The 243,793-nt window shown below is 45.7% G+C and overlaps 1 protein-coding gene and 1 pseudogene across 6 annotated transcripts; one reads left to right on the top strand and one right to left on the bottom strand.

The window, feature by feature from the left end:
• The first annotated feature begins 1,934 nt into the window (after nt 1-1,934).
• LOC101609513 lies at nt 1,935-8,134 on the top strand (annotated as a pseudogene).
• Nucleotides 8,135-9,561: 1,427 nt separating this feature from the next.
• On the bottom strand, nt 9,562-237,579 carry Tbl1x (transducin beta like 1 X-linked). Of its 6 annotated transcripts, none has more exons than XM_045140280.1 (18): nt 237,323-237,579; nt 131,342-131,416; nt 68,913-69,000; nt 63,103-63,149; nt 48,628-48,735; nt 31,449-31,594; nt 28,218-28,464; nt 25,952-26,084; nt 25,538-25,679; nt 25,256-25,319; nt 25,059-25,156; nt 23,699-23,759; nt 19,484-19,605; nt 16,383-16,457; nt 15,863-15,990; nt 14,962-15,127; nt 13,812-13,913; nt 9,562-12,807 (listed from the first exon to the last, which is right to left on the bottom strand). In XM_045140280.1, the coding sequence occupies exons 4-18, from the start codon at nt 63,113-63,115 to the stop codon at nt 12,781-12,783; spliced, it is 1,632 nt and encodes a 543-aa protein (XP_044996215.1). In that variant the 5' UTR covers nt 63,116-63,149; nt 68,913-69,000; nt 131,342-131,416; nt 237,323-237,579; the 3' UTR covers nt 9,562-12,780. The 6 variants fall into 6 exon arrangements, with proteins under 6 accessions (XP_044996215.1, XP_044996214.1, XP_044996213.1 ...); XM_045140279.1 differs by having other exon boundaries at nt 131,346-131,416; XM_045140278.1 differs by lacking the exon at nt 237,323-237,579 and adding an exon at nt 235,641-235,732.
• Nucleotides 237,580-243,793: the final 6,214 nt, after the last annotated feature.

The following is a 243,793-nucleotide window of genomic DNA, read 5'->3' as shown; positions in this document are numbered from 1 at the left end:
TGGGAAACAAAGAGCCTTGACAATGGCCTGTAATGTTTTGGGGACCTCGGGGACCTCCCTGGCCAACAACTCACTGGGAAGTACCCCGTTCCTGGCACTGAAATTTTGCTAGTAACAATCTATGGTTTCTGGGTGCACTATTGTCCAAAAAGGTAGATTTCCATATAGCTTATTCATACCCTTGTAAATGAATTCTTTTTTTATTTTTTATTTTTTAAAGATTTTTATTTATTTATTTGATTATTTAAGAGTGACAGAGAGAAAAAGAGGCACATAGAGAGTGAGAGAGAGAATGGGTGCGCCCCCTTGTGCATCTGGCTAACGTGGGACCTGGGGAACTGAGCCTCGAACCGGGGTCCATAGGCTTCACAGGCAAGCGCTTAACCGCTGTGCCATCTCTCCAGCTCGTAAATGAATTCTTATGTTTGAACTCTTCATTGTGTCCTGAATGTCTTGGAATTTCCATTCATACCTTCCTATTAGTTTGTCTTCTTGTTTAGATATTGCCACTGTGTCTTGTGGTTTAGATATTCTGTCCTCTCCTTGATCTATTGTATTGGTGAGACTTTCTACAGAATTTTTTTTTTATTTCATTCACTGTGTTTTTCATTTTTAGTATTTCTGACTTGTTCTTCAGGATTTCTAGTTCCCTACTCATGTTGTATCAACCTCTTTATTTCATTATGTTGGTTTCCTGTACTTTCCTTCAGGAGTTTGTTTTCTTCTTTGATCCCTTTGATTTCTTTGAGCAGAGTTGTAATCATTGTTTTGAAATCTTTGTCAGGCATTTCATCTAAATCAGTCTCATTAGAGGTAATTTCTGATGGGTTTATAATTTTGGGTGGAATTATATTGTCTTGATTTTTTTGTGTTTCTTGTATTATAATGTAGAGATTTTTGCATCTTGAATTAAATTTATTCTTGGATTTTCTAATAATCTGCAGTATTCTTAGATGTGCAAATCTGACATTATATATGTCAAGGGTAGGCGCTTATGGTGCCAGGTGTGGCTCTTATATTACTCTGAGTTACAGTAGAAGTTACACTAGGTGTTGGCTTTGCCTGCTATGCAAGTATGCTGGGTTGAGCAAAACACAGGCAAATTCTCAAATTCAACTGAGAAATACCAATCAAAGCCAGCACGGAGTATTTATGTAATAAAACAAACAGATAGGGCTGGAGAGATGGCTTAGTGGTTAAGGTGCTTACCTGTGAAGCCTAAGGACCCATGTTTGACTCTTCAGATCACATGTAAGCCTGGCCTATATGCCAGACTTTGGGGCAGGTGTTGACCCAGTGTAAGTAGGCTGTTACCTTTTGAGAGGGCTTCCAGTCTCACCTATGCTCTGTGCCTGGCTGGGTCCCTCTTCACTGTGCTGTGGGCTCTTCTATGCTGGCTGGATGCTGTGTGGCTGAGTTCGCTTCCCCAGGTCTCCAGTGTTCCTGGCATTGGCATTTGGGGGAGGGGAGGCTGTGTAGAGTGCCTGAAGCGGTAGCTGTCCAGCTGGTCCTTGTGGTTCTCTTCCACAGGAGCTGCTCAGATGGTCCCAGAAGACCACCAGATGGCAGGGGAAAATGATGGCATGAGCAGAGGGCACACATCACCTCCTGGCCAATATCAGGTGCACCATAGCAAAAGGAGAGTGTGCCAAACATTGGCATGGGGAAACTGGCTATAATACCTATAAGCCCGCCCCCAACCATACACTGCCTCCAGAAGGTGTTAATTAGCAAATCTCCATGAGTTGGGAACCTGACATTTAGAATACCTCAGTTTATGGGGGTCGCTTGATCAAGAGAGTGCCGCAGGCCCTAGGAGCCCATCCTTATGATGTTCAATATGTTCTCTTTGCAGGGCTCTTCTACTCATTGTCATTATGAAGATGCCCATCACATGTTTAAACTGTCAGATAGCTGCTTTCATTTTGGCTGGCATGGCATGGATGGTGTCCAGCCTATCCATGGTGCTGGAGCACTGGCAAGTGTGGCATATGAGTGACTCACCATTCTCCTCCCCCAGTGAAGTCTTTGTGGGTCTGTGGAGAGTCTGCACTTACAACTACAACAGCAGCTCTAGCCATGTGAAACTGTGTCATCGATACCCCTACCATGACTCCTTCCTCCCTTTTGATATGTGGCTGGCTCAACACCTGCTTGTGACCACCAGCATCCTTGGTGTGGTGGTGAAAGTCTCTGTTATATTTACATCTAGGCAAATGTACATGTGGTCTCTGAAGAATGTTATCTACAAACCATTTGTTCTGTCGGGGGTTCTGTGCATCACTGCTGGTGCTTTTCTTTCTTGCTATCATATTTAATTACCGTTCTGTCAGAAGCATGAAGAAGATTGTCTTCCCACAATCTTTTTCCTTGCCCTTAGTGACAAACAGTCAAAAAGTTGGAAGTGCATTTTTGATGGCAAGCACGGGTGGTTTCTTATTCCTCACAAGTGGATCAATTTTTCTTCTTTACACCATTTTGTGAACAACAGAGTGAGTCCCCAGGCTTGAAAGTAAATTGACAGTTTGTGTATCTTTGAAAATTCCATTTGAAAAGTTGAAAATTGAGATGTCTACCAAAAGTTTTCAAGAGTTCAAGACCATGGCCAACTGACAGGTTTATTTTCTGTCTTGTTTGATTCACTTATTTATTATGGAATTTCATTATAACATCTTGATACCTTGACAGTTGTTCTTATGGAATCTGTTTTGTCATTACTGTTGGTTAAGATAAATACTCAATAAGCCTAGCACACATGATGGAAAAGATCCTTGGCAGACTTAACATCTCACATTGCCCTGTGAATCTTCTGCTAGAAACAGAAGCATACCTTATTATCAAGGACATCATACTGGCATCTCTCTACCCTGTAAAGTTTTTCCAAATGTCAAAAAGACCAGAGATTGGCACAAGAAATCTCCACAATCCATGCCCAGACTCAGTAGCTCTGAACATTTTCCCATACCTTTCTCTTTCCTTTGTTCTTCCCTTTGAATCCTTTTTTCTTTTTCCTAAGTATTTTAGAATAAACATAAGATATTGTCGCATTGTTTCATACCTAAATTCTCCAATAATATGCTCTAAAAGTGGATATTTCTTTGTATGGTTGTATTACACCCTTAATAGCTTAACAATGACTTCTTGTAATGCTCAGAGATTTTAATGGCCTTCAAATAATTCTATACTTTTATTTGCTACACACAATTAGCTTATGTCATAGCACCTCCCTTCCATGTTTGTACAGTCTGGTGACATCTTCTCTGTCATTTTTCCATGCATTTGTAAAGATTTTGATTTGCTGAAAAAGTAGGTCAGGGGCTGGCAAGATGGCTTAGCCATTAAGGCACTTACCTGTGAAGCTAAGGACCCACGTTTGACTCTCCAGGTCCCACATAAGCCATGTGTACAAGGTGACACAAGTGTGCAAGGTTGTACATTCTCACAAGGTGGCATACACATCTGGAGTATGATTGCAGTGGCTGGAGAATGTGGTGTGCCAATTCCCTCTCTCCTCTCTCTCCCTCTCAGTATCTCATAAAAAAAGTTTACAAAATATAGGAGAGTTAACTAACCCAGTTGCACTCTGTGAAGAAGAGTATCTCCTGGGTGGCATTACGTACCTTAGACTGACGATGGTGTACCAGAAGGCACATGGTACCTCTCACCATGATCAGGTTTGTGACCCGCAGGACTCTCTGGGCTCTGCACTGGCATCACGGGAGTTAGGATGCTGGAGCCTATATAGTCATTCTAACTCCCGAAGCCAGTGGCTCTCAACTGCATTTGTCTTACAACTTGAAAAGAACTGGCGAGTGCAGACACATAGAAGGGTAAGCTAAGAAATAAAGCAGAAACTGAAAGTAAAGCAGAAAAGCTCCTGAACCAGAAACGGTCCCATATAGGTGACCCACATGGCGACTTGCATCCAGGATACTCATGATACAGTCAGGTTCTCATTACTGGCAGATATCACTAGATAAACTGCAGCTCATGAGGGGAAAAAAAAAAAAAAGGTTTATTTTGGCTTATAGGATCAAGGGGAAGCTCCATGGTGGCAGGGGACAATGATGGCATGATCAGAGGGTGGACATCACCTTCTCACCAGCATCAGGTGGGCAACAGGAACAGGAAAGTGTGCCAAACACTGGCAAGGGGAAACTGGCTATAATACCCATAAGCCTGCCCCCAACAATACACTCCCTCCAATAGGCATTAATCCCCAAATCTCTATCAGCTGGGAACCTAGCATTCAGAACCCCTAAGTTTATGGGGGACACGTGAATCCAACCACCACAACTTATAATCTTGAAGATATACATTAGGCATTGAGTTGGGATGTATTTCATTAATTAAGTCTAAATGTATATGGAGGGACTTGACTGGTTGTTTGTGTCATGGAGGTTGGTGGGTCATGGAGGAGAGCAAAGAGTCATTTCTGTCTGCTTCAGTGGCCTCTAGACGCTCTGGGTCTCTCCTACTTCTCTGCTGTGGTTGATCATTTCTTATACACCTTCAGTCTTTCTCTCTAACTCTCTCAATATATTTTTTTCTTTGGCTTTTGTGTTTGGTAGTTTGATTATAATATGGCAAGGAGAGGTATGTCCCTAGGGACAGATTTTGGATTTATTAGTCCAGCCCTACTTGGTGTTACCTAGCCAGCTCACTCTTTCTTTTTTATTTTAATTTTTTTAATTTTCACAATTTTTATTAACATTTCCATAATTATAAAAAAAATCCCATGGTAATTCCTCCCCCCCCGCCACTTTCCCCTTTGAAATTCCATTCTTCATCATCTTACCTCCCCATCTCAATCATTGTACTTACATATATACAATACCAACCTATTAAGTACCCTCCTCCCTTCCTTTCTCTTCCCTTTATATCTCCTTTTCAACTTACTGGCCTCTGCTACTAAGTATTTTCATTCTCACACAGAAGACCAGTCATCTGTAGCTAGGATCCACATATGAGAGAGAACATGTGGTGCTTGGCTTTCTGGGCCTGGGTTACCTCACTTAGTATAATCCTTTCCATATCCATCCATTTTTCTGCAAATTTCATAACTTCATTTTTCTTTACCACTGAATAGAACTCCATTGTATAAATGTGCCACATCTTCATTATCCACTCATCAGTTGAGGGACATCTAGGCTGGTTCCATTTCCCAGCTATTATAAATACTCTTTTTTTTTTTTTTGAAGATAGGGACTCATTCCTCACTCTAGCCCAGGCTGACCTGGAATTCATTATATGGTCTCAAACTGGCCTTGAACTCATAGTGATGCTCCTACCTCTGCCTCCTCAGTGCTGGGACTAAAGGCTTGTGCCACCACGCCCAGCTTAGCTCACTCTTTCATGTATTACTTACAAGGAGAGAAAGGAGATAGACACAGAGAGTAGATGCATACGGGCCTCCAGCCTCTGCAAATGCACTCCAGATGTACACGCCACTGTGCGCCTCACGTTACGTAGGTACTGGGGAAGCAAACTCACGTCATTAGGCTTTGTAGACAAACACCTTAGCCACTGAGCCATCTCTCCAGTCCTAGCTAACTCACTCTTGGTGCTACATTTAAACTGCCATGACAAGTGACACCCAGCCTCTGCTTATGACAGGATTGCCCAACCATGATGAAACTTCCCCCTAAAACTAGAAACCTAAAATAAATGCTTTCCACCCATAAGTTGCTTCTGGTCAGGTGTTTGGTCCCAGGAAATGGTCACTGCATTACCCATTTCCTGGTTAATGTGAGGAGATGATCTGGAAGAGGTGCAGGGAGGCTTGGGGCTGTACTTTTTCTAGTAGTAGTGATAGCATTGATATTGGTCGCAGTGACATGCCAGGCTGAGACAGATCATGGGTGTCTGTCTGGATCTAGTGAGAGGTCCGTCTTTAGGAAGGGCCTACCATAAAGGTTTCAAAGGAACCAAGGTGGGTTGTAGACTTGGGAGTAATGTGTGATTGCACTGTGCCACTGGGAGAAAGAAGAGTGGATTTAGTTAGAGACCTGAGAAGTAAGATGAACGCTTTCGACCATCTGAGAAGATTGAGAGTGCCAGGGGGGCCACGTGGAGATGGTGTGTGTGTGTGTGTGTGTGTGTGTGTGTGTGTGTGTGTGTGTGTGTACCACAGTGAGCACGGGGCGGTCAGAGGAGAACCCCAAGTTGCCTTCCACCTTATTTGAGGCATGGCCTCTTAGTGTTCACAGCTGCCTTTGCCTGGCTAGCTAGCCTGCGAGCTTGCAGATTGACGCGTCACTGCCTCCCTTCTCACTGTGGGCACACTGGGGTTACAGATGCCCACTACAGCACCCAGCCTCACGTGGGTCCTGGGGACGCGAACTCATGGACTCACCCGTGTGCGGCCAGCACTCTGCGCGCTGGGTCAGCTCCGCAGCCCCCCGACCCCGAGAGCTCCCGGTCCGTGACAGTGGGCGCGCAAGCAGGGCCAGGGCGGGTCGGGAGGAAGCAGGGAGGGCAAGTGACAGAGCTGGGTCCGGAGTGCCTTTCTGTCTCAGTGCAGAATGCCCCGCGCATCGCGCCCCTGACAACCGGAGACACCTGAGCCCCGGGCATGGAGACGTGGACGGAAACCTCTGAGGCACATCCCGGAGAGTCAGGTTAGCCTTGAGCCAAAGGGCCCTTCACGTCGGTGCCACTGGGGAAAGAGGGTCCCCTCCCCCCGTTCTTCTGAGAGGACAGGGATCGTGCCTCTTAGCCGGTAGTGCTGGCAGTCAGGCTGCCTCTGGTTTCTGGGTGTCAGTGGGGAGCAGAGGATGTGGGGTTACTGGGGGAGCACATGCTGGTCACCCCGGATGGCGAGGCTGCCGCTGGTGGACGTGCCGGGCAGCCCCTGGCCCGAGCGCTCAGGAACTCTCTGCTTGAGCCCTCCTCGGCGGCATCCCTGCGCCCACAGCCTGCCGAAGGCCACGGGGTGGCAAGGCTCCCCAGGACGGGCTTGCCAACAGCTGGGGCAAGATTTGGAAACGGATCCCAAGGTCGGAGGGATCCCTGTGCCTGTCAAGAGAGGCTCAGGTCGAATTTGGACACCTCGGTCCCCAAATGGGTGGCTTAATGAAAATTGGGACGGCTGTTCCACTGAAAGCACCCAGAGAGCAGGAGCTGGTTTTCTGGGCCTTGTCCCATACCCCTGGGTGGCCGAGAAACCGGGATCTTAAAGCCTCGTGAGTTCGCAAGGGGGACACTGAGGAAGGAGAGGGGTGCTGGGCACTAAGACATCAGGGAGTTGAAGCGACCTGTTGCCTGGCTCAGCTGTTCCCCAGACAGACGTCAGAGGGGCCCTTTTGGTGGGCCTGGCCATGTGTTATGGTCTCCGGAATTGGAGGCCAGATGTCTTGTAGCACGCCAACATCTTGGGGGCGCGTTACGAGGCGTATGGGGGGCTGTCAGGAGCCCCTTGTCTCCGCAGATTGCCCCAGGGCGCGGGTCACATGACAAACGCAGGGGAAGGCTGTGTAAATCCGAAGTGTGATTCCTGCCCCTCCTGCCCCTGGGCCCCAGCGCTCTCGTGAGGGCCAGTGATCCCCTTTGGGGGCTGGTGAGGAACAACCCAGAAGAGCCTGGGTCCGATGACGTCTGAGACCCACCACTGCAATAACCCCAAACCCGACTCCCGCCCCCACAGTGCTGCTTCCCTGTGGGCACCAGCAGTGGGCTCTGGCAGCCAGGGAGCAGAATGGGAGGCTTGGCAAGGCTTTTCCACCCGTGCTGGTGTCCACGAGACGAAGGTCCCCTACTCGTAGCATCTACTGAGACGGGGTGGAGCTGAGGGCACCTGCCGAGGCTTTTCAGTGGGCTCTAGCTGGTGCTGGAACGCCTCTCTAGGGCTTTCAGAATACCCAGGTGACCCAGGGCAGGAGAATACGGGGTGGGGGGTGGTAGGCTTTCATTTTAGGCTATCGTGGCTTTTGGCCACCCACTACATTCTGTGTGTCATGGCCCATTGAAGATCCGGGGTGAGCGGTCTGGGGTGCGGAGGAGCCCCACGGTTCCAGCGGCCTTCCCCTACCGGGTTAAGGCGAGCCAGGCTCGTGCTGACCGAGTGAATTCCCGCACTCGCACGGAAAGTACTTCTTCCATAATGATCCCCCTCTTTATAGATGCCAACGTCTAGGGCAGCACCCTTTTCGAGGTGTGTCCTTGCGCCCTGGTCCCCTGGGAACTAGGTGACCCAGGGGTAAAGGCCAAAATGTTGGCGGTCGTCTCAACCCCTTTGTACTCATTCGCTTTGCCCTCTAACGTGACTGTTTGACACCCAGGCCAGCTGTGCCAGGCTTGAAGAATGAATAGGGGTTGGGGGTGTCTGGGGAAATGGTGCAGTCAGAGGTTAACGAACGGCGCGTGGAACAAGCGTGAGGCCCCGCGATTGCCCGAGTTTGCGTCCTCGGGAACACATCACACAGCCTGGCACGACACGTCTGTAAGGCCAGTCCTGCCAGCGCTAGCGACGGGACAGTCCTGGGCTCCCAAACGCTGCAGCTCCGGTCCCGGGACAGACCCTACCTCAAGACCCTCCCCGAGCGAGCAGCAGTGCGCGGTCCCCAGTGCTCTCCTTCGCCGCCCGCCGTGCGCGCACCCGTGCATGCGCGCGCCCACGGAACACCAACCCTGCCAGGTCACCTGGGCAGTAGACGATGGACGGAGAGGGGCTGACAGCTAGCGGCTGTACCACGTGACCCTTGGCCCATGCGCTGCACGTGGCCAGGAGAGGGAGGAATGTGACCCGACACTAAGCCATACGCTTACGTAAAACATTACAAGGCAGAGCTTGCTATTAATATTATGGAATCCACTGTTCAGTTCTTGAGCAGGAACTCTGTAGAAGGCAATGTCGTGGTGGCACGGGCCTGGAATCCAAGCACTTAAGAGGTTGAGGCACAAGGATGGGGTATGCACGGAGACCGTTTTTGTGGAAAGATGCAGCCGTTTGGTGATGACATTCCCCAAAGAGGGGAAGTGAGAGCATCCATGCAGGGATGCAGTTTTATAATCACTGCAGCAGGGTGTTCCAGTGAACTGAAGACTCCCAGTGTCCAAATCCTGGCCAATTATATAGTCCCAATAAAACCTCCTCCCCAGTATCAAGAATCCCATACCAACTACACTAGTCACCAGCATATAGCTGCCTCCTCTCTCTCTCATCTCATGGCGGCTGGTCCCCCTTTTCATATTCAATGGAGCTAACCTGAAAAGGAGCACTCATGTAATTTCCTTCTTGAGGAAATGCAGGGCTCTGGTCTGAACATGAAGAGTCCTCCTCAAGCTTGAACACTCTCTCTCCAGCCTGTGTGGGAGGTTGTGGGACCTTTTGGAGATGGCAGACATGGAGAAGGGAATTATGAAATTACAGCAAGGCTTGGATCAGGCCTGCATTTTCAGCTTCCTGATCGGCCACGATACAGGCTAACATCACGGGTGGGGCCCCGACAGCCAGGATGGACCATACCTCTCAACATGACAGCTCTTTTGTCAGTTGGCACAGGAGTTCCCTAGCAAAGACAAACACACAAACACAAAAAAAACCCCATAGCAACCAAGTTCTGTAATATCAAAATAGAGCAATTTATTCAAGACACTGAATATGATCTGTTGATTGAGTCTCTCCTGAAACAAATGAGCTACGACACATAAGGTGATTCTTTTCCCCAAGAGTGTGAGAAGTGAATGGGAGCGTGGGGTAAAGGATAGAACAGAGGTCAATGTTGCTTAATAGAATCTGGAAAATGTTGACAGAGAACCACGTCTGGCTGTACGTCTGACACAGACAATAAAAACAGCAGAAGCCAGAATTCAAAACTTCAGTGAGTTGCGGAAGAGACATTTCTGCATTTGACAAGAAACAAAGAGAAAAGGTGGAACGAAAGGCTAAGAAACAGAACAAGGACAAAAACCGATCCTCACATTTGACAAAGTGCACTTCACTTGACTCCATGGTCTATATTTTGGAAAGACAGAACAAAAAGTCAAGTCCTATGGTGGTGTGTGGGGTCAGAGCTGGACCCTATGCATCCAACTGACCCTCCAGTCCCCCGCAAGCAGCATCCTGGGTGAGCTTGGCAAGGAACATTGTCATTTCTAACCCACAGAAACATTTCCAGTGACTACACTGCTTTCCAGGTTGAACTGGGTGACAAGTCTTAAGCTTTCCAAATAAAGTTGTGGACCATGTTGGACAATAGCATTAACACACGGGCACCCCCTGACCTCAAAGATGACCGCCAGCTGTCCGGCAGCAGGGGAGTGATGGTGTGCAAATGCTGGCAGCTTCAGAAGACAGCTGTGGATTGGCTTGTTTTGTGGGGTGTGAGATGCATTCCTCTGCTTGGTCCCCTAGTGGCCCACACTATCTGAGGAGGCCAGAGACAAGGGTGGTCTTTCTCTGGCTTCCTCTTGTGTACAGATTGAGCCTGTCATGTCCTCCCAGCCCGTGAGCCCAGCCTAACAATTCTAGTATGTTCAGATTCGTCAAGTTGAGCTGCCAACCCATTAGCCAATCCCTGGCTACCCACAGATCATCTATGAAACATTTTAGAGCAGTATGAGGGGCTTGCCAAATTGCAAGTCATATCCCAACAACAGGCTGACTTTTGACAGCTGAGATGGTATAGCTGAGCATACTTATATTGGGAAACAGCAAAGGGGTTCATCTAAACCCCCAAAAGACTGTGTCCCAAAGCAAATGCATTCTCAGAGCACGAAATTACATATCATATCATGTATTCAGGGACACCTCTTAAAATCAAAGTGGCAAAAGGATTCCACAGAACTTTTAGCTTTCTTTGCTAATTGTTTAGGTGCCAGAGCCCAAACATAGCCCTCAATTCAGTAACACAGCACTGGTCTTTTTAGGCTTACACAATTCACGTGTCTGGGAGGAGGCTGTTTCATGTCCTTGGTCTAAACAGTTGGCGTTGTGTAGGAAGCCTTGCATGCTGATTTTGTTTGGGCTCTGCAGATGGATGCCTTCCTCTGATTAAGAGCTGCCTCCGCCACAGAGGGAAACCTGCCCACCGTCGGCTTACCTACGGGCCTACTGGCCTCCACCAACCCCCTGCCTTGCCAGTGCCCACAGGAAGTCAGTGAGAAGAGGCCCTGTCTTCTGGTCTTTTCCCCCTTTGCTAACTTAAAAAGTCACGATAAGAAGTGGACAGAGGTCACCTGATCCAATGACAGTCAACTTTGCTAGGAACACAAAACCTTTTTTAATTCTTGAAAAATAGTAAAAAGATTCATTATTCAAAAAAAAGTTTGTCCTAGTCTCTTGAGAGAGAAAGAAATTCTACAGGGGCAGAAATGATTAGTGATGGTCTACGTAGGTCATCATCATCCATCTTTCAGGACTGAACATCTCCTCTGATGCTTAGTTTTTTGCCATCACTAGCCTGGGTGACAGCGGGGCCTCCAGGTCAGCCTTGCAAGGACTCACTCACTAAGCGTGTTCTTCATTGTGAAGTGACCATGAGAAAGATGTAGCTGGTAGGTGCCACGGAGCCACGCTGTAGGTCAGCGAGGCTTCTCTGCTTTCTCCTGTGGGATACGGAATTAAACTGCACACGTGGAACAAGGCAACATTCAGCCTCACACCCAACCAGTGGCTTCTTCCCAGCTGGCTGGGGGACAAACAATCCCGACGTCCTTCTATGGGATGCTTCCCAACCCAGGGCTTTCCTGTTTTTCATGAAGCTGAAGGGAATGGAGTAGACACCTCAGATTCTGCCTGCCTCTTCTTAATCTTTTAAATATGAATCACACAAAACTCTGCATGTCAGATGGCCAGTTTAGGATTTTAAAATTGTTTTAAACATAAAAATATTTTTTCCAAAAATACTCCAGGCTCTTTCTCTTATATGTCATTTTTTTTTTCTCCTGTAAAAAGTCCCCCTCCCTGCCTTCTTACATAAAAGCACTTACTATGCTCTGAAAGTGCCCTTGGGACCTAAGATGTGATGCAACTATGAGACAGGGACAGAGTGAGCAAAGGGTAGGGGATGGAGTGGAGAGGGAGGGACAACGCTGTCCATGAACAATCTTTCCATGGTGTTCACGTGGCCACATCAATGTAGGGCTTCATGAGAAGTAAGACCACACTAGACCAAGGACAAGAGAGAAAGGGGTGGGGAATGATGGGAGAGGAAAGAAGCAACAAACCAAAACCAGTTTCCATCTGAGGCGGAAGGCCCCCAGACCGCAGAATCCTAGTGGATAGAAAAATCACCAAACAAAGGCTCTAGAAAATAGAAAGTGTCAGGATTACAAAGTCACACATATCATTGGTACAAACTGGTCTTTTGAAGAGCAACTGTAGTGTCCAAACCGACAGGAGGGGAAACACCATAAAGGGGACGTTTCTTCCCCATTTTGGTTTATCACAGCATTTTTTTTTTTAATTTCTCTTCTTTTTCTTTCTTTTTTTTTTGGCACAGCCTTTTGTTCTTCCTTCCCATTCTGCCATCAGAGCCTGTTCTGCATGGAAACCAAACTATGCACCATCTAGCTGATGGCTTCATCCTTCCCCAGCTGAACGTGCTAAGTAGAAACCACATCTCCTGCGGTAATAGGACTGTGTGTATGACTTAGGATTTGTTTGCAGTTGAAACTTCTGGATGGAGATTATGAAAAAAATACAGACTCCTGTGGCCCAGGACGAGGTTATTTCCAAAAACACCCAAACACAAGTCAAGTTCACACAGTATGGAGCTGTGCTGCAATCCCACATACTCGCTGCTGGTCCAATAGACTTCTTTCTAGAATATTTTCTGTTTACTTCCGCAGATCTAAAACACAGACCTGGAGGGAAAGATAGAGTGTCTATTACTGAGAGATGCCTTTAAAGCGGACGTTAGTAAATTATAGGCTTTGGGCTAAATCTGGCAAGCCACTAGTTTTGTTTTTTTTCTTCCTCATAAAGCTTTCATGGAACAGAGTCATGAAAGGCCAGAGAATCCAGGGAAACAGGTGAGCGTCTGAGCATCAGAACGAACAAAAAACTCAGCAAACAGCACGGAAGGACAAAGGCAGGTCAGGGACAATGCCAGGATCTCAGAGTGGCTCTGGCCATCAGCAGGAGTCATAAACCATAATGCCTAGGGGGTGGGTGACAACTTGGTACAGGCCCATGTTCACTGAGAACATTTGGGGTGATGCCAAAACTTGGCTCAGCTACAGAGCCCCTTGCTCTGTGGGTCATTACAAGCTCAAATTCAAGGCAAGTCCAACATCTAGATGTTCTACTAGAATACAGTGCACAGGGACTTGAGAGACCTGAAGCATGAAAGGCCATATCTTGTCACCAAGGGCATGCACCCGGAGACAGTTTCTTAGCACTTGCAGCCAGATACCTCTCTGCTCCGGGGAGTGTTCTGTGCAGCCCCCAAAGTAGTGGCGACCACTACTGCTGAAGGGCGCGCGCTGACTGAGCGCCTGCCGTGTGCGCTGACTGAGCGCCTGCCGTGTGCGCTGACTGAGCGCCTGCCGTGTGCGCTGACTGAGCGCCTGCCGTGTGCGCTGACTGAGCGCCTGCCGTGTGCGCTGACTGAGCGCCTGCCGTGTGCGCTGACTGAGCGCCTGCCGTGTGCGCTGACTGAGCGCCTGCCGTGTGCGCTGACTGAGCGCCTGCCGTGTGCGCTGACTGAGCGCCTGCCGTGTGCGCTGACTGAGCGCCTGCCGTGTGCGCTGACTGAGCGCCTGCCGTGTGCGCAGGCTCCAGGACAGCGATGCTGTGCCCGAACTGGAAGCCTACTCAGGGTCAGCTGCCTGGCACCCTCTCCTTGCCAACCAAAGGTGCTACTTACAGAGCCATCAGAGGCGCTGGCGCCGACTTTGTCTCCCCGAGCATTCCAGCACACCTCGAAGATGCCGCCTGTGCCTCGGTAGCTGTGCACGAGGCTTCCGCTCTGTAAAGCAAAGCAACTGTCATGGCCGCTTGACGGACCCTCCGGAGCTGGCAGGTGTGCAAACAGTGCTCCCATGAGGCCCCGTACCCGAGCTGGCCATGCAAACTTCCAAGCCCCCAGAAGTCACTCGGTAAATACTAGTCTCACCGGTCTCCTGTCACTCACAGAACTGGCACCACATTTCAGGGCAGGTCATGGCTGCTCCCAGCCAATGAGCCACACACTGGAGGAGCCTAAGGTGGTCTGTTCTTGTAAGATGATACGGACTTGCCTTTGGGTCATGACCTCTGCCTGACCCTTTTCTCTTCCCAGCCTTCCTCCTCCCCGACTCTCTCCCTCTGCTGGGAATGGCGCTGGGGGCATCAAGGCGTGCTAGGCCAGGGCTACCCTGGATCTCCTATCAGGTTTACTGATTTAAATAGACCATCTGACACTTCCCATTGAACCATCAGTGGTGGTTTGATTCAGGTGTCCTCCATAAACTTAGGTGTTCTGAATGCTAGGGTCCCAGCTGATGGAGATTTGGGAATTAACGCCTCCTGGATGGAGTATATTGTTGGGGGTGGACTTATGCGTTTTATAGCCATTTTCCCCATGCCAGTGTTTGGCACACTCTCCTGTTGCTGTTGTCCACCTTATGTTGGCCAGGGGTAATGTCCACCCTCTGCTCATGTCATTGTTTTTCCCTGCCATCGTGGAGCTTCCCCTCCACTCTGTAAGCCAAAATAAAGCTTTTTCCCACAAGCTGCTTTTGGTCAGATGATTTCTGCCAGCAATGTGAACCTGACTGCAACACCATCCTTCCCTCTCTCACATGGTGGCCACATCATCCTCTTGGTCTAAGTCCTCTCTGCCCCCTCTAGCTCCTTCCAAGTTCCTGGACCTGCAGCATGTGGAAGCGCCACACACTTAGGGCCCACAAAACAGAGCACACGAGGCCTAAGCTCTGCCTGGGGAGTCCTTGCTCACGATCTGAGACCACTCATTCTCCAGTTCCCTCTTACCCATCTTGGGCACTGAAAACATGACACAGGAGTCAAGAGCTTACCTGAGTATTCCAGATATGGACACACTTGTCAAAGGAGCCACTGGCCAGATACTTCCCATCAGGGCTGAATGCTACACTGTAGACGGGCTCCTGATGCTTGGTCAGTGTGTGGATACAAAGACCTCGCTCCACATCCCACAGTCGAACCGTAGAATCAAATGAAGCACTAGGAAGATGGCAAAGAAACAACTTCTATAACACATTACATACAATTGCCACTTACAATACATTTGAAGCGTACTTGACTTCTGTGCTTCAAGAAACAATCACCGAGTGAGCCTTTTCTCTCCAGACACATGGGAAATAAAGTTGCAGTCAGAATAAAGGGCCTTGCACAAGCTACACAGGAGCTCTCCACTGAGCCATTCATTGTGCGTACCTGTTTCCATATGTCTTTTTTTTTTTTCCCGGAAGTAGGGTTTCGCTCTAGAACAGGCTCACTTGGAATTCACTATGCAGTCTTGGGGTGGCCTCCAACTCACGGCGATCCTCCTACCTCTGCTGCCCAAGTGCTGGGATTAAAGACGTGTACCACCATGCCCAGCTTTCCCCATGGTTTTTATACCCACTAATGGTAAACACATGCAGACCATTTAGCAAGTTCTCTACAGTGCTACTGTTGTTTACAACACAACACTCATGTTAACTCATTAAATGTATCTGGCAAAAATTGGGGAAAAAATCAAATGGAGTGAAGACATGCATCTCTTTCTAGTTGGTTCCTCCATATTGGATTTCTACTTTGTTCAGTGTGGAAAGCCTTCATCACATGGGCAACACCCTGCATCACCACTTTCAGCTCTATTTGGGCCTGAGGAACTCTTCCAAGCTCCTTGCTTGGCAACACAGAGCGAGGTGACCTTCAGGAAGAGAACAAGGCTTTGTGTCTGGTTTCCCTTACCTTGCTAACATGATGTTGGAGTTTGGGTTGCTGGTGGCTGGTCCTGTGGGACTCCACTTGATGGTGTATATCTCTTTGCTGTGAGCTTGAAGATCGTGCACACACATTTCCTGCTTCATACTCCAGATCTGGAAGAGGCATTGGCACATATGAGCTCACACTGTCCCCACTGTGAATACTTATTCACCCTCCATTCTGGGTGCACTCCTTAGATGGCCAGACTGGAGAGGCTCACAAGATAGCAGGATGCCCGCCACGTGCACAGGCTGGGCACGAAGTGTCAGGGAAGAGGGGTATGCTACGTTCACAAGGATGCTCGTGGACAGGCTACAGGAAGGCTGGGCCCTGTGTCTGACCAATCAGAGCTAATCATGTAGTTCACAACAGGGGAAGTAATGTGAGGAGACATATATCCAAGCGAGGATACAGTGGACGGGGCGTGGGGGGCTCGTAAGTACCAGGGCTTGTCCTGGATTAAGTGGCCTATTAAGAGGCCTATCTTCTCAGGTACCAGCTTTACCTTTAAGGTCATGTCATCTGAACAGGAGGCTAGCAACATTCCAGAAGGATCCCATTTGATGGCATTAACCTCATTCTGCAAGAGAGCAAAGGTTTCAGAAAGAGATCAGTGTAGGAAAGACAGCCACCCACCAGGCGGCAGTAGTATTCTGCCAGCTCTGTGCGAGAACCTGGGATTTTGCCTGAATATCAAAGAACACACACAGCACAGGAAGCCACTTATATTTGTTTTTCTCACTTAGCCTTTTCATTTATGTAAATGTATAGCTACATTCTTGTCCATGTTTTTTGGGCAAAAAAGTCCTTACCAGGGGGCTGGAGAGATGGCTAAATTAAGTTAAGCGCTTGCCTGTGAAGCCTAAGGACCCTGGTTCGAGGCTCAATTCCCCAGGACCCATGTTAGCCAGGTGCACAAGGGGGCGCACACGTCTGGAGTTAATTTGCAGTGGCTGGAGGCCCTGGTGAGCCCATTCTCTCTCTCTCTCTCTGTCTGTCTGTCACTCTCAAACAAATAAATAAAAATAAACAAGAAAAAAAATAATGAAAAGTCCTTACCAGGAAGGATGCCAAATGAATTCACATACAACAAACACAGCTAATAGAACCAGTTCCTACTGATTTTGTTCTTGTAATTTGTTTGAGAGAGGTTCTTATTATGTAGCCCAGGCTGGCCAAGAACTCTTTATGTACCTAAGGCTGGGTTGAATTCATGAGCCTTTTGCCTCAGCCCATGCCAAGGTAAAGAAGTAACCCTTTTTTTTTTCCAAGGTGGGGTCTTGCTTTAGCCCAAGCTGACCTGAAATTCACTACGTAGTCTTAGGCTGGCCTCGAACTCACGTGATCCTCCTACCTCTGCCTCCCTAGTGCTGGGATTAAAGGCGTGCACAAGTACACCTGGACCTAAAATGAGTAACTTTTAAAACTGGGCTTTGACCATCACTTTCCTGTGTGCGTTCTTTTGGGTGGGGGGCGGGCATGTGTGAATATATCATGTATACACCCATATGTGAAAATGTATGTGCGCCATGCACATACATGCGTGTGGAGGCCACAGAACATTGGGTGTCCTCCTCTATCACTGTTCTTCTTGATTTTCTTGAGACAGCATCTCTCACTGATCATACAACTGACAAACTAACACAAGGCCCCAGCAACTCTCTGGTCCCCATTCCCCACAGGACCGGGGATAAAGACATGTGTGGTCATGCCCAGCTGTTTACATGGGTGCAGGGAACTAAGCCAGTTCTTCTTATGCCTTCATGCGCACACTGTAAGCACTTTGACCCACTAAACCACTGCCCCAGAATCCCATTCACTTTTTTCTTTTCTTTTCATTTCTTTTCTTTCTTTCTTTTTTCTTTTTTTCTTTTTTTTTTTTTTTTTGTTTTTTTGAGGTAGGGTCTCACTCGCTGACCTGGAATTCACTATGTAGTCTCAGGATAGCCTTGAACTCACGGCAATCCTCCTACCTCTGCCTCCCAGGTGCTGGGATTAAAGGCATGTAACACCACGCCTGGCTCCCATGCACTTTTAAAAAACCTATTTTATTTACTTATTTATTTGAGAGAGAGAGAGAGAATGGGCACACCAGAGGCTCCAGCCACTGCAAATGAACTCCTGATGCATGCACCCCCTTGTGCATCTGGCTTACGCGGGACCTGGAGAATCAATGTGGGATCCTTTGGCTTTGCAAGCCAATGTCTTAAGCACTAATCCATCTCTCCAGCCCCCCCAAACACTTTTAATATAACTATGCCTCCCTCTGTGTCAGTGTACTGCTACGAAGATGACTGTGCCCCCTAAAACCTAACGACACACGAAGACCACATAGAAGCGCACAGGAAACGGCATGCAGGGACCATGGCTAGACAAAGAGAGAACTATCCTTCAACCAGACCAAAGAACCAAGTCCAGAATGTGCCACAAGTTGCCAGTATATGGAACGCATAGCAAGGAGGCTGCTGCAAGCTTCCATGGTTTCTGAGGACCAGGAGGCCCAAGACTCAAGACAGGAAAAAGGAGGAGGAGATATGAGTTTATACAGGGCCGCTTGCTGAGCTCAGGCCTGCCCAGGGTGAGGGTGGCACGCACAGTGAGCACAGGGAAGTGCCAGGGAGTGAGTGGTTCCCAGGGGAGGGGCTGCAGATTCCCACAGATGTAACAGTCCTACTGTGCTGTGTTTCCCGTCTCGGTCTAACAAGTAACTTCACACAGGAGACTATTCTCTAATGTCTTCACACTTCCAAACACCATGGTCTTGAGGACAAATCACATGGCTGCGCGGCTTGCTACAGTCACGGAATTTTCAGAGCTGGGACGCGCGAGTGACAGCTGTGTTGCACGTGGGCGGCAGGCCCGGGAAGGGAAGGCGGCCCTGGCGAGGGCTGAGAGCGGGCATGTCGGGAGTGTGTGCCTGTGTGCGGATGTGAGTGTGCGCAGGGCGAATGCAGCTACGGAGGGAGCCCTTGGGCACAGCTCTCAGGGCCAAGCTGGCTGGCTGTTCCCAGCTGAACTCTCCAGTTCCCAGGGAAACACGAATTCCTTCCCGGGAATAGATTCCTCCCGCTGTCTGCATCCTAAGTTACATTTCCAGGGAAGCATCCAGACGCCCGTCACAGTTGTCAGTAAGAAGCACGTTCAGTCACATTTAGGAGGACCTTTGCTCTGAGCAATCAAAAACAATAGGAACCATTTAGGGGACTCAAATGGCATGGCATGATGGGGGTCAAGTCTGAGCAGGACTAACAGAAATCAAAGACGTTGCACGCAGTCCTATTAAAAGCTACACAGTGAGTTTCATGTCATCTTGGGCTGGAGTAAGTATGACCTTACCTCTAAGAAAACCAAAAAAAAAAAAAAAAAAAAAGAAAGAAAGAAAGAAAAAGAGGGGACAGACTCCAGTTAGAAGAGGAACAGGTGTGGACATGCAGAATGGAGAGGTGAGCTATAGGGAGGCACAGTGGAGTGCTCCCAGGACCACTGAGCCACAAAGCGCCGCAGATGAACTGGTGCCATCGCGACGCTTTCGAAGGCGGGCACTGAACAGATGGCACCCGCATCGCACTCTCACCATCCCAAGTCAGCCTCCGAAGTCCCCCTTACCGTATGTCCCTGGAAGGTTTTGACGGGGCGGTCACAGCCGAGCCTGCACACGTGAATGCACATGTCGGTGCTGCACGAGGCGAAGGCAGTGTTGTTCTGCCAGTCCACGTCCAGGGCGGGGGCTGCGGGCCACAAAGAGAGGGGCACATTCGCGGTCATTTCAATAAATGAATCTTTTCTATGAGAGAGGAAATGAGACTGTGCGTGCGTGTGTGTGTGTGCACGTGCACATATACACGTGCACACACACCACGCCCTCCTGCCACTGTAAATGAGCCCTGGACACCGCGTCGCTTCGTGCACCTGGCTTTACGTGGGTACTGGGAACTGAATCCAGGCTGTCAGGCTTGGTAAGCACGCGCCTTATAGCCACCGGGCCACAGTGCCAGCCCCGCATTTGCAGCATTTAACTCTGTACGGGGCCTGGGTGATTTCCACAAAAGCATCACCAGGAAGGCCCGCAGCCCCCGTGTGAGCAGTTTTTTGCCTTCAATCAGCTCCTCCTAATTTGAAGGGATGGAATGTGTCTTGTTACTCCAGTGTCCCATGCCAGGTGGCATCTCTTGATCCCATGGTACAGAAGAATGGGACTGCTGTGCTCAATGGCCCTTGCTGTGTCCAGCGACACCACTGGGACAGAGTATGTCCATTTGTTTTGAGACAGGACAGACAGAAAAAGAGGAAGCTGACATAATACTTATTCCACATCGAAAGTACTTGAATTAGGAAACTGAAATGCCTAAGTAATGCACGCAAAGGTTAGGTAACGAGAGTCAACGAGACAGAACTTTTGAAGATATCCTTCCTCACTCCTGGGTCTTTTCCTAGGCCACGCTGTGTAAGAGCAGCTGGGGTCTCTTGCAGGCTATATAGGCATATATATATTTTTTGGTGTTTTGAGGTAGGGTCTCACTGTAGCTCAGGCTGACCTGGAATTCACTATGCAGTCTCAGGGTGGCCTTGAATTCAAGGCGATCCTCCTACCTCTGCCTCCTGAGTGCTGGGATTAAAGGCATGGGCCACCATGCCCGGCTGACTTTTTATATTTTAATTTTCGAGACAGTCTCATGTAGCTCAGGCTGGCCTATAAGGATGACCTTGAACTGCGGATCCACATGCGTTCACCTCTTGAGTGCTAGGATCACAGGCCTACCATTATTTGGTGCTGGGAATTGAGCCCTGGGTATGGCACATGCAGGCAAACTCTAGCAACTGAGCTAGGTCGCCAACCACCAGCTGCAGGTTTTGAGAATGGGGACTACCATTCTGCCTCATGGTACTTCCTCCTCCCCTCTTTCCACCGATTTCTGAGCTCCCCCGTCCTCTCCCAACACTTCCACTTCAGAGCGCTGCTTGCTGCCATTGCAGGAAGCTCAGAAGTCACTCAGACAGAGGGAGCCACGCAAGGCCAATCTTGAAATTCCATTCCACTCAACACTCTCCTTCTCCACCTCTGACTTCTGGCCAGGAACAGGAAGGGGAGGGGGATGCCGCATCTTTCCCAGGCAAAGGCCTCATGACCTACTACTGAAGTCAGGCTTTCAACTTGTCTTCGGAGATTCTCTGGGTCTATTGTGAACCGAGAGACACAGACGGAATGGCTACATGGAAGCTCACCGAAGTCAGAGCGCTCAGGGTCTAAGTCCTTGCTCTGTGCCTGACTCGGTCTCAGGAAGGGTGCAGGCCTCGAGAGTCTCAGGGGCCAATGTGGATGCTAGCATGCATGCCAAGCAAGAGGGCATCCTAATCAATTAGCATGCTGGGTACACTGAGAGGTCCAGATATGGGGAAGTGAATACAGTTCTTTTAACTATCTTCTGTGCTTCTGCGGAAGCTGGTCTCTCTCTCCTTCTCCTGCCCTCCAGAGAGCGGCCCGAGTCTGCATGCGGGTGTTTCTCCTCCACCACCCAGACCCAGTGCTCAAGTAGTCACTCGGCACTCGCTGAAGCCTAGGTCATGCCATGTGGGCATCCATTTGAACCTCCATTCCACCAGGATGTCCCCCAGAATCCTTCACACAGCGAGGAAGAGAGGGGACTGATCAGGAGAGGAGGAGACACAGTGTCTGAGGGGAAGAACAAGGGGAGACCGAGCTCCTCGTGGGATCTTCGCGCTGCTGCTCGGGAGCCCAACTCGTTCCACCTTCCCTTAGCATCCGAGGACACCTGCAGAGCAAAATCCTCCAGAGAAGGCATGGAACTGGAAAAGCCCACAAGAATGGGCTCAAGTATGTGGAAAATGGAGATTTCGTAATCACCAGTGTCTATATTATACTAGAAAAGCCACCCTGAGACTACATAGTGAATTCCAGATCAGCCTGGGCTAGAGAAAGACCCTATCTCAAAAAAAGAAAATGTCTTTGGGGGCAATGGCCACATGCTTTGAGGACTCAGCCTTTGTGTCTGACCATCTGCGGCAGTGCTGGCTCCAGAGCCGCACTGTGTTATTATATTTCCAGTGAACACGATTTGTTATTGTTGTTGCTTGGACGCTTGTGTTGGGCACAGGGCCTCATGTGCTTGCTCATGTTGGCCGTAACGGAATGCAGGGTGCCCTGTTCCGTCACTCTTCTGCCTGGTTTTATTTGGAGTCACAGTCTCTTTACTGATTCCAAAGCTTTTGTGGGGCTCTGATGATTCTGGGGCCTCTGCTCCCCTGTGGGACTGGAGTTACAGGCACATGTGGCCACATGTGCCTTTTTTTTTTTTTAACACAGGACCTGGAGAGTTGAACTCGGGTGGTTTCAGGCCCCCTCATGCTTGCATAAGAAGTGCACTTCAGGGCTGGAGAGATGGCTTAGCAGTTAAGCGCTTGTCTGTGAAGCCTAAGGACCCCGGTTCGAGGCTTGGTTCTCCAGGATCCACATTAGCCAGATGCACAAGGGGGCACACGCGTCTGGAGTTCGTTTGCAGTGGCTGGAGGCTCTGGCACGCCCATTCTCTCTCTCTCTCTCTCTCTCTCTCTCTCTCTCTCTGTCACTCTCAACTAAATAAATAAAAATGAACAAAATTAAAACATAAAAAAGTGTACTTCATTGCTGAACCATCTTTCCAGCCCTCAGTGGTAGAAAAGAAAAAACAAGGACTTCAGATTAGCTCAACTTCATTTAGGAACCGATGTGTATTTTTGGCAACAGTCTGAGCAGGAACGTCAACCACATTGAAGGGTTAGGTTGTTCTGTTGCCTCTGTGTGAGATCTGGAAAGCACGCTCGTTAGACACGCTGTGTTCTGAGTACATGATTCAATGTGAACCTTCAGAGAGAAGCAGCTGAGTAATTGCCATTTGGGAGAGGACGGTTTGCTCATATTGTTCCCAGCCAGGGCATTAATGTCCCCTCTCCAGATAGGTGACCTGTAACTTGGAAGTGAAGAAAACCAAGCTCCACGATGCTGGCAGGAACCACAAGGGTAGGTAGGCGGGGTGTGCTGGGAAGGGACCAATGGGTTCCACCACAGAATGGGCTCTCGGGTGCTCCTGGACGAGCCGGTGAAGGTAAGGCCACCCAGGCCAGGGCACGCTCATTTGTTTTTCTGAACACTAAAGTGAATTTGCTACTTACAGAAATTACAGTCTGTAGAGTGGCTACAGACACTACACTAGCAAATAATAAAGTATAAGCCTGGCAATTTAAGGAAAAAGAGGGCTGTATTTCTGCCAAAGCCTCAAGCTGCAACATGCTTATCAGCCATAAACTCAGAACCTTGTCCCACGTAAGTGTCTTATTGGGCGTGTCAGGACCTCGTGTCACTGCAAATGAGCTCCAGATGTACGCGCCACTTGCTGTGTCTGGCTTTATAAGGCACTGGGGAATCGAACCTGGGCAGTCCAGGTTTGCAAGCAAGTACCTTTAACCACTGAGTCATCTTTTTAGCCCCCTTATGTGTATTTCTTAAAGGCAAGCCAGCACTAAATTGGGAGAAGAACGGCTTTCTCTGGATGTGATATCCATTGACGTTCTTTTTCCTTTCTCCTTCCCTCCCCTCCATTACATCTTCCTCACGGCAGTGATCCAATTAGCTCCCATACCCAGCTCCACCACCAGAGAGAAAATGTAAGAGCATTAGGTTTTACCACATGCTAGGCCACCTAGTTCCTTCTATTTTCAGTAGTGGGTTCATGACAGCCCCCAAATTTCCACCACATCACAGAAGCTTAAATTCCTGGGGCCATCTCTACATCCACACCCTCCCCACAACAACATCAACAAACCTACCTGAATGAAAAGGAAACTGTTGTTTGGCTTCTCCTGTATGGGCATCCCAAATTATTGTTGTCTGTGTTCCACAAATAGAGGAAAAGGTTAGTAACTATTTTCACAAAGAATTCTCTAGAAGAATGTATCAGAAAAGACAAGCAACCTATTTTCCTTCCAGACCAACATAGTTCTATAGAGATAATGTGAGCCAAATGGTCTTAGTAGCCACTTCAAAAACTAGGGAAATGAATTTAACAATATACTTCATTCTCCTGATACAGCAAAAATATTGTTTCTACATGTAATGGGGCTAAAAATATTGAAATAGTTGCATTTTTAGTTTTTCTCTGTCCTAAGTCTACAATGAGCTATGTGTATTTCACTCTTTCTTTGTTTGTTTGTTTTATTTGAGGCAGGGTTTCATTCTGGTCTATGCTGACCTGGAATTCACTATGTCATCTCAGGGTGGCCTTGAACTCACAGCGATCCTCCTACCCCTGCCTCCCAAGTGCTGGGATTAAAGGCGTGCACCACCATGCCTGGCAATTTCACTCTTTTTTAAAGAACTCTTTTATTTATTTGAGAAAGAGGGAGGGAAGGAAGGGAGAGAGAGGGGAAGAAGGAGAGGGAGCTAGGGAGGGAGAGAGGGAGAGGGAGAGAGAGACAGAGAATGGGGGCATCAGGGCTTCTAACCACTGCAAACGAGGTCCAGATGCATGTGTCACCTTGTGCATCTGGCTAATGTGGGTACTGGGGAATCGAACCTAGGTCCTTAGGTTTCATAGGCAAGTGCCTTAACCGCTAAGCCATCTCTTCAGCTCATGTATTTCACTCTTACTTTTCTGGATGCTACACTGAATAAGACAGCTACATATGTTGGCTGTTGTATGGGATGTAGCAAGCTGAACTGATAGGCAACCAAAATTGGTAGGGATGCTGGCCCAGCCCACAGACCTAGAAGATGGTTAGGTAGACAGCCAGTGACCAACATGTGGATGTCTTCTGTGCATTTTCCTGAAGGAAGAGCTCCTGGCGCCGAAATGAGCATTTCTAACAATTGCCCTATCATTCCATGAACTAGGGGTGCTGGTTGATCATCCCTAATCCAAAAGCCTGAAGTACAGAGTGGAATGAATCAAGATCTAAGTCAGGTCCATGAGCTTTGGCGGAGTTTTGCCTTGTATCAAAGCTTCAGTGGCATCTGACATCTACAAGGGGAAGTGACAATTAGCAGAGGAAAGGTAAAGCACAGGGCTAAGGGAGGAGGGGAGGGGAGGGGAGGCTGTGGGTGAAAGTTGGTGCAGCTACATCCCACATCAGTGTGCTGATTTCAGGGTCATCTCTGCATGAAAGGAATGTATTTTAAGCAGGTACTCACTTTGTCTACACCAGCACTCAAAATGTAATTCCCCTTTTTGTTCCACTTCAAGGCAAAGATGGGCCCTTTATGTTGACCTAAGGTGCTGGCCAGGTTACCTGTGATGGAACAACACACTTTAAAGTCACCAACTGTTCATGCCATGGTCACACACAAAAGTCCTTATTCAACCCAAACATGAGGGATGCAAGCCTTACCATCTTCTGTCCATATTCTTGCAAATCCATCATAAGAACCTGTAGCCAATAGTGTCCCATCGCTCTGGGGGCCAGAAGAGAAAACATGTTAGTATCCTAGGGCTCCCTGGACCGCCTTCCAACGGGGTTAAAAGACCTTAGCAATGGAGGCCAATGTAACGGTGTCTGTCCTGAGGTGGGAGCTAACACAAACGAATCTGTCTTCCCTTTATGTCTGAATGAGCTACACGAGGTGACACATTTTACAGCTGTCAGAGCAGGTGTGTGGCAGAAGACACTTACGTTCCAGTCCAGCGAGGTGACATCCTTATTACTGGGGACGTCATGGCCTCCTTCGCGTATACAGTGCCTCAGCACGAGCTGGGTGGAGCCCCCACTGCTGTTCTCATTAAGGTTCCATATCCTTGCAGTGGAGTCTCCGGATCTGCAGGGCAAACACATAGCAGTTTGATTTCCAGGTCGAATGGGAAGTGCGCATGGGCCCCGAGCTGCTCTGGCTGGTCGGCCATCTTCAGCGTGTGTTCTATCTTTGCTCTACTTCTCATTCACTTGGAACACGGGCTTCCCCACATTACTAGATACCCAGAGAAGCAGAGCCCAGAGCAGCGCATTTCTCAGGCTGCACACTGGGAAGCTGCAACAGATGGGCACTTTCCTTCAGGCGGTTCTGCAGCATCGCCATCCTGACGTCCTTACCCAGAAGCTAGCAGGTCGCTCACAGGATTCCAGGCACAAATGAACACCTCTGACTCATGACCCCGGAGGACAGTGGCTTTGTTGGGTGGAATTTCAACATCCCCATCAATTTCCATTGGCTTTGAATGATTATCTGTCAAAAGAAACATGAAAATATATGTGGTTCACCAGCACAAAAGACAGCCCTTCTTTTTGCTTTAGGGAACATCTTGTATTTATGCACCAAAGTCAAGCCACAACCAATGACTATAACCAAAGTGGGACTTTCGTGTAGTTTCCTAAGCATTTTATCTTTCTGTTTCTTTTGACGGTGTTATGTGTGGCTCTGGTTTGTCCCCTCAGGGTTCCTGATGTGCCCAGATGTGGAGATGCTATGAGGTGCTACAGCCCCTAAGACTTTGCTAGTGGGGAATTATTATTGGCCCCTCGGCCAGCTCTAACTTCTTATCTATGATTATAGTCCCCAGTGACATTACACCATCCACCATGCTGTGATGCGGCCAGGAGGTGTTGGACTCTCAGCCTACGAAAATGAGCAAATAGTTTCTTTATAATGTACTCAACCTCAAGTGCTTTGTTTGATTAACACAAAATAGTTTTCAAATTTGACTGAGGGATAAAAGCCATTTATTATTTTTCTTTGTTTTGTTTTGTTGGTTTTTTGAGGCAGGGGTCTCACTCTAGCCCAGGCTGACCTGGATGTAGTCTCAGGGTAGCCTCAAACTCACGGCAATCCTCCTACCTCTGCCTCCCGAGTGCTGGGATTAAAGGCGTGCGCCACCACGCCTGGCTTCCATTTATTCTTTATAACTGGGACCAGCCAACCATGAGCCAAGAATCAAATTTAACCCACTGCCACAGGAACATCCATGCTTCAAACCACATTCCCTGGTTTGAAATATACCTGTTCTCTTTATAAATTAAATGCCTCAGGTATTTCTGCATAGTTTAGTTACAAAACCACCCTCGAAGAACCACCCTGGCATGTGACAATTTCTCTCCCACATAGTGGGAAAAGAAAGATTATTTTTGTTGTTGTTGTTTTTTGAGGTAGGGTCTCACTGTAGTCCAGGCTGACCTGGAACGTGCTATGTATTCTCAGGGTGGCCTTGAACTCATGGTGATTCTCCTACCTCTGCCTTTCAAGTGCTGGGATTCAAGGCGTGCGCCACCATGCCCATCTATTTTTTTTTTTTTTTTTTGGTCAGAATGAAATCTGCTTTCAGGTATGGCCACAGCCTGTTGAGCCACTGTAGCAACATCAGGGAGGAGCCACCAGGCAGCAAGACATGAGCATTTTATGAATGTTGGGGAGGGCAGAGCAGGTGCATCAGGCATAGAGAACAAGTGTGAAAAAGTCATAACCCTCTGAACTAGGCGGCAGCAGGGTTGAGCCCTCAGGAGCTGTTCCTCTGAACATGAACAACAAGCAGCCTTCTAAATATGTATACGTATGTCCATACACTATTCCAGCTCTCAGCTTTGGTAAGAAAACCTTCTTTTTGCAGTGGGTGGTGGTAACTGTAGAAATTCCTAAGTGGTCAAAGTGCTGCGAATGAGTGACATTTGAGTGCTCGGCCAGAAACGGGCATCTTTATTACCCCTTTCAAGAACCAGAGGGCACTGCAGGAGAGAGGGTGAAAAGAACGTAAGAACTGGAGGGTGGGGAGGACTGATGTGACACATTGTCTTTGGGACCTGCCACGGCCATTGAACTCGTGAATTCATAGCAGCTGTGGTCACCTGCCCAAGAGTGGGCCCAGCAACATGTCCATTTAGCAAAACAACAATATCCCCATCTTCCCCAGAATGGCCTATAACTTTCCAGCCACAGGCTTCGACCAAGTTTACAGTACTAGGCACGAATTCTCTCCTGTGAAGTAGGCCTCAATGCCAATCAGAAAGTAGGTGATTACCCCCATGACAACCATGCCACCATTGCGCCAGTGGGCACATCTCAGTTGTGGCTTGCTTTCTGTATGTTCTACAACCAAAGCGTGTGATGTTTTCTTCAGCAACAGGGTTGTACTATCTGGTCTTGGTGCGCTTCTAACCTGGCCAGAACGGCTCCATCTTCTCCTCTTGAGGAGCTAGTGGCATTCATGGCTGTTGGAGGAGGATGAAGCCACTGGGAAGTGGCACATGCTCTGAGAAATAACCCCCTATCCATGCTCACACAGGTCGCTCTTTAGGCAGTCCTTCAACTATACATGGACTCAGAAGAAATCCACAAGCCACCAAAGACCCGGACAGCCTTCCTACTTACTGACTGAATGGGCGCCATTCTCTTCCCCATTCACCGTGGCCTCTCCGTTCTTTGGTGGGTTTTGCTGGGAAGCAGCCGCTGTGGTGGCGGCGGCGGCGGCGGCGGCGGCGGTGGAGGCGGCGGCGCTGGCTTGCTGCTGAGCGAGTTTCTCCCGGAACGCTTGCTGTCGCGTCTGGACCACATCGGGCATCACAGCATCAATCAGGGACAGGGACTCGATGGGGCGGCCATCAAATACGGTGCCATCCTGGGAGAGCAAGCCGGGGGATAAATGTCAATCCAGTAGAGTGGGGACTGAAGGAAAAGCTGCCATCAGTGAGGCATGAGGGATTCTGTGGAGGGACAGGGTCACAAGGGCAACGTATGAAAAAATACCACTTTTGGCAGGCATAGATTATCTCAGAGTGACCTGCGTTTGGTAAATATGAAGCTGAATGTGGACATTTAAAGGTATCTGAGTAGGTCTACTTTATCCTGTGATGAAGCCTAGTATCCCCGATGCAGTCGTGCTTTAGTGGGTGGCTTTTCCTCTTTGGGGCACAATTCTCAGTGCTGGGACCCATTGTTGGTTGTCAACTCTAGGAAAGCGGGGTTATATTGATATTATTGACATCTAGTGGGTGGAGGCCAAGCATGCAGCTCAACATTAGGGTGCACCGAACATACTGCCACAGAGAACCATCCAGCTATAAGGATGGAGTGCTGAGACTGAGAACAGCCCTGCCTGGACGTGACTGCCAGAGTGTGTGTGTGTGGGGGGGGGGTTTCTGCGCATAACTGAACATTAGCCAGGGAGGGTCATTTTGCACAAGCATGAAGCCCAACACAGAGGTGACTGCACCGTTCAGAACTGATTCCCAGAACTCATGCCCAGCTGATGTCATAAAATACGCCCTGGGTGCTGTCTGAAATGACTTGCTAAATTCAGAGTGGAGATTAAACATACACACAATACAACTGGCAAGAGGATAACTTGAGTTTGGTATTTTTGAATGCCCTCTGATTTTCTGCTTTCTACCTACCATGAAAAAATTTTCCACACATCCTTAAAAATACAGGAGTTTGTTCTTCCCTTAGGAAGCACTCCAAATATTTGAATCATGTGAAAGTCAATATGCCTCCAGGCTGTGTCTGCTAGATTAACAAACACATTTTCCTGTGCTCTGAACTTGAATTACCCCGGAAATAAGGGGAAATGAGGAAGAATCAAAGCCACAAGATGTAGGCTGAGCAGTACTGAAACATGTCACCCAGGTGATATTTTAATTATAATACACTGGGAATAAGGAAAACAATCCACAAAAATACAGTGTCACCTGTCAGTCACCATGGTCTACAGTCCAGCCATGGAATGGGGAAAGCTGACCAATCTTGATCCTTCCAAGTCATCTTTCTCTTACAGTCAGTCATGTAAAACTCTCAAAGCACACTGCTTTTCTTTTTAATAATTTTTAAATTTTTAATTTAACTTTTTAATTTTTAAAAATTTTTATTTATTTATGTGCAAGCAGAGAATGAGAGAGACAGACACGGAGAGAATGGGCACGCCAAGGCCTGTAGCCACTGCAAATTAACTCCAGACACATGTGCCTCTTGTGCATCTGGCTTATGTGGATACTGGGTAATCGAACCTGGGTGCTTTGGCTTCATAGGCAAACATCTTACCACTAATCCATTTCCCCAGCCCTGCTTTTCTTTTTTTAAAAATACATTAATTTTTTGTTTATTATTTATTTATTTGAGAGGAACAGACACAGAGATAAAGAGGCACAGAGATAAAAAGAGAGAGAGAGAATGGGAGCGCCAAGGTCTCCAGCCACTGCAAACGAACTCCAGACGCGTGCGCCCCCTCGTGCATCTGGCTTACATGGGTCGTGGGGAATCAAGCCTCAAACCAGGGTCCTTAGGCTTCAAGGCAAGCGCTTAACCGCCAAGCCATCTCTCTAGCCCACATTTTCTTTTTTTCATGTCTAGAAACTTGTGACAAATGAGATGTTGCTTTATTTCTCCCTATACACAGAAAAACTTGGGTTGCTGGGGAAAACATCCTGAAGGCCTCTCAGCTATTGAGGCAGAAATCAGATGTTGTTTACTGAAAGATTTTTTTTTTTTAAAGTTGAAGAGAAAGCAGCATGAAATAGCATAAGCGAGAATGGTCTGGATGATGGATGAGTAGGACCAGCTTCAAGCAAGATGAAGAGGAGACACACCACGGGATCGTGACAGGGATGGAAAGGGTTTGGGAAGTGTGAATTGACAACAGACTCAGGTGAAGGCGGTGAGAGATGGCATGTGTCTCGGAGAGCTGAAGGGGTCTTTCTGAAGACTCTCCAGTGCCCTGCAGAGCAGCTCAGGAGAGCTGCTTAGCCAATTCACCGCTTTGGTATCCAAATCACACTACCACGCACAGATCCTGACCTCAGTGGCTGTAAGCAAGCAGGAGGATTTTGATTTAGTTAGTGTTCCATGTCTGTTCCCATCCACTGAACAAATAGGATAACATCAGGAATTATGACTTCAAAAAAGGTTCATCCTGCCTCCACCCCAACTCTCCCTCTGGCTATGCCTTCTGTCAATCAATCTGCTCTAAGAAATCACAAAACGAGCATATGTGCGCATGTGCAGAAGAGCTGAAAGCGGATCTGTCATGTTTCGGAGGTAGCGAGGGAATGTTTCTATCACCCACAGGTGGAGGTGGGGGGAAAGGAGCACTCAACACTTGCTGCTGCTCTTGCTATCTTTATTAGAAGTGGCTTCCCCTGAACCAGGTATGGGAGACTCTCCCGACAGGGCCTGTCGATGTTGCCCTCAGGGGGCAGAGGTGGGGGCATGTCATCAGATCCTCAGAGGGCGGGATGTCAGGTGAGCCTTGTGCCACCTGTATGCAATGATGCCAAGGTCTCGTGGCCTCAGTGGGGAGTTAGGGTATACAGAGGGTGAACAACCAAGGAACAGGAGCGCCCCCTATCTAGCCATGGTGGAACAAGACCTTTCAAGGTGGCTGCTTTGAGGTCTGCATGCTCCAGTAAGTGACCTCTTGCCCTTGCTGTTAGAAACCACTTGCTGCTGTGATCCTGTCATAGGTGTCATGCTCCATTTTTTTTTTTTTTTACCTCAGGTACCTTAGGGAAATGCACAGGAGACTGTTACGGGTACTCTGGCTTCATACATTGTCCAGGACTCTCTTCTGGGGAGAGCTGGGACCCTCCACATGCTGTGGGGCGGACGTACCTCATTGATGCTGATTTCGGCCTCTACATACTGCAGTCCCTTCTGAAGGATAGAGATGAGGGCAGCTGGTGGTACTAGCGTCCCATTGATGTTGGATTGACTGATGTGGCTCTCTATCCCAAACGTGAAGGCCGAATGGGAAAATCCTGTAGAAAGAGGGAAGCCAAGGTGAGTGAGAGTCAGCTGGGGGAAGGAAGCGCGGGGCAGAGCTCAAGTTGCAAATCTGCTTCAGTGAAGGCTCCGGATGGAAGCCTGCCTTCGGATTTGGGTTGGGCAGTTGGGGACCGAGGACCACAGGACCAAGGAAGGCTTGTACTGGAGTCAGTGTGATTAGAAATGGCCGTAACACCTGACCTTTTTGAGCATTACACATGTGCTGCCGGTGACAATGGGGTCACATCTGGATAATCCACCCTAAACTGAAAATATCATTAGTTGAAAATGCTTTTAAGGCAGGCTGTATGGTATGAATCTAAACAGGTCCCCTGAAGGCTCATATGTTGAGGGCCTAGTTTTCCAGTTGGTGCTGTTGCAAGATGACTGACTCATCAGGATGTTAACTGCTTCAGCAGATGACTGTTCAGGAATTCACAGCTGAAGGGACTATTGGGAGGTGGGACCTCGTCACAGGCAGAGGGGGTGCCACAGCAGGGTAGGTAGGTGGCCCCGCCTCTAATATTCCGTTGCACCACAGGCTCATACCAATAGACCAGGTGTGTCATGGACTGCAACCTCTAAGTTCATCAGCCAAAACAAATCCTTCATCCTTTGTTGGCCCCAGGTATTTTGTTACCTTGAAAATATCAACTCGACTCCTAATCTACCAGCCTACAGCCGGGGAAAATCCTTTAACACAGAGCACACTTTATAATGAGACGTTCAAGTATCACATGTACACACAAAGATGCTACTCCAGTTTAGATCAGGTATACGCCCTAAAGGTACATGTGTTAAAAGGTTGGTCACTAGCTTGTGGCTCTTTGGGGAGGAAGTCAGACCTTTAAGAGACGGGACCTAGTGGGAGGAAGTCAGGTCATTAGGGATGTGCCCTTCCTGCTTTTCTCATTCTCTCTCTCTTCTTTCTTGCTCCCATGAGGTGAGACACTTCCTCTACCATGAAGTACAGCCTGGTTACAAACCCAAAGGCCAAAGGGGCAAAGTGACCATGAACTGAAACCAGGAGCCCAAATATCTTTCTTCCTTGACCTGACTGTCTTAGATATTTTGTCATAGGGATGAAAAACCAAGATATGGGCTTAGAAAAGATATTTGGAATATGAAGCCATGAGGCCCGACATCCAAAAAGTACTGACAACAGACTGCAGATAGGTTGTTTCTCCTCTTAGTCATGTGGCTAACTAGGAGCTGAGGCTTGTTATTGCTGGAGAGACAGACAGACAGACAGAGAGAGAGAGAGAGAGAGAACGAACTATAAGCATAGAGCTAGCCTGGGAAAAGATCCAAATCCAAAGTCCAAGGTAACTTTTCAATCCTGACTTTATATTATATATGATCGTGAAGTCAAAACATTCTAAGGTGATACCATCTATAAGGAACACATGCCACAAGTTTGACCTACAAGCACTAGTGGGATGTTTTGTGACAGAAATGGGGTGTAAGCGTCCAGGCCTGCAGATGTGAGCTGCTACTCTTCACACAAGCTTGAGGCGGAAGCCTGCGCCCCCAGATGCAATGCATACCAGGTGCTTTTCTTTGGCCCAACATAATCAGCCACGAGTGCCTGGCTTGGACACTCACAAGCACGCAGGCGCCAGAGATTCAAAGTGACATGTCTCCTCTGGCTGCATCCTTGGTCTTGAGCTGGTGGGGCTACTTTGGGACTCGGGGAGAACTTCAGAGTAGAGCCTGGCTGCAAGAAGGAGGTCACCAGGGTCATGACTTTGCCTCACTCTCAGCTTCCTGCCCACCGTGAGATGAGCAGCCAAATACTCCTTGGCATGAAGTTCGGCCTCCCCACAGGCTCAGAACCAACACAGTGAAAGCTTGTGGGCGGAACCCTCTCAAACTGTGGGCCAAAATCAAGCTTCTTTCCTTTAAGTTGTTTATGTCAGGTATTTAGCCATAGCTACATACAAGTGACCAACATGGGGCAGATCAATCACACAACCAAATGGCCCAAGAAAATGAGGGTGCTCTGGACTGACTGGGGGAAGAGGGCACCAAGCAGCTTTCTCAGAAAATTGACAATTTCCCCTTGCTTTCCCTCCCCCACCCCACTCAGTGCCAGGGATAATGGCACCCAGGTCTTCATGCAGACTGTACAAGAGCTCTTCCATTGAGCCAAACCACTAGTTTTTTGATGACTTTCCCCCACTAGTAATACTAAGGGTTTAAGGTGTGTTAGAGGCTTTTCTAAGTTAATGCATACGGCCCTAGCAACAGCCAGTGAATCAGTGTCACTAAAGCCCATGTTGAAGAACAATATAAAGTATGTAGGTAATAATTTCCGAGCCCTATGAGCACACGGCTAGTAACTAGCCATCTGACCCCTAAATCAATGCTCTCAACCTTAAAATTATATATAGTAGGTCTGAAATATTACTTTAGCTTTTTAAAAGAGGAGTTTCATATAGCTCAGGCTGGCTTCACCATGTAGTCAAGAATGACCTTAACTCTTGTTCCTCTTGCCTTAATTTCCCAAGTGCTGAGATTAAAGGTATTTGTCTCAGTGCCTGGGCATCTTACAAAATTTGGATTACTGAGTCACGTTCTTCCATTTTTATTTATCTTTTATGTACATGCGTGGGTACATACATGTGTGAATCCAAGTGTGCATACATAGGGAGGGCAGAGGACACCCTCAGGTGTTGTTCTCTGAGAATGGTATCCATCTTCTTTGAGCCAGGACCTCTCATTGGCCTGGAGCTTGCGAAATAGGCTAGATTGGCTGGCCAAAACGTTTCTGCCTCCCCAGTGCTGAGATTACAATCATGTTCCACCATGCCTGGTATTTCCATGGGCTTCTGGGGGTTGAACTCAGATCCTCAGGCTTGCAGGGTAAGCACTTTACCAACTGAGCTTAGCTTTTTACTTCTCTATATATGCTAGATACTAATCCTCTGTCAGACAAGAAAAGATGTTCTTCCATTCTATCAGCTGCCTCTTCACTGGATCAACTGGTCCCTTTGCTGTAAAAAAGCTTTTTAATTCCATGAAATCCCATTATCAACTGCTGGCCTCATTTCCTGAATAATTAGTCCTATTCAGAAAATTTTCAGTATTTTCCCTTTTTATTCCTCTAGCCATTTCAGAGACTAAAATATTATGTTAAGAACATTGATCCATTTGGAGTAGATTGTTGTGCAGGGTAAAAAGTAAGGATCTAGTTCCACTTTTCTACACGTGGATATCTAGTTTTCCTAGCACCATTTGTTAAAGAGATTGTCATTTCTGCAATGTGTATTTGGGGCATTTTTGTCAAAAAAAAAAAAATCAGGTGGCTATACTGTGTGGGTTTATCTCTGTCCCACTGATCTTCATGTCTGTTCTTGAGCCAGAACCATGGTATTTTTTTTTTTTTTAGTATGGCTCTGGAACATACCTTGAAATCAGCTATGGTGATTCCTCCTGCCCTCTTTTTTTTTTTTTTTTCCTTTTTGCTCAAGATTTCTCTGGCTATCTGAGTTTTTTTATGCTTTCTATTTTTTTGTATGCATGTATGTGTGTGGTGCGTATGAATCTGGGTGCACGTATATGTAGATGTCAAGTGTCTTTCTCAGTTGCTCTCTACCTTATTTGTTGAGACAAAGCCTCTTACAGGTCCCAGACTTCACTGATTTAGCATTCCCCGAGGCTCTTCCTCTCTCTCTGTGTCTTGATCACTGGAATTACAGGCTCACACACCATCATGCCCAGCATTTGTGTGGGAGCTAAAGATCCCAGGTCCTCAGGCTTGCAATGAACGCACTTTACCAGCTAAGCCATATCCCAAACCCTCAAATGAATTATAAGCTTAATTAACTTTCCTATTTCTGTGAAGAATGGTGCTAGAATTTAGATGGAGATGGCACTTAATCGATAGATTGCTTTTGGTAAGTCAACCCTTTTTACAATATTAATTTTTCTTATCCACAAGCATGGGAGGCCTTTCCATTTTCTAGTGTCTCTTTTTTTAAAAAAAAACAAACTTATTTTTTGGGGGGCAGACAGAGAAAGACAATAAGTGGGCGCACCAGGGCCTCCAGTCACTGCAAACAAACTCCAGATGCATGTGCCACCTTGTGCATGTGGCTTATGTGGGTCCCGGGGAATCGAAACTAGGTCCTTAGGCATCACAGACAAGTGCCTTAACCGCTAAGCCATCTCTCCAGCCCTCTAGTGTCTTTTTGAATTTCTTGCTTGAGTGTTTTACTTTTCGTTACATAAGTTGTTCACTTTCATGGTTAGGTTTATTCCAAGGCATTTGTTTTCTTTGAGGCAAATGTGAATGTAATTGTCTCCCTGATTTATTCCCCGAAATGTTTCTTCTTGGAGTACAGACTACTGATTTTTGTGTGTTGATTTTGTATCCTGCACCTACACTGAAAGTATTTGTTCTAAGAGTTTTCTGGTGGAGTCTTTGTGGTCTCATGTATAGAATCATATCATCTCCTAATAAGGAGACTGACTTTTTCCAATACTCTCTGTGGTGGTTTGAATTTATGTCTTCCACTGACTCAGGTGTTAAAAACTGAACTTGTAACACGGGTCTCCAGCCACCTGGAGGTGCCACTGGGGACAGATCCTGGGGTCAAGCCCAAGGGTGTGCTGTAGGGGGAGGTGTGGTGGATCTGAATTCTAGCCCAAAGGTGTACAGAGCAGCCTGAGCTCTGGAGGACTTTTGCGCCTGCTGGTTTTGGTTTTTGCTTGTTCTTTGGTTGTTTCTCTGCTTGGATGTATGGCAACACCTTTTTCTACCATTAATGGAACTTCTCCCTTTATCTGTGAGCTTGAAATAAATCCCTTCCTCCCCTAAACACTGTCTGATTGGATGTTCATCCCAGTAACGTGGAACTGTCTACAACACTCTCCATATTCACTTTTACTTTTCCCATGTCACTCCTCTGGGTGCTGCTCACTGATCTGCAGATCAACAGGGTAGCTTGGGTGGCTGCAGACCCAGCAGCGACAGGACATGTGGCAGGTAGGAACCCCTGAAGGGGTGGGACAAGCTGGAGCCTTAGCTGGCACCCTGTGCTCACTGGGGCAATGGGCAATGCTTCATTTCTTCCTCAACAGTAGTGGATTAGTTTCTCCAGAGGAATGCATTTTCTGTCTGAGATGCCATTCTTATTATACATAAACTTGTTTTATCCTTGGTAGAGAAAGTTCAATATTCTGAGGAGTTTTTTTTTCTTTTGTCATTTTCCAGCCTCGATCAATCATAAACCATGATCACATCAACTTAACATTTCAGTGTAGACATGTAAAATAAGAAAACCTTAAGGGCCCAGTTTTATCTCCCAGCCTCAATCTCTGACTACGGCTTGCTGCAATTATGGAGTGCAGGAAGAAGGGTTTTATGGGCTGCAGACTGGTTTGGGGTGACCTGTCCCACCATCACATGGCATTTAGTAAAATAAGGAACTGCCTTGGACAGCAGCCAAAAGAAATACCAGAAGGATCTTGTTAAACTAGGGTCACACTTACATCTGGCCAGGACCTCCAGTCTGTGGCTGAGCACAACACGGCCACTAACTGCTGCAGACCACATTCTCTTGCCAAGATTCTTTTAATATCCTCGAAACATGAGGGCCAACCCGGGGGGGGGGGGGGAGGGAAACATTCCTCAGGCTATAAGCTAATGGCACAACTTCCTCCCACGGCAGGTTGGGGTGTGGAGACTACCCGCAAGACCAACCGGGCGGGTTAGTGGGTGTAAAGGGGGGCTGCTTCCTGGAAGCCCGCAGCTTCGCTCAGCAAATGTCTACCATCTCCAGCATCCCAGTCTCCACTGCAGCGTAGGCTTCATCGTCACCGCTTCATGCAGTGGCTCACAGGGTCTCCCTGCACGGACTCCGACACCCCCTCTTGATGCATGGCCTCAACAGCTCGGTAGCGCCACGGCACAAAGCTAGGACGCCTTCAATACTACCTGCTTCATGCCTACAAAACCTGGGCCATGTGGACAACGCAGCCGTACCCTTCTGCCAGCTTGAGATGCAGCTTGCCCACTTCAACCAGTTGCTGTTAAACTACGGCTGTTTTTGAATAGGAAACCCCCTTAACAGCTTTAATCTCAGTTCAGATTCTCTGCTTTCAAACACATTCCAAGTCAGGGCCATCAATAGGTAGGGTCTTGTCCTCTGGAACCTTTCCTATTGTTCCAGTGGGGAGAGAGGTTTCCCTTTAATTGTGTTTTAATTCTCTTGACAATTACAGATGCTTTTCCTCCTGCATACTCCTTGTCTGCTCTTTTAAATTTGCTCACACTTTTCCTGACCAAACATCACACGTTTCATAGCCTCTTGCTCTTTCATTGTATATCTGAGTAAGAGTGAGCACTAACCATGCTACATACAGCCTGAATGCTCTCTTGAAATTTCTTAAACCAAAGAAATTAGTCCTATAAATTAGTTCCAAATGTCTATAAATCAGGTTTATTACAGCAACCCTTGGTACCAATTTTATCTATTAATTTCCTAGTAGTTTTGGCAAAATACCTGACAAAAAGCAACTTAAAGAGCCGGGAGTGGTGGCACACGCCTTTAATCCCAGCACTCGGGAGGCAGAGGTAGGAGGATCGCGGTGAGTTCGAGGCTACCCTGAGACTACATAGTGAATTCCAGGTCAGCCTGAGCCAGAGTGAGACCCTACCTCGAAAAACCAAAAAAAAAAAAAAAAAAAAAAAAAAAAAAAAAGCAGCAACGTAAGGGCAGTAGGGCTTACTTTGGCTTGAAACCTGAGGTAAGACTTCATCATGGTGGGGAAGGTAGGTATGGCGGCAGGAGCATGAAGCCGAGCTGGCCACACTTCAGCCATAATCAGGAAGCTGAGAGCGATAACACGGAGGTCCCACCTCACCAAGATTTTGTCTCTTAGGTGACTCCAGATCACATCAAGCCACCTTTTTCTTGGGCCAATTCCATTTGATGTCTACAGCTGTTCTTGGCAGATGTCCCACATGATCCTGCCATTTGCAACATTTTGGGGTGCCCAACTACAGCTTGGGCTTCACCTTTACATCTTTATGCAATGGTCTCCCAGGGCCTCCTTGCATGAAATCTGACTCTGCTATATTTGTCTGGCCCTAGAAGCTTTCTGAAATCGTGGTGCAAGCCTCATGATCTCCCTTGACCCTGTATCTTTTATGCCTGCGAACCAGCACCACATAGATGATTCTGACAGGTTCTGCTGACAGTTCAAGATATACCCTGGAGCCCTTGGACCACAGTTGCAGCAAAGTCCATGTGCCTTCAACAATGACTCTGGTCATTTGCCAAGGCAGCCGTTTTGGAACAGGGAATCCTTGTGGGTAGCATTCTCAGTTTTAGGCACTGTCCTTTCAAATGAATGCATTTTCACAAGCTTGACATTCCATGGGTGGCAGCTGTGCCCTTAGCATACCTTCCTTATTGTCCCAGTAGAGATGCCAGGATTTCTCTGTAATGGCGCTATATCTTTAAGGATTATAGCTGTGTTCTCTTCACTGGCCCTGTCCTTTCCTTTCCAAAAACCACATTTTTCATATCTTTCTGTTCTTTCTCACTGTATATTTGAGTAAGAACAGTGAACAGTAGCTACACCATGGGATGGATGTCATCCTTCTTGAAATTTCCTGTGCCAAGGAAATTAGACTATTACTTTTTAAATTTAGCCTCACTCAGGTTCTCAGGACACAGCTATAATCTTTGGCAGACTATAACATGGATGGAATCTAGTCCAAATTCCGAATAGACTACTATATCCTGAAAACTGTGGAGTTTAAATGTTTTAGTCACAATTAATGACAAGTATGTAAGGTAATGCATGCTAATTAGCTTCTAAAAGTCACTTCAAAAGCTGGGCGTGGTGGTGCGCACCTTTAATCCCAGTACTCGGGAGACAAAGGTAGGAGAATCACCATGAGTTTGAGGCCACCCTGAGACTACATAGTGAATTCCAGGTCAGGAGACAAAGGTAGGAGAATCACCATGAGTTTGAGGCCACCCTGAGACTACATAGTGAATTCCAGGTCAGCCTGAACTAGAGACCCTACCTTAAAAAACCAAAAAAAAAAAAAAAAAAAAAAAAAACCAAGCAAACAAACAAACAAACAAAAAAACCCAGAAGGTCACTCCATAATACACACATATTTGAAAATGTCATGCTATACATCATTCACATATACAGATTTTAGTTGTCAATTTAAATGAGTGTGTCAGGTATATAGTTGCACACATGTAATTCCAACTTGGGGGAAGTAGAAACAGGATGAATGATTGCAAGTTCAAGGACAGTATGGGCTACATAGTAAGTTCCTGCCTCTAAAATAAATAAATACTAAGTGAATGAATGAATGGGGAAGATTCTAGAGCTATAGAACCTGCTCTGAATGCTAGCTCTGTGAGCTCCTAGCAACAAGATTCACCTATATCCTGAGGTTTGGTAAGAAGAAACAGCTTCATATTTCAAGTACTTAGAATCAGGCCTGGCATGCAGTAACTCCCTAATCAGTGTGAACTGCTGTTACGGTAACTGAATAGGGACAATACAACCTGAAGTAAAACCAACAAAAGTGAGGGTTGCCTCACTGATAGAGGTGTGAGGTTGAGGGAATTAAGGGCAGTAGGAATGATAAGTATAGAAATGTTTCAACATTGATCTACATTATGTATGTGAAACTGTGGCATAACTACATGTTTAGATCCCTATCTCTTTCATAGCTACATGCTGAAATCCTCACCTTGAAGGTGATTATATTCAGAAGTGGGACATTTGGGAGATGAGGAGGTCATGAGGGATCATGAATAGGATCAGTATCCTTTTTATAAAGGAGAATCCAGAGAGCTTCCTGCCCTTTCCATTTTGTGAGGACACAGGGTGAGCCAAGAAGCAGCCCTGGGTGGTTTGAATAGCCGAAGGCATTTTTTGATTAAGGTCAAGATTCCTGCCGAAGTCTCTGCAGCTGGCTGGAGGAGATGTCACTGGGAGAAGATATGAATTCAAGGCCCAAAGGTATGTGCAGAGCAGTGTGAGCTCTGGGTTTGTGCCTGCTGCTTTTTGGTATTTGCTGGCTGTTTTTTTTTTTTTTTTTTTTTTTTCCCTTCTCTGCTTGAATGCATGGAAGTAAACAGCTTCTTTTGCCATTGGTGGAATGTCCCCTGGATCTATAAAGCTTAAAATAAATCTGTTCCTCCCATAAACTGTGTTTGGTTAGGCATTTGTCCCAACAACTCTGAGCTGACTGCAACAGAATTTGGTACCAGAAGAGTCAAGTTTTGCTGTGACGAATCTGACCATGTGGAATTTGGTCAGGAACTTGTGTACAGGAGAAATGTCTGTGGACTTGGTACTTACAACTGCAGAAATGGTAAGCCAAACTTCAAGAGCTAGTCTAGTGACAATGTGAAAATGCTAAATGCAGAGATAATTGTGTTAAATTATGATTTCTCAAAGGGAAAGGAAAGACTGCATCAACTTTGTTGGAACTGGGCTACTGGTATGAAGGCTGACTGCATTCTATGACTCATGCCCAGTGGTTGTTCAAGGTAGAATTTAAAGGTAATGAACTGGTGTGCTTGGTAGAAGATATAGAACTGAAAGATACACACTTTAAAGTTGGAAAAATTCAAGCAAGTTTAAAGTTACTGGTCAAGACTAGATTTAGGTTGCTAAAACTGCTATTGTTAAACAGAATACCACCATTAAGGGTGGGCCCACTGCTTTACATTGAAACAATGCAGAGGATGCCTGAGGTAAAGTCCACTTAGGATGGGCTGAATGAATAGGAATGTAAAAACTCTTTTGAACGAAGATGAGTAAAAGGAAGAATTCTGAAGGTTCAAGGTCAAGAATTATTTCCTCCCTTGAAAATTTCTGTGTTATTGCACACCTGGTATTGGTTTGGGATGTATGAAAAATGCATGGAAGTGGGTCATGAAGTGCACATGGTTCCAGGACCCACTGCTAAGAAAAGGCATGTGAAGCAGGGCAACATCCTTCTGTAGAGAGACTAGTGAGGGCACTGTAAGATGGACTGTGGTTTGAAATGGAGACCTGAAAATGTTTTGAATATACCAGAACTGGTGTGCTGTTGGCTTACAAAGGAATTTTCCCTCTGACTACTCACAGCCCAGCTGGAGGGATGGAAATTGAAAATCCAGACTATCATAAGTGGTTATGGATTTCAGACTTGAACTGCAGATGTTGATATTTACCTAATGGTTACTGATTTTGCATTGGTCCAGTCTGTCCTTGTTATGACTTTTTGCAATGGAAATGTTTACTGTGTCATTATGTGTTGGAAGTATATAACTTGTTTTTGTTTTACAGGACTCACAGTTAAGAGACAGCGTTGAATATCAGATGAGACTTGGGACTTAAAGTTGATAAAGGACCTGTGAAGTTGGACTGAATACCATGTACAATGTGAGATGGCCATGAGTCTATGGGGGCCAGAAGTAGAATGTAGTGGTTTGAATGTGAACGTCTGTCCTCCATAGCCTCAGGTATTTTTTGATTAAGGTCAAGCTTCCTGCTGAAGTCTCCTGCAACTGGATGAAGGAGGTGTCACTAGGGGTGAATCTGAATCCCAACCCACAGGTGTGTGCAGAACAGTTTGAGCTCTGGGTTTGTGCTTGCTGTTTGGTGTTTGCTGGTTGTTTTCTTTTTTTCTCTGTTTGGATGTATGGAAGTAAATAACTTCCTCCATCATTGATGGAACTTCCCCCGGATCTGTAAGCTTGAAATAAATCCCTTCCTCCCACAAACTGTGTTTGGCTGAATGTTTATTCCAGCAACTTGGAGCTGCCTGCAACAAGCTCTCACCCGATACTTCCATCAGGAACTCCCAGCTTCTAGAACTGTGAGAAAGTAATTTTTGTTGTTCACAAGCCACACTGTCTGTGGTGGTCTCACAACAGCCTCAGAAGAGTATGGAATGATGGAGTAGAAGCAGTTATCTTGTAGAAGTGAGCAATGGTAGTAGGGACACTAAGTCCGTACTAGTAATGTCCAGAAGTATAGCATTGTGTTAAAGAATGTCTGAACAAAATGCCATCTAGGACACCAGTATTGAGGTCAGGGACGTTGGGATGAATACCTCGAAACTTAGGTGTCATTGCAGAGATTAGATGCAGGCATCCAGAACATGAGTGATAGTGAGACTATGATGGATGCCCACCAGACTTGGGGGGGGGGTCAAAAGAAAGGCTGGACATGCATGGGAGTGCATGTCTGTAATTTTAGCACTTGGGAGGTTGAAGCATAAGGGTTGTGAGTTCAAGGTCAACCAGAGTGACTGATGATGGATACCCAGGCTTGGGGAATGGATGTGAAATAAGCAGTGAATACTCTACCCATGCATGTGGGACAGAAAGAAAGGGACATCACTTGGGGACAGTGGTGTTGAATAAGTGATGGGGAAAAAGATACCAGTAACGTGATCTGCAGCGATTTCAATGAAAAGGGGAAAAGTATGTCTACTGCTCCAGGGGACTCATTTGTTGTCTGGTTTGGCAAGGAGAATAGGGAATTGAATTGACAAGGAGACACATCAATGCTGGATACTTTTAGAGTCATGTTAGAATTTGAGAGCATGCAAGTCTTAAGTGTACTGGTGATTGAATTTTGAAGACAGGCATCTTGGTAAGTAGCTATTTTATCTTAGCTAAAACAGGGTATTAGACTTTTCCACATTATCATCAATTTTAAAAGTAGGAACAATTTAAGTGTCACATGCATCTTTATTTTTTTCCATGTGCATGTGTGAGTGTGTGTAGGTGCATGAGGTCAGGGGAGAACAGCTGTCTTTCTTCTGCCACTCATTGGTATAGTTCCTTGAGGTGAGTCTCTTGCTCTGCCCATGGAGCTGTGGCTTTGGCACACACCAGATATTCTATAGTGTCTGCTCCCCACATGACTAGTGTTAGAAACATGCATGGCTATACCCAGCTCTTTCTATGGTTCTTGAGGAATTAAACTGAGGAGGTCTCAGGCCCTCACAAGCCCTCCTGCTTAAAGCAAGCACTTTTACTCTTACCTGCTGAGCTATCTCTCCTCCATCCCTTTAAATTGTTTTTTTGGGTGGGGCTGTTAAGATCAATGGGAAGTTTTGGGGTACATATTAAAATAATTGTAAAAATGCACGTGACTGTTTTTTTATCCGAGTTGCAAATTTTTATTTGCAAATTTTGCCAGTCTTACTTTAAAATTCCTTTGATGAATTTAGTGAAGTAAGACTTCCCTGTTCTGACAAATGTACAAGAATTGAATGATAAAAGGGCTTACAGACACAAGCAGATTAGAATGGTAAACTTAGAAAAGACTTGAACAACTGTAATTGCGTTAGAGCCAGGTAAATGGGTGGTTGGAATACGTGAAGAAGCAACTTCTAGACTTGAATTTTGTTGTTGTTGTTATTGTTTTATTTTTATTTATTTACTTGAGAGTGACAGAGAGAGAGAGAAAGAGGCAGATAGATAAGAGAATGGGTGCACCAGGGCCTCCAGCCACTGTCAATGAACTCCAGACCCGCCCCCTTGTGCATTTGGCTAACATGAGTACTGGGGAATCAAGTCTCGAACCGGGGTCCTTAGGCTTCACAGGCAAGCACGTAACCACTAAGCCATCTCTCCAGTCCTAGACTTGCATTTTTCTAACAGAAGGCATTACAGTCACACCCGAAAAACAGTTGAGTGCAAAAAAAAGTATTTTACTAACAAGAGTTGGTTTGCAACTAGCCAACACAGGCAGGTTTGTAACTGAGCAATCAGCATTTACTATAGGGTCCCTCATAAACGCAACACATGGGAAGGGCAAGCCGAGGGCCTGTAAAACTACACCCACTATTCTGCAGAAATAATGGGAGATATTTGGTGGAGGCCTATGAGTTACTGATGTCACAGCCAGGTAGAGAGCTGTCTTACTCCTTTCGACATGGAAAACATGAGTTGCTGCTTACTCACCCCTCCCTGCAATTTTCAAAGTTATTTTTTAATGATCTGTAACATACGCAGATGCACAAATGATAGGTACAACCAGAACCCAAATTTGGATGTGGACCCACAGTGAGTCATTTTGGGCACACCTCCCTTCTAGTTTTCCTTCTGCATCTCTCTGTAGGTGCCATATGCTGTGGGCCTACCTGCCTTGCATGTTGCGGCTCGGCGGCCGCAGCGTATGTCTGAACGCTCTGCAAGCCGCCACACCGTGGCTGGAGAACAAAGCTGCCTTCCGGTCATGCCCCGGGAGAGGCCACCTGCGGAGCTGTGCGCGGGTCCCCCTCGCTGATTTTCTTTTTTTTTTTTTTTAATTTTTATTAACATTTTCCATGATTATAAAAAAAAAATCCCATGGTAATTCCCTCCCTCCCCACCCCCACACTTTCCCCTTTGAAATTCCATTCTCCATCATATTACCTCCCCGTTACAATCATTGTACTTACATATATACAGTATCAACCTATTAAGTCCCCTCCTCCCTTCCTTTCTCTTGCTGATTTTCATATGTACCTTTTGGCTCTAAGAGTCTTGTGAGTCTTTCCAGTGAATCTCTGAACTGTTTGCACTTAGGGCGGCGGGTGGGGGGAGTTGGTGTTCAAAACAAGAAACGAGACCCTACTACTTTCTAGGAAGTTCAAAGTCCTTTTATCCTCTAGTAACATGGGCTTTTTATTATCTGAGTGAACTAATGCTTTCCTTTATTATTTATTTCTACAGCAGAGGCACCCCCAAGACAGCCTTAGTCTCACCAGTTCCCGAAGATTCTTTTTTAGACAGGGACACACATTAGCAATGGAAAAGAGCTACTGTAGTCCAAAAATATTTTTAGAGACTCAGCTGAACAATAAGCCCTGAACTTTTGTTTAAATGAAGAGAGCTGAGCCATTAAAATGACTCTCTGAATCCATGGAAACGTGCCTTGCATAAGAAAGTATTTGGGGACCTGGGAAAGAAGTGAAGCCTATGGGATGATCTGTCAGCTGCCAGGATCAGTGGGAAAAGCCACGTCAACATTTCTGTAGATGTAATTATTCCCAAACAGCATGAGGTTTACTGGTTATCTAACTGACTCACCGGGCCCAGAAAAACAAACTCAGATTGAAAGTCTGTTACTCATGATTATTTTATTTATTTACTAGAGGATGCTTTTGGCAGACTTTCTCTTTCCTCAAGGGGAAAAATACTTTGGGAAATTTTAATAAAAGCAGGCATTACGTTTTGCTCTCTCCAAAAGTCTGAATTCTGCACCTGGAGGTACTAAAATGCAGCCACAGGAGCAGATATGAAGGGCGGAGAAAGAGGAATCCCATTAATACAAAACCGGTGGTACAAAAAAAAAAAATCTTACAACCAAAGGTATTACTTTAGATCAGTTTAGAGGGATGAAAGCCCATTGTGTTATGCACAAATGTATTAAACTACTGAGGTAGGTTAGGATAGGCTATGGTGTATGGTGTATTACATGTATTAAATGTTATTTTGATTTAAGATATTTTCAACTTAGGATATGTTTAATGGGCTAACTGCATCCTATGTTGAGGAGCATGCAGCAGTTTGGCTTTGAATGTCCTCTGATGGGCCCTGTAAGAAGGGGCCTAGTGGAAGGAAGCTAGGTTATTGCCTTTCAGGGGATAATTTAACCCCCACGCCCTGTCTTTTTCTGCTTCCCGTCTGCCATGAGGTGAGCAGCTTTATTCTACTATGTACTCCCAACATGATGTATTCCCTCATCATGGGCCCAGAAGTAATGAGACCAAGCAACCTGTGAAACCATGAGCTAGCATAATCTTTTCTTCCTTTAGGTTGATTCATCTCAGGCACTTGGTCATAGAGACGGAGAGCTGACTGATACACAGAATGTGCATATTCATCTCTGGAAGGTAGGGTCACAGTATACCTCAAAATGTGACTGCTTGGAGACAGATTCACTGCAGGTATAGTTAATTAAGGTAAAGTTATTTTGGATTTTCTGAGATGACCTTGTCTTTATAAAAGAACACAAATACTAGGGTGATGCAGTTATATAAGCTAAAATGCCACAGGCTGCCAATAAGCCAAAAATGCCAGCAGAGGAATGAGCAGAGTTTCCTTCACAGCCCTCAGAAGGAAGCACCTGCCAACACCCTGACCTGGGACTTCAATTCTCCAGAGCTGCGAGAGAGCATATTTAAACCATCCCAGGCATGGTGCTTTGTTACTGCCTTAGGAAATGCACTCATGTTTTATCTCGTGAGGAAAATATCCAGGCGTAGTGAAATCATGGATTCAACAAGAAGCAAATCTACATAAGTAGATCCCAATGGGAAGGGCACATCACTAGGAAGGTGACTAGAGGGAGTGTTCCTACTATATTAAGTTGCATGGGTAGGTGGGCATGTCAGGACGTATATTTATTAATGTTACTAAGCAAACCCATCAAGGAAGTTACTGATGGGAAGAGGCTCATACTAGGAAGGTGAATATAGGGGTGCACCTACTGTATTAAATTCCATGGGTATGAGAATGTGTGTTTATTAATGTCAATTTGTAGGTCTTAAATATCAAGTTGTAAAGGTAAAAAAAAAAAAATGCTTTACCTGAGAACTCAAATGGCTTATTGGAGGAGTTCTGCTAGGCCATGACAATGCAACCCTATAAACCACCTCGAGCTCCCCAAGGATTCTACCCGCCACATACAGGTCTATCTTGTCAGTGGGGAACATGTATGTCTGACCTTTAGATTATTTACCATGAAGTAATGTTTTGGTGATAATCAAAATTGTTGCAATAAATTAGAACCATTCCTAGGGTTGTTCCCCCCTCTTTTTTGAGGTAAGGTCTTACTGTAGCCTAGGCTGACATGGAATTCACTACACAGTCTCAGGCTGGCCTTGAACTCATGGCGATCCTTCTACCTCTGTTTCCCCAGGGCTGGGATTAAAGGCATGCACCACCACGCCAGACCCATTCCCAAGTTTTATAAAATTGCCTAGCACCGTATGGTATTAGTAGGGGGCTAAGTGGGGAAGTTCAACAAGTCTCTGTTGTTGCTCAACAACAGTTTCAAACATCTATCCTTACCCAGAAATGACCTCCCAGGGTAGAAGAAAAAGCACTAAATTGCTTCTGCCCCCTCCACGTTTATCACAGCCGTTCTCTTTTATTAAATATACTTTCTCTTTTTTTAAATAATTATTTTATTTATTTGACAGAGAGAGAGAGAGAGAGAGAGAGAGAGAGAGAGAGAGAGAGAGAGAGAGAGAGAGGAAGCAAGCAAGTGCAGTAAGGCCTTCAGCCACTGTAAATGAACTCCAGACACATACACCACCTTGTGCATCTGGCTTATGTGGGTCCTGGGAAATCGAACCTGGGCCCTTTGGCATTGCAGGCAAACACCGTAACTGCTAAGCCATCTCTCCAGTCCCAATAGCTGTTCTTGATATTAAATTTAATCTGATTTCATCTGAACAGATACGTTATGGGAAGAACAAACACTTCTTCATTCCAACCTGGGAATAAGGTGACCCTTTTCCTCCTTTACTATATATTTTTTTTATTGTTTAAATTTTCGAGGTAGGGCTTCATTCTAGTCCAGGCTGACCTAGAATTCACTCGTAGTCTCAGGGTGGACTCGAATTCACAATGATACTCTTTTCTCTGCCTTCCAAGTACTGGGATTAAAGGTGTGCACCACCACACCTGGCTACAATGTTCTTTTTTAAAAAAAAGATTTTATTTTATTTTTTATTTATTAGACAGGCAGAAAGAGATAGGGAGGGAGGGAGGGAGAGAAGAGGAAGGAGAATGGGTGCACCAGGGCCTCTAGCCACTGAAAACAAATTCCAGATACATGTGCAACTATGTGCATCTGGCTTACATGGGAATTGGAGAATTGAACCTGGGTCCTTAGGCTTTGCAGGCATGTGCCTTAACTGCTAAGCCATCTCTCCAGCTCCCTTACAATATTCTTACAAAGAGAATCCTTAGCTCTTCTGGATCTATAGCTTTGGGGACAGCATTCAACCACTGAATTTCCTATAGAAAAGCAAGTTGGTTACCTGATTCCTGGAGATACCGATACACCAGAAAGTTCACCTCGTCACTGGTTATGCTCATTTTAGCCTCACCCTGTGGCGATGAGGTCTTTACAAAGTGGGTGTCACCCTCTGTTAGGAGAACATCAGAAAGAATATAATGAATACACTGCCCATATTTTCCTTCTGCAGTCTTGTGTGTGTATGGGTGTGCTGAGGATGGAACGCAAGGCCTTATGAATGCTAGGCAAGCACTCTATTGCTGAACTTCACCCCGAGTTCTGTGATCTTTTTGAGATGACTGAAGGAAATAATGCCCACTGTCTCAAACAGATGGCAGTAATTAATGTCTCATTCATGTTACACTTTGTAATTATTATATAAAATTTCATTGTAGCTCAGTGGTACATCACCAGTATAGCATACATGTGGCCCTGGTCAATCCTTAGTACCACACAGACACACAAAATATATATGAAAATAAATAAATTATATAGAAATAATAGTAACAATATTATATTGAATATTATATGTAACATAACATATTATAATACAGATTGACTAATGACTATCATATTGCATAATGATTCTGATATATATGCATGTATATGGCAACAGACAATTAGTAAAATCACAGGTGCAAAATTCACAACATACTTGGTTATTAGCATGCATGGAAAACTGAAGGATACTCTAGCTGTGGTTGGATGAGATACTAAGCACTTTCCCAGTTTGAAAATGCTTGAGCAGATTGACAGTGACATTAATTCTTCTTGCAAGAGGGACTATATGGTCCTGGAGAAATGATTAATTGCGGTATCTTTCAATCATGGAGATTCTGTGCAGTATACCTAAAGCCACTCTAGCTATCGGCTGTCAGCAGTCTGAGAAGGAGTAGGAACACATCTGAGGCTAGGTGGCTATATATGTCACCTTGACATCATTTTTCCTTTGGTTTTTCGAGGTAGGGTCACACTGTAGCTCAGGCTGACCTGGAATTCACTGTGTAGTCTCAGAGTAGCCTCATAGTCATGACGATCCTTCTACCTCTGCCTCCCAAGTGCTGGGATTAAAGATGTGTGCCATCATGCCTGGCTTTGACATAATTTTTCTATCGGGGCTCCAGATGGAAAAGTGGAGGGATCATGGGAGGCAGAGTCCAAGTGAAACGGAACCGGGAGTATATTCTGCCAAGATTTCTGGTAACTGGAGGGCAGGTGGACACTTGAGGAGGAGGTAGACAGTGCATACCTCAGGGGTCCTCTGTTCTGAGACATCCAAGAAGGTCCTGTCTCATTTCTTCCAAACCATTTGCATTAGACTTTGCAAATACCCAGCAAAGACAACAATCAAGTGACAGTTATCTGTACATGTTAAAACAGAATCCACCATCAAGAGCTGCTGACTCCCAATAGCAGGGATCAAGGTAGGGTATTCAGAAACTTTCCTTGCAATCCATTTTCAGTCATCTTTATGGGCAGAAAAAAACATGGCGGGGAGTGGTTGAAGACGACACCAACATTGATCTCTGGCCTTCACATGTATGTGTACACACACACACACACACACACACACACACACACACACACACACACACTATATATCCTGGTTTTGAGATACATTCCATTAAATGGGAAGACTGTAATTAAAGGTTAACTCCAATGAGTCTTGCCTTGGTATAATCCCTTCCCTCAAGTGTGGGTAGTACTTTGGACCCATTTCTACTCTACAGATTACGCCAAAGGAGATAAGACTTCACCCTCTCTGCTAAGTTACATTTCAGGGCAAGGTTGACCAGCTGTCCCTTCCACAAATATGTTGCATTATGTAAGATTCTGTCTTAGCGTACTTCAGGGATAGTCTCTCCCACAAGCCTTAAAAGATGTCAATTACCATCATGTGATCTGCCCCTGGGATCATTAGTCCTATAACCACAAGGAGCTGAATTCTGCCAAAAGTTGGAACATGGAAGAAAATCATTGGGCCTCCAAATGAGAACACAGTTTGGTTGAATGAAACCTTGCCTAGAGCTGAGGACCTAGCTAAGAGGAGGGCCTACATCCCTGGCTCTTGGAAACCAAGAAAGCAACTGTGTATTGTTACAAGCTGCTAAAGTTATGATAGTTTTATGAAGGTATACTTATAACCAATACAGCTAAGTCAGATCACTGTATGTCTCATTTTGTACTCTTAGGATTTGATTTTATAGTTACCAGAATTTTGGAACTCAAAAATGCTTACCTTTGACCAAAATAAAATAAAATAAATAAAAAAGCCGGGCGTGGTGGCACATGCCTTTAATCCCAGCACTCAGGAAGCAGAGGCAGGAGGACCGCCATGAGTCCGAGGCCAACCTGAGACTACATAGTGAACTCCAGGTCAGCCTAGGCTAGAGTGAGACCCTACCTCAAAAAACCAAAAATTAAAAAAAAAAGCTTACTTTCTAACAAGTGTGGTCAAGGATGTAGAGAAAAGGGTTTCTCTTGCACACTGTGGGTGGGGATGTCAACTAGTACAGTCTCGTGGAAAACAGTACACATGATCCCATCAAATTAAGAATTGGCTGGGCGTGGTGGCGCACGCCTTTAATCCCAGCACTCGGGAGGCAGAGGTAGGAGGATTGCCATGAGTTCAAGGCCACCCTGAGACTTCAGAGTTAATTCCAGGTCAGCCTGGACCAGAGTGAGACCCTACCTCGGAAAAAAAAAAAAAAGAATTGAACTATGATGTAACCTAGCAATTTCATTTCTCTATAAGTGCCATAAGTTCATGAAATCAGCATCTCAAAGAAATACTTGCCTCCCATGTTAATTGCATCATGATGCACAACAGCCAAGAAGTAGGATCAACCTAAGTGTCCTTCAACTGAAGAACGGATAAAGAAAATGTTGGACACTCATGCAAGAGTACCAGAGCTCTTTACCATTCCTTCCCATGAAGCCATGCTCTCACAAGGCCAGGAATTCTAGAACTACCTCCTGGAATGGTAATTAAGATCTCAAACAAAGTTGTCTTTCCTCCCTTCCTATATGCTCAGACTAGGTCTGAGATCATAAAATCTCTACTAACTCTTGTGGTACTTGAGTACCATCCCTCCCTTTCCTTTCCTTTCCTCCTTTCCTTCCTTTCCTCATTCCTCCCTTCCTTCTTCTTTTCCTTCATTCCCTCCTTCCTTTTTTTTTTTTTTTTTTTTGGTTTGGTGTTTTGAAGTAGGGTCTCACTCTAGCCCAGGCTGACCTGGAATTCACTATGTAGTCTCAGGGTGGCCTTGAACTCATGGCATTCCTCCTACCCCTGTCCTCCCGAGTGCTGGGATTAAAGGTATTGAATAGCCTTTGTATATTTGAGCTGAGAGGAAAAAAAACAATTTCCTCCTAGCCACCACCTGTTAACAGTATATAGAGATGAAATGCGAAGTCTCACTTCCTGCAAAAAATTCAACAAAGGGTGCAGCCAAGCCAGCTCCTGCAGGCTACAGCCAATCCTCCTCCTCTGCACTCCACGCAGCACCACACCACACCACCTGCCTTGACCTCCTTTCTCCAAAAAAGCTTAAAAACCACTCATTCCTTCTACTAGGTGGTTTGGAGTTCCATCCCCTGCTCTTAACCCTGCCACTCTCTTGCCTGGCATTAAATAAAACCTTGTCTGTCTTGGTCCTGTATTACAAATCCTGAACTTGCCAATATACACAATGCAATGAAATTTAACTTCGAAAACAACAGAATCTTGTCACCTGCAACAACATGGATGGAATTGGAGGTCATTTTGTTAGGTTATGGTCTAAATTTTTTAGCTACTTGTTGAGCCTCTACTAAATTTCCCAGGTGCCAGGTAGAAATCTTAGGTCAAATTTTCTTGACTGTGTGTGCACAAGGGACATGTGACCACATTAAACCAAGAAAGACAGGCACAGATTTGCTAATATGTGGGAGTTAAGAAGCTGATCTTGTAGAAGGGACAAGAAGAAGGGTGGTTACCAAAACCTGGGGAGAATTGGATGGAGACAGGGAGAGGTAATCAATGGGATCTAAGTTATAATTAGGAACAAGAAGCTCCGGTGTGCTATTATGTGATAAGGGGACTATAATGAACAACAATGTACTTTATAGGTGAAAAGCTAAAAGAAAAGATTTTGAAAGGCTTCACCATAAAGAAATGATCAATGTTTGAGGAGACACCTAAGCATGATGATGTTTTGAACATTATACAACACATACCTGCATTAGAACATCATCTGACACTCCATTAGTATGTTCACATTTTATATATTTATGTATCTTTTTTGTTGTTTTTTTTTTTTGAGGTAGGGTCTCACTCTAGCCCAAGCCAACCTGGAATTCACTATGGAGTCTCAGGGTAGTCTTGAACTCATGGCGATCCTCCTACCTCTGCCTCCCAAGTGCTAGGATTAAAGGCATGCGCCACCACACCCGGCTATATTTATGTATCTTTAAAAGAAAAAGAAAAGGGTCTAGAGAGATGGCTCAGTGGTTCAGGTGCTTGCCTGAACCCAGGTTTGACTCCCCAGTACCCACATAAAGGCAGATGCACAAAGAGGAGCATGTATCTGGAGTTCATTTATAGCAGCTGGACACCCTGGCACACCCATTCTCTGTCTGTCTGTCTCTCTCTGCCTGCAAATAAAGAAAACGTTTTTTTAAAAGACAGAGAAGAAAATTTTAAAAATAGCCTGTCATTCTTGGTTTAATGTAGTCATATGGCTATACCTTGTGCACACACTGTGAAGAAAATTTGACCTAAGATTTCTACTTGACTCCTGGAGAGTTTAGTAGAGGCTTAATATGTAGCTAAACATTTAGAACATAATCTAACCAAGAAAATATCATCTAGGGCTGGCGAGATGGCTTGGCAGCTAAAGGTACTTGCTTCTAGAACCTACTGCCCCGGGTTCAATTTTCCAGTACCCATATAGAGCCAGATGTACAAAGTGGCACATCTGTCTAGAGTTTGTCTGCAGTAGCAGGAGGCACTGGTGATTTTTTCCCCCTCTCTCTCCCATGTAAATGAAAATATATTTAAAAAGTAAAAATGTCATGTAGCAGATGTGTTCAAACCATAATTGTGGGCTGTATACAGATGCAGCCCAGCACAGCTGTGAATGTGACTCAAGACAAAATCATAAACATACTTAAAATATTATTAGTTTTTTGTTTTTTTACATTTTTGGTTGTGTGGTTCTTAAAGATGAACTTTGTGTATGTCAATGTTGTGTCAAAATGTCAGCAAGCTGGACATGTCTGAAAGGAGTAAACTGGGCAACACAAAATACATGTAACAGAATACTGAGGCGGTGAGAAGACTCTTGATGGGTCTGTCGTCATAATGACAACTCAGCTTTGCAACGACAAATCTACAGGCCCAGGGTCTCGCAAGATCCAACACAGCTTGACACCTCTGATTTTCATTTCACCAATTGGTGATGAGAAGACAATGGAAGGGCAGATGCCTCATAGGGTTATTATTATTAAAAGGGCCCAGAAGAAAACTTTAAAAGTGGTTTGAATGTACAAACCCCATTACACGTATGCCAGTTTTTACCATTATTCTTCAAAAATCTATACATTTGTGAAAGATGGTAAATGAGGAATTCTAAAACACATAAAAATATAGGAAATTGGGGGCTGGAGGGATGGCTTAGCGGTTATAGCGTCTGCCTGCAAAGCCAAAGGACCTAGGTTCAATTCGCCAGGACCCACGTGAGCCAGATGCACAAGGGGGTGCATGCGTCTGGAGTTTGTTTGAAGTGGCTGGAGGCCCTGGCACGCCCATTCTCTCTCTCCATCAAATAAATGAACAAAATTAAAATATTTTAAAAATGTAACATACATACATACATACATATATATGGGGGAGAGAGGGGAAATGGGGCTAAGGAAAAGGCTCAGTGGGTAAAGCACTGACTGCACAAGCATGAAGACCTGAGTTCTGATCCCAAGAACCCACTTAAAAGCCAGATGCAGCAGAACATATTTGTAGTCCCAGCGTTTCCACAGCAAGACCAGGAGGCAGAGACTGGAGACTCCCGGGAAGCTTGAGGGTCAGCTAGCCTGGCATCCACAACAGCAAACAATAGACCAGGCCTCTAACAAAGTAGAAGGCAAAGACTGACACTGGAGGTTATTCTCTGACTTCAACCTAAGTGCTGTGGCATGTGTGTGCCTGCTTGCGCGCGCGCTCTCCCTCCCTCTCTCCCTCTCTCCCTCTCTCTCTCCCCCTCTCTCTCTCTCTCTCACGCACACACACACAAAGATAAGAAAGAGGTAGACAATGATTTGTGCTTGACTTTTTTTTTTTTGAGGTGGGATCTCACTCTGGTTCAGGCTGACCTGGAATTCATTATGTAGTCTCAGAGTGGCCTTGAACTCATGGTGATCCTGCTACCTCAACCTTCTGAGTGCTGGGATTAAAGGCAGGAGCCACCATGCCTGGCAATGTGCTTGACTTTTTTGTATGACTTTATCTCAAATCCCCCTCCTAGCCTTAACAGCTTATGATTTATTACATAGATCAAAAACATAATTTTCATAACCTCTAATCGTAACCTCTAGCTGGAGAACTTTTTGCTAAAAAAGTTGCACCCCCACACACTCGAGATGAAAAGTACTGATTTACAGATTAACAGAGGAGGGAGGGAAAGAGTGAGGGAAGAAGGGAAGAAGGAAAGGAGAGATTGAGGGAGGGAGGAAGGGAGAACAAACATATCAAGGAAAAGATATATCTTTCAAGCTGGGCATGGTGGCGTATGCCTCTAATCCCAGCACTCGGGAGGCAGAGGTAGGAGGATTGCCATGAGTTCAAGGCCACCCTGAGACTCCATAGTGAATTCCAGGTCAGCTTGAGCTAAAGTGAGACCCTACCTCAAAAAAAAAAAAAAGAAAGAAAGAAAGAAAGAAAGAAAGATAGATAGAGAGATAGATAAATCCTTCAAAGACACACCTCCAATGACCTGCTGCTTCCATACAGACCCTACTTCCTATTAGTCCATCTAGGTAAGGACTTACCAATGGATTAACCCGTTGATGAAATCAGCACCCTCCCAATCCAATCGCCTCTCAATAATGACACCAGCAGTTGGGACCAAGCCTTCAACACGTGAGCCTTTTGGAGGAACACTTTATGTCCAACCTTAGCATCTAGTTGCAATAGGCTGAGGTCAGTCGGACTGTGGTTCAGACTGACACCAAACTTACTTCCTCTGAAGGCTCACTGACCAAAGAGAAAGCAGAGAGTAGCCTCGGAGCCAGAGGAGAGTCACAGCCGTGGGACGTGGCTAACAGTCAGAGTGCCGGGTCCCTAGCTGGAGCACTTCTAACCTATGCTTGGAGGCTAAGTTAGGGGCTCAATTTCTTCACGGGGAAGGTACTGGAGACATAATGCTTTTTACAAACTTTTTATTGCCGGGCGTGGTGGCACACACCTTTAAGCCCCACCACTTGGGAGGCCGAGGTAGGAGAATCACGGAGAGTTTGAGGCCACCCTGAGACTACCTAGTGAATTCTATGCCAGCCTGGGCTTGAGTGAGACCCTACCTTGAAAAAGCAAAACAAACAAAAAACGTTTTATTGCTAATTCCCTCCCCACTTCCACTACCCCCCCCCAATCCACCCTCCATCACATCCCCTCCTCCTCCCAATTAGTCTTTTATTTTGATATCATCTTTTTCCTGCTATTACTGAGGGTCTTGTGTAGGTAGTGTCAGGCACTACAAGGTCATGGATATCCAGGCCAATTTGTGTCTGCAAGAATGCACCGTAAGCAGTCCACCCTTCCTTTAGCTCTTACGATCTTTCCACCACCTCTTCCACAATGGACCCTGAGCCTTGGAAGGTGGGATAGAGATGTCTCAGTGCTGAACACCCCACTGTCACTTCTTCTCAGCACTATGGTGACTTTGGAGTCGCTCCAGTGATCATCCCCGTTGGATAAGAGAATGTTCTCTAACCAAAAATGAGAGTTGTGCTACTATATGAGTGTGAACATGGGTCTTATTCCTACTCACATAGAAGATCCATCATTTGTAGCTAGGATCCACATATAAGAGAGGACATGTGACATTTGGCTTCCTGGGCCTGGGTTACCTCACTAAGTATAAGTGCTTACAGGGAAGTTTGGTGACCATAGTATTTGCATTTAGCCAGAAAACAGCAGGCATTCCATCCTTAGGGCTCATGGCCTCCCTAGCCACAGGACTGAGATAGGTTTTCAGTACTAGGCATATATTCCTTCCTGTGGAGTGGGTCTCCAGTCCAATTAGAGAACAGTTGGTTTCCTCCATAACATACATGCCACTATAGCACCAGTTGGTACTTGGCCTGGCTGGCCAGTCTGAAAGCTTGCAAGGTGCTGATCACCACCACTGACTTCTTTCTTCCATAGGGCTGCATGCAGCATAGTCCTTCACAGCTTTCTGTCAGCTGGTCCACGGGGAGCTTGTTTCCAGCACAGCGGAAGCTTGATTTCTCAGTGACCTGCAGCCCAAGCATGGGGAGTCTTGAGCAATAGTGTTTTACCATTTAGTTCTGGTAGACAGTCAGGATCCTTGGCAACGGTTATAATGTTTTGGGAGTATCAGGGGCCTCCCTGGCCAACAATTCAATGGAAGATATCCCCTCCTTGGCACTGAAATTTTGCTAGTAACAATCTATGGCTTCTGTACACCATCACCCAAAGAAGTAGGTTCCCATATGGCTTATTCATACCATCTTAATGTTTTTTATTTTTGATTTTTCAAGGTACAGTCTCACTCTGGCCCAGGCTGACCCGGAATTCACTATGTAGTCTCAGGCTGGCCTCGAACTCACAGCCATCCTCCTACCTCTGTCTCCTGACTGTTGGGATTAAAAGCGTGCACCACCATGCCCTACCCATCTTCAATTTTTATTAACCCTCCTCCCACCCTTCCTTTACCCTTTCCATGACCCCACTTAGGCCATTGTACCCCACATAATCTGTTCATCTATTTACATATATACAACACCCCCTTAATTCCTCCCTTTTCCTTCCTCTCATGTATCACCTTTCTAGCCTACTGGACACTACTTCTGACTTTTACTCCAACTCACACAAAAATGTAAACATTTGTAGCCAGGATCCACATGTGTGAGAGAACATGCAGTGTTTTGCTTTCCATATTCATTCATTTCCTCACAAATTTCATATATTTATTTTTCTTTACTGCTGAATAGAACTCCATTTTGTAAATATACCACATCTTTATTATCCATTTCCCTGTTGGGAGACATCTAGGCTGGTCCCACTTCCTAGCTATTGTGAATAGAATGACAATAAACTTGGTTGAGCAAGTAACTCTATCGTAGTGAGAAGAGTCCTTAGGATATATGCCAAGGAATGGTATAGTAGGTCATGCGGTAAATCTACTTTTAGCTGTCTCAAGAACCTCCACACTGATTTCCACAATGGCTGTACCAGACTACACTCCCAACAGTGTAGAATGGTTCCTCCTTTTCTGCATCCTCATCAACATTTATGGTCATTTGTTTTCTTGATGATAGCCATTCTGACAGGAGGGAGATGGAATTCAAAGTAGTTTTATTTTGCATTTCCCTGATGGTTAAGGATGAGGAACATGTTTTTAGAGGTCATCTGTATTTTTTCTTTTGAGAACTCTCTATTTGGTTCCATAGCCTTCTTTTTTGGATTGGGTTGATTTCTTATCATTTAGTTTTGAGTTCTTTGTATATCCTGGGTGTTAAAATTCTGATAGCTGGCAAAGATTTCCTCCCATTCCTGCAACTTCTCTCTTGAGTGTTTTAAAGTTTTCATTGTAGAGATACCACTTCCTTGGTTAGGTTTGTTCCAAGGTACTTTTTTTGGAGGCAACGGTGAATGGGAGTGTTTCCCTGATTTTATCCTAATCATGTTTATTGTTATGTATAGGATGGCTACTGATTTTTGTGTGTTAATTTTGTATCCTGCTATGTTGCTAAAAGTGGAAATGCTTCAGGCTTTTCTCCATTTTGTATAATGTTGGCTATTGGTTTGTCATAAGTACATTTATTATGTTGAGATATGTTCCTTCTATTCCCAGTTTCTTTAGGACTTTTACACCAAGAAAGATTTTTACCATGTTGCCTTTTGCCAAGTGCCTCTTCACCATCTATTGAGATTATCATAGAAGGAATTTGGTACAATTCCTTCCTTTTCTATTTTATGGAAAAGTTTGAGAAGCAGTGGTGTTAGCTCTTCCATGAAGGTCTGGTAAAATTCACCTATGACTCCAACTGGGCCTGGATTTTTAGTTGGGAGATTTTTTTTTTAATAACTGCTTTGATCTTTGTACTTGTTATAGGTCTGTTTAACTGGTTTATCTCATCTTGATTCAATTTTGATAGGTCATATAAATCTAGGAAATCATCCATTTCTTTTAGATTTTCAAATTTAGTGGAGTATATGTTCTCATTATGATTTTTTGAATTTCACTTGTATCTGTTGTAACAGTGCTGTTTTATCCCTAATTTTTTTGGGGGGAGGGTTTCGAGGCAGGGTCTCACTCTGGCCAAGGCTGACCTGAATTTACTACGTAGTCTCAGGGTAGCCTTGAACTCACGGCAATTCTCCTACCTCTGCCTTCTGAGTACTGGGATTAAAGTTGTGTGCCACCAGTCCCGACTCATCTCTAATTTTATTAAGTAATATCTCTTCTCTCTTTCTTTTGGTCAGATTTGCTAAGGGTTTATCAATCTTGTTCGTCCTTTCAAAGAACCAAGTCTTTATTCATTGACTCTTTGTATGTTTTTTTTGTTTGTTTGTTTGTATTTCATTAATTTCTGTCCCAATCTTTATTATTTCTTCCTGTATACTGATTTTTGGTTTGCCTTGTTCTTCTTTTCCCAAGGCTTTAAGGTAAAGCATTAAGTTGTTTATTTGTGACCCTTCTAATTTCTTAATGTACGCACTTAAAGCTATAAATTTCCCTTAGGACTGCCTTCATTGTGTCCAAAACGTTTTGGTATGTTATTATTATCATTTGATTCTACAAAATTTTTTTGTGTTTGTTTGAGGTAGGGTCTTGCTCTAGCCCAAGCTGATCTGAAATTCACTATGTAGTCTCCTCCTACCTCTCCCTCTTGAGTGCTGGAATTAAAGGTGTGCAACACCACACCCAGATTTTTTATCTTTTTTATTCTAAAAATGTTTTTATTTCCTTTTTGATTTATTCAATTTCATCATTCAGTACCGTACTGTTTAGTTTCTGTGATTTTTCAGATGCTCTATAGATTTTCTTGCCATTGATTTGTAGTTTAATCCCACTGTAATCAGATAGAGCACAAGGAGTTATTTCAATTTTCCTATATCTGTTGAGATTTGCTTTGTGTCTGTTTTAGAGAACGTTCCATGCACTGCTGAGAAGAATGTGCACTCTGCAGCATCACTCTCAGAGTAACAGCAGAAGTGACCCAAGGTGTTGGAATTGCTTCTTTGCGGATATTCTAAGTAGGCTGGGTGGAGCAAAATACAGGCAAATTCTAAAATCCAACTGAGAAACATGCACACAAACAAAACCAGGAGTATTTATGCAAGAGTGAGGATTAAAACAGAAAGGTAAAGCCAGGCGTGGTGGTGTACGCCTTTAATCCCAGCACTCAGGAGTCAGAGGTAGGAGGATCGCCGTGAGTTTAAGGCCACCCTGAGACTCCAAAGTGAATTCCAGGTCAGCCTGGGCTAGAGTGAGACCCTACCTCGAACCCCCCCCCCAAAAAAAACCAGAAAGGTAATCTACTGAAGCCAAAGTCCCCAAGGGTGTGTGTTGACTCACACCCTTAATCCTATTCACTGGGAGGCTGAGATTTCTGGTCTGTAAAGGGTTACAGGCCAGCCTGGGCTGAGTGAGACCACTGCCCCCAAGAAAGAACAAACAGACAAAAAGGCACTCACTGTAAATTGAAATATCAATAGTGGCATGAAGTCAACCCCAAACACAACGTTAAGAATGGCAAAACCAACCAAAAGTACATCAATCAAATCTAACATACATCAGTATTTTTGTCTAAGTGGGTTAGGTTTGGATTCTTTTCCTCCCTGGGATTTTTATTTAGTAACCTGCCCTGATATGGAAGGTGCAATTAGCACTTCCAATGCAGGCCTATGTAGCTGGCTTTCGGGTAGGTACTGACCCAGTTTAAGTAGGCCCTGTTACCTTTAGGGGTGGCTTCTGATCTCACGTATGCTGAGTGCCTGCCTGGTTCCCTCTTTGTTGGGCTCTGGCCTTGCCTAGGCTGACAGGGTCAGGAGATTCACTGTTAGATTGGCTGTGCTGGATGCTGTGTGGCTGAGGGGAGGTTGGATCCCTTGATTCCTTGGTGTCCCAAGATCTCCAGTGGTTCCAGGTAATGGCAGCTTTGGGAGGGGAAGCTGTGGAGATTGCCTGAAGTTGTTTTTTTCTGGAGCTGCTCAGCAGGTCCCTATTGTCTTTTTATTTTATTTTATTATTTATTTGAGAGCGATAGAGAGAGGAGAAAGGCAGATAGAGAGAGAATGGGCGTGCCAGGGCTTCTAGCCACTGCAAATGAGCTCCAGATGGGTGCGCCCCCTTGTGCACCTGGCTAATGTGGGTCCTGGGGAATCGAACCGAGGTTCTTTGGCTTTGCAGGCAAGCAGTTAACCGCTAAGCCATCTCTCCAGCCCCTTGTTGTCTCTTCCTTTGGGTTTTTGGCTTTGCAAGACTGGGGTGAGTGGAGAATCGCTTCACTGTCGCTGTGCTGTGCCAGCGCAGGCCGGGCTCCGGGCACAGAGCTCTTCCCAGCCGAGCACGGGAGCCACAGCTGGAGGCAGCTCACTGGTGGTGTGCTTGCTGGAAGCTCTGGGCCTCTCCTACTTCTCTGCCGGGTTTTCTAATGCCTATACACCTGCGCTGCTCAGAGCTCAGGGTATCGTGCAGCTTCTCTGCCCTCCCTGGCTCTCCCCCAGGCTGCTTGGTGTGGCTCCTATGCCGCTGCTATCTTGCCACGCTTTCATCTAAGTGCCCAGGAGCAGAGGAAATATCCGCTCGGTGTCAGCTACTGATCTTATCAGCTACCTCTGAAGATAGTCCTGGAGCAACTAAGAGGGGCTTCATGCTCGGATCGTGGTCCCCAATATCCACCTGGGCTCTACTTCCTCCAGTGACTGTCAAGGTGAAGCTTATAATCGGAGGTGGTTAAATGTAAAATGTTTCCCACAGGCTAATGTGTTTGAACACTTGGTCCCCAGCTGTTCCATATGGCTGTGAATGTTTAGGAGGTGCAGCCTTGCCAGAGGATGTAGGTCACTGGGGGTGGGCCACCCGAGGTGTTCCAGCTCAGCCTTTCTTTATTTTTATTTTTATTTATTTATTTGAGTGACAGACAGAGGGAGAGGGAGAGGGAGAGGGAGAGGGAGAGGGAGAGGGAGAGGGAGAGGGAGAGGGAGAGGGAGAGGGAGAGGGAGAGGGAGAGGGAGAGGGAGAGGGAGAGGGAGAGGGAGAGGGAGAGAGAGAGAGAGAGGGAGAGAGAGGGAGAGAGAATGCGCGCGCCAGGGCCTCCAGCCACCGCAAACGAACTCCAGACGTGTGCGCCCCCTTGTGCATCTGGCTAACGTGGGACCTGGGAAACCGAGCCTCAAACCGGGGTCCTTAGGCTTCACAGGCAAGCGCTTAACCGCTAAGCCATCTCTGCAGCCCCCAGCTCGGCCTTTCTAGCTGTTCTCTCTCTTTTCTCCTTGCTGTAGGATGTGATGCCAGCTCCCGCCACTTTCCTTGCCGTGATGGATCTTCAGCTCGGTAGCGTAAGCCAAACAAGCCCTTTCCTTCAAAGCAGGTGATTTATCCCAGCGAAGAGAAACTGATACACCGCCAAGGAAAGGGGAGCCTGCAGACTGCTGGACAACCTGTCTCTAGCAGGATGGAACCCCAGCTCCCACTTAACACCTGACCAGTTTCCAGGGTGGGACACGCCTCCAGCTTTCAAGTCTTGAGCCCCAAGGGACATTTTTTTTCAACTTTCCTAGTTCCAAAATAAAGACTGTCCGTAGCATTCTCAGATTCTCCTGGCCGCAACCAGAAGGGGGGGAAAGACATGACTGCTTAATCAGAGCAAGTGCATTTATCCCTTCGCCTGACCTAGTTTGGATTATAGGCATCTTCAATTAGTTGATTTGGGTTCTTGGGAGTAGTGAGCGCACAAAAAAGGACATAATCAATCCACCCTCTTCCACATGCAGGTAAAGCTGCAACTGTCACTCCATGATTGAAACAAGAGAAAGACGAAAAGCTGCGTGTGGGCTGATGATGTCTCTGAAGTTTTCCTATCAGAGACAAATTCGTCAGCACAATCATTTGGGGTTAGAGTCATGAAGAAACTAAAGAGTGGGCTTCTACTGTGTTCTCTTTCATGACTTCATCTCCAGGTTGCAGAACTTCCATTTCTTCAAAAAACCTGGTCAATATTTCGCACCACAGCACTGTTCAGCGCTCCCTCCCTCCCGCCCCTCCTTACTTACTTGTAGTGGTCATTATGCCATCATTCTCTGCGAAACAAGAGGATTGCCTAAAAAGACAAGATCTTAATTGCTTCTTAATTATCTTAAAAGACGGAACCCCCAAGACACACCCCTGCTATGAAGGACAGAGAGCAAATTTGTTTCTTGCCACAAGGAGGGAACCTTGTTCTGCAATAAGGACCCTGGCTCTAAGAGAGGACGCACATTTTAGAGAGTGACTCTGACGTCAGTTAATGGCAAACATTTTCTTTTCACAATTTCTCCCATGATGCCAACAACTTTTATAAGGGGGAGAAGTAGCCCTATGCGTCTGCAGTGGAGGTTAGAAAGTCCTTCATTTCTGCTGTTAGCCTGCTGCTGTTTCTGCTGGAAGAATCCATAGTGGGAAGAAACTGTTTAGATGAGACTCAGGTCTTTGGGTCCTGTTTCCATGAAAATTGAAAAGAGCTAGCCAGGGCAGCTAGAAAATGGGCCCAAATGACCTCATCATCAAAAGGGCTTTTCTTTCTGCTGGCCTGGTCTCAGCAGCTCTTACCTCCCCAGAGGATTTCCCCATAACATCTTTCTCTAAGCTGAGTTCATTGTTACTGTGCTATCAGTAGCTAGTCTAAGATATGCATTGAACTTTACATATTAAACCCAATGCACCCTCTCCAGCAACTGTTTTGGGACTGGCTTATTTGGGGAGAAAGTGGGCTTGTTTTATCATGCTGCATGTCTTAAACCATAATTAAGCCAGAATGCACCCTTAGTCTCCAGTGACGATATGTTTAAATACATTGTGGTGAACACATATGCAAAGTATCATGTTGCCAGAGGGTATGTGTATGTGTTCATGTGTACACATGAGTTTTAGTGTGTATAGGTACATGCATGTGTATGTGTGTGTGGAGGCCACAGGACCACCTCAGGTGTCATTCTTAAGAACACCATTCACTTCCTTTTCTTAAAAAAAATTATTTATTTATTTGATAGAGAGAGAAAGAGAGCTGATAGAAAGAGAGAGAATATACATGAGCCACAATCCCCATGGGGTTGACCTGCATCCCCAATGAGAAAGGCCTCTTCAGAAAAGGGGCAGGGAGGAGGGAAAGGATGGTACAACATGTGATGTTTATGTACAAAATATGTCCTTAGCTAATAAGAATAAAAAATATACATTTAAGGGCTGAGAGATGGCTTAGCGGTTAAGCGCTTGCCTGTGAAGCCTAAGGGCCCTGGTTCGAGGCTCAATTCACCAGGACCCAGGTTAGCAAGATGCACAAGGGGGTGTACGTGCCTGGAGTTCGTTGGCAGTGGCTGGAGGCCCTGGCGGACCCATTCTCTCTCTCTCTTTCTCTGTCTGTTGCTCTCAAATAAATAAAAAAAAACTTTCAAAAATATACATTTAAAAAAAGAGAGAGAGAATAGGCACGCCAGGGCCTCCAGCCATTGCAAATGAACTCCAGACGGACGTGTCACCCTGTGCATCTAGCTTACATGGGTCCTGGGGAATCGAACCTGGGTCCTTTAGCTTTGCAGGCGAGTGCCTTAACCCCTAAGGCATCTCTCCAGCCCTACTTCCCTTAAAGAATTTTTAATTTTATTTTTATTATTATTATGTTTTTTCAAGGTAGGGTCTCACTCTAGCGCAGGCTGACCTGGAATTCACTAGGAAGCCTCAAGGGTGCCACTTCCTTTTTCATCTTCCTCTACTGCAAATTCACTCCAGACACATGCACCACTTTGTGCATCTAGCTTTATGTGGGAACTGAGGAACAGAGGCCAGGTCGCCTCCAGCCCCCACTTTCTTTTTAAAACACAGTTATCTCGTTGTCCTGGCATTCACCAATTATACTAAACTACTAGCTAGCAAGCCCCAGGGACCCTCTTGTCTCCTTGTGCCCAGTGCTGGGATTATAGGTGCATGCAATCATACCCAGCATTTTTTTTTACATGGGTTCTAGGGATTGACCTCATGCCATCGTGCTTGTGAGATAAGCACTTTATTTGACTGAGTTATCTTTCCAGCCCTAAAATGATTTTAGAAATCAATATGCCATATATATTGCATGCCTGTGTATAAGTATAAAAATGCATTACATGATACTTATTTGTCAGAACTCTGACATAAATATGGCCATAATGTCTACTAACATTGTACAAAGTTAGAGAAATGAAAGCTTGGGACCAGCTTAAAGCCTGGTGGAGCAGGGAATTAAAGTTGTTGCTTGATAGTAAATGCCTTTAGGAGGCTGAGCCTTGATGGAGGACGTGGGTCACCGGGGATGGGCTTTGAGGGTTACAGCCAAGTGCCCATCCTAGCCCAAGTTCTCTCTCTGCATCCAGATCCAGCGACAGGTAACAGCAAGATGCTCTTGCTGCTGTCAGACAGAAGCTGGAGCCACTACTGTGCCTTTTCTGTCATGATGGACTGTTCTTTCTAAACTGTGAGCTCCTGAAAATGTCTTCTATGTTGCTTCTGTTAAGACATCTGCTACCTGGTCCATAATAGACATTTGTTGCCTCATATGGATTGGATGCCATTTAAGTGTGTCCCCAAATAGTCCAATGTATCCCCCAATGGTCCTCAGTATAGTGGTAGGTCCTTAAGAGACAGGGCCTTAGGCTGGAGAGATGACTCAGTGGTTAAGGCGCTGGCCTGTGAGGCCTAAGGTTCGATTCCCCAGTACCCACATAAAGCCACATGCAATGGCACATGCACCTGGAGTTCATTTACAAAGGCTAGAGGTCCTGGTGCACCCATTCTCTCTCTCTCTCTTGCAAATAAATAAATAAAATATTAAAAACAAGAGACAGGGCCTAGTAAGAGATGACAGACTATCCCTACCCCATCTCTCTGGCTTCCTATCTTACTATGTGCTACCTGCTGCAGCCAATCCCACTGTTGTGATACTATCACCGTGAGGTCATACAGCTAAGGGGGTCGTTGCTTGAGCAGGCTCTGTGATCTTTGGGTCTTCAGATCCCCCATCTGAAAGATGAATAAACGTCTGGTAGCAAAAGCAGGCAAATACACTGGCCCCTGCTTGCTCCCTCTCTTGCTCTACCCTTCTCCATTGCAGATGTCTTCATTTCTGCATCAGGGTAGCAATTAATATAAGGGTGCATGTGTTGGGGAACACACACAACAAAACCAAAAAGAGGGTCAATATGCATTTATAGTTTGACCCACAGTGTGGGAAAATGTGCACCTGTGAAAAGGCTGGGGTGAAATGCATGAGTGCAGCAACAGTGGTTTTCTGCTGCTGTCTTCTATATTCTCATCTTCATTGACCAATGATCATGTGTATCTGTACATGTATGTACAGATGTGTGTGTATGTATGTATCTGCTTATGAGTGTGTTTCTTTTTTATTTTATTATTATTTTCAATTTTTTTGTTTATTTTTCTTTATTTGAGACAGGGAGAGAGACAGAGAGGGGGACATATATATATATATATATATATATATATATATATATATATATATATATATATATATATATATATATATATGGAGAGAGAGAGAGAGAGAGAGAGAAGGAGAATATGGGCACACAAGGGCCTTCAGCCACTGCAAACGAACTCCAGATGCATGTGCCACCTTGTGCAGCTGGCTTACGTGGGTCCTGGGGAATCGAGCCTTGAATGGGGTTCTTAGGCTTCACAGGCAAGCACTTAACTGTGAAACCATCTCTCCAACCAGTGTTTCTTAATTATGCATTACTTATATCACGACACTTGCAGAATTCTGAAAGGTGAGCCCTGTGACTTACTCTGCAGACATAAAGTCAGGGATGCTAAAATCCCACGTGTCAAGAGGCAACAAGACAATTTAAAAACTAATTTTTATTTATTTATTTGAGAGTGGCAGACAGAGAGAAAAAGAGAGGGAGAGAGAATGGGCGCACCAGGGCCTCTAGCCACTGCAAAGGAACTCCAGATACATGTGCCTCTTTGTGCATCTGGCTAATGTGGGTCCTGGGGAAATCAAGCCTCGAACCGGGGTCCTTAGGCTTCACAGAACAGGGGGCACTATCGGTTTTACCTTTGCATTGGCTTTCAACTCAACTTGTGTACAGCAGCAGACAACTGTTTGCTGGCCTGCAGACCTTGGCCTATCACAACATTCATGTCTCGTAACCTACATGATTTTTTAAACTTTTTTTTGTTTGTTTTTAAAACAGTTTTTTTTTTGTTGTTGTTTATTTACTTATTTGACAGAGAAGGAGGGAGAGGGAAGAGAAAGAAAGAAAGAACGGGTGTGCCAGAGCCTCCAGCCACTGCAAACGAACTCCAGATGAGTGCACACCCTTGTGCATCTGCCTAACGTTTGTCCTGGGGAACCAAACCTGGATTCTTTGGCTTTGTAGGCAAACGCCTTACCTGCTAAGCCATCCCTCCAACTCTTTTTAAAAACTTTTAATTGATAACGCCCATAAGTATAGACAATAAACCCATGATAATTCCCTCCCTCTACTTCCATTCCCCCTCTCAAATTTATTCTCCACTGAATCTCCTTTCCCTTCCATGAAGTCTCCCTTTTATTTTGATATCATCTTTTCTTCCTATTATGAAATCATTTTTTTTTTTTTGTTTTGTTTTTCAAGGCAGGGTTTCACTCTAGCTCGGCCTGACCTGGACTTCACTATGGAGTCTCAGGGTGGCCTCAAACTCACAGCGATCCTCTTACCTCTGTCTCCCAAGTGCTGGGATTAAAGGCATGTGCTGCCACGCCTGATCTATTATGAAATCTTAAACCTACATGATTTGATTGACAACATGCACCCTCCTGTTCCCACCACTTGAGACCCCTCCACTGAATCCTTATTCTTTTTAGCTAGTCTCTCTTCTATTTTGATGCCATTATTTTTGCCTTCTTATTATGCAGGCCTTGTGTCGACAGCATCAGCCACTGTAAGGAAGAGTGCCACCACAGTTTGTGTCTGGAAGACAGCACTGCAAGGCAGACCTCCCCTTCCTTTGGCTCTTACATTCTTTCTGCCACCTCTTCTGCCATGGTCTCTGAGCCTAGCAGTGTGAGATAGAGAGATCTCAGTGCTGAGCACTCTGCTGCCCCTTCTCAGCACTTTGGTGAGTTCTGAGACCGCATGATTTTCTACCAAGTTTCAAGGTTAACCAGCCAGTCAATTTTCAGATAGACACAAATCCTATTACCAAACTAATAAAGCATAAAATTAACATGCCAAGGCCAAACAAAAACTACACTTGGGTGCCTAATTATAAAGAATGCTTTAGGGCTGGAGAGATGGCTTAGCGGTTAAGCGCTTGCCTGTGAAGCCTAAGGACCCCGGTTCGAGGCTCGGCTCCCCAGATCCCACGTTAGCCAGATGCACAAGGGGGCGTACGTGTCTGGAGTTTGTTTGCAGAGGCTGGAAGCCCTGGCGCGCCCATTCTCTCTCTCTCCCTCTATCTGTCTTTCTCTCTGTGTCTGTCGCTCTCAAATAAATAAATAAAAATTAAAAAAAAAAGAATGCTTTAGCTTAAGTATAATTCATAATATTGGCAAGAAAGAATAATTTTTGAAGGCATTGTCTTTTATGGGAAGACTCAGAATTTATTTTAAATCATCCAGGATCCAGGATCCAGGATCCAAAGTCCTTCATGGCATTAAAAAGGCCCCACTGACCATACAAGCTCATGGTGATTTAATGGTGTTCTACATCCTCCTACAGGGAGAAAAGCATGCGACGGCCTTTGAAAACATGATTTTAAAACAGGTGTTCAGCTTGCAAAATGCAGGTCCACCTGTCAAGTGGATTTCAGGAAAAAGCTCAACAATCCAATGGAGCACACAGCTGCTTACCGTTACAGCGAGTTCATGTGCAGACCTCCAGAGCAGTGGGCTGCCCACATCCGATCACAGACCCCAGAAGGCGTGTGTGGAGATGAGCCTGTGGAGAAACACACCACCTTTTAAAAAAGTTGTAAAAAATTTATTTAGAGGGTGCATTCACTTCTCACCCCTTCAAGTGCTTTAGGTTTTTCATTCATGCTAAATCAAATTCAACACATTACTAGCTCATTATTCTCTTTCTGCCTATCATCTATCCGTTCAGGCAGGGTTTCAGGAGTCCAGCTAGCTTCAAACTCTTTTTTTTTTAATTTTTAATATTTTATTTATTTGATAGAGAGAAAGTGGGAGAAAGAGAGGGAAGGAGAAAATGGGTGCACCACGGCTCCAGCCACTGCAACGAACCGCAGATGAATATGCCCTCTTGTGCATCTGGCTTATGTGGGTCCTGGGGAATCGAACCTTGGTCCTTTGGCTTTGCATAGCCTCAAACTCTTGACGTAACCAAGAAGACACTGAATTTCTCTGACCCTTCTTCCTCCACGTCCCAAAGTTCTGGGGTTATAACAATGTGCTACCACCCTGATTTATGCAGTACTTGCTGGACTTGTCGCTTCTGTCCTCATCTTTACGATGACAACTGAGTTTTGCATACAAAAGGGGAAAAGGAGTGTGTGCGTGCGCGTGCGGGGGAATTACAATCGCTCATTAGGCAGTTTTATGCATGTAGAAATTCTGAAAACATCTCAAACCCAGTAAAATTACAACTAGATCAGATACTGCCACTGCTCGTACTTAGTAGTAAGTTAATGTCCAATGGTACTGTCTTTGTCTTCAGTACAGTGCTTCATGCAGTTGATAAGCTGGGGACCCCTCCAGTGGAAACAACATCCTTTAGGAACATGCCACACATCAATGGGACCAATGTGCACAGTAAACCCAGCAAGCCAGTCTGGGTGTCGACATGCCTGCTTCTGTGCTGGCAGGGCACACGTGCCTATCTTTGGCACTCCTAAAAAAAAGCAAAGGCATTTACCCATACATTTTGATTGTTTTATTGTTTCCCTCTGATGCTGAGGGTCAAGCCCAGGATCTCATGGGAGAGGCAAGCACTCTACTACTGAGCCATGCCCCAGGCTCCACCTCAACCTTGCAGTTCTTTTTTCCCTTTATTCTGTGAGTTATCAGCTCAGAGTGCCATCTGCACTGATTTTTTAAATTTTATTTTTTTTTGGGGGGGAGGGGTTCAAGGTAGGGTCTCACTCTCAATCAGGCTGATCTGGAATTCACTATGTCATCTCAGGGTGGCCTCGAACTCACGGCGATCCTCCTACCTTTGCCTAGCTAGTGCTGGGATTAAAGGCACGAGCCACCACACCCAGCTGATTTTTTTAAAAATTCTTTAAAAAGTTTATTTATTTATTGAGAGTGAGAGAAAGAGACAGAGACAGAGGGAGAGAGAGAGACAAGGAGGGAGAGAGAGAATGGACATGTGAGGGCTTCTACCCATTGCAAACAATCTCCAGTTGCATGCACCACCTTGTGCATCTGGCTTACATGTAGTGTGGGGAATTGAAGCTGGGTCCTTAGGCTTCATAGGCAAGTGCCTTAACTGTTAAGCGATCTCTCCAGCCCCATCTGCACTGATTTTTGAAAAATCTAGGCTTCTTGCTCACGAGAACATTATCTTTTACATTAAAAAAATCATTATTTTTTCATTAATTATGAACACAAATCAACCAAGCACCATAAACCTAAGATGTGCCTTCATCCTAATCAAATTTCTTTAGTTGTGAATGAATCCAGCTCCTTAGAGTTTAAACTATCCAAAACCAGCTAAAACTCTAAGAACCAAGGAAATTAAATGTCTGCCATTTTCTTTAAGTTCTTGTTTGACCATCTTGAGTGATAATAAAAAGGTGCCAAGTTTAATGTGACTCAAATTCACAAGAGAAGCTGGGAGAGGTGTTTCTTATTACTGAATTTATAAGGCACCTCATAAAGTGTTTTCAGGAAATCCAAGCAAATTATTCCCGCTGAGTCATGTTTATAGTTATGTTGTTTAAAGGAAGAAAATTAAATAGATCTGCCAGGCAGGTTCACAGGCCCCTAAGTTTCATTACAGTACATTAAAGATAAAAATCAATTTGTAAAGATACAAGGGATAAAAGTAACGACCAGGATAAGAAAAATAATAGGATGCCTATGAAATCCACCTATAATACTTGGAATGGAAATTAAAAGGCATCAGAATGAACCAGACGCAAAGGGATATTGATTTTGCTTATCAAAGAAAAACAAATCTGATTACGAAAAAAAGGCACTGAAAATGAAACAGGGAAAGACTCCTTAAAGGAAGCTATTTTCAGGACTGAATTGTAAGTCACCAGGGGGGGAAATAAACCTTATGATGAAACTGCTAAGTGCTATAAAGTATCAAAATATGAGCAGATGTCACCACAATAAGCTCCAAATTGTCTGTAAATTAAAACATTAAAATCCATAATAATTCAATAAGCAATTAATATACCAACAGCTCTTATTACAAGCTGTTCAGAAAAAAAAAAAAACTTTATAAAGTCAAATTCCTATTTTCTTTGGTCCAGAACAGATGGTTACAAATTAGAATTTTAAAACTGAAGACTATCTTTTATATATGTTGTGAAACTCTACATGTAATTAACGTATCATCTGTGTGTGATCAACACACACAAAAAGGGTATTATGACTTTGGTTAATAACATTCTTCTGGTTATGCAACATGTCAAAAACAATTAGTTCACTGCTACAAACAATAAATTAAAATGAGAAATGAGCCCTTTCAATAACTGCTTTTGATTGATTTTCCCATGATTAGAGCCTAAAACAGAATCATCACCAATAAATGATGTTGTCAGGAAAGTTGACATGATTGCAAAACATTTGCGTGAAATGCACGTGAGTTTAATAAGTGTGACGTATTCTTTATCCTTCCAAGAGAATATCAAGACGTAATAAATACAGATAGGATTTGAATGGTCCAGTTGGCCTCACCTCTTGTGTGGCATGGTGTGGCATGCATTGTGTACCAACAGTCCTTTCATGAAGAAGCATAAAACTGCTTTTCCATAGAAAGTAGGTCAGCATAGAGTTTGTGGTGCCGGCACATTTCTTAAAAGAATTCAACACTATAATCAAATCAAATAAAAAATAATTTGCAAATGCCTACTCCACCAGTCCTTCTGCATCTATCTGTGTGTATGGTCTAGTCAAGTAAACACTCCTCTCTGGAGACCGAGTGCTCCTTCATTAAGTTGCTACAGAGGGCATCTGAGCAGACGTGGGAAGTGACACAAAAACTCGTGCCCTTGGCCTTTAAAACACCGCTCGTGAGTTGCTAGGAGCTGGTTCTGACCCTACTGGAATGGCAGAATAGTGAGACTGCAGGAAATGGGATCTCTTCCCACATCTAACCTTAGGATTGGTTATATACCCTTCTCAGAATACCAGCAGCCTGTCTTTGGACGTTACAGGGGCCACTGTTTCTTTTTAACTTGTTTGCAATGGGGGGAGGGGGCGTGGGCATGCCAGGACCTCCTGCCACTGCAAATGAACTCCAGATGTATGTGCCATTTTGTGATCTAACTTTATGTGAGTACTGCGGATTTGAGCCTGGGCTGCCAGGCTTTGCAAGCAATCAAGCGCCTTGAACCACTGAGCCAGGGCCACTGCATTTTAATGGTTAGCATATTCCCTAAGTAGAATACAGACTCCCGGGGGGGATAAGCTCCTTCTCAACTTTCTCCCCTCACCCCACTGCATCCCGTATTTCCCTGTTATATCATGCACGGCACACACTACATTTTTCTGACAGAAGACTCCCTCCTTCCTTAAGCCGATTTCTACAGTCTAGGATGGATACACAGTACCTGTAAGACAAATGCCATCTCAATAAATGATTGTTAGAATGATGAACCTCATATGTAACTAGTAACATTACAGTCATTATCACCCACTTAGTAATTGCAGAATCACTTCACATTCATTTCCTCATGATGTATAGTATAATTGGAAAAAAAAATACAAAGAAATGTAACATTTTCACAAGGATATCAGAATTCAGGAAGATTAGCAGTCCCTCCTCACTCCTCCTCTCCCAGGTACTGCAACTGTTAGCTGGGGTATCTATATGGATTTGCTGGTTTGGCATATTCTCCATACATATGCCAACCTCACAACATGGTGGATAACCTTTTGAGTCTGGCTTCTTTCGCTGAACATGCTCCCAAAATCCACGGTGCTGCAGCATGAATCTGCACTTCATTACGTTTTTATGGCCAAATACTATTTCATTGTGCCAATGGCCAAATTTCATTTATTCACTGAACTAAGTATGGGTGTCAGGCTAGTGTGAATAATGCTGCTATGACTATTCATGTATGTATGAGGATCTGCTTTCCACTGCTTTGGGGGCCTTACTGGGGAGTGCATCGTTCCCCAGATAAATATCCTCTTCCCAAAGACGAAAGTCAGAGGTTGTGCTGGGACCCGGGGAAGAGGACAAATACTGTGGCTCCAGTAAGCAAAGCAGCCGGTTTGCACAGGAAGCCAGGTCCCTGCTGGCCAAAGCCAGTGCTGGCAAATGACAGCTCACTAGTGCTTGGCTTGGCAAGCTCCATCTATGCCTTAAGCTCACACCACACTCAGTTCTTTCTGCAGATCCCCTTATAGCGGAGGGGACCTCGGGCAATGTCTGGGGATACCAAATGTGCACCTGGCATCTACTGGGTTACAGGCCAGGGGTGTAGCTAGACACACCGCAGTGCACAGGACAATCTGAGTGCGCAGGGATCAGGTGCCAATGCTGTGTGGTGCTCCTATTGCAATAAAGAATCAAGTCACTAAAGTGATCTTTTCCTGACAGCCTGATTTCACAAGGAACTACTAGGAGGTGGAATAACACTTCCACGTACAACTGAGAGCCACAGAGGATGTGGCTGGGTGGGTTTAGATCTCAAAAGGATAAATGTGCAACCTTATGAATTGTAAATGAAATGTTTAGCAATGCAACCACTGATTATAAAATAAAATCAACATATGAGCAAACCCCTCAGTTGTCCATGAGAAGCCAGCACAGAGCAAAGGGGCCTTCCTGCCACCTGCCAGCCACGGACTCAGGCCACCATGGAAATGGACACACCAGCCCCTATCAAAGCTCCAGGTGGACTCCTGCTTACAGCTTCAAGGCACACCCCAAAGTAATGATGTCCATCTAAGTCAGCAGCATTCATGACCTTCAGATTCTAACACATGGCACCAACGTATTAAAGCCAGATGATAGGCAGGGGCCTGCGGGGTAGGGGAGGAAAACAAAGTGGAAAGCATGACTTGCAAGGGGAATCAAGTGGAGATTTTAAATAAAGGGGGGTGCTTGCCAAAGTTCACTGTGTGTAGGGGGGGTTGGCGTAGTATGGACCCAACCTAGGGCCTTAGACATGGCAGGCAAGCAATCTACCACAGACCGACTTCCCCAGTCCTTTTCTCGCTGTTTTTGGTTTTTCAAGGAAGGGTCTCACTCTGGCCCAGGCTGACCTGGAATTCACTATGGAGTCTCAGGGAGGCCTCGAACTCACAGCAGTCCTCTTACCTCTGCCTCCTGAGTGCTGGGATTAAAGGTGTGCACCACCACACCTGGCTCCTTCTCTCACTTAAAAATATTTTATTTATTTGAAAGAGACAGACAGAGAAAGAAGCACACACACAGAGAGATGGGGGAAGGGAGGGGGGAAGAATGGGCACACGAGGGCCTCTTGCCTCTGCAAACAAACCCCAGGAGCACGCACCACTTGGTCCATCTGGCTTTACATGGGCACTAGGGAATCGAGCCCGGGCCATCAGGCTTTGCAAGCAAATGCTTTTAACTACGAAACCAAGTCTCCAGTCCCCTTTTCTCATTTTTTAAAACAAATGTATTTATTTATTTATTTGAGAGAGAGGGGGAAGGAGAATGGGCATGCCAGGGCCTCCAGCCACTGCAAACGAATTCCAGACGCATGTGCCCCCTTGTGCATCTGGCTTACATGGGTCCTGGGAAATCAAACCGGGATCCTTTGGCTTTATGGGCAAGTGCCTTAACCACTAAGCCATCTCTCCAGCCTTTTTAAAAAAAATTATTTATTTTTATTTATTTATTTGAGAGCAACAGAGACAAAGAGGCAGAGAGAAAGAGAGAGAGAGAGAGAGAGGGAGGGAGGGAGGGAGGGAGGGAGGGAGGGAGGGAGGGAATGGGTGCGCCAGGGCCTCCAGCCACTGTAAATGAACTCCAGACGCGTGCGCCGCCTTGTACATCTGGCTAACGTGAGTCCTGGGGAATCAAGCCTCAGACCAGGGGTCACAGGCAAGCACTTAACCGCTAAGCCATTTCTCCAGGCCCCCCTTTTTAATTTGAGACAAAGACTAACTAAGTTTTCTCAGGCTGGCCTTGAATTAGCTCTGTAGCTGAGGCATGCCCTAAGCTTTTCATTTTTTTTTTTTTTAACCTAAGCTTCCCAAGTGGCTTTGATTGTAGGCCTATGCCACTGGTCTGACTAAAGTATGTTTCTTAAAATGGTATTTTCCATGTTGTTTGGTTTGTGTCACCTGAAAAAAGTGGTTCTTTAATCCAAAACAACTGGCATGCATGCATGTATATATACTATATAAAATGGCTCCAGTGCTTAGAACTTACTCAAACCTCATAATGAGTAAAACACTTAGAACACAGAGTGCTAATAAGATAGGCATGCATTATATCCTACAGAAGGGACCTATCTATCTATCTACCTACCTACCTACCTACCTACCTACCTACCTACATATCTAGATATGTATATGTATATTTTGGGAGTGACAGAGAGAAAAAGAGGCAGAGAGAGAAAAAGAGAGAGAGGAAATGGGCATGCCACGGCCTCCAGCCATTGCAAACGAATTCCAGAGATGCGCGTGCCACCTTGTGCACCTGGCTAACATGGGTCCTGGGGAATTGAGCCTCGAATCGGAGTTCTTAGGCTTCATAGACAAGCGCTTAACTGCTAAGCCATCTCTCCAGCCTGACCTCTATATTTTTATAGGACTATTGTTATGTCACTATTACAGATGAGGAATCAGAACCCCAAAGGATAGGGACCACCTGCCCAAGTCCCAGGGCTGGGAGGTGATAGGGCTGGAGTTTGCACATTTGTAAGTTAGCTCCAGTCGGCCCCTGAATAACTACGGTATGTGTCTTTCTATCTACGGGGGGGGGTGGGGACTTGCTGAAAGCTTTGATAAGCCATTGTGTATCGCAAGGTACAAAGGCACAGATACAAAACCCCAAGCTGGACATATAGCTCAATAGTCAAGCACTTGTCTAGAGTGTGCAAGGCCTTAGGTTCAATCCCCAGCACCTCCACCAACAAAGCAAACAGTATCTTACCTACTACAATCTTACAATCTCACGATGCATTTGCGCGGGTGAATCCTTGGACACTTAGAACCAAGGTGCCTTAGCAGCCGCTGATAGAGCTGCGTGATTCCTCTGCATTCATGTTCTCGGACCCCTGAGCAGTTGGCAGCAGTTTACTGTGCTGAACTTTGATGTGTCCCTAAGCACCCACACACATGCTCGCCCATATAGCCTACATACCCCAAATTTCCTGATGAAAAACTTTCCAATGTGCTGAAAACTTAAAGACAGTTTTCTGATTGACACAGTAGCACGTGAGTTACTTAAACAGTCCAGTAAGTTGACATTTGGTTGTTGTGATGTTTATTTAGCCAGGCATGGCGCTGGACGCCCATAATCTGGGCACTCAGGAGGTTGAGTCAGGAAGATTCTGAGTTCAAGGCCTACACTGGGCTATATCCTAAAATCCTGCCTCAAAAATAAAACTTCACATGTCCTCCGAAAGGAATAAACAATGTGCAATTTTTAAAAGACTTGGGGAGCCTGAAATCTATGACAGTATTTGGCTGAAACAAATGTAAATGTGCCAAGATGGCAATGCCTTACCAAAATAAATGTTAATTTAATAAAATAATAGTGCCAAGAAGTAGGGCAGGTCTACATAAGCCCTTATCCACTGGGAATTAAAATCAGGCCACTGTTCTTGATGCTCTTTTTACTCATGCAACTGTGAAAACGGGCATGGTGAGGCCAAACTGGCAATGCGTTTATCATTTCCTCTTACTATGTCACAGCCAAAAACATCACTATTGGGCTGGAGAGATGGGTTAGCAGTGAAGATCCTTGCCTGCGAAGCCCAAGGACCCAGGTTCAACTCCCCAGAGGCCACCTAAGCCAGCAGTCGCACAAGACAACGCAAGGTTGCACATGCGTACAAGGTGGCACACGCGTCCGGAGTTCAACTGCAGTGGCTTAGAGGTCCTGGTGCACCAATTCTCCTATCTCTTATAAATAAACAAACAAATAAAATCACTTTGAGAGTACATTTCATTTATTGCATAGCTTCTTAAACGGTGGGTATAACTCCATACATTGTCATGTACTTGAATGCAAAATGACCACAAATTAGTAATTTAAAATCAAATGTGTGGTGAACTCAAAGGGTTTCTGGCAGTGCTTGCCTTTGTTGCCATGAGTAAATAAATACACTGTAGCCTTGGTTGGGAACCCACAACAAATGCACCGTACACTATACAAGTTCTCACGCCACAAACACCACACCCTCCAAAGCTGGCTGAAACGCCTCACCTCAGATTCAAGATTCTATGTGATGAGCTCCAGTGATTTTACTCTCTCTATATAAAGTTGTCCATTCTCTTAAAAAGTTTTATTTATTTATTTATTTGGCAGAGAAAGAGGAAGAGAGAGAGAATGAGCATGCCAGGGCCTCCAGCCATTGAAGATGAACTCCAGACACGTGCGCCCCCTTGTGCATCTGGCTAATGTGGGTCCTGGGGAATTGAACCTGGGTCCTTTGGCTTTGCAGGCAAACGCCTTAACCACTAAACCATCCCTCCAGCCCAAGTTGTCCATTCTTACAGAGGCAAAATGGTTTAATTATAAAAAAAAAAAAAGACATTTAACATTTTCTCATCGTTCCTCAGCACATACTTGAGTACGCAATGAGTACTGAGCTAGAATGTTTGTGTTAAAAAAGTCATTTGATTTGCTGATTTAGCTTTCTTTTAAAAGAAAAGTCATTCAGCCGGGCGTGGTGGTGCATGCCTTTAATCCCAGCACTGGGGAGGCAGAGGTAGGAGGATCACATGAGTTCGAGGCCACCCTGAGACTCCATAGTGAATTCCAGGTCAGCCTGGGCTACAGTGAGACCCTAACCTGGAAAACAAAAAGTCATTCAATAAATGTTGGCTTGGGATTTTGACAGAATTTACAACAATTTTTGCAATGACCTTAAATCTCCTTGTGCCATTTTGTACTATGCATTCATGCAAAACAGCATTCTGAGTATCGATGAATATAAAATCACAATGGCAACCAATTGTGAAAACCACTGAAGATGCTCTATGTCTTGCAGTATTCAGCCAAGATGTAATATTTCATGTAAAAATAAACAAGTGCAAACACTTCATTAGTATGCAAATCTGCTTTTATGTTTAATAATGGTAAAATTACACATAAGTTGAGAATAATTTTCTTTTTTTAAAAGAATTATTCGTGTGTGTGTGTGTGTGTGTGTGTGTGTGTGTGAGAGAGAGGGGGGGGGGCAGGGAATATGAAGAGAGAGAAGGGGTTCTCCAGGGCCTCTAGCCACTGCAAACGAACTCCAGATGCATGCACTACCATGTGCATCTGGTTTACATAGGTCCTAAGGAATTGAACCTGGGTCCTTAGGCTTTGTAGGCAAGTGCCTTAACCACTAACCCATCTCTCCAGCTCAAATAATGTTCTTTTATTTTAAGAGAGAGATAGAGAGGGGGGGGGAATGAATATGAAAGGGTGTGCCAGGGTCTCCAGCCCACTGCAAACGAACTCCAGATGCCTACACCACTGTGCATCTCCCTTTACACAAGTACTGAGGAACTGATCCTGGGTTATTAGGCTTTGCAGGCCAGTGCCTTAACCACTGAGGCATCTTTCCAACCCTAGAATAATTTTCCTTATTTTTAAACTAGTTTGTAATTTTACTTATTTATTTGAGAGGGGGCAGATAAATAGAGAAAAAAATGGACACAGCAGGGCCTCCAGCCACTGCAAAACAACTTCAGACGCATGTGCCCCTTGTGCATCTGGCTTAAGTGGGTCCTGGGCAATTGAACCTGGATCCTTAGGCTTTGCAGACAAATGCCTTAACGGCTAAGCCATCTCTCCAGCCCTAGATAATTTTCTTTATGCTTTACTACCAGTGTTTGATGCATGTAACTATTTATATATCTATATACTTGGTGTAGTGATTTTGAATGCACATGGCCCCCACAGCCTCAGGTATTTTGGATTAAAGTAAAGCTTCCTACTTAACTCTCCAGCAGGCAGAGCTTTGCTGGAGGAGGTATGTCACTGGGGCGGGTCTTGAGTCCATCTGCAGGGTGTGTTCTGAGCCAGCTTGAAGTCTGGCTGTTGCTGTTGGTTTTCTCTCTGCCATGAATCTATGAGGAAGTGTGCCAGCTTCTTGGGCCATGATGAAGCTTTTCCTAAAAATTGTAAGCCTGAAATAAATCCTTTCCTCCCCATAAACTGCTTCATCCCGGCAACATGAAGGTGACTACAACACTTGGGGATCTGGTAAAAAAAAAAAAAAAAAAAATTCTTGGGCTGGAGAGATGGCTTAGTGGTTAAGCGCTTGCCTGTGAAGCCTAAGGACCCCGGTTCGAGGCTCCATTCCCCAGGACCCACGTTAGCCAGATGCACAAGGGGGCGCACACATCTGGAGTTCACTTGCAGTGCATGGAAGCCCTGGCATGCCCATTCCCCCCCCTCTCTCTCCCTCTTTCTCTCTGTTGCTCTCAAATAAATTAATAAAAATTAAAAAAAATTCTCAGGTGAAAAGGTGTCCTGGGTGGAAAATACTTAAGCCCTGACTGAGATTAAATAAGGACTGAAGGCTTTTCTTTCTTATCTGTATTCCTGAAGGGGCACTATGCAAGGGAAACCTTCTCTTCGAAAGTTCTATTTATGGCACAGAAAAATGTATGCTACTGTCTCTTAATCAGAACTCCAATTTTGTATGCAAATTCCAAAAGTTTAACTTTAGCGTTTTCTTTTTAAAGGAAACATATATTTCATAAACACAATAGGCTGGAGAGATGGCTCAGCAATGAAGGTGCTTGTTTGCAATGCCTAAGGACTCGGATTCAATTCCCCAGGACCCACGTAAAGCAAATGCACAAAGTGGTGCATGCATCTGGAGTTCATGGGCAGTAGCTAGAGGCTTTGGAGCACCCATAGTTTTTCTCTCCCTATGGAAATAAATAAATAATAAAACATTATAAAAGGAAGTTATAGACTTAATCCAAGGAACACTGAAAAAGGTTTTTCTTTTAAAAAATATGTCTTCAAAGGTAAATGATAAAAATTTCTGTCCCAAGTCTACCAAAAGTAATTGGGGGTCTGGATGCCTTTGAGAGTTAACATTTCAGTGATGTTATCTATAGATGGCAATCTTGGCTTGAGACATCAATTTTCCTTTAGAATGTCAATGTATCATTACTGTACAGAATATGACAGATTTTACTACATTGACAATGAGGAAAATGATTATAACTGGAGTTTGCACAGAAAGCTGGTAGTTACACATGATATTCCTTGCACCACTGAATCGTGTTGACATATTCTACAATAATACCAGATAAATGTGCAGGAGCTTTCTCAGTAACCCAGTTCTAACAGAGCAAGAAGTCAATACTGGGCAATAAACAGAAAATACAAACGTAGATTTTTCCAATTATTATCATTCTAACTGGGGTTAGCATTCATTCATAAAACATGAGTTAAACATAGGGGTCAATAAAAACAGGTTCTTTTCATGTAAAGAAGCAATTATTGATCATAACTGCTTCATGCTGTATTGAGGCATTTGTAACATGTATAAAAATAACTCAAGGTGCATGCTGTGAAGCCCATATATAAGATGTGGCAAACTATCACCCAAATATAAGTTGTGATACCATAAAAATGCCTACTGTAAACACTAGAACCTTCCCCTCAAAAAACTATGAAGTACAGCTAATAAAAAATTTCAATTTATTTGAGGGCATATAGGAATAGAAAAAAAAACACAGATAAAGTGATAGAAATGCAAAATAAAGAACCAGCAGTCAATGGTATAACTACATCAAACAATCAAAAGGGTGAAATTATAAGACTGGGTAACAAAAAGGTCAATTTCAAGTATGCTGTCTATAATAAATCTAGTGGGTGTATGGGTTCTACCAAGACTCATGTGTATAAAATATTGATGTCATATTTATTTAAAGATACTGACTACATATCATTGATATATAGCCCTTTTTTTTGAGGTAGGGTTTCACCCTAGTTCAGGATGACCTGGAATTTAAATTTACTATGTAGTCTCAGGTTGGCCTCGAACTCACCATGATCTTCCTACTTCTGCCTCCCGAGTGTTGGTATTAAATGCATGCGCCACCATGTCTTTATTTATTAATTATACTAATATTCACTCATATAATCATATTGACATATATTCACATATATATTTGTTGGAGAGGTAGTGATGGGGATGGAACCTGGAAAAGTGCTTGACGACTGAGCTGCATTCCTAGCTCTGAATATACATATTCTATTGAATTTACCTGCCTTCTCTTTTGTGACTTCTATTTCTTATCTTCTTAAGAGTCTGGGGAAGGTACTTTAAAGGTAAAAATGTAAGAGGCTGGGCATGTTGGCACATACTTGTAATCCTAGCTCCTGGAAGGGTAAGGCAAGATGTTCAGGAGCATGGGGCCAGCCTGAGCTACACACCAAGTTCTAGGTCAGCCTGTGCTACATAGGAAAACCCTGTTCCCAAAAAAAAAAAAAAAAAAAAAGCATAACTTGGGTCTTGGAGTTGGCTCAATTGGTAATCTGAATTTCATTCCCAAAACCCACATAAAAATGCCAGGTGTTATCCCAGTGCTGGGAAGGCAGAGGTAGGAGCTAGTCTATCCTAATTGGTGAGCTCTGGGCTGATGAGACCCCCTGTCTCAGATAAAAAGGTGGATGGTATTCCTGAGGAATGACATGGAGCTTGTCCTCTGACCTCCATACGCTCACACAAACTTCCCCCTGCACACGTACACACACGTAATAAAACCACAGATAACTGAGGCCCATCACTAGACAAACAGCACGGATACACAGTTACCTTCTCCACCTGTGACAGGTCTGTGCTTTGACACTGTGGGCCATCAGTGACCAGGACAGGAGAAGCAGGGGATGGGCATTGGTACTGGGTTCTGGACCCTGGACAGCCATGCAAGCATCACTTTACATGAAGATGGTCATCTCAGGACATGAGTGCAAACAGACTTGCAAATCCTTCTAGCTATTCTGGATAGAGACGCTTTTCAATTATTATTATTATTTTTGGTTTTTCGAGGTAGTGTGTTGCTGTAGCTCAGGCTGACCTGGAATTCACTATGGAGTCTCAGGGTGGCCTCAAACTCATGGTGATCCTCCTACCTCTGCCTCCCGAGTGCTGGGATTAAAGGTGCGTGTCACCAAGGCCGGCTACTTTTCAGTTGTTAAAATTGGCATTGAGCAGGGTGTGGAGGTGCACACCTTTAGTCCCAGCACTCGGGAGGCAGAGGTGGAGGACTGCTATGAGTTTGAGGCCACGCTGAGACTCCATAGTGAATTCCAGGTTAGTCTGGGCTAGAGCAAGACCCTACCTTGAGAAAAAAAAAGCATTTATTGCTTTTGCAAAAACTGATTTCTCAAGACCTTTCCTTATTGCCTGATGTTGTTCACTAGAATGGATTCGGTGTGGACGGCACAAAAGCCCTGACTCCCAGGACCCCAAGGAGCCGTGCACTAGGGCTCTCTCAGAAATGTCGCTGACGTGGTCCAGTTTGGTGCCATGTCCCTTTTTATGAGCCTGAAGAGCACCAACACCTGTTTATTCTCAAGAGGTGACAGACACAAGGGAGATGATTTATGGTATGAACTCACTGGGGAAGCAAACACTTCATTTTCCTTGAAGTAATAAGTGCCACTTAAACAAGAACCATGGTCACCACGATGAAGCAGAGAACCATCAATCTTGTGAGATAGCAGGCCTTCTGAATTCTGTGGACCAGTGATGTAGGTCACATTAACATGATGAACCCCATCAGAGCAACAAGGCCAACTATTATATTTGTCAAAAAGATGTGTTTCCAGGCTGCAGGGATGGCTTAGCGGTTAAGTTGTTTGCCTGCAAAGCCAAAGGACCTCGGTTTGATTCCCCAGGACCCATGTAAGCCAGATGCACAAGGGGGCGCATGTGGTTGGAGGCCCTGGCATGCCCGTTCTCTCTCTCAAATAAAGAAATAAATAATTTTTTAAAGCAAAAATGTGTTTCTCTCTCATCTACAAGGACCAATGAAGCTCAAAATGGGGGGGGTAGATTCTAATGGTTCCTGTTGGTTCCTCTGAGCCTACGAGTCTCAGTGTGGGGTGCTAAACTGTGCCCTAGTGGGTCAAGAACACACGTGTTAGCCGGGCATGGCGGCGCACGCCTTTAAGTCCAGCACTCGGGAGGCAAAGGTAGGAGGATCGCTGTGAGTTTGAGGCCCGCCTGAGACTCCATAGTGAATTCCGGGTCAGCCTGGGCCAGAGTGAGACCCTACCTCGACAAACCAAAAAAAAGAAAAAAACAAGAATACACATGTGTCAAGCCATGAAGAAGGTGGCTGACACTAACCACCAAGGAGCCCCAGTGCCCGTCACTCCCTCTCACCAACATCAAGCTTGGATTTTCATGGTCGGAAGGTATCTGGCTCAGAACTATGACATATCAAGCCTGGCTCAAAAACTAGAAGATGTTAACAGCTGCTGTGGTGGTGCACGCCTTTAATCACAGCACTTGGGAAGTAGACGTAAGAGGATCACCGTGAGTTCGAGGCCACCCTGAGAATACATGGTAAATTCCAGGTCAGCCTGAGCTAGAGTGAGACCTTACCTCGTAAAACCAAAACAAAACAGAAAAAAACTGGAAGACATTAAAAAGTACCTGAAAGAAGAAACCCCCTAGCTCCTGATGCCCACACCAGTGCTGCATTCTGGGTACACCAATTCCACGGCTCCGAGGGGCCCCTTCACCAATGCATCTCAAAGCTTCCAGTTTCTTCTCCAGTGTGAGATTTTCTTAGCTTGATCCTGCTGTTGCCTCAGAGTTAAAATGTGGCCAGAAGTTAAGTTGTCCTTTACATTTCTAATAGCCTTGCCTCATCCTGTATCTTCCTTCAAGCTTCTTGGGAGGTCCTAAGACTTGATTTGTGGTGCTAGATTAGCAAATACAACCTTTAATTGGGAGCTGCTCCTCTGTTCTTTGGGAATTTCTACTACATTTCACCAAGAGGACAATTGATGACTTTTGAAGAGCTGATCAGATATGAATAATGCTGATTTCACAGTTTAGCAATTATAATGTGTACTTGTTAGACATTTGTTACCCAATTTTGTTGTTTCAAAGCTTGAAAAACCAAAACAAAACAGCAATTAAAATTAGTATGTGAAAGCCAAAAAATTTAAAAACAGAACACATATGTCAAGAAAGATGTGCTACCAAGGCACACACACGGCACCAGTGGTATATTTCACATTACATCAACTGAGCCTTTCCAGGAGATCTGACCCTCAGCATGACCCCCAGGGAAGTGAGAATATAGAAATGATCTCGGGCCACCGACCCGACATCCCATCAGCATCCCATTATACATGATCTCTATCAAAATGATACTTTTTTTTTTTTTCCCCGAGGTAGAGTCTCACTCTGGCCCAGGCTGACCTGGAATTCACTATGTAGTCTCTCAGGGTGACCTCGAACTCATGGCGATCCTCCTACCTCTGCCTCCCAAGTGCTGGGATGAAAGGTGTGCGCCACCATGGCCGGCTTCAAAATGATACTTTCAACAGCTCTTAAAAGGAAACAAAGAACAACAAAGAGTCTAACACGTTCTTCTGTTGGTTTGCATTTTCCTCTGAGGCCACACTACTGCTTATGCTTTCCTTACACATCACACTCCTGCTCTTCTTACACACAGTGCCAGCTGTCTTTCTTCTCTCTGGATTCCAACGTGATCGCATTTCCCAGAAATGACAGTTCATGTCCCAAAGGGCAGTATTTCCCTAGCCACGTAAGCTAACAAACTCTGGCGAGTAGTTTATTCCCAAGGGGAAGCTGTCCTTACTTGAACCCTGGAATTTCTTTTCTTCTCTGTTTGTTTTTTTTTTTTCTTTTGAGGTAGGGTCTCGCTCTAGCCCAGGCTGACCTAGAATTCACTATGGAGTCTCAGGGTGGCCTCGAACTCACAGCAACCCTCCTACCTCTGCTTCCCAAGCCCTGGGATTAAAGGCGTGCACCATCATGCCCAGCAAACCCTAGAATTTCTTGCAGGGAAGGCTTGGTGTCCTGCAGTAAACAATTTACTCTTGTGCTGTTGAATGAGCATGAAGTCACAGCTGAAATGAAGACAGAGCTGCAAATGGGGAATCTAACTGCACAGCTGATGTAAACACCCCTCGATGGGCATGATGGCACATACTTGTCAGTGGAATCCAACTGAGATCCTTGCGTTCATTTAATTTTGTCAGACATGAAAAGTAAACTTAAGATCAAGATGAACCTACAAATATTTTCATCAGATACTCCCTAAATGGATAAATTTGAGAGGGTTTATTAAAAGCGACTTAAGAGCCAGGACAATGGTGCTTTCCTTGAGCCCAAAGATTCAAGTCAAGCCTAAGCAACAGAGGGAAACCTTATCTCAAAAAATGGGAAAATGACGCAGTGGCTAAAGGCACTTGCCTGTAAAGCCTGCGGTTCAATTCCCCGTTATCCTTATAAAGTCAGATGTGCCAAGTGGCACATGTGCCTGGAGTTGATTTGCAGCAGCAAGAGGCCTGGAACACCCCCCTTCTTTTCTCTCTCAAATAAATAAATCTATTAAAATAAATAATTGAATAAATGAAAATAAACTTTAAAAGGGAACAAACTGATCCCACAAGGAGATGAATTTGTCCTCCCATGTGAAACATAATCATATTTGTATGTGGCTTTCTTAAATAGAAAACATCTTTGGTTTTTAAGCAACCAAAAAAATATTTTTAAACAGCAAAGTGTATTTGAGCAAGAACAAAAATCAGACGCAGAGTAGATTTTCTTTCTGTGAAGAGAACATTAAAGTCGTGTAGTGCCTCCCACATGAAAGGAGCACGTGGCTTGCCGGATCATTTTACTACACCCAAAAGCCACCTGAACAGCTCCTTCATGCCGTATCTCTATGTATGAAACGATTTTGTGCTCATCTTTCTTTCCCTTTATCCCTGGTCACAAACAACAGATTCTTTCATGCAAATATTGTTTTTTCTTTCGAATTTGTGTGTGCATGTACATGTTTATGGATGCGTATGTGCCCTGGTGTGTTTGGAGGTCAGAGGACAAGCCTGGAATGGTGATCCTTCTCCTTCCACCTTGTTTGAAACAGGGTCTCTCACTTGTTGCTGTCTGCCATGAAGAAAGTCAGACTAGGGCTGGAGAGATGGCTTAGCGGTTAAGCGCTTGCCTGTGAAGCCTAAGGACCCCGGTTCGAGGCTCGGTTCCCCAGGTCCCACGTTAGCCAGATGCACAAGGGGGCGCACGCGTCTGGAGTTCGTTTGCAGAGGCTGGAGGCCCTGGCGCGCCCATTCTCTCTCTCTCTGTCACTCTCAAATAAATAAAAAATAAATAAAAATTAAAAAAAAAGAAAGTCAGACTAGCTGGCCCATAAACTCTAGGAATCTCCTGTCGCCATCTACCATGGCTGTAGGTGTTCTGGGATTACAGACGTGTGTGCCACTTTGGGTCCAGCTTTACACGGGTGCCAGGGATCTGAACTCCAGTGTGCAGGCTTGCAGAGTGTCGGAGTTCCTTCCTTGTTGTTGAGATAATGAGCTGACCCAAAGCAGCTGATGGGAGGAAAGGGTTTATCTTGGCTTACCGTTTTGAGGGGAAGCTTCATGATGGCAGGAGAAAGATGGTTGGGCAGAGGCTGGACATCACCCCCTGGGCAACCTCAGGTGGACAACAGCAGCAGGGGAGTGAGCTGAACTGTATCAAAGGGGAGCTGACTGTAACACCCCTAAGCCCATCCAACACTACACCTGCTCCAGCAAAGCTCCACGTTCTATATTGCCACCAGCTGGGAACCAAGCATTCAAAACACACAAGTTGATGGAGACGTCTTAAACCACCACACAGAGCAAGTGCCTTTAGCCACCGACCCATCTACCGAGCCCCAAAGTTTAATTTTCAAAAAGTTTTCAGAAAAGAGAAGACCACACACTCGATTTCCTGTAAAAAATACAGGAAAACAGATGTTAAATGTGCCTCCTTCTTTAAGCCGAGCCTGATTACTGTGCTGAAATTGTTCTCAGTTCTAAATCATGATTTAATTAAAGTAAGCTACATGGCTGTTATCCGGATACCTGTACGATAGCTGGGTGTGTAGATTAAGAAGCACTGGGGTTGATGTACAGTGTTGCGCTGAAACAGTATTTTGAAGATGGTATTCAAAGGCCCGAGGTTATGGAGGGGAATGAATGTATGCTCTTTCTGACTTCTGTAAGCTAGAAGGATCAAGTTCAAGTGCAGCTGGGCTACATAGCCTATCTCTAAAGAAAACAGTAAAATAGACTTCTAAGGCAGAATCTGTTTAAAACAAAGTCCACTGACCATTACCATTATTTCATCCTACTTCCTGCAATGAAAAGCAATGCATACCAGATGCTCAAATGACCAGCTCATTCAGCCAAAAGCCAATCAGTCAGCTTAGTAACATGGTGCCCAAGGCCGCTCATATCACCTCCCCAACAAACCATCACTACTGATTTTTTTTTTCATTTGTTTAAGATAGGATCATGCTTTGCAGCCCAGCCTTGGCCAATACCTCATTATGTTGTCCAGGATGGCCTCAAACTCATACTTTGCCTGCCTCAGATTCCCACTAGAGGAGTGTGCTCAACTCATTAAAAGGGGGTCACCCAGTTGAAGCACATTCAAGCACTCATCAGACATGCACACACAGAATAAAAAGCCAGCATAAATGTAAGGAAATAATTCATCACATACTGGAACATCACAAGGACTGTGTCTTCTGGTGTTCATTTCCTATTTAATTTATACAGGATGGAACCCTCCACTTAATAATCTGGTCCTGATCAAATGGAAATACTCGGTGACAGGTCAACAGGTGCATTTAGAATGGATACACTGAACAGGAATAATTATAAAATGATTTACAAAGGTCTGTGGAAAGCAAAATAACTCTGAAAGACAGAAATAATGAGCAGGTTCTATATGCATACACTTTAACTCACCAAAAGCACAGTCCGAAGTTGTGTTTTGGGCTCGCAAAGTATTATTACAACAAAATCAGGGCTATCTATTTATATGCTCAATTCCCCTTTAAAGGGCTCTCTGCCCCTTCAACTCATGTGGTCATCAACTTCTTGAAATGTCAATGAGCTCACATGCGAGGAAAGGCACAGGTTTCCTAACTGCTACCGCAACGACAGGAAAAGCCACTTCTCTTTGCAGTCTTCTGTGTGCGCATGTCTCCGTGGGAGGGAGGCATGCATGTGGAGGCCAGGAAAGAGCTTTCAGGGGTTGGTGCTCACCTTCCACCTCGGTTGAGGCAGGCTCTGTTTTGTTTTGTTTGTTTGGTTTTTCGAGGTAGGGTTTCACTCTAGCTCAGGCTGACCTGGAATTCACTATGTAGCCTCAGGGTGGTCTTGAACTCTCGGCGATCCTCCTACTTCTGCCTCCCAAGTGCTGGGATTAAAGGTGTGCGCCACCATGCCCAGCTTCAGGCTCTGTTTTTTTCTTTTTTTCCTTCTCACTCTTCCTCTTCCTCTTCCTCTCATTCTTCTTGTCATCACTGTTCACTGTTGTGCTGGTCAGGCTAGCTAGTCCATGAACTTCCAGAGAGTTGTTTTGTCTCCATATTCCATTTGCCATCAGCATGCTAGGATTATAGATGCCCACTGGGGCTTCCAGCTCTTTTTTCGTGTGTGATATAAAGATTGAGCTCATGGGCTGGAGAGATGGCTTAGTGGTTAAGCGCTTGCCTGTGAAGCCTAAGGACTCCGGTTCGAAGCTCGATTCCCCAGGACCCACGTGAGCCAGATGCACAAGGGGGTGTACAGGTCTGGGGTTTGTTTGCAGTGGCTGGAGGCCCTAGCATGTTTTTTTTCTCTCTCTGCCTCTTTCTCTCTCTGTCTCTCTCAAATAAATAAATAAAACAAAACAATTAAAAAAAAAAAGATTGAACTCAGGTACTCAGATTGAGTGGCAAGCACTTTATTCACTTAAACCTTCTCTCAACCATAAGGCTTTAAGAATTTTTTCTCTTGACAACCAAGCACAAAGATGCAAAGAGAAATGAAAATTCTACATACACATTTCTGGAATTACACAGAGCAAGATTATAAATACTACCAATATACCACAATAATAATAATAAAAAAAGTTCGACCAGTGCTGGGACTATTACAATGTAGCAAGACCCTGGCTTCCACACCACTTCTACTGTACTGTTCTATTTACTTATTTATTTGCAAGCAGAGAGAGTAAGAAGGGAGACAGACAGAGAATGCGCATTCCAGGACCTCCAGCTGCTGCAAACGTACACCAGATGATTATGCCACTTGGTGCTTCTGGCTTTACATGGTTTATTGGGAAATTGAACCCAGGTTGTTAGGCTTTGCAGGCAAGTGTTTTAACCACTGAACCATCTTCCCTACCCCAAACATTTTTTTCTTTCTTTTTTTATTTGTTAGAGACAGAGAAAGAATGGGTGCACCAGGGCCTCTAGCCGCTGCCAACAAATTACAGATGCATGGGCCAACATGTGCATCTGGTTTACATGGGACCTGGAGATTTGAACCTGGGTCCTTAGGTTTCATAGGCAAGTGCCTTAGCCACTAAGCTAGCTCCCCAGCTCGCTTTTACTGTGCTCTTAACTCTTCTTTAGTGAGCACTGCTAGTTCTTGAAACCTATAAAACACAAGTTAATGCAAATATCTAAGTGAAGCCATGGAGTTTCATTCTGGACATCACAACTCCCCAAGTGCTGGGGGTGATGTGTACTTTTATCCAGTAAAATGCAAGACATCTGCCTGATTACCTTTCCTGCATTTCACACAGCAAGTGTCACGTACATATAAGCTGGGCTGCTCAATCTGTTATGCCGAGACACGAGGTAAGGGAAAGTAATGAAAGAAAATGACTGCCCCGCAAGAACTTAAGACGCGCAAGGAGCCACAGAGCCATTAGATGGAAAGCCGCTATGCAGAACACTCACAATAAAAACAATATGCTTCCATGTGAAAAGACAGCCCCAATCTCGGCCTGGTTATCCGAGGCTAAAGGCGGAAAGGCAAGGGAAAGGCCCACGTTCATCCTCCTTGCCCTCATTTAAGCCTCGGAACACATGTTCCGTAAGAGGCCGAGAAATGCGCATCTCAGCTGTGAGGACCGGCAACCACCTTCCCTCCAGGAAGCCTATCATGATCTATGTTTCCTTCAATTCTGCATGAATAGCATACCCGGATTTTAGCCACGGGTACACGACTGTACCCACTTTCTCCCTCTAAAGGATGACCTAGTTTGGCCAAACCCCCATATTAAACTGTCCAACTGTGCCCTTAAAGGTGATGAAATTTGTCTCTCCTGCTCTTCAGGGACTAGAAGGGAGATGGCGAGCAGAAGCAGCGTTCTTTGTCTTTCTTCTGTGCGCATGGTGCATGCACATGGAGATGCCATGGGGTGCCCCATGGGCCTGCCTGCGCTGACCAGAGTGGAATGCTGGGTGTCCTGCTCCATCACTGTTCCACCTGTCCTTTTAAGGGACAGCGAGAGCATGGCTTTTCAGGGACCTTTGGCCAACATAAAAACAAACGCCAGACACATGTGCCACTTTGTACATGTGGCTTTGTGTGGGTACTGGGGAATCGAACTTGGACCAGCAGACTCTGCAAGCAAGCACCTTTAACTCCTGTGCCATTCCTGCATTTCTGTTGTTATCTGAGCCAGTCTCTTACTGATCCCGAAGTCTGCCTTATTCATTTATTGGCAGGCCCAACAGACTGGCCTTTTTTATGAGAGAGTGAGAGAGCCCACGTGCGAGAGAGAAATGGCATGCCAGGGCCTTCAGCCACTGTTACCGAACTCCAGACACATGCACCACTTTGTGCATCCATCACCTTGTGTGGCTGGCTTATGTGGGCTCTGGGGAGTTGAACATAGGTCCTTAGGCTTTGCAAGCAAGCGCCTTAACTGCTAAGCCATCTCTCCAGCACCCCCACTTTTTTTGCTAGCTCCTGTGATTCTTGGGTCTCTGCTTCCCTTTGGGATTGGGGTTACAGACACATGTGGCCACATCTGGATGTTTATGTGAGTCCTGGGGATTGAATCAGACTCCTCAGTCCCTGACACTCGCCCAGGAAGGGCTCTTTAAATGCTGAGCCTTCTCTCCCATCTTAGTTATATGACAGTAGATCAAGTCACCTTTATGAGGCAGTGATTCAAAGAAAAAAGACTCCTCCTCTCCACCTCAAATGCCACAGAAAATTGCATTCTAGGCCAACCTAGATTGGACTATTCTTCTGAGGAAGGTTATAAGCTGTTAACTAACGTCACCTAACACAGAGAGCTTCATCAATGAAGAAGAAAATGTCAGTGCCATTAAGTCCACAATGAGGAATGGTTTTCCGCTCAGCAACCTTTCCAGAGTGCTTCCAACCAGCAGAGCAATTCCACTATCTACTACAAACAAAACAACCCCTGCGGTGCCATTTTTGTAAATATACTTTGCTAGATTTGGAACCAAGGTTTATGTTTTCTGTTTTCTTCACAAGACCGAAGCTTGCATTAAATTCCTTGAGCAAAGGAGGCAACATCATTTTGGTCAACATGAAAGAAAGCGGCCCTGGGCTTAAGCTGTTACTAGTTTCATGGTCTTGTTATTTAACACCTTTGAGGGTCACTTTTCATTTTTTTTTTTTTTTTTAAGGCAGGGTTTCACAGGAGCCCACCTGATCTGGAACTCACTCTAGTCTCAGGCTGACCTCAAGCTCACAGTGAGCCTCTTTACCTCAGCCTCCCAAATGCTTGGACTGAAGGAGTGCACCATCGCGCCTGGCCCCCTTCAGGGTCTTTGCATGAAGTGGACCACAGCAATAGCCCTTTGTTTCCCATGACGATGCTGTGGAGACAGGCAACTAGCAACAACAGAAACCCGCTCCTTCCTGTCCGGGGGAGGCAGACCTCCTCTCCTCGTCCCCAACTCTCCATGCACAAGGCTCCACTGGCAGAGGTCTTGAAAATGGCTTAATGTTGGGGATACAGGCTCAAGTCACCAGCCTGACTCACTTCTGAGTGTGCACCACACTTTTCAAGGGCCCCAGTGAAGCCTGTGTTCTAGCTGGAATCTTACTGCCGACCTGTAGGCTCGGATTCTACTTCTTTCATTTGTTAAAGGGGAAATGTGCTTGCCATCTGCACTGCCCAGCACAAATATAAAGCAAGGCTTGCCTGTAATGGTAAATGGTCTTTAAAGTACAAATTTTTTTCCACTAGTCTGAAACTTTCCAAATAGGCTAGATTGGTTCGCCAGTGAGCCCCAGCAATATCCCTGTCTCTGCCTATTTCTCTAGCACTTGGATTACAGGTGTGGGTCGTCACGACTTACCCCCCCCCCACGTGGATTCTGGGGATTGAACTTTGGTACTCATGCCTGAAAAGTTATCAGTTTGTTCCTGGGAAACACTAGCCTCATTTGGGGAGTCATAGTGGCCACTATGGGGACAGCACAGGTCACTATGGACACCAGGAGTTAGTATCAACTACAATTCTTCCATTCTAGTCTGTAGAATGGAACACAAGACATGAAAGTCCTCATTACTTGGTCTACATACCAATTTTTAGATTACATACCTACAAGACTTTTTTTTCCTGGACCAATTCCAAATCCATTAATAACCACAAATGTGTCCCAGTTTAACACCACCTCTTCTTAAAAATAGACTAACTTTCCACTTGAAAAAAAAATATTTTCTTTATTATGAGTTGATTTGCCTAGTTTCAAGTAGTCACTAGATCCTGAGAGTTTCTAATCATACCCAAATCATCACTGTATTTTCCATCAGCCCTAAGTTCCCCTCAAAAACCTTAGACCATCTCATGAATAATTTTTAAAACAAGGATTGTCTGAGGATATGACACTATTTTGGATGTTCTAGGTAATTTTTAAAGTGGTGTTAGTATATATTAAAGTAAGAACTGCAGTGTTCATTTAATATGCAGGCAAACAGATGCTAGGATATGAATTTGTTCATTTCTTTTTACTTCCTTCCCATTCATGCTGGGGCAGCAAGCCTAGAGACTTCGTGCTGACCAGGACTCTGAAATGTGTTGATCTCAGTGGAAGATGAAGAGGCTATTAGCATTTCCTTAAGGCTATGTAATTACTCTTTTCATTGTATCTGACACACACACACACACACACACACACACACACACACACACACACACAATTTTGTTTCATGCCCATAACATCATTCTCAGTCCTTGACCAGTTTGAAACAGATTAGTAATTGTACATTCCTCTGGCAGAAGACAAGTCTTCTCTAGGAAAAAAGTCAGGAGAGTTTTCCTTGTTGGAAGTTCAATATAATAAATTATTGTAGTTCCCAAAAACGCTGGATCAAGGCCCAGTTGGGAGCTGTGGGTAAGAATGACAAGGCTGCTGGCGAGTGGTTGGTGTGGTGAGCCCACTTTGCATCGTGGACCCTTGGTACATTTCAATGGACAGGGACCCCGCCTGGCTAAGCTTCCCTTGCCTGTGCAGTATGGTCCTTCATCATCATACAATACAAACTATACCCTCCCTAACTAGTACCCGAGGAATTCCCTTTCGGTTACAGCAACCAGTCCCTTACATCTTTGGGTGTTCCACTGAGATTGAATCGCACCCTGCCCCTTATAAGCACAGGGGAATGGATGCCTACCGATGCTTGGGCATCTAGCACTGAGCAACCGCATTTAATTCATTGTGATAAACCCCATACTCTGTGGCTCCTGTGCCAGCAAGGAGGACACAACCTTCAAGGGAAGACCTACTTTGAACTAACTAAAGACCACATGAGGCTTGTCTGCAGGAAGGGTCTGTAGTTTGCTTTGTGGGATGAAACTTACAAAGCCTGAAGAGGGAGACTTGCTTTTAGGTTTGTTTGGCTGGACAGAACACAAGCTGTTTGCCTTTGGTGGTGGCTACATGCCCTACCTCAGGAACTTCAAAGTCACTGTCACCCACCTGGGGCTACTTTCTGGAAGTAAAGAGTGAGTGAGAGCTGCCCACGGCAGCACCATAAAAACTTGTTTTCTTTTCTACAGAGAGAAAACAGATTCTTATACCATACCTCCATCTCTTTCCTCCATTTATTGAACCTTGCAGGAAACAATTCATTTGAAGCCTAGCTTGCCAATTCAGTATACTTTTGAGCAAAAACATACAAACATCTTCAAGAAGTTAAATCTGCTATGCTGCAGGATACGCTCATCCTATTTCGAAATTATCAGCACAATCCAGCAGTAATTTCTGAGTCACCATTCATTCACCTCCCCTTTCTTCTGTTTCATTTTAAAATTTGAGCAGCTTTCTTTGGAGGAAAAAAAAAAGTAGAAGTAATTGGACTTAAAGCAGACAGTGTTCAGGGAAGAGCTGGAACAGACATTAGGTAAGCTTTTTAAGGGCTTGATGTCACCAAGCAATAAAGAAGAGAGATGGTGGTGACTGATGCAAAAAGCTTGAATCGTGACCCCAGAGAAATGGAAAACAAGCACCTCTCCCCATGTCCTGAGCACAAAATAAAACAGCGCTTCAAAGACAGCACACAGCTTACCACATCACAGATACTCAGGTGTATATCAACATATGTCTGTCTGTCTGTCTGTCTCTCTCTCTCTCACACACACACGTTCTCAGGAAACACTTAACTTTGGCTAATAACAAGCTGGTGAGCTTGCCAATTCCTAAGTATCATTTGAACAGACAATCTTTTATTGACCGACCTAGGCATCTTAACATCTTCCACAACTGTCATTCTACAAAAACACCACCTTGTGATCACTATACCAAGAAGGAAGAGATGAACAATTCTTGGGAATCCAAACACATCAGCTATCCCAAACAAGCCATCCGAACGGTGGCACACAATGGCGACCTTTAAGAAAAGGGTTGCCATAGTTAATACTGACGTGTATGCGTCTAATCTTAGCACATTAGTTTGCTAATGCATTCTCCATTTAGCTCTTGTTTAATACGCAGTTCTCATGTAGACTCAGCATTTGGCTCAAGTCTGGAGACTTAACGTACCAGCAAATGTCAGAAATGGTGCATGCATGTAGGTGAAATTCTGGTATTGCAATCCTTAAAAACAAACGCAGTTGAAGGGAAACCCAGAATGTGAACCCTTCAAGAGAAACTGAGAGGCCCCCTTTAAAGTGGCTCCTGTCTAATTCACAGGAAAAGAAACGCTAGATGGACCAAACAGACTTTATTTCACTAAAAAAAAAAAAAAAATCAAAGAAATGCAAAAAGTTGGAAAACCCCAACAAAGAATGCCATGCATGGTGTGGCCCAGTTAATTGTGAACACGTGAGCTGCCTGGGCCCCCTTCACGTCCCGCCCCTCCCATCTCTCCTCCGTGTGAGACCACTCACTGACCCTTTGAGGAAAGCAATCTGGTCAGCGGTCTCACGAGCTCTGTACTTCTATTTCTAGCAACGTACCCTAAAGCAGAAAATGAAATCAATCTACATCTCCCACCACACGTGCTAAAGACACTACAGAACACATATCTGACGGGAGAGATGTACACACACACACACACACACACACACACACACACACACACACACACTTTCAGTTTGTGGAGGTAGCTGATGAAAGGTCGCCAGATCCACAGTTGGTCACATACAACAGAAACAACGACAGCGATGCTGGTGGGGAACATCGATGGGGGTGGTTATCAGTGTTTCTCTGCATGCTTAAATTTACTTTCCAAATTGCTTACGCAACATTCTTTTTAATACTCAGGAGTCCTGAAGACCCTTACAACAAAAAGGATAATCAATTACTGATGCTTTCTCTGGGGAGTCTTCTTAAAGGGACAGCAATTTGTCTTCTTGCTTTTCCCCAAGGCATGCTGAAGATGGTATCCTTCCACACGACGAGGGGCTGGGACACTTTCTCCCCCAGCTCTGTAGCTCTCTCACGGTCACCTTTTTATATTTTTATGATGCTGAAGTCTATAAACACAACATTAAATATTTATGGTTGGCATTTGTTGCTTCTAAAAATACTCAAAGGAGACAGAAACATGCTTAATGAGGGCTCCGCTTAAGCCTCTTGCTGCATTAATTGAAGCTTGTTTTTCTACACAGGGGCTGATGGCTGTCCTTCCTTCACGCTACCCCAGGCCTAGAGCTGGCTCCCTGGGACTGAACAGAGAGCCCCCGCTGCTGCTGACTCCAAACAGATTCATGCTCTTTAAGAAAAGCAATGCAATATTACAAAAACTGACAAGCTAGAAACACATGTGTGTGTGCATGCACATGTATGCACATGCAAGTATGGATACATACAAATAAATTTATTTTTCCCAATGAAGTTTATTTGCTTCCTGGATGGTCATATTGGATAGAGAGTTGGTGAATACCAAGAGACCTAGGAAGAGAGAATGAAATTCCACATGGATTGTACATGAAAATGCTTTCCCAAACTCCTTTAAGTTGTTAGTCCATTACAAAGAGGTCAACATTGTAGAGTGAACCAAGAAAACCTAAGTTGGTGTATTTTCATGCAAAACATGACCAAGCAACCTCTACAGAGTAAAGCTTAACACACAACACTCTCCCACCACCGGTGAGGAATTTGAAAGAACAGAATACAAAAAGGAAAAAAAAAAAAAGAACCATAAACATCACTGTGTATAAATTTAGCACTCACAAGCTTAGGCAACTGACGAAGGGAATATCAACAGTATGTCATGTGGACTGTACACAGCCGTGACCGGAGAGTTCTCCCCAATACACAGCCCTAGTCTAACCACATAAACAGCATCCGGCCAACCCCAAACTGAAGGACATTCTACAAAACGTGTCCAGACCTCTTGAAAACTGTCAAGGTCACCTAGTAAAAGACATCAGAGAATAAGAAGACATGAGGACTCCCTGGGACTGAAAAAGGACCTTCATGGAAAAATGGGTAGGCTCTGAAAATGGCTGAAATATGGTTAATAATTAAAAAATTAGAAAGAACACTGATGTGGATGTCAGCCTGGGCTAGAGGGAGACCCTACCTCAAAAAAACAAACAAACAAAAAGGATCAACATTTCCTAAATGCCTTGGGTTATAGGTGTACACACAGAAAAACAACAGCGATTTTGAAATTACTGGGGAGGAGGATGTGAATTAATAGCAGCGAGGGGAGCTGAGCATGCTCACCCATTACGAGCTGACTAATGGTTTCAGTGATTGGCTAGGAAATTATTGTCCTGTTCACAAATCCAATTAACAGTGCAAGACAAGTACTTAATACTTTTTTGTTGTTGTTTTTCGAGGTAGGGTCTCAGTCTAGCCCAGGCTGACCTAGAATTCACTATGTAGTCTCAGGCTGCCTTCAAACTCACAGTGATCCTCCTACCTCTTCCTTCTGAGGGCTGGGATTGAAGGCGTGCATCACCATGCTGAGCCATAATACTTTCATTTCAAAAGACTGCCATATAGTCAAGGCAGAGATCCCCCATTCTACTTTCTACTGTTTCTGGTTTTTTGAGATATGATCTCACGTAACTCAAGCTGACCTTAAAAATCACTGTGTAGCCAAGGACTTGAACTCCTAATCCTCCTGCCTCTGCCTCCAGAGCGAGCTGGAATTACAGGTATCTGCCATCTTCCCTAGCGTGCTTATTTTGAGACAGGGTTTGGCTATGTACCCAGGTTGGCCCCAAACACATGATCTCCTGTCTCAGTCTCACGAGTGCTGGGATTACAAGCTGTGTGCCATGATGCGTGTAGAATGGCTTATACCAGAGTGTGAGTTCCTGGAGACATGGCCAAGGGTACCATGAGCAGTCTCCAACATTTCCTTTACTTTTTTACACCAATAAATTAGTATCATAGTTAGAGAATAACTGAAGCTGTAGTCATTGTCAGAAAATGCTGGCAAAGGTCAACCATCTCCCTTTACCCACAGTAGACACCTTTTAAGACCTATGTGATGCCCCAAACTGGATACTACTAAATCCTCTGTATATGATGTTTTCCCCTATACATACGCATATAAATGTGATAAACTTTCATCTTTGCACTTAGAGGAAGCAACTGATAAAAGTTCCCTTAGCATTGTAATACCATGACTCACAGCATGGGACAGCACAAAAATTTATCACACTGTTCAGGACAACATATGGTTTTAAACTTGTTTATTTCTGGAATCTCCTATCAGATTTATTTATTTATGTATGTATTTATTTATTTATTGGATCTTGTTCTAGCCCACGCTGACCTGGAATTCACTATGCAGTCTCAGGCTGGCCTTAAACTCACAGCAATCCTCCCACTTCTGCCTCCCCAGTGCTAGAATTAAAGGTACGTGCTACCACGCCTAGCCTATTGGATATTTTTAGGTTGCCATTATCTTAGGGAACTGAAACTAAGGGGAAAAAAAAAGAGACCTTTGATTTGATTTTTAACCATGTCTGTGGTGTAACCTGTGGAGCTGTAAGGGGCCACATAAAAAGGTGGTTCTGCAGAGCTGGAGGGATGGCTTAGCCATTAAGGCGTTTGCCTGTAAAGCCAAAGGGCCCAGTTTGATTCCCCAGGACCCACGTTAGCCAGATGGGGGTGCACATGTCTGGAGTTCATCTGTAGTAGCTGGAGGCTGTTGCGCACCCATTCTTTATCTATCTTCTTCTCTCTCTCTCCCTCTTTCTCTGTCAAATAGATAAAGTATTTTTAAAAAAAGATGGTCCCCTAATGAGATGTAAATCCATGGCTGCCTGTGGAGTGAGTGTGGAAAGCCCCAGGCGAGCTTTCCAAGATTCTAGTCCAGGCCGACATGCCGACTGGGACCCTGAGCTGGCATCAGCTGGCAGAGGTGAGCTGTACCTTGACTCCTGGGTGGCAGGACCGATGTGAGGGCATCAGTCACTTACTGAGTTTGGGGGTCCTCTGTCATACAGCACATGGGAAGCCACTTAAACAGGGGCTCAAAGTATCACACATTCCCAGAAAACATGGCACAGAAACTAACCCACTCCAACCTCCAAGTCTAGCAGTATTATTAAATTCCACTGGTTTGCCTTCAAGTGAGTGTGCAAACAAAAACAAACAGAAGACCTAGCCAACTGAGTGGCTGCAGCTTGCCACCATGAAGAAGTTTGCTTTTGGTACCATTTGAGCATGATAAGCTATTCATGCACCTCCAGATTCAGTGCCTTAGAAACCAGAAGCCAGACTGATGTAAATAAACATTATTTCTAAATCCCCCGGGAATAATTTGTTCTTTTCTGGGAAGAGTTTCTATATTCAAATGATATAAAAGACATTTAAAAAATTAGATCTGAAGAAAGGGGCCTGCTTCAAGGCCTTGATTTACTACAAGGTCAATCCTAAATTCTACTAGTCAATTTTAATAATTCTTGTGTTGTTTGTAGTCCAGGCTAGCCTCAACCTCAAAGTTCTCCTGCTTCAGCCTCCCGAGTGCTGGGACCACAGGCATGCACCAATATGCCAAGGTATTTTTAGGAAACTCCTGACATAAAGATGCAAGAAACTTCCGCAGTTTGCATGGGAGCAGAAGGATGGCTTCTTGAAAGAAAACAGGTCTTGGTGGCTTTAAGCAACTTAAGTTATCACACAAAACAGCTGAGACTTTTCCTGCCAAGCACCATTCATTCCAGGCTGCTTGGTTAGCTTGCTTGTGAATCCAACATGGTCTTCAGAAATCAATGGGCTCCTGTGTGCAAGCTCAGTACCTGGGGCCCTCATTAGGAAGCGGACCTTCTTGGAGGATTCTAATCGTGATGCAAGATGTGGCCCTCATCCTTAACTGCTACTGGAAGGTGATTCTCCAGGGCCCCAAGTCTGTTGCACAAGGGCTAAATTCAGTGACACAGCGCCCAGTAATCTCCTGTTTACATTTGAAGCCAACTCCTGTGAGAGGAAACTTCAAGGTCAAGACCTCCGCCACTACTGGGAGACTTGCAATTTCCCAGTGGAGGCTCGGCGTGCACAATATGCTTCCCTGAAAAGAGACAGGAGTCCAAAACACATTGCACTCTGCACCCAGGACTCGTTCATAGATTACTCCGCACTGAGAAAATGGTACAAGACTCTAGAAAACCTCAAGGTTAAGTGCATCCCCTGTGCTCATGCTAGAAGAGCTAAAGCAGTGAGTTCCGAGCTAGCCGCCGCCGAGGCCCCCGTGGACAGCTACGGGCTCGGCGGAGCACAGGTCTCATGGTAAAACCAGAGGATTCCAGGGGGTGGAGGCAAAGAGGTACAGGGCCCACACCCATACCAGACCTTCCCCCACACTCACTACAAACTTCCTGTTAAATAAACCTTCTGGAAAAGTCTGCTAAGGTAGGATGTGAGTAGCTCCAGTGTCCAGACCAAAGCCCACCTTGTGCACAGAACTGTGAAAGATTTCTAGGATCAAGTGCCCAACCTGTCAAGTCCTCACCTGAGGAAGAAACAACATGCAACAGTACAGACCAATTCCCAACTCACCAACTGACAAGCTGCCCTGCACTCAGGAACACTTTGCAGAAGACTGGTGGAAGGGTGGAGTCACACAAAACGTCCACGCCATTCCAGCTTCTGAGTATGGCTTTGCACCCGCCGCTGCGTGAATACCACTCCAGAGTGTGAAGAACAGCATTGCCAGTGACCTTTGAGGGAACATTTCACTTGGAGCATAACTCTCTCTGTTTACATGTTCACTACATTAAAGGCAAAGAATGGGGCCTGCAATGGATTTCTTTGGCTGCTCTGCAAAAATGTCCAACAGCCACAGTGACATGGTCATGTATGTGCCCAGTAAGATGCAATACAGCAGCAAAAGGCACAAGAAGGAGAGGGAAGGATGAGCTGGGAATTACTGCTGTTACAGGTTAAACTGGGTCTCCCAAAAGGACATGTTAAAGTGCTAATCTGCAGTCCCTCAGAACGTGACCTTGTTTCAAAATAGAACCATTGTAGATATAATTAGCTCAAGCTGGGCATACTGTACTGTACTGTAATATTAGTACTTGGGAGGTTGAGGCAGGAGAATCAACAGTTCAATAATGAGATTAAGTTGGAATAGGTTAGGTCCATCATCTAATAACACTCATACTAACTTTATTTTTAAATTGTATGCTTGTTCCCCTTTAAGAAGACAGCCACAAAGGACAGGCAACCCTAGGAAGAAGGCTATGGGACAACAGAGCCAAGGGTGGCGTGATGCCTCTACGAGCCAAGGAATGCCAAAAACAACCAGCGTAACAGAAAGCTAAGTAGAGGCAAGAGAGATCCACCCTAGAGGAATTTGTGAGAGCTTGAATGGATGTCCTCCCTGGATCTCCAAGCTTCAAAGAAATCCCTTCATCCCATAAACTGTGTCTGGTTTGGAGGTTCATCCCAACAATTTGAAGCTCACTATGACGGGCATCAAAGGGAATATGGCCGCACAGACATCTTCATTGTTAACCGTCTGTCCTCTAAAACTTGGTGACAATGCACATTCTTTTTCTTCTCCTCTCTTCTTTTTAGGCAAGTCCAACTGGCCTTTTCAAGGAGAGCGGGAGAGAACTGGCGCGCCAGGGCCTATAGCCACTACAATCGAACTTCAGACATGTGCACTTACGTCACTTTGTGCATCTGGCTTACATGGGACCTGGAGAATGCAACGTGGGTCCTTGGGCTTCGCAGGCAAGCACCTTCTCTGCTAAGCCACCTCTCCAGCCCAACAATGCTTAGTATATTCTAACCCATTGTAGTCTGTGCCCTTTTATGACCGTCACTCTAGCAATCTAAAACAACTACGGACACAGTGAGCTTCAAGGCCACTCTTGCCAGGAATCTGTAGGTAGAAAACAGTTTATTGCATAGACTTCCATCTTAACTGTCCTTGCTGTTACATAAGCTTAGCAGTGGGTCCCCAGAGTCTCCCTCCATGTGTTGGTGAGAAGTGAAGAGGGAAGACGTCCAAAGCCGTAATCAGGGCCTGAGGAGATAGCTCAGTCCATAAAGTTATTGTTTCACAAGCATGAGGACCTGAGTTCAAAATGCCTAGTACCTACGCGCAGATGTTGAGTGTGGTGATGCGCACGTGTAATCCGAGTGCTTGGGTATTTAGATCCATGGGCTCCCTGGCCAACTAGCCTAGCCTACTCGGCAGGCTCCAGGGCAATGAGAGACCCTGGCTCAAAGGACGTGGATGGCATTCCCGAGGGAATGACCCATAAACTCTACAAACTCATGAGCATGTGGGGAAGTGGAGAGATGGGTCAGCAGGAAAGAGTGTTTGCCGTACCAACGTGAGGACCTGAGCTTGATTCCCCAGCATCCCCATAAAAAGCCAAGTGTGGTTGGTTGTGTGCTGGAACCCCAATGCTAAGTGCGGAAGAGGGTCACTGGGGTTCCTTGGTCTGCCAGTCTAGCTGAAAACCACAAGCTCCAGGTTCAGTGAGACCCTGACTCAGGACAGAAAGGTTAGTCTGGCAGAAGAAGACACCCAACACCCTCCTCTAGCCCTTTCAGTAAGCACTCAGGTTGTGCATAGATACGCACACTCACACGCACATGCACCAACACACACGTGTACACCCCCCCCTCTATGGGGAACACATATGACAAGAATCACTCCCTGAAGACTCATGCTCACACTGGCCCTACTATATGACACACAATTAGCTGGTGAGAGACAACGGTGGTCTCTGGGTGCATTTGTTTACCCCAGAGGCTTGGATGAACCCCATGCTGCCCAAAAGTAATGCAATAAGACACTGACTTATTTACGTCATCATTTGTGATGCAACAGAAACTCCGCTAGCCCTCAGAGCACTGGCAGTCAAGGCTGCATATTCTGGCCTGTTGGTTTGTTTTACTCCAGGAAGCTCCTTTGCTTTTCCTCTGGATAAAACTCCACCTTACGTTATGGAGCTGATGTGGCCCTTCAGGCCTCTGGGCCTTGCAGCCTGAGAGACACTAGGTCTGGACAGTGATTCATTTGACTGGGTTTGTACTGAGGGCAGTGTCTGTGTCCCGGCTGGTCCCAGCCAATCAGGCTATGAAAGCCCAAGTTTCATTTATCATTCTACATCCTAGGTACAGCACAGTGTCTGATAGACAACACTACGAACTCTAGGCTGGCTGCACTGACATAAACTCAGATATAATATAATGGTAACACCATCTGAAATAGCATGGGGCCAGGCATGGTGGCACATGCCTTTAATCCCAGTGCTCAGGAGGCTGAAGTAGATGGATTGCTGGGCTACAGAGTGAGTTTCTGGTCAACCTGGGCTAGAATGAGATCCAGAAGGAAGGAAGGGTAGAAGGGAAGGAGGGAGGAAGGGAGGGAGGGAGGGAAATAGCCATGATGCTAGGCACCCAACAGGCAGCGATAACCTTATCTGCTTCATTAAGTGTTTCAGAATACAAGTGTTTCAAAAGGATTCATTGATAGGACCTAAGACGAGAGATGAACACTTTTCTCCTATAAAGAAAAAAAGTGTTCTTCCTAATGGTATTTTTCCCAAGATGTGAACTCCTGTGCCATGCTCTTAATATCTGTGGCCCTTGTTCCCACCTGTGATGGTGTCAGGAGACAGGGCTCTAATGGAGTCGTGGGCTCATAGATGGGACGAATGTCGTTATAATTAGAGAGCTCCCTGCCCCTCCCAGCCCGTGAGCACACAGCAAGAAGATGCCCTGCGGATCAGGAAGCAGCCCTCAGCACTCAACCTGCCTCATCTGGACCCGACCCAGGACTTCCAGCCTCCAAAACTGCGAGAAAGAAACAACTAATTTTTTAAAGATAATGGATAGCATGTATGTCCTTATCAAAGACTTCCTGCCCCTTCCACCATGTGAGGTCCCATCTGTGAATCAGGAAGTAGACCTCACTAGTCACACGATCCGCTACATCTTGACCTTGGGCTTCCAACCTCCAGAGCTTGAGAAAGAAATATGTACTGCTTAAGCTATGGGATTTTGTGACAGCAGCCCAAATAGACTAAGACATCTGGCTATGATGCTGGGTAGGCCAGGTGGATTAAATGTGTTTTTGCCTTTAATATAATTTTCAAATCATGATGGCTTTATTGGGTTGTACCACCATTATAAGCCAAGAAGCACCGCCCTGAGCAACATTCAAGACAGATCTGAAGGTTGTCTGACCATTCCTGTCTTGGGCTTGCACATCAGTCAACTGTCAGAACATCCACTCGCAGGAGCCAGCCCATGACAACAGCTGTGTCGCCAACAGCACTCCTGAAGGCCACACTTGACTTGAAGATGGCTGGATCGACACACTGCCAATATATTGGAGGGATTCCGTGCACCTTTTTCTTCCTTTCAGAAGGTATTCTATCCATGCCAGGGTCTCTTGGCCCTTAGAATATATCCTGGACAGTGGGAAGTTGAATATGTGTCTGGGACTGCAAGATGAGTGGGCATTGGAGGCTATTCAAAATTACTACCTTTGGGAGGAAAATTGCTTGCAGAATTGCGCAGAGGAGGAAGACAGGCATCTCACAGGGTTATAAAGAACTGTTCCCTTTCAAACAGATCACTAATCTCATACTGTATAGCAAAGCAGAGAAGTTGGGGATGGAGACCAGTGGTTAAGGGCTTGCCTAATACACATGGGGCTCTGGGTTTCATTCTCAACAATGCAAAAACTAAAATAATTAATAAAAGCAGACAGAGCCAGGTGTGGTGGCGCATGCCTTTAATCCCAGTACTCGGGGAGGCAGAGGTAGGAGGATTGCCATGAGTTCGAGGCTATGCTGAGACTACATAGTGAATTCCAGGTCAGCCTGGGCTAGAGTGAGACCCTACCTCAAAAAAAAAAAAAAAAATAAAATAAAATAAAATAAAATAAAGCAGGCCAGCCGGATGTGGTGGTGCACACCTTTAATCCCAGCACTCGGAGGCAGAGGTAGGAGGAGCGCCTTGAGCTCAAGGCCACCCGGAGACGATACAGTGAATCCAGGTCAGCCTGGGCTAGAGTGAAACCCTACCTCGTAAAAACAAAACAAAGCAAAAAAGAGAAAAGGCAGAGAAGAGCCCCCCTGGCTTAAGTAGAAAGTTCTCTCAGTCCCTATTACTTCTCCTAAATTGTTTCTGCACAGCTCATTTTCCCTCTACTTTATTTTTTTTATATAAATATGCTTAAAGTACACGTGTGCATGTGCATGTTGGAGACAGGGTCTCACTATGTAGCCCGGGCTGGCCTAGAAATCTCCATCCTCCTGCCTCCACATCCTGAGTGCCGGGATTACAGGCCAAGCCCATGTTCTTCTTTTCTATGGGTGTCGACTCGTTTCTCAGTCGTTTTAGCCACTTAGGATTCAGCTTTCTTCCCGGCTGAATAGTCTCATTTAAGTTTGTTTTTTAACTTATGGATATTTGAGCACAAATGTCAATAATGTATAGCGTCAGCCTAGTTCCTTCTGACCTGATACTCTAGACCCCGGTGACATTACAGGAACCACTGGCTGGGGGACACACAAGGAGACCTTCCATCCTGCGCTACTTCCCTGTCCTTGGGCTGCACATATGCCTGTCACAGGAACATACGCACCTCTCTCCTGCTGTCCCTCCTCCTCCCTCTCCCCCCCTTGTAAATAAAAACATGAAAGTATTTTTTAAAAATAAATGACTCAGGGCTGGAGAGACGGCTTAGCGGTTTAGCACTTGCCTGTGAAGCCTAAGGACCCTGGTTCCAGGCTCAATTCCCCAGAACCCACGTTAGCCAGATGCATCTGGAGTTCGTTTGCAGTGGCTGGAAGCCCTGGGGTGCCCATGATCTCTCTCTCTCTCTCCCTCCCTCCCTCCCTCCCTCTCTGCCTCTTTCTCTGTCTGTAGTTCTCAAATAAATAAATAAAATAAACAAAAGAAATAAAAAATAAATGACTCAGAAAGGCTACTGAATTGGTCCATTTCCAATAACCAAAACACACACAGCTCTCCTCTCTCTCGCTCACCCTTTCAGGCCTCAAGCAGTAGAGCAAGGCAGCCACCGAGCAGAGCCTACTCAGCCCGAGTGAAAAGAAACCCTGCCCTTTGAAGTTGCTGAAGTTAGTTCTGTTGTTCTGTTGCCGCAGCAAAGTGTGGCAGGCTTTCAGGGGAGGGAAGACAGACTGCAGGATGTGAGTTCGACCCTACACAAAAGCTGGGCTTTTAAAGACATCATTTAACTTACCTGGGCTCAGACAGAAGAACTGAATTAAATAGCCAATTTCATAGCCTAAGAGTGGAGGGTGGTAGCTCCCAACTCAGGAACACTGTGCTCCCTGGGGGGTGGGGAGGGGCATTACACAACAGCTGGAGATCCCGGTGCTATGTGGAAAGAGGAGCAGTGCTTCCGGCATGTCCTGGGGGACTGAGGGGGACATTCTTTGCACGTGAAACTGTCCAGTGTGCTGTTGGACATTGAGCAGCAACAATATTTCTAGTCTTTTCCCACTAAGGGGTCAGTGTACCTCTCCACTGATCATGATTGCCAAACTGTCTCCAGAGGAGGCCTGCCCAACATGCAGGTTTAAGCCAATCGCCAATCTGGATGATCCCTTGTTATCTCTGGCCACCCAGAGTTAGGAGGGTTGACCTATGTATCCATTAATTATAACCTTTCTTATCTTGCATGTAGACTCAAGTAACTATAAGGAAGGAGCTATCTTCAAATCATCTTTAGTTTAACATTTACTAGCTGGGAGCTGAAGAGACTGCTCAGTGGTTAAAGGCACCTGCTTGTAAAGCCTGCTGGCCAGGGCTCAAGTCCCCAATACCCATGTAAACCCAGACGCACAAAATGGCACATGTATCTAGGGTTTGTTTGCACTGGCAAAAGGCACTGATGTACCCAGGTATGCTCTCTCTGAAATAATACATATTGTATTTTAAAATTTTTAACTTTTTAAATTTTTTAAAATTTATTTTGAGAGAGCAAAAGAGAAAGAGGGAAGGGGGAAAGAAAAAGAGGCGGGAGAGCAAGGGGTGGTGGCGCACGCCTTTAATCCCAGCACTCGGGAGGCAGAGGTAGGAGGATTGCCATAAGTTCAAGGCCACCCTGAGATGACAGAGTTAATTCCAGGTCAGCCTGGACCAGAGTGAGACCCTACCTTGAAAAACCAAAAAAAAAGAAAAAGAGGCGGGAGAGGAGAGGAGAGGAGAGGAGAGAGAGAGAGAGGAAGGGAAAGGATGGGTGCACTAGGGCCTCCAACCACTGCAAATGAACCTCAGATGCATGTGCCACCTTGTGCATCTGGTTTATGTGGGTCCTGGGGAATCGAACTTTGGTCCTTTGGCTTTGTAAGCAAATACCTTAACTGTTAAGCCATCTCTCCAGCCCTAATATATATTTTCAATAAAATATTTAGTAGCCGTGGGGGGGGGCTCACTCTTGTAATCCCAGCACTAGGGTAGCTAAGGTAGGAGGATCACCATGAGTTCATTCAAAGCCAACCTACCCTAGAGTGAGTTCTATGTTAGCCTGGGATATAGACCCTATACCCTCAATAAAGAAAAAAAAAAAAAGATTTACATGTGGGCTTGGGAAAATGTCTCGGTGGGTAAGTCATTTATTTGTTTGCAAAGACTGCCAGCCCAGATTCAACTCTTAAACTGCCCACATAAGCTGCCCACATAAGCTAGATACAAAAAGCATAAAAATATCTGGTGTTATAGTTTACTCAGAGGCAAGAGGCCTTGGTGCACATGCATGTGCACACACACACAGTAATTTTTTTTTTTTTCAAGGTAGAGTTTCACTCTAGCTCAGGCTGACCTGGAATTCACTATGTAGTCTCAGGGTGGCCTCAATTCACGGCAATCCTCCTACCTCTGCCTCCTGAGTGCTGGGGTTAAAGGCGTGTGCCACCACGCCCGACACAATATTTTTTTTTTAAATTTTATTTATTTATTTATTTGAGAGCGACAGACACAGAGAGAAAGACAGATAGAGGGAGAGAGAGAGAATGGGCGCACCAGGGCCTCCAGCCTCTGCAAACAAACTCCACACGCGTGCGCCCCCTTGTGCATCTGGCTAACGTGGGACCTGGGGAACCGAGCCTCGAACCGGGGTCCTTAGGCTTCACAGGCAAGCGCTTAACCGCTAAGCCATCTCTCCAGCCCTAATTTTTTTAAGTATATTAGATGCATTATTAAGCAACATTACATTTATTGGTCACTAACAAAGAAACACACAACACTCTCCCATATCAAGTAAGGGAAATTTGGTCTCATGAGTAAGCTAAACAATCTCCTTATAGTTGTTTTTCTTTTGTTTTAAACCTGCAAAATAGTTTATTTTGTCAGATCAAATATTACTGGAAAAGTCTAAAAATTATAAAGCCAGTGACCTTCAGGTGTGACCTCTTCCAACACTTAATATGTCTGTCTACAGTTTTAAATTCCACTCACTCAGACTTGTTCAATATGGTCACCAAAATCTCAGCTGGGGGCACTTTTTAAAAGCCCACAAAAGTGACAAACCACTTTGGGGGTGCTATTCCACTTACAGCCATGCTGGTTTACACAGAGGGTTATCAGTTAGCAGTTGCTGGGGTATTAAGGTGCATCTGGGGTTCCCTTTTATTCCTATCTCCATTTTCCAAAGCCCAGGTTACTGTAATGCAGGTTTGCGCCCAGGCTCTTCTGAGGAGCCATGAAGGCCGTGGCTGGGGAAAAGAATTATCTGTCATGTGAAGCCCTCTACACGGAAAAGCCAAAACAGGGTTATCATTTTGGCAATAGAGATATTCCAATCTCAAAGCCATAATAATTCATTTTCTCTTATCAGCAGGGTAGTAACAAAACCAACAGGTAGCAGCACACCACGACATCACTGGGAAGAAAAGCTTCCTTCTCCCGGTCTCTGGATCACGTCCCAGCTCCCCATGGCCTGGGGCGAGCCAAGCCACCTCCATGTGCGGCACCATTCTTCCTCTTCCAGACAGGGCTAGGAGTGACCAAGTCCCCGCTGACCCTTTTAGGAGGGTCGTGGTCCCCCTTCTCCTTGTCACCACACAGCTGGAGTAAGCCATAGTTGGCCCGAAGAGGAACTCTAAGATATCTTTTTTTTTTTTTAACAAGAGACAACAACAGCTGTGTAAGCAGAGGCGCGCAGAGCAGGGTTGGCAAAGAGATTAAGTTCACCTGTTTCCTCTGACTGGGACACTTGTCATAGAATCCAGGATGCCTGTGACTTCGGTCTGTGATGGCTTTTCTCATTGAACTGTATACCCTGGAAACCTTTCAGGCCCTGGAGCTCCCATACTGCTTGATGGCCCAGTGGAGAGAATGAAACGGGAGTTCTGAAAGCTCAAAGCGACTACCTAAGGGGTTCTGCTAACCCTAGATCCTCTACCTTTTTGAGGTCCCTTCTAGGTGACAGCATCAACCCAGGTCAACATATGCTAGAGGAACGAGTTTCACCTATGTTATCATGCACACACTCTTCCTTATCATTACTCTCTAAACACCTGCTAATATTATGAATGTGGCACGTACTGTAAGCATGCAGCGTTAGATTGTTATGTAGACAAGATTTCAAGTACAGGAGGTCGCAGGGGGCTATATGAACACACTACCTCATTTTATATGCAGGACGTGAGCACCTGGGGATTTCGGAGTCCTGAAACTAATTCCCAGCAGGTACCACATGGGGACTATAAATATGAATCATCCCAGATAGAAAAAGAGAATCGGCTGGGCATGATGGCACACGCCTTTAATCCCAGCACTCGGGAGGCAGACACAGCAAGACAGCCAGGAGTTCAAGGCCATCCTGAGACGACATAGTGAATTCCAGGTCAGCCTGGGCCAAAGCGAGACCCTACCTCAAAAACAAAAACCAAAAAGAAACCAAATAGGGTCTCGGGAGGTAGCTTCAGTGGCGGAGCACCTGGCTGGCAGGTAAACGGCACTGGGTTCCACCCCAGCCGCAAGGAAAGAAAAAGTGGCAAGTGGGGGGGGGGGGTGCAGAGGGAGAGGGACAAAACCTAACCAGGGCCCCGCCACATACTGATTTTAGTGCAAAATCTGTTTTATGCAGAGATGAAGGGAGAGAGAAACAATACAACTTATCACTTCCTTAACTTCCAGAAACTGTATCTGGCTCTAGGTGTTTTGTTGTATTTGAGACAGAGAGAGACAGAAAAAAAGCGGAGAGTGTAGGCATGCCAGGGCCTCCTGCCACTGCAAACCAAGTCCAGACAAATGAATTGGCACTTTTAACCACGGAGCCAGCTCTCCAGTCCAAGTACACAAATTACATTCATTTGGTTTTTGGAGGTAGAGTCTTGTTCTAGCCCAGGCTGACCTGGAATTCACTATGTAGTTTTAGGCTGGCCTTGAACACACAATGACCCTCCTACCTCTGCCTCCTGAGCGCTGGGATTAAAGGCGTGGTGGCAATATCTATATATCTATCCCCCCCCAGAGAGAATTGGTGCACCGGGGCCTCGGCCACTGCACTTGAATTCCAGACGCTTGTGCCACCTAGTGGCCATGTGCAGCCTTGCGCTTGCTTCACCTCTGTGTGTCTGGATCTGGAGATCTGTGTGGGATCTGGAGAGTCGAACACATATCCATAGGCTTTGCAGGCAAGCACCTTAACCACTAAGCCCTCTCTCTAGCCCTCAAAAGGTACTTTTGTTGTTTGTTTTTTAGAGGTAGGGTCTCACTCTAGCCCAGGCTGACCAGGAATTCACTGTGTAGTCTCAGAACTCATGGCCACAATTCTCCTACCTCTGCCTCCCAAGTGCTGGGATTAAATGCGTGTGCCACTACACCTGGAAAAAGTGTTTTTTTGGGGGGGGGGCTGGAGAGATGGTTTAGCGGTTAAGCACTTGCCTGTGAAGCCTAAGGACCCGGGTTTGAGGCTCGGTTCCCCAGGTCCCACGTTAGCCAGATGCACAAGGGGGCGCACGCGTCTGGAGTTCGTTTGAAGTGGCTGGAGGCCCTGGCGCACCCATTCTCTCTCTCTCCCTCCCTCTATTTGTCTTTCTATGTCTGTCGCTCTCAAATAAATAAATAAAAAATGAACAAAAAAATATTTTAAAAAAAGTTTTTTTTTTTTTAAAGAATAAAGAGGGCTGGAGAGATGGCTTAGCAGGTAAGCGCTTGCCTCTGAAGCCTAAGGACCCCGGTTCAAGGCTCGATTCCCCAGGACCCACGTCAGCCAGATGCACAAGGGGGCGCATGCATCTGGAGTTCGTTTGCAGTGGCTGGAAACGCTGGCGCACCCATTCTCTCCCCCCCTTTCCCCCTCTTTCTCTCTCTGTCACTCTCAAATAAACAAACAAACAAAAAATTAAAAAAGAGAGAGATCCTATCTCAAAGAAGATAGCGCACAAACAACTTGAAGTTGTCCTCTGACCTCTACTGGTACACTATGCACGCCTGAATATGCCCATGTACACACACGCACACACACACCAAAGTTAAACAACAACAACAAATTACAAAAAAGATACCTAGAAGTGACAACGTTATTGCAATGGCTACAGTGTAGTACAAACTTTTCTGGGGGAGAAAAGCAAATGTCTATTCACCCCAGACAGGGCACTAACAGCAGCCTAGGAAATTGGTGTTACTTCCAGAAGCATGGGCAGCTTAAAGGTGGCTACGTTACCAGTAAAAGCCTCTCTCACCCCAGTGGGCATACTGCAGGCTGCTGGGCTGGGTGCAGTTATGGCCCCCTTGGGCATCAACAGTACCAGCCGCAAGGGTTGGTGGGAAATTCCCAAGTTCTAGCCAAGGCACGTGGAGGCCCTTGAAGCATAGTCGCCCCTTGGGGTGGAAGGTGGCCTGGGAATGAGGGCATGAGGAAAGACGTAAATGGGTTCCAGTTACGATACGGTCAAGTGTGAGAAACTGCGGTTGACACCTGATAGCTGAGACAGAACGAATCTGGAAGTAAAGGGACGGAGGTGGTGGCCCGGGAGGAACAGGGAGGGAGATGGGTGTAAGGATGTGAGGCCTAGGCAACAGCCAGACATCGGGGGAGACTGGGAAGATAGGAGGAGATGGAACTGGCAGGGAAGAGTCCAGAGTGGGTCACCACCCCTGAGTGGGTGGTGTGGGGAAGGGTCGGGGATGTGGAAAGGTAGGGGAGTATTTCTTCCTTGCCTGGAATGGAGGTGAACATGGGTTACAAGATGCAACCGCAGGTAAAGAAAGACACAAAGAGACCTCTCTCCCAATCCCACCCTCATTAGCCTTCACCCCGCTAGCTCTCAGAGGCAGGTGGTGGAACTGGGCTACCAGGAGGTGCCACCTATTTCATGAACCTCACCAGGTGACATTGGTGCGCAATGTCCCTTGCATCCACCCTTCCATTTCATCTGGCGTTTCCCAAGCCTACTCATAGTGTCTGAATGCAGGAAGCTAGCCTAAAGTGTGCATGTGCACCCCCTTCCCACAAACACTCAGGCTTCAGAGGTGTGGTCGGGTTAGAGTACTGAACAGGTATAAGCTCCTCCTTGTTCTTATTCTCTAAACAAGATGGGCATTTCCACAGCATTTACATCGCACTGTAAGCAATCGGTCTAGAAGAGGATTTGTGGAGGGTCTATGCACATGGTGTACCATTTTCTATAAGGGACTTGCGAATCCCTGAGTGTCTGTGAACAAAAGTCCCAGAGATACTGAGGAATAGGTATATGCTCCGAAGAGCACGTGCTTTACGTATGTTTAAAGGCATGCACGATCATCACACCAAGCTTTAGAAAGCTCTTCCTTTTCCTTCCACATCTCCAACGCAGTCTTTCCCAAGCAAGGGTGAAGCGCACAGGTACACTCCACAAGTGATAAAACGGACATCAACAGAAGAGAAAATGGCAGTGGGGAAGGAGAGGCCCATGGCCGTAATGCCAGAACTCACGAGGCTGGGGCAAGAGAATCCTGAGTTCCAGGCCAGCACGGGCTACATAGTGAGACCCTATTTCAAAATGCAGAAAAAATAAATAAAAGACTGTGAAAAAAAAACGATTTCCCCCCCTCGCTTTTTGACCCGATCATTGTTATGATTTCAGCAATTCGTGACATAAAGGGCCTACACAGCCAGTCTTCAAGCCAGAAGCAAGCTGTTGGGAACAGACAGCAACAACGAAACACAGAAAAAGAACTACAGGCAGCCTTCAGATCTTAAACCTGAACTTGTAACTCATGAAAAATCTTAAAATCATGAAGGCCAATGGTGGGTTTCCATCATACTGAATAACTGCTCCTATTTACTGGACCTGAGTGCCCCTTTCATAGGTCTGAATGGGAATGGAGGGTGAGAATTTCCAGCAGGTTCTGCTGGCCAAGGACCATTCATTGTGGGAACTGAATGATGCCAGCAGAATAAAAAGCCACAGCAAGGGTGGCAGGCATGGCTGCTGCCGCCCGCAGGAAGGCAGGGGAAGACAGCTTCCTTACTAGGTTTTCAGCATCCTTCACTGGCTACAAATATTCCGCATTTGCCCCCAAACCTGCAAGGCAGGTATCAGTTCCTCAGAAAACACAGCTTTAACTCTTTGGTATACTGAAGCTCCTTGTTTTCTCTTTCTCTGCAGTTTTCCTTAGCAATACTCAAGTGCTTTATCATTAGAGGCGGTTGCATAGGCAGAGACAGTTTGAAAGTAAAGTCACCCAAAAGGGTTTGAGCAAAGGTTTCAGGTAGCTCTCGGCCAATCAGGAAAAGGATTTAACCGCCATACCCTGGCCCCTGTTAGCTCACTACACGCCACCATTCAAACCCGGGAGAGAATGATTCTAGTGACTGCAGATGAAATCACTTAAGATGTCATCTTGGAGATGATAATATATTTTTGTTTTGTTTTGATTTGGTTTGGTTTTTCCAGGTAGGGTCTCACTCTAGCCCAGGCTGACCTGGAATCCACTCTGTAGTCTCAGCGTGGCCTCGAACTCATGGCGATTTTCCTACCTCTGCCTCCCAAATGCTGGGATTAAAGGTGTGCGCCACCACGCCTGGCTAAGATGATAATATTTTTAAACCACAAGTTCAAAGAAATGTATGGACCAACAGGAGAGGACTTTGTTACCTGTCAACTATGGCTACCCCTTTCAGACTACAGCCATTTCTTACCTATTGGGAATACACTGTATGACTTCCAGTGGATACATAAAATCCCCAAAGGGCCGAACCTCATACATACTGCTGAACCTTGCTAATAAGCATTTTTCTGTATGTACAGGCCTGTTATAAAATCTCACCACTTCCCTTAACCGATGCACTTTGCCACTTCTCTTTGGCATATCCAAATCACAGGGATCTCTAGTCTTGGCTCTGGGGCCATTATGAAGTACAAGTCACTTGCACACAAGCACCGGGAGATCACAGTCAATAATGATGAGCAGGAAGCTAATGAGTGACTCAGGGGACAGTAGCATGCACAGCGAGGACACTGCACATAGACAGACACAATACACATCGCAGAAGGGAAAAGAGGATGGAGAGAGATTTATTTCACCCGGCCCTTTAAAGTATACGATTCATTTTTGTTCTGGAAGCTTGCATTTAGTGTTTTCAGACTGTGATTAACTGTGAGTAACAAAAGTAAAGAAAGTGAAACCAAGTTTGAGGAGGGGCTACTGTTTCAGGCAACTTGCTTTCTCATGCAAACACGAATGTGAGAATCACTCCTTTTGCCCTCCTACTGTTTGCTAGATATTCCACGTTTGCATGTGACCTCATCTGACAAGTTCATGACAGATGGCTGTTTCCACCCTTCTTGGTGGATCTCTCACAAGTTCTTCTTTGCAAGTACAACATACTTGTAAGTCCCAACAGCGCCGACATCCAATACTCCGCTCACCTGCCCTCCGTGCAGCCAGCGCGCAGCTCCTCCGGCCACACCCGAGCTCGCTGACCTTCGCAACAGCGCAGGAGAAATGGCATCTCCAGTTTTCCATTTGCATCTCCTACATAATGGCACATGAGATGGAGACCGTTGCCATCCTTTTTGGAGCTCTGCTATTTCCCTTTAGGAGGAGAACTCATGTCTTTAGCCCACTGTTCTAGCTGTCACTGCTCAGATCACATACTGCCTTGTAGGTTTGCATAGAAGAAATATCCATTGCACCATATGGTTCTAGTCCAACTTGGCTTTTTACTTACAATGAGCTCTGAGCCTCCAGAAAAGTAAGATGTACTATGCATTAAATGCTTTCCATTTACATCCTCTATTAATACCATATTTATCTTATCACTGGTCCTAAAATTAATTTAGGAGCTGGGCATGGAGGGCATGCTTTTAATCCCAGCACTTGGGAGGCAGAGGTAGGAGGGATCGCTGTGAGTTAGAGGCCACCGTGAGACTACAGAGTGAGTTCCAGGTCAGCCTGGAGTAGAGTGAGACCTTACCTCAAAACAACAATAACAAAAGAGTCTAGAAGACAGTTCATTGTTTGGCCCACTTTATACTTTAGAGATTTGAAGTTCACACATAGTTTTAGTCTAAGACACTGGTTTCTATAAGCATTCTATTTCACTGGTAAGACTTGCATTCATTTTCTTCATATTTACAACCATTTTCTTTATACACTGTCACCCTTCTTTTCTCAATAAACCATTATAAGCCTAAAAAAATCTCCATTACCCCCCCCCAAAAAATAAAGAAAAGAAATCTCCATTACCCAAAGATTATCTGTACCAGCCTCATTGGTGCATTCCTATGAGCAAGAAGGAAATAAGCTGGAGGGAGATGATCCGAGAAATAACTAAAATACGAAGCACACAGCTGGACAGGCAGGAGAATAAGAATTTTCAAGGTCATGCTCTGCTACATAACAAGTTCAAGACCAACCTGGGCTACATGAGACTCTGTCTCAACAATGTGGGGAGGGTAAAGAAGGAGAGGGGAGGAGCGGAAGAGGGAGGAAAGAAGGGAGGAGAGAACCATGGATTTGTATTATCTCATATGGCAAAAGATTGATTATTATATCCTTTGGAAACAGGGATACTGTAGTTGTGATTAAATTAAGGACTTGAGGATAAGATCACTCTGGATTGTTGCCTCAAGAGGGAGTAGAGAAGACCAAGGCATAGAAGGCACTGGAAGATGGCCTTGGAGCCTGTAGTGAGGCAGCCGCCACCGCCAAATGCCACCCGGAGCTTCCAGGAGCTGGAATTCGCCCTCACAGCCTGCGGCAGGAGTTAGGGCGTTCTGACCCTTCAGCAAGGACAGAAGAACTTTCTGCTCGTTTAAACCATTCGGTTTGGACACTTTGTTGTGGTCACAGGAAACTATGAATGGGAACAATTGATATGGAAGGGAAGAAGAGAAGGCAAATGAGGAAGTAGGGAAGAAATCCTTCTATAGTGGAGACAGCACTTGAAATAGCTGTAGGTGAAATGGCATGGTGTCTGTCATCTTTTGTGTGTGAACGAGGAGATGCATGTGTCCGGAGGTCAGAGGACAACCTCTCCTGGTAAGTGTTCGCCTTTTATCTTTTTCTGAAGCAAGGTCTCTTTGATGTTCAGCACCATGTACACAGTACAGGTCTGAAAATCTGATAATTTCCCTAGGAACAAGTGAATTGCTATGTGGGACCAGCTATATGAAAGCGTTAGAGACGTAAGTGTGACATCCATCCCCCTCTTGCAACAATGTAATTAAGTATGTTCACTGCTCTCTTCTAAAGATTAACAAAAGAACTAAGTGCATCCTGACTTATGGCAGTGTCCATCCAACTGTTTTCTCAAACAGATCTTCAGTTTGTACCCTCCTCCTACTCACCATATGCTTGATCAGATCATTATCATTTATACCACAAACTCAAAGGACATATGTGCCATCATATCAACAGCCCTTGGACAGGACCGTAAGTACCTTGCCGGGATATTTAACACGTCACCATTTCCAAAGAACGCCACTGCTGAATTGAGGAAGCAAGGGAGCATGGGGCCAATGGCTTGCAAAGAAGCATTCTGCTCATAAAATCCCAAGGCCCTTGACCATACACTGGGAGATCACATTAGTGAGTATTACAAAGTGAAAACATTAAACATTCACTTCCGGTTCCGAAGCGATGCGACCAGAACCGTCTGGGGCCCTTTGCAACATGGAAACAGTGCAAGGAAAAGAAAGCCGCCTGTGTCTGTCCCAGCCTTTATGCCCGCCCCGCTGCCCTGGGCACAAAGATGTCGAGCTTTCTTGGTAAGCTCTTTTCAGGATCTCGACTGCCTCGGTGCTGCTCCAGCTGCGCTCAGTAGCACCGGAAGGAAATGAAATCAGAGGGGAATCCTTGAGTCAGTGTCCTTCGCAGGGAGACCCTGGTGGACTCTCCCAGAGAAAAAGAGGCGGGGCTGCGCAGGCTAACGTAGGACAGCTGGTTTCCAAGCTCTAAAGAATCTTCCTTTGATGGGACGCTCCCTTTTCCATGGTCCCTTTAGAATTGGATGCCGGCATGTCTGGGCAGGGCAGGATCCTAGCCTCCTCCAAGATGACCTTCCCCCAAACACTAAGCAGGTAACAAACACAGCAGGACAGGATTGCTTTTGTCACTTATGACATTTGGCAGTCACAGTCTGGCTTGGGGCCTGTCCTAATCAGGAGAAGATGTTAGTAGCACCCCTTGAGACTCCACCAGATACAATCAGAGTCCCTAAGATATGACAAGTTCTTGTAGATAGCCAAGTTCCCCCCAAGGGGACACAATACCCTTTCATGGGAATCAAATTGCTAAGAAGTACCTTCTTAGACAACCCAAAATCTGAATACTCTGACCCACTTTAAAAACAGTTTTTGGGCTGGAGAGATGGCTTAGCGGTTAAGTGCTTGCCTGTGAAGCCTAAGGACCCCAGTTTGAGGCTCGATTCCCCAGGACCCACGTTAGCTAGATACACAAGGGGGCACACGCGTCTGGAGTTCGTCTGCAGTGACTGGAGGCCCTGGCATGCCCATTCTCTCTCTCCCTCTCTCTGTCTGTCACTCTCAAATAAATAAAAATGAACAACAAAAACTTATTAAAAACAGTTTTTGGGGGCTGGAGGGATGGCTTAGTGGTTAAGTTGTTTGCCTGCAAAGCCAAGGGACCCCGGTTCGATTCCCCAAGACCTGCAATAGCCAGATGCACAAGGGGAGCACATGCATCTGGAGTTTGTTTGCAGTGGCTAGAGGCCCTGGTGCGCCCATTCTCTCTCTTCTTACACCCCCCTTCTGCCAAATAAATAAATAAATAAAATTTTTTTTAAAAAAAAAACAGTTTTGGGGCTGGAGAGAAGGCTTAGTAGTCAAGGCACGTGCCTGTGAAGCCTAAAGGCCCATGTTTGACTCTCTTGGTCCCATGTAAGCCAGACGCACAAGGTGACAAAAACACACATGGTCACCCATGTGCACAAGGTGGCACATGCATCTGGAGTTCAAGTGTAGTGGCTGGAGGTCCTGATGTGCCAATTCTCTCTCTCATAATTTTTTTCATCATTATTATTATATTTTGGTTTTTCGAGGAAGGGTCTTGCTCTAGCCCAGGCTGACCTGGAATTTACTATGCAGTCTCAGGCTGGCCTTGAACTCACAGAAATCCTCCTACCTCTGCCTCCTAGGGCTAGGACTAAAGGCATGCACTGCCATGGCCCATATCATTATTTTTTCCTGTGTATTTATTTTTAAAAGACAGGATTCATGTAGCCAAGGCTGGCCTTGAATTTCCTATGTAATGATGTGGGCCTCAAATTACTCATCCTCCTGCCGCCTCCTTCCAAGTGCTGGGATTACAAGCATGTGCCACCATGCCTGGGCTTTGGCTCCTTTTATTGAGGAAATGTAAGGGCTCGAGAGACGGCTCAGCAGAAGGACAGTTCCTGTGCAAGCATAAGGGCCTGAGGAGGCCTGAGAGACTGCTCAAGTTTCATTCCCAGGACCCACATAAACAGCTGTGCATGGCTACTGACATCTATACCCCTGGTCCCAGAATGAAGCAGGAACCCCAAAACAGCCAGAGCTTGCCAAAAGACAGCAAGCTGACAGTGGTTTAAAACAAGGGATTTTGTTGTTCACAGAGATTGTATGCATGTGATGTGATGTGATGCGTGTGTGTGCATGCATGTGTGTGCATGCAGATGTGCATGTCTTGGTACGTATGTGCAGAGGCCAGAGGATTCTGCGTGCCCCCTCTTTAAAGCTCACCTGTCTTTGTGCTACCCTCCTTGCAGGACTGGGTTACAGACATGCATGGCCACATTCAGCTGTTTACATGGGTGCTAGGGAATGAAACTTGACTGGTTTCAGGTCCTTTGAGGCCCTCATGCGTGCACAGCAAGTGCTCTTAACCACTGAGCCATCTCCTTAACCCCTAGATAGGCTTTTCTTTGTTTAATTAAACCCTGTCTTTTAATTGCTTTCCTGTTTATAAACTTTTTTATTGACAACATCTATACTTATAGACAATAAACCATTGTATTTCCATCCCCTTCCTGCTTTCCCCTTCACAGCTCTGCTCTCCATCATATCCCCTCCCTCTCTCTTTTATTAGTCTCTCTTTTATTTATTTTGATGCCATTGTCTTTTTCTCCTATTATGAGGGTCTTATGAAGGTATTGCTAAATAGGGTTTTTGTTGGTTTTTTTTTTTTTTTTTAAATGCATGTCAAAACCAGAAGGAGGGGCTGGGCGTGGTAGCGCACGCCTTTCCTCCCAGCACTTGGAAGGCAGAGGTAGGAGGATCTTCGTGAGTTTGAGGCTGCCCTGAGACTACAGAGTGAATTCCAGGTCAGCCTGGGCTAGCTAGAATGAGACCCTACCTCACAAAAACCAAGCAGAAAAACAACCCAGAAACGGGGCTGGGGAGATGGCTCGGTTGGTAAAGCAGTTTCTATGCAAGCAGGAACCCCCCACCCCCCACATAAAGGCCAGGTGGGTGTGAGGGCCCAGCCTGCAGTCCCAGCGTGCATGAGGCAGAGACCAAGGAGCCTTGAGAGCCTCTGCCAGTAAATAAGGTGAACAGCAATTGAGGGAGACACCCAACGTTAACCTCTGCCTTCATATGCACACACGTGTACACACAAGTGTGTCTACACACATACAAACACGCACGTGCATGCACAGACCACAGCATGGCTCCTAAAACCACTTAAAGCTCCCCTAATTAATGATGCCTATCTTCGATTTTTCCATTCCTCATCAGTCTCTCGATCAGTGGCTAAAAGTATCCCAAATCCAGCACGGGAGGAAACCACCTCTGCATGCTGACATGAACAGGTGAAGCAAACAGTACACATCTCAAACTACTCACGCCATTGCTTTCACTTCAGTATGGGGGGACCATGACAAAGAGTGTGGGCGCAGAGTGGACGCAAGGGGCTCTGGACACAGAACCTGCTGAGCTGGGACTCCCCTAGTGCAGAGGACTGTCCTGGGCAGTGCAAAGGAACCATGTGTCAGCGATTCAGTTCCTGGCTATTCCCTCGATCAGCCTTTTTAAAGGACAACAGAGCAGGTTCTGGAATCTCCTCCCCACTCGCAGAAGGAACCTGCAGAGGCAACCTAGCAATCAGGATTGTGATTTCCAGGCTCTATCCCTATTGATCCGATGTCCCCCCCCCCACAAAAAGGAAAGGCTAGTCTGAAAAATGGCAGGACAGGACTCCTGGGAAGCTTGCTCTTTGTTCAGCTCTCGTCATATCGAATTCCCCAGGAGCACTGTGGTGCCACCCGCCCGCCCACACAGGGGACCCCTGCTGAGACGGTGACGGGCACGCTGTTTTTCGCCAGTCTCCGCTTTGCACGCGAGCATTGGTGAGCTCGACTCGGCTCTACCTTGCTGTAATTCTCAGCTGAGAAAAAAAAAAATCCCTCCCACCTCTCTGTGCCTTTGCTGGGTTTTATTTCCCTTGGTGGGCTCTCAGATTAAGTCACACATTCACAATCTAGAAAAAAAAAATAGCCTGCAACCATAAGCCACACAATAATGCCTACTAGGTTTTTTGCTTCAAGGAATTTTACATGAAGTAACATCTAAATCTCCTGGGCACTTTGGTTATGCCGGCGAGCTTACTTTTGTGAATGATTTCAAGTTAATTTAATTCTTGCATAATCGTCTTACTGCCTTGTTGACACATTTGTCATACTTCACTTTGCAGACTCTGCAAAACAGGACACAAATGATTTTCATTTCTAAGCATCAAAGTTTCTTTTAATATTATTATTATCATCAGTGTTGTCTGTCTGGCAAGCTGTCCCGGCTTCCTTGGGATGAGAAATGCTACAATAATGTGCAGTATCTTGAAAAGAAATGAACGATTCAGCCCCCCGATGCCAGGAGACTTCTCTCTGCCAAGGCCGCCTCTGCATTCTACCACAGGCTTCCCATTTGTACTCACACACAGGGGGACGCTTGTTTTATTACAGTGCCTAGTTCTACTTTGTGCCAACAAAGACCTATCTCAGCTTTCCACGGCTCTGTGCCCCTTCTGCCTATGCCAGCTTGGCACAGTCGGAAGCATCGATTCCAACACCCAGGTGTACATGTGTTACTAATGACCATGCCTATGACTTGTATTTCTCCACAAATAGCAGGGTCACCTCCAGGGTATTCATGGGACCAAGGGTGGGCAGATTGGTAGGTGGGTGTATATGGAAGGGGGAAAATCACTGGTTAGTATTTACACAAATTTGGACTTTAGCATTTAACAAGAAGTCGAAATCCCTTTGTGATTACCCAATTAATTGTCCAGCTAAATGTTGCCAAAACTGGTATGCAAAAGAGACACTTTTCAATGGCTCTCTTGCTTGGAGTACAAGCAGGAGTATCTGAGTTCAAGCCCTAGAACCCCCAGAAAAATGCCAAGTGCAGTGGCCTGTGCTTAGAATCTCAGTACTTGGAAAGTGGAGACAGGTGTATTCCTGGGGCTTACTGGCCATCTAAACTAGCCAAAATTGGAACATTCCAAACCAATGAGAGACCCTTCTTAAAAATTGGTAGACTGTGGGGCTGGAGGGATGGCTTAGCAGTTAAGCGCTTGCCTATGAAGCCTAAGGACCCCGGTTCAAGGCTCGATTCCCCAGGACCCACGTTAGCCAGATGCACAAGGGGGCACTTGCGTCTGGAGTTCGTCTGCAGTGGCTGGAAGCCCTGGCACACCCATTCTCTCTCTCACTCCCTCTGCCTCTTTCTCTCTGTCTCTAAATAAATAAATAAATAATTTAAAAAATGGTAGACTGTGCGGCTAGAGGGATGGCTTAGTGGTTAAGGCATTTGCCTGCAAAGCCAAAGGACCCAGGTTCGATTCCCCAGTTCCCACATTAGCCAGATGCACAAGGGGGCACTTGTGTCTGGAGTTCGTCTGCAGTGGCTGGAGGCCCTGGCGCATCTGTTTGTCTGTCTCTCTCTCTCTCTCTCTCTTCCTCCCTCTTTCTCTGTCAAATAAATAAAAGTAAAATATTTTGCCGGACGTGGTGGCGCACGCCTTTAATCCCAGCACTTGGGAGGCAAAGGTAGGTGGATCGCCATGAGTTTGACGCCACTCTGAGACTACATAGGGAGTTCCTGGTCAGTCAAACCCAAAAATAAATAAATAAAATAGAGAATTTTTTTTTTTAAATGGTAGATTGTACCCGAGGAAGTGACAGCAATGGTTATCCTCTGGCTTCCACACTTGTACACGCACATACATACAAACAGCCATACGCACACACACGCAAAGGGAAATCGGACATGAAACAAACAAAGCTGAAAGGGACAAGGACCCATGAGAGCAGTTCAGCCATCCCCCTTCACCCTGCCCCCTCCTATCAGCTGGACCCACAGTGACACAGCAACATGTGACTCTACTTTCCGGTTTTCTAAAGTCAAAAGCAAACTGTAGAGGCAGGGCCAAGGGGGGCTTGTTCTCTCCTTAGTAGTAACGCTGTTCACAGAAAGACTGCTGCTGTGACTCATGGACATCGTCCCGCTTAATATAAATCAGAACTGCAAGGAAGAGGTGCTCTGGGAGGCCACGACGCGGCCGAGCGAGGCTTCCGGCCTGCGTGTGTGCTGGGCGCTCCGGCCTCATCCACAGCCCCAAACTCACGTGCAAAACTTGCTTGCAACTTGTTTGTGTCCTAAGGCCCCTGGCCAGCCATGTCAGTATAAATTGGCTCCACCAAGCACTGCAGGATGTGGAGAAGGATCCCCACCTCTGTACGCACTGCGTGCCAATAGCCCCCTGCTCATTTGGATCTAGAATGGTCCCTTGAAAGCCCATGTGTTCAAGTCTTGGTCCCAAGGGTGCCACTATTGGGAAATGGCAGAACCTTTAAGAGATGGAAGCTAATAGGAGGAAGTTAGGGATGCCCATGAAGGGCAAACTTGGACCTTGCCCCCCACTTTTCCTCATGGCAAACAGTGTTGCTCTATCATGTGCTCCTTGCCATGATGTGCTGGTTCACCACAGGCCCAAAGGCAACGGGCCACAACTACCATGAAATGAAGCTTCTGAAACCATGAGCCAAAGTAATCCTTACCTCCTTATGAACTTATCATTTCAGGTTAGGGGTAACTGCAATGGAAAGCTGACTGGCAGATACCTCACCCCACTGTTATGTCTTATAACACCCTCACTGCCCCATGGCTCCTGGGCTCTGAAAGGAACGAAAACTCACCCCCTCTTCAAAAAGCACCCAACAAGCAGATTCCTTCCTGCATACTTTCCTATGACTTCAGACTACTGATGGGCATTTTTTTTTCTTGGGGGGGGTTATTGAGGTAGGGTCTCAATCTAGCCCAAGCTGACCTGGAATTCACTATGTAGGCTTAGGATAGCCTCGAACTCACAGCAATACTCCTACCTCTGCCTTCCCAGTGTGCTACCACACCCAGTGATGGGAAATTGAAATCAAAACCAGGCACATGGGCTGGAGAGATGGCTTAGCGGTTAAGCACTTGCCTGTGAAGCCTAAGGATCCCGGTTCGAGGCTCGGTTCCCCAGGTCCCACATTAGCCAAATGCACGAGGGGGCGCACGCGTCTGGAGTTCGTTTGCACAGGCTGGAAGCCCTGGCGCGCCCATTCTCTCTCTCTCCCTCTATCTGTCTTTCTCTCTGTGTCTGTCGCTCTCAAATAAATAAATAAAAAATTAAAAAAAAAACCAGGCACATGGGATGGAGAGATGGCTTAGTGGTTAAGGCGCTTGCCTGTGAAGCCTAAGGACCCAGCTTTGACTCCCCAGAAAGCATGGAAGGCAGACTCAGAAGGTGCCACATGCACATGAGGTGGTGCACAGGTTTGATTTCAATGGCTAGAGGCCCTGGCATGCCAATTCTCTCTCTCATTAAAAAAATGCACATTCATGATCTAGGTTTAATAAAATAAGGATACCAACTGTTCTTTTTAGTATACTTCTTTTAAAAATATTGAATGGAACACATAATCTTGGTAAAACTGACCACTTAATATTGGATAAGCCTAAAATTTAATAAACATATTTTAAAAAACCAGGAAGTCAAGAAGGCATTTGCTCTCCCCACTTATAATTTATGCAGTTAAAAATATAAGCCTGGGGCTGGAGAGATGGCTTAGTGGTTAAGCGCTTGCCTGTGAAGCCTAAGGACCCCGGTTCAAGGCTCGCTTCCCCAGGTCCCACGTTAGCCAGATGCACAAGGGGGTGCACGCGTCTGGAGTTCGTTTGCAGAGGCTGGAAGCCCTGGCGCGCCCATTCTCTCTCTCTCCCTCTATCTGTCTTTCTCTCTGTGTCTGTCGCTCTCAAATAAATAAATAATTTAAAAAAATAAAAAAAAATATATAAGCCTGGAAAACACTGAGATGGGTCTAAAATTAGGAATTTGGGAAAAAGATGATGGACAGGATCATTTTCACTCACTCATCCAGGACTACTATCTAGGCCTATGTAAATGATCCACTTCATTTCATCGTATCAATCACTCCTCTAACGTATGGTATGATTCCAGTTTGCTCTCCTGGAGACTCCAGCCCTATGTTTGAAACTCTTGGTATATGGCATTCCACTTTCAATAACCCTGAGCCAAAATACAGGCACACACTGAGCCAGCCTGGTTCATCAACTACATAGACTTGACACAAGCACAACTGTGTTTCCAAGCCCTTTCATTGCGTTCTCATGAGGCAAGCAACTCTTAAACCCAACCCATTACCTTCTGAACATGACATAGTTCCAGTGTATTATTCCTCAGAAGGAAAGAAAAAAAAAGCTGAAACACATTTAAAACCATAAGCATCTCAAAATCCTTCCTTGAAAACAATGCATTCTCATCTACATTGTTGTGATAGCCAACAGTTCGCCTGTCATAGGTACTGAGTACTAGAAATTTTAACTATATCAATCTTTCTAAAGGATTATCCAGCTTTCATGTCTCATCTTCAAATTATTAGTATTACTATTTTGATTTCTAAACTAAGGTTTTGCTGCATAGCCCAGGCTGGTCTAGAATTTGCTACGCGGCTCAGGTTGGACTGAACTCGCTAGGTAGTCCAGGACTAGAATTTGCTATGTAACTCACACTGACCTCAATTAAGCCCATGATCCTCCGGTCTCAGCCTTGCAAATGCAGGGATAACAAACGGCCTGGCTATCCTATCCCCACTTTAAAGCAAATTATGTTCACATTGACAGAAGACTTTTCTCACACTGACCACCAAAGTGCAAAACTCATAAACAGCAGCCTTCTAAAGTAATGACAGTTGAGGGATTCTGTGTGACGTGATAATATTTATAAAGCTACTATCAACAGTTCCTCTTCCTATACCCAAATAAACATACCACACAGACGGTCTGTTCTAAACTTCTCAAAACTGTATTCTCTGATAGAGGTCTCTGATAGAGAAAAACCAATAAGGGGTTTTCAACAAATGACTTTGAGCTGGGCGTGGTGGCACACACCTTTAATCCCAGCACTTGGGAGGCAGAGTAGGAGGATCGCCATGGGTTCAAGGCTACCCTGAGAATATTGAGTGAATTCTGGGTGAGCCTAGCCTACAGTGAAACCGTACCTCAAAAAACAATGACTTTGAGCGAGGCTCGGTGGTATGCACATCTACTGTATAACAGGGCTACGTGGGAGACCATTGCAGAAGGATTGCTTGAGCCTGTGAATTTGAGGGAGGCCAGCATGGGCAATATTTGACTGTAAGTAAAAAACACAACCAACCAAACAACACATACTTCTACATAAAAACTAACACTTAAAATTCAAAAAAAATTCAAAGTAACATTATAATATTTTTGGTTTTTTGAGACTGGGTCTCAGTATAGCTCAATCTGACCTGGAACTCAACTTTGTAATCCAGCCCGGCCTCGAACTCATGGTGATCATCCTACCCCTGCCTCCCCATTGCTGGGATTATAGGTGTGACCCACCACACACCGGGGTGCATTATGCTTTATCTGTTTGCTTTTGGCGTCAGGGCCTCACTATGTAGCCCAGGCTGGCTTTGAGCTCATGATATCCTGCCTCTGCCTCTTGAGTACTGGGGTTGCAGGCATGCACAGCACTCCTGGCTTCACAGCGGCATTGTTCACACAGGCCAAACCGTGGCAACAGCCAAATGCATACTAATGGATGAATGGGACAGACAAACTGTGGTCTTGGGATACAATGGAATGGCATTGTTTGGTTACGAAAAAAGAATAAAGCAATGCAGTATGAACTGAAGACACAATGCTGAGTGAAAGAAGCCAGCCCCAAACAGCCAGATTGTGGTTCCATCTATATGAAATGCACACAATAGGTGAATCCACCGAGAATGAAAATTGCCGGGTAGTTTACATAGGGCTGGAGCCGAGGTAGAATGAGGAGTTCCTCCTACTAGTGAGTATAGGGTACTGACGATAGTCTAAAATTAGACTGTGGTAAGGGCTGCATACCATCACTGAATCGCACACATACTTTCAGTGGTTGTATCTGATGTTATTTCAACTCCATTCCAAGAAAAACATCTAAAGAGAAATGCTCCAGTTAAGTAGGTTCGACCCACATGACACTAAGGACTACTTACATATGTGTCATTTGTTTGGTCCGATGAAGCCAGGGACAACTCTGTCATGGTGAAGAGCTGTGGTGTTAGCAGAGGAGGGTGGTGTTCCGCTGCTTTAAGAACAGCAGTGAGAGGAGGAGGGCTTTCCTCAATGTCCAGTGATTAAAAAGGAACTGAGAAACTAAGAACTTGCTTTTGGTGCAGGGATGCCAAAAGCATCCCAAGGTGCTCATGCGCCCACGCCACCCCCATTCTTGTACACTATGAAGGTATCCGTCCTTCTTTACTCAGAGGGAGCCCAATTCGACTCTGCAGAACCATAGCATTAGGACCAAACTGAAGAAAACGACAGCGGTGTATTTTGTGACCAGTGAAGTCATTCCAGTAATTTTCAACTTCAGCCCACTATTTCTTTATTCATAGTTCACCAACTCACATCAGCTGAAGAGCCATAAATCCATCTGTTCCCTGCTTATCTGGATTTCATACAAGATTAATACACTCCTCCTTCACTGACAAAGAGCAACAGCCACAGAGAGCAACATGGTAATATTTCACGCACAGAAACCCCGCACAAAGAAGAACCCAGTTTGAAAGGTGACATGTGAAGCTAAAATCTGGCCCTCTGAAGAAAGTCATATTTCATAAACCAAACATCATTTTCTCATATAGGGGGCAAAAATCTTTAAAGTGGATATAAAGAACCTTAAAGGTCAATAAAACACCCTGTCTTTATCATTGTCAAACCAGTGCTTTCAATACAAAGGTTTTTAAACAAAAACATGAAAGCAGCTCATAATGCAATTAACTTCTATAAAAAAACTAAATTAAAATGTGAGTTCTATTTAAAGTTAATCAGCAATGTAAAATAAAGATTAACTGCACCCCAGTGAGTAAGACAGAAAAACCCCTGCTGTGAGGAGTTGCCTTACAAATGAAGACTTCTCCTTAGGAAAATGAAGGACAAAGCCTTATTTTAGTTAGTCTGAAATAACAGAAGGCAGGTGTGTGCTTTAAAGAACTTAAGCCCACAGAAGAGTTAAGCACTTGCCTGTGAAGCCTAAGGATCCTGGTTCGAGGCTCCATTCCCCAGGACCCACATTCACCAGATGCACAAGGGGGCACACGCGCCAGGAGTTTGGGCACACCCATTCTCTCTCTCTCTCTCTCTCTCTCTCTCTCTCTCTCTCTCTCTCTGCCTCTTTCTCTGTCTCTCTCATATAAATAAATAAATATAAAAAAATTAAAAAAAGAAGCCCACAGAACATTCTGAGGTGATGTACGTTGCTACACTCAACACAGACTTTGCAAGCAGTTTTCAATTATTTCAGTGGGTCCTATACTTGCTTCCTGCATATTTCCCATTCCAAGAATGGGATGAAACCACAAGCTACTACACTGCAATCTCTGTCCTGCATCCAGACGGCAGGCATTGTGATGCTGAGCAAATGAACAGATGAATGAGGACCAGCAATGCTCCACTACTCGGCACCAAAATAGCAAAGACGTCTGTCTTGATTCTCCCATGTAAATAAAGTTATAAACTCATCTGAGCTGCAAGCTACCCTTGGCCAGTAAACACAGTTCCTTTGGGATTCGGGATTATGATAACATGCTGGAGCCAAGTCAGATCCAAATATAGTATGGTGATTTCTGCCGACGAAGTTTAAGCGACAGACACCACATTTCAGACTAATCAAGAGCCCTTTCACAGAAAGACGAAACTTCATCGTGCTGATTGCAGAGTGTACCCAAAGTGTACACACACAGCATGAAAGTTGACAAGTGCATGGAAGTGAACTTACAATGGGCGGGAAGAGGAAAGTCCATTTCGGGACAGAGTGAAGGGAAGCGGGGGCAACGGTGAAGAGCTGCAAGGGCAGGGCGCAGGACAGGGTCACAGTGAAAAGTGGGCTGGCCTGCAGTATGATTCTAGACACTTCTACTGCTCCCTTGGTTTCTTCTATCATTCCTTCCTTTGAGGGCTCAAGGAACTTATCTCAAGGTAGTGCAGTGCTACAATAGTGGAGAACAGTAGAAAGGCACATGAGGCAGTGTACAGGAAAGCGCTAGAGTATTCTACGGGAATACATGACTGGACCATGTGCTACTTGGAATCCCTTCCACATCTACAGAGGAGTCACATACAGATGCACGCTTGGAAGTCAGTCCCTGCACAAATGACCCGATTAAAAAGAATGAAGAGCCAGGCACTGGGGATGCATCAATACAGTCTGCCTCCACAAAGCACATACACAGCAGGCGGCACACATCTGGGATCCCAACTATTCAGGAAGCTGAGGCAGGAGGGTTGTGGTTTCCAGGCCTGTCTGGGCTACAGAGTGAGCTCACCACCAGACTGGGCAACTTAGTGGTGCCCCTGACATAAAGAAAAGGTAAGGAGAAATGGGGACATAGCTCAGCGGTAATGTGCCTGCCTAGCATGAATGAACACAGGTCCAGGTTCGATCCCCAGCATGGAACAAAGAATCACATATTTTCCTGCAGGAAGATAAGGGTTTCTGGGGGAATAAATTCACCCTAACATGCTTGCAATTTCTTCTGCAAGGGTCTATCATTATTTCAAAGTAGAAGATTTCATGCAGGTATGGTGGTCCATAATCACCACAGCAACTGGGGGGGCTGAGCCAGGAGGACTGAGCCCGAGGCCAGCCTGGGCAACACAGGGAGCCCCTGCGTCTTATAATCAAAATAAGGCAGGCTCAGAGGTAGGGAAAAGAAGAAGTCTGCAAAATAACAATGGGTGGTAGACAAGCGAGGAGATGTGAGCTATGCATGTAATGAACTAGCATTTGGCTCTAAAAGAACAAGGCACCGAGACCCCAAACTTCCCAGAGCACCTTGCAAACACATGCGGTGGATGCGCCACACACAAAAGACCATACAGTGTGTGCTTCCTTCATGGGAGCTGTCCAGGACAGGCAAATGCAGACACGGAAAGTGCTAAGAACTGGGGGAGCGCAAATAGGGATATATGAGCTTCTTTTGGGAGTGATGAAATGTTCTAAAACTGATGGTGGCGATGTGGTTACACAACTCTCTGAATAGCTGAAAAACACTGAGTTAAAGCCCATTAAATGGGTGAATTGTCTGTTGCATGAATTACATCTCAATAAAACTGAGATAAAAAACAATAAGATAGGTTGCAAAGTGCTACAAAAGGGGCACTCGTACATATGGCAGCCTGTCCAGGTGCCCTGTGAGTCCCTCTGAAACTTTAAGGGCAGAAGTAACAGGTTCCAAGGATGGCTATATCAGCATCCGGCAACCTTTTCTATAAAGTGCCAGCCATCAGTGTTTTCAATCATCGACTAGGCGACACAGGGCAGCCAACAATATGCCAACCTCCAAAGCCCCCCACCTCTGTCTAGTTTGGTAATAAGATGCCCAGCCCCCACACTGAAGGAAGGTGTTTGCCAGGCAACACCTGCTGGCCCTGCTGCCCCAGGAAGATACTGATGGAAAACTGTGGCTGATTCGGTCAGCCTTTCATGGCCGCAAGTGAGTTACAAATTCCAAGAGAAACATTAAGACCAGGAAGTCTATGACACAGAAAAGAACCAAATGCTGGTTTTTCTATTTGTTTTTATAATCCAGTTTTAGGTGACAAAATAAGTATGTGGAACAAATATGAGAAATGAGATAAACAACTACACTCTACACATACACATTTTCATAACTCCCCATTTTTGTTTTCTCAAGTGCATCTACATATCCAGCTTCCAGAAGCTCAGTGAACTTTGTGAGAATGGAGGTGGAGCTTGGTGGCACAGTGACTGCCTAGTCCCCAGTGCCACCAAAACAAACAAACAAAATGATTAAAAGTTTATTTGAATTGCTGACAAATTTGCTCAGGTTTTTTTGTTGTTGTTGTCGTTCATTTTTGCTAGCAAAATCCCTGATTGCAATAAGCTTTGAGCAGTCATCATTTCCAAGACATAAAGCAATAAAATCACGTTCATTTTTCTAAGCACAGAACAGACAGGGAGGCTGATAGCTTATTGACTATGTAATAAGAAACCCATTTTACCATTTTACTTACTCACAAGCAAATGCAGAGAGATCCCTTCTTTTCTCCCAGGTGTGTTTTTTAGCTTTTTCTTCGATCTTCAATTACCTATTAAAGAATAAGATCCAAAGTAAGGCAAACATGTCAGCAAACACAACCTGAAGTGTGTATTTTCAACAGCCCATCACTGGCAGCTACAAGACTTAGCTAGTCTAGTCATCCTTGTAAGACAATGCTTCAGCCAACGACGGTGTGCCTAACACTTCATTGTCTAGAGACATCCCAGCTGGCGTGGCTCACATGCAGCATTCTATATTCAAGCAACAAAATCTCCTCAAGATGCATCTCTTGGAACATACCCCTGTTAAGTGACGGAACCCAAGGCAGCCTTATTACAGAAGGTGGCAGACAGCCTCAACTTAAAGCACACAGGGAGATGGCTCCCACAAAACTGCTTTGAGTTTATCATGATCCCACCACGGTCACAAATTTCTTTTTCTTTATTCTTTGTTTTGGCTTTTCGAGGTAGGGTCTCACTCTAGTTCAGGCTGACCTGGAATTCACTCTGTAGTCTCAGGGTAGCCTTGAACTCAAGATGATTCTCCTACCTCTGCCTCCGAGTGCTGGGATTAAAGGCATGCGCCACCACACCCGGCCAAATGTCACAAGTTTCTGCAACTGAAAAACCTTCAACTCTAACACAATTTTCTCTGTCACCCTAAAGCATGCAGAGTGAAGATCTATCTAGGTGTTTCCAGGAGTCATGGCAAAACATAGTACATAATCTATGATGACCCAGCTGCAGGAATGTACACCTGTAATCTCATCACTTGGGAGGCAGAGGCAGGAGGCTAGCGAGTTCGAAGTTAGTCTGGGCTATGGAATGAGATCCTATCTCCAAAAAGCAACCCAACAAGATCTGGCCATTCTTCTGCTCGGAAACGCTCCAGGCACTGGGCCTGGTGATTAGAACCAAACCCAGCAGTACTTTTGCTCAGCAGGGAAACGATACTGGACGTTAGGACACGAGAAGAGAGAAATGGTCAAGGTCCTGAGGTGTTTGGCAACACTAAGAGGACTCAGAAAGCCACAGGAAGGGACAGGGCAAGGGACGCAGAGGGTTTCCCAGGCTTGGGATTAGAGCAGCACTGGAACGAAGGCCACTTTCACATGTAGGAAGGTTGGGGCGAGGGGGCCACAAGCCTTTTCCCTGTGTGTGAACTCTGAAATGCCTTCAATCATTAGTACGGAGACAGTTGGGGACTTTAGGTTTGATTTACGATGTTTTTACCTTAAGATGGTACAAGAACAATATACATCAGTGAAACTTTAAGGACAAGTTTGGAGCGAGTGGTCACAGACTGAGCTAGGTAGGACTAGATGCCATCACACCGTTGTGCGTGAGAGCAGCGACTGTAGGTGTCCCAACTTTAACACAAACGTGGTAGCTTGAAAAGACCCAGGTGTTTTAGTAAAGCTTGTAACTTGGGTCTCCAGCCACCTGGCTGGAGGTGTCACTGGAGGCAGATCCTGGGCTGCAGCCCAAAGATTTCTGGAAGCGGATGTGGATTGGAGCCCGAAGTATGCAGGCAGGCTTGAACTTTGCGGTGTCTACTGGCTGCTGGGATTTTCTCTCTGCTTGGATTTATGAATGGGAGCCAGCTTCGCCCACCACTGATGGAACTGCCCTGGATCTGGAAGCTTGAAATAAAGCCCTTCCTCCCGTAAAACTGCACTTGGTTGGATGCTCATCCCCGCAACGTGAAACTGCCTACTACAACAAGTGCTGTGGAATTTTAATGGGCATCATCCTGCATACTGTAGAATGCTCCGCTGGACTCCACAGACATGCCAACTGAAAGTGCTGCCTGAACCCAGGCAGCATTCCCCTGGGTGGGCGGCAGGCCCGATGAGCACTTCTTACCTGGCAGTGTGTGGTGGGCGGAAAACCTGTGGGAAGGAGGGAGGAACGAAGTTCAAGAGAGTATGTTATGGGAAAAGCCTGAGGGAAGAAGGGACTTGCTATTTGTGGTGACAAACAACTCTGCAAGGAAAATGTGCGTGCGTGCGTGCGTGCGTTCATCTCTAAGGTATCCTGATCCCTGTAGAAGAAACCTAGTGGGGCTTCGTGGTCCAGGTGGCAGTCACCTTGGCCCATGAAATCAAATGAGGAGGAAGAGAACGGGGCACTGAATAATGCTGGGGGCCAAACACAGGGACGTATGTCAAGTGCCCTCTAAACAATTACATTTATGCCCATAGATTAGTACTGCTCTCACCTTTGGTCAAAGAAGGTTTCTTTCCTTTTTGGGAGGGGGTCCTGGAGAGAAGGCTCAGCAGTTAAGGTGCTTGCCTACACAACCTAACGATGGGCGTTCGATTCCCCAGTACCCACATAAAGCCGGATGGACAAAGTGGTGCACGCATCTGGAGTGTGTTTGCAGCGGCTGGAGGCCCTGGAGGAGCCCATTTGCTCTGTCTCCTTCTCCCTCCCTCTCGCTCGCTCTCTCTCTCTCTCTCTCTGCATGTCTGTCTGCTTGCAAATAAGAAGTTTGTTGGTTTGTTTGCAGAAGGTAGTGACTACTGAAGAGACTGGAAACTTGTCAAAGTGTTGAAAGTAAATAACTACTGAATGCACAGCCCTAAATGAGACATTTCTATCATGCCCTCCAAGGCTCAGCCAACACTACAGAAAGCAAGGAAGGAAAGAATGCAATAGCCAGAGGATGGGAAGAGTGCTGTGGAACACTGTCTTCTGGACACGGCCTGGCTGTTGCATTCATGACCAGCCGGGTCCATCAACATTCCATTACGGATGGCGGAAGAAGACATCCAAATAGGAGGGACCAGAGAGGTGGCTTGATGGTTAAGGGCACTTCTTTGCAAAGCCTGCTTTGCCTGGGCTTGATTCTCCAGCACCCACAGAAAACCAGATACACAAAGTGGCGCATGCATCTGGAGTTTGTTTACAGAAGCAGGACGCCCTGATACATGCCTTCTTTCTGTTTACCACCCAATCAAACAAATGAATAAATATGAAAAAATAGAAGTGGGCCTAGTTGGAAAGAAGGGGTTCAGTGTCAGAGGAATGGGGGAGGAGGGATTAAAGAAGATAAACAGTAGGAGATTATAATCAAAGTGCATTTTACACATGTATAAAAAATTGTCAATCAAAAAGTTTTAAATTACAAACAATAGGGACACTGAGATTTCTAAAAAGTGGGGTGCTGTTCTGATGGTGCTTGGGTAGGGATAATCAAAAGACAGATGATGGACAGTAGAAGGGGGCACTGGGCAAATCAGCCTGATGCCAAAATACCACCCAGCCCACAGGAGCCAGGGCGCCTCCCTGGGTCAGACATTGACCTTCTATGTGGGGGTGGGGCTGACCACAAAGGAGGGGACAGGGCTAGAGAGGAAGCTCCACACTGGCATGGGAACTGCTGTGAGGGGTGTGCGGAGCAGCTCCAAGGCACCAGGATGGCAGAGCTGTGAGTCCAAGGGGCCAGGGCTTTGCCGGCACGTCTGGATCATAAGGAACTGGGACAGAGGAGGCGCGCATGTACACAGCACAGAAACTCGTCCTGCACTATGGAGGCATTCTCTCCAGGCTCGCTGAAGGGTAACTCCTCACATACCTGAGCCACTGTCCAGACCATTCTATTCTCCTACTGCACACAGTGTGCACACCGTTTATTAAAATGGGAAAGGAGGGCTGGAGAGATGGCTTAGCTGTTAAGCACTTGCCTGTGAAGCCTAAGGACCCCGGTTCGAGGCTCGATTCCCCAGGACCCACGATAGCCAGATGCACAAGGGGGCGCCCACGTCTGGAGTTCATTTGCAGTGGCTGGAGGCCCTGACGCACCCATTATCTCTCTCTATCTATCTGTCTTTCTCTCTGTGTCTGTCGCTTTCAAATAAATAAATAATGAACAAAAAATATTTAAAATAAAATAAGAAAGGGGCTGGTCACAGCGACTCATGAGTATAATCCCAGCACTCACGGGGCCAAGGCAAGAAGATCATGAGGGTGAGGTCTGCCAGGGCTGCATAGCAAGACCCTGTGTCAAAGACGAAAGAGGACAGGGGAACAAAAACAAAGTTTCAGGTCACATTTTGCTCCTAATTAGTGATAAGGAATTCTCTGGAAACTAGAGTTTCCTGGGCTCTGAAATAAGAGCATTAAAATATTTATGAGGTTTCCTCTATATCAGAAAATGTGAGGGGCTATGTTCTTGTGGATTTGCCTTGTAAATTCTTAGGAGAAACACTTGCAAAACTAAGAACTTGTAAAAAAAAAAAAATTGTGGAGGGAGGTGGGAGGAAGAGACTCCATATACTGCCTTACACTAAGTAGGCTGTGTACCAGAATATATTCAAAGGGTACAATATTTGCCCAGACTGGGCATAATGATTAACATTTGAACTCCTGAGAAATTCGAAGTGTACCATCAGAAAAATAATGCGAAAAATCTAAAGTATGTTTTCAGAAGCCACCAAGCATGACGTGAAAGATGCATTTTCTTCCACATTCCTTGTTTTGTTTTAGTGAGCCCCGAATGAAGCAGGCCGGGAGCCAGATGCTAAGACAGGGCTGGTATGAACAGCTGGGGCGCTCTCATGCCAAAGGATTCCTGCTACTGGGTTCAAGTTCTGTGAACGGAAATTGCTGTTTCCTATACGGCTGATATCAAGCAGCATTGTATTGTATGAGACACATCCAATAACAGATTTCTAGACCCTTTAAGGTCAGTGGTTCTCGGGCTGCAGCCATTTTACCCTCCCTACCCCAGGAAGCTTGGTCAATTCCAAAGACATGGAAGAAACCTACTGGTGTCTACCAGGCAGAGGCCAAGGACACGGCTAAAGCTCTAACACACAGAGAGACCTCCTTAGCAGATTCGACTCAACTGTCAGCATTGCTGAAGCTGGGAAGCCCTGTGTGCTCTAATTTCTCTAACTTTCAGAACCTATGCCCTAGCCATTTGCCAAACTATTTTTGGTGTTTTTTTTTTTAATTTTTACTTATTTGTTTGAGAGCAACAAAGAGGCAGAGAGAGAGAGAGAATGGGAGCGCCAGGGCCTTCAGCCACTGCAAACGAACTCCAGACGCGTGCGGCCCCTTGTGCATCTGGCTAACGTGGGTCCTGGGGAATCAAGCCTCGAATCTGGGTCCTTAGGCTTCACAGGCAAGCGCTTAACTGCTAAGCCATCTCTCCAACCCTGCCAAACTAATTTTGTTCTCAAAGTTACGCATGCATGCCATTCTTAAAAGTAAATCACAAGTCAATCAATTTCCCTCTTGAAATTACCAGCCCCTTCGCACCACTGCGGACGTCCAACTCCACTTTACAAAGCAACCACTTTTATTCTTGGAACTGCTTTTATTACTGCTGGTAACTGTTAGTATATGGACGTTCATGTTTCCAAATAATCTCTTTATAATATTCCCTTCACTACATCAATATAACTGATCTCCTCACATAAATGGATTTTTTGAAATTCCTACCACCAATCCTGTATTTAACCTCCTACCTTTTCCCAGTTATTTTTACTTTTTTATTGGGTGGGGGGTTCGGCTTTGACTCAGGCTTTAAAGTATTAGAAACGACATTTCAGGATGAGTTCCCCAAAGGTAAGAATGCCGCTGCCATCTCGCAGCATCCCTGGCGTTATTGTCTGGGGTCAGGTTGCTGGGCTGCTTTTCTTCTGCATGTGGAATGCTATTATTTGTCAGGGCTCCCAGCATGAGGGAACGTAGTCAAAGGATTAACTGCATGTCCTCTGGAAGCAAAATCAAATTTTCTTCTCAGGTGCTACATGTATTTACACTTACTATCTTCTTCCATTTGTCAGTAATTTTAGTCAAGAGAGTATGTGAAAATGAAGAACTTAACGCCACCTAGGGTTAGCCTTATACAGTGTACACTGGTAGTGAAACATTACAAGATACTTCATAAATATGTACAACAAACAACATTAATGCAGGGCTGAAGGATGGTTCAAGAGCTGAGTACATGCTTACTGTAAGCATCTGAGGCTGGAGGTTCACATCCCAGCACCATACACACACACACACACACAAAGATGACAACAGAAACAATCCTCAGCATGGCAAGTATCAATACATTCCAAAAAAACACAACTGAGCTCTGATCACCAATTTTTTTCTGAGGCTGATTCCTTCATATGCATAAGGCAGGGGCTTATATATAGCCCAGGATGGCCTCCAACTTGTGATCTCCTGCCTCCGGCTGAAATTACAGGTGGCTAGTGCACACCCAGCTGGGCTTCACTTCGGTCGTCGTTTTCTTCTGATTCTTCTGGCTCCTTGCACATGCTTAGCTGAGTGTCTCACTGTTGAGTTAAATAGCTTCGCTTATATTTTTAAACTTTTTTTGCTTCTGGGGACTTGACCCCAGGGCCTAGAACATGAGCTGCAGCCTCAGTGGAATCGTGTTTATTTCTAGTAAACATTACTGACTTTAAACAGTTTTGTAATGATTCAGAATATTATAAAGTAACATAAAGCTATTCAGTAAACTGACACGTAGCTAGAAAAATACTAAAAACAGATCACTAGCCAGATATGAATCACAAATTCTGATGACTCCTTTTGTTTTGCTAAGGACAAGGACTCATAAGGCCCTGGATTGCATACAGAATTATTCATAAATTACTGCAAATAGTTAGAGACATTGAAACCATTAGCTACATATGAATAGAAGATTATAAAGTACATTAACACAACATAAAAACCTGTATTTTTTCTCCTTTTTAAGACAGAACCTCAGTAGTTAGTCTAGGTTGTCCCGGAATTGTGCCTGGAATTTACAACCTCCTGCCTCAACCTCTTAAATCCTGTGATCCCATCATGCCAAGCTTTAAATAAACAAAAATCCCACCAGGTATCTTTAGGATGTCACTAACTTTTAAGGTCAAGGAATAAACAAATTGAATTATTATTGATTATACTCCAGTTATGTGTTTTGGAAAACAAGTCATTTTTTTTTTTTAACACCAATAGGGTTTCGTTCTAGGAAGTAATGGATCAACTAACAAAAACAACCACAGCTTAAGTTTTTGTCTTCCCAAAAGATTAAAAATGGGAGAGTAGGGCTGGAGAGATGGCTTAGAGGCTAAGCACTTGCCTGTGAAGCCTAAGGACCCCGGTTCGAGGCTCGGTTCCCCAGGACCCATGTCAGCCAGATGCACAAGGGGGCGCACGCGTCTGGAATTCGTTTGCAGTGGCTGGAAGCCCTGGCACGCCCATTCTCTTTCTTTTTTTCTCTCTCTCTGTCTCTTTCTCTGTCACTCTCAAATAAATAAACAATAAACACACAAAATTATGGGAGAGTATGGAAACTAATTGCTGATATTTATGGGGTTTCTTTATAGAATCATGAATATACTCTAAAATATTCAATCACAATTATGATAGCTTCACAGTGCTGAATAAAATACTGCATTGTTGGCTCTTGAGGCACTTAATTTGATGGTATATGAATTCCCAATCAATTAATTTTCTTTTAAATAAAAACAGATACCTAGGAGATACATGGGGGGGGGGAATCAGAAAAACAGTTAGATCTCACTGTAGCCTAAGGAAAAAAGGGGAGAAGAGCTGAACTGCTCACTGGATCCCTCCTCTTCCAAGCTAGTATACACACATGGGTATGGTTTGCACACACATGTCACCACCATCATCACATACTATGGTACCCATTATTTTTTGTTTTGTTTTTTTGTTTTTGTTTTTCAAGGTAGGGTTTCATTGTAGCCCAGACTGGCCCGGAATTCACTACAGAGTCTCAGGGTGGCCTAGAACTCACGGCAATCCTCCTACCTCTACCTCCCAAGTTCTGGGATTAAAGGCATGTGCCACCATGCCCGGCTAGCTACGTGTTTTAATGTCATGGTTAAAAGCATGCTTTTTGTTTCTTAGGAAATACTGGCCTTCCTTGTCTCTGTCAAACGTTTAGTCCTTGTTAACGAGGTTCTACTTCCTTCTATTCTTGCTTTGTGGTTTCAGAAAGGACATTTTCAATAGCTAGTATACTGTCCGCATCACGTCTTCTCTTTATCTTTTGTATGAAAAGTCACAACGTATGCCCTAAAGTCATGTTCATTTTAGTCTGCAAAATGTCTGTTTCTGGGTCCTCTTCGGCAGATTCATTCTAGTGACCTTGTCTTACACAATCATCTACTTCTGTTGTACTTTTAGATATGGGGTTTGCACAAGGGCACATCGTCCAGGTTCTCTCGCTTTCTTTCATTTTGTCTAAACAGCGACTGTAATGTTACCACGAAGATGGTCTGCTTGTACACTTTCTTTTTGGAAGTGTGAGTCTGAAAAGTTATTTCCTATTTGTAACTGTATTTTACTAATGGAAATTTGCTATTGAAGAGTCTCAGAGTCATTTGTCAAGCCATTTTAAGTCGTATGGCTTTATTATAGTTTCAAAGAGCTGAGCTGATGCATTCAGTTATCGGTGACACAGTCTGAATTGACAGGAAGCCTCCTCTTGGGAAAACAATTCCTGAAGACCATATAGGGAAAGCTGCTACTCCTCCCTTCTCAGGTGTTGGCTTTTCTTGGCAGCAAAGACACAAAGAGGATATTCTCAGAATCATGTTTAGGCTTATCTGTACCATATCCTGCACGTGTAGATGCGGAGTGTTCTTCAAAGAGCGTCCCACCTTTGTGAGGCACCAAAGTATTAGCAGATTTCACTGAAAAATGGTGTGCCTAGAGCCCTCAAATACTGGCCTTTTTTGTCCAAGTGTATGTTATAGTCCAAAGGAAACACATTCAACGGGTGCACTTAGCTTGTCTTCTCCCCAAAATGAAAAGTGTTGCAACAACTCCTATGGAAACACTGAAACAGCTCGAAGTGAAGAGCTTTCTTCTGCATTGTTTTTCAAATTTTTTGTTTATTTATTTGAGAGCGACACACAGAGAGAAAGAGGCAGGTAGGTAGATAGAGAATGGGCATGCCAGGGCCTCAAGCCACTGCAAAGGACCTCCAGATGCATGCGTCCCTTGCACATCTGGCTAACGTGGGTCCTGGGGAATCCAGCCTCATACTAGGGTCCTTAGGTTTGACAGGCAAGTACTTAACCGCTAAGCCATCTCTCCAGCCCTTTCTTTTACATTTTTGTGTGCAGTCCCGTTTTTTGGCTACAAGGGAGGTTTCTGACACCGAGTCATCCGTCTTTGGAGGCTCAGATGTAGCTGTTGGGGGGCCATCTATACATGCCTTCTCATAGATATCACCTCGCTTGGTAGGATCCTCAACTGAGAACATTTCCAGAATCTCTGGACTTTGTTCCAGTTTACACCTCCACTCAGCAGGTGGCTTCTCCACAGCTTCCGAAGGTCCTTGGCTGCAAAAGCTGGCACAATTTGAAAATCAGGAAGACTGTCCCAATCGCTATCAGTAAAATCGCTATCACTGTGGCCCACTCACTTGTATCTATCTTCTCAGTATGCCCTTAATTGTCTTCTTCTAACTCATTCGTTTCTGCTGTCAACTCAGCCCGTTCTTTGGTTGCGTATCGTAAAGTTCTTGCGGTAACATCTCCTTGTACGTTTTGGTCACTAGGCAGCAGCGACATGGTTTTGCCTCCTAGGGGTCAACGGTCACGCATTACTCTGGGCGCTAGCCATGTCTTCTTAAACTCATCAGACTGATCACAGGCCACAGGCTGTGACTCAGCTCTTTCAAACGACGCCTGACAACTTCCCGAGACCACTACCTCCTGCCTGCAGCGCGTTTCACGGCTTTGGAAGCGACAGGGCCTGGCCCGGCCAGCCTGCGCCACGGACAGGATGCCGGAGGTGGCTGCTGCGAAGAGAGCTGCTGGCTGCAGTGGCCAGCCACCTACCAGCTGGGTCCATCGGCCTCATTCACTGCCCACCTGGGACACAGTTATCAGCAGCAGACAGATGCTCAGGATGAAGCGAAGGCCCTGTGAGTTTTGGTAAGAACACCTGGAGCCCAGAGGAGGGATGTGTTCTACCTTCCAAAATGGCACCGCCGCCCTTTTCAGTAAGGGTGAGATAGCCCAAACAGCTTTGATGTGGTCACTATGGGGGAGGAGATAGGGTCTTACTATAAAGCCCAGGCTGGACTCTTCAGTCTCCTGCCTCAATCTCCTCAGTGCAAAGGTTAGAGGTTTGCAGTGACAGACCTGCCTTTGAGGTAACATTTTGGATGTATTTAATTTTATTCATAGGGCTGGCAAGAGGGCTCAGCTGTAAAGGTACTTGCTTGCAAAGCCTGCTAGCCTAGGTTCAATTCCCCAGGACCCACATAAAGCCAGATGCACAAAGTAGTGCATGTGTCTGCAGTTCCTTTACAGCACCCAGAGGCCCTGGTGCACCTAATACTCTCTATCTTAGATAAATAAATAATTTTTAAAATATTTTTATTTATTTGAGAGAGAGAAGCAGATAAAATAGTCATGCCAGGGTCTCCAGCCACTCCAAATGAATTCCAGATACATGTGCCACCTCATGCATCTGGCTTTATGTGGGTCCTGGGGAACTGAACCTGGGTCCCTTGGCTTTGCAGGCAAGTGCCCTAACCACTAAACCATCACCCCAGCCCGTAAATATTTTTTCAAGATCAGGCATGGTGGTGCCTACCTTTAGTCCCACCACTCAGGAGGTTAAGGGTAGGAAGCTCACCATGAATTCAAGGCCAGCCTGGGGCTACAAAGTTCCAGGTCAACCTGGGGTTACAGTGAGACCCTGCTTGAAAAATAAATAATAACTTCTCTCTTCAGATTTAAGATTGTTTTGATTTTATTTACTTTCTTCTCTCTTGTCTGGTTCCTATTAAGCAAATGTATGAATTACCATAGCTCTTCTGCCCACTAGAACCTTTCTATGCTGTTTCTTCCCTGTCTAATAAGATATCTAATATCCACATGTTGCTGGGAAGAATGATGAAGTGAATTTTAAAATTAATTGCTTTTTATCTGAGCGTGAGAGATAAGGACAGAAAGAGGCAGATAGAGAACAGACATGTCAGGGCCACTGCAAACAAACTCCAGACACATGTACCACTTTGTGCATCTGGCTCAAGTGGGTACTGCGGAACTGAACCTGAGTCCTTTATTTAGCTTTGCAGGCAAGTGCCTTAAAGTGCCACTAAGCCAACATCCCAGCCCTAAAATTAATTTTAATTAAACTTAAAATGTCATGCGTGGCAACTGAATACCAAATTGGAACAACACGCACTAGAAGATTATGACCAAAATCGAAGACAAAGCTGGTATGGTGGCGCTCGCCGTTAACCCCAGTACTGGGGACGCAGAAGCAGGAGGATTGCCGTGAGTTGGAGGCCACCCTGTGATTACATAGCAAATTCCAGGTCAGCCCGAGCTAGAATGAGACTCTACCTCAAAAAAAACTCAAAGACAGAGAGAAAGAAGAAAGAAAAGGTCTTTAGCATTAATTCTAAGATGATATAAAATATTAAAGTTGAATTCAGAAGAAAAAAAATTGAGTATAATTTCTGTATCTTGATGTAATCCCTTACGGCCTCCTCCTCCTCCTCCCCAACAATGGCTATTGCACAGGAGAGGCAATCTAGAAATATGGAAAGTTATGCCTCCTTTCCCCAAGTAAGCTATCAAGGTACCAACCACACAGCACAGTAACACTACTATCACAGAAACAAACCTTAAAAAAGCAACACTGGGGCTGGAGAGCTGGCTTGGCGGTTAAGCGCTTGCCTGTGAAGCCTAAGGACACTGGTTCGAAGCTGGATTCCCCAGGACCCACGTTAGCCAGATGCACAAGAGGGCACATGCGTCTGGAGTTCGTTTGCAGTGGCTGGAGGCCCTGGTGCACCCATTCTCTCTCTCCCTCTCTCTCTCACTCAAATAAATAAATAAAAATTTTTTAAAAATTAATAAAAAAAATTTAAAAAAGCAACACTATAAAGAGCAAGGCCAATGAGAGCAACTTCTTCTATTACTGGAAATTATTTTTGTTGAGTTTCACACTGTCACCTAGTTTGACATGGAGCTCTGGGTCCTCTTCTGCCTTTGTACCAGCTGGATGGCCACTTCCTTATATTCCATGAGGACTCTTGTACCTACTGTACTTTCTGCATCCTTTGGTAAGAAATGTTCCTCCTGTATACTAGCTGTTTTCTAGAAACAGTCTGAAACTGCAAAGGCATACCAGGGCATTCTTAATGAATGCCTGAATTCCCTCACACACACACAAAAAAAAATCACACAAGAAAATACCAATTGGCCGTCTGGGTACTTGGGTACTATCAACAATGATGTAGGTGGGGGGGGCACCTAACTTTAAGCTAGAAATGGTGGCTCACTCCTGTGATCTCATCACCTTCACCTGAGGGGCTGAAGAGGGGCATGTCAAGCAAGCTTAGTTTACATAGCAACATGGTAAGGCTCCATTTCAAAGGAGAAAGGGAAAACAAACTGCAAAAGTCCTGCATACTTACTATAAAACAACAGTGCATTGTCTGAGTTGCTAGGAAGCAAATCTCATTTGGGCTTCACGGGTAGCACACAGTAGGTACCTAATAGGTGTGCATTTAAAACAAATGCACAGCGGGGTGGAAACCAATAGAAAGTCACTATTTATTCAGCCTTAAAGAAAGCCAGATAGCCTGAAAGAAAACCAGATCTACTAGCTGTCTATGTATAGGAAAATAAATATGCAGGGATACTTATTCTGCAGTTAAGTCACCTAATATCCAGCAGTTCCTACAAAATATGAATAATATTTGCTGGAGCTATTCAAATGGGGAGAAAATGAAACAGTAACACACTCGTACAAACTTGATTTCCTCTTTTGTGTGTTATGAGGCTTAACAACAAATAGTTCATGCTTGTATAACTGGCAAAATCAATACTTCCAAACAGAAAACAAACCTATGGGAAATTTTAATCAGCTATCCATTGCACTACATTTGTTTCTAGGCATTTATTATTTAAATTACAGTGACAGATTAAATTTTATTTGGTGGCATGAAACTAATCTCTAGCCAGAGAAGCAGAATCACAAAATGTAAAGATGAAGCATTAAAGTATTAGTATAATAAGATCTTTCTCAGTCAGTACATTGTCAATCAACAGCAGTTCTAATCTCTCCCCACTGATATAACATGAAACTTTATAATGCTAATTCACACATGATGCTAATCAGTTCTTTGTTTATGGATGAAGTCAAGTATCATGAGGTTGAAAAGAATCCTAATTAATCTCCCCCTCAGTCCCACCGTACACATTTTTGCAATGAGTGTTAAGCATAATTTTAAATGCAATTGTCAAGCACTTTTTTCTCTGAAATTATAGTAAGGGTTTCTGGGCACCATATGGCCCTGATGTTCATATTTCACTTGCTATCATTTGTCAAACACACCTCACTTCCTCACCTGGAAAGGTCAACTGCATTCAAGATACAGTGAAACTGGGCTGGGAAGATGGCTCAGCAGTTAAAGGCACTTGCTTGAAAAGCTTACCAGCTCAAGTTCAATCCTCAAGGCAACCATGTAAACAAGCTGGATGCAAAAAGAGGCCCAAGTGTCTGGTCTCATTTGCAAGGGCAAGAGGCCCTGGCAAGCCCAAACACACATATGCAAATAAGTGAAGGGGGGGCAGAAACTCCCTCTTTTGTTTTGTTTTCCTTCGTTTTGTTTTTCCAGGTAGGGTCTCACTCTAGCCAGGCTGACCTGGAATTCACTACTAATAGTCTCAAGGAGGCCTTGAACACGTAGCAATCCTCTTACCTCCGCCTGCCAAGTGCTGGGATTAAAGGTGTGTGTCACCATGTCTGGCGGAATCTTCCTTTTTAGAAGTAAAAATACATTGAAACTGGTTGAGGTGACCCATGGAATCCTAGCTACTCACGAGGTTAAGGGATAAATTCAGGGCTGCCTGGCCTACACTGTTGGTGAGTTGAAGACCACCCTTGGCAACTTGATTAAGACCGAAATGAAAAGGGCTGGGAATATAGGTCAATGGTAGAGTACTTGCCTAGCGTGTATAAAGGCCCTGGGTTACATTCTCAGTACAGGAGAAAAGAAAATAAACATATACCACAAGCAAATCCCTTTTGGAAAACAAATCGGCTCCCTCTGCCAATAACCAATTTCAACTTTTCACTTACATTAAGTACCTCAAAACTCAAGGCATCAATGGCTATATAAGGAATAAAAATTGGGCTGGCAAGATGACTTAGCAGTTAAAGCACTTGTCTATGGTGTCCATGGTGGCTTTTTCTCTCTGCTTGGATCTGTGAAAAGGGGGTCAATTTCTTCTTCCCTTATGGAACTTCCCCTCTATCTGTAAGCTTCAATAAATCTCTTCCTCTTCCCATAGACTGTGTCTGGTCTGGAAGTTCATCCCAGCAACCTGAGGCTGTCTGCTATAGAAGTGTATGCTTGTGTGCTTTAATGCAATTATTCCACCCCCTTTTGGCACATGCATACACTCATACATGTGAGAGTAAGGCAGAGACACCTAAGTGACCCATTTTCCTAATTCTTACCCTCTCGGAAATGAACTTCTTCAAAATAACTGGAAAATCTTGAAGGAAGGGGTATGGGTTGAAGACAGGATGCCTCCCAAAGGCTTTTGTCTGAACACTTAGTCGACAGGTGCTGGCGCTATTTGGGAGGCTGTGGAACCTTTAAGAGGTGAGGACACACGGCAGAAGTCCAGCATTAGGGACAGACCTTGGCCGGCTTCTAGCTGAAGCTGTTTCTTGATCGGCCAAGCTGTAAACATGCGGTATCACACTCCTACGGCCACGGCTGCAAGCCTCTATGAGCTCCAGCACGCTGGACTGCGGCTCTCAAACCACGAGCCAAAGTAAATCCTTCCTCCCTTGCTTCTTTCAGGCACTTTAGCAATGACAAAAGTTACGTGTGTGGAGGGGCAATTTGCTATGGTAAGGATGGGCCATAGAGAACTTTGCTCTTGGTTTTCCTCAGTTTATACTGAGAACCTTGCCCCCAAGCTTCTGATGGGCCGTACTCAACAGCAAATGACACATTCCTATGCTCAGCATATCCACATTATATATAATGCCCGCCCAATAGTCACTTACTAGCCATCTCTGTGATTGTATGGTTCACCACAGTACTAAAGTGTATGGCCATCACATTACCCCTAACTCATCCACCTCATTTCATATCATCAAGGAGGCACCGGATTATCTCAAGAATAGTGGGTACAGTATAAGATATTGTGAGGGAAATTCACATTCATATAGCTATTATTAGAATATATATCATCAGGCCGGCCGTGGTGGCGCACACCTTTAATCCTAGCACTCGGGAGGCAGAGGTAGGAGGATTGCTGTGAGTTCGAGGCCACCGTGAGACTACAGAGTGAATTCCAGGTCAGCCTGGGCTACAGTGAGACCCTACCTCAGAAAACCAAAAAAAAAAAAAAAAAAAAAAAAAAAAAAAATATATATCATCACACTTATTTTATTATTGTTATTGCTAATCTTTTATTGTGCCTAATATATATACTCAATTTTATCATAGGCATATATAGGCACAGGGAAATAAGTACAACATTATCTAGGGTTTGGTACCATCCTTGGTGTCAGAACTCTACTGGCCCATAGATGAGGGAGTAGTTACCATAAGACCATTGCAGTGATGCAGTCTACTATGGGCAGTGGAAGGGTTGAGAGAATCCAAGTGTGCACAGTCATTTGTGGTCAGTAGGAGATTTATTTCCCATCCTCAGCAAGCTCTGGCCTTCACACACATGTACACAACATGTGCCTCCACACACATGCATACAACATGTGCCTCCACACACATATATACACACATACACCACACACATGACAGACTTTACCAATTAAAGACCATTACTGGTTATTAACATTTTTAAATTATAATATATATGGGGGAGGGAGGGTATTACAACTTTTTTTTTTTTTTTTTTTGGTTTCTCGAGGTAGGGTCTCACTGTAGCTCAGGCTGACCTGGAATTCACTCTGTAGTCTCAGAGTGGCCTCGAACTCATGGCAATCCTCCTACCTCTGCCTCCCAAGTGCTGGGATTAAAGGCGTGTGCCACCATGCCTAGCCAACGGGATATTTTTTTATAATCATGGAAGTTATTAATAAAAATTTGGAAAAAAATTATAATATATTTTAAAATCTATGACACTGAAATAATGATGAAAACTACTGTTCTAAATATTACCTTTGTACCCATCAAGGAAAAAAAAATGGTTGTCCTTTCTACACTAAACCCTTATATTAGTTTCACCAGAGGCATTGAAGAATTTTGATTTCTAATAGCTGACTTTAATTTCCTGCTTTCTCAAAAAAACTTGTGAAGTATATTTAAGGCCCATATTTCAGTGGAGTTGACAGGAAATCACTCTATAGCAGATAAGGAGATAGGAAATAATTCTGATGTGCACCTTTATGCACACACTTAAAAAAACTCCAATAAAATTCAATGATTCAGGCATCTATATAAACCCATTTTAAGGAACTTTATCTTTAATGTTCAGACCTGAACCATCTCCAAAGCTTTGCCTAGGGTCTGCCAGAAACTGCGTGTGATCCAGCATTCATCCCACTAAATTTAGAAATACACTCCGGCCTGAGGCACTTCCACAGGAAGCAACGAGGTTAAAACAGGGTGCCGCCAACACCTCTGATTTCAAAGGCCACTGCCAGCTACCAGCCTCCGAGAAGCCCTAACAGTCTCATTCATGGAAATCCTTATCATTCTCCACCCAGGAAAAGAAAAGAAGAAAAAGAGAGGATGGCTTTCAAAACAAAAATAACTGGGTAAACCAGGACAAACAGAGCTAACAGTAGGGAAATGAAGCTGAAGGCCAGAAATGAAGGTATTTCCCAGTCTGTCGTGGAATACAACTTTGTATTCCTTTTCAAGGAACCACAGATGTGATTCTCAGCTTCTCGGGCATCTCCTCCAAGGAGAAAATACAGTGAGATGCTTATTTCACAGGATCTAAAAAGAAAGATAGAACTCTCAAAATCACAGCTGCTAATCTTTTGATATATTTGTTTTCCGGGGCTGGGGAGATGGCTCAAGCATGCGGGCCCGATTCGCCACACAGCACCCATGCAAGCAACTGGGCAAGGCCACGCAAGCCCGGAACCCCAACCCTGGGGGGAAGCAGAGACAAGAGAATCGCTGGCACTTTCTGGGGCAGCAGTATGACTGAAAATGGCAACGCTGGCTTCAGTGAGAGACTCCACCTCAAAGAAACAGTGCGGATGAGTGACAGAGGAAGAACCGACGCTCTCCTCTGGCCTCTGTGCACACAGGTACATATGCATATGTCCATATGCGAACACACACCACACACAAGTGTCAGAAAGAAGCCACTGTGGAGTATGTCTGCAAAGGCTAATCTCACTGAGCACGTGGGACGTTTCTTAAAATAACCCTCCCTCCTGGGTAACTGTACGAGAGCGAAGAAGAGCTGAATCAATCCCAAGGAGAGATGACAGCCGCAGGACCCCTACATCTCAGCCAAGGTCACACAGCAGAAGCACTTGAGTCCCAACTGGGCCTGGAGGTCTCTGGAGGTTGCAGAAACACATTGCAGTATCTTGCGAATGCATTTTAGTGCCAATAAATACACCAGTTCCATAATATTATTAACAGTTGCCTAGTAACCTATTGTGTGACTAGATCTAAATCATGCTTCAGTAACCGATTTTCCACCATGGTCTTCAATTTCTGGCTATCCTAAGCAACACTACAAGAAAGCAAGAACCTTTTTAAAAAAAGTTTTATTTATCCAGTTTTAAAATGTCTTTATTGCCATGCTAGTGAATAAACTCGGGGCCTTGGTACATGCTAGGCAAACAGCCTACCATTGAGCTATAACCCTAGCACAAGCACCGTTTGTTAATGTTTTGAGACAGGCTCTTACTTAGAGGGCCAAAATTTGCCTCCAAGTGCTGGGATTGCAGATATCTATCACTATATCTGGCCTCCAGAACCATTTATTAAGTGTCAAAAATTTGTAAATCACCTAGTAATACTTCACTTTTCTTATCTAATGCCTAAAGGGTGTGGGGGGGGAGCAAATACCAAGACTACATCCTGACTGTATATTAAATGATGACCTTTAACTTTGGTTAATTTTATTTTTGAGACATGGAACGCACTCTATACCACAGGCGGCTTCAAACAAATTGCAAACCTACCTCAGCTTCTTGAGTGCTGGGATTATAGGTGTGAGCCACCTCACTCTGCAGACTTTTCTTTTTAATTGACAATTTTTATGCATTATTGTAGTTATCTTCTCTTTGCTGGGGGGGGGAAGCACCCCACCAGAAGGAGCTTATGGAAGGAAAGGATTTCAGGCTTATAGTTTCGTGGGTGTGGTGATTTGATTCAGGTGTCCCCCATAAACTTAGGTGTTCTGAGTGCTAGGTTCCAAAGTGATAGAGATTTGGGAATTAACCCTCCTGTAGGGGGTGTATTGTTGGGGGCAGGCTTATGGGTGTTATAGCCGGTGTCCCCTTGCCAGTGTTTGGCACTCTCCTCTGGCTATTGTCCACCTGATGTTGGTCAGGAGGTGATGTCCCCTATCTGCTCATGCCATCATTTTCCCCGCCATCATGGAGCTTCCCTTGATTCTGTAAGCCACAAGCTGCTCTTGGTTGGGTGATTTCTACCAGCAATGCGGACCTGACTGCAACAGGTGGTTATTTACCAGAGCAGAAACACCACAGTATAAAATGTCTCTGGCTCCCCCAGCAACCATTAACTGACACTAATTCATTGGGGAGAGGTGGGGACCGCAGACCTGTCTCCACCAAATGATCTCCATACGAAAAAATCCGCATAAGCCACACAGTCAAACTTAGTGCCATGTTCCAATTACTGAAGCGCCTACCTGCCTTAACAGGCTCTTCTCCCTGCCTGCTTCTCCCCTCTTTCCCAAGCACATCTGCCGTGCCCTGTTATTTTTCAGGTCTGAATTTAAGCCCCATTTTCCTGACCCCCCCCCCTCCAGAATCTGGCAGTCTCTTTACGTGTACCATGGAAGGCCAGATTTTATTACAGTGGCTCCCAGTGATCCCATTTTGTGGAATTCAGTAGTTAATAATCCCCTTGCCTTGGGGTATGACCATAGTGACCTTCTTTTTTAAAAATTTTTTTTGTTACTTTTCTTTCTTTGAGAGTGACAGGCAGAGAGAGAGAGAGAATGGGCACGCCAGGGCCTCCAGCCACTGCAAACGAACTCCAGACTTGTGCGCCCCTTGTGCATGTGGCTAACATGGGTTCTAGGAAACTGAGCCTCGAACCAGGGTCCTTAGGCTTCACAGGCAAACGCTTAACCGCTAAGCCATCTCTCCAGCCCCATAGTGACCTTCTTAATCCCCTTCTCCTGGATATGAACCCAGTGGTCTGCCTCTGTTCATGACAATACAGCAAAGGTGACGGCACTTCTCTCTTACTTTCCTGGTTTGCACATTAGAATGAAGCTAGCTTCCAAGGAACCCTCTAGTGACGATCCACAAAAAAAAAAAAAAAAAAAAAAAAAAACTCGCAGAACTCAGTCCAGGAGGTAGAATGGGCCTGGCCACAACCCTGTGAGAGAAGACAGATGCATTGTCTCCCTAGCAGGGAAAGAGTCAAGTGAGTTCACAGTCTGGCTGACAGCTGGACTGTAGCCTTGCCAAAGACCATGCAGCACAAAATCCAGCTAATGCCCGAACCCCTTGGCCACAAGAATATTAACATCATAAGCTTGTTGTTCAAAGTCAGTAAGTTTGCTGTGTACTAACAGATGACCAACGCATACAATTCCCACAGTTCCACTTTACTAAAAAATCAAATTTTCAGCTGGGCGTGGTGGCGCACACCTTTAATCCCAGAACTTGAGGGGCAGAGGAAGGATTGCCACGAGTTCGAGGCCACCCTGAGATTACATAGTGAATTCCAGGTCAACCTGGGCCTGAGTGAAATCCTACCTCGAAAAACCAAAAATCAATCAATCAATCAATCAATCAATCAAATTTTGTTAGCTTATTTCTTCTTCAACTTAAAACAATACATATCTAATCTTTTATAGCAGGTCAGAAATCCAGTATCAGTTCCCTAACCAATTTAAGAACCTGTTGTGGTTTGGATCTGCCGTGTTTCCCAAAAGGCTTGCTCAACACAGCAGCGTTCAGAGGTCTCTGCAAGGTGATCGGATCATGAGGCCTCCGCTCATCAGTGGGCTGATCCACTCATGGATGGATTCATAGTTTAGTGGACTATTGGGAGGTGTTGTAGGAGGTAGAGCCTAACTGAAGGAAGTGGGCTCCTGGGACATGCCCTTTAAAGGGATGTTTTGCCTCCAGCCCCTTCTTTCCTTCTTTCTTTTTCTGTTCCCAGCCTCCCAGTAGGTGAGCAACTTTGCTCCCAACCATATGCACAGAACAATGGATTAGACAGCTATAACATGGATGGGAACTTCCAAAACCATGAGCCAAAATAAACTGTTTCCGAGGACTTCCGGTTAAGATGGCGGCGTAGGTACCATGCCAAAGCAGCCTAGGGGAGAAAAGACCAAAAAAAAAACTCAGCAAAATACACACTTTTACTAAAAAGTGAGGTGTATAGGAAATTGAAGCGGCAGCAGGGAACTAGAAGAGTTCTAGAGCATCCAGAGCCTGCACAGATGGGAAAAGCGGCTCCGGCAGCTCGGCCAACCGCCGCCGCGGCGCAGCAGAAAGCCGCCAGACTCGGCTCGAGCCGCAGGAGAAGCCAGGTGCGGGATTTTCCCCTCACACCGCGCTCTCCGCAACTCGGAAACGTGAGGGGAGAGCGGCAGCGAGCAGCGGAGGGAGGAGCAGACCGCGAGGTAGAAGCACACGTGGAACAGCGATACAACCAGAGCAGCCGCGGCTCCCTCCCCTCCCCCACTCCTGAACCCAGCTCCAGCGAACACAGCAGCGGCCCGGGACCCGGCCACGCCAACTTGGGCTGACGGCGGGACCCAAGCAGGAGCAGAGTTCGGCAGCAACATCAGCAGCTCCGGAACCGGTACCAGCGGCCCCAGCAGCAGCGGACCCAGGAGCGGCAGCAGCGGCAGATCCCGCAGCAGCAGCTTCAGGGGGAGCAGCGGCGGTGGACACGGCAACGGCAGCTTCAGCAGCGTTGGTGGCTCCGGTGGTGGCAGCTACAGCAGCAGCAGAGGCAGCAGCAGCGGCTCGGTTTGCCCCGTAGGAAAAGCAAGTGCCCAGCTCCAGAAATCAGAACAGCAGCCCGACGACCCAGGCAGCAACTTGACTGAGACCAAAATCACCCAAGGTAACTGGGATTGCACCAGGGAAGGGTCTCACTTGGTCACAAGCTGACTTGGATCCCTCAACAGACCAGAAATCTAAACCTCTTTGTTGATAGAGGATCTGGTCATTATAATAACTACTCTTGCATACATACTCGGGGCTGTTTTTGATGGAATGTGTACAGTGTTTAGTTAAATTTTAGAATCTACCTGTATTTTATTCCACTCAGCCTGCTTGAATACTCCTATAGCAGGGAAACTCAACCCCTAAGAACATCTTTGTAGATACTCTGAGAGTCTTAAGAGCCACACCTCACACCTTAAGGTCCTACCCTGAAAATATATTACATCAAATCAATTGATACAGCTAAGAATACACAGCTAGCTAGAAAATCCAAGCATTAACTTAATCCAAGATGCAAAAATATATACATTATAACACAAGAAACACTAAAAAGCAAGATGATATAAATCCACCTAAAAGTATTAATGCATCAGAAATGTCCTCCAGTGAGAAAGAGTTAGAGGAAATGCCTGAGAAAGAGTTCAAAAGAATAATTATAAATATGTTCAAAGAGGTCAAAGAACACATGAAAACAATCAAAGAAAAAATCAAAGAGGAAATCAAAGGAATCAAAGAAGAGGCAGGACACCAATTTAATGAAATAAAGAAGGCAATACAAGACATAAATATGGAAATAGAAATAATAAAGAAAAACCAGTCAGAATTACTAGCAATGAAGAAACTGTTTCCTCCTTTACATTGATAGTCTCAGGTATTTTGCTATAGCAATGAAAAACTAAAAGAGACTTTATTTGCTGTTTTTCTTTCTCTTGAAACAATAGGTCTGTGTTGTGTTGTTCAGTAAGGGCGTTCTAGTACCGTAGCTCACAGATGTGTCAATCAACATATACAGGTTTGTCACAAATTTCAACCAGAAAAAATAATTTAAAAACACATGTACAGGGCTGGAGAGATGGCTTAGCGGTTAAGCGCTTGCCTATGAAGCCTAAGGACCCCGGTTCAAGGCTCAGTTCCCCAGGTCCCACGTTAGCCAGATGCACAAGGGGGCGCACGCGTCTGGAGTTCGTTTGCAGAGGCTGGAAGCCCTGGCGCGCCCATTCTCTCTCTCTCCTTCTATCTGTCTTTCTCTCTGTGTCTGTCACTCTCAAATAAATAAATAAATAATTAAAAAAAAAACACATGTACAGGCTGGAGAGATGGCTTAGCAGTGCTTGCCTGTGAAGCTAAGGACTCTGCTTCGAAGCTCCATTCCCCAGGACCCACGTTAGCCAGACGCTCAAGGGGCACACGCGTCTGGAGTGCGTTTGCAGTGGCTGGAGGCCCTGGTGCGCCCATTCTCTCTCTCCCTCTCTGTCTGTCACTCTCAAATAAATAAAAATAAACAATAAAAATATTTTTTAAAACACATGTACTTGGTAGCTTACAAACCCATACACTTGGTACCCTGCAAGTTTATAAGCTACTCCTTGAACTATAATCATCTGTCTTTACTGTTGGGACCTTAGCCCCTGGGGCCCAAATATAAGTCAGCTTTATTCCAGAAGCAATGTTTCCTCGTACCAGAGACTAATCCAAAGCATTACAGTTTGAAGGTATTAGAAGGCTGCCTCAAATACCTTGAGGCTTAAGATGACCCTGGGTCATTATTAACTGTGCTCCTTTTGATGCTTGAGACAATCCTAGTTTATCCCAACCACCGACGTGTCGCTATTAATTGTGCCCTTTCTAAGTCACAAAGGGCCTGTACTTGGAGGATAGCTCACGTGACCGCCATACATTTTCATTTCAAGTCAACAGAAGAAACTGCAGCAGGACCAACTAGGAAAGGTCAAGGTCCCGGGTATAGATTCTTCAGACGTGAGGTGTGATTAAACATGGTAAAGTCAATTAAGAAAGGCCCCAGGTTAGAACCACGTGACTCATCAAAGGAAGCTTCCTACCTCTGCTGTGTTGAAACAATAACCTTGGCAAAAGTGCACAAATGAAATGGCAAACCCTGCCCTGCCCACTTCCCAGAACCATCTGGCATCCACGATTTCAGAAACCGCCTCCACCATTGACTTATGTAATGCCCACATCCAAGGCAAGAGCCCTGGAGCCATGCACGTGGACTCTTCGCTCTATGCATGCCAGGGCTGCCCTGAACTTCAATTTACCTCCAGCCAGGCTGGCCACTCAACATGCATGAAGCAGTGCCGTCTTCTGCTGTGTGAAAGTACGCCTTGTCATTTCATCTTTCCCCACCTCCGCCGCTCCCACGTGGCACTGTGGCCTCTGAGTAGTGACAGAATTGCTATCTGCCTCAATAGTTCCTTACAAAATCACGTGATGCCTCCTAAAGCAAAGGTCTGGTCCTTGTTCATCATCCAAAACTATGCAAAGTATTACCTCCTGTTTCAGAAAACAAAGCCATGCTCCTTACACTGCCTGACTGAACATGGGCTTCCTACATCAACAGAAGACTAGGAGATTCCGACGGTAACATTTCCAATTACATAATGCTCTAACCAGCTTCCATCTATACAGCAGGCAAAATAATGCTCTCCCCTACCCAATCTGTACATAGCTCAATGTCCTCAAACTAAAACAAGGGCTGATATATGGCAAGGGGAAATGAAGACACAGATGGAATTCAGGTTGCTAATGAGCTGACATTTAAAAAGGAGAGAAATTACACTGGATGATATGAGTGGGTATTTGCTAAATTGTAACACAGTGGACTCCATAGGAAAAAAAAAAAAGCCCACAAGTTGAACATGGCATGACCAGCAAGTTTTCTTATTGGTGTGATCAAATACCTTCCAAAATCCAAAATATGCTGCAGGTTTCTAAAGGATGTCATGGTAAGACCTCAATTGTATCCTCAATAGGATTCTCAAAATGGTTCTTTCTACAAGGAAAGGGAGGGAGGATTCAACATAAGAAAGGCAGAATCAGGCTGGAAAGACTGCTTAGTGGTTAGGGCACTTGTTTGCAAAGCCCAGTGGCCTGGTTTGATTCCCCAGTATGCACATAAAGCCAGATGCATAAAGTGGCGCATGCATCTACAGTTGATTTGCAGCAGCAAGACGCTCTGGTGCGTCCATTCTCTCTATGTGTCCATACAAATTAATAAATAAATAGAAATTAAAAAAAGAAAAACAGAATTAACCACTCAACACTGGTACCCAAGAGGGAGGGGGAAAAGAAGGGGCCACGGGGGTTAAGAGGTAGCCTGCAGAAACCAAATAAGAGAACAAATTTTCCAAAAACCTCCCCAAAATAATGTGACCTTGATTTTGTGTGTTTGTGGGGGGATATGTGCATTTATGTGCATGTTTGTATGTGTGTAAAGATATATGTATATGTGGCTTTTGAGGCTTGGAAGGCAAGCACTTCGCTGATTGGGATATCTCCCAGCCCCAAGATTTTGATTTTAGCCAAACAGACCCATTCTAGATTTGTGATCTTTAAAACTGTTAAGACATCAAACTTGTGGTGTTTTAAACAATTAAATTTGCGGGAGTTTGTTATAGTAGATATTTGGAACTAATACACACTCACCCCCTTAGCACTGAGTCCCAATTGTATGATACTCATATCATGTTATGGCACTGAGCATTCTATCTTATAAAACAGTTAACTGTGCACTTTGCAATCAATATTAAGATACGATTCTCAGCTGGGTATGATGGCACACCCCTTTAATCCCAGCAGCACCTGGGAGGCAGAGGTCGGAGGATCATGATGAGTTTGAAGCCACCCTGAGACTACATAGTGAACTCCAGGTCAGCCTGGGCTAGAGCGAGACTCTACCTCATAAAAAAAAAAAAAAAAAAAAAAAAAAGATGCAATTCTGTGCCTTAAGCTTATAACATCTATCTTCTTGTGCTCTACCTCAGGCAAAGAGCCACAAAATTCATCTCTACTGTTTGAATGAATGAGACACCTGTCGCTCAGGGATAGACAGAGGTGAAAGGTACCTACTTCAACCTATGCCCTTGGGTCCCCATTTGCCCCTCTCTCTATGTTACATCGTTGCTGTCACTTTCTTGAAAACTTTGTTCAAACTTCTTCAGATCTTGATGTCTGTTCAATACCATTTTGTTCCCTGCATAAGAATTTCTATTCTGGGCTGGAGAGATGGCTTAGTGGTTAAGGTGCTTACCTACAAGCCTAAAGACCCATGTTTGACTCTCCAGATCCCACGTAAACCAGACGCACAAGGTGACACACGCAAGGTCGCACACGTGCACAAGATGGCACAAGCGTCTGGAGTTTCATTACACAGGCTGGAGGCCGTGGGGTGCCAATTCTCTCTCTCTCTCTCTCACACACACAAAAAAGGACAGTCTGTTGAGCTTGCCTCAAAAAAAGAAAAAAAAAAGAATTTCTATCCTGGGGGCTGAGGCAATAGCTCAGTCAGTAAAGGACCTAAGTTAGATCCCCAGAACCAATGTAAAAACATGCCATGTGTAGTGGCACATGCCTATAATCCCATCACCTAGGAGGCAGGCAGACAAGTGGACCCCTGGGGCTCCCTGTCCAGTTACAATAGCCTAACTGGAAAGCTCTAAACTAATGCGAGACCCTGTTTCCAAAGGAGGTGGATGGCCTTTCTGTGGATGACACCTGAGGCTGTCACACACACAAACATGAGCATACACACGGACGTGTTTGGTTTTTCGAGGTCGGGTCTCACTGTAGCCCAGGCTGACCTGGAATTCACTGTGTACTCTCAGGGTGGCCTCGAACTCACGGAGATCCTCCTACTTCTGCCTCCAGACTGCTGGGATTAAAGACGTGTACCATCATGCCCGGCCACATTTATCTTTTAATATTCATTTATTTGAGAGAAAGACAAGAAGGAAGGGAGGAGTATGGACATGCCAAGGCCTCTTGCCACTGCAAACAAACTCCAGAAACATGGGGCACTATGTGCATCTGGCCGTATGTGGGTAGTGGGGAATGAAACTTGCTTTGCAAGCTAGTACCTTTAACCATTGAGCCACCTGTCCAGATCCATGCATGCATCTTTTAAAAAGCTGAACATGGCCGGCGTGGTGGCACACACCTGTAATCCTAGCGCTGGAGAGGTGTAGGCAGGAAGATCAGCCCAAGGTCATCTCAGCCTATCCAGTTTAGACCAGCCTGTGCTGCACAGGGAAACCTCATCTCAGAAAACAAAAATGAAAAGTTGACCATAATATTATTAGTTACTTTTCTTGTTGCTGTTATCAAATACCTTCCAAAAAGCAACTTAGGGGAAGAAAGGCTGAATTTGGCTCACTGTTGGAGGGGAGCAGCCCGTCATGGGGAGGAAGGTATAGGGACAGGATAATAAGGTGGCCATCAAATGTCTTATGCAGTCAGGAAAACAGAACGGGGGGGGGGGGGCTCTTAAACTACAAGGCCTGCCTCCAGTGACGCACTTCCTCCATGTGACAGGCCACCTCCTAAAAGTTCCACAACCTTAGCAAACGTTGCCACTGGCAGGAAACCAAATGCTTAAACACGTGAGTTCCTCCATCTGACTCAACAGTTTGGCCCCTAAGCCTATAAGCAAGAGAAATGGAAACACCTGCGTGCACAATCCTGTCTATGAATGATCATACCAGCTTTATTCACAACAGCAAAAAGAGTGGAAACTAGTCAATGATCATTCATTGATGGATGGACGGATAAACACAATGTGGTATGTTCATAATGATAGAATGCCATTACTCATGCCCCAACATGAATGAACCCTGAAACATTACACTAGCCAGGCCTGGTACCCTAGCTACTCAAGAATCTGAGGCAGGAAGGTCACAAGGTCAGAGTGGGTTCAAGGACAATTGGTTGAGACCCTACTTCAACATAAGCTTCACAAAAGCAGGCTAGAAATATAGCTCAGTGGTGGGGTTCTAGTACAGAAAAAGAAAAAAACATACACAAAATGAATGAGGCCAGATACAAAACAATCTATGACTCTACTTACTAAGAATGCCCAGAATACACAAATCCATGGAGACACAACATAGATTAGTGGTTGCCTGGACCATGAGGGAGGGGGACTGCTAAAGGTTTTATTTGACCATTTGCAGGTAATAAAAATGTTCAGTGTGTCAATGTCTGCCCAACTATACTTAGCAAAATTCATTGATTTGTTCAACAATAAAAGGTGAAATTGGGGCTGGAGAGACGGCTTAGTGGCTAAGGCACTTGCTTATAAAGCCTAAAGACCCAAATTCAATTCCCCAGAATCCATGTAGCCACAGCACATGGTGGCACATGTGTCTGGAGTTTGTTTGTAGTGGCTAGAGGTCCTGGTGTGCCCATTTTCTCCCTCCCTCCCTCTCTGTAATAAATAAATAAAAATAAAAAGGTGTATTTTGTAATATGTAAATTAGAGCTCAATAAGGCTGCTTTTTAGCGAGGCATACTGTCACATGCCTGTAACCTCAACACCTGGGAGCCTGAGGCAGGAGGACTGCCCTAAGTTCCAGGCCAGCATGGACCTCAAAGTGAGACCCTGTCTTAAATAAAGAACAACAAAGCCGGGCATGGTGGCACACGCCTTTAATCCCAGCATTTGGGAGGCAGAGGTAGGAGGATCACTGTGAGTTTGAGGCCACCCTGAGACTACATAGTGAATTCCAAGTCAGCCTGGGCCAGAGTGAGACCCTACCTCGAAAAACCAAGAAAAAACAAAGGAACAACAGGGCTTGAGGAATGGCTTAGCAGTTAAGGTGTTTGCTTGCAAAGCCCAACAACCCAGGTTTGATTCTACAGGGCCCATGTTAGTCAGATGCACAAGGGGCGCACACGTCTGGAGTTCGTTTGCAGAGGCTGGAGGCCCTGATGTGTCTACCCATTCTCTCTCTTTCTCTTTATCTCTGTCAAATAAATAAAATAAAAACAACAATATTTTTTTGTAAAAAGGAACAACAACAACAAAAAGGGCTTTGCTTTTATTCAAGTTCAGTACATTGTTACTGTATAATCAGAAAACTATACTACTTCCAATATGAAAACTCTTACTTGCTCAGGGACATAAGGGGATTTTAAATATATGCATTTCCTCTAATGTCAAAAGCATAAAAGCATAATTTAGTATGAAGCACACAGAATGGCTTTCTAATTCAAATTACACCCGCACAATAAATTTTATTGAATCAAGTCATATTTGTACATTAACATGGTTTTCAGCTGGGTTGTGATGAAAACTGAAATGCATAAAATGTGTCTTGTTGGAATCACAACAGAACCCAGTTGATGAAACCCATTCAGAATCTGCTTACTAGAAGCTGAGAATTTTAATCCCTAAACCCTTGGTTTTCAATGTATTTTTAAAAATATTTTATTTATTTATTTGCAAGGGGAGAAAGCATATGAATGGGCGCACACCAGGGTCTCCTGCCACTGCAGACGACCTCCAGATGCGTGCACCATTTGTGACTATGGCTTTACGTAGTTACTGGGGAATCAAACCCTGGCTGGAAGACTTTGTAAACAAGTGCCTTTAACTGTGAACCACCTCTCCAGCCCTCCAATGTAGATTTTTAGAAACTACTTATTTCTTCGAGAGAGAGGGTGAGAGACAGAGAGAGAAATGAATGAGAATGGGCATGCCAGGGCCTCCAGCCTCTGCAAATGAACATAATGTACAACTTTGTGTATCTGGCTTATATGGATACTGGGGAATTAAACCTGGGCCATGAGGCTTTGCAAGTGTCTTTAACCATTGAGAAATCTCTACAGCCCTCCAATGTGGATTTTAAGCTTTGTATAAATGCCTTGAAATTCAGTTTTCTAGAGCTGGGAATGGGGGTTCATACAGTGTCATCCCAGCACTCAAGAAGGTGAGGCAGGAGGAGCACAGCAACTTTGCAGCCAGTCTGGGCTACAAAGTGAACCCCTGTCTCACCTCTCCCTCTCCACCTCAGTTCCGTCATCACACACAACAAGGTGTGAAACATAGAATAAAGAATGATGGCACTGGGATTGTAATTCAGTGGTAAGATGCTTGCCCTGTCGTGTGTGAGGGCCTGGGTTCAATCCTCAGCTCTAGAAGAATTAAAAAAAAAAAAAAAAAAGAAGAAGAAGGATGATGGCATTATGTTTTATATTGACTGTCAACTTGATCATCTGTAAGAGATTGTGTAGATTAAGTCAGACTCTGGACACACCTGTGAGGGGTTATCTAGATTAGATTAATTAAAGCAGGAAGAACCAGTTTAACTGTGGGTGGCACCAATCCATGGACTGGGGTCTTAGACTATCTAAAAAGAAGAGCGCTGGCTGAAAACATTCAGCTTTCGTCCCTCTCTGCTTCCTCACTGTTGGCTGATGTGAACAGCTGTTTCAAGCTCCTTGCCACCATGATGGAGAATAACCTCAAACTGAGCCAAAAGAACTCTCCCTTCCTTCCTTCCCTTCTTCAAATTGATTTTTGTCAAGAATTTTTTACCCAACACGATAATACAGACAGTAAAAATATTTTTCCATATGTGTACAGGATATCTATTTTCTAATCATGCAGTTGTCTAGCTTTTGCCAGACCAGGTGTGTTTGGATCACCATGTACAGCCACTCATTCATTTTAATTTCAGTGTCTAGATTCTCCTATTTCAGACTGAATCAACACTGCAAAATTCAATTTTATAGGCCTGTGCTTCAAAAGTACATGGTCAAATTTGGTTATTTATGCCTGGTAAGATAAAACATACTGGCCGAATCACATCAATGAACATGACAATACACAGATGACAAATCTCACAAAGAGGCTGTCATTTCTCATTGCAAGAGGAAGCAGGGGACTGTAGAACGAGCCAAGAGAAGTCCCCAACCATGACCTTCTGCCGGCTATTTCAAGTGCATCTGGGCTTGATTCCCCATACTGCACAAGAAAAAAAGCAAAGAATGGTGTAATAGCCTCCTGTGAGGTATGTAAAGTGGGTCACAGAGCTGCGATCTACTTTGGAGGCCCTGCTGTTTTCAAGGTTCTAGAGATGGTCCACCCAGGGCTCCGCTGCTCTCCTCATATCTTGTCTTAGATTCTGAACCTCTTGGACCCCCCGCCCCGCTTCAGGTGCCTTTGTGATTACTCTGGTACCCAAGTGGAGCATCTCCTCATCTCAGGGTTCTTAAGTTCTACCTGCAAAGACCCGTATGCCATGCAAAGGCACAGATTCCCTCCTTGTAGAACGGGGAAAGGGCCATGATTCTGCCTGCCCTGTCATTCCAGTGTAGGTGGAAATAGCAACAGCCTACATTATCCTGCCTTTGCCTTTAGCAAATCCACATTGTTGCCAATTTCTGCACTTTGGACTCACAGCCCATAATGTCTACTTGGGAGATTTACAGTAAATGAACAGTTATAGTTGGAACAACAGAAAGAGAAAAAAAAAAAAGAAAAGAAAAAGCAGACAATGGTGTAAGCGCAGCTAACTCACATTCTGACCTGAATTCAGAAGGCATGCAAAAATTCACAGAATTTGGGCTGGAGGGATGGCATAGTGGCTAAGGCGTTTGCCTGCAAAGCCAAAGGACCCTGGTTTGATTCCCCAGGACCCACGTTATCCAGATGGACAAGGGAGCGCATGTGTCTGCAGTTCGTTTGCAGTGGCTGGAGGCCCTGGCACACCCATTCTCTCTCTCTCTTTCTCTGTAAAATAAATAAATAAAAATATTTTTTTTTAAAAAAAAAAGGGAAAAAAAACCCACAGAATTCTTACTCCTGCCTCTTTCATTCTTTACACACCTCATGATGCCAAAGTGTACCTGAACAGATTTAGGGCAGTTGATGTTCCTGGATCAAATAGCCACAAACTGTCACAGACTCTGAGACCTATATGCACATGGCTCCCACTTGAACACACAAAGCCACCAGCTAAGTCTCACTTTATCCTCAACACATCCCAACCGGAAACTTCCTATTCTGAAGCCGAGAGAGACCCCCATACAACACCCGCAGGCCTCAGCCCATCCCAGCGGCTGACTTGTTGCAGGCGCCCTCTCGCGCACTAGAGCGCTTCTTAAGACGTGTGCACCAGCCGTCGCCCTACCTGGGGGTCCGGTCCCTTTCCTGGACACCTGCTGCCCGACCTCTTCCCTCCTTCGCGTCTCAATTCACCTTCGTGCCATGCACACTGCCATCCCTGCGCTGCCTCCCACGTTGGGGTAGGCATCAGTAGAATCTTCACCCGCCACTCCAGCCTGATCTGAAGTCCTCCCGAGGAGAAAATGTGCGTTCTGTCTTCTCCACCTTAAAGCTGCACGTGCTTAGGGGATGTCTCAATCTCCACCACGTATTCAGCCTCCACCTTTTCTTAAACTTCATGTATGAAACAACACATGAAAAGACAGCCCCTGCCCCCCCCAAAAAAACCTTGGGGAACACTAACAAGTCTGCTAATGATTCTGGGCTGGCACAATTCTCCATCCACACTTAGAAGGGGGGCTCTATGTCTGCGTAAGAGTCCCTCTATCTCTCTTCATCTGTTTCTCTCTCTCTCTTTCTCTCTCTGGAAAGCCCTATCAGGATGTCTCTGGAGCAAGCTTGCAAGGCAGGCCAAGGAATGGTGCAGAGAAATGTTTTGTTCAAATCATAAAACTTCTAGCAGGAAAGACAAAATCTCCTCTACTTGGCATCCCTGTGCACAAAATCACACAAAAAAAGCCTTTGGCTGTAACGCCACACAGGATCCTGCCCAGCACCATTACTTAGCATTGACACCACTTGGATCCTGGGCCCCAGGCAGGGCACACTTTTAAAGTTGGATGAATGTATTGTATTTAATAACAGGCATGGTTATCAGTTTATGGGGGCCAGGGGCGGAATGTGGTGGTTTGATTCAGGTGCCCCCCCATAAATTTAGGTGTTCTGAATGCTAGGTTCCCAGCTGATGGAGACTCCTGTTCCTGTTGTCAACCTGATGTTGGCCAGGCGTTGTTGGGCACCCTCTGCTCATGCCATTGTTTCCCCTGCCATCATGGAGCTTCTCCTTGAGTCTGTAAGCCAAAATCAACCATTTTCTTTTTCCCCGCAAGCTACTCTTGGCTGGGTGTTTTCTGCCAGCAATGCGGACCTGATGGTGAAAGCCTCTAATGTGACCTTTCTGGTGGGTGGCCCGTTAAGGTTTAAGACTCAGCTCTTCTTGGTGTGAGGGGGAGCTGTGCTGAGGCACTGCGGGCTGTGTAGCAGGATCCTGGGCTTCTATCTCTACCAGACATCAGGAGCTCCTACCCCTCTGAACACGCACACTAGTGACAACTGAAAACGTCACCAAATGCACGCTAGATGTCCTAATGGCCAAAACTGCCCCAGTGAGGAACCATGGCACCAAGCTACCAAGTCATTTTAGTATAAATACATTCTCTTTCATATTTTATCCTATTCTACCCTACTTTGGTTTTCTGAGATGAAGTCTTGTGGTATAACACTGGCTGACCTTGAACTTGCAAGGTGGCCAGTCCTCCTATCCCAGCCTTCTAAGTGGGATTACAGGCGGAAGCCATCACACCCAACCAGTCTGGGCTTACTGGAAGCATACTGCATTCTTGACACTACCTCAATCTACCTTTCTGCCTCCTTATGATTCACAATAACAGTTCCCTTCTTTTGGCAGTCTTAAAAATAACATACACGGGTTGGAGAGATGGCTCAGTGGTTAGGATGCTTGCCTGCAAATCCTAAGGACCTGTGTTTGATTCCCCAGTACCGACATAAAGCCAGATGCACAAGGTGGTACATGTTTCTGGAGTTCATTTGCAGTGGCTAGAGGCCCTGGTGCGTCCATTCTCTTTCCCTCTCTCCCTCCCTCCCTCTCTCTCCATCTGTCTCTCTCATAAATTAATAAAAACATTTAAAATATTTTTAAAGTCATATATTCTCTCATTACATGTTTTGTGTATGTGACCTGTTAAAATGACGCAAATGTAAACTCTCACAAGGACATCTGTACAAGCCAGTTTTTCATTTTTAAACAGTGACTATTTCATCAAGAGGGCTTTGAGGACTATGCCAGCCATGGCACTTGCTTCCTCATTAGCTGTACACAGAAGCCTCCGATAATGGAGAACTCAGGAGATGGCCCTCCCATGCCACCTCACGTTTCAGTTTCCCTTTGGCTGATTGAGATTTTTGCAGGTTGCGTAAATTAGTCTTTTCAATGGCTGTTTATTTTCTTTGGACCTGTGGTCCGCGAAACAAATGGATAGCTGGAAACGCCTATATCAAAATCCTTCCTTTATTCTTTTTGCAGCAGGAACTTTCATGCTTTAGTCTAACTCCTCCCCGTGCCCCACCCTACTTAAAGAGAGAGCCAGCTACAAAATCCCAGAAGGCTGTTTCTGAGATCCCACACCCCTAGCTCCTCTTTTTTTTTTAATATTTGTTTATTTTTATTTATTTGAAAGCAACAGAGAGAGAGAAAGAGGTAGATAGAGACAGAATGGGCACGCCAGGGCCTCCGGCCACTGCAAACGAACTCCAGACACATGCGCCCCCTTGTGCATCTGGCTAACGTGGGTCCTGGAGAATCGAGCCTCGAACCGGGATCCTTAGGCTTCACAGGCAAGCGCTTAACCACTAAGCCATCTCTCCAGCCCACCCCTAGCTCCTCTTTACACAGGCAAGCTCAGAGGTGAAGGGGCTCTCAGACATCAACCCGATTCTACAGGGTGGGCCCAGGCCCTGCATCCTCAGAACTGCTTCTGAGCTTTGCCACCATCCGCTTGGCCTTCATTCCCGGATTGAAAGGCCAGCCATCAGGACAGCAGTACTTGGCTCTGCGGGGAGTATCAGAGCAAACGGGAGCCGACCACCCATACTCCTTTGCTCCAACATCTTTAAGTCAATGACTAAGTCCAGCTGTGAACCATTCAAGCCATGTGAGCTCTCGGCCCCCACCACCCCCTTCTCCACAGCAAGGCACCATCAGAAACAATTCCAGGGCTAGAGATGTATGTAGCTCAGTTGGACAGTGCTTGCCTAACAAACACTGGGCCCTGGATTCCATCCCCAGCACTCATAATGAACGGAGTGTGGTGGAATACACATAGAATCCTAGCACTCAAGAAATACAGGTAGGAAGATCAGAAGTTCAAGGTCACCCTTAGCTATACAGGGAGTTCAAGGCCAGCCATCCTAGGATACATTTACTGTCCCAAACAGAACAGGTCTGGGGAGATGGTTCAGTAGGTAAAGGGCTGGTCACTGAGTTTGGGCACCCAGAACCCACATAAAGCTGGGTGCAGTAGTACAAGCACCTGTGATCCCAGTACTCCTCCAGCAAGATGGGAGGTGGAGGTGGAGATGGAGGAATCTCTGGAAGGTCACGAGCCAGCTAGCCTGGTATATGCAGGAGTGCACCGAGACCCTGCCCGGAACCAGGTCATAGCATTAAGGATGTTTTCAGACCTCCACGTGTGCCGTGGCACGTGCACGCCCACACTCACGCACATGAACACACACACAAGAACAACAATTCCACACCGCAAGAATGACATAATAGGACTCCACTCCGCAAAGAAGTCCTCTTGGTAGCAAGAATAGTAAACAGTTCCTGTGACTGTTAGCCATTCAACAAGAAAATATGAGTGGGGACTGGGGAGATGACTCAGGATTAAAGGTGCTTGCTCCACATGCTGCAGATTAGAGTTCAGATCCCTAGAATCTACATAAAGCCAGACATAAATGGCACAAACACCTGTAATCCCAACCAACCTACAGCAATGGGAGGCAGAGACACGTCATCTCTAAAATGTGACTGGAAGGTCCACCTCTGCAGATAAAGGGTCCACATACTTTCTGGAAAGAGTCCGACAGGTCCATATTTTAGTCTTAGAAAGGCAAAAAGCAAAACAAACTATTATGACTATTATGGAGAGCCATAAAGAACAGGAGAATAGGCCAGGCATGGTGGCGCACGACTTTAATCCCAGCAGAGGCAGAGGTAGGAGGATTGCCATGTGCTCGAGGTCGCTTTGAGACTACAGAGTGAATTCCAGGTCAGCCTAAGCTAGAGTGTGACCCTTCTTTGAAAACCCCAGAAAAGAACAAGAGAAAAATGTGCCCTGAATTTCTAGTGACAGCATTCAAACTGTCATGAACACTAAACTTCAACTCCCTATCTTTTTCACCTGTTGTGAAAGAATTCTTTACACACACACACACACACACACACACACACACACACTCTGTTTCTCTTTCTTTTTCTCTAGGAGCATCAAAGCTGTTCCTAGCTTGAAGCCACAAAAAATAGGTGGGATGCTGCAGTGAGCTGGGCTCAGCAGGTACAGGCTGCAGATCCCTGCCACTGAAGGATCTATGCACAGCTCTGGCACCTAGAGAACAGGATCCAGGCAGCAGTGGGCAAAAAAGACTGCTGGAAAGGAATGTTAAAGAGAAAGCGGGAAGCATAGAGAAGACCCTACAGGCTGCATCTGACATTAAAGCGACAGCAGGAAGTCACACTGGTATACACCATCCACTTCAGGGGACCCCTCACTGGAAGGGCCTAGAAGCAATGCACCCCAGTAGCAGCTGTAGTTACCCTGCTCCAGACCTCTTGGCACAAAGGCTTGATTCTAGGCAAAGGGCAGGGAATTAGCTCTAGGAATGAGAGATCATCTTTATATCCCAGAAAGGATATGCTTAAGTGGTCCTAGGGGAACATGATGCCAAGACACAGGATCCACCCTGAAAAGAATAATGACTTTTTTTTTTTTTCCAACATAGGGTCTTGCTCTAGCTCGGACTGACCTGGAATTCACTATGTAGCTTCAGGGTAGCCTCACAGTGATCCTCCTACCTCTGCCTCCCAAGTGCTGGGATGAAAGGTGTGCGCCACCACACCTGGCCCAATAATGACACTTTTAAAAGGATGATTTTGTACAAGGAGGCCAATAGAAGATAGCTCTTCTTTAGGAATTTCAACTTAATGCATGCAAAATGGATGGAAGAATCAAGCACACTACTGTGTGACCAATGATAAAAGGCCTGATGGGTTATCCAAACTGTATATACCTTTGACTTTGTGGGCCTCCTGGTCTCTCTCCTCGATCCTCCACTCTACCTCTATGAAAGGATGCAGCACTGAATCCTTTCAAGGCAAGTGAATACAGCTGTGGGATCTGGTTTGAGGCCAGCCATAGTCGCTATATCTACCCTTGTTAATCTGCGCAAGGATAGATAGCGTATGGTGAAGGTGAAACCACTGAATGAAAAAGAAGAGAATCGCCTCACTTCAAAGTGTACCCAGACTGGTCACTGCCTCCAGAGAAGATGACCTTCCAGAGGGAATGACTTGGTAGAAATATCTTCAGGGAGGGATCAATACTGAGAAACTGAAAGGCTGGGGGGATGACTCCGTGAGTAAAGTGCTGACTATACAAGCATGAGGACCTGCATTTGGATCACCAGAACCCACATAATAGTGTGGTGGTACACACCTGTAATCCTGGTGCTGAGGAAGCAGAAACAGGAGGATCCTTAGGGCTTGCTGGCTAGCTAGTCTAACTGAATCTGAGTCCTAGGTTAAGTGAGAGACACTGGATCCTGTCTCAAAGAATAAGACAGAAGGCTGGAGCGATGGCTTAGCAGTTAAGGTGTTTGCCTGTGAAGCCTAACGACTCATGTTCGATGCTCCAGGTCCTATGTAAACCAGACGCACAGTGATACAAGCATGCAAGGTCGCATGTGCCCACTAGGTGGCACACGTGTCTGGAGTTTGATTGCAGTGGCTGGAGGCCCTGGCACACCAATTCATTTTCCCTCTCTCTCTCTCTCTCTCTCTCTCTCTCTCTCTCTCTCTCTCTCTCTCTCATACACACACATACACACACACACACACACACACACACACACACACACACATTAAAAAAAGGCCAGTCTCAGGGCTGGAGAGATGGCTTAGCAGTTAGGCACTTGCCTATGAAGCCAAAGGACCCCGGTTCAAGGCTCGATTCCCCAGGACGCACATAAGCCAGGTACACAAAGTGGCACGTGCATCTGGATTTTGTTTGCAGTGGCTGGAGGCCCTGGTGCCTGTTCTCTCTCTCTCTCTCTCTCTCTGTGTGTGTGTATGTGTGTGTGTGTGTCTGTCTGTCTGTCATTCTCAAATAAATAAATAAAAATAAACAATAACAAAAAAAAAGGCCAGGCTCTTGGGCTTGCCTCAAAAAATTAAATTTAAAAAACAGTATAAGATGGAGAGTGATTGAAAAGGACACGCAATGTTGACCTCTGGCCTCCACATGTATGTACACACATGCACCCGTGCATGCACATGTGCACATATATGTGAACACACACATACACACACATATACAATGCAAAAACTTAAGACAGTAAGGCTCAGTTGGGAACCCAACCTCACTTTCACCGTAAAGAAACAGACAACTTATCAAAGCGCCTGTGCCGTGGAAGGACGAACGGGACTTCTCCAGAACACGGGAGACTGCAGATACAAAACCAAACACAACGCCCAATCGAGATAGTAATCCAAACCAAACCACTAGAAGAAAGCTCGTGACTGTATAGTAAACCGTAAAAAGTGAAAACACGGCTGTTAGTTTTATTTAATCTTCCTGCACTGTATACTTAGGCAGTTACCTGCACATCAGCCAGGCGCAGGCACCACACTGCCAGAGCCCTGCTTCATTCTGCCCTCAACTACGTGGGCAAAAATACACAAGGCAAAAGTATACTAACCACTTAGTATAGCAGCTAGGAAAAGAAAATATGGAGGAAAAAAGGAAACAAGGAATAAAAATGAGCCAGATCTCTTGGAGCCAGAAAAATAATCACTTATTTTCAATCACACCCAATACTCAGAATCCCAAGGCACAGATTTGGGGCCCACACCATTACTTAGTATAATATAAACCCAGACTCTCCACTGCATTCTCCATGGTGGCCATGTGGAACAATCACCCAATTTCTGCATATGTCACAGGAACTTTGAGGCAGAAAGCTGAAAAGCACCTACAAATGTTGGACATGGTGACAAGTGACAGAGAAGATTGGAATCAAAGAGGAGACTGGCGAAGCAGAGGGCGTCTCAGCACACAAGGCAGGGGCCCACGCTGCCTCCCCACCCCCAGTCCGTTCGCCCTCCCCGTTCCGATTGAGCGTCCGCGGCTCTGGGCCAGTGGCTGACTTGAGTACTGTGGCTTTGTCAGACTCTCACTAGTCAAGCCCTTGCACTGCAGGGCTGTTCTCTCTCTCTTTTTTCTTTTTTTTTGCATATTCTTTTTTATTATTTTTACTTATTTATTTGAGAAAGAGAGAGAGAGAGAGAGAGAGAGAGAGAGAATATGAGCATGCCAGGGCTTCCATCCACTGCAAACGAACTTCAGATGCATGTGACACCATAGTACATCTGGCTTACGTGGGTCCTGGGGAATAGAACCGAGGTCCTTTGGCTTTGCAGCCAAGTGCCTTAACTGCTAAGCCATCTCTCCAGCCCTTTTGTTGTTGTTGTGCTATTTTTCTTTTTTTTTTTTAATTAACAGCTTCCATGATTATAAAAAATACCCCATAGTAATACCCTCCTTCCCCGCAGGGCTGTTCTTAAACAACAAAATACACACACATGGGCCCCCCATCATAAAGCTAGCGTCATCAGACAGACGGCAGACAGTGGAAGAACCTTCCCACCTTCCCTGGGAGAGATTTTCTTTCCCTTTCTGCCTTAAATAATGTCAAGGACAGAGAGAATTCACAGAAGTACAGCCTTCTCTTCCCAGATTTTGGGAAAGTCTCGAAGCAGTCTTCCCAAACTCACAATGATGAAAATTTACAAGATAAAGGTATACTAACCAGTTGTGTGAGGACCCCTTCTCAGCCAGGCATAGTGAGTGGCACATGCCTTTAATCCCAGTACTCGGGAGACTTAGGTGGGAGGATCACTGTGTGTTCGAGACCAGCCTGGGCTAGAGAAGACGACGTGGGGGTGGAGAGAGGAAGTGTATCTATCTGGACCCCAAGTTTCACCATGGGTTACTCTGAGCTGTACAGAGCAGAAACAGCATCTAGGAACGCTTTGATGCCTAGTGTCACCCATGGGTGGGTGGCATCAGGCAATGACAGGATGCAGGGCCAGAGGCACAGTCATACAGCGCGAGGGGAGGTGGGGTGGAAAACAAACCAAGCACTGGTCACAGAAAATCCTTCTGTGGACTTTTAATCACTAACCAAGTTCTTTACCAACTTTCACCCAGATCAAAAAAAAAAAAAAAAAGATTGTAGGGGCTGAAGAAGTGGCTTACTGGTTACGACACTTGCCTATAAAGCCTAAGGACCCAGGTTCAATTCCCCAGGACCCATGTAAAGCCAGATGCACATGGTGGCTCACGTGTCTAGAGTTCGTTTGCAGTGGCTGGAGGCCCTGGCATACCCATTCTCTCTCTCACCGAAATAAAAAATATTAAATATAAATAAAAGATTGTAGCTGGGTGTAGTGGCACACGCCTTTAACCCAGCACTCAGGGAGCAAAGGTAGAAGGAATTCTGGGAGTTCAAGGCCATCCTAAGACTACATAGTGAATTCAAGGTCAGCCTGCGTGAGCATAAGACCCTACCTCAAAAAAAAATTGGAGGAAATATGCTAAAATTTAAAAAGTATTTATTTTATTTATTTATTGGAGGCTGGGGACAAAGAGACAGATAGAAATGGGTGCGCCAGGGCCTCCAGCCACTGCAAACGAACTCCAGACACATGTGCCACCTTGTCCATCTGGCTTACGTGGGTCCTGGGGAATTGAACCTGGGTCCTTAACCTTCACAGGCAAGCGCCTTAACCACTAAGCAATCTCCCCAGCCATTTTCCAAAATTTTGAACACACCAGACATCCACACTCAGCTACCATCATACTATCAATGACAAAAGCACTTTGTGAGAGGCCCTGAATGATCTACTTGTACTGAACATGATATTGCAAACACAGGTAAAGGGAATCAGGGCATCATTCATGCAAAGATGGCATTCTACCCACTGAAATATCCCCAGGCCCTCCATTTTGCTTTGGAAATGAAGTCTTGCTATGTTACAGCTCAGGATGAAACTTGAGACTAAAGTGATCCTCCTGTCTCAGTTACTCCCAAAGTAAATGGGACTATGTTCACCACTACATGGGGCTCAGGTTTTTTTATTTAAAAAGAGGTAGGTAGGCTGGAGAGATGGCTCAGCTGTTAAAGGTACTTTCTTGCAAAGCCAGATAGCCTGAGATTGATTCCCCAGTACCCACGTAAGGCCAGATGCACAAAGTGGCTCATGTGTCTGGATTTTGTTTACAGTAGCAAGAGGCCCTGGCATGCCCATTCTTCTTTTCTCCCACCTCTCTCTCTCTCTCTCTCTGTCCTGCTTCTTCTTCCTCCCTCTCTTTCCTTGTAAATAATTAATAAAAATTGAAAAAATAATAATAAATAGGGGCTTGAAGATTTAGCTCAATGGTATAGCACTTGCCTGGCAAGTACAAGGCTCTGGGTTCAGTCCCTAACACTAAAGACATTAAAAGATAAAATGGCAGTGGGGTGGTATGTCAGGCAATTAATTCATAAACATTATTTTTCCCCCATCGGGATCCTGTGGTAGTTGTCAACTTTGTAAAATTTTGTAACTCTATGCTTTCAAAACCTGGTGAGGGTGATTACGAGTTTCAACTACTGTGAAGAGTGACAACCAAGTCCTTGTGCCCCTAAACTGGTCTCTCAGTCCTCCACTAAACTGGTCTCCCAGTCCTCCACTAAACTGGTCTCCCAGTCCTCCACTAAACTGGTCTCCCAGTCCTCCAGTAAGGCCATGGCTCCCCCAATGCTAAGAAGCCATCAGCTTAGCTACAAACCATTTCTTCACTCTAGCCACGAGAACCCTAACAGTTGTCAGCTCAAATGGCCTGGGGATGTTTTGAGTATATTGTTATACAAATATGTCCACGATGCATTAGGAAACATAACACACACAAATACTTATAATTCATCAAAAGCGCCTGGAACAATACACAAGAAACTCAATAGTGTCACTCTGCAAAGTGAGATTCAGAGGAAGAAAAGAGGCTTTTACTTCTTTAACTATTCATGACACTATTTCGAGTTTTCAAATGTTAATCTAAATAAACAGCATGGACTATAACAAAAATATTGATGCATCCAACCCTAAAAACAGAGAAGCAAACTCACCCACAAGAAATACCGCGCCTCCTTTCGGATTGCTGGTTCAGTGAATTCACATGAGCAATCACGCCTCTTCCTCTCGCTGGACAAATGAACCCGATGAGCCCAAAGTGGCCCTCTGAGCAAAAAGGCCAACATAGTAACTAAGCCACGCTTAGCAGGCAATGAATTAAGAACAAAACTCCATGGGCGAATGCACTGCACCATCATTCCTTTATGATCATTTCTTTCCACAATACTGAATGAGTTGAGGTAATTATAGCTAAATTTCACAAAAGCCGTTTGCTGTTTTGTTTTCGTTGGTTATGTTTTTAGACTGTCTGATTCTCAGGCTCCAGCTTTACCCTGGTGAACAGAAATTTTCCCTCTAATTGTTCATTACTTAACACGCCTTTTATAATGAGTACATTGTGCATTTATTGCAATTTGAAAGGACAGGCAGAGTTAGAAAGCAGATTAATGCTGCATTCTTATCTAATTATGGTGACAGAAAGATGCATTTTCACACCCTTTAAAAGACAATAAAAGAGGGATTCGCACACAATATAGTATGTTGGAACAACTAACAGTAATATTCCCTGGGGCTTGCCACTAAATTGGAGGCTTTCCTAAAAAACACCCAAAGCATTAGTGAATACATAAGTATCTTATTAAAAAACATGGGAAAATATAATCCTGACTAAACCACCACATTTAGACTTGCTGGCAATGAAAGACTTAAATCTTTCATCAACTATGAACATAAAACATTTTGCTATTCCCAAATCACCACATATTTGAAGGCAAAAGTAACAATTGTCTTTAGCATCCCTTCCCCGGCTGCTCCAGCCTTGTGCTAACAAGCCCAGGGTTTGTTATTCTGAACTTCTGTTAGAAAACAGTGAACTGCCTAAAAGGAAGAGACGGCAGGGAGACTTTGCAGCAAAGGAACCACTTGCAGAGGCAGGCCCCTCGATTATTCACCATTTCTCTCTGGCTGACTGGAAGTGCTGCTTTGTCTACAGTCTAGGTAGGGCATGGGGCAGCCTAGGGCTGACCCAGGCTCCAGCGACCTCCCTCCCATGAGTCAGCCACCACAAGTCTATAGTTTCTGTGACCTTGTGGCCCATGTGTGCTTCTCTGTCTTGGCAACCTACCTACTACCACACTACACCACGCTCGACAGTCTTGCCTGCCACACAAGTGTCCATACAGGAGGGGTCTTGAGGGTGACAATGCAGAGTTACTGCTATCTCATTTCAGAGGGTGGAAAGACCGGCTGACCTCATCTTAAAACATTCCTAGTCTCAAAAGGAAGAGCTGGCTCAGCAGTTAAAGGTGTTGGCTTGCAAAACCTGCCAACCTGCGTTTAACCTAAGTTCAGATCTGCAGGCCCCGCATACAGCCAGATGCACAAACTGGTGCATGCATGTGGAGTGTGTCTGCAGTGGCTAGAGGTGCTGATGAGTCCATGCTCATTCTCTCTCTCTCTCTTTCCATCCCTCCTTGCAAAGAAATAAATATTTTTTAAAACTAGTATCCCAGGGCTAGAGAGATGGCTCAGCAGTTAAAGCACTTGTCTACAAAGCCTAAGAACCCAGGTTCAACTCCCCAGTACCCACGTAAAGCCAGATACACAAGATGACCTAAGCACTCAAGTTTGTTTGCAGTGGCTAGAGACCCTGGCATGCCCATTCTGTCTCTTCTCTCTCTCTCTCAAATAAACCAATTATATTAAAATGTTTTGAAAAATACTAATATCCCACTTCTAATGCCAAATTCTTCTCGTACCACAATGACCACCGGTTGTGTGTACAGGGCATCCTGGATACAATCTGCATTATCTGTATGTATATTCTTGGATATTCTGCTCCACCTGTAATAATGGGTGTCTTCTCAGACTCAGAGACTCAGACTCCAGAGCCACGAATGACTGGTGTGCTCCTGAGTCCACTGGGCCAGTCTTAATTCAATTCTCAGCCCGCTCTCTGCAAACACGGCCTGCAGTCAGTGGGGCACACCCTGCTGTGACTTGAAAATGAACAGGGAGCCCTGAGAAGGCTCAACAACTTTGTCTTTTTCACATCCTAGGGTTCTGTGGCATGAGCAAGAGAACCACGATGGAAATGGGATGACAGATCTCGCAAGATTATCTTAAGATGCTATGATCTGAATATGAATTGCCCCTGGCAGGGCCCTGTGCTAAAGGTTTGCCAACTCATGGGGATTTGGGGAAGTGTTTGGATCATAAGGACCCTGGCTTCACATAGTGGGGTATTTTCATACATTGGTGGAGTTGTCATGTGATGCCATGACAAAATGGTGGTGGGGATTTAGGAGGTAGGGCCTGGTTGGAGAAGTAGTTTACTGGGGTGTCATCTCTCCCTTCCCTCCCCTCCTGTCTTGTCCACCAGATGAGCCACATCGCTCAGCCATATGCTCCCCGGCATGATGTACTTTTACCATACACAACCAAGGGATCACGGACTGAAACCTCACAAACCACGGACCAAGCAAACCTTTCTTCCTTTTATATTGTCCACACAGGTCTTCTGTCGTAAGCAATGAGAAGCTGATGTACACGTACCCTAAGTGAACCTAAAAGTCCTACAGTATAACGCTCTGTACAGAGTATAAAACACACTGCTGGGCAAAGAGCCACTGGGAGAAAGGAATATTCGGTCAACTCTTAAAATGTAAGTAGACCTTGAGTGAAGGCCCTCACAGAGCACCCCAGAAAATCACCCTAATCAAACACCCACACACCAAGCTCCTTCCTCACTGACGCAATCTCATTGAACCCATGTCACAACCTCATCAAGCTGATAACTACAACCAGGTTCTGCTGACTCCAAAGCATGGGAGAAAAGAGGTTAGTCAGCCTGAGCAGGAGTCACACCTACAAAACAGCAGTGTCATAATTTGCCCTGATCCCGGTCACTCCCAGATTGATGCAATTTCCACTGTACCCATGATTTTCATGGAACATTATTGCAAGCATGGTCACAAGATCTCCACACATGTGTATGTATAAACATGACCACACATTCCTGGTCATCCCAACATGAAATCTATCCTTTCCCTCATTCTGACCATCGCAAGACCCACAAAAGGAAAAGAAAACAAGATTGTCATCCCTTTCCTTTTAGTAGCTTCTGTCCCAGTATCCCAGGGATAGAAAGATGGCTCAGCAGTTAAAGCATTTGTCTGCAAAGCCTGAGAACCCAGGTTCAACTCCCAAGTACTCACGTAAAGCCAGACACACAAGGTGACCTCAACCTTAATCTGACACTTGCCTCCCTTTCTTGTTCACTGAGAACCACGTTCTCAGCAGCTTTTGATGGCAGAGCCAACAAAGTTGCCCACCTGGCCCACTCTGCCCCAACAGCTTATCTTCAATCCCAGGGAATGGAATGGTCACAGACCAGCTTATCCCTACCAAGTACACCTGCATTTTGGCATGGGGCCACACCACCTTTCCCCAACCACCTGTACCTGCCAAAGGCCAAACATTCAGACTTCAGGCTCGCCGGAAAATAAGGAAGATACTCTAGGGCTCTGGACACATGATACATCCCAAACAAAATAAACAAGAACCAATGTCACCTAGGAAACCAGGCCAAAGACAGAAACGGAACCTCCCACCATCCTTCACTACAAGAAAAGCATAGAGGGCTAGGGAGTGTGGCTCAGCAACGCGACACTTGTCTAGCATGTACCTGGCCCTGGGGTCCATTAAAAAAAATCCATAAAATAACAAAAAGCACTCAGGAGGCGGAGGCAGGATGATCACATGTTTGAGACAAGCCTGGGCAACATGGTGAGACCTTGTCTTAACCCCCCTCACCCCAATCAGTGTCTTTGGAGAAATCGGCTTTATTAACTCCGAGGCAGTAAGGGTGATAAGCAAGCGCACGGCTGGGGATCCCCACCGCCCATGTGACCGGCGTGTTCTTGCAACCAAGTAACACAAGCCAAGCTGCAATGGAAGAAGTGGACCAGTGCCAAGCTGGACATGGGGTGGACGGGTAAGGGCAAAAGAACCCAAGCCAAATTCAATTAGGTCGCTCGTCCCCATAATTGCTCTTTGCAAATTATTGACTAGACCTGCAGACATGTAACCCGGTGACACCATCCCCCAGTAAATATTTCATCCATTTCCTGAGTCAGCAGCATCCCATTGTGGGGCCTCAGTGCCTACGACTCTGACCTCAGACAGAGTCAGCCATGCCACAAAGGTACATCTTGGACCTAGTCATGGTCATTGAAGACTGACATCTAAAGCCTTGTCCTCTGAGATTTCCAAGTTCCCATCATGCCACCCATGGCACCTTCGAGTGGCCATGCATACCAGATCTGGCTTACAGAGTCCCAGCCCACCAGCCAGCCCAGGCTTCCACAGGTCAACTAGAGCTGGTGCCCAAGGCTGTTCACGGTGCAGCCTACTGGCCTTATTATACACTATGAAACCTTGAACTACGAGCCAACAGATACCAAACTAAGGCCCACAGCAATACTGTTCCCAACGAGCAGCAGGGATGAACAACTCTGGTGCCTACAGATGGATGAACACATAAACTCAGCCAAGCACTGCCTCGATGCAGTTCTGCTTTCAAAAGGAAGAAAATCCTGACACACACTATGACAGCGGATGACCCTCAGGACGCTGAGCAATAAACCAATCACCAAAGGATCAATAACAGACCCATGCACTTATCTGAAGCCCTTAGAGTAAGTCACAAAGACAGTAAGGAAAATCGTGGGTGCTGGGGGGGGGGGGAGCAGAAGCCAGGGATAGAATGCACACCTATTTTAAAATATTTTTTAAACTTTTTTCACTTATTTATTTGAGAGAGAGAGAGACACACACACACACAGAGAAAAAGGCAGATAGAGAATGGGCATGTCAGGGCCTCCAGCCACTGCAAATGAACTGCACATGTGTGTGCCACCTTGTGCATGTGGTTCACGTGGGTCCTGGGGAGTTGAACCAGGGTCCTTTGGCTTTGCAGGAAAATGCCTTAACCATTAAGCCATCTCTCCAGCCCCACACCTCATATTTAACGAGTAAAACATCTATTTTCCATGATGAGGAAGACCTTCTGGACACAGGTGGTTTATACAACATGATGACTGCGTTCATTACCACTGAACTATACTTTAAACGTCATTAAGATGAGGGCTGGAGAAACGGCTCAGTGGGAAAGAGCAATTGCGGCCCAAGCACAAGGGCCTTGAAAGGGCCAGAGAGTCCCCAAGTTCATCTCCCCGCACCCACATAAAAAGCCAGGCACAAGCCGGGCATGGCGGCGCACGCCTTTAATCCCAGCACTCGGGAGGCAGAGGTAGGAGGATCACCGTGAGTTCAAGGCCACCCTGAGACTCCATAGTGAATTCCAGGTCAGCCTGGGCTAGAGTGAAACCCTACCTCGAAAAACCAAAAAAAAAAAAAAAAAAAAAAAAGCCAGGCACGATCATACATGCCTGTAACACGGTCCTGTAGGGATCAGAGACAAGAGAATTGCTGGAATTCACTGGTCAGCCAGTCTGATCAAAACTGGCAGCTCCAGGTTCTATGAGACTCTGTCTCAAGGAAATAAGAATGAGAATGATGGAGGAGGACAGCAGAGGTTCTGCTCTGTGTTGGGGACACACATCTGCACACACATGTGCATACATTACACACACACCACACACATGACACCACAAACACACGTGTGAAAATGTAAAATGAGGCTCGGATCTAGATGCACAGCATTGGGAGGCCCTGGATTCAATCTCTAGCACCAGAAGATCAGGAGGGAGAAGAGGACAGAGGGGGTTAGGAGGGAAAGAGGAGAAGAGGAAAGAAGAGGGAGGAAGAGGAGGAGGGGAGAAGGAAAAGGAGATAATAATAGATATGAAGATGAAAACTTTTATTTACTTTTCTACAAGTTAAAAAGAAAAAGCTAGGGCTGGGGAGATTGCTTAGTGGTTAAGACATTTACCTACTAAGCCAAAGGACCTCAGTTCGATTCCCCAGGACCCAAGTAAGCCAGGTGTACAAAGTGGTGCATGTGTCTGCAGTTCATTTGCAGTGGCTGGAGGCCCTGGTGTACCCATTCTCTCTGTGTGTCTGTCTGCCTCATTCTCTCTCTCTCTCTCTCTCTCTCTCTCTCTCTCTCTCAAATAAATAAAAATAAAATATTTGTTTTTTAAAAAAAAACAGCTAACAGGGCTGAGAGATGGTTTAGCAGTTAAGGTGCTTGCCTGCAAAGCGTAAGGACCCAGGTTCGATTCCTCAGGACCCACATAAGCCAGATGCACAAGGTGGTGCATGCGTCTGGAGTTTGTTTGCAGTGGCTAAAGGTCTTGGTACACCCATTCTCTCTATCTGCCTGTTTCTCTCTCTCACACACACTCACACACACAAAACTGCTAATTGTAATATCCAACTCTTCAATATGCTGAAATAAGAACACATTTCATCACTAACACGTGTTTCGCAATGGTACATCAAAGGGGCATGATCCTTTCCAACTTCCAATCAGGTCCCCAACACTGTGCTTTGCTCACAAGAAACTCAGTAAACACGGGGTACCTGGCATCTAGTTCCAAATGATTTAAGCAAAAGGTCATTGGTAACTCTAGAAGGAATTAGTGGATTGGCCTTCTAGGAATTGCTTCAAGACTGAAAAATTTAAAAAGCAGAAGAGGAGGAGGGAAGAGGAGTGAGAAGGAGGGGAGAGGGAGGAAGGAAGGAAGAGGGGGGAGGGAAGGAGAAAGAGATGGAGGGAGGGAAAGGGGGGGGAGGAAGGAATAAGGAGGAAAGATTGAGGCCATACTATCTCAAAAGACCCTTCTAGGAATGTCCCAAACTAAAAAGACCTTGGGAAACAGACTTGGATTTCTTGTCTTGCCACTGGAACAGACATTAAAGTCACTGCCCCAAACAAGGGAGGAAAATGTCCCCCGGTTAAAATGAAGTGCAGTTAGCGGACTTGGACCTCCTGGTCATTTCTGTCTGGGGCCCATTCCCTTTCTGGTGGTCAGGAAAGGACTCCTCTGGAGAGCAACGTGCAGCGTACGCAGATTAGAACTAGCTCTGTTCTGAGTTCACAGCTAAGCTCTAAGGCTGTATGGTAGTTTGAGTGAAATGTCCCCCACAGCCTCAATGTGTGTTGAACACTTGATCCCCAGCTGGTGGCAAGTTGGGAGGTAGAGGAGGTGTGTTGTTGGGGGTGAGCTCTGGGCTGATATCGCCCAGGGCCCCTCTGCCAGACTTTACCTCACTCTTGCTGCTCCTTGCCAGCTGCTGTGGCAAGATGTGACGCCCAGCCTCTGCTTTCCCTCGAAAGTGTAAGCTCAATAAACCATCTCCTCCCATAAGCTGCTGCTGGTTGGCAGTTTTGGCCCAGCAATGAGAAGGTAAACTACAGGCTGTTCCCGAGCTCTCCACTCCACAGCTGGTATCAGCTCTGCTGGCAAACAGAACTTAACTAACCACACAGGGCACTGCCAACAGCACATCAAATGTCCATGCTTGGCCAAAGAAGAATTATCTAGCATTCAACATCCCATAGCTGTATGGACTGGCCCTGTAACAACTATAATACCATAGTTTGTAAGGTACTTGGGTCATAAAGGCTCGGTAAAAAAGGAGTGCCCACAAATGTCATCACTTTGAGCAAGGGAGCATGGCATACTGCGTTCAACCAGTGCAACTGTGTTTTAAATATAATCCACGTGCTGAGGCCAACGCTGGAGAATCCAGGCCAGTCAATTTCAAATCACTTTCATCTAAAGAGCCAGTCATTCAAAAATGGGAGGGGGGAAGCCAGGTGTGAGGACTTATGCCTACAATCCCAGCACTTGGGAGGCTGAGGCAGGAGGACCACTGTAAGTCTGAGGCTAGCATGGGCTACACAGTGAGTTCCAGGCCAGTCCGGGTTACAGCAAGACCCTATCTCAACAAATAAAATTAAAAAAAAAAAAAACTAGGGCTGGAGAGATGGCTTAGCGATTAAGCGCTTGCCTGTGAAGCCTAAGGATCCCGGTTCGAGGCTCGGTTCCCCAGGTCCCACGTTAGCCAGATGCACAAGGGGGCGCACGCGTCTGGAGATTGTTTGCAGTGGCTGGAGGCCCTGGCGCGACCATTCTCTCTCTCTGCCTCTTTCTCTCTCTGTCACTCTCAAATAAATAAAAATAAACAAAATTAAAAAAAAAAAAACTAGATTGATAGGGGCAAGGGAGATGACTCAACAGATAGAGGTGTTTGCTCGCATAAAACCTGCCAGCCTGGGCCCAATGCCACAGTACCCATGTAAAGCCAGATGCACACGTGACACATACGTCTGTATGCAGCAGCAAAAGGCCCCGAGGTGAGTCCTGTGCTAGAGTGCGCCCCCACACGGTCTCTCCCACGGTGTTCTCCCATGGGGAACACATGGCATGCTCCCCTGCTGCACTTTCATTTGTTTGTCCAGGCTCTGTGGCCCATTTCTTTTCTGTATATTTAGGAGAGAGTGAGAGAGAGCACCCGGGTCTCTCGTCCCTGCAAATGAACTCCAGGCCCACGCACCAGCTTGTGCATCTGCCTTTACACAGGTCCTGAGGAAGTGAACCTGGGCCTGTAAGCTTCTGAGCAATCTCCCCAGCCTATATGGCTTTTTTTTTTTTTTTTTTTTTTTTTTTTGCTTTTGTGAGATAGGGTCTTACCCTAGCTCAGGCTGACCTGAAATTCACTATTTAGTCTCAGGGTGGCCTCGAACTTATGAAAATCCTTCTACCTCTGCCTCCTGAGGGCTGGGATGAAAGGCATACGCCACCATGCCCGGCTAGCCCAGTTCTCAATTGTGACTCAACTACATAATTTTGATACACAAGGCTACTCATTCCACACATGTACCCAAAAAACCCTCCTTCTCTAAGGCATGAGGGGTGTAGCTCGATGGTAGAGTGTGGGCCCAGCATGCACAAGGCTTTGGTTCCGTCTCCAGTAAAACACACACACACACACACACACACACAAACAACCTTTCTGTCTGCATTCTTTTCTTTTCACAGTTATCATGGGAGAGTGAATCCTAGACAATGAACTTTAGAGATTGAGCTGTTTGTAGCCAAGAGAGGCAAGTGGAAAGATAATGTGTTTTACTATCAAGTTTAACAAGAAACCAAAACCGAGGCTAGAGAGAGAGCTCAGTGGTTAAAGGCACTTGCTTGCAAACCCTGATGGATCCAGGTTTGATTTCCCAGTATCCATGGAAAGCCAGGTGCACAAAGTGGTGCATACATCGGGAATTCACTTGCAGGAGGCCCTGGCACACCCATTTATTCTCATTCATTCATATTTGTTCTCTCTCTCTCCTCATAAATAAATAATATTTAAAAAAAGAAAAGAAAAGAGCTGGGCGTGATGGCACACACCTGTAATCCCAGCACTCAGGAGGCAGAGGCAGGAGGATCGCCATGAGTTTGAGGCCACCCTGAAACTACATAGTGAATTCCAGGTCAGCCTGAGCTACAATGAAACCCTACCTCGGAGCAAAAAAAAAAAAAAAAAAAAAAGAAGAAGAAGAAGAAAGAAATCAAAGCCAAGTTTTATCATTTAGGCATCAGGAGGGCATGGTTGTTCTCAAAAATCCAGCATTTCTCAGAAAGAATTCATCATCACCTCTTTGGCTGAGGAAGGGTGTGTTTACTGACACACCGGAAGAAGTTAATCATCAGGTGTGCAGGGGACACAGACCCCAGCAGGCAGCTTGCTTACTCGGTAGGTGGAAGACAGGCTTGTTTGAAGCTACAATTGTGGAGGCAAAAACGTCCGTTCTTCTGCACATTCCCAAGACCAGCTGCAATTTTCACACTCTTCACCTCCATTTCCTCCCTTCGGTAAACAGAGCCACATCTGAGCAGGGCAATTTCCCTTCCCCAGGGAGTTGCTGGAAGAGTCACTCTGGAAAGGATTCCACTCTACAAGACGGGAAACCTGCACGCATCTGCTGTCCAACGATGTCCACAGAGTTGGCACCACACATTTAAATATGAGTGCAGATTGTAAATTTCACAAATTAGGTGAAATGTTGCAAGAACATCCTAGTAAGGGAAATACCTGGAAGACTTAAAAGGACAGTAACCTCTGGTCTTCATGAACTATGTTGTAGGAAACTTAACTACAGTTTGTGGTGTGTGTGCGTGTACGTGTGCGTGCACACGTACATGCACACAAAAGTGCCTATGCATGGGCTGGAGGGATGGCTTAGCAGTTAAGTCGTTTGCCTGCAAAGCCAAAGGACCCAGGTTTGATTTCCCCAGGACCCACGTTAGCCAGATGCACAAGGTGGCACATGCGTCTGGAGTTCGTTTGCAGCGTTGGAGGCCCTGGTGCACCCATTTTCTCTCTCTCTCCCTCCCTCCCCCCTCTCTCTGTCAAGTAAATAAATAAATAAATATTTTTAAAGTGCCTATGCACTTATGTGCATGTAGAGGTCAGAGGACAACCTCAGGTGTCATTCCTCAGGTATCAGCCACCTATTTGGAGACAGGGTCTGTCATTGGCCTGCAACTTGCCAAGGGAGCCACAGAGATCTGTCTGTCCCCACCTCCCCAGTGCTGGGATCATAGGGGCATGCCACCACTCCTGGTTTATTTTACAGGGGTTCTGGGGATTAAGCTCAGGGGCTCGAGCTCACTATCTTCCTGGTCTTGTTTTAATTATGATAGGGGCTACGAATGTAGCTCAGTGGTAAAGTTCTCTTATCATACCCAAGACTCTGCGTTCCATGCAAGGCACCCCAAAAAGGAAAATTGAACCTATACACACATATACCACATTATGTACTTTAAATGTGTGTACCATGTGAATTACATCTTTTTTCTCTTTTTGGTTTTTTTCAAGGTAGTATCTCACTCTAGTCCAGGCTGACCTGGAATTCATTATGGAGTCTCAGGGTGGCCTTGGAACTCATGGTGGTCCTCCTACCTCTGCCTCCCAAGTGCTGGGATTAAAAGCGTGTGCCACCACGCCCAGCTGAATTACAGCTTTATAATTTTTTTTTTAAATTATGGTCTGTCATCCTTAGGTTGTGACATACTAGTTCCATTCCATGCTGGGGATCAAACCTAGACCTTGTGAATTCTAAGCTCAATGAGTGTTGTTTTGTTTTGTTTTGTTTTTTAAGTCCAGATTAGGTATACTTGGCATAAAAGTCACAGTAATATGTGGCACAGAAATAAATGCCATTCTGTTTCCAGAAAATACATAAAGGACTCTCACATAATAACACGTGATCAGTATGTAATAGTTGTTTGTGGAGAAGTAAAAAACTTAAGTGACTTAAGAACTGAGATTACAGAAACAGCAAGAGCCATTTAAAAAAAATTACTTTGTGTGTGCATACATGTATTGTATCCATGTACGTGTGGATATGTATGAACCGCGGGTGTGTGTGTGTGTGTGTGTGTGTGTGTGTGTGTGTGTGTGGCTGCAAGGGTGACACAGTGCATATATGGAGGCCTGACTAAGGACAATCTCAAAGTATCTGTCCTCTCCTTCCCCCTTGCTTGAGACAGGCTCTTCCTTCCTTCCTTGTTTGTTTGTTTGTTTGTTTGTTTGTTTGTTGCCATTGTATGTGCAGCAGTCTAACTGGCCAGCAAGCTTCTGGATTCTCCTGGGTCCACCTGTCATTGCTATAGACCTGTTGGGATTACAGACATGTATGCCGCTTTACATGGGTCCTGGAGAAATCAAACTCAAAGTGGTAGGCTTGTACCCAAATGCCTTTAACCAGAGCCAACTCCCTAGCCCCATCCAAGGAGCCAATTGTTTGTGACATCATTAAAATGCCTTGACTAGGGCTGGAGAGATGGCTTAGTGGTTAAGCGCTTGCCTGTGAAGCCTAAGGACCCCGGTTCGAGGCTCGGTTCCCCAGGCCCCACGTTAGCCAGATGCACAAGGGGGCGCACGCGTCTGGAGTTCGTTTGCAGAGGCTGGAAGCCCTGGCGCGCCCATTCTCTCTCTCTCCCTCTATCTGTCTTTCTCTTTGTCTGTCACTCTCAAATAAATAAATAAATAAATAATTTTTAAAAAATGCCTTGACTATATTCCACTGTGAAATAGACATCACAGAAAACTGAGAGAGGGACAAAAATGGTCACTGACCAAATTTTCACCCCATCTCTCTGGATCATTTACAATGGAACCAGGGAGAGGTGGGGGTGAACAGGAGAGTCATGGGTAAGACATGGGCTGGGAACAGAAGGATACCTTCTCCTCTCCCTCCATCTCTCTCTCTCCCTCTTTTCCAAGCTTAGCAGATACTCTTCACTGAACCCAGCATGCATCACTCTCCTGTATGTACTAGTGCGCCAGCTCAAGGACCCCCACTCCCTCCATGTCACCATTTTTAAAACTTTTTTTTTTAATTGAGAGAGAGAGAGAGAGAGAGAGAGAGAAGAGAGAATGGTGCATCAGGGCCTCCAGCCACTGCAAATGAACTCCAGATGCATGTGCCATCTTGTGCATCTGGCTTACTTGGGTACTGGGAAATTGAGCCTCGAACCGGGGTCCTTAGGCTTCACAGGCAAGTGTTTAACCAGTAAGCCAGGTCTCCAGCCCTGGGATGCACTCTTCTAAAGGACACTGGCTTCAGTCTGCTCCCAAACACTGCCTGAATACTAACATTTGTACTGTGCCTCAGCTTTAGGTCTGACGTCTACAAGATAGTCCTTTTTTTTTTTTTTTTTTTTGCCTTGGGAACCTATATTGCACTTCAGTTCCCCCAACCCCCTCCCAAGATAGCAGCCGGGAACATAACACCCCAGGACCATTTGGAAACTTCCTTTTCTTACTAGTAGCAGAGGGAAGTGTTCCTGTGGAAGACATACACAGGAGATCAAGGCTTTTGAAGGAAAACAAAACTCCCCCCAAAGTATGGAAGCTTTCCCTAGGCTATCCTGATAACAAAACATTTCACATTTACATTTGCAGACTTCTAATTGGGCACGCTTAAGGGCTAGTAGGAATGTTCCAGAAAGCTGAGTGAAGAGCCCATGTGGCATGAGAACACAGAGGAAGCTAAGTTGCAAAGTGGAGAAAAAAGAGGTATCATTTATGTCCACATGCTTGTGTTAAGCACTGATGCTCTTTCATGGGAAAAATTATCCATCTTTTATTCCTGGTTCTACCTTTTTAATTATCATTTTGACACAAAGTCTCACCACAGAAACCCAAGTGGCCTTGGATTCACTATGTAGCCCAGGCTGACCTGAAACTCAATACTCTTGCTTCAGCCAGGGAAGCACTGAGATTACAGGAAGGGGCCACAAGCGCTGCTCACTTTTTCTTTTCTGTCTCTCTGAAGGCGCTGCTTTTTTATCCCTGTTGCAAATATACAAAAAGTGGAAAATATCTCATCATGAAGTAAGGTTTATGATTCTCCTAGAAGGAGGGAGAAGAGGAGACCCCCCCCCCCAGAACACCATTTTCAACTTCCTCTTTCTACTTCTCTCCCTTGCTTTTTTGTGGGTTTTGTTTACAGCAGCATCGTTGAGGATATTACATGTACTAAGGTGTATTTAGCTTACCACTAAATTCACCCTTTATAAGTGTATAATTCAGTCATTTAAAAAATATTTATTGGGATGGAGAAATGGCTTAGTGGTTAAAGTACATTGACTGCGAAGCATAAGAACCCATGTTCAACTCTGTAGATCCCATGTCAGCCAGACACACAGGTGAGGCAAGCGCAAGGTTACACACACCCACTAGGTGGCGCAAGTGTCTGGAGTTCGAGTGCAGTGGCTGAGGCCCTGGCATGCCAATTCTCTCTATTTTTTTTTAAATCAAATATATAGATTTGAGGGGGAGAGGAAAGAGAGAGAGAGAGAGAGAGAGAGAGAGAGAGAGAGAGAGAGAGAGAGAGAGAGAGAGAGAGCGCACACCAGGGCCTCCTGATGCTACAAACAAGCTGCAGATACAAGAGCCAGTTTGTGCATCTGGCTTTATAAGGATACTGGGAAATCAAACCTGGGCTGTCAGACTTTACAAGCAATCACCTTTAATCACTGAGCCTTGCTTCCAGCTCTCACTCATTTTTTTTTTTCTTAGAATATTTAGTTGGGCAATCACTCTCTAATTCCGGAATATTTGTCACTTCTACAAGAAACCTTGTTCTAGCTTAAAGATTTCAAGAGTTGGTATCAACTACAATAAACAAACAAACATTCGTGATGGCAAAGCAAGTTTAGTTCCTTTAAACTAAGAGACAACGGGTATTTTCTGACCTCATTTTAGAAGAAAAATATAAGTATTTTTGAGGCAAAGAATGAGGGGAACCACCCAGTACTGCTTTTCTGTTCGGGGGGAGGGGCCTATGCATGTGTGCATGGTCACGTGTGTGTACAGGTCCGAGAACAACTTCGGATGTCAGGCCTCACCACCGACCTTGTTGGAAGCAGGTCTCTCGGGAGGCCCTGCTGTGTGTCAGGCCATGGTGTCTGGCTTTCCGTGGAGCCTGGGATCTGAATTCAGGTCCTGGTACTGGCACAGCAAGCATTTTATCCACTGAGCCGCTGCCCCAATCCCATACAGTACTTTTTATTAAGAGCAACGTTTTTTTTATTTAAATACAAAATTTACTTTTTGTTTATTTGCAAACAGAGACAAAGAGACACGCAGAGAGAAAACAGGCGCACCAGTGCCTCCAGCTGCTGCAAACAAACTCCAGGTGTGTGTTCCACTTTGTGCATCTGGCTTCACGTGGGTACTAGGGTCTGATTAGGCTTTGCAGGCAAGTGCCTTAACCACTGAGCCATAAGAACACCTTTTAACAGCTCTAAAAACACCAACCATTTAAGATAAAATTGCATGCCACAGCCTGTTCATTAAAAGATAAGTGCTAGCATGAACTGAATCTTAAGCTATCATTTACGTAGACAATAATTTCAAATTTAATGAGTGAATTTGTTTTCATTGCAGGCAAACTTTGAGGATGCTCTTCATTTTTGCCAATTTATGGCATGCAGGTGAAATGGAATGTAAAAGAAAAAGAATGAAATCATAAAACTAAAATTGGACTTGCTCCCCCCCCCCAAGGTCAAGGAAAGGAAGATGCCTCTTTTACAATAAAAGGAGGAAATTGGTGAAAACCACACCTGACTCAGAAATGCATTTCACCTTTGAAAACCACCACCATAAACTAATCACTGAGTCCTCCTTGCTTGTTTCCAAGCCACCTTCCTGAATCTTCTAAAACTAAAGCTAATAAATGCCTGCCCATGCTCACACATTTTTCTATGCTTTCATGACTTTTATTCCTAGATATAGACGTGTTTTCAGACTTTAACCCATCACTCTCCATGTTATGAGGAAGGTGGGCATCAGAATGGATGTTCGCCAGAAGTTTCTACCCAGAACCCCATAGGCTGGTCACTCCACACCATTATAATTCTCAAGTGGCACCAGAGGAACCAAGAACTCCAGCTGTGAAGATAATTCTAGGCCCAGTCAAGTGGACAAAAAATACAAATCCCTCACATCCTATAAGCCGGTCTAATAGATCCCTTTATACTAGTGGGTTCTGTTCCCCTTTCTAAACCTGGAGAAGAGGGTGCTTCCCATTGCAAGCCTCATAACATGTGGACTCCCCTTTAGGTACCCCAAGGAGTGTTTCTATCTGCTTTTCTGTTCCTACCTCCCCACTTGTGTATCTACTCCAAGAAGCAACGCTCTATCCTATGGGGGGAGTAGCTAGTATCCCAAGTGCTCAGTAACAGGTGTTTCTGATTGTGGAATACATGCACAAGCATCATGAGAAATCTTGGTGGCAAGACCCAAGTCTAAAGCCACAACTCCCTTTTTCATGTGCCCCTTACAAGCAGCCTGAAGGTAATGTGACACTGCTTTTGCACTTTCACTGCAGTCACCGGGCTCCAGAGTGGAATTTTCCACACATGATGTCATTGGCCCTCCAAAAGTGGAGCATTCTGTATTGCAGATGAGGGATGCTCAGCCTGTATTTCTAATGCTCGGCAGGGGCTTGCACTGACTGAGTACTTATTGAAGAAACAAAGCCAGCCTGTACCCTACTCCCCTAAGAGGCTGAGAGGCAGGAAGAGCAAAAGTTCAAGATGGCTCAGCAGATGAGTGCTTGCAGCTTAAGCAAGAGGGCCTGTTGGGCCAGAGACTCCCCAGAGCGTGTCTAAAAAGATGGGCGTGGTTATGCACGGCTGTAACCCCAGTGGGGTGGTGAAGGTGGGGTGGAGAATTTCTGGCAACTCCAGGTTGAAGGAGAGACTTTGTCTCAAGGAAAGAAATATGTAGATGAGCGACAAGAGGACACAGATGTTCTCTGACCTCAATACACTCATGCACACACATATGCACCCGCCACGCAACACACACCATACCCACCACACGATCCACGGGGAAAAAAGGAGTCCAAGACCTCCTTGTGCTACAGAGTTCAAGGCCGGTGTGGGGAACTTCGTGAAACCCTGTCTCAAAACTTCAAAAAGTAAAATAAAACTAGAAGCAAAAAGGTGGCTAATAGGGTGTGGCTCAGGGCTGGAGCGCCTGCCTAGGGCGAGGGAGGCCCTGGGCTGCTGTTTAAGTGCATGCTAGGGGAAAATATACAAAACAGGAACAAGCTTTCAGGAGACATGAAAATGGTAAGCAATTCAGATTTCCGTGGCCATATATGGGAGGGCCGTGGGCCCCGGCCACCCTGGTGCTTAGGGAGAGCGCAGGCAGCTGCGGAGACACAGCAGCAGCCTGGCCTTCTGAGCGGGAACCGCGCCGCAGGGTCTGCACGCATCAGGGAGCCCTTTACGGACAAGGGTGCCCACCCTGTATCACGCAGCGTGGGCCTTCAAGGGAACAGCTAGCTACCTGCCACCAGAAGCCCTGGCCCACACCCTAGGGACCTGGCAGGTCTGTTTCTCCTCCAATTCGACGAAAGGCAAAAGCCAGCCAGCCAGGCTACGGTCTAGTGCTCAAAGCAGGATTTTTCCAAGATCTACTTCAACTCCTCCCCCCCCCCCCCAGTGCTCCCACAAGGGTTCAAAGCAGAATGGGGAAACTTGCAGGTTTCAACTTGAAAGACTAATTTAGGCCATCGACAATCATTTTGCTGCTAATGCATAGCATTTTATTATCCTGTATCAATTATGCAAACGAATGTACCACGTTCATACATGCAGGAAACACACATCTATCCCCACTGCCTACTGGCGTCCCTTCCCCTTCCAACTCCCTTCCTCTTCTCAAATAGCTACAGGCAAACTTTGCTTGCGATTTTGCTCTCATCCCAACCTCAGGCCCAGAAGGACGGGACATGAGGTCAACAAATGCACTGTGTTCTCAGTGTCTGTCTATCTGCCTGCCTCTCCTCTCATGCCCCTTCTTCCTGTCTGGGTCTCCAAATCTCCCTCTTCTCTCTTTATTTAGGACCATGGTCATAACTGCACCTGTAAGTCTTTATTTCTGACATGAGGATATGTTCTGGAAGCAGAAATATGGTAGAACACCACACAACACTGCATGCTTAAATACCTGCCCTCTCAACCATAACAAAACAAAAAAGAAATGCACAGAACTCATCTAAGACATCTTCCACTTCCTACAGCATCAGCGATTGTGGCACCAAAATCTCCTTGGGAAAAGATCTTTTCTCTGTACAAACACGGAAGGAAACAGTGCAATGTGCTCTCAGATGGTAGATCTACAGGATAAATTAAAAGCTGGCAAATGGATACTGTTTTATGTGCCACCTATACTTAAACAGCAATGCTTATTTCTCTGACAGCTGAAGTAGAGTCTCTTCCTCTGTTCTTTTTTTTTTAAATTTTTTATTTATTTATTTGAGAGCGACAGACACAGAAAGACAGATAGAGGGAAAGAGGATGGGCGCGCCAGGGCTTCCAGCCTCTGCAAACGAACTCCAGACGTGTGCGCCCCCTTGTGCATCTGGCTAACGTGGGACCTGGGGAACCGAGCCTCGAACCGGGGTCCTTAGGCTTCACAGGCAAGCGCTTAACCGCTAAGCCATCTCTCCAGCCCTCTTCCTCTGTTCTTAAACAACCCTCACACAGCACGGAATCGAAGACTAGACAGTACGACAGCGTACATCTTTAGACCTCCTGAGTCCTGCAGGGAGAGCCGAGAACTTCCCACCACAGAAGCAGAGGGGGCCCAGGACCCCCACCTCCCACGGCATTAGCTGCTACAAGTAAGATGCATATTTTCCATTCTTCCTCAGAAATATTGTAAAATAACTACACAACCAGAATCAAGGAGGGAGAGCGCCTTCGTTCAGTTCAGCCATGAGGTATAATGCCTCCAATATTCAAAGCAGGGGAGGCTCGTTCATCTCTGACCTGAAGTACAAGAGACTTAGGAGCACAAAGGTCCTCCTACTTGAGAGGTCAGCTTGGGTGAGCAAAGGCCGGTCAAGATAAGGCACTCTGGGTGTCAGTGGAAGAGGGGTATGAGGAGGAACCTAACAACGGAGGGAAACCCACCACCCCAAGAATCCCAACAAATCCTTCAGTCTGACCATCACTGATGCCAGCTGTATGCCTCCTGGGCCAAGTAACTCTCCCTCTGGAATATTCCAGTAGACTCCAGTGGCCAATTCACTTTGCTTGCTGACTCTCTCCAAGTGGCCACAGCCCACCTCAGTGTGCACAGTGGGAGATCACTCCCCTCCCCTCCATTGGCACTGCCCCCCAACTCTCAAGAGAAGGAGCAACTTCCTCGTAGCCAAGACAGCCATGGGAATATGACTCCTCTTTCCCTGTCTGCTTGCTTCTTCACTCCAGGCCAACCTTACGACCTCTGAACAGGCTGTATTCTGGCCCAGTACTCCCTCTTACCTCCACCCATTTTTGAGGTCCCATCCTCGGTGACAATTAAGACATCCAGTTCATGCCCCCAGACTCTCCCACCTGACGCCGTCATTGCTACTGTAACCCAAGGGCTCCTGTGGAAAGCTGTCTTCTACTTCCCTCTCTTGCATGGGGGAATAACACACACCTCCTCTACTGCAAAGAAGCGATGAAGGAGATGTGGGTGGGGAAAAGCAAGCATTTTCCACGGGAGGGATTTCAGCTACAGATAACAGAGAAGCATGGAAAAGCCTTGCGGCTGGTTGGGATGGGCCTGGGTTTGTGGGAGTTACAGAATTTGGATGGTGGCGGGGAGCCACTCTGCTTTCACTAACCCTTCACCAATTTCCCATTGCGAACACAGGCGATAAGCCCTGCGGAATTAACAGCTCCTGGAGATTCTATCAATAGATACCACAGGCATGCTCCTCTCATCTTACAGCTGCCTCAGATACTTCAAAGCATGGCTCTCACTCATCACCACTTCCAAAGGATGGCAGGGGCTAAGGCGTGTCATGATTGAAACAAACATACTGAAGAATGGAAAGCAGGCGCGATCTCAAGAGGCATGCGCACAGCCAACTGCAGAGCGGCGGCACTCACAGGAGCCAAGAGATGCGGCCTCAATGTCCATCAACAGATGGGTAAAAATTATGGTTATGTACACGCACGGAATCCTATTTAGCCTAGGAAAGGAGATTCTGACACATATGCTACAATACAGATGAACCTTGATGTTAATGGAAATAAGAGAACACACACATACTATGTGGTTCCACTTACATAAGATCCCTGGAGAAGCCAGCTTCCCAGACAGAAAAGAGACGGGTGGTTTTCAGGCACGGGGCAGGGGTCAGCTATGGAACAGGGATGAAAGTCTCAGACCCACAAGATAAAAGGAATTTGGAGACTGGCTGCACAGCGAGTGTCCTCCCCACAAGGAGCACAGTGAAGATGGGGCTGGGGAACTGGCTTAGCAGTTAGTAGGGTATTTGCCTGTGAAGCCTAAGGAGCCCGTTTCGATTCCCCAGGACCCACATAAGCCAGATGCACAAGGGGACGCATGCGTCTGCAGTTCACTTGCAGTGGCTGGAGGCCCGGATGTGCCCATTCTGCCTGTTCCTCTTCTCTCTTTCTCTCTCAAATAAATTTTACATATATATATACACACATACATACATACATACAGTTAAGCCAGGCGTAGTGACGCACGCCTTTAATCCCAGCACTCGGGAGGCAGAGGTAGGAGGATCACCATGAGTTCAAGTCTACCCTGAGAGTCCATAGTGAATTCCAGGTCAGCCGGAGCTAGAGTGAGACCCTACACTGAAAAACCAAAAACTGAAAACTAAAAAAAATACAGTTAAGATGAAAACTCCTTATATGAAAGACCTTTGGCAACAAGGAAAGAAAGAAGAGAAAAGCACCCCACTACTCCACAAAACAAGTTTGTTCGTAATATTGCTGCAACTGCACAACCTTCGCCTTTTCCTGGGAGGTGCTAATTTCACTGCATTTAACAATGGGATTCTCAGCCCCACCGCTTGGGAGCTTTGCACCTATGGTCACAGCACTGGGACTTGCTCAAGTTCCTGTTCCCAAGGCTGACCACTTTTTTTTTTTTTTGAAACATGTCTTGGGTAAGAGGATAAAGTGGAAGCCAGAGCAGAGAGGGCCAGAAGCTGCTCGGAGTGCGGGAGAGGCGAGCCCAGCCTCCAGCTCATCCCACAGGGTGAGGGACGGGAAAGGCCGGCGCGGCTCAACTGCAAGTTCAAGGGGAACCTGCGGCACAGCCCTTTTTCCAAGGTGGTGTGGATGCCAGTGTGAACAAAGTTAAAACATAAAGGGAGAAAACAGAAGTGAAATGTTCCTTTGAAGAAGTACACTAAGTGGGAGAAGAATAGAATAAGCAACCAAATCAAAACACGATTTTTAAAGCCAGCCGTGGTGGCGCACGCCTTTAATCCCAGCACTCGGGAGGTAGAGGTAGGAGGATTACTGTGAGTTCAAAGCCACCCTGAGAATACATGGTGAATTCCAGGAGAGCCTGAGCTGGAGTGAAACCCTACCTCAAAAAAAAAAAAAAAAAGAAAACTTTGTTTATGTTCAGTATTTCCACTTCCCCTCCCTTTTTCCCTCCTTTCCTTCCTTTTTTCTTCCCTCCTTCTCTCCCTTCCTCCATCCCAGATAGCTCTTGCTATGATACGGCACAGGCTGGCCTCAAACTTATAATCCACCTGCCTCATCTAAGTGCTAGGATTATAGGCCTGAGCCACCACATCCAGCTTGATCAATGTTTTGAAACAATGCTTTGTGTTTTCAGTGTAGCATGAATCTAGAAGATAAAGAAGGTTTTCTTTCCTTACAAAAACCGACTTCTCACTAAATCTTCAACCACACGAATTTGTGCTGAACTCAGAAATTCAAACCCCTATTTTCAGCATGCTCAAAAAACCTTGCTCACTCATGGAAACTTTATCATCTTTTCCTTGCCCAAGGTCAAATGTCCCTCCGAGCTCCAGAAAGGTGACAGCCAGAGAAAGTGAGTGAGAGGGGAGAAGTTGAGGTGGCTGTCTGAAACCCAGGCCAACTTCCTCTTTTCTCTGCTCTGGAGCAGCGCAGGCGGCAGCAACCTTCCTTAATTGATGAACAAAATGTAGCCTGGCTCAGAGCAGTAGCCAGGGGAAAATCAATCCTCCGATTCCTAGAGTATACACAGCAATAATAAGAAACAGGAGTGGACACAGCACGATTCAGACCTTAAGAGCACCTGGCCTTTCTCTCCCCCCCCCATGGGTCCTCCACCCCAGCCTTGGGCAAGAAGGAGGCTTCTGACCCAAAACTATCCTTTTCAAACCGTATGCACGTACCTCCCCATTACTCCCTCCCAGCCTTAGCCCAAATGGCCTCTCCCACTAGCCTGCTTAGCCAATGTGCTAGCTAGCCGTCAGTGACGTGGAGCTGTGGCCATGAAGATTAACACAAAGAGAAATCCCAGAACTGGGGAGATGACTCAATGGCCACAGCGCTTTGCAGTACAAGCATTACCCCAATACCCACATAAAAATCAGGCATGGTCAACATGCCTGTAATTCCAGGGTTGGAGGGGTGAAGACACAGGGTCCCTAGGGCTGGCTGCCTAGCTAGTCTAGCTGAATTGGTGACCTCCAGGTTCAGTGAGAGAGCCTTTCTCAAAAAGTACAATGAAGAGCCGGGCGTGGTGGCGCACCCTTTAATCCCAGCACTGGGAAGGCAGAGGTAGGAGGATCGCTGAGAGTTCAAGGACACCCTGAGAATACATAGTGAATTCCAGGCCAGCCTGAGCTAGAGTGAGACCCTACCTTAGGAAAAAAAAAAAGAAAAAAAAGTACAATGAAGCCGGGCGTGGTGGCGCACGCCTTTAATCCCAACACTTGGGAGGCAGAGGTAGGAGAATCTCCGTGAGTTCAAGGCCACCCTGAGACTACAGTTAATTCTAGGACAGCCTGAGGTAGAGTGAAGCCCTACCTCGAAAAACTTTAAAACAAAAAGTACAATGGAGCCAGGCTTGGTGGCACACACTTTTTTTTATCCCAGCACTCAGGAAGCAGAGGTAGGAGGATCAACATGAGTTCGAGACCAGCCTGGGACTACATAGTGAATTCCAAGTCAGTCTGGGCTTGAGCAAGACCCTATCCCCCCCAAAAAAATATCAAACTAAAAAATATGGTAGAGAACTACTGAAGAGGACACCCAGCATCGATCTCTGGTCTCCACACACATGCGCACCTACAAATATGAACATATACACATGCCACATACACAATGCAAAAAAAGTGCAAGTTAAACCTCCATTCCTTGGTTGTGCCTGCCTCATTCCAAGTGCTCGGATCCACACACACCGCTGGCTGGCAACCAGCACACAGGCCAGAGCAGGGCTCACTCGTTGCAGGGGGCTCCTGTTGCTCATTTGGTCCTCAAGTGCCCTGGGTGACACCTCAGTGGGTTAGTTTTTCAAAGGTTTCAGTTTGTTTTCTGTATCAAGCTGAAATGAACTCAAGCAGAAAGCTCATGGCAAGTAGGGTAAATGGAGCCTACTCCTCAAAAACATCAAAACCCACTCCAGTTCCTCTTCCGCATTCAGTCCAGCCTATGTCTGAGTTAGGGACCCTCCTCTCCCTCAGAACGCCAAGCCCTTCTCATTAGGTATATTTTTGGTAAAACTTTTTTTGTTTTTTGGTTTTCTGAGGTAGGGTCTCACTGTAGCCCAGGCTGACCTGGAATTCACTATGGAGTCTCGGGGTGGCCTCGAACTCATGGTGATCCTCCTACCTCTGCCTCCCGAGTGCTGGGATTAAAGGCGTGCGCCACCATGCCCGGCTTGGCAAAACTTTTAAGATCACCTTTTTATCCCGCTTTCCAACAAATCCCACATGTTAACCACATGCCATGTCAAAGCTTGTTCTGCCTGCACCAAGGCTGGGTGCTGATAAGGGTTCTTTTGGCAAGAAACTTGTTTCTGTTCCCTGCTTCCAAAACAGTATCTTCTCTCTCTGGCTTATCTTTTGCTTTTAGAATTCAAGGAAGTCACATCTCCCTGTGTGGTCCAAGGAGACTATAGCCTGTTGGGTAAAGACTGGTTTTATTAATCCCAAAGCAGGAGGCACTCAACATTTCTCTGGTGTAAAGATGTGATCTGTCTGGTTGAAGTCCTGCTCACATATATTCTGGTTTCTGGCTACATAAAAGGAAGATGTGGGGCTACGACTATTTAGGGATCAGTAAAGGAAACAGACCAGTTGGTTCTCCGGTTAAGGCAGACTACAGGCACAGTGCCCACCCCACAGCTCCAATGCCAGGAGACTCACTGAAGAAACGCCAAGTTCTTGTAAGCTCTGTACCAACGGGAACTATCCTAGGCCCTGGCGAGCCGAGGTCCATGCCCCTATCACCCAACTGAGACAGTTTTAGATCTTGTTAGGGGTAGAAGAAGAAGAAACAAAGAGATTCCTCATTCTCAGACTGTCCTGGCAGCAAGCATGACAGGTTTTAAGGCTGTCACTGTCAATTTGAATTCTACCTAAGCCTTCCTTCTCCCAACCCCTTTCCCACAGTGCACCCAGCCAGAAGAGGTATGTGTGTGCGCCTCCAGCTAAATGCTCGGAGAAACCTAAACCTACAATCCAAGCCCTTGGGAGGGGCAGGAAGTAGGATCACAAGTTCAAGGCTGTCCTTGGCTACGTAATGAGTTTGAGGTCAGCCTGGGCAACATGAGACTATCTCAAGGGGGGGAAAAAAAGTAAGAAAAAAAACACAGGAGAAGTAAAGGGGTTAAGGCCACATACACAGATCACGGCTACTGGATAAAAACTCTGTCTCCATACTATACACATCTAAACAAAAATGAGTTCCATTTCCAGCACTCAGGTGGTTGAGACAAGAGGATCATCTGTTCAAGTTCAAAGTTAGCCTGAGCTACACATTGAGTTCCAGGTCCAACCAGATTACATAGTAAGACTTTATCTCACAAAGCTGTAAAAGGAAAAACGGTCATCTTCCCAGTTAGCCCAAAAAATCTTCAACATTTTTCAAAGCCCACAAGATGTAAACAAAATTTGTATTTTTGAGGAAAAACAGACAAGTGGCAATATTGTGCCAACTGTATTGCTGGCATGTTGGATGTCAACCACAGATAATGCCATTTGGGGGGGGGGGTGTTCTATATACTACAGATGAGACAGAAACGGAATGTTATCTTCCATATAGGGTCTTTCCTGGTCTTAGGAAGAAATGACCTTCCAGTGCAGTGAATTAGGCAATGAGATTGGCCTTGGAATTGCATAGAAGGTGCTAGAAGAAACTTCAGCGGCAGAGGAGCAGAAGATGACTATTCACACGAAACCCCAATTCAACCTCTTTCCAGCCATGCATTCTGCCTTATTCCTTTGCACGGACCTCGAAATGTGACTTCTCACCGGGCTATTCTGCAGTCTTCAGAGAGAAACTCAGCTGTGGCCTCTGTTGACCAATAATCCCAGCTTCCAGGTGACCAAGAGGAAGATGCAGGCAATCAATACAGGCCCCACTATGGAAACTCCAGCTTCTTTTCACCCGTGCACATTAGAGCCTGGGAGGCCCCCTCATTTTACACTAACACTCCCTGAGCTCTGCCTGTGACACCAGCTCTGTTCTGCAAAGGCAGCAGCCGCTCCTTCCCATCCGGGGGCAGGATGACTGGCAGTGTGTTACACCTCCACGCCGTATCCTGCGTGAAACTGGGCTTTGACTACATGACCCTCTACAGATAGAATAACCAGGATAAAGCACATGAGGTGAGATGGGACCAGAGCAGAAATGCAAAGGAAACTGAGAGTTAAAAGCCCAAGTCACTCCACAGAAGTGGCACAACCTCAACAGCCTGCAGAGACAACACACTTTTAGAGTAAGTCTTGCTGGGGAGAGGCCTGTCCCAGCCCTCACAAGGCCTTTCGGAACTAGAAGGCAGCCACACATGCCACATAAACAGGCACAGCTATGTTCCCGTAAAACTGCATGAATGCTGGCTTTGAAATTGCACATCATTTTCACCTGTCACTCAGTAATTTTTTTCCCCCATTGCTGGCTGGCTGGCTGTACAGAAGAAACAGGTGGCAGATCCAATTTGGCCTCCGCCTTAAAGAAAGCTTGTCTCCGGCTGTGACTGCAGAAGAGCTTTGGAATCAGACACTGTCATTTGTGCAGGCTGCTCATGCACATGTAATCTGGCCTCCCCCCACCATAGTGTTGACCCTGGTGCCCTCTATGGTAGGGTGGAATTCAAACACTGAATTATGCCATGGAAATTAGGGTGCAAAATTTGGAGGACTGGGGAGATGGCTCAGGAGGAAAAGCACCTGCCACACTAGTGTGAGTACCTGAGTTTGGATTCCCCAAAATTCACATAAAGCCAGATGCTGCAGTAGAAACATCTGGAATCCCAGAAAACCTACACAGATGGAGGGGAGACCAGAGAATCTGTACAGCCCCCACTCCCCACCAAGCTCTAAGGCCAACTGGCAGTGACCAAATGATCCTGTGTCCAACAAGGAAGAAGGCCATCAATAACTGCAAGTTGACCTCTGACCTCTACATGCACACTGAGGCACATGTGTAGCACACGAACGTACATAAACACAGCCAGTCACACAGACACACACAAAAGGAATATGAAGATGGTTTAGCAGTTAAGCGCTTGCCTGTGAAGCCTAAGGACCCCGGTTCGAGGCTCGACTCCCCAGGACCCACATCAGCCAGATGCACAAGGGGGCGCACACATCTGGAATTCATTTGCAGTGGCTGGGGGCCCTGGCGCACCCATTCTCCCCCCCCCCACCTGCCTCTTTCTCTCTTTGTCTGTTGCTCTCAAATAAATAAACAAAAAATATACCATGTGTGAAATATTATTTTTAAAAATCCTGGCATTTGGAAGAACACTGTGATGCCTTGAACCCACAGACTTGGCAACCACACAGGCCTGGGCAGCATACTGGCCCGCCTGTAACCACCCCACTCTCAGCTTCCCCACAGTCCAGAGTCATGGGACTTGGCATGGTCACTGGTCACTGTCCTGGCCTGCTTCCCCACTTACACCAGCTTCAGTGGAGCTAGCAAAAGCTGTGCGGAGAGGAGACACCCAAGAGATGTCCTGGTACAAATGCAATTCTAATGGTTTGGCCTCTTTCCCTCCTCTTGAGCCTCAGTTTCACTCTCCTGCCCAGGCTCCAAAGTCCAGTGTCAGTCTAGGGATCAGGCCAAGGCCCAGAGAACGCGGCGGGTGCATGATGGGAAGGAACACACAGCCCAAGAGCAGAAGGACACGGCTGGAGCAGGCCACTCTGTGACCCTCCCTGAGCATCTCCTGTGCATGTCACCTCACCATGCCCGAGCCGCCATCACCAGCCAGCATGCTTGCATCTCTGGTGACTGTGTATTCCTTACGATTTATAACCAAGCTTCCTTCTGATCCATGTCACATATTGGAACAACATAACCCAAGATGGCTGTTCAGATACCATTCCTCGGGCCAGTGTTCTGCTCAGCTCTCACCAGATGTGCCACGTCAGAAATCCCCATCTTACTGTGTACAAAGCTCACAGTGAGATGGTCCAGTATCAGGAAGTATCACAGGGGTCACAAAGAGAAACTGAGGGAAGAGGACCGCAAGTGCAAGACTGGCGTGCGCTCCATGCACACAGCAAGCCTCTGTCAGAAGGAAGGAAGGAGGAAGGGAGAGGAAGAAAGATAGAGAAAGTACAAATGAATGCAAGGCATCAGAAATGTGAACGTTTTTGCACTAGGATCAGAATTAATAGCCTTAAGCATATGCTAAGCAAGCATTCTATCACTGAGTTACATCCCCAGCCCGCTTTTGTTTGTCAGATCGGGTCTCACTAAGTGGCCCAGGCAGGCATTGAACTTGTAATTCTCCTGCCTCAACCTCTGCAGATATTGGGACTACAGGCTTGTGCCACCACAGCAGGCTCGGAAGTATGGTTTATTTTTTTTTATTATTATTACAAAATCATGCTTTAGGAATGGAAATGTCATGCATAGGGCTTTCAATCATTTCCAAGCAGAAATCGCAGACAAGGAGCACAAATGATGAATTTGCACCCCGTATTGGGATGTTTCCCTGAATCCTCCCTACATGCTCTTTAAGGAAATCACCAAGGTTCATTTCATCAAAAACAAGAAAGGGGTTGTAAGTGGTGGCACATGCCTTTAATCCACGCACTCAGGAGGCTGTGGTAGGTGGATGGTCATGAGTTCAAGGCCACACTGGACTACGTAGTGAATTCCAGGTCAGCCTGAGGTAGAACAAGACCCTACTTTGAACGACCCCCTCAAAGAAAAGAAAGAAAGGGTCACTGGAGACGCCACCCTTTTCTGCAACTACAAGCCTTCAACATTCCACATATTTGCCCACCGATATTTCTCCACATATAGGTACACAAGGCATGTGCATCTGCACAAATGCACACACCATACACACTGCACACACCAAAAAAGAACAAAGAGCCAGGCATAGTGGCACACGACTTTAATGCCAGCACTTGGGAGGCAGAGGTAGGAAGATCGTTGTGAGTTCGAGGCCACCCTGAGACTACATAGTGAATTCCAGGTCAGCCTGGGCTACAGCGAGACTCTGCCGCTAAAAACCAAATAAATAAATAAATAAATAAAAGAGGGCTGGAAAGATGGTTTCGTGGTTAAGGCGTTTGCCTGCGAAGCCTAAGGACCTGTGTTCAATTCTCCAGGTCCCACATAAGCCAGATACCCAAGGTCACACATGCACACAAGGTGGCACACGTGACTGGAGTTCAAGTGGGAGGCCTTAGCATGCCAGTTCTCTCCCTCTCTCTCTCTTCCTCATTAAAAAAAAAAAAAAAAAAAGAACAACAGAGAACTTTCCATATGGAGGGGTGCTAGGAAAACAGCTGGGCAGCTAAGAGCCCTTGCTTGCAAAGCCTGGCAGCCAGAGTTCAATTCCCGAGCTGCCCATGAAAGCTGGACGCACTGACATTCATTTCAGCGGCAGGAAGCACTGCAGTGCTGCCCCTCCCCCCCACAAAGACATGAATGCAAATAAATAAAGTGTTAGCTGGATGTGGTAGTGCATGCCTTTAAGTCTAGCACTCGGGAGGCCAAAGTAGGATTGTTGTGAGTTCAAGGCCAGCCTGAAACTACACAGTAAATTTCAGGTCAGCCTGGGCTGTAGCAAGAAACTATTTTGAAAAACCAAAAAAAAATTTTTTTTTCCTTAGAGAACTTTCCATTTTTTTAATTTTTTGGTTTATTTTTATTTATTTGTGAGCAACAGACAGAGAGATAAAGAGGCAGAGAGAGAGAGAGAGAGAATGGGAGCATCAGGGTCTCCAGCCACTGCAAATGAACTCTAGACACATGTGCCCCCTTGTGCATATGGCTTACGTGGGTCCTGGGGAATCGAACCAAGGTCTTTAGGCTTCACATACAAGTGCCTTAATCACTAAGCCATTTCCCCAGCCCAGAACTTTCCATTTCTACAAATGCATCACATTGTCACGAGAAGCCACCTGCGATTTATCTATCAGGTGTCCATCTTTAATGATAAGACGTGCATTTGTTGTACATGAACTTGGTCTTGTACATGAAGTTGGGAAGTTACTTCAGAGCACAACAAAATGCTTTTTAACACACCTTTAAGAGGTATCTTCTTGCTTGCTGTCTGTTCCCCTGAAACATCTTTTTCAATGACAGAATTTTAAAACACAGGACTAGACTTTTCAAGCACACATAAAACTAGAAGAAAAACAACCACATCAGCCAGAAATTCATTTTAATGGATTTAATTACACTCAGCCAACGCCTGCTCATTAATGCAACGAACTGTTTACATGCCTTGGTCTCCTTCCCTTCCTAACTGGGGAGAGTGGGGCATCCTCACAAAATCAACAGCCAAGAATCCTGGTGACAATTCCCGATGCCACTGACTGCCGTCCGTTATGATTCCAACCCAATTTTGGGTGAGGAATGATGAATTTTCCTCAACAAGCAATAAGACACAACTATCATCATTTCAAACATTCTAATTATGCCTCTAAAAAGAGTGCAGAGCTGGGCCTTAAAAGGCTAAGAGCATGTGGTATCTTTTGACCTCAAAACAGCAGGATTGTTTGGTTCAAACCTATGGCAGGTGAGAATACGCAAAACTGAAATCCAAAGCAAAGGGAAAAGCCAAATAAACTCCCCTCCCAATTCCCAAAGGTACAGATCCAGGCAGGCCAGCTTCCAGAGCTCTTCCCCAGGCTTTTGGCCCCAGGTAATGACTTGCTGACAAGTAAGGCCACTCCCTCTGAAGGGACACCTTTGTCCCAGAGCTAACAACTGGTTAGGGGGCCATCATATTATCAGAAAACCATCTGCTATTCTTAGGGCTTTCCCAACTCAATCCCGCCACTCTTATCTTTCACAGGCCCCTGCCCGGAGGACCCCTGATTCCACTTCACCTTGGGGCCTCCGGAGGCTGTAATTATTGCAAAGGAGGATCTGACTTATAACTTCCTTGGAATTCTTAGGATCTTGTTTAAAATGTAACGAACACGTGTCTGTTCCCATGCAAGCCCAACACTAACACCAACACATGTGCGCACACAGTTGAGCCTCGGCAGAGAGATTCCATGCTTGCCAATGTGTATATTTGGTCAATTGATTTTTAATTCCAAAATCCATACTCACGGCATTTTCAGTCACTCACCTTCGCAGGGCAGGACATAGAACTGCTCAATGTTCAGGCTCCAGCTGAGCCCAAAGAAGCCCCTCACCCTGCAAACAAGGGTCTGTGGGCAGGAGGCGCCCCAGGAAGTGAAGTTCTAGTTACCATGTACAAGGCTGTTTCATCTCCAGCATTAAAACAAAAGGAGGACGTGGAGGGCCTCTTTTTTTAAATTTTGTTTATTTATTTATTTGAGAGTGGCAGACAGAGGGAGAAAGAGGCAGAGAGAGAGAGAGAGAGAGAGAGAGGGAGAGAGAGAATGGGTGCGCCAGGGCCTCCAGCCGCTGCAAACAAACTCCAGATGCGTGTGCCCCCTTGTGCATCTGGCTAACGTGGGTCCCAGGGAATCGAGCCTCGAACCGGGGTCCTTAGGCTTCACAGGCAAGTGCTTAACCGCTAAGCCATCTCTCTTGGGGTTTTTTTCACACTAGACACGGCCCTGTTTTTTAAAATTTTTGTTGGTTAAAATGACCCCCCTCTACCAAGTCAAAGGTGATGCACACCTGCAATCCCAGGACTCCCAGGGTCGAAGCAGGAAGAGCTAGAGCTTGAGGCTAGCCTGGCTGATGGCTTTCAAGTACAGTGCTGAAGTGGGGGAGGGACGGGATGCTCGTCACGGAGAAGACACTTGTTAGTTGAGGTCTGTAATCATGTAAGGCATGAGTTCAGAGATGATCAATCACCAGAAACATAGCAAAATTAAACAGAGGCAAACATAAAACTGGGTTCTGGACAGAATGGTTACAATACAATACCCCATGGGCTCAACCTTGTGACACAACGCAGCTACCGTAATCAATGGTGTACATGGACATAAGACTCAGCCATCCCAGCAGCCTCCACTCCATCAAAAAAGAAAACAATTATTTACCATTTTTCTAGATTCCACAGACAGCCTGGAGTAACATGTCCCATTCTTACCCTTTGTCCCCCTGGCCTGTATTTCTGCCCCCTCAGTACTAAACTAAGTCACTTTATGTGACTAGCTATGCTATGCCTCTCTGTACATAACCCTTTAACACCTTTTGGCCAGGCATGGTGGCGCACGCCTTTAATCCCAGCACTTGGGAGGCAGAGGTAGGAGGATCACCATGAGTTTGAGGCCACCCTGAGACTACATAGTTAATTCCAGGTCAGCCTGAGCCAGAGTGAGACCCTACCTTGAAAAACCTGAGTTGACTCTACATGAACTTTTCGGGGAGGGGGACCTCCAGATGTGACACTTGTCACCATGGTACCAATTTACATATTTTTCAAAGAGAACTAACATGAGATACAGGTAAGCATCTTCCATTACTTCTATTTAAACTAAATGTCTAAACTTGATTTTTCTCTGACTGGATCCAAATCAGCTTTTTAAGTATGTCAGATCCCTGTGGCTAAATAATCAAATGTTCCTAGACTTCCCCAGTAGGAGAATATGTAAAATGGAATTTTCTGGAAAGGGGAATTTACTTCATTTCACTTCAAGGTAGCTGGATCACTGTAAGTTTCAGTGAACAACACAATCACAGAATAGCTCCTATGATGAGAAAAACAATGACACCTTGATGGCTTCTGGGTGGCACTAAATGCAGTTTTACCGCTCACTATACAAAGGAGCATGATCCATACCTTTTTATTCTTTTGTACTTTTGAGGCAGAGTTTCATTCTAGTATACACTTATTCATAATGTACTCTGTAGCCCAAGTTGGCCTCAAATTCATGACGATCCTCCTACTTTAGCCCCCCAAGTGCTAGGCTTAGACTGAGCCACCAAGCCTAGTTATTAATTCATGGAATTCTATTATTTCAAATTAGAGGCTGTGACCAGTCAGACGGGTATCAAATGACAACCTCAGATCTATATTCAATAATCTTGTTCCCACTCAAGGGAATTTGCCAGAGAAAATATCCTATATTAAAAAGGGGGGGGGGGCTGGAGAGATGGCTTAGCGGTTAAGCGCTTGCCTGTGAAGCCTAAGGACCCCGGTTCGAGGCTCGATTCCCCAGGTCCCACGTTAGCCAGATGCATAAGGGGGCGCACGCGTCTGGAGTTTGTTTGCAGAGGCTGGAAGCCCTGGCACGCCCATTCTCTCTCTTTCCCTCTATGTGTCTTTCTCTCTATGTCTGTCGCTCTCAAAATAAATAAATAAAAAATGAACCAAAAAAAAAGGGGGGGGGACTGGGGAGATGACTCAGTGGCTAAAGGCGCCTGCTTGCAAAGCCTGATGGCCCTGATTCAATACCCCCAGTATCCACATAAGTCCAGATGCACAAAGTGGTGCATACATCTGGAGTTTATTTGCAGTAGCCGGAGCCCCTGGTACACCCAGACAGACAGACACACACACACACACACATTCTCTCCCTCTCAAATTAAAACATAAAATATTTTTTAAATGTATAATTACATGCACCCTTTTTTACTTATTCCAGTCAATCATAGAAGAGCTCAAAAACTCAAATTGAGCTAAAATAACCACAATTTCCAAATAGACAAATCAACTTATCCCAAGAGCCTTCATTTCCTGTTGATAAATATGATCAACTCAGGAATTCAAGACTGTTGCAGAGGCAGAAGGATTGTTCTAAATTGGAAGTCAGTCTGGTCTACGTGGAGAGTTCCCAGGCAGCCAGGCTATGCAGTGACACTCTGTAAGGAGGGGCTGGTGAAGAGGTACAGAAAGCAGCAGCAGCTGGAGGGTGTAGCTCAAGGGCAGACCAACTGCCTGGCATGCAAGAAGCCTTGAGTTCAACACCCACCACGAGCAAAGAAAACTAATAGGCTTGGAGCTAAGGATGTGGCCCAGTGGTAGAACGGTACACCCTGGGTTCAATTCCCAGTCTGGTCAAAAGAAAAAGAAAAGGGAGGGAAGGGAGAGAGGGAGAGGAGGAGGGTACATAACCCATCCCCAGCATGCCAAGCAAAGGAATACCTTTTCCCACCCAGCACAGACAGGGGTAGTGCCTTGTGCCGTAATCTAAGGAAGCAGTAGCAGGAGGATCATGTGGCGCATGCGTCTTGCCTCTTTGTCATTCTCTCTCTCAAATAACATTTCCTTTTTTTTTTTAAAGGAGCAAAGAGTGCAGTAAAGGATGGAGCCCCTCCACAGGACCCCACAAACATTGTCTTCCCATGTGCAGAAGCCAGAAGAACAAAAGCCTTGCTCTCACGGCTACACTGCTAGAGTGTATACAAACAGAACCATGTCATTACTACTCAGTTGAAAATTGTTTTATAGGGCTGGAGAGATGGCTTAGTGGTTAAGCGCTTGCCTGTGAAGCCCGAGGGCCCGGGTTCGAGGCTCGGTTCCCCAGGACCCACGTCAGCCAGATGCACAAGGGGGCGCACGCGTCTGGAGTTCGTTTGCAGCGGCTGGAGGTCCTGGCGCGCCCATTCTCTCTCTCTGCCTCTTTCTGTCGCTCTCAAATAAATACAAAAATTAAAAAAAGAAATGCTCTCTCCTTAAAAAAAATTATAATGAGGTTATGTTTTATGGTTCTTCCCCCTCTTTTGCAGAGCTGTGGCTAGAATCCAGCCACTCACACTTGTTGGGCAAGCACTCTGTTCCTGAGCCACTCACCCAACACTTCTGATGACTTATTTCTGAGTCTTCCTGGGAGTCCCCAGAAGATACTGGGTTAAACTCATCATAACAATTTCTAGATGACACAGTGTCTGCTGTAATACATGCTTCCCTGGCTGGCTTTTTAAAATATTTTTATTTATTTGAGAGAGACAAAGAGAGAGAGAGAGAAATAGAAAGAGAAGGCATGGCGGGGACTCTTGCCGCTGCCCACAAACTCCAGATGTGTGCCACTTTCTGCATCTGGCTTTATGTGGGCACCAAGGAATCAAACCCTTCACAGCAAGCTTTCCAAGCAAGTGCCTTTAACCATGGAGGCATCTTCCCAGCCCCCTGACTGGCTTCTTTACACAAACTGTATCAGCTTGTTGTATGTGAGATGGAGAAACAGAAAAACTAACTCCCTGCAGGTCTGGGCTATAATTCAATAGTTCATAGCAGGTGCCCCAAACACTGCACAGGGAGAGGCGAGAGAGGCAAGAGAGGGAGGGTCGGGAGGGGAGGAGTGAGGAGGGGAGGGAAGGGGAGGGGAGGGGAGGGGAGGAGAGGAGAGGAGAGGAGGGGGGGAGAGGGAAAACAAAAGAGAAACAAGACTGATAGCAAAGTATAAAAGGCTGGTCCACAGACACTGGAGAAATGACACCTAACCACAGAGGGCAACTTACATGGCAACTATTACCATTAGCAACCAACCAATAATTATCATATGCTGATTACTACTGTGCAGAGCATAAACAACTCAAGGCAGGATTGTTCCTATCAGGGGTTTACAGTCTTGGGGCTGGGGAGATGGCTTGGCAGGTAAGAGTGCTTCTGGCTTGGTTATGAGAACTGAGAAGGCGCAAATTCAATCCCAGCACGCACATAAAAAAGCTGGGCATGGCCAAGCAGGCCTATAGTCCCAGTCCTGTGGGGAGCAGAGACTGGAGAATAGCTGGGATGTGCTTATCAACTAATCTGACCAAAACTGAGCTTGGTGAGAGATCCCATCTCAAGGCAATAATGTGGAAGAACGAAAGAGGAAGACACCTACCATTCTCCTCCACACATACGCACACGGGCCATGTACCTCTGCACACTCGTGTGTGTAATCCATGCCACACATACTACACACACACACGCCAAAAAAAAAAGAATTAAAGTTACAGCCTTGGGTCTGGGGGTGTAGCTCAGTGGTAGTGCGCTTGACTAGCGTGTCTGGATTTAATACTCAGAACCACTCAAAACAATAAAATAAAATTTTATAACCACAGTAAAAACTTACATTCTTGGGATGGGGAGATGGTTCTGCAGTTAAAGACACTTGCTTGCAAAGCCTGACAGCCTGGGTTCAATTCCCTAGTATGCATGTAAAGCCACACAAAGTGGTGTGCTTGAGTCCAGAGTTTGTTTGCAAGACACCCTAGCATTCCCATAGTCTCTCTTTCTTTCTTTCTCTCTCTCACAAATAAATAAATAAAAATATTTTTAAAAAAAGAATTTTCTGTATTACTGGTAAGAATAAAAGAGAGAATCAGTTGGCAAAGGCCACTTGCAGAGGGGACAATATTAAGCTAATGAGACTTCTTATTAAAATATGAATATTTCTCACAAGTTCATTTATTAAATTGACCAATAACAAAGAACTAATAAAACCTAAAGATGGGGCTGGCGTGATGCCTCAGGTTAAAAGTGCTTGCTTGCAAAGCCTGCCATTATGGATTCAATTCCCCAGTACCCACATCAAGCCAGACACACAAAGAGACACGTGTGTCTGGAGTTGCTGTGCAGTAGCAAGACATCCTGGTGTGCCCACTGTCTGTCTGTATCTCTCTCTCAAATAAATAAATTAAAATCTTCTTAAAAATAAACACAGGGCTGGAGAGATGGCTTAGCGGTTAAGCACTTGCCTGTGAAGCCTAAGGACCCCGGTTCGAGGCTCGGTTCCCCAGGTCCCACGTTAGCCAGATGCACAAGGGGGCGCACGCGTCTGGAGTTCGTTTGCAGAGGCTGGAAGCCCTGGCGCGCCCATTCTCTCTCTCTCCCTCTGTCTGCCTTTCTCTCTGTGTCTGTCGCTCTCAAATAAATAAATTTTAAAAAATAAATAAAATAAAAAATGAATAAATACAGGGCTGGAGAGATGGCTTAACAGTTAAGGCGCTTGCGTGCAAGGTCAAAGGACCTAGGTTCAGTTCCCTAGGACCCACAAAAAGCCAGATGCACAAGGTGACATATGTGTCCAGAGTTCGTTTGCAGTGGCTAGAGGCCCTGGCACGCCCATATCCTCATCCTCCGCCCGCCTTTTTCTCTCAAATAAATAAACAAAAATAAATAGAACCTTAAGGTTCTATTTTTTTAAAAAACCTAAAGATGTAATACAACACACACAAAAGCTTAAAAAGCCACAGAAATAACAAAGACCTCACCAAGACCTTTGGGTTCCAACTTGCCTCTATACAGCTATCTGGGAGGCATTAAACAATTTGTTTACAAAAGCAGGGGCTAGAACCCAGGCCTTGTTAATGCGCTCTCTCACTGAGACAGCCCCAGCCTGGCCTCCGCCTCCTTCTATAGAGATGACCACCAAGCAAGTCCCCTCCCACAAATGTTCCCTGCCATTCAGGACTGTCCCCTTCCTCCAGTTACAAATGACAGGCCAAAGATGAACCCGGGGCTCTATATTGAACAAGCTCCCAGCATGTGACAGTTCATTTCCTGAGTCGGAGAACGCAGTCCCTTACACTGCTCATCTTCCGTGTCGCACACACGCAGGGAAAGACGTCCTCACCTCCCTGCCCGTAACAGACGTCTTCGCTCCACGTGCCGTGTGACTCTATGGCAACTCCCACCGAAAATAGCCCTGCCCTCCCCAGGGAAGCTGTGACTTGCTTTACTCAAGGAGGTGTTATTGAGAGCGACAGGCAGGGGTTTTAAATTTGTCTGCAGGCTTTAAGCCTGGCTAATTTTATCTGATGGGAGAAGCACAAACAGAAACCTGCCCCAGGGTTCCCTGACCCCCGGGGAGGAGATGCATCCTGCAGCCAAACCAGAACCTGACCAGACCTTCCTGACCCCCAGCCAAGGCCCAACAGCTGACCCACCAACTACTAAGCAAGGAAGAGAAAAAAAAGAAAAAAAAAAAAAACCCCCGCTCACACAAGGAAAGGAATTTGGGGACTGTCTGCCTTGCAGTATTACCATACCAGAAAAGGCTAACTGAGAGGATGGGGAGACGGCTCAGCAACTAAGGTAGCTTGCGGCACAAGCATGAGGACCTGGTTGCCCCAAGTTTGATACCTCAGCACCCATGTAAACAGCTGGACGTGGCCTTGCACATCTATAGCACATCTGTAGTCATCTGGAGAGCCCAGATGGGCAACTTGCTGGAGCTTGCCAACCAAAATAGCAACTCAACAACGCATGAACTGCGATATGGATAAACCTCAAAAAATATATATAAGTGAACAAAGCCGGCCGCGATGGAGCATGGATTGGAAGACTCTATTTCTAAGAAAGGCACAGGATACGCACATCCACAGATACACAAAGGTGATTCGTGGCTGCCAGGGGTTGGGGGTTGGGAAGCACGGGGTGGTGAAAATGTTCTAGAGCGAGAGGTGCTGGGCCATCAACTCTACACTTGAAATGAGCAAGTTATGTGTACGGTCAGGAAAGGTGTCATAGTAAAAGCCAGGAAGAGCATACAAGATGACCTTGGCATGAGCAAAGTCCTAAATTCCAATCCCCAGTACCACCATCCCCCCAAATAGTAAAAAGAAACAGCAAGGACCATTATGAGTCCCCTGCAGGTTAAATTCACCATCTCACCCAGACAGAAGCCAATCAATCACAGCTGTGTAGGCAGCGTTCCTCCGAATGTTCTTTCCAAAAGGGAGGAAGCAAGCTCAAAGGGCTCGAGGCTTCATGAAACTCACAAGGCACAGGAAGCTCAGAAAGTTACAATTCTCACAAAGGCCCTCCCAAGGTTAAGTAAACAGCAGTGCTGCTGGGGAGGGGTGGTGACTCGGGAGAGTCCTACAGACAGCCCTAGCAAAGGCTTTGTAGAGCTGGTGCCTGCCATGGAGTGGGCTTTGCCCTAAGTAGCCCCGATAAACTCATTCATTCACTAAGCTAGGTTTCGGGGGAGTGAGGGGGGAGTCATTTATTTGTTTTTTGCATCAGTGCCCTATCTGGGGTAACAATTTGTTCACATCTCCCCAAAAGATGCAACAGACTGGAATCCTCCATCATAAGCCACTCCACAGCATCCCTGAGCTAACACACCAAAGACAGCTAAAGTAATACGTCCCTTGCCAGCGAAGTGGCTTCCTTAGGTTGACGGCCTTGGGGTTGCTCGTTTGAGGCAGGAGGGGATACACACAAAGCATGGGTCCTCTTTGCCTGTGAAGGCCCATCGTTTTGTTTGGTGCTGAGATTGAACCCAGGGCCTTGTGTATGCTAAACAACAACTCTACTGATGAGCTACATTCCCACCTAAGAAAGGCGGGACAGAAGACAAGTTTTGGTCACTCTCAAGCCTCAGAAGGCACAGCATGTACACTACAGTCCTCAGCACAGGGCGTGGTTACCAGCTTGTCACACATGGGGACCCATGTCTGGGCGCTCTATCCAAAGGTAATCTTGGTGAGCTGCGGCAGCCAGGCCCAACGGGGGCCAACTCCCACGGATGTGGAGGGAGGGCATCACAACTGGCTCGGGAATAAGGAGCATCCGCCTTACCCACCTGACGTATTCTCTAGCCACCAGGAAGCCAAACCCAGAAGCCAAAAGAAAAGACACATTTGGGGGCTTGGGAAATGGCTCACTGGGTGAAATGCTTGCCAGGACAACATAAGGACCTGAGTTGGGTCAAAAGAACCCGTGTAAGAGCCGGGCATGGTGGAACAATCCTATGATCCCAGCGCTGAGCAGGCAGACATAGAAAGATCCCCGAAGCTGGCTGGATAGCTAGTTTAAATGAATCAGCGAGCTCCAGACTCAATGACAGACCGTGTCTCAAAAACTAAAAAGGTCAAGTGCAATCAAGACAGACACTAACATTGACCTCTGGCTTCTACACATAGGTGCACACACATGCACACACACATGAAAATGCAAACACATGCCAACAGGAGGCAGGCACATGAGCACGGGCACGCATACACAACGACATATTCAGCCACACACACACACACACACACACACACACACACATGTGGAACCCAGTGACTCAGCCAGGACAACCTTGTAAGACAAGGAGCAATCTACCAGAGATCCCTGGAACAAGGAACAAAGGAGCGATTGTCATTTATAAAGACTTCCTTGAAGGCAGGGGCCCTCAAAGTGTGTGTGGTCCTTGTGCCAGCAGCTTGGGTTTGGCCGTTAGGAAGGCAGGCTTCAGCACCATCATCCCAGACTCAAACAATTAGAAACTTGGGAGTGTTCTTATACATGATCAAGTCTAAGATTCCCCATAATACGGCCACATAAGCACAGCCAGGCACTGGGCTGGAGCTAGCTGGTGGTATGCTTGCCTACCAGGCACAAGGCCCTGGGTTCCATCCCCAGCACAGGAGGGAGGGGAATCTATCAATGCTTGCCTGTGGCTAGGGATAAACAGAGGCCGAGAGATCATAAAAAGATACCAAGAGGGCTGGAGAGATGACTTAGCGGTTAAGCACTTGCCTGTGAAGCCTAAGGACCCTGGTTCGAGGGTCAATTCCCCAGGACCCACATTAGCCAGATGCACAAAGGGGCGCACACGTCTGGAGTTCGTTTGCAGTGGCTGGAGGCTCTGGTGCGCCCATTCTCTCTGTCCCTATCTGCCTCTTTATCTCTGTCACTTTCAAATAAATAAATAAAAAATATAAAAAATATTTTTTAAAAAGATACCAAGAACATTTGGGGAGTAATAGTCAAGATTTTGGTTCTCATGTATATGTGTACATACACTTAATGTAAAAAAAAAAACACAACTGATTAAGGGCTTCCCCTTGCCAAGGTTCGGCTCACTCTCCCGCTGCTGTTGTGCACCTGATGCTGGCAAGGATGTGATGTCCACCCTCTGCTCATGCCATGCTTTCCCCATGCCATGATGGAGCGTCCCCTGGAGACTGTAAGCCAAAATAAACAACGTTCCTCCCAACAGCTGCTTTAAGGCAGCAGCAAGAAAGCAGCTAAGACAGAAAGGGGGGAGGGAGAAAGGGAAGGAGGGAGGGAGGAAACCAACCTTAGGGGCAGGTGAAGCAGCAGAGAGCTACACAAAGATGTTTGTGAGGGGCAGATCTCTGCTTGCAGGAGGTCTGAGGCAGGGGCAGGGGCAAGCTGGGGTGAGGAGAAGAAAACAACAGATCTTACAGGGGAGATACAAACGGCCTGAAGCTGGCCCATTAGCCTCAGCCTTGAGCTTTAAAGGGGACCAAAGCGGCAGGTGTGAGCTAGGCACCTTCAGGGAACAGAACCCACATAGATGTAATGGAGTCCCAGATCAAAGCACAGGGCGACAGGGGTTTCTCCATCTGCTCAGTTGCAGTTTCCTTACCAATAAATACTTCTGAAGGGTTCCAAAGTCACTTCCCCAACCCTAAGGGGAGCTCTGATGTCTTATTGTTCCTTTGCTGTACATGAACATATGTCACATAGAAAAAAATAATTCCGGGCTTAGCTGTTAAGGTACTTGCCTGTGAAGCCTAAGGACTCAGGTTCAACTCCCCAGGACCCACATAAGCCAGATACACAAGGTGGGGCATGCATCTAGAGTTCATTTGCAATAGCTGAAGGCTCTGGCCTGGCATGCCCATTCATCTCCTCTCTCTCTCTCTCTCTAACAAATAAAATAAAAAAATAAAATAAAAGACTACAAAAAAAAGAAAAGAAAAAAGAATCCCTATTTGCCTAGCCTGTAGGAAGTTTGAAAAATAACTTTTTTTTTTTTAACGTGAGTCTGATGGGACACTCAGGCTTCAGTGAGTCTTTAAGGAGGATCTAAGTAAGTCATTTAAAACTGTCACCCGCGATGTGGCTCTGTTGGTAGTGCCTGCCTAGCATGCAGAGAGCCCTGGGTTCAACCCCACAGCTCGGCATAAACTTTGAATAGTGAGTGACACGTGCCCATAATCCCAGTATTTAGGAGCCTGAGGCAGGAAGATTACAAATTTAAGACCAGCTTGAGCTACACGGAAGCCTTGTGCCTCAAAGACCATACAAAGCAAACAGCAGCAGATGAGGAAACTGATAAGCCAGGATGCCAATTACACCGGCCTTCCTCCTCTTCCCATTCCGTTCCCTCCCCCCGCCCCCTGCCTGAGAAGTGGGGAAGAGGGAAGACTACTCAGAAACCTTAATCCAGCAGAGATAGTCCTTGCTCTATAACACCCAGAGTTTGCATGTGGCTGACATGGGGGGGGGGGGCAGACTGATGACAATTGGACCCTAGAGGGAATGAGAATGTTCTAGAACTGCCTTATGAGGAGATTTACACAACCCAGTATGTTTTCTAAAATGACTAAATCGGTCAGGTCATTTATATCTCAATAACACTAGTTAAGAAAATCACCTAAGGGCTGGAGAGATGGCTTAGTGGTTAAGCACTTGCCTGTATAGCCTAAGGACCCCAGTTCAAGGCTCCATTCCCCAGGACCCACGTAAGACAGATGCACATGTGGTGCATGCATCTGGAGTTCGTTTGCAATGGCTGGAGGCCCTGGCGCACCCTCCCCTCTCTCTCTAGCCCCCCCCCCCCCCCGTCACTCTCAGATAAATAAATAAAAATAAACAAAAAAAAAGAAAAAAGGAAAAGAATATCACCTAAACTGGAGCATGCTGGTGCACACCTTTAATCCCAGCATTCCGGAAGGAAGCAGAGGTAGGAGGATCTCCTTGAGTTCGAGGCCACCCTGAGACTACACAGTGAATGACAATTGGTTCCACGACAAAGAAAACATTCCCCAAGCTGGCATCTCCTGTGAGTCTATGGCAAAGCAAACATCTAGGGCAAAACCGTAGGGAAGCAAAAACAAAAAAACAAACAAACAAAAAAAAAACCCACAGTGGCCCGACCCCACCAGAACAGCATCTAATTCAACCTATAAGAGAAACAGACAAATGCTCGCAACAGAAATTCCACTCCCATGAACATCTGGGCCACCAGAAACTCATCCATAAAAATACATCTATTGTCCAAATACAGAACTTGGTGTAGAAAAATCAACACAACAGGAAGTCAGAGAAGAGTGGACATTGACTTTCTGATAACCACGAATCAAGGTATGCTTCCCTTAAAGCCATCGCCGTGAGAAAAAGAAAGACTACAGGAAGCCTGCAGCTTACTCATCTTGCCAGGCACAGAATATAAAGAAAATGAAATTGAAAAAGGGCAAGTCAGACGTGGGATGTGGCTCTGTTGGAAGACTGCTTGTCTAACAGGCACCAAGCCCCGGGTTTGACCCCCAACACCTCCATAAACCAAGTGTGCCAGCTCACACTTGTAATCCCAGCACTCAGGAGGTAGAGGCAAAAGGGTCAGAAGTTCAAGGTCGTCCTCAGCTCTTAACAAGTGTGAGGCCTACCTGGGCTGTTACAGAAGAAAGGAAGAGAGGACAGGGAGAGACGCTGCATCCTGGTGGCTATGAAGGAGCTATACTGACACGGATAGAAAAGCAATGTTTCCATGAGCTAACCCTCCTCCTCTATATTTAGTTTGAGTGCACTAATGTAATTAAGCTAGGGTTATATCATTTTGCTAATTTCAGATTTCCAATTATAAAGCTTCACATACAATTATTTGAATGAAAATTCATTTGATTTTTATTTCTGTAGAAAAAAAAAATGCAGATAGCTAATTTGAACAGCCTCATCTTCTACAGGGCCTTCCTTGAGTAAATGATGTCAATGACCCACCCCCAGCGGTATTTGCTCCTACAGCCTCCCTGACAGGTTACTGGACTCTAATAAGAGTTCACTGTGCAAATGGCATGTGCAGTTGCCTTGACTGGTCCCCAAAACTCCTGCTTGCCCCCGCCTGATAAAGTCCCAGAAAGGGTGCCGAGAGACCTGCACTTAAGAGCCTATTTCACAACCACACAGGAAATAGAACCACCTCAGAAGTAGCTTCAGAAAACGTTGCAAGACCATTCTTGGAATCTATTCCTGAAATACTACACTGTGTGCAGTTGGCTGGCAAATTATCAAATGGATAATAAGCCTGTCACTCAACGACACCGACAGGAGGATCTGGGCCCAGGGCTGAAGCAATTCAGCAGTATCTCGTTGACCTGTTTCCAACCTGCCGAAGGCTGCAGGCCAGAAGCACATAAATAACATGTTGTGTATTCCTCTCTCCAAGGTCAAGGGCTGGGCAGGTGGGGTAGAGAAGGTATTTGGCCAGAGACATGCCTGCTTTACCCTTCAGTCTACCTCACTGTGCTGTTTCTAGAACTTACACAGATTGACCTATGGGGAATTAAGACAGAAACGCAAATACAGTGTGCGTGCGTGTTTTGAGGTAGGGTTTCACTCTGGCCTAGGCTGGTAGTCTCAGGCTGGCCTCGAACTCACGGAACTCACAGCAATCCTACTTCTGCCTCCTGAGTGCTGGGATTAAAGATGTGTGCCACCATGCCCGGCTACAGTATATATTTCAAAACATATTTTTTAAAGCCCATTTCTGGTTTCTTTTTACAATCATGCTTACTGACTATTACTATGAAGAGACCTGATTTTTTTTTTTCCGAGGTGGGGTCTCTCTCTAGCCCAGGCTGACCTGGAATTCACTGGGGAGTCTCAGGGCGGCCTTGAACTCATGGCAGTCCTCCTACCTCTGCCTCCCAAGTGCTGGGATTAGAGGCATACGCCACCATGCCCGGCTTAAGAGTAGTGATATTTTTAAGTGGAGATAAATTATTTCAGCTCACCAAAGGCCCCATGTATGTCTGCGCAGATAAGCACTAATGACACTTGGCATGAGGTGTTCAGCCCGGATATAGAAATGTACAAGACCTGTTTCCTGTAAGACAATTTCATGCGCTACACAAAGCTCTCTATCATTTTATAAACAAAGTTATGCTGCAAAGACAATCTTCACAAGGGGAAAAAGAGAAGCAAAGAGCAAAAATTACACACAAAGAGCCTCAAAGCTAGCATATCAAGCCTCTCAAGTTTCACACACAAACAAAATCCTGGTCAGGAAATCCCTAATCACCCTGAGGGCTGACATTGAGAGTCCTCTAAAAACCAAACTTTAGACCATTCTCAACAAATAGACTTAGGCATGTACCTCAAGTTTACAGCCACGTCCATTACTCACCTCTTGCAGCTTACAATGCAGTCTGAATTGTGAGTATGATTTCTGTGTCATTTTCCAGAGCTATAACATCAATTCAAACAGTGTTCTCATTAAAACCAACCTGATATGAAATGCAAAAAAGAAGATGGATAAAATATGTTTGAGGAAAAACAACAAATAAACAACCAGATTTAAGACACCCAAGGACTTTTATCACCACCCAATTTTGGCACTAACTCATGTTGCTGTAGTTTGAACAAGTTTTTCAACAAAATGCTTAATTCTTCAGAGCCCTGGGGGCATCTGCCAATGAAAGCAGATGATTTATAATCAGAATTAAGTGATTATGCAAATGCCAATAGTCATGAGATGCTTTAAAAAAAAAAACAACATTGCACCAAGGTTCTCTTACCCACTTGCAACTGAGACTTTCTGTCGTTTAGCTCTCAAATAGTTTTTCAGCTTTATTAACAATACAAAATAAAATTTACTGGACCCGAAGTACACAAAGTACTTGATGCCCTTTCCTAAGTCAAAACAGTTCTCGGGAGTGAGGAGGTTTCGCTGCACCATTAAGCTGCTCGATCTCAAAGTCACTTGATATGTGTTCAACAAACACACACAACAAGTTCACAAATGAACCCAGGCATGTGTGTACAAGTTTGCGTGTCCCACCTACAACCAGGAATTTTGATTTTGATCCTGTTCCCATGCCTTTGACCCCTGAAACCAAGACTGCTGTTGTGATTTTTTTAAATTTTTTTAGTTTTAGTTTTATTTATTTATTTGAGCATGACAGAGAAAGAGAGAGAGAGAATGGGCACGCCAGGGCCTTCATCCACTGCAAACGAACTCCAGATGCATGAGCTCCCTTGTGTATCTGGCTAACGTGGTTCCTGGGGAATCAAGCCTCGAACCGGGGTCCTTAGGCTTCACAGGCAAGCTCTTAACCGCGAAGCCATCTCTCCAGCCCTGTTGTGACTTTATTTTGTTTTCATTGTACATCACTCTCAGAAATAGAAATATGCAACTAAAAGTACATGGGTTTTTCTTTTTTATGTAGGGGTGTGTGCATGCGTGCCTGCACCTCAGTATGTGTGGAGGCCAGATGACAACTTCAGGAACCTTATTCACCTTTGTTTTTGGAGACAGGGTGTCTCACTGGCCTGGAACTCACCAATTATGCCAGACTGGCTGGCCAGTAAACCCCAGGGTCCTCCTGTCTCACCTCCCTAGTTCTGAGATTACAAGCATGTACCACCATGTCCCATTTTGAGGTGACCTCTGGAGATAAAACTCAGGTCTTCATGCTTTCATGGCAAGCACTTGATCCACCGAGCCACGTCCCTGGCTCTTTAAGTACATTTTTCACAGAGTAAAAGCCGTAAATGTCTGGAGACTCAGAGGCTTTTCTGTTGTTGTTTTGGGTCATTTTCATAGTTGCTTCCTGCACTCCAATAAACCCCTGCCATGGGACATTACATTCACTTTACGAGTTGGCTTTGAAAATTAAAACTTAAGGCAAGGCCTTTCAGTTCCCTCCACCTTTCCCAAATTTGCAAAGAAAACACACTGGCAAAATCTTTCAGGGAGTTCTCAGAAGTGTGTAAGATAACTCTAATTTCCACAGGTTTCTCACCCCTTGTTCTCATCCAATCTGCAATTCAGTCACGTACAGGACAGGTGGGACCAAGAATTTTATTTCCATCCACTCCACATGGGGCACACTGCAAAGGCTCAAGCTTCTGGCCAGAATTTCTGCAGTATTTTGATACTCATCACCAGAACTGGCTGGATCTCACTTGCCATATGCAGATATCTTAGAAATAAACAGGAGGTAGTGCTTTTTGTCCTAAGCAAGTCAGGTGTCAAAGCCAGGTTTTGTGGTACAAGCCTATAAGCTCAGCTCCTGGTGAGGAAGAAGGATCATGAATTCAAGGCCAACCTGGACAAGTTCAAAGGAGCCTACACTGCACAGCAAGGCCCCGTGTCAAGATAAAGAGGTTGAAGGTGGGTGTGGTGGCGCACTCCTTTAATCCCAGCCCTCTGGAGGAGGCAGAGGTAGGAGGATTGCCACAAGTTCAAGGCCACCCTGAGATTCCATAGTGAATTCCAGGTCAGCCTGGGCTAGAGTGAGACCGTGTCTCGAAAAACCAAAAAAAAAGATAAAGAGGGTGATTTACTGACACAGCTCAGTGGTAGAGTACTTGCATGTGTGAAGCATGTGTGAAGTCTTGTGTTCAATCCCCCAGCACTCCAAAACAATAATAATTAAGATTCCAATTAACCACTTAAAAACTGGCAAGTGTCCTTTTCAAGTTTCTAACAAAAGTCACATGTGCATTTTTACCAATATAGGATCAACATTAAGATTGCAACAGATTAAAATGCCTGGTAAGATTCTGTTGGAAAAAAAGAATTTATGGCAAGCCCTCAAGTTCATTCCTGTGCCCAAGCAGACCAAATGGAGAGAATGGAGGAGGGCGTCGAGCCTGCATAATCAATTCTCTCCTGCTTTCAAAAAATGCCACCCATACACACAAAGCTGCCTGGCTTTTCATAGGTACTGTTGCATGGTGGAGCCACAGACAAGCTCATCAACTGGTGACATACATTCATTCACTCAGCTCCACTTCTCCTCTGCAAATGCATGTCAAGAAAATGCTGTGAAAGCCGGGTGTGGTGGCGCACGCCTTTAATCCCAGCACTCAGGAGGCAGAGGTAGGAGGATCTCCGAGAGTTCAAGGCCATCCTGAGACTACATAGTGAATTCCAGGTCAGCCTGAGCCAGAGTGAGACCCTACCTCAAAAAACAAAAAAAACAAAAAAAAAAAAAAAAGCAAAAAAAAGAAAATGCTGTGAAGAGGGCTGGAGAGATGGCTTAGCGGTTAAGCGCTTGCCTGTGAAGCCTAAGGATCCCGGTTCGAGGTTCGGTTCCCCAGGTCCCACGTTAGCCAGATGCACAAGGGGGCGCACGCGTCTGGAGTTCGTTTGCAGAGGCTGGAAGCCCTGGCGCGCCCCTTCTCTCTCTCTCCCTCTATCTGTCTTTCTCTTTGTCTGTCACTCTCAAATAAATAAATAAAAATTGAACAAAAATATTTAAAAAAAAAAAGAAAAGAAAATGCTGTGAAGAGAAGGCGAACAATGGGCCGCTTAAGAATAGAAATCAGGGCTGGAGAGATGGCTTAGCGGTTAAGCGTTTGCCTGTGAAGCCTAAGGACCCCGGTTCAAGGCTCGGTTCCCCAGGTCCCACGTTAGCCAGATGCACAAGGGGGCGCACACATCTGGAGTTCGTTTGCAGAGGCTGGAAGCCCTGGCGCGCCCATTCTCTCTCTCTCCCTCTATCTGTCTTTCTCTCTGTGTCTGTCGCTCTCAAATAAATAAATAAATAATTAAAAAAAAAAAAGACTAGAAATCACCCGCTGCCCACGGGAAATGAAAACCCCAAGTCAGGCCTCCTCCAGCTCTTAAAATGGTTTTCTACAGTCAGGTATGGGGATGCACACCTGTAATCCTTGAGTTTGGGAGGGTGAGGTGGGAGGATTGCATGTTTGAGGACAGCCTGGGTTACACAGCAAGTTCTAGACAAGCTACATATGTCCCCAAAGGGGGGGGGAATATATATATATATATATAGTCTGCTATACTGGAATATTTGTTACTAGTGATTTAAGGGGGAAATGGCATTGAGTACAGTATTTTGGTCCATATTTTCATCCTTCAGGATATTCAAGCAGAAATGCTTACAGAATTAAACAGTACCATGTGTTTGCACAGACTGTGCTGCCTAAAGACAGCCAGGCAAGCCAGCTAGTGGTGAGTGAGGCTGGCCAAGAGGGGCCAAGTGCCTTTGCTAGTCTTGCGCCTCCCAGTTTTCAGGCTCCAGGAAAGCTGGGCGGGGCTCCCCGTTTCCCAGGAGCTGATTGGCCTAAACTCCAGAAAGGAAAGAGTGTGGAGCTGGCTGGCCGGCGGGGGTCACAGCGCAGGTTCCAGGCTCAAGGGAGCAAGCAAAAAAGAGGCTCTGTTTTCTTTCAAGCATTCCAGCTACATCCACTGTGAGAGGAAAAAATGACAGGAATTCAAGGCAGACACTCTTGGTCTGTCCTACGGTCTCCTAACACCACGGCACTCACAACAGCCTAGAGACGTCTGTACGTCTGTTCTTCTTAACTAAAACACCCAACTTAGGCTGGAGAGATGGCCTAGTGGTTAAGCGCTTGCCTGTGAAGCCTAAGGACCCCGGTTCGAGGCTCGGTTCCCCAGGTCCCACGTTAGCCAGATGCACAAGGGGGCGCACGCGTCTGGAGTTTGTTTGCAGAGGCTGGAGGCCCTGGCGCGCCCATTCTCTCTCTCTCTCCCTCTACCTGTCTTTCTCCCTATGTCTGTCGCTCTCAAATAAATAAATAAATAAAAATGAACAAAAAAATATTTAAAAAAAAACACCCAACTTATCAGTTAACCACAACAGTGCTCATTGAATCATGGGAAAAGCAACCGTCCGAGCCTGGGATACAAATAACTGTCCCTTTACCCCTATTTAGTTAACATTTTTGTTAAGATTATTTCTACATGCCCCAGCATGTGTGTGGAAGTCAGATGATAACCTGAGAGTGGGTCTTCTCCCTCCACATTGTCTGTGCCTGAGACAAGGTGTCTCTAGCTTGCAACTGGCAAGGCCAGTCCAGCTGAGCCCTGAGCTTTGGGAGTCTCCTGACTCTGCCTCTCACTGCCGGAGGTGTATTAGGATTACAGGTGAGTGGTCACTTCTTTTCTATTATTTTTATTTTTATTTATTTGTTTGACAGAGAAAGAGAAAGAATGGCATACCCGGGCCTCCAGCCACCGCAAACAGACTCCAAATGTGTGTGCCCCCTTGTGCCCCTGGCTAACGTGGGTCCTGGGGACTCGAACCTGGTTCCTTTGGCTTTGCAGGCACATACCTTAACCACTAAGCCATCCCTCCAGCCCGAATGGTCACTTTTGAATCCAGCTTTACATGGACTTCTGGAGATCTGAATTTGGGTCATCAAGCTTGCTCAGCAGGCAATTTTAGTCACTGAGCCATCTCCTCAGCCTCAGTTAACTTTTATAAAACCATGCCCCTTAGCCAATCTGAAAAAAAATTAAAATGACAAAAACAAGCATGCCCAACAATTAAGTAGCACCCATCTTCCAGATTAAAATCTTCACATCTCAAAACGATGAGACAGCTTGACAGGGATGTCCAAAGCTCTCATCCCTACAATACACACAGGTTAAGATGACCCCCCACACACACCAAGAAGGTGAAGCCATAATTTTCCAAACTGCTAAGGCAAGAATTCTTCTAAAAACTATACTGTGAGATCATGGAAAGTGAAACAATGTCCCAAAGTAAACTTCAGGTCAGCAACTACACAGAGGCACACAGGTGAAGAATTCACTTTATTTTTAAGCCAGGTATAGTGCTAGCACTTGGGAGGCTGAGGCAGGAGGATCAGGAGTTCAAAGGCCATCTTCACATACATGCGCCCCTGTCTCAACAAATACATTTGGTGGAGAGGTGATTATTTGAGGCAGCATCTCACTCAGTCTATCAGGTTAGCCTGCATTCACAGCAATCTTCCTACCTCAGCCTCTCCTGTGCCGGGATTTAGGAATAAACTTCTTCATTTTTTTTTTCCAACAAACAAATGAAAAAACTCCTGCCTTGTCTGGTTTATATTCACATGATCAATCTGTGGGAAAGACTTCAAGCTTTTCATGTATAAGTGTGTCATTTTTTTAATATTTTATTTTTATTTATTTAAGAGAGAGAGAGAATAAATGGGTGCACCAGGGTCTCCAGCCACTGTAAACAAATTCCAGAAGCACGTGCCACCTTCGGCAGCTGGCTTACGTGGGTCCTGGGGAATCGAACCCGGGTCCTTTGGCTTTGCAGGCCACCACCCTAACTGCTAAGCCATCCCTCCAGCCCAAGTGTCTTACTTTTGAGGCTGAAGGCATTGCTTTCACCTTCTGGTTCACTGTACATAACATATTAAACATCTTTCATCTGTGCATAAAGGTTACAGCAGTCTTTCAAAGCTCACCAGACAATGTCCCATGTCAGCCAACTTGGTGGCAAAGATGAAGCAATGCAGGTAAAAAGCACAGACTTAGCCACCACAACAAAAGCGTGTAATGTCGTGTGGCTGTGGTTTCTCCCACACTAAGAAAAGGTGTGCTGTTCCTTCTTTGCTCTTGATCACATCTAAAAATGAACACGCAGCCGTGCGTGGTGGTGCACGCCTTTAATCCCAGAGCTCAGAAGGCAGAGGTAAGAGGACTGTCGTGAGTTCGAGGCCACCCTGAGACTAAATTCAAGGTCAGCCTGGGCTAGAGTGAGACCCTACCTCGAAAAACTGAAAACAACAACAAAAAAAAAATCAACATTTGTCTTTGTGGGGGAAAGAACTAAGCCCTGGAAGCAGAGGTGCTGTGGAAGGGACTGTTTCTTTTTTTTTTTTTTTTTTTTTTTGGTTTTTCAAGGTAGGGTCTCACTCTGGTCCAGGCTGACCTGGAATTAACTCTGTCATCTCAGGGTGGCCTTGAACTTATGGCGATCCTCCTACCTCTGCCTCCCGAGTGCTCGGATTAAAGGCGTGCGCCACCACGCCCGGCTCAGACTGTTTCAATATTCTGTGGAAGGAGCTACGTTTCAGTATTTTCTTTTTTTTTTTTTTTTTTTTTTTGGTTTTTCGAGGTAGGGTCTCACTCTAGCCCAGGCTGACCTTGAATTTAGTCTCAGGGTGGCCTCGAACTCACGACAATCCTCTTACCTCTGCCTTCTGAGCTCTGGGATTAATTAAAGGCGTGCACCACTACACCTGGCTTTTTTGGTTTTTTTTTGAGACAAGATATCATATGGCATGGGCTAGTATTGAATTGATTCTAATCCCCCTGCCTCTATCTCCCAAATGCTGGGATTACAGGCCTGCACCACCACACTCAGTTTATGCACTGTTAGGGATCAACCCAAGGCTTTATGCATGCCCAGCAAGCACGCTATCAAACTGATCTGTGTCCCAGACCCCCAATATATTTTTAAATATATGAAACTAGCCCTGAAATTTAAAAAAAGAAAGAAAAGAAAGTAAACCGGGGCTGGAGAGATGGCTTAGTGGTTAAGCACTTGCCTATGAAGCCTAAGGACCCCGGTTCGAGGCTTGATTCCCCAGGACCCACATTAGCCAGGTGCACAAGGGGGTACACGCATCTGGAGTTTGTTTGCAGTGGCTGGAGGCCCTGGTGTGCCCATTCTCTCTCTCTATCTGCCACTTTCTCTCTCTGTCTGTTGCTTGCAAATAAATAAATAAAAACAAAATTAAAAAAAATAAAATAAAATAAAAATAAAGAAAGTAAACCAATTGCTAAAGAACACCATAACTGACAGAGAAAATTCTAGAGCCAATCCCCAATTTTGGAAAAGAGGAAATTATAAGTTTATAGTAAACATTATAGTAAGTGATTCTATTACATTTAGTTTAAGAATCCTAGAGAGGGCTGGAGAGATGGCTTAGTGGTTAAGCGCTTGCCTGTGACGCCTAAGGACCCCAGTTCGAGGCTCGGTTCCCCAGGTCCCACGTTAGCCAGATGCACAAGGGGGCGCACGCGTTTGGAGTTCATTTGCAGAGGCTGGAAGCCCTGGCGCGCCCATTCTCTCTCTCTCCCTCTGTCTTTCTCTCTGTGTCTGTCACTCTCAAATAAAAAAAATTTAAAAAAAAAAGAATCCTAGAGAGTAAATTGTAATTCCTCTCTGCCCCCCCCCCCCCAAGCTTCTTTCCAAAATATGCAATCAGTGCAGGGCACAGATTCCCCCCCTGGCCATCTCACCTGTACCTGGCTGAGCTTTGGGGCTCACTAGAATCTGGGTGGTGGAAATGGCACAGGAAGATCAAAGCCCACTAGGGCCACATTCTAAGCACCTTAGCTCCGGGTAGTTGGAAGACAGCTTCCTCAAACAAAACACAGGTCAGGGGCTGAGGAGAGGGTGCAGCAATTAAAGGAACTCACTTGCAAAGCCTGCCAGTCTGGGGTCAATTCCCCAGCATGCACATAAAGCAAAGTGGCAAACGTGTCTGGCTTTATTTGTAGTGACAAGAGACTATGGTCCATTTCCATACGCATCCACATACACAAATAAGTCAATTAATTTACAAATAAAAACAAAACACAGGTCCACACACAGGGTCCCCAAACCACTAGCTGTAGGGTCACAGAAAGCAGCGACATCTAGAATCCAGCAAACAGCCAAAACCTCGGCCACTTACAGGCACCCTCACGTTTCCTAAATATCCCTGTTTACCAAGGGACACTAAAATTCCAGGCTGACCAGCATTTCAACTGGGTCATCTCTGAGTCTGCATGAACGCAAGACAGGCAGGCTGTCTAGGGGATTCCTACAAAGCAGCTGACCCCCAGCCGAGCCAGGCCCAGCCCATCTGCGCCCACATCAATAAAGCCAAAGGCAGGCGGGCGCTGAGAAACCCGCACCCAAGGTGACCACACAGCTGGGCTCTCAGCGCTTAGGAGGCCAGGGCCCCTCCCCCACACCCAAACCCTGGTGGCTTTTAAGATGTTTCGGAGCCCATCTCTTCCAGTAGCCATCAGCACTATTGTCATTTCCTTCCTAACAAATCTCCCCAAACTTGCATGGTTCACAGCTGGATGCGATGGTGCATGCCTAGAATCCACGCACTCCACAGGCTGAGACGGGAGGTGAGACCCTATCTCAACAAAGAAGAAAGAAAAAAAGAAAGGACAGACCTCGCCCAGTGTGGTGACACATGCCTTTAGTCCTGGCGCTGCGGTGAGACAATCCCTGAGAGCTTCATGTCAGCCTGGGTGTCTCTACCTTTGTCTCTGTTGATCCCTCCCCACCTTCTCTCTCCCCTTTAGCATTCACCTTCCCCACAGACCTTGGCCAAAATAGGTTCACACAGGTGACTATGTAATTCAAGGTTTCTGCTTCTTCGCACTCTCGCTACTGAGTGCTAAACATTCTGTGATGAGAGCTGATCTATACTCTATAAGACGTTACATTAGTCCACTTCTTTTTTTCTTCTTTTTATTATTTTGTTTGTTTGTTTTTATTTATTTGTGAGCAACACAGACAAAGAGGGAGAGAGAGAGAGCGAGAGCGAGAGCGAGAGCGAGAGAGAGAGAGAGAGAGAGAGAGAGAGAGAGAGAATGGGCATACCAGGGCCTCTGGCCACTGCAAATGAACTCCAGATGCATGTGCCACCCTGTGCATCTGGCTTACATGGGTCCTGGGGAATCGGGCCTTGAACCAGGGTCCATAGGCTTCACAGGCAAACGCTTAACCACTAAGCCATCTCTCCAGCACCTTTTTTTTTTGTTTTGTTTTATGAGGTAGGGTCTCACTCTGGCCCAGGCTGACCTGGAATTCACTATAAAGTCTCAGGGTGGCCTTGAACTCACAGTGATCCTCCTACCTCTGCCTCCCAAGTGCTGGGATTGGGATTACAGGTGTGCATCACCACGCCCGGCTTCCCTTCTTTTTTTGAGAAAGGGTCTCATGTAGCCCAGGCTATCTGAAACTCACTTTCTAGCTGATGATGATCCTGAACTCTTCACCCTCCTGCCTCTTCCTAGGTACAGGTGTGCCCACGTTACGTGGTGCTGGCGATCAAATCCACACTTGCTAGCCAGGCACTCTACCAACCCCAGCCCTAGTTCACTTTCTGCTGCTATAACAAAACACCTGAAGCTAGATACTTTTCCCAAGTACACAGGTTTTAGGTTCACAGTTCTGGAAGTTCAAGAGCATGTTGTCAACATCAGCTGGGTTTTGGTGAAGGCCTCTTGGCTACATCACACTATGGTGATGAAAAGCATCAAGGGAATGGGAGAGATCACATGTCAAGACAGGAACCTGGCAAGATTCAGACAGCCAAGTTAGCTTTTTAAAAAACAAATTGAGGGCTGGAGACATGGCTTAGCGGTTAAGCGCTTGCCTGTGAAGCCTAAGGACCCGGTTCGAGGCTCGGTTCCCCAGGTCCCACGTTAGCCAGATGCACAAGGGGGCGCACACATCTGGAGTTTGTTTGCAGAGGCTGGAAGCCCTGGTGCGCCCATTCTCTCTCTCTCCCTCTATCTGTCTTTCTCTCTGTGTCTGTCGCTCTCAAATAAATAAATTTTAAAAAAAAAATGAGCCGGGCGTGGTGGCCCACGCCTTTAATCCCAGCACTCGGGTGGCAGAGGTAGGAGGATTGCCGTGAGTTCGAGGCCACCCTGAGACTCCATAGTGAATTCCAGGTCAGCCTGGGCTAGAGTGAGACCCTACCTCGAAAAACCAAAAAAAAAAAAAAAAAAATTGGGAGAGAGAGAGAACCCACTCCAGAAGACTAACATTATTTTCAAACTGACATTTCCAGGACCTGACTGCCAGTCCCATGACTTCAAAGTTCCATCTCTTAGCACAAGCGCACTGGGTACCAAGCTTCTGGCACTCAAGTTTCTGAGGGGCACACACAAAACATATCCAAAACCACGTAGCAGTACCCCTAGGCCTCCACCCTCTGGATGCCTGAAATACTCTGTCCTCCTCCATCTATTACTATCCAAAACATCTATCTCCACATGGTGGGGCCAAATTGTCCCTGTTGAGAACCATTCATTCATCCATCAAGAGCAGCATGCCAGAGCCCAAGGTCCACACTACCATTCCCATCAAGTATCACCTTCTGTGCCTTCATTTTTTGAGATTTTTCAGGATGCTCCATAACTATGTGATAGGAATGACAGTACACACAGTGGTCATGGTGAGATGGGGCAGCTCAGGGACCACAGCCATCCGAAACAAGGGCCCTGCTTCCTGCCTGGGATGATATTTCTCCACAGCTGTTTTTCTCCCCTTCACTGGGGACAGTAGCACATACCTGTACCCCCCAATGCTAGGCAGGCAGAGATGAAATCCTTGGGGCTCACTGACTGGCTAGCCTAGCCTAATCAGTGAGCCAGGTTCCATGAGAGACCCAACCCCCCCCAAAAAAAAACAAGGTGAGCCGGGCGTGGTGGCGCATGCCTTTAATCCCAGCACTCAGGAAGCAGAGGTAGGAGGATCACCATGAGTTCAAGGCCACCCTGAGATGACAGAGTTAATTCCAGGTCAGCCTGGACTAGAGTGAGACCCTATCTTGGAAAAACCAAAAAAAAAAAAAAAAACCCAAAACACAAGGTGGCAAGTGATGGAAGAAGATACCTGAGATCAACCTGCACACACACACAGAATTCTCCAAGTAGGTTGTCACTGGTCTTTGTAAACATGGACATTTTTCAGTATCTTCTCCACCCAGCTATTTGTTTTAGTTCTGAGAGGTTCATTTCTGCCAATCGGCCAGTGGAGTCCATTTGGAAGAACCGCACAAAAAGGAGTCAAGGGTGAAAGACTCCGGAGGAGAACCTCAACTCCAGTCCCCAGCTGCACGGGCCAGTTTCTTCCTTCACACTAAAAAATAGTTACGGCTGGGCGTGGTGGCACACATCTGTAATCCCAGCACTTGGGAGGCAGAGGTAGGAGGATCACAGCGAGTTCAAGGCCACCCTGAGACTCCATTTTGAATTCCAGGTCAGCCTGGGCTAGAGGGAGACTCCACCTTGAAAAACAAAAACAAAGAACAACAACAAAAAAAAAAAAAAAACATAGTTGAGGGGGGTTGTCTTTCTTTCCAATGTTAAAAAAGGTGTTTATAAAATGATTTTAATCTGGCTTTGCTTCCTCATTAGAATGAGTTTTGAGATGCATTCGGTGGTGAAAGATTAACAATTTATTGGAGGTAGAGTACATACTACTTCTTAAGGGGAAAAAAGGGGGGCAAATGCCAGGTACCAGGAAACCAGGGTGGAAACAAAAGTCTTGCCTCACCTCAGCTGAGAAAGAGATTATTTGTGTAGGACCAAAGGTCCCCAATAGGGAAAAGCAGCAGGAACCTTAGTGGGGGAGGGGCATCTGAGGTGTCCTTCTACCCTTCAGAAACTACAGCAGAGGACCTCAACTACAGGCCTACTGTGGTGGTGGTGGTGGTGGTTTTTTGGTTTTTTTTTTTTGTTTTTTTTTTTTTTTGGTCGCATGGCCTCCCCTTAGAGGAACCCTTTCTACACAGCCGAGAGCACCTTTAAGTTTCTAAATTCTGACAGAGTTAAACATAATGGCATGCACCTGTCAACCCAGCATTTGGGAGGCCAAGGCAGGAGGATTATCAAATTCAAAGCCAGCTTGGGCTACATAGCAAATTCCAGGTCAGGCAGGACTACATATAATCCAGATCCTGTCTCAAAATAGAAAAAAAAAAATGAAACAGTAATATAATTAACAAATAAAGCTCGGCATGGTGGTTCATGCCTATAATCCCAGCACTTGGGATGTTGAGGTAGGAGACTCTCCATAAATTCAAGGCCAGTCTGACGTTACAGAGTGAATGCCAGGTCAGCCCGAGCTAGAATGAGCACAAAGAAATAAAAAATAAAAATAGGGCTGTGGAGATGGCTCAGGAGTTAAAGGTGCTTGCTTGTAAAGCACGACAGGCCAGGTTCGATTCCCCAGTACCCAAATAAAGCCAGATGCACAAAGTAGCACAAGCATCCGGAATTCATCTGCAATGGCAAGAGGCCCTGGCGTGCCCATTTACTCCTCCCCTTCTCTCTCCTTGCAAATAAATATATTTTTTAAATAATTATAAGATAACAAAATAAAAGGGAGCTGGGGAGATGGCTCAGTGAATATAGCGCCTGCGGCACAAGCATGAGAGGAGCTGAGTTCGATCCCCAGCACCTACGTACAAGCCACCTGTGGTAGTGCACACCCATGATCCCAGCCCTGAAGAGGCGGAGACAGGAGGATCCCTAGGAGGAGCTGGCTAGTCAAATCAGCGAGCTCTAGGTTCAAGGAGGGACCCTGCCTTAAAGAATAAAGTGAAGAGCAACTGGAGAAGACAGTGAAACATCCATTTAGGGCCTCCAAATGCATGCACACCCACGTACACACGCCGAGAAAAAAAGGAGACAAAATACATAGTACGTGAGCAACAGCTAAGTCATATCCTCGACAGACAAAAGGTTGTGTCCTCATTTCCACATGCAATTTCTAACCACGTTTATAAAACACGCACAGAAAGAGCTATGCAAAGAACATAGCAAATAAGTAATTAAGGTAAGTCCTGAGTCAAGGGCCATCTTGCCAGAAACTAACAGCTATTTTCTTTTTCTTTTTTTTTTCTTTTTTTTTTTTGGTTAAAGTAACTGACTACTGTGAGGCCTCACATTTTAGAAAGCATTTCTTTTGTCAATATATTAATCCAGAGGATTTATGACCTCAAGAAATTCAACCTTAATACTTAGGACTTAAACTTCAAGGAAAGGACAGGAGAGTTCAAGGTACCCAGAAATCAGAAAGGAACTAAAAAAACATTAAGACACCTACTAGGGTTGATGTCACAGGCCTGTCATCCCAGCTACACCAGAGACTAAAAATAGATGTTGACAAGTTCAAAGCCAGCCAAGACTACAAAATGAGTTCTAGGCTACCTTGTGCAACTTAATGAGACCCAGTCTCAAAATAAAAAGTTTTAGCCGGGCGTGGTGGCGCACGCCTTTAATCCCAGCAGTCAGGAGGCAGAGGTAGGAGGATCACCGTGAGTTCAAGGCCACCCTGAGACTAAAGAGTTAATTCCAGGTCAGCCTGGACCAGAGTGAGACCCTACCTCAAAAAAAAAAAAAAAAGTTTTTCAAAAGGAGGTTGGTGATACAGTTCAGAGATACTTACCAAGCATGTGCAAGGTCTTAGGTTCAAGAATCAGTATCACAAAAGAAAGTTGTTTTATTTAGGGGGTTTGGGGAGATGGCTCAAGGCTTAAGGGCACTTGCCATTTAGGCATGAGAGCCTCTTGGCCCAGAGACAGCCTAATTGAACTCCTCAGAACCCACATTAAAAAAATAAAAATAAACTAGCCAGGCGTGATGGTGCATGCCTTTAATCCCAGCACTTGGGAGTCAGGGGTAGGAGGATCACCATGAGTTCAAGGCCACCCTGAGATGACAGCGTTAATTCCAGGTCAGCCTGAGCTACAGTGAGACCCTACCTCAAAACAACAACAACAACAAAAACTTGGCATGGCCATGCACATCCATGACCCTCGTGAGGAAGAGACATAAGGCACAGATTACTGACCAATGGCAGCTCAGGGTTGAAGAAAGCACTACACTTAACGTTCATACTCATATATTAATGCTACTCTCACTTCTGGTTAGAGAAGCTTCTCTTTTCAGATGGCAAAGACCACTGGGATGACCCAAAAGGCACATAGTGCTGAGAAGAAGGGACGGAGGAGTGCTCAGCACTGAAACATCTCCATCACACCCTCCAAGGCTCAGGGTCCATTGCGGAAGAGGTGGCGGAAAGACCATAAGAGCCAAATGAAGGGTACCACTCCTTACATACAATTGTCTGGATAGAATTTGGCCTCCATAACCAAGACCTCACAGTGCCTAGCAATAGCTTCACAAGACCCTCATAATAGGAGAAAAAGACGATGACATAAAAATAAAAGAGATTAATGGAGAGAGGGAGGGGATATGATGGCTGTAATGGGGAAGTGGGGGAGGGGAAGGCATTATCATGGTTTATTGCCTGTTAAGTATAGAAGTTGTCTATGAAAAAATTTCAAAAGAAGAAAGAAAATACAGAGTTGAGGGTTAGAAAAGAGCACCCGAGGTTCTTCTCTAGCTCTGGCAGGAATGACAAGTGCATGCATCCGCACGCACGCATGTGCACACTCACACCTGTTAAACACAAAATAAATGATTCATATTTATTTCAATATTTTTATAGCTTTTATGTACCTCTGATTGGCCTGGAACTAGCAGCAATCCTCTGATCCCAGCCTCTTCAGTGCTAGAATCACAAGTGTGAGCCAACATAGCCCACAATGTATTTGTCTTTTTTTTTTTTTAATTTTTATTTATTTGAGAGCGACAGACACAGAGAGAAAGACAGATAGAGGGAGAGAGAGAGAATGGGCGCGCCAGGGCTTCCAGCCTCTGCAAACGAACTCCAGACGCGTGCGCCCCCTTGTGCATCTGGCTAACGTGGGACCTGGGTAACCGAGCCTCGAACCAGAGTCCTTAGGCTTCACAGGCAAGCGCTTAACCGCTAAGCCATCTCTACAGCCCTGCATTTGTCTTTTTTTTCCCTCCATTATCAAAAGTTTGATTTGGCATTTATGTATGTGTGTTGTGTGGATGCGTGTGGCAGAGGACAACTTTTCAGGTGAGTTCTCACTGTTTTCACACATTTACTACTATCCACTATCCATTTCCCATGTGCTCATAGAGTCTGTGAAATTCACTTTATGGTAAATCAGAGCTGTTATTTTCAGCTAAGTCTAAATACACACATGCAGCTTAGTGGCCACCAAACCCAATGGTAAACCTATAAAAAACAATGTCAGCACTATGGTCCACCTTTAGAGGTAGTGTTGAGATCTGCCTAATATGGAAGCACAGATCTCTATTAACACGCAATAGAGATGCTGGGGTGGGGGAGGGACAGTGTAATTTATGTCTGGTTTCCAAGTGGGAAAATCCATGCTACATGAGACCAAAAAAAACCCAAGTTTAACAACTGGGCTTTGGGACTCACACACCCTCCCTTCCTTCCGGTAGGTTATATGAGTACTTTACTCCTTCTCTGCAAGGGTTAGTGTTCTTGGCTAGAAAATGGAAACAGCTGTTATCCATAGGGTGAAATCCATAAAATTTTCAACGCAGGGGACTGTCTCCAGCGGTTAAAGGCAAATGCTTACAAAGCCTGACAATTCAGGTCCAAATCCCCAGTTACCCACGTAAAGCTAGATACACAAAGTGGTGCATTTGTCTGGAGTTCATTTGCCCTGGTGCACCCATACACACAATCTCTTTAATAAATAAATAAATAAATATATATATATATATATATATTAATTCTGAAAGTAGAATATTTTGTAATGTAAAGATGGTTACTTTATTTGTACAACAAAATGCACACGTTTTTCAGGGTGGGGAGGGCATTGGGTGTGAGTTTCTTTTTTTTTTTTTTTGCAGGTCTGGAGATTGAGCTAAGGGCCCACTACATACTAGGCAAGAGCTGTGCCACTGAACAACATACTTAGCAGTTTTTTTTTTACTTTATTTTGAACCAGGATCTCACTTTGTTGCCCAGGCTGGCCATGAACTCACTCTTGGCCAGACAGGCCTTGAATATGTGATCTTATGTCTCAGCTTCGAGAGAAACTGAAGTCACAAAGCCTGCAAGGGCACAGAAAATGTCTGCACTCTCTCTCTCTCTTGGTCCTTGCAATGCCCATGTAGGACTATTTCAGCTTTTCTTTTGATTCTTTTTTTAAAAAAATATTTTATTTATTTACAACCACAGACAACACGCCCGCCACTTTGCACATCTGACTTTACATGGGTACTGGGGAATCGAAGCTGGGTCATTAGGTTTTGCAGGCAAGCACCTCAACTGCTGAGCCATTTCTCCAGCCGTTTCTTTTGATTCTTGGACAGAGAAAAACAATGATCAGCCCAAAGAAAGAAAATTATGCTCAGAAAAATTACAGGACATCAAGGTCAAACTGGTCAAGCATTAGTTCACACTAAATGTGGATAAAGCAGGCTTTTCTCTCAAAACATTCCTTGGGATAGAGACAGATTTGGTCGCTCTAGGCACCCACTTTCTTGGCTATAGTACCCACTGACACTCTCCCAAGTGCCTGGTAAGGTAGATCCATGATCTCACCATATAGATGGAAACACAAGCTCTTGTCAGACAGAAGTGCAGTTCAAGCCCATCTATGACTCCATGGCCCTATACAGCATCACTAGTAACCCTATAGGCTGTATGCCCTACTAGAACAGCGAAACGTTCAGAAGCAGAAAGATGTTTGGGGGAGGCATAGGGATTGATCCAGTAAATTTAGAGGGAATATTCACAACTTTCATACTGAGCCAACCCTGGATCAAAGGTTAAGAATAGCCAGCACCCCAAGGATCTGCTGTTGGACAGCTACCCTCCTCCAAAGTCCCCAAAAGGTCTTGGTTTGTGTCCCCTGGGCTTTGCACAATACTCAGCATTCAATGACTGTGATACTTTTTTTTTCTTTTTTTTTTAGTATTTGTCAACATTACCATAAAAAGGAGGTAAGAAATAAAACTCTCAGTGGTTCTGATGTAATGGACGAAAGGCTCCACTTCTGAGCATGCCCACAATAAAGTGATCATTTTCTGCAGACCTCTTGAAAAGTAGACTTCTCTGACCCCAGTTAAGAGGGAAAATGTGTCCTCCGATAGATGACAGCACTAAACCCTATCTCCCATTTCTGTCTCATTGGTGGGTGTTTGATTAAAGACTGGAATAACCTTAGGGGGCCATATTAATAAACATATCAAGTGAACTTCAACTCTTATCCTTGTACTAATTACCCAGGTGGGTGGTTTTCCACTAAAATCTGCTAAAAAAATTAGATACCAAATCCCTTTAAAATAAAAGCGCCAACCTAACGTCTTAATTGTTCCCTTCTGAACACTCTATTTTACTTTTTTATTTCCCTGCGTCTTTTCTAGGACTGACCAGGGGTAAACTCTTCATAATATTGGCATGACCAATTTGCTACTTCTAAAGCCTGGAGACCTCAGCAAGGAGCACCCCTTCCCTAAGTCCTGTCTCTCTTCTTCCAGGATAAACCAGGGAGACTTAGTCCTCCTCAGAAGAGGAAAACACCAGAAGTCATGTCAAGCCACAAACAAAGCAGAAACACTTGCACAGCAACAGAGGTTTGGTTTCTCTGTTTTGTTTTTAGGTTTTGCTCCACAGTATCACCAACCCGAAAAGAAACATGTGGACCCGAACTTTGTGGGATTTCCAATGCGTGGGGCTCTACCACACGCAGACCCAGCTTGTGAAGTTCGAGCCCAACCTGAGCGCGGGTGGGCCTCTGGGCGCCCAGGTGGCCACCAACCCCGAGATCACCAATTCCCTCAGGCGCACTCCCCTCACCACCACCGTCAAAACACACACACACACACACACACACACACACACACACACACACGCGCGTTGTGAGCACCCGTCCCCACGTTAGGGAAAGTCCCTTGGTGTGCAAGACGCTGATGGGAGCTGCAAATCTGGGGCGCCCTCCCCACCCCCCAATCCGAAGAGCAACAGGTCTGCATCTTCACCAGGCCGCGCTCTGCGGTCCCTCGCCCGGCCAAGGGCGCCACCCTCCACTGGAGTCGCTTCCAGCCGGGTTCGGGCGCTCGGGCCTGAGGGTGGGTGTGGGAAGGGGGCTCCGCACTTCCTGGTCAGTTTGCACCTCGGAAGCTGATCAGACGCGGGGCCCGCGTCACCTCGTCCGCCACTCTACTCGGCGCGACACATCGCATCCACCGGGTTCCCGGTGCGCCAGCCCGCGCCCCAGGGATGAATGGGGCTCCCCTCCCCCATAGGGAATACAGCGCGGACCCCCGAGTCCTCGACCCTCACGGGTTTACCCTGCCCTTCGAGCCACAGACAAAGGGCCAAAAGGACAGAACTGCAGAGCTTCCCTAAACTTGCCAGCCCACCTCTTCCCTTCCCAAAACAAAGGAGCACCTCCCCGCGCCTCCGCCTGTCCCCCGTGCGCAAGCACTTTGGGGAGCGGCCACCCCGAGAGTATTGTTCAGCCTGCAGGGAGCGCGCCCCACCCGCACCCCAGTGCCCCAGGGGACACTTGGGGACCTGCCCCTCTGGAGCTGCAGGGGCGGGCGGGCGTCTAGCCCGAATCCCCAAGCGGGGTCTTCGCCGTGCCCCTTGGGCTTGGAGAAGTTTGCTCCCCTTCTCCCACCCGCGGAGACCCCATGCACAGTCACCTCGCCGCGAGCCACGCAACTTGTGGGCGCACTCCGTGTGTTCCTCCGGTCGCCAGTTCGTCGTCACCCAGCTCGGGCAGTGGCGCGTCGCGGGCCGTGGAGGGCTCGGCGCCCCGGAGCAGCCGCGCGCCGCCCCCGGCCGCCCCCGCCCCGCAGCCGCCGGGTCCCCAAGAGGCGAGGGCGCTGGAAAGTTTCGGTAGCGAATGGCGGCCGGAGGGCGCTGCGGCGGCGGCGGCGGCGGCGGCGGGGCGGGGGCGCTGGCGGCTCGTCGCTCGCGAGCGCGGGAGTGAGGGGGCTGGGCAGGGAGCGGCGGCGAGCAGAGGGCGGGACAGCGGGAGGGACCCGCGCGGGCACCGACCTGCGCGACGAGCAGCTTCGAGCGAGCGAACGAACGAGCGAGCGAGCGAACGAGCGAGCGGACGCTGGGCTGAAGATGCGCCAGGGGACCGCCTCCGCCAGGCCCTTCCCCCTCGGCCAGGGGGGCTGCTCGCCAGCCCTCCCCTCCCCCAGCGCGAGGGGGAGGGGCTCCCGGGCCCCAGCGGCACCTCCCCTTCGCGGGGGGGGGGCGCGTCCCCACGCCGAGCAGCCCCACCCCCACACCGAGCTGGGGCTCCAGGCCTGCCCTTCCCCCCCCCCCGCCCGTCGTTCCTAAGAAGGACCCGAGACCCGACGCACACACGGGTTGGGGGGGACAGACACAGCATCACCTACATAGTTCTTCACCCCAAAGCTTCTCTACCCCCCACTTCACGCCTCCCGGTAGAGAAGGGAAGGCCAAGCTTCACGCTCTTTGGCCCGAACCCTGTCCCTTCCCCGTGGCCTCTTAATAGGAACCAGCGGCCTACCCTCACCCAGTCTTTCCACTGTGGCTTTGAGGGGCTGGAAACCACGGCCACCCAGCAAGGTTGGGGAGGTAGCCCAAGTCAGATAAATATGACCCTCCCCCACTTCAAAACTGAAGCCGCCCAAGAGCCCCAGGGTGCAGCTGCCTCAAAATTAGCGGTTCGCAGCAATCCCCAATGGCGGTTACCTCCACCCCACAAATTGGGGGCTCGGGCGGAGCCACAACCTTTGCAAAGCACCTCCAAGGGAAGGAACAGAAATGCGTAGGGCAAAGCTTATGCACCTGAAGATGGGAGCAAATAAGCTCTAGTGTGAGGACTGGGAGAGGAAATGTTGGAGAACTGGGGTCCCCGGATCTACCCCAGGCCTCAGACCGCCAATGTGTTTTCGGTTGCAATGGCCAGCCTGGCCCAGCCCTAGCGCTCCTATCCCCCCTCCACTTTGATTACGAACCCCCACCCCCCCACTCCCGGCTTCAATTCAATTAAATAAATATCCGGCTCTCCTCCTCAGAACCTTTGGTGTCTGCATCGCTGAGTATTTTTAAAATCAATCGGCCCCTCCCTTTGGTTTCTAATAAGCTTGGTGCTAAGAGCCCGGTACACTCAGCAATTTCAACTATAACCTCACTTGCTCCTTCCTTGAACACTAGGGCCGTTTGTTGTTCGGTTGTTGGGGAAAGGAGGGGCACCCGAGGTGAGTTTTTAAGGGACCGGTCCTCCATCAAAAAGGCGGACCTAAAATTCACCCCGCAAAACATTGCTGCACAACGTCAATGATGTCAAACGACTGTTGCTACACCATTATTAGAGCACATCAATAAAAAAATACACACTTACACAGTCTCCATAATTGTGAATCAGCAGAATAGATTGAGGCTTATTAGCTATCAGTTGCCATTCAAGATTCCCCCCAAAAGGACTGGGTGGGGCTTTGCCTTGAGCCTGCCCTTCGTAGCTCCTGGGCTCCTGAGCTCGTTCAGACTGATGCTGAGGATTACATGCAAACGAAAACGAAGAGTGCAATAGAAAACCCGAGCCCGCTCGTGATGCAACCCTGGCCCGGTTACACGTGCTTCCCTTCCCCCACCGCCTGCTGGTGGGAGCGCTGCGTTTTTTCCGCCTGTAGGGTCACATTGTGGTTGATTGATTCTCCTTTCGCCTTGCTCAGTCATTCAGATTTGGAAAGTAAATAACAAGTTGACATCATTACAGCTCTTGGCTTTACAGGGACGCGGCCCTCGGCTACCGCACACTCTCAAGTAGCTGCGCAGCACAAACCTGCCCTTGATCTACCCAGCCCAGCTGCTTGGAAATTCCAAAATGACTTGGTTAAAAAGCCGCATTGTCTGTTTCTCTTCTTTGGCAAGTGCTTGTCATTTAAAGTTTGGGAAAGTGCTGGAAATCCTCACTTTCCAAATAGGGTGCAGTGTGACCAGAATTTACTTCAGGCCTCCTCCAATTGTCTAGGCAACAGAGTACCCTTCTATTTTGCCTGTTTGATAAACATCCCAATAGTCACAAACATTTTTTTAAAGTATAAAACGTCAAGGACTATAGGCAGGCTCCCAACACTCGGAAGGCTGAGGCAGGAGGATGGGGAGTTCCAGGCCAGGCTGAGCTAGATCCATTAATTTTTTTTTGTAAAAGGTCCAAGAGTCCCAGAGGACAATCTTTCCCTCCCCAAGGAATGTTGAAAGACCTAAGACAGGAAAGCAGATCCCACTCTATTATCATAAAATCATCAAAAGTTCTCTTTCCAAAGTGCAACAGGGGTGGAAAGAGTCTAAAGTCAGTCTATTCTACTCAGTGTTTTTGCTATTTTTCAAATATGGAGTCCCATGAAGTGGAAGAAAGAAAGTAAATAAAGGAGACAAGGAAGCAGCATTTGAAGAAGAGGAAAGAGGTAGGTGTGTGTGCGCGCTCCAATTATTTTTATCTACTGACAAGAATCTACTCATGACAAATACTGTTACCATTTCTTTCAAGAACTACTTCAATTTTTAATTAGAAGACAGTGAGGCTGTTGTGGTGGCCCATGCCTTTAATCCCAGCACTTGGGAGGCACAGGTAAGAGGATTGCGTGAGTTCGAAGCCACCCTGAGACTATATGGTGAGTTCCAGGTCATCCTGGGCTAGAGCGAGACCCTACCTCAAAAAATATAAGTATAGGGCTGGAGAGATGGCTTAGCGGTTAAGCACTTGCCTGTGAAGCCTAAGGACCCCCGTTCGAGGCTCGATTCCCCAGGTCCCACGTTAGCCAGATGCACAAGGGGGCGCACGCGTCTGGAGTTCGTTTGCAGAGGCTGGAAGCCCTGGCGCGCCCATTCTCTCTCTCTCCCTCTATCTGTCTTTCTCTCTGTGTCTGTCGCTCTCAAATAAATAAATTAATTAATTAAAAAAATAAAAAATATATATATAAGTATATAATTTTTAAAAAAAGGCCATTCATCCTTTTTAAACGAGTATCCACATGACAGAGAAAGGAAAAAAATAAAGGATGGAAGAGGGAGAAAGGAAGGGAGGGAAAAAAGGAGGGAGGGAGGGAGGGAGAATATTGGCAGACCTTACACTTTCACAAAAATGACTTAAGGGGGGCTGGAGAGATGGTGTAGTGGTTAAGGAGCTTGCCTGAGACGCCTAAGGACCCAGGTCTGATTCTCAGTCCCCACATAAAGCCAGATGCCCAAGTTGGCACATGTGTCTGGAGTTCATTTTCAGTGGCTGGAGGTTTTGATGTGCCCATTTTCTCTCTCTCTCTTTCTCTTTCTCTTTCTCTCTCTCTCTCAAATAATGGAATAAATGATAAAATATTTAAAAGTGACTTAAGGACTGAGGAGATGTCTCCATGATCTGGACACAAGGAAGAGTTACTGGGGCTTGCTTCAGTGAGAGACCCATATCATGAAAACAGCAATGTTTTACCCTGTACCCCACACATGAGCACATGGCTGATGCACCTGCATACACACGTGCATACACTACACATACCATATACATGCACAAACACAAAACAATTCAACAAAGCATCATTAAACATGCCTGTGAACCCAAAAAGTATGGGGGGAAATGTCTTAAGAATATAGTATATTTTATTTTGAAAAGAAAAACAATAGAAGGAAGTATTCTACTTCTCAAATACCCAATGCTTATTTTGCTTATTTTATTTGATTTGGATTTTTCAAGGTAAAGTCTCACACTAGCTCTGTACTCCCAGACTGGCCTTGAACTCATCAGTCCTACCTCTGACTCAAGTGATAGGATTAAAGACATGCACCACAATGCCCAGCAGTTAATGCTTATTTTCGTTGACCTTAATATATCTAATTTCCCCTAGACCCATCTGATAATCAGACTTCTGACATATGTGCCAACCTTTGCTTCCATGGATGGCCTATTCAGAAAGTCCTATTGTTACCAGCATAGACCCAGTTTTCCATGATCCACATGTCTCACTATTCAATTACAATAAAATGTTTTCCCTTTTCTTACTGTATTTTACCAACCAGGTATAGTTTATACAGATGTCATCGGCTCTAGAAAGAAAAGTTCAAAGCCAAATTAAATCTTTCACCAGTCCTATAACTGTTGTAAAGAAAGACCAGCTAGTACAAATAGGTTCCCAGGTACAAAAGGAAAACTCCAACCTAGTCCAAGATTGTTGTAAAAGGCAATGATAGAGCTGGAGAGATGGCTTAGCGGTTAAGCACTTGCCTGTGAAGCCTATGGACCCCAGTTCAAGGCTCGCTTCCCCAGTACCCACGTTAGCCAGAAGCACAAGGGGGCACATGCATCTGGAGTTCATTTGCAGTGGCTGGAGGCCCTGGTGCACCCATTCTCTCTCTCTCTCTCTCTCTCTCTCTCTCTCTGCCTCATTCTCTGTCTGTCTGTCACTCTAAAATAAATAAAAATAAAACAAAAAACCAAACAACAAAAAAAGGCAATGATATTTACCATTCCTGAGTTGGAAGGGTACCAAAAATGCAGCCAACAAGATAAATATTATAAGGCCTTTCTCACACTCTGCTGGGGCTCATGCATGGCCCAGCAAGTGCTATATCACTGAGCCCTTAGCCCTTATATTGCTGGGCTTTATATTTTTGTTTTTTATTACACACACACACACACGCACGCACATTTTTTGGTTTTTCTTTTTTTTTTTTTTTTGTTTTTCGAGGTAGGGTCTCACTCTAGCCCAGGCTGACCTGGAATTCACTATGGAGTCTCAGGGTGGCCTTGAACTCACGGCAATCCTCCTATCTCTGCCTCTGAAGTGCTGGGATTAAAGGCATGCGCCACCACGCCCGGCCACTCATTTTTTGGTTTTTCAAGGTAGGGTCTCACTCTAGCCCAGGCTAACCTGGAATTCGCTATGGAGTCTCAGGGTGGCCTCGAACTCATAGCAATCCTCCTACCTCTGCCTCCCAAGTGCTGGGATGAAAGGCATGCGCCACCACGCCCAGCTATTATGCCCATATTTTAAAAAGCAAAATGAATGCCCTCAAGTCCATGCGTTGTAGACATAATATTAAAATAATAAAGACAGACAGGGTTGGACTCTTTGTCATCTTTTGTAGTTAATCTGCATTGCGACGTGACTGGATTTAGAAGCACCTAGGAGGACAGGCGAGGCACAGTATTGTGTTTCCAGAGATTAACTGAGACGGGAAGACTCTCTCTGAATGAAGGTGGGGTCCAGCCTGGGATGGAATAAAATGGGGAAAGGAAAAGTGCAGCTGAGCACCGGCATTACCCCCCCACACACTTTACCATCCACCAAGACGTGGAAGGACTGCCTAATCCCAGAAGGATCACCATGAGTTCGAGGCCACCCTGAGACTACATAGTGAATTCCAGGTCAGCCTGGGCTAGAGTGAGACCTTACCTTGAAAAAAAAAAAAAAAAAAAAGCCAAGCACTCCATCACTTCTTCCCACTGCCAGGATACTGGGCCAAGCCACCAAGAACTGAACCCTCTGAACCGATGTGCCAAAATAGATCTTTCTTCCTTGTAAGTTGCTTATGCCAAGCATTCTGTCATACTGACAATGAGAAAAATAACTTATTCTACACTGATTCTAGTCACAGCACTTTAGTTCCAGGGCCTGGGAATGAGTAGTTCACCAAAACATGATTTCTTGCCCTTGTGGAACCAAATCCAGTCTATCACCTTTGTACAATCCATGGGCTAGGCTCAGTTTCGGCATTTGTAAGCTTTTGGAAAGAGGCAAATGATATTCAAAACAAAATTCAACTTGCAGGACCTATTAAATTTCACTGGAGACCATTGTTTCCCTGCTTACAAGGGCTTTCCTGGTATATTGAAGTGATTCAGGCAGCTACCCCATGAGCTACAAATCGTAAATACATTCAGCCCTTCTTGAAACCACAGAGTTCCACACCCATGGATTCAATCAACCAGCAATCAAAACTATGCCATAAAAAAGTGGTGTCTGGACTAAACACGTACAGACTTTTTTTCTTTGTCTCAGTATGACTGTGCAATAAAGTTTAAATAGCTATTTGCATTGTATTAGACATTTTAAATCAGCTAGAAGTGATTTAACCTATCCAGTAAAGTACATTTAGGCTATATACAAATGCACAGGGATTCTGGAAGAAAGTTCTGGAGACAAAGTCTGCTGGATATTGTGAAGACAAAGTGTATTTGTTTTCTGGGTCTGTTACAGAAAATGTTTGCTGACACGTTTGTTCTCAAAGGCTGAAGGATCCAAGTACCCTGGTAAAATCTGTTAGCTTCTTCTTAGAAAAGGTTTCCTTTATTTGTGGGCTCTAATTTCAGAATAAACTTTGGACCCATTTAAAAATACTTAGTAAAATAAGAGAGAGATAGCTTCCCAGCCTTTTGACTAAGGTCAATCAAGTGAAGGAAATGATAGCAGAAAAGAAATAGTGGATGTCCTTGAGACCCAAATTCACTCTGGTGAAGGTGTTGAAATCTAGAAGAGCAGGAAGGGCAAGGGCCTCGGGCACAGCCACCCAAGCAGAGAGATTAGGATCATTGGAATGACCCAGCCAGGTTATGTTTGACTTTTTTTTTTTTTTTTTCCGAAAGAGCAAGAGACAGAGAGAAAGAATTGGCACACCAGGGCCACAGCCACTGCTATTGGACTCCCAACACTTGCGCCACCTAGTGGGCACGTGCAACCTTGTGCTTGCCTCACCCTTGTGTGTCTGGCTTACCGGGGATCTGGACAGTTGAACATGGGTCCTTAGGCTTTGTGGGCAAGCACCTTAACCACTCAACCATCTCCCAGCCCTACAGGTTTAGTTTTTAATTAATTTATTTTATTTTATTTATTTATTTATTTATTTATTTTGATTTTCGAGGTAGGGTCTCACTCTAGCCCGGGCTGACCTGGAATTAACTATGTAGTCTCAGGGCGGCCTTGAACTCACTGCGATCCTCCTACCTCTGCCTCCTGAGTGCTGGGATTAAAGGTGTGCGCCACCACACCCGGCTTAGTTTTTATTTTTATTCGGTTTTCTTTCTTTGTTTCTTTCTTTCTTTCTTTCTTTACCTCCTTCGTTCTACCTTTCCTTCAAGCAAGCACCTTTAATTATTGAGCCATCTCTCCAGTTCTACCATTCTTTTTATCTTGGAACAGGGTCTCATGAATTCTAGCCTGGCCTCAAACTTGCTATGTGACCTTGAACTTCTAATCTTTTACTACCACCTCCCAAATGCTGGGATTACAAACATGAGCCACCATTCTTGGTTTCTAAAGTAATGAGGATCGATCCCAGGGCATGTACATGCTAGGCAAGGAACTCTACCAACTAAGGTATATGCCCAGCCTTCCTTATACTGCTTTGAACATCATCAATTTATTATCGGAAAATTCTGTGGGTTGCAAGTCCCATATGGGTCTCGCAAGGTATGATGGATAATTTATGTATAACTTGACTGGGCTCCAGAAAACCTACCATGTGAAAATTTTCAGATTTTACTGTCACCAACAGGAAAAACAAACAATCTCAAAGAACAAAATACAGAACTATTATGTTTACTCAAAGTTATATGACAGGCAAGGGTTCCAAGTTTTTTTCAAATCACCTCTGACAGTTATAGTTACAAAATCATAAGATACTGTAATTTTTTGTGGTACTGGGAATTGAACCTTATGTATGCTAGGCAAGCAGCTTACCGCTGAACAAGGTCCTTTGTGTAATTTTTATTTATTATGTTTTGAGACAGAATCCTACTAACTTGCCTAGGCAGGCCTTGAACATATGATCCTTATGTCTTAACCTCCCAAGTAGCTGAGGTTATAAACCTATGCCTTAAGGC

Source organism: Jaculus jaculus, chromosome X (genome assembly GCF_020740685.1).
Source record: "Jaculus jaculus isolate mJacJac1 chromosome X, mJacJac1.mat.Y.cur, whole genome shotgun sequence".
Classification (NCBI taxonomy): domain Eukaryota; kingdom Metazoa; phylum Chordata; class Mammalia; order Rodentia; family Dipodidae; genus Jaculus; species Jaculus jaculus.
The sequence above is the reverse complement of the archived record's forward strand: the minus strand, read 5'-3'. Positions and strand labels throughout refer to the sequence as shown.

What these genes read in the sequence shown, in the direction of transcription:
- Tbl1x (XM_045140280.1), bottom strand. An exon ending in AAGAATATGGACAGAAGATG is followed by an intron (nt 25,157 to 25,255) that starts GTAAGGCTTGCA and finishes GTTCCATCACAG; the next exon opens with GTAACCTGGCCAGCACCTTA. An exon ending in TGAGTGCTGGTGTAGACAAA is followed by an intron (nt 23,760 to 25,058) that starts GTGAGTACCTGC and finishes TGTGGAACACAG; the next exon opens with ACAACAATAATTTGGGATGC.